A 288,358-nucleotide genomic window follows, 5' to 3' on the forward strand; every position below is an offset into this window, starting at 1 on the left:
TGGCCGACTCAAGACAGGAAACAATCATTGGTTCAGCTGTTTTAAAGTCAGAGTGAAATGGAAATTCATTTATTTTTGACCTCATAATATTTGATCAAAATGTTGGTGACATATGCCAGACCTCCTCCAATCATTTTGTCCTATTAACCCACCCCTCCACTATCAACAAGCTCACATTCATTTGTAAGAACAATGGCAATATTCCGAAGTCCTCGTCCTGCATTTTCAATAATCTGTTACACTCGGATGTACATCACAATATGGAAGAAAAGATTTGTCACTATTTCTATTTAACCATGGCTTTAAAGACATTTTGAGTTTTTGTTTGAGGCACTAACTAGCAACCAAATTAGATATTAATCATTGCAGTATCATATTTTTCAGATTTATACTAAATGTGATAAAGTATTGATCACCGAATGAAGAAATGCTTACTTTTGGTTGATCCAAGTTGATTCCTAATTTATTTCACAGTGTCCTTGTTATAAATGTTACATGCACTTACTCTAATAATAACATTAAATTATGCATAATTAAAAACAACTGACCAATACCAGATCCTATTATAAGTGCATTTTGTTAGTTAATAATAGTTATTATTATTGCTATAATTATTGTTAATTAATAATACTTAGTGCTTATTTGTGTAATTACATTGTAATAATGACAAGTGTGTGTAACCCAAAATTCCATTCAGTGTACTTTAAAGACTGTTTAACCAATTTAGATCTAATGGTTATGAATGGGGACATGCAAACCAGCAGATATTCCCATGAAACAAACCAGATTAGATCTGTTTTAGTTGAATTCAATTCATTTCCAGACTATTTGGAGCTCTGCTGAATGTATTACCAAAATATTTAATCCTGTTTCAAATTTCAACAAATAACAAATGAGGCCCGTTCACACCAAGAACAATAACTATAATGATAACTATATATATATATATATATATATATATATATATATATATATATATATATATATATATATATATATATATATATATATATATATATATATATATATATATATATGGATGAGTTGGTGCTATTTTCCAAAAGTCTTCAGACTGAGTCCATCCAGTTGGAGGAAATCAAACATGTTTGACATTTTGAGTGGATTTTAGAACATTTGTCTCAGGTCTCCTAGCAACAATGAGCATGTTTCTGTGTGAGTTTGTTGTGATCAGAACGACTTGAAAGTCTGGTAGTGTGTAATCCTCGGTCATTTAGTACATGATACCCAGTTTTTCTCTGTAACCATGTCAAAGTCTGCAAGTGTATGATGCCTAGTGTTTGAAAATCTGAATCTAAACACTATTCTCATAAATTTAGAATGATTATTAAAACTTTGTAGTTATAGTTAACATCCTTGGAGTGAACAGGCCTTTAGGAAAGAAAAAAAACACAAAAGGTTTATTAAAAATATCATTTCTTTATTATAGAAAAACAGTGTGATTAAAAGGAGAGCAAAAGCTCCTGAATCTCAGCTGAGATTTTCTCCTTTGAAAACAATTATCCTCAAATATTTCTTGTCCAATTCATGCAGTCACAAATGATCTGAGCTGTGATGATTCATTAAAACTCTGCACTCTTACACAAATTGTCTATTTTGTGTGTAATTGTACTGCTCCTTAAAAATTGTTTACTTAATCCCTTTGATGATTCCCATTCGGTCTGATTTGCATTTATGATTTAGCCGGATGGCTGCTGTAAGAGCCTGAGGTTTCGGTTAGATCAGCACACTAATGGGTTCATCTGGTTTAATAGTGCACCCCTAATAGCGAGATTGCATAATGAACATTTCAAAATGAATTTCTTTCCTTTTATTGATAGAGTGTAATTATATAATGCTTCCGGTGTCCAGTTAGCTTATCAAACTTTTATTCAAGAAATCCGCAGCGGTGACCTCTTCACAGCTGCTATAATAACCTCAGTGTTGTGATCCCTGGTGGGTTATTCATCACGTCTGCTGTGGCTGTGGGTTATGGCATGTATAATGTATGGCTCCTCTGCGCTGAGCTTTTGACAGCATGCAGCAACCAGTCCTTCACATACATTAATTACAGTATTTACAAGATGATCTTGAATACTTTTATGTTTTTGACAATCCCTTATGCTCAACAAGGATGCACGTGATTAAAAGTACAGTAAAAACAAATATAATTGCATTTTAAAGTAACAGTTTTCTATTTGAAGATATTTTAAACTGTATTTTCAGTATCATTACTCCAGTCTTCAGTTTCACGTGATCCTTCAGAAATCATTCTGCTGATTTGCTGCACAAGAAACATTTTTATTATTATCAATGTCGAAAACAGTTGTGCTGCCTATTTCTTCTTTATGTTAGAAGCATGCTTATAATGCTTTAAAGGTGCTGTATGTAAGAGTTTGACTCTACTAAAGCATAAAAATATCATAATATGTTTGCAGATATTTAAGAAACATGCACAGTTAACATACTTGTTTATCTGGAAAACAATGCTACAGTCAGTTATTCTCTTTTGAAAATGTGTGTTCCGGGCTGGAATGACGATCTTTGTTTTGGTTTGTGAAAACTGCCCACTGACAGTTTACCCAATTGTATCTCAACACCCCGGGTTGCCAGTTTAGGGAAAACACAGCGTATTTAATTTCATTCATCATCAAGTGCGCTCGTTCCTGTTTGTGTCGTCAATCTGGCAACCTGTGTGCGCACCAGGTGAAAAAAACCTCTCCAATATTTTGATTTTGGACTGCAATACCTAGTTCAACCACTCGGTGTCAATCCTACATACAACACCTTTAAGCTACATGTACACCGCTCACTAGATTTTGGAACAAAGCCACATATGTTGATTCATATAATTAACAGCTGAAAACAAGACATGGTGTGCCGTTGAGTCATTAAACTGATTTCAAATGTATTTGTTTAGTACTTTACACAATACAAATCTTGCTAAAGCAGCTTTAAAAAAGATAGAAAAGTGCCTAACAAACCCTCATTGAAGAATCCAAAGCCGACTGTGGCAGGAAAAACTTCTGTAATATCCCTATGCCTACAACATAAGCTTACCTAAAACTTTAACACTATACTTTCTCGCTGCCATGCACATGAGGATGGAGCAAAACAGTGAATTGAATACCAATGGCGAACTTAAATAGCGAGAGATTACCTGTGAGAGGAAGAAGTAAAGACGCTATAGGCCACGTCCAGCTGCAACAGAGCTAGAATTCTGACACAGGCCACACATTGTGACAATCAGCTTAGTCTGTCACAGACATTTGGGAAATCTTTTGCTTTTGCAGCTGAGGACTTGTCGGATTGTGCAGAATCTGTCACCGCTGGCACAAAAATCTCAGAGCGTAGGAAAGACCATCAGAAGAAAAGGGACAGAGACAATGTGACAGTATGCTGGGACGCTTGAATATGGAAGCACAGTTTGTCTGCCAGAATGGTTTGTAAAAAAAAATTAAATAATAATAATGAATAAAATTTTTTTAAACAAAGTTGTCAAACTTAAGATCTTCAAAACAGTAATAAGTTTTGCTTTTAAAGGAACAGTTCACCTAAACATGAAAAAAAATCTGCAATTTACTCACACCTCAGTTTGTTCCAGATTTTTTTCTGTGGAAAACAAAAGATATTTTGAAAAATAAAACGTCTTGGTTGTTTATGGACTTCAATAACCTTTTATGCTATTTTCAAGTAAAAAATAAATAAATAAATAAACATTTTTGACTCTCAATATGTCATGTGGAGTAACCATCAAGTAGAAAGTAATTTGTATCGTTTGTATCAGATTATAAAATAAAAATAAAAAAAGCAAAATTTTAAAATATATTTTTCAGGCTATATATATATATGTATTTACATATTATGAATTAATAATGGGGAAGTTGCACCACATGACATATCAAGAGACTCACTGACCTCTGAGTCTTATATGATAACATTTCTTGTTTTATTTATTTATTTTACACAATTTTTGTATGGTAGTGCCATTAATTTGAGTTTGTGTAATAAAAACAATGAAAAATGTGAAGCAGTTTTGTTAAAATATAACATTTCTTTTCCATGAAATATTAATGAAGGATTATGCCAAACTATGTAATACATTTTGTTTGTTTGTTTGTTTTTTACCCATACAATAGAGTTGTTCTGGAGCCCATTTACTTTCACTATATGGACAAAACATTCTTCAAGAAGTTTATGTTGCACTGAAGAAAGAATGGATCAGAATGACGAGTGTGAGAAAACGATTCATCCTGATTTTCATCTTTAGATGGACTCAACCTTTATAGATGGCTGCAATGGAATCTACATTCACATATGTACATTCAAAAACAGCGATTTTACCATGCTTGACGTACATACTGGCTCTCTCAGGTTGAACTGCTCTCCTTTACCTTACAGAAACCTATAAGAACAGAAATGACACATATCAAGACAAAAATATACTGTTTTGAAAATCTGAATGGCAGGTGCATCTGTCACAGAAACTGCAGTTTTGACAGGAGGAAAAAATAATGACAGCATTTAACAAAGCAGCTGCTGGAATGGGCAACACGAGCCTGTGGGGGTCATTAGAGCTGCGTTACGATTCACAGGTTCCACACTCACTCTACACTCATCAGGGGTCGTCTGTAGAAGTTCACTCCACCTGACAAAATTCATTCATTTCAAATGTCCTGCATTGAGCTTGGTGATCATAAGAGACTTTACTGTCCCTTAATTCTTTTTTGAACTTTTGAATGGTATACAGTCTATACAGTATATTTATAAACACAAATAGATAAATAGTAACTCTTATGTTCTCACTGACAATGGAAGAGAGAAAAGATAAAGCCGGAAAATATCGATGTCTGCTGTAAAGGTCACACATGTATTACATGGGTTCAAGGGGGAAGCAAATGCTCTTTTACAGATTCTCTGGCAACAGAAGGAGAAAGAGACTTGAGGAGAAATCAATATGAATGGCTGCCCATGCAACTCACAGTTTTTCACAGTCATACTCGGTTTCAGTTAGGTTCTTGGCCTGTTAGTTGTAGGTCTTTGTTATTTTTGAAGTCATTTGCCAGTTAATGATCTCATCTAGATAGATATCCATGAGTCATTTCTCCCACTAGATAGCATTCAGTCTTAATTACCCTTTAAATGCCTGAAATGAATGCATATGCATTTGATAGTCATGAAAGGGATTACAACATTCATTTAACATTTTATTTGCAAATTAAAAATACAAAAAGGACTCCAATCCGGAAATCATATATATACAGTATATATATATATATATATATATATATATAATATATATATATATATATATATATATATATATATATATATATATATATATATTAGGCTAAACATTTTTAAACATTTTAAAACATAACATTATTTTATGTTATATTAATTTATAAAAATAATTTATTATATTTATTGAAATAAATAAATATTAAATAAATAAATATGTTAATAATTTCTTAGAAGTTTTTTTTTGTTTCTAAGAAACAATGATTAAATATTCTGCTGTTTTTTATACACACATTAAAAACGTTTCAAAAAGTTAAAATTTCCAAAAATATTTTGAAATCACATTAGTTTGTTTCCACCATGGGATAAAAAAAAAAAAAAAAAAAAATTCAAAAGCGAGTGTGAGTTTTTTCCTCTCAGTTTATATCTCATAATTCGTACTTTACATTTTGCAATTCTAAAAAAAAGTCTCAATTACATTTTTTATTTGTGTATTCCGCTGCGAAAATGGGCTTCCATAATAAAATGACTAGATAAGACAGAAAAAAAGAGCATCACTTGCGAATGAGAGCGTTGTTAGAACTAAAAGAAAAGGCGAGCTGTGTGTTATTTTTCTGTGAGGGGTGGGTGCAGGAACGCATCACCTCATTAACTTCAATTGATCTCCAGCACTGACAGAGCATCATTAACCCACACCACAGGCAACACAATGCCTTTCATAGAATGATCAGATCACAGTAGGATGTATCAATGGATGAATTTCCTTCAGTGTGTCTGTACATTATTTCTCAGCATCAGGCCTGCATATTTGATCAAAGAAGAGATCCTACAAGTTTGTGATTTCACCCTGCTGATTCATTCTGTATATTTGCAGGGAGCTGGTGGGTGCAAATTATTTTAGGAATGAGTGGATGAGCCCAGAGGCAATCAGACGAGGTGATGACAGGAGCACGGCTGCACACGGGCTCCTCTGGTCGATAAAGCCATTACACACCCAGTCAGGATTTGCCTTACAGAACGCACATCTCCACTGCACAACAGCAGTAGTGTGGGTTATGTGTTATATTTCAGATTTTATAACAGGTTGCATCAATTATTTCTCTTCAAATCTGTTTATGACCTACAAAATGCATCCTGGAGTGACATGCTTTTACTAAGCCCTTCTGAGCAGGCTAGTTACTTTTAAGTGAAGGATTTAACAACGTATCTGTCAGAGAATTAAATCTAATGCAGGTATGAATCTGCCAGACATTAATGAGGTGAAAATGAGCCTTAGACAAATAACTGGTCATTTGCTATCATACTTTATGCTCTCGTCAATCTATTATAATGCAGCCTTGATGAGGCTAATGCACTGTTAGCATAAACCAGGGGTAGACAGGAGGGCTGCTGGACATGCTGGAGGGTGATGGATGAGATTTGGCTAATCCAAAATCCATGACAACAACATGCAATCTGGTTCTGTGTAGATTATGATAATAAATCTTTCAGTGTATCGTTAACGTTAGCATCTATTGGTTTTTTGGGGGGTTGTATTTCTGCTGACTGTCAGGAATAATACGTTTTTTTTTTTTTTTTTTTTTTTTTTTTAAATAGATTTAAATAGAAAATGCCTTTTGAAGACCAATACAGAGTGAAACGTGATATTTGATGAGGGAAAAAAATGCAGGATGAGACAAATTTGGGAAAAGTTGAGCAGGTGGTTAGACAGAAGAGATTTGAAACATCATCTGGAAAGCCAAGATGTCTACAGTTTAACTTTTTTTAATTTATTGTAATATTTCTTGATGTTTCTGTATTTTCATTAAACAAACAAACAAACAAACAAACAAACAAAAAAAAAACAGTTCACCCACAAATATGAAAAGTTGCTGAAAATGTACTCACACTAAGGTCATCCAAGACTGTAGTTTGTTTCTTCAAAGGGAACAGATTTGGAGAAATTTAGCATTGCATCACTTGCTCACTAATGGATCCTCTGCAGTGAATGGGTGCCGTCAGAATGAGAGTTCAAACAGCTGATAAAAACACCACAATAATCCACAAGTAACCACTCCAGTCCATCTATTAACGTCTTGTGAAAAGCTGCATGTTTGTAAGAAATACGTACATCAGTATGTTTTTAACTTTAATTGGGGCCAAATTACAAGTCTTCAATCTTATAACAACACTTCCTCCAGTGAAAAAGTCATTCCCATGTTGTCCTCTCACATGAAAATCCACTAACATATTTGTTTAGAACTGTTTTCACATGTGAACGGTGCTTGACCTGTGCATATTTCTCTCTTGATTCAATTCAGTTCAAGTTTATTTGTATAGCGCTTTTCACGATACAAATTGTTGCAAAGCAGCTTTACAGAAAATTCAGTTTCTACAATATTTAGTAGTAGCTTATCAGTGGTGCCTGTCAGTTAATGTACATATGGCAGAAATGTATGGAAAAATCAATTAAAGGCACAATCAAACAGACGATAAACACTATTAACAGCAATTATTATATGTTGCAATCAAACTTATAGCAAAATATGGTAGTTCGGTATGTTGTTTCAGGGTTGGCATCATCTGAGGTCCTCTGAGGAGTTGCCATCATCTCTTCTCAGGTGTTTTGCCCAATTTTCATTTTTGGGTAAACATCTTTTATATAAATAAATAAAAGATGTATAATATATATTTATAATATTAATATATAATAAATAAAACATTTAACCCTTTCCCTCCCAGAGGCTCAATCATTTTGACCAAACAGCAGTTGTTGGCAAGTAGATTTAATATGTTCAATGTACATTACAGTAAAAATCTGATACAAATGAGGTAGTGGCTTGCACTTATGAGATATTTGAGTACATTTTGTGATATGTGAGTTTGTTTTTGTTTATTACAATATTTATATTCATACAAATCTCTAAGCATTGCAATGGAGAATGTTCCCGATTTAATTGTCGCAGACTAGCAAAATAATAACCACTGACACTTTAGACCTGTAAAGCCTGACATAATGTAATAATATATAGCAATGTAAAAATAATAATTTTTCTCTATATATTTTATTGAACCTTTAGACAAAGTCTTAAAATAAATAAACAAATGTTGCATATGTTTTATGTCAAGCTTTTATGGCAAAAAAAAATGAGAAGATGGAGATCAAACTCGAGGAAGAAAAACTTTTATTTTACTAAAAAGTATGAAGTACCAATCAGACGACAAAAGAGTTGTAGAAAATTGTTCATCTTTCAGCAAAGTTTTATATATGATACAGTAGGCTTTATGTTTAAAATGTCTAAAGCGGAAATGATGTGATATTAAATCCATTTATTGCAGAAGCCAAGACAATACTGTGAAAGCACTAGATGCATATCCTGACACTGAGAAACTGAATTCAGTATTGCTTTAGTCACAATATTTATATCAGCTATTGTAACTTGCCATGTTGACTATGAAGTCATTAATCTGCATTAAGAAAGGAGGGGTACCCATGTCTAATTATAAGACCCCAGATTTGCTATGCACCCACATAATGCATCGCTATACAGGAACAAGAGCCTCAAATACCTCTGTGCCCCAGGAAAATATTACTAATAAATCCCTGTCTGACATTATCGACCAGAGAAGTTTTCCCAGGCAGAAGTGTGCTGTCTTTCTTTGAAATAAATGCCACTTGGACAGCTTTATCTAATCAGTCATCCATTGTAAAGTGTGCATCAGTGGTCCAAATGTACAATATTTTGGGGCTCATCTCAGAGTGCGTATGTGCAGTACGACACATATCACTGTTGATGGTAGTTTGTAATTCCATTGCTCCTGTTATATTTGCAGTATAAAACCAACAGCTGAGGTGACATCACATTAAATATGTATGGCTTGGTTCAGTTCTCAGGGGATAGGCTATCCGAAGGGCTTTTCACAGCCTTTTGAGACATTGCTTTCCTCCACATAGCAGAAATATTCTGTTATTAAAGAGAAAAGATTCTATCAGGCAGGATGGCATTTCATAAAACAATTTTACCACTGAAATAAATTTTAGAGGATGTTTGCACTTTTGCAAACATCTAATATTTAAGGCAGTCTAGCTGAAATTACATGACCCCAGGATTGCAGGAAGAAAATTACCTTTTCCCCTAATTTTTATATAAACTGCTTTGTTGACAGCATTGATCATTTGTTGTAAGAATATTTAGATTTTACTTCTAATACTTTTTGCTACTGAATAAAACGTAAATATAATCACATTTTCATTGCCATTTGAATAGATTTTAAATCTTGATGCACTGCATTCTGGGATTTTCTGGTTTTGTTGACAGCTTTCTCAAGGTCAGGGGTCCTCAACTCCACTGTCCTGCAGAGTTTAGCTCCAAACTGGAATAAACACCTACCTGCAACTTTGTAGTGATCCTAAAGACATTGATGAGCTGGTTCTGGTGTGTTTGATTAGGGTTGGAGCTAAACTCTGCAGGAAAGTGGATCTAGAGGGCCCCTGTCCTAAGTTGTTAAACAGTTTGTGTAATAGGTGCCCTCCATTGACATCTAGTGGCTCACCCCAGTCAATGCATTATCAGAGAGAGAATGACAACAAATCCAAATTAAATGAGCACTCTTAAAATAACCATTTATTCTTTTATTGATAACATTGACAAATACCCCAAGTATTTACACACTACATTTTGCAGATAAGAAAGTCGCTTGAATCATTTGAGATCTAAAAATGCCATGTTTATTTCAAATCACAGTGTCACCAAGACATAAAAAAACAAAAAAAAACAAAACAAAAACAAAAAACTGAAGATGCAAATAAGAGCTTTCCCCACCTTAACATTTCATCACTTGCCTCTGGTTAAAGCTGTAATTGTCCCTAGACTCTCCACACATAAAATTATCAATGTAATCAGTCAATATTACACAAATAATAATAATATAACCACAATTCACAAACATCCTTTCAACATTGCGGGAAGCTTATGGGGCCGAACGAAACTGAACTTTAAATATAGCAACAAATTGTGCATTTTGAAAGCTGGGAGAGTAGAAACTAAAACAAAACAAAAGAACTACGTCAACAGCCATACAGAAACACACCACCTTAAATAGTTTTAAAAGAGTATGTACTGCTACCACTTTGTTTATGGTTGAACGGTGTGGAAATATTTTGCTTTTGCCAATGCAATTTAATAGCAAGCTGTAACTGGACCACCAGCAAACCCAGCACTGAGAAAGTTTGGTTGTCTAAAGTCAGAGCTTGCATGCATTGGGCATCTCTACTGGTGATCAGTTTATAGCAGCCTTGACATCAAGACCTCTTAGACCCGGACTTAACTGATACTAATTGGCAGCGAACAAACAACTTGCTGCCCAATTAGGAGAAACGAGTTCTTTAGTCATCCTCATCATCGTCCTCATCTTCATCCTCCTCCTCATCATCGTCGTCGTCGTCATCATCGTCATCCTTGGGTTTGGATTTGGCAGATGATGCCCCTCCGCTTCCTTTCCCCTTTCCTCTGTAGTCCGCCATGTCCTGAGAAAACAAAACACTCTAACTATAGCGTACGCTGATCAAGGCTGCATTGAATAAACAATACAGTAAACCAGTAATATTGTAATTAAAGTATTACTACAATTTCAAATGGTTTCTATTTGAATACATTTTAAAATGTCATTTATTCCTGTGATGGCAAAGCAGAATTTTCAGCAGCCATTACTCTAGTCTTCAGTGCCACAGGATCCTTCAGAAATCAATCTTCCATTCATTCTTAAACCACCAACCACACTGAATAATGAACAGCATTTTGAGAGTGGTCATGCTCCACCTTCTGATACTTGTCCTTCAGTTTGTTGGCCTTGGACAGGAAGGGCTGCTTCTCCGAATCAGACAGATTGTTCCACATCTCTCCAAGCTTCTTGGCTACATCTCCAATGCCCAGACTGGGGTGCTGAGCCTTTATGCTAGGCCTTTCTTCTGCACAGAACAGGAAAAACCCAGAGCTGGAAAAAGGAAAAAAGACAACCATTTAAGTAACTAAACCAAATAAGGGCAAATTCCATCTATAATCACTGAAATAAGCTCTAGAAGTAAGTCCTGTAAGAGGAAAGAGCACATACGGTGGCCGCCTTGGAGCATTAGGGTCCTTCTTCTGCTTCTGACCTTTTTTTCCTGGATTGTAGCTCATCATTTCCTGGTCATAACGGACTTTGTCCTGCTTGGCCATGTCTTCAAATTTAGTCTTCTCTTTTGGTGACATAGTCTGAAACAAATGACCATTTCTTTAAGCTGCTACTTGCAGAATTTTTTATTCAATTATCTTAATATTCTACTTACTTTCTTTCTTTCTTTGTGATTATTTGTTGGATTATTATGAGTTGTTAGAGACACCAGGGCTCTTCTTGTTGTGCTCTTCACGACATGTCTTCACAAAATAAGCATAGGCGGACATCTTGCCCTTGGGTTTTCCTGGATCACCCTTTGCCATTTTTTACAAAACTTTCACCACACCTAGAAATACACAGACAATTTAATAAACTAAACCATAAATGTATATTACTGAAAGGACCCAAAATGATTGGGCGCCATAGTTTCACTGCAAATAAAACGCATCTTTTCATACATGGGACATCACATCCCTAGAGACTCCCTTAATAGAGTGCAACAGTGCCCACCCACTTTTTCAGCAGTGTTGGTTCCAGAAATAATTTTCAAATTCATCTGAAAACCATATGGATTTTAAAGTCATCCTTAAAGAGATGTAAGCTGTGATACAAACCAACCAACCAATTATGAGGGGAATCACAACATTACATGTGAAGTACAAATATTTAAAAATCAGATGATAAAGTTAAAAGACTGCATGCTTGACTATACTTCACATTTATTGCACTAATTAGGGGCGGATTTACCCATTAGGCAAAAGCAGGTGCCTGCCTTGGGCCCCCAAAAGCCAAGGGCCCCCTAAAATGCTTTAATGTCGTATACGAGATGTGCATTAAGCGGGGACATGCGAATGGTTGTTGTGTATGGTGTTTATTACCACAGCAACCATCTGCGTGTCCGAGTTGAATGTGCTTCTTGTGTATCCTGCTTGTAGCAAATGAAAATATTAGGCATCAGAAGCTGACTGGCGCATGAGCGCGAGGTCTCCCTTTCCCAGAGCGCGCGCACACTTCTCTCTATGCGTCTGCTCTGTTCAGCGAGCGGGTGAAAGGAGCTGCGCTTTCAGTTAAAACACAGATGTTGCTTCTCTAATTTTACATGCAAGTATAGCCGAAATCACAGCACAGCTATTGTCTTTATCTTATGTGTAGCCTATTTGATTTTATCAGACGACAGCACGATTATAAATCAGGATTTTTGTGCAGATTAACATTTTGGAAGGGAGAGCTGGTTAGTCTTAATGGGTCGTGTTTCAGTCACTATTTCATATACACCCCGTTGTCTGACAAGAGAAACAGTCATATATATCAATGAAAACAGTTTTGAGAATTTAGCTGCATCAAAATACAGTAGGTATGTGGCACAGAGGCAAACAAATGTAATAAATAAATAATAAATGTACATTTTGCATGTTCAGAAGAATTGAGCAGCCTTGTCGTGCGAAAATGCAAACAGGTTTGCTTAAGTAAATCGCTCAGTGCAAAGAAAGAGAAGTAATAGGAACATTTTATTTCTATGTTCTTTTTTTATGTGTCTAATAGACATGAACAACATCCTATTACCTATGAAACATGTCTACTCTTCATGCTCTGTTAACTATGGTTTCACTAATAATAAACATATATTGCATAAAGCATCCATATTTGTCCATGCCCATGTTGATTAGATTAAAAACTAGAAGGACTGGTTTCACAAACAGGGCTTATCTTAAGCCAGAACTAGGCCTTAGTTAAATTAAGATATTTAAGCAACTTTTACAAAACTGCCTTAGAAGAAAATGTTGCAGGTGTGCATCTTGACACAGAACAATGACACTGACATATTTTAAGATGTGTCAGAACAAGATATTTTCAGTTGAGACCGCTCAAACATACATTTTAGTCTGAGATTAGCTTAAGCCTTGTCTGTGAAACCGGGGGAAAAGTATTAATTTAAGGTACATTTAGAACAGATAAAAATGTGTGATTATTTACGAGTTAACGCATGACAATCATGCGATTAATCAAGATTACATATTTTAATCGATGACAGCCCTAAGTTAAAATGATTCAAATTAAATGTAGGCTTATGCTGGTAACTCATCAGTAGACTTTCCTCGTCAATAGGCTATATTTTTAAAAATTATAAATTTATAATTCAAGTTTTTATATCAATGAACCTCTGAAGGGAACCGATTGTCTTCTGAAAAGTTTCGATCACATTTGCATTTTACCTGATAAAGTATAATTTATGAGCTGAGCGCTGCTTTGTTTACAGCCATTACTTTTTTATATTATATTATATTGTAAGTTTAGTATTTTATTTTTTTGTTTTGTCTTTTTTCTTAAAAAAAAAAAAAAAATGGTTTAAAAGGTTCAATTGTAAGGTTTATCATTTTATATTTTATTTTTTTAAACTTGTATCTCAGTGGTAAATCAATTGCTATTTCGTGGTCTACAACATGAAATAATAAAAGTGTCTACTAAATGAATAAATGTAAAATGAAAGAATCCAATTATAACATGTACATACAAAAAAGTAGAAAAACACTGGACAACAATGTGGCACCATTGTGCAGACACAAGCATCACGACAAAAAAGCAACCTCAAGGTTGATCTAGGTACAGTAAATGTGTGCAAATGTATAGGGCCCCGTTCCTATGTTTGTCTGGGGCCCCCAATTCACTAAATCCGCCCCTGGCACTAATATATATACACACATAATTCGCAGTGGTTCATGGGAGTGGACAGGCGCTAAAGAGTTCTTTTTGTGCAAACGGTTTCAAATGTTGTGATTGGTGGAAATATTTACAGAATCATGGGTAATGTAGTTTTACCCAGGAGTTCTGCTGTTAAAACAAAAGTTTAATTCATGCAGGCTGATGGCTTCAACAGAAGCATATACCATTGATTACGAACCTCGCAGCTCTTTAAAGCACATCTGTCTTTAAAGACTTAAATTATCTTAAAAATCAGTTAATGGGATTTTGTACTTCGGGAACCCCGTTTGTTTCAATGTATCGCACATCGTCCGAGATGCCTTCAAACAAGATTTAAAAAAAATATGTACATTCCATGTTGTGAAGTGCAAACTGATGACAGAAACTAAACTTTATTTTTAACCGTAAAGCTGCAAATTAGTGATTATTTCCAAAATAAGATGCAATTTAAACGCGTGACTAGTTTAAAGGCCAGTAATGTGCGAAGGGAGGATTGTTGGTCGCTTCTCTTCAATCAGACTCCATTCATTAAGATGGCCTCTATCAGCGGCGAGGAACAATGACTTGCACATCACAGTTTCCACAGAAGACACTTCGGGGATTTATTGACTTTTAAAAGCTGCTAGGCAAGACATTTTAAAAGTCGTTCATTAAATACAGTGAGCCGCAAAGCCAGCTTTTGCAAAGTTTTACCGGTTCCACACCGCACACTAAAATCACGAATCCTACTATCGTGAAGGCTTGCGACATGAATATTAATTACGCACCGTGACGTACGCCCCATATAGCTAACTGATTGGTTGCCAAGTAGACGTATTTAGTGAGCGAGCGAATTAACGATTCATACTATGAAAAAGGCGTTCGTTATAAATATTCAAATAAGTTGCACTGTACAAATTCAACGCAGCAACGTCAGCGAATTAATTAATATTCATGAGCCAAACCTTCCCTATAGTAGGATTCACAAATTCGCGCCCGGCACAAACCCGTTTATAACAAAGGCAGAGGCAAACCAGCCATGACTGGCACTGGCTGTCAACAGCGCTTTAACAGCTCAACGCTCTCCATAACCAGAAAACATACAACGACATGAAACTATTACACAGCATATATAACACAGCGACGACACACTGTGCACTTCACAACAGCCTTTCAGGCCATTTAGCACCCCGTGATTTTTGAGGCATAATTTTACATCGCCAGCCATTTTAAAAGCACGTTCGTCACTCAACTTCGGTTTAACAGACAAAAAAACGTAGCTTTTCTTGACTGTAAACGAAAGCAAAATAGTTTAGAACTAAATAAACACAAACCGCCGTTAACATTTCACTGTAAATTAGTTTTTAAAAGGAAAACACGGTTAGTTATTCATAAAATAGGGTTTACGCACCAAAACATGATTTAAATGATTAGAATAAGATTTTAAAGAGAACATTAGGCCCCAGTGAAAATTTTTAAATGGAGTGTTTTATAGATACCGTCTGATACTGTTCGTCCTGTCGTCTGCTCTCCTCAGCCACACTAACGGCCTCGCGCTGCCTTCCTCGCTATAGAAGACCACACAGCCTCGCGCTAGCTCACTACGAGACCTGCCTGATTGGTCAGTCCCGGAACCCATTTAAAACAGCCTCCACAACTGCGGATTGGCTAAAAGATTTTACATATTCATGAGCTGCTTGCCGCCATTGGACAGGAGCCTAAACCACACCCATTATTCAAAAACAAGGCGGGAATTGCTGTCATAACAACAGAAGTTAAAAAGATCGGTGGCAAACCACGTGTGAGCGTGAACTACAGGCGGTACAGAACTATACAGAGAACTGTATGTTGTACAGTGTTTTAGGGCGTGACAATACTGAGTGGAGTAGAAGAAAATAGGGTAGTTTGGCTGCCACATGAATATATTGTATATAAAATATTGTATTAAAAGGTTTGTCCACAACACTGTGTCAATGGCATACATGGATTTTTGTTTTCAATATAAAATTTAGTAGAGTAACAATTGTTTTATTATATTTATTTGACTTAAATTGCATTTACATGTACTGTGAACCCGTTTAAAAAACAAAAAAAGGTATTAATATAATGATATCGTATTTTGTCTAATGAACAGCTAATTTGCAGATGGAAAAATCAGAAATGACATGTTATGGATTACCGAAAGCAGTAGAAATTACAGACAAGATGCAAGATATTTTTTATTCTTTATACTACAAAATGTAGTTTTAAACATATTAACATTCTCAATTATTGCAAATATAAGCTTATAAGAAACTAGAAACTTGGATAATAGTAGATTTAAATTTTTAAATATTGTAAATTTTTGCTTATATAAGCTTATAAGATAGTATAAAATTACATTTTAAATAATAACAGTTTAAGGTGGTGGTTTATGTACACAAATGTGTCACTCACAACCACAGAGCAAATATATGCACAAATTTTACATTACACGTGATTTTGAATTATGTTACATTTCAATTAGTGTTGAGGAGTAATTCATATATGCAATATAAGCGCAAGAACATTTTTGCCAAAGCCACTGGAATATTTAGGCATTTTTAGTAGAGAGACTGTTTAGTTCTGGATAACATTTTATTGTTGCTAACAAGATTAGACCAAAAAATGCTTTGTTGTCTTGGAATAGGCTGTCCTGAAACTCACCCTCGATGAAACTCAGATGTTAAAATCAATATGCAATGTTGTATTTGAATAGATTTTAAAAAAAAACATTTAAGATTTATGTGATATGTTATAAAATTAAAATAAACTAAATTTAATTTATAGAGTAGTGATGTAGTATGTCTGCTGAACTGTAGTGTTCTGTGATTTAGTTAGTGGTTTTATGGCCTTTAGGGAGCACCAATGACCACACAGTGGTTATTATTCCAAGAATTACACTGGGATCTTATCAAACGTATGTAAATATTGCTATTATCCAACTGTGACAACAGAGATCGGATCAAATATAATGATTTTTGACACCAGTATTTACCAAGTTAATAAGATATGCTCAGACAGTAGTCTGCATGGGCATGCCTTCATGCTCTGAGGAAGAGGAGAGAGAATGTGATGAAGCTGCATCTCGTTTTAACTCATCCACTCTCTTCTGCAACTCTGACTTCAGGACCAACAACTCCTTCAGACTCTGATGAACAGGAACCTGACAGACAGAGGCAGGGAAAAAGAGAGCCTTTAGTGTCAATGAATGTGAGGTATGCACAACTAAATTGCAAGATAAAATAAAAATAACACAATAAAATTCATACAAATAAAAAAGTAAAGTTTGCTAAATAAAAACATCAAATTAAAATGTACATACAAATACGTTCAAATATTAAATGTGAAAATACATTGGTGAATCATTTTTAAATGCATCATTTAAATTACATTTTTATTTTATTTTATTTTATCCAATTAAATTCTTTTAGCTGAGCAACCAAGTTTAAAGTATCCAAGTGTGAAAAATCTAATGGCATGTCAAACTGCATTAAATGGCCAATACAGTAAAAAAAAAAAAAAAAAAAAACAATTCTAGAAAGTTATAACTAAATACAAATGATTGTACTAAAACATTTTATTATTATTATTATTCTTTTTAATTAATTGATTTTTATTTTTAATAAATATTCTTATTATTATGATTCATTCACATTTACAGGGCAGTGGACTAAAACAAACAAACAAACAAACAAACAAACAGTACGTCTAGAGATGCAATTTTTAAGTCAAATATATATATATATATATAATATATATATCAAACCACATATACCATATAATACATATTTTCTAAAATAAATGGTTAAAAAGATAAGTTTCGCCATATATTAAATAAAATAACATTTTAAGTAAATGCAGGCAATCCTAAGATTTTACTTAATGCAACTTAAAATACAAATCAACTCATAATCTTAACTGGTTTGAACTGTTAACAGAACTCCACAAAACATATTTTTTAACCAACAACCACTGTAGCACATGTGGAATAAGTAGTTATTAAACACTGTGCCATCAACCATCATCCTCTGCTTACCTGTGGCCTCATGCGAGGGTTCCAGCGCACATAATAACTGACCCAAAGCTCTAAATGTCTCAGACTGGCTACTGGGTATAAAACATTGTGCTCGTAGTTCACATACAGCGGGTTGGTAAATTCCTCAAGCTGGCTGTTCACATATGACCACAGTGACACGGTCTTGCTGTACACCTCCTGCAAAATCAGAAATTAGGGTGATTCAATCATGACAGAATGACTTTAAAAACCAAGTAACAGTTGCATGCATCAGTTCCTGCCTTCGAGACTCGTTCTTGCTCGCTGTTGTAAAGAAACGTCCCAAACAGGCAGCTGTACAGGTGATCAAGCACCGTGATGAGAAATAGCTCGTTGAATTCAAATGCAGAGGGAAACTATGGAGAGAAAAAGTATAATAAAATAATAATACAACATCATACTTGTTTCATAGTTTTTTTCTGAGCTCCACTTTTCCTCACCTGCCGGGTCATTTGCCAGACACAGTCGATGAACTGCACAAAGAGAGGCGAGCGCTCAGAGTTTGCATGATTCCCATCTCCATGTCCCACACGCTAACAGACAGAAAGAGAAGAAGAAAGCCGTAAAGTGCTAGTACACGTTCAGTGCAGAATGGTTTTTTCCATATACACAGGATGTTACTGACTGAGGCAAAGCGGTGTCCGAAGCTCAGCCACTCCAACTCCAGAAGCACCTGGAAGCCCCGGAGCGAGCGGTAGTGTGCGTCCAGCATGAGCATGGCCAGAGAGGTGAGCTGAGCCGTGCGGTCCCAGCCATCGCTGCAGTGCACCACCACCGACGTCTTACCAGACTCGATTCGGTCTGCGATGCGCACCGCACCTGCTAGCAAGAGCTACAGAGAAAATGACCGGTCATTGTACCTGTTGTACCTTTAAGAAATGCTTAGAAATGTATTATTTTTATTATATATATATATATATATATATATATATATATATATATATATAATATATATATATATATATATATATATATATATATATATATATAAGTTTGTGGTATTCAATAGCATTTAAATCCACTTGACTGCACAAAATACTTATCAGTATATACAAATATATAAAATATATTTTTTCTTAAGATTGTCAAAACTTTGTCATTTTAGAATGACAAAGGTCAAACATGTCTGTCTAGCGCATGTTTACATAGAAAACAATGGAAAAACAGTGGAAGACAAAAAACATTTAATGTGTGAATAAATTTATTCATAACTGTTTTTAGGGCTTCAAGCACATAGAACTGAAACCCCTTTTGCAATTTTTAAAATTTCCAAAAATCATCATTCTCCCCTAAAAGTGACTGGGCAGACCAAACCGTAGGTCGAAGAGGGATAGAAGTACTCAAACCGTCTACAATGTCGCCAAAGCTTGTCCCAATTGGCCTGACGGTGGCGCTACAGTGATTAAACATACGAAATCGCTCATAACTCCTAAACCGTTAGTTGCAGGCTCAAGTGTCTGTATCATTGGAATCCTTGGCTCAAGACGGACAAAATGCATGCGGACCGGATTTGATCATTACCCGAAATTTCAAGCATTTTAGATTTTTTTTTGAAAAACCTACATTTGTGAACTAGGTTATCACCTGATTAGAACCAAACCAGTGCAAACAAGATTCTCTGGTGAGTGAATATCACATAATAATCATATAATTATAAAAAAAATGTTTAACTTTTGACACCATCACGACGGGACGCCAAAATGTTTGTAACTGGCGGAGCCACTTTTACTAAAACACCTATAAATCTTGAATGGACAGAGATATTTTCATCAAAATGGGAACACTTATGTAAGAGCTCAATCTGAGGTCACAGTAAAAACTAAAAACAAACAAAACCAAAAACACGTGGCGCTTAGCCACTTGGTGGGGCTATAACAGGGAAAAAGCATAAAAACGGCTATAACTACACAACCGTTAGTCCGATTGACTTGAAAATTGGTATGCAGTGTCTTTGTCCAAATTGCAACAAATGTCTACGAGGAGATTCATGTATCTCAAAAAACATGGCCACCATCGGCCAATGAGTTTTGAGCACCTATTAGACAAGGTTAACAGAGGCCGATCGGATGAAACTTATGGCCCTCAAGGGTCTGTAACAATTTTGAAAGCAATCAGCCATTAGGTGGCGCGAATAAGTTTTACACCTCTGCAATCATGCAGCATTTCACCCATAAACACAATATTCATATCATCATGATAGATCTCCTCATACTGAACAACTTTGCCTCAAGAACCACTACTGTCAATCAAAACATTCAATAATTATTCAAGATTATTTAAAAAAAACACTACTTTTGCGAAGTAGTACTAGGTTTCTCACTCAATATCAACAAAACCACTGTAGCACAATTCTCTGGTCCTTCCAGGTCAATAATTATCCAAAAAAAAAAAAAATTTCCTTGGACTTTACACTTTGGTTAGCTATAAGAGTGTCATTTACAAAATGGGCATGGCTAAATATACCCAAAGGCCTATAAATCCTGAACAAAAACTCAAACCATCACAAAACTAGGTGAGCACATTCAACAGATGATACTAAACAAGCTAGCAACGTTTTATGGCGATCTGACCATAGGTGGCACTATAACAGCCATAAATGTTAATAAACATCAAAATAATGAATTACATAATAATATTTATTTTTATTAATTAATTATTATAGTGAATTGAATAATATATGTGTCCCTGGACCACAAAACCAGTTATAATGATCAATTTTTAAAAATTATTAAATAAGCTTTCCATTGATGTATGGTTTGTTATGACAGGACAATATTTGGGTGAGATACAACTATTTCAAAATCTGGAATCTGAGGGTGCAAAAAAATCTAAATACTGAGAAAATATCCTTCAAAGTTGTCCAAATGAAGTTCTTAGCAATGCATATTACTAATCAGAAATTAAGACTGGTTTTGTGCTCCAGGGTCACATAGATATTATATATATATATATATATATATATATATATATATATATATATATATATATATATATATATATGTGTGTGTGTGTGTGTGTGTGTGTGTGTGTGTGTGTGTGTGTGTGTGTGTGTGTGTGTATGTGTGTGTATGTATTGTATATATCACATATATGTGTGTGTTTAAAATGTTCATAACTGGCAGTGACAATTGGCCGATTCTTTGAGTTTATAAATATTAGTGGGCGTCAAGCGCTAAATCGCCATCACCTGCTTTCAAATGGAGCGGCATTAAATAGACAGAGCCGTAGATCACTGACAAGCTACGCAATATCGGGTTCATTATCGCAGATGTATCGCCTTCGATAATGAACGCGATATTGCGTAGCTTGTCAGTGATCTACAGCTCTGTCTATTAAATGCCGCTCCATTTGAAAGCAGGTGATGCCGATTTAGCGGTAATCAGGGAACCGGCTTTACTGACTAGATACGCATGATTATATCGTTAGATATATCGCCCAGCCCTATGTGTGTGTGTGTATATGTATATATATATATATATATATATATATATATATATATATATATATATATATATATATATATACACACACACACACCACACACACACACACATATACAGGTGCAGCTCAAAAAATTTGAATGTCATGGAAAAGTTAATTTATTTCAGTAATTCAACTCAAATTGTGAAACTCGTGTATTAAATAAATTCAATGCACACAGACTGAAGTAGTTTAAGTCTTTGGTTCTTTTAATTGTGATAATTTTGGCTCACATTTAAGTGACGTGACATACAGCCAAGTATGGTGACCCATACTCAGAATTTGTGCTCTGAATTTAACCCACCCAAAGTGCACACAAACAGCAGTGAACACACACACACCGTGAACACACACCCGGAGCAGTGGACAGCCATTTATGCTGCGGTGCCCAGGGAGCAGTTGGGGGTTTGGTGCCTTGCTCAAGGGCACCTCAGTCGTGTGTTGCTGGCCCGAGACTCGAACCCACAACCTTACGGTTCAGGTCTGGTGAGTTTGCTGGCCAGTCAAGCACACCAACACCATGGTCATTTAACCAACTTTTGGTGCTTTTGGCAGTGTGGGCAGGTGCCAAATCCTGCTGGAAAATGAAATCAGCATCTTCAAAAAGCTGGTCAGCAAAAGGAAGCATTAAGTGCTCCAAAATTTCCTGGTGAATGGGTGCAGTGACTTTGGTTTTCAAAAAACACAATGGACCAACACCAGCAGATGACATTGCAGCCCAAATCATCACAGACTGTGGAAACTTAACACTGGACTTCAAGCAACTTGGGCTATGAGCTTCTCCACCCTTCCTCCAGACTCTAGGACCTTGGTTTCCAAATGAAATACAAAACTTGCTCTCATCTGAAAAGAGGACTTTGGACCACTGGGCAACAGTCCAGTTCTTCTTCTCCTTAGCCCAGGTAAGACGCCTCAGGAGTGGCTTAACAAGAGGAATACGACAACTGTAGCCAAATTCCTTGACACGACTGTGTGTGGTGGCTCTTGATGCCTTGACCCCAGCCTCAGTCCATTCCTTGTGAAGTTCACTTAAATTCTTGAATCGATTTTTCTTCACAATCCTCATAAGGCTGCGGTTCTCTCGGTTGGTTGTGCATCTTTTTCTTCCACACTTTTTCCTTCCACTCAACTTTCTGTCAACATGCTTGGATACAGCACTCTGTGAACAGCCAGCTTCTTTGGCAATTAATTTTTGTGGCTTATACACCTTGTGAAGGGTGTCAATGATTGTCTTCTGGACAACTGTCAGATCAGCAGTCTTTCCCATAATTGTGTAGCCTAGTGAACCAAACTGAGAGACCGTTTTGAAGGCTCAGGAAACCTTTGCAGGTGTTTTGAGTTGATTAGCTGTTTGGCATGTCACCATATTCTAATTTGTTGAGATGGGTTGGTGGGTTTTTGTTAAATGTGAGCCAAAGTCATCACAATTAAAAGAACTTTTCCATGACATTCTAATTTATTGAGATGCACCCTTTTATATATATATATATATATATATATATATATCTTTATATATCTATATCTATATATATATATATATATACACACACACACGTCAATAGAGCTACTTTAGCAACGGCGTTAAGTTAAAAACAGTTTTTAAAAACAGTTTTTTTATTGCAAACATGAAACATTTTTACTTCTCAAGGTGTTAATTGATGCACTGTAATCATGTAGATTACATGTGGATTATTGTGATGTTTTTATCAGCTGTTTGGACTCTCATTCTGACGGCACCCATAAACTGCGGAGCATCCATTGCTGAGCAAGTGATCTAATACTTAATTTCTCCAAATCTGTTCAGATGAAGACTTCTTATTTTTTAAATTTCGATTTAAGATTTTCGATTTGACAGTGCAACAGATTCAGTCAACGGATGGTTTACTTGTACATGTTAAGCAAAATAAATAAATATATATATATATATATATATATATATATATATATATAAAAAAAGAGAAGACAGAACAGAAACATTAATGAAAATTCATGACAATGAATGTCAGGGTATAATGACCATCTGATGGTTTCCAGTTTCGATCCTGATTTCAAAACTAACATAGTCACATATTCTCACCCTGATGTATTCCAGCCAGTGCGTAGAGTCCACAGATGAGAACCAGCGCTGTTGGTCGATGGCAGGATACACCACCTCCTTGAGCTTCCTCAGGGATTCTCTCATCACGTGTATGTTGGGGATCTCCAGAAAGTTCAGTTCCACATTGATGTAGAAACTCTCATTCTCATATCCTCCATCTTTGGCCTATAGAACAGAAGCCACATATCAGCTATTCCGGAAAACCACCATGTTCCAAAAACACAGTGACCAGCTTAAAGCCTGGAATACACAACAGATTTGCCCAGATTTGGCTGTCTGGCCGAGTCGATGCTAGTTTCAGATATTTAGAGCCAATCTGAAGATTTTGGTTAGTCGGAGTTGACAAATTTCCCAGAAAAATTGTGTAGTATGTGAAGTGCACAGACTCCGATTTTCCAGCTTCAGACAATGATTCAGTCCAGTAGGAGGAAATCAAACATGTTTGATATTTTAAGCCAATTCTAGAACATACTGTTTTCATTTGTCGTGTGCCTCCTAAAAACAAGGCACACGTTTCTGTGTGAGTTGTATTCAGAAGGACTTAGATTCCTGTATGATGCCCAGTATTTCTCTGTAACCATTTACAAAATCAACAAGTGTATGATGTCTAGTGTTTCAATTTTAAAAGTCGTGTAGTGTATTCCAGCCTTAAGATGAATATTCCAGAAGGGAAACTGTCAAAACATCTGTTTTTAATGTTAACAATTCTTCCAACCATTTGATTTCTCTCATTCAGATTGCACTTCGAGCCATCACACATGCTGTAATGTATAAGGGGAACATGTTTTGACATGTTATCATAACCCCAGAGCATTGCTGAATTATCTATGAGATTTTTATCATTTCTTTCATGAACTGAACTTCTACGAAATGTTCACAAACCTTGTCTTGTCCTCATCTTGACTAATCACAAAAACAAGCAATATAAATCTAAAACGGATAAGATTCTAGCTGAGGGAAGATGCTTATTTTACTCATTTACTCTCATGTCGCTCCGAAACGGTTTGACTTTCTTTCTCCAGCGGAACATCAAAAGAGAAAGAGAAAGTCATACAGGTTTGGCACAACATTTTCATTTTTGGATCAAACATCCATTTAGTCTGGTTCAGTGTAACCATTACTTGTACATATTTAGCATTTAAGACTACAACTTTTAATGAACCAGTTTTCTTAGTTAGCTCAGTTCATCCCTTACTGTATAATATGCATTTCATGTATATATATTTTTTTTTAATATAAAACATAAAAAATTTTTTTCATTGTCATATAGCACTTTTCAAAACACACCTGACTGAATGAGGTTTCTCATGATCTCTTACACCTTATGCTCTAAAGGCTGAAATGTATGAAATTAGTTTTGTGGACCTATATATGAACTACTTCATGAGAAAACTACTTCCAAGAGTTGGACCACCTAGCGAGAAAGAAGCTAACACATGTCTGGCATTACTCAATGCTTTTATACTACTTCCAAGAGTTGGACCACCTAGCGAGAAAGAAGCTAACACTGTATACAATATATATATATATATATAAATATATATATATTATATATATATATGTATATATATCTGGTGTATATATATATATATATATAATATATATATATATATAATATATATATATATATATAGATATATATGTGTGTGTGTGTGTGTATATATATGTGTATATATATATGTGTGTGTATATATATATATATATATATATATATATATATATATATACACACATATATACACTGTATCTATCTATCTAATATGCTGATTTGCTCCCCAAGAAACATTTCTGATTATTATCAATGTTAAAAACAGTTGGCCTGCTTAATATTTTCTGTGGAAACTATTTAGAAACTATTTTCTGATTTCTCAGTTTGATGCATCCAAAAACACTTACGGGAGGGCAGTGTATATCTGCAGTATTTGTTTTTTAAAATGGTTTCTTACTTTGTTGGTATCAGCCACAGTGCTTTGGCGAGCATCAAAGATGCAGAGCTTGTGAGACTGAGCGTTGGCGTCGAGTATGGTCTGCAGGTACCGCTCATCCTCCCTGCAGCGGCGGTCTGCTGGACCCACCTGTGGCTGACCGCAGCGCACTATGGCGGCCTGACTCTCAGGGTGAATCCAGGACAGCACCTGACAGAAAGTTGCAATGTTTAAGATGGTCATATAACAAAATAAACGATGTTTAATATTTGAAATCATAGTTAAAATCTGGTTGTCTCTATTATCATTTTTAAAATAATAATATATTACAGTTTTTTTTTTATTATGTCTATATAGTTTTGATACATTTTCATTTCATGTATATATACAAAAATATACTTTTTTTAATGTTTTTATTTTCTGTTATCTATAATAACCCTGATGATAATACAGATGCTGCTAGAAGATGTTTAATCTGTCAAACGAAGGACCATAAAGAAAACTAAACTCTGCTTTAAATTCTCCTTTTCAGTTTAAACTAATTAGTTATCTTACTGGGAAACGACGTTTGGCCCTAAAGGCTGCCACTCTCTTCAGTTCATCCTCTGTGACGTTTGAAGGAAGGACAAGCAGAGCGGGATACGTCTCGCACACCTCATAACTGCTGTTGACTTTACTGATGATCCAGCTCTCGTTTGGAAGACCCTGTTACCATCCACAACATCGACACAGGCACCTCAGAACACAATACCAAAATAATGACCTGTATTAAAACATGCTTTGCATACGGTGAGTGGTGATGACAGTTCTTACCTGCCTCTTATACTCAGCGACTGGGTCGTAGATCTTCCAGCCATCTTCTGGAAATGTCTCTCGGTACTTAAAAGCAAAGAGAGGCTGAAGGAAAAGAGAGGGAACGTGTATCATTAAACACACTGAAACACCTTCAGCTGCTGTACACATATGTGGGTGTTTTCAAAAAGTCGTACCAGGTTGTGGAAGAGAGGGAATGCGTACTTTGACAATATTTCAAACACTTCCAAATTGCTCTGTCCCTCCTTCCTGTATGCAAACCGGGGGTTTCTCAAGTCCTGTGGTAAAAAACAGGAATTAATATTTGAAAGTGTGTGTAAGAGATTAAAAAGAAGTGAAGATAGGAAAAGGAAGAGGCCCGGGAGCCAATGAAGAGTGGAAAAAGACTGATGTGTCCTTTGCCTTGCAAACTATCTCAAGTCCTTGAGTGTTCTCTCCGTGACTCTGAACGGCGACAGATTCCAGTCTGCTAATGGCTCCAAGATTCACATCCAGCACAAACGGAGGATCCTTTCCCAAACACAGAAGAAACCTTATCAACCAGCCAAAACATCTGTGCTTGCTGAGATCTGAGAAAACACTTTACAGCACTAAATTAATTAATCTACTAAGCCAGAACCACATATTGTATTTTATAGAGATCATGTCTGTGTCCTGATTTGCATACTTTTAGTGCATAGTAGAATTATGTACATTGCAAGCCATAGGAAAGTCTAAACATTTGAGTACGTAGAAAAAGCATATGCCAGTATTAGGAAAAGGTTGTGAAACACCAAACCAACTTATAAAAAAACAACAAATGGAAAGTTGTGCTTGAACTAGCACGTATGTTCTGCCTCTGCCTGAGAGGAAATAACTCCATACCAGCAGGTGGCAGTAGTCTGTATTCATCATTCAAACAAGAATACTGGAACTAAGACAGTTCATATATAAACTGTAAACGATGCAGTTCAATCATGTTCAACTTCAAAAAAACAAAACAAATAAAAATGTTTTATTATAACCTACATTGCTGATTATTCAAGCAGAAATTTGATGTGTTGTTGATTATTAGTGGGGTTTTTTGATGTGTTTGGTGTGTCACTGCATTCAGATGCCGTAAAAATAGAAAGTGTGTTTACCCGCAGCAGACTTTTAAAGAAGAGCTTGTAGTCAGTGATGGTTAGAGTTCCCCTCGCGACCCCAGAAAACGGACAGATATACATGACGTCTTTGACTGTAAAAAAACACAACAGCATACAAAGTTAATCTACCATTGACATGGACACGTCTGGAAGACCTGAACTATACTGTCTAAAAAGGATGACAATTTTAAGTTTGCTGACCTTGTGACCCATATATGAACTTTTCTTTTTATGGTTGGTTTGCTATGCTTCATGATTGTTCTATACTAATACTCCTCGTAAAAAGATGCTCAAAGAACAAGTGTTAAGTTCCTTACCAATAGCTTTGATGGTTTCTCCAGGAACACGCGGGGCCTCTTCCATCTGAGCTTGCTTATTTCCTGCTCTGAGTGCCTGTCACACATTTTGATATGATACACATCATTTTCTGATTAAGGAAAAGATATTTTGGATAAGCGTTTACATGTTCCTATTGGAATATTCCAGTCTCAGCATAATTTATCTCAAGACATATATTCTGAATAAGGCATAAGGCATAAATGATACAAAATTCTGATTAATACAGACATACGCCAGCTGTCTTAATACGATTTATAGAATACAGAATGTTGGCATTATGTGTTTTTTGCAATTAGGTTAATGTATTTTACACTTACATAATCAGAATATGACCACATTTTGAGTGCTGCCTGCCCAAAAACTTGTGTAGCATGTTGCCAGGGCATTGCTATGCAGTTGCTAGGGTGTTGTAGATGGTTGTTAGGAAACTGTCATAAGAGCAAACCCAGAGCCCAATGTCTCTATGATATTCTGGTCCCTCAACATAGGACAATTCTTACGATTTTTTTATTTTCTATTTCTACTATGTACAATATTAATAGTGGTGCTTACCTTCATAAGTGCCACTTATTAGTAAACTATTGGGAAATCTCTAATAAAACAGACACACACAAAAAAAAATCAAACAAATGCTGATTTATAAAAATACAACTCAGTGTCAGAGAGATACACAAAAGCTCTGCATGTGGTTTCCTTTGCTACCACTCTCAGACTTTAAGTTCTCTCTCCGCCTAAAGCAAACAGTCAGCGCGATGCTTGAGGTTGTAAACTAAACATGGAAGGCAGGGCTGTAATTTAGAACACTGAAAAAAAATCAGATATTATAAGCAAACTGCTGATGACGCAAATTCAGCAAGAGCAAAATACTTGAGATTCATATTTTTAGATGCTTTCATTAACTTTGACAGAAGGGAATATGCACTTCTTCACATAGCTAGAATAAACTCTGAAAACCTCAGCAACATTCTGGAAACCATCAACACCACTCCAGCATATTGATGGTAAATTTAGCACCAGTAACTAATAAAAATCTTATCTATATGCCGTATGAAAGCATTATGATTACTCTTTCCAGATCCTATAAATCACTAGTCTATGGCCCTAAAAGTTAATTTTTCTGTGAGCACATTGTTGACAATGAGCAGTAGGGAGCTCAGCGGGACGAAACGGGGGCTTGTGGGTCTGCTCCACCTGCAGTGAGTGACAAATGTTTTTGGGATTTTTGTGTAATCTTGTGGGTGTATGAGAATTCAGTCAATCTGTTACAGTCCAGCTGCAGGACAACGACGGCGCTGTGGAGTTCAACAGGCTTGACCTTCACAAAGACTAAAGATCTATGGAGATCTGTTCAGCATCAGGCCAATAAAGCCCTGAAAAGATGGCACGGGGTGGTGATATTTCATAATGGCATATGAGTCAAAACATCTGTATTCACACATTCAGTGATCTATATCAATAAAGTAGAATACAGTTCATTATAATGACCAGACAATACAAGAAACTGACATATTTTTTTGAATGTTTTTGATACAAAACAGACAGACAGTTGTTTTGATAGATAGATAGACAGACACAGACAGATAGATAGACAGATAGATAGATAGATAGATAGATAGATAGATAGATAGATAGATAGATAGATAGATAGATAGATAGGATTTAAGTCTACGACAGACAGACAGATAGTTCAGTCTGTTAGTAATCATGTCAAATAGTTAACAGAGTCTCTCTCTCGCTCTCTCTCTCTCACACACACACACACACACACACACACACACACACACACACACACACACACACACACAAAGAGACTTGCCGAAGAGGAGGCAGTCTGCTGTGGGTCACTGTCCAAGAGAAATCCTTTAACCTCCACATCACAGTCCTGCACCAAAGAAACCCCACAACACCACAGAGAAACAAAGAGAGATGAGGAAAGAGAAAGAAGAAAGAGCAGAAACATTCCAGTGCATGTAATCACACCAGAAAGTTTGTGCAAGTGCAATCATTTCAAGAAACTATAAGAACTACAAGTATGCAGGTGTAATAGGGACCATATACACTTCAGCACTTTCTCTACTATCCCAGATCTGAGGTGTTAGGCTAGGTTTCTGCATCAAAAACTTCTGAACAGAACACTCTGATACTGACTCTGTTTTTGAGGGAAATCATATGAATGTCTTTGTGGATTGTATATTAACCCTGTAAAACCTGACAAATTAAATACCCCCCCCCAACCCAAAAAAAAAAACAAACAAACAAAAAACCATTAGAAATGGAACAGTTCATTGAACCTTAAAAAATATATTATGAATAAATATAGATAAAATATATATTTTACAAAATATTATAAAACACGCATGTTTTCTGTTCAGTATCCAATTCATCATATTTTTTTTTAGTTCTGGAAGTTACAATCATAATGAATTCTTTTAATTTAAAAGATTAAGTAAAACTTAATTTGTTGTTATATGGCCCCTTTAAAGAACAGAAAGAGTGTGAAAATCAGAAGTTCTGCATGATTAACAGAGAAGTTGATCCCAACTCATAAGGGACCAATGTTAAAGCATCATTACTTTTTTTATCAGTCTCTTCTGGCCAAAAATAAGATTGTATAATCCATAACAACACTACTTCCAGTGAAAAAGTCCCCTGATGTCCTCCCACATCAAAATCCACCAACACAGAAACTGTTTAGGACTGTTTTCACTTGTAAATTGTGCTTGTTCTGTGTGTATTTCTCTCCTGATTCAGATGCAATGTCTTTTTTTACTGAAGAAAGCATATATTATGAAATAGACAACTTGTGGTTTTAGCCGGAAGCAAAGGTTTAACATTATTTAACAAATGTATTAATGATGTGTTTGTTTACTACAAACATGCATCTTTTCACTTCACAAGATATTAATTGATGGACTGGAGCAGAATGTAGTACTTGTGGATTATTGTGATGTTTTGACAGCTGTTTGGAGGTTCATTTCTGACGGCACCCATTCACTGCAAAGGATACACTGGTGAGCAAATGATGGTGAGGGACATTCTTACTGCCTCTTAAAACTCAGCGACTGGGTCGTAGATTTTCCAGCCATTTTCGGGAAATGTTCTCGGTACAAAAAGGGCAAAGAGGGTTTAAGGAAAAGAGAGGGAATGTTTTTCTTTAAACCCCGGGAAACACCTTCAGCTGCTGTACACATTGTGGGTTTTTAAAAAAGTCGTACCGGTTGTGGAAGGGGGGAATGCGTTTTTTGGGCCAATTTTTCCCAAAAACATTCCCAAAATTGTCTGCCCCCTTTCCTTTCCCCGGTGCAAACCGGGGGTTTTCAAGCCCTTTTGGGGGAAAAAAAACAGGAATTAATTTTTTTAAAGTGTGGTAAGGTTAAAAAGAATTTAAAGATAAAAAAAGGGAAAGGGGCCCGGGGGAAACCCAATTTGAAAAAGGGTTGGAAAAAAGACTGATGTTTTTTGGCCTTCCCAAACTATCTCAAGTCCTTAAAGTGTTTTCTCCGTGACTCTGAACGGCGACAGATTCCAGCCCTGCTAATGGCCCCCAAGTTTTCACATCCAGCCCCAAAACGGAGGACCCTTTTCCCCAAACACAAAAAAACCCTTATAAACCCAAACCAAACATCTGTGTTTGCTGAGATCTGAAAAAAAAAAACATTTAAAGCACAAAATTTAAATTAATCTACACCCGAACCCATTTGTATTTTATAGGTTTCATGCTGTTCCTGTTTTTTGCAACTTTGTGAATATAAAATTATTACTTGAAAACCCCATGGGAAATTTAAAACTTTTGATACTAGAAAAAGCTATCCCAGTTTTGGGGAAAAGGTTGTAAAACCCCCAAAAACCCAACTTATAAAAAAAAAAAAAAACAAAGGGAAAGTTTTTGCTGAACAGCACTATGTTTCTGCTCTGCCTGAGAGGAAAAAACTCCATACCAGAAAGGTGGCAGAAATCGGTATTCTTTCATTCAAAAAAAATTTACTGGAACTAAGACTTTTTTTTTCATATTAACTTAAACAATGCATTTAAAAACAGGTTAAACTTAAAAAAAACCAAAAAAAATTTTTATTAAACCCACATTGTGATTATTCAAGCAAAAATTTGATGTAAGTGACCCCACAGTGGGTTTTCCCAATGTCATTTTGGTGTTTTCACTGCATTCAATGCCGTTAAAAATAGAAAGGTGTTTCCCCGCAGCGGGTTTTTTAAAGGAAGAGCTTGTAGTCAGTGAGGGTTAGATTTCCCCCTGCGACCCCAGAAAAGGGGACAGAATCCCTGACGTCTTGGGACTAAAAAAAAACACAACACATAAAAAGTTAATCTCCCCTTGACATGGACACTTTTGGGAAAGCCCTTAACTATACTGTCAAAAAAGGGAAAATTGACAATTTTAAGTTTGCTGCCCTTGGACCCAATAGAATTTTTTCTTTTTAGGGTTTGGGTTTTTGCTATGCTTCATGATTGTTCTATACTAATACCCCCTCGAAAAAAGAGCCCCAAAGAAAATTGTTAATTTCCCTTACCAATACCTTGAGGGTTTCCCCCGGGAAAAACCGGGGGGCCTCTTCCATCTGACCCTCCCTTTTTTTCCCGGCTTTTGGGGCCCCTTTGTCACACTTTTGATATGAAAATCATTTTCTATTAAGGGAAAAATTTTTTAAATAAGCGTTTACATGTTCCTTTTGGGAAAATTTTCCATCTCAGCATAATTTATCCCCGGACAAAAATTCTGAATAAGGCATAAGGCAAAATTATACAAAATTCTGATTAATAAAGACATAAGCCACTTTTTAAAATACGTTTTTAAAAAACCCAGAAAGGTTGGCATTTTTGTTTTTTTTGCAATTAGGTTAATGTTTTTTTACCTTACATAATCAGAATAGCCCACTTTTTTGAGGCTGCCGCCCAAAAAAACTGGTACATTTTGCCAGGGCATTGCTATGCATTTGCTAGGGTGTTTTTTAGATGGTTTTTTGGGAAAAACGGGCATAAGAGAAAAAACCCAGAGCCCAATGCTCTAGGGATTTTTCGGGGTCCCAAAAATAGGCCCAATTCTTACGATTTTTTTTATTTTCTTTTCTACTAGGGTACATTTAATAGTGGGGTTTCCCTTCCCAAAACCAAACTTATTAAAAACTTTTGGGGAAAATCTCTAATAAAAAAACCCACACACAAAAAAAAATTTAAAAAAAAGGGTGATTTTTTAAAAATAAAACTCAGGGGTCAGAAAAAAATCCCAAAAAACCTCTCATGGGTTTCCTTTTTTACCCCCTTTCGGGGACTTTAAGTTCTCTCTCCCCCTAAAGAAAACCCAGCGCGGGGCGAAGGTTGTAAACGAAAACCAAGAAGGCGGGCGGTTAATTTTGGAACCCCTGAAAAAAAATATATTAAACCCAACTGCTGATGCCGAAAAATTAGAAAGAGCAAAATACTTGAGATTCATATTTTTAGATGCTTTCTTTAATTTTGACAAAAGGGAAATGCCCCTTCTTCACATAGTTTAAATAAACTCTAAAAAACCTCAGGAAAACCTTCCCGGGAAAACCCCACACCACCCCAAATATTGATGGAAATTTTCCACCAGTAACTAAAAAAAAAATTTTACTAATATGCCGTATAAAAGCCTTTTATATTACTCTTTCCAGACCTAAAAATCACAGTTATGGCCCAAAAAATTCTTTTTTCCTGTGACCCAAAATTGTTGACAAGGAGCGTAGGGAGCTCAGCGGGAAAAAAAGGGGGTTGTGGGCCCGGTTTCCCCTGCAGTGACAAAACCCCTTTTTGGGCCCGGGTTATGAAAACTCTTTGGAGGTATCAAGAATTCAGTCAATCTGTTCCCAGTCCAGCTGCGGACAACGGGGCCCGCTGGGGGTTTAAAACGGGCTTAAACCTTCACAAAAAACTAAAGATCTATGGAAATCTGTTAAAGCATAAAGGCCAAAATAAAGCCCTGAAAAAAAAATGGCAGGGGTGGGGGATATTTCATAAGGGCATAGGGAGTCAAAACACTGTATTCACCCCTTCAGTGATCTATTAAATAAAGTGAAACAGTTCATTAAAATTACCAGACAATAAAAAGAAATTTGGACATTTTTTTTAAATTTTTTTTTTGGATAAAAAAACAGAAAAGACATTGTTTAAATAGATGATAGACAGAACAGACAGATAGATAGACAGATAGAAGATGATAGATAGATAAGATAGATAGAATTAGATAGATAAAAAGGATAGATAGGATTTAATTTATAGGGACAGACAGACAGATAGTTCATTTCCTGTTAGTAACTTTGTCAAATATTTTTAAAACAGGTCTCTCTCTCCCCTTTTTCTCTCTTTTCCACCCCACACCCCACACAAACCACACAAACAAAAACACACAACAAAAAAAGAGACTTGCCGAAGAGGAGGCGGGTCTGTTTGGGGGTTTTCCATTTTCCAAAGAGAAACCTTTTTTACCCCCCAAATTCACAGCCTGCCCAAAAAAAAACCCCAAAACCCCAAAACAGAGAAAAACAAAGAGAAAAAATGGGGGAAAAAAAGGAAAAAAAAAAGAGCAAAAACATTCCAGTCATTAATCACACCGAAATTTTGTGCAAGCCCCTCATTTCAAAAAATTTAAAAGAACTACAAGTAGCAGGGGGAATAGGGACCATATAAAACCCCAGCCCCCCCCTTACTTTCCCAGATCGAGGTTTTTAGGTTTAGGTTCTGCATAAAAAAAATCTGAACGGGAACACCTGAAAATTTTGGGCCATATGAAGTTTGTGGATTGATTTTAAACCCTGAAAAACCCCTGAAAAATTAAAAAAACCCCCCCCCCAAAAACCCAAAAAAAACCAAAAACCAAAAAAAAAACCCAATTAAAAAGGGAACAGTTTTTTTCCCCCTTTAAAAAAATATATTTTTAAAATATAGAAAAAAATATAATTTTACAAAATATTAAAAACACCATGTTTCTGTTCAGTATCCAATTTCATCAAAATTTTTTTATTTTCGGAAGTTACAATCAAATGAATTTTTTTAAATTTTTTAAAAAGTTTAAAGGGTAAAACTTAATTTTTTTGGTTTAGGGCCCCTTTTAAAGAACAGAAAAAATTGGGGAAAATCAAATTTCTGCATGATTAAAGGGGAATTTGATCCCAACTCTAAGGGCCCCAATTTTTTAAAGCACCCTATTTTTTTTATCAGTCTTTTTGGGCCCAAAAATAAGTTTTATAATCCATAACAACCACTTCCAGTGAAAAAGTCCCCTGATGTCCTCCCACATCAAAACCCACCAACCCAGAACTTTTTTTGGGGACGGGTTTTCCATTTGTAAATTTTGCTTTGTTTTTTCGTTTTTTTTTTCCTCCCCTAAATTCAGTGAAATGTTTTTTTTTTAATTTGAAAAAAGATATTTAATGGAAAATTGTTTTTTAAACCCGGGGAAGAAAAGGTTTTTAACTTTTAAAAAATGTATTAATGAGGGTTTGTTTACTAAAAATCCTTTTTTACTTCCCCAAGATTTTAAAATTAAATGGCCCTTGGCAAAGGGAAAGGACTTGGGGATTTTTGGGGGATTTTTTCCAGTGTTTGGAGGTTCTTCTGAGGCCCCCAAAATTCACTGAAAAGGATACACTGGTGAGAAAATAAATTTAAGATTTTAATGAAATTTTGTACATTTCCCAAAACTTTTTTTGATGGGAAAAAAAAATTACTACATTTGGGATAAATTTTGAGGGTGGGGAGATTTTAACAAATGTCATTTTTGGGAACTACCCTTTAACCCCAAAAACCAAAAAATAAATTATCCCCCTTTATAAAATGTTTTCACTCGGGCCCTTTGTTTAAAGTATCATATGACCCAGAGGCCCTTTTTAAGATTGCCCGGGACTTTTTTTTGGATCCCTTTTAAATTTAGGTTTGGGCCCGGAAAAATAAACCCTTTTTAAATTTCCCCCGGGAAAGGGTTTTTGCAACAAAAAAACAAATATTGGGGAAAAATTTTAAGTGAAATATGTATCCAAAGATTTAAAAAAAAATGAAAAAATTTTCTTTCAGCAAGGCTTGATCCCCTTTGGGTTTCATGAAAAAAACCCGCGTTGTCGGGGCCCCGCCTTTCCATAAAGTATATAAACTAAAAGCACGGGGTTGGAGATCTCTGGCCATATAAAGGGGGAAAAAAAAGACCTGTTTTGATTTTTAGCGGCTTTTAACCAATTTGTTTTTTGTTTTTTTTCAGTACACATTTTTCTACCTCCCTACAATGCCCAAAACCTGTGTTTGAAAAAATAAGCAAAAAAAGGAAATAAAATAAATGATAGATCATGAATAGAGAAGGGGAGGCCTTAATGCAACCCAAAACCCCATATCGATCTGGGGTTGGTATGAATAGAAAAAGTTTTTTTTAAAATTTAATAAAACATATCGAAAGTATTTAAAACTCATCCCTTTAAATACTCTTTTGGAAAACCTTTTCTGAGCTGTTTGGGTCCAGAGATCTGACTTGACATTGTGGCTGCAAAGTTTTTTAAAACCCCTTTCCCCACATGAGCCCCTGGGGGGACTAAAATTTGTAAAAGTGTTTAGGGGGTCCCTTTTGGAGAAACAGTAAAATTTGACAGTAAGACCCTTAAAAAAACCATGGGTTTCTGTGTATAAAGCTGGCCTTTTTATCCCAATAGTACAAGAAATTTAAATGCATTCATTTTCTGAACTATGCTTTCAGACAGGACTATATTTTTATACTTACTTTACAAACTCAAAGCACGGGGCTTGGGTTTTTGGGGCTTGTTTAATCACTGAAAATAAAAAAAATTTTTAAAAAAGGGAATCGTTTAATTTTTAATCGTACAGTTCCAATTTTTTTCCTAAAAATTCGAGATTAAAAAAATTTTAGTTTTCAAAAATCAGAAACAAAGAGGGGTAAACTGACAAACCTACTTTTTTTTTTCCCCCCCAAATTTTTAGTTTTTAAAAATTTCAATTTGATTCTTTTTAGAGCTGAGGCCCGGGCCCATAAACTCCCCAATTTTGACCTTTTTTTCCCACAAAGATTGCATTTTTATTCCCCAAATTCGACTTTTTTTTTTACAAATCTGAACCCTTTAGATCTTGCAATTCTGACAAACTTTTTCAAAGGGAAAGTAAATTCAATTGTGAGTTTTAGTCAATTTTTAGGAAAAAAAAAACAAGTTTTACCTTGCAATTCTGAATTATATCTCCAATTTTTAAAATTTTTAAACCCAAAAATTTATTTTTTTTCATGCAGTTTTAAAAAAAAAATGGAGAAATTTCCCAGGTTTTTAAAATTGAAAAGGGGGGGAAAAAAAAAAAAACGCAATTAGCTTTTTAAAAAATTTTATTGTTGGCAGAAACAGGGAGACAACCAGTTGTTTATTTTTTCTATTTTCTCGGCCTTTTGGGTTTTGATATAACAAAAACGGGGGCCCTGAGGGGTCGACCCCCTCCAGTATTACAAAAAAGACAATATGTCGGGAGTATCCTCTCCCCGCGCGCGGGTTTTTTTTGTTTTTTTTTTCCCCCCCTTTTTTTTTTTTTTCCTTTTTTATTTTTTTTTTATTTTCTTTTTTTTTTTTTTTTTTTTTTTTTGGGTTTAAAAAAATTTTTTTTTTTCCCTTTTTTTGTTTTCTTTAAAAGGGGTTTTTTTTATTTTCCTTTTGTTTTTTAAAAATTTTTTTTTTTGGGGGTTTAATTTTTTTTTTTTTTTTTTTTTTCTTTTTTTTTTTTTTTTCCCATTTTTTTTGGGGTTTAAAAAACGTTTGAATTTGGGGGCTGGGGTCCGGTTTCGTTTTTTTGCCAAAAAACCCTTTTTTTACCCTTTTTGGCCCTTTAAAAGAAAAGGGCAAAAATTTCCCCCCGACTTTATGGGGGTTCCACATTCCAAAAAAAAGGCCAATTTTGTTTGGGGCTTGGAATTTTAGGCCAAAAAACGATTTTCCTTTTTAAAACCTTTTTTTGACTCGCCGAGAGTCAAATAAAGAATCCCACTCCCTCGAAAGGGTTGCCCCAAATAATTTGGCTGTTTCTACAACCCTTCCCAAAGGGGGATGGGTTTTCTCCGAAATTTTTTAGGTTGCAATCGAAGTTTTTCCCAAAGGAAAAGGGCTCCGCTCATAATATTAAAGATCATTTTTTCAACCAGTAGGATTTGTAAAAATTTACTTCCCCCACCGCCACGCCCCCGTTTTTTTATCAACTACGTTTTCCCCCAAAAAAAAACAAAGCTTAATGTTTAAAAACTTTTTTTTTAAAATATATATATATAAATATAATATTATATATATATATTATACCGTTATTTTAAAAATCCCTTTTAAAAATTAATATAATAATTATTTAAAAAAAAAATATTTTTGGGAAAAAAACGAACATGTTTAAAAGCATTTTTTGGGGAAATTAAGGTGGAATTTCCATCTTTTTTGGGACTGAACAAAAACTTTTTCTTTCCCCCAAACCCCAAAAACCTTTTCCCCAATCCCAAATCCCTTAAATGTTCAGCGATGCCCAGGGAATGGGAAAAGGAAAAAAAAAATAAGAGAAATATGCCCCCGATAAGGGAAAAATTTTTTTTACCATTTTTGAAGTGTCGAAAGCTCGCTTCCCCTGAAAAAACATTTCCCATCTACTGTTTTTGCACTATTTTAAAATTTCCAAGGCCCGGGTTTCCCCAGTAAATGAACCCCAATAAAAGTAACAAAACCCTTTTTTTTTATTTCCGGGGTTGAAAAAAAAAACCCCGCACCATTAAAAGGGTTGGGAAATCTCCAGGAGGCATACCTCAGAAACAAATAATACTGAATACTTTGCTTCACTGTTACGGGTGAAAGGAGCAGATGGCGGAGATGAACGGGATGTGTACCTCCCCCCCTCTTTATGGCCCCCAAATATATTGTTCATTTGGGCCAAACCCGGGGGGTTTTAATCTTTTAAAGGGATTTCCCCCTTTTAGTTCAGTAAGCAAGCCGTTTCCAGCTCTCTCATCTCCTCAAAGGGGAAAATTTCCCCGGGACAAACCACGTCTCCCCCAAAACCACCAAAACCGGGACGTAACAACGGGAAAAACATGTTGTAAACACTCGAGAAGGGGGCTTTTGGTTTTTTTCTTTTTAAAAATCAACCCCAAAAAAAATACAAAAGCCCCCAAAAAATTTAAGGGATGATTGGGAGAAAATTTTTATTAATTTATTTTTTGGCACCTTTTTAAAGGGGAAAGTATTTAAAAAAAATGAGAACCTGTTGTGTGGAACTTTCATTGAAATTGGAAAAATTCTTTTTGTGGCTTTTCTAAATTGGTTTTTTATTTTTTTTTTTAAACCCTAAAAAATTTCCAGAATTAGGGGACTTTCATAAGAAAAAGTAACCCCGGGGGCCCTTTTCTTGGTCCTTTTTAAATTTTTTTCTTTAAAATTTAATTCTTTTTAATCAATTAGTTTTTTTAATAATAAAAAAACTTTTTTTGGCGGGCAATAAAATCAAGCAAAAAAAATCACAAAAAGGAAAAAACCAAACACTTATAAGCAAAAGGCCAAAAATTTAAAAACTATTTTTTGATTTTAAAAATTCTTTTTATCAGGTGCATTTTTTCAAAAAATAAAAAAAATTTAAAAAATTTTAATTTATTTTTTAAAAAAAAGGTTTTAAATTTTTAAAATTTTAAAAACTTTATTTCTTGAGAAAGGTAATTTTAAAAAGGCATTTTCACTTCCTTTAAAAACAAAATGAACAACAAAAAACACCCAAACAAACATTTTAATTTTTTAAAATTTATAAAAAAAATAAAAAAAACCAGTTGAATTTTGAATTTTTTTTTTTAAAAAAAAATTAATCTTTTTATTCAAACCATTGAAATTTAAAAAAGGGATTTTTGTTTAAAGGGAACCTTTTTAAAAAAAGCCCGTTCTTGTTTGAACTTTTGGGGCCCGCAAAAGCCCCCAAAAGGCCTTTCCCTTTTTCAAATTTGGGAAAGGAAAATTTTTTAAAAAATTTTCCAAAAGGTTTTTCCTTTTTTTTTCAAAAAAAAAACCCCAAAAACTTCTTTTTTTGAGCCCGAGGTTTTTTTTAAAAAAAACCGCGGCCGGGGCAGGTTCGCCCAACCTTTTTCCCGCCCCGCAGGGGGGCCCGGCCCCAAAAACCCCCCCCCGGCCTTTTCTACCCCTCTTTTCCCCCCCCCCGGTTCAACCAAACCCCCCCGAAAAAAGGGGGGGTACGGGGTGGCGAAATGGGCAAGCAAGCCCCCTCTAAACTCAAACCGAGGGTTTTAAAAATTAATCTCTTAATTACCGAACATTAAAAAAAACGTTGTAAGTTTGCTCAAATTCCCACAAGATGCAAGTACTTTATCCCCACGGATAAGGCCCCCAATGCGGGAAAAAACTCAACTGCTTTCCCCCTTTTTTGTTTTAAAACGCTTCCTTTTTTTAAAAAGACAAAAATAAAAAAGCTCAAGAAAAAAACAGCGCCCGTAGGGTTTTGTTTAAAAAACCCTTTTCGTTTTCGTTTAGGGAATTTATTTCCCAGTTTTTGGGTTTTGGGGCTTTACGTTTCAAAGGGTTTCAAAAATTTCTATCAATAATTTTCTGGCCAAAGGAAGAAATTTTGAACCAATGCAACCCAAAAAATGTAGATATAAATATTCCTAAACAAGGGAAACAAAAACTTTTTAGTATTTAAAAAAACCCTAGCAGCCGTTTCCCGGTTCTTTCAAACATTTGTATGCGGGGCCACACCTCTTTTTTTCTCCCCCTGGTTTTATCCTTGTGCCGTTTACATCCCCGCTCCAAAATTTGCCCCGGGCCTCAGAGGCTTTTGGAGACCTGTGTACGGACTTCATAGGGCTTTCCCCTGTTCCTGGGCCCGAAAGACTTCCCCCTTTTATAGGGGAAAGGGGGGACGGTCAATCTTTGTAGTGTTTCCGCTATTGTCATTCCCCTCAGGACTTTTTTTTTATGCCCCGTGAGGGTTTCAAAGGGTTTCTCATGGCGACGGATCTCCCTTTGGGTTTCTTTGCAAAATAATTCCCTGTAGTAACATATGATAATTAGTAAAAGGGTTTTCATTTATTTCCCCAAAAGTTTTTGGGTAAACCACAGTGGGAAAAAAACCCCTACCCCAGTTGTTTTCCCCAAAAATTTAAAAACCCGCTTTTCTGTGATCTCCGGGTAAACCCGAGGTAAAAACCCAAATTCCGTAATTTTTTCCTCAACACATAAAGCCCTCATTGTTTTATACGACGGTTTCCCCCCATTTGTTTGTAAACTCCTTCCCTTTTAACCGTGTTTTTCCCGAAGACAAAAACACTGTCCCCGTAGACACCCTACAAAAGACCCCACATACCCCCAGATTCAAAGAAAAAAAGTCGGATTCCCAAAAGATAAAGGCCCAAACAATGGCGACCCCCAAAATTTTTTTGGGAGGAACAAAACATCAACATTTGCCCCGAAATCAAGTAGTTTGGGTTATGGGGTGTTCCTGCCCGTCAACTTAAATACTGGGAAAGGGGTTTTTTCGCAAATAAAGCCCTGATACTGTGGTTTAAAGGGGGAAATTTACCCCCAAAAAAGAAAAAATTTTATGTTTATCTGTTACCCCCAGGGATCCAAAAATTGGGGGCCCCTTTTTTTCTTCAGTAGGGAAAACAAAAAAAAAGAAAAATTTTTTGCTCAAAACCGTTTCAGTCTTTCAGTCCCTTTTAAAGTGTGGATGGGAATCACGGCCCAAAAAATTCCCCTTAAACTAAAAAAAACTACACAAACAAAACCCAAAATTAAAACCCCTTTGGGTTGTGAAAGATACATTGATTTGGGAAAAAAACACAAAACCCATCGGGCCCTTCAAGAAATAAAGTTTTATGTTTTTTTTAACCTTTTATTCACACAAATTTTACCGCCCCTATCCCCTCAAAATGGACCTTAAAACCCCTCCCCAAAGAGATTGTAGATAGGGGGTCAATGGCCACTTAAAGATAGGGGCGGAATGCCTTATAAGTCGCGTCCGCCAATAAAACAAGAAAAAAAAGACTCTTGCTTAGAAGCGCTCAGGAAGTTTTTTTACCCGTTTGGACATTACTTTTATCAGATAAAAAAAAATTAATCTGTTCATTTTTTTGCACAGAGATGTTTTTTTCTTTACACATTCCCAAAGTATCATCACGGAAAACCCAAAGGGGTTTTAAATTTTGGTTTTTTTTTGTTTTATTGTTTTTTTAGCCTGATTCCCAAACCACTTTAAATTTAAGACTGATGGGGCGCCCAAAGGGTTTTAGCCCCAAAAACTTGGTTTTTTTTTTTCCCCGAAAAAACCGTCACCTAAACTTGGTTTCCCCGGGGGGGAAGCAAAAAACAAAAAAATTTTATTTTTTGGGAACAAACCCCTTTTAAAGCAAAAAGGGATATTTTTGGCGGGGGCAAAAAAAAAACAGCTAGTTCCTCACTGGGGATATTTGTATCCCCCAATTTCTCCCTTTTTGTCAATCACAAAAAACCCAAAATTCTGGTTTTAAATTTTAAACAAAAAAGCGCCCCTAACACCTCTTTGATTTAAGATACAGGATCTGCACAAACAGTCAAGAAATGAGGGGGTCCTGGATTTCCCCTTCAAACCCGGGATTTGGGCCCAAAAAATTTCCCTCATCCCCACAAAAATACATCCCTTTTAGTTCGGGACCCCTTTTGGGAGGGAAATACTCTTCCCTAAACCCGCAAGGGGGCGTAGTCTAATATTAAAAAGTGTTGTTTATGCTATAAAATGAAGATGTTTAAAATTTTAAAAAGCCTTCCGAGTGTGCCCCCTTTACCCAACTTTTTTTTTATTTTCATCACTTGGGGGTAAACTGAAACCAATCAGAGTGATTTTTCTCCTTTACCCGGCTCAACTCCCGCGGCCAAAAAGCTGTTGACGGGTTTCCGGGCTAGTGACAACTTGGGTTAGATATCCCCAAAAAAGGCCGGGGATTGGCCCGGGGTGGGGACCGTCCGGGGGTTGATGCTCTTTTCCCCTTTCCCAGCGTCTGAATGGGGAATGCAAGTGCAATCATTTCAAGAAAAAAACTATAAGACCTACAAGTATGCAGGTGTAATAGGGACCATATACACTTCAGCACTTTCTCTACTATCCCAGATCTGAGGTGTTAGGCTAGGTTTCTGCATCAAAAACTCTGAACAGAACACTCTGATACTGACATATGAATGTCTTGTGGATTGTATATTAACCCTGTAAAACCTGACAAATAAAAATACACCCCCCCCCCCAACCAAAAAAAACAAACAAACAAAAAACAATTAGAAATGGAACAGTTTATTGAACCTTAAAAATATATTATAATGAATATAGATAAAATATATATTTTACAAAATATTAAAAACACGCATGTTTCTGTTCAGTATCCAATTCATCATAATTTTTTAGTTCTGGAAGTTACAATCATAATGAATTCTTTTAATTTAAAAGATTAAGTAAAACTTAATTTGTTGTTATATGGCCCCTTTAAAGAACAGAAAGAGTGTGAAAATCAGAAGTTCTGCATGATTAACAGAGAAGTTGATCCCAACTCATAAGGGACCAATGTTTAAAGCATCATTACTTTTTTTATCAGTCTCTTCTGGCCAAAATAAGATTGTATAATCCATAACAACACTACTTCCAGTGAAAAAGTCCCCTGATGTCCTCCCACATCAAAATCCACCAACACAGAACTGTTTAGGACTGTTTTCACTTGTAAATTGTGCTTTGTTCTGTGTGTATTTCTCTCCTGATTCAGATGCAATGTCTTTTTTTTACTGAAGAAAGCATATATTATGAATAGACTACTTGTGTTTTAGCCGGAAGCAAAGGTTTAACATTATTTAACAAATGTATTAATGATGGGTTTGTTTACTACAAACATGCATCTTTTCACTTCACAAGATATTAATTGATGGACTGGAGCAGAATGGAGTACTTGTGGATTATTGTGATGCTTTTGACAGCTGTTTGGAGGTTCATTCTGACGGCACCCATTCACTGCAAAGGATACACTGGTGAGCAAATGATGTAATGATGTAATGAAAATTTTGTACATTTCTCCAAATCTGTTCTGATGAGGAAACAAACTCATCTACATCTTGGATGACTTGAGGGTGAGTAGATTTTAAGCAAATGTTCATTTTTGAGCGAACTACTCCTTTAACACCACACCAAAAGAAATGATTATCAACAATTATCAGACTGTTTTCACTCTGTTCCTTGCACTAAGCTATCATATGACTCCAGATGCCCTTATTACATGAGTTGTCTGGACTATTTTGATGCTTTTATAATCTTAGGCTATGGCCAGGAAAAATGAACCTTTTAAGTTCCACCGAAAGGGTTTTTGCAACAAAATAACTAAATATTGAGAGAATTTTATGTGAAATATGTATCCTAAAGACTTGAAAAAATGAAATAATTTCATCAGCAATGCTTTGATACACTTTGGTTTCATGACAAAAACAGCAGTTGTCTGTGCCGCCTTTCGCATAAGAGTATATAAACTAAAAGCACTGGGTGGAGATCTCTGGCAATGCATAAAGAGAAAAACAAGAGCCTGTTTTGAGTTAGCGAGCATTTACCCATTCTGTTATATTGTTTGCTTCAGTACACAGTCTTCTACCTCTACAAATGACCAAACTGTGATGAAATATAAGCAAAAACATGAAATAGATAAATGAATAGATCATGAATAGATGAAGAGATCGACTTAATGCAATCCAAACCATATGAGATCTGTGTTGTGTATGAATAGAAAAAGTGTTTTAAGTATATACACATATCAGTACGTATTTACACTCATACCTTATACTCTCTGGAAACCATTTCTGAGCTGATGGGTCCAGAGATCTGACTTGACATTGTGGCTGCAATGAGTTGTTTACACCATTCCACATGAGCCCCTGTGGGACTATAATGTAAAAGTGTTAGTGAGTACATGTTTGGACGTACAGTATAGGTCTGACAGTAAGATACTTAGAAGAACATAGTTTCTGTGTATATACAGCTGGCTCTTATTCATCCCAATAGTACAAGTACATCAATAGCATTCATCATTCTGAACTATGCTTTCAGACAGGACTATATATTTATACTTACTTTACAAAACATCTTGAGCACTGGCTTAGTTATTGTTGCTTGTTTCAATCACTGAATAATAAAACAATTTTAAAAAGGTAATCGTCACTTTTTAATCGTACAGTTCCAATTTTTTTCCTCAGAATTACGAGATAAAAATTATGAGTTACAAAGTCAGAAACAAAGAGGGATAAACTGACAATCCTGACTTTTTTTTTTTCTCACAATTGTGAGTTTAAATATTGCAATTCTGACTTCTTTTCTCAGAGCTGAGGCAGGCTATAAACTCACAATTTTGACCTTTTTTTACCCACATGATTGCATTTTTATTCCGAAATTCTGACTTTTTTTCACAAATCTGACATTTATATCTTGCAATTCTGACATCTTTTCTCAGAATGGAGATGTAAACTCTCAATTGTGAGTTATAGTCTAATTTTGAGGAAAAAAGACAAGTTTATACCTTGCAATTCTGAATTTATATCTCACAATTTTACATTTATAACTCGCAATCGTGAGTTTATTTCATGCAGTTCTAAAAAAAAAAGTGAGAATTCCTAGTTGTAAACTTGCAAGGGGGAAAAAAAAAAATCGCAATTAGCTTTTTAAAAATTGTATTCAGTGGCAGTAGCAAGTAGACTAACTACAGTTTTTATTTTTTACTATTAACTCGGCCTTTGGTCATGTGATATAACAAAGCGGTGCCCATGAGGGGTCGACCCGCTCCACGTATTACAAAATAGACTAATATGTCTGCAGTATACATCTCTCGCGAGCGTTCGTGTTTTTTTTTCCCCCAAAACCAGTTTATGTGAGTGCACCCTTAAAAAAGATCGTCATCCAATAATTTATTATGAAGGTTAAAAGTCATCAGTGTTGCTCATGTTGATAACATGCTTTCTTATCTGCATGTCTGGTTAATAAAACACAACATTTAATTCAAAGTTAGCCCAAGGGTTTTGTTTGCATCAAGTCACTCAGTAACAGAACGCGGTAAAACACACCTAGTTTATGACACTCTAGTTCTACAACGCGACGCGACATATAATCCACTAGCGTCGCGTCACTAGCAGTGTAACTGAGTTGTGTCATAAACTATAAAAACGATATTATTGGCACTGACCTGTCTGGGGTTTCAGCGTTTGACTGTGCTGAGGTCGGTCGCTTATCCATCCTCTACTGTACGCTTACAGACGGGCAAAATCACGCTATGTTGCACATCCAACGCTCATCGTGTGTCTGGATCAGCAAACGCTTTCCTCTAAAACTTTGTGACTCGCCGAGAGTCGAAATCATGAATCCTACTACGTCGAAAGGGATTGCTCATGAATAATTAGGTCTGTGCTACAACAACCTTCCAATGGTGATGGTTTGCTCCTGAATATTAATTAGGTTGCATCGATAGTTTCCAATGGAAAGGACTCCGCTCATGAATATTAATGATCAGTCTTCAACGCAGTAGGATTCGTAAACTTGACTCCCGCACCGCCACGCCAGCGTTATTATCAACTACGTTACCCAAAATGCAACACGCAGTTAATGTTTAGAAATCTTTATATTTATATATATATATATATATATATATATATATATATATATATATATATATATATACCGTTATTATATAATACCCCTTAAAAATAATATAATAATTATTTAAAAAAATATATTTTGGGGGAAAAAAGCGAACATGTTAATAGCATTGTGTGGGGATTAATGGTGAATGCCCATCTGGCACTGAACAAATCTATTCTTCCCCCAAATCCAAATCCTTCCCAAATCCCAAATCCTGACTGTTCAGCGATGCCCAGGTAATGAGGAAAACAGAAATAAGATGAACTATGCTCGCATAATGTAAAATTTATTGATCCATTTTTGAAGTGTCGAATGCTCACTTCCCCTGAAATAACATGCCCATCTACATGTTTGTGCACTATTTTAACTTTCCAAGAGCCCTGTTACCTCATTATAAATGAACACCATATAAATGTAACAAATGCATTTTCTATATTTCATGTTGAAAAAACAACCTGCACACATTACACAGGATTGCAAATCTCCAGGGAGGCATACCTCAGACACAAATACACTACTGAATACTTTGCTTCACTGTTACGGATGAGAAGGAGCAGATGGCAGGAGATGAACTGGGATGTGTACCGTCCACACGTCTTTATGGCCCCTAGAATATATTGGTTCATTGAGCCACCGGGGGTTTGAGAGTCTTGTAAGGTATTTCATTTTGAGTTCAGTCAAGCAAGCTGCTGTTTCCAGCTCTCTCATCTCCTCACAGGGAATATCCTCGGGACAACACCACGTCTCCCCAACATCCACAAGACCTGCACGTACACAACGGTAAATACGAGTGTTGTAGCACTCGAGACCGGTCTTGGTCTTTTGGTCTTTCCTTCAAAAAGTCACCAAAATTAATACAAATGCCCCAAAAATTCAAGGTATGATTGCAGAGTCACCAAAATTTGTATTTATTTATTATTGGCTACTTCTGCAAGCAAAGTAGTTCTGAATCTGAAAAATCCATAGCAGTCTCTACAACTGTTGTGTGTTTCAATTAATACAAATGCCCCAAAAATTCAAGGTATGATTGCAGATTTTGATACTGTTGTTAGTGATTTTTTTTGATAGTTAGATGTTTTTTATGGTTTCTTTGTTGTTCTTTCATATTATTATGATTTTTGTTTTGGCCTCGTCTTGGTCTCTACACACTCTGGTCTTGAGTCATCTTTTTTGTGTATATGAAATGTGGTGTTTTGGCCTCGTCTTGGTCTCTACACACTCTGGTCTTGAGTCTCGTTTTGGTCTCTACACACTCTGGTCTTGAGTATAAGTTTTGGTGTTATTGTGTGGATGACCAGTAAATACTTGAACTTAGATTTTAGATAGGGCCATAAATTGATTATATTTTTTGATAATTTAAATACTTGAATATATAAATTGTTTATTTTTTTTGATGATTTAAATATTTATGAGGAGCGCAATCAATTGATATTAGAATACTTGAATATCATGTTGAAATCAATTGATTTTTTTTTTATAAGTAGGTTATAATAAAGATAAACTTTGATGTTGACTTTGTTTAGTATATTGTTTCTTAATGTTTCAGCTAAATGCAGGCTTGTAGACACACACACACACACCACACAAATATATAACTTTTGACCTGTACTGTATATATATGAATAATATCTACACCATTGTTGAATTTAATTTATTTAAATTAATTATGCAATAATTAATCTTTATATTATACAAACATTAGAATTATTAACAAATCAGTGTAGATTTCACCTGCTATAACACCTCGCCCGAACCTTTCTCCAGACTCCAGCAGTTGCTCTGTTTGCACGGCAGTCATGCCCAGCCTCTCAGTGAGGATGAGTCTCCAGTCCTCTCCCTCCCAGCTCTTCTGAGCGATGTGAACCGCGAGCGTGCAGTTCCGCAGCTCCGCCAGCAGGGGCCGCCAGCGGCTCTCTACAGTCTTCACCCCGTTCAACACAAGAGTGGCGTACGGCTGGCGAAATGACAAGCAAGCCACCTCTAAACTCATACCGAGAATATAATATTAATCTCTTAATCTACAGAACATTAAAAAAACACGTTGTAAGTAGCTTACAAATTCCCACAAGATGCTAAGTACTTTATGACACACGTATAAGGCTCACACTGCTGTAAACACTACAACTGCTTCCCGCTTGTGTAAAGCGCTTCCTGTTTTTAAAACGACAAGAAATAAAGAGCTCAAGAAAGAAACAGCGCCCGCTAGTGCTGTGATTTAAAACCTTGTCGTTTACGTTTATGTAATTTATTTCACAGTTTTGGTTTTTGTGGGCTTTACAGTACAATGGTTGACAAAATACTATCAACTAATTTACTGGCCAATGGAAGATAATTCTGAACCACTGCACCAAAACATGTAGATATAATATATTTCCTGAAACAAGGAATACAACAGACTTTCTAGTATTAAATAGAACCCGTAGCAGCCTGTTTCACGAGTTCTTTCAAACATAGTATGCAGGTCCACAGGTCTCTTTCTCTCATGGTTCATCCTTGTGCCTTCACATCAGCTCCAAATTCTGCCTCCGGTCCTCAGAGGCTCTGGAGACCTGTGTACGTGACTTCATCATGTCTTCCTCTGTTCCTGGGCCTGATGACTCGACCCTTTCAGTAGGGAAGGGAGGACGGTCAATCTTTGTAGTGTTTCCAGCTATTGCTCAGTCCCATCAGTAGCTGCTTTCATGCCCCGTGAGGATGTACAGGTTGCTCATGGCAGACGGATCATCCGTAGGTGTGCTTTGCAAGATAATATCCCTGTAGTAACATATGATAATTAGTATAGGATTACATTTATTTCCAAACGTGTTGCTAAACCACAGTGGGAAAACAACATACCTAGTTGTTCCCAAAACTTGAAAAACCCGACTTCTGTCTGTGATCTCCTGGGTAACCTGAGGTGAACAGCGTAATATTCCGTCATTTCTTCCTTCCTCATACATCAGTAAAGCCATCATTGTTCTATACGACAGGTTTACCTCATTAGTTTGTAAACTCCTTCCTTTCAGACCGTGTTTCCAGAAGACAAGAACACTGTCCTGTAGACACACTACAAAAGACAGCCACATTACCACCAGATTCAACAGAAACAAGTCTGATTCCAAATAGATAGATGGCCACAATCTAATGGCGATCTAAATATTGTGGCATGTAACAAAACATCAACATTTGACCACTGAAGTCAAGTAGTTTGGATTAATGGATGTTCCTGCCAGTCAACATTAAATACTGAGGATGTGTCATTCGCAAATAATGCCCAGTGATACTGTGTTAAAGGGATAGTTCACCCAAAAATGAAATTTGATGTTTATCTGTTTACCCCCAGGGCATCCAAGATGTAGGTGACTTTGTTTCTTCAGTAGAACACAAACCAAGATTTTTAGCTCAAACTGTTGCAGTCTGTCAGTCTTATAATGTAAGTGGATGGGAATCACGGCTAAAACATACAATTAAACTAAAAAAAACATACACAAACAAAACCAAATTAAACCCTGTGGCTTGTGATGATACATTGATGTGTAAAGACACAAAACGATCGGTCTGTGCAAGAAACTGAACAGTGTTTATGTCGTTTTTACCTTTGATTCACACAATGACCGCCACCTATCTCTCAAGTGGACCATTAACACTCCTAATTGAGATTGTAGATAGAGTGTCAATGGTCCACTTAAGAGATAGGTGGCGGTAATGCACTTATAAGTCTGCGATCCGCCATGAAGCAAGAAGAAGAAGACTCTCCGCTTAGAACGCGCTCAGGACAGTTCTAACAGTTTGGACATTACGTGTATCAGAGTTAAAAAACGATATAAATACTGTTCAGTTTCTTGCACAGACCGATCGTTTTGTGTCTTTACACATCAATGTATCATCACGAGCCACAGGGTTTAATTTGGTTTTGTTTGTTTATTGTATGTTTTAGCCGTGATTCCCATCCACTTACATTGTAAGACTGATAGACTGCAACGGTTTGAGCTAAAAATCTTGGATGGTGTTTTCCTGAATAAACAAAGTCACCTACATCTTGGATTCCCTGGGGGTAAGCAGATAAACATAAAATTTTCATTTTTGGGTGAACTATCCCTTTAATGCAAATGGCATATTTATGGACGGGGGGCAAAAAAGAACATGCTAGTATCCTCACTGTGATCATTTGTATCCCTAATCTTCTCCTTTCTGTCATCACAAAACCAATATTCTGTTTAACTTTAATCAGAAGCGCCCATAACACCTCTTCTGATGAGAGATACAGGATCTGCACAAACAGTCAAGAACTGAGAGGTCCTGGATCCCGTTCATCTGCATTTGGGCCAAAATGTTGCACCTCATACACCACAAACTACATCTTATAGTTCTGTACCTTATGAGAGAGCAAATACTCTCCATACCAGCAAGTGGCAGTAGTCAGTAATATAAAAACGTGTGTTGCATGCTCAGATAACATGAAGATGTAAAATTAGAAGAGCCTTCCGAGTGTGCCATCTTGACCTAACTTTTATTTTTATTTTCATGCACTTGGTTCGCTAAGCTGAACAGCCAATCAGAGTGATTTCTCTCACTGACTGGCACACACTCAGTCGGCCAAAAAGCTGTTGACGGTTATCCGACTAGTGACAACTAGGCTGAGATATGCTCAAAGAAGGCCTGGCATTGGCTGATGGCCGACCGTCCGCTTGATGCATCATGTCCTTACCCAGCGTCTGAATGGGAAACTCAAAAGCAAGTTCAGAGGTCTTCTGATGGCTCAGACATCCCTGAAGATTCACAACCCTCACTGTGTCTAAAACAAAACGGTTTGTTAATAGATTTGGTTCCTTGGCTTGTAAAAACAAAGAAACTGTACTGACAGTAATGCACTTATAATGAAAGTTTACGGGGCATGACACTGCATAAAGTCCCCATGTCATATGGTGCAACCAACAAAGTCATGTGGTGCAACCAACATGCAGAAATGTGAGGAAAGTGGGATGGGGGGAGAGGACCCCAGAAGGCCCTATTGAGTGCGTGTCATCTGTTAAAACACCCCAAACCAACCATAAATTTGTGAAAAAAAAAAAAAAAAAAAAAAAAAAAAATTATATATATATATATATATATATTTCATATATATTTTTTTTCACAATGATATTTACAATGTGTATACTTGTGTATTCCCCGGGCGCTGCAGCATAAATGGCTGCCCACTGCTCCGGGTGTGTGTTCCAGGTGTGTGTATGTTCAATGCTCTGTGTGTGCACTTTGGATGGGTTAAATGCAGAGCACAAATTCTAAGTATGGGTCACCATACTTGGCTGTATGTTACGTCACTCACTCACTCACTCACTCACTCACTCACTCACTCACTCACTCACTCACTCACTCACTCACTCACTTTCAGAGTGTAAGAAAAATATGGTATTCACTTTATTGATTGCACCATATGACATTTTTTCTTAAAAATGATATAAAAGTTTCTCATAACCACATGAAACTAACATGAATACAAAGAACACATTTCTAAGAACTCAAAAGGTAAATCATGGATGAAGCAGGAATGACATTATTTAAGAGACACAAGGGACATATAAAATATGACTTTCTAAACCGATTTGAGCATCCATACGAAGTGCTTCAAATGATTCGGTGAAAACAAGCGAATTCTTACTTTTCAGTGCGATGAGAACGGTGTCCCTGTCGAGCTGAATCACTTGTTTGACCTCCAAAGACTCGCCATCTGTGAGGTCATATAAATCACACTGCTGATCAGTCTGATGTCATTGCATTGTAAATCATATAGTTAATTTGAAAGATTCTTCATATAAATTGTTTCTGTTGTAAAACTCATGCAGTACAGTGATTTTACAGTGTTTTGAGTGTGATTGTTGATGTATCCACACAGTGCAACACCTGGCAGACTTTGTGGTTTGTCATCCAGGTGGATGATGTCAAAGTGCATCTGTCCAGTGTTGTCTTTTTGGCGGGGACGGCTTCTCACCCCCACACAGACCTGTGGCAGCTCCTCTGTTTCGTTTACAAGCAGCTCAAAGACAGGAAGAGAGTCTGGCAGATTCAGAGCAATGTGCTAAGAGAGAGAGACAGGAAAGTTACGCAACAGTGCAGATATCTTTAACATTTCCATCACTCTTATCTCTCATTTCTCACCTTGAGCTGCATGAACTTCTGCAGAGGTTCATACCACATTAGAAGGACCAAACCAGTGGGAACAGCAGCACAAAGGAAAACGCTGTCAGTGTAGGGGTTTCGAACTAGAAGCAGAGAAAGAAACATTAAAATGTGCACGGAATGCCTAGAGAATGATTCACGCGCCTACAGAGGTCACTGGTCCTCACCCACACTGCATCTTCTACAGCCCTTGGTGTCTGGGATCTTTACTGACATGGCATACCTCCTGGAGAAATATAAGAATTACCACCATTTAGCAGACCCTTTAATCCAAAGTAACTGACTAAAAACAAAGCTATAGATATATTAAAATGAAACAAATGAAATATAAGATGCATGTCAAATAAATCAAGGAATCCAAGTGAAAACAAATATATTGAAATAACAATTAAAAATATATATATTTTCAATTTGAATATATTTTAAAATGAAATTCATTCCTGTGATACAAAGCTGAATTTTCAGCATCATTACTCCAGTGTCTCATGATCCTTCAGAAATCATTATAATATGCTGATTTGCTGCTCTTTCGTAATATTATTAATACTGAAAACAGATGTGCTGCTTAATATTTTTGTGGATACATTTATTCAATATACTTTGAATAATAAGTTAAAAAGAACAACATTAATTTTAAATAAAAACTATTACACATTATAAATGGCTTACTATCACTTTTGGACAATTTAATGCATTCTTGCTGAATAAGCGTATTAATAATTTTTTTTTTTTTCAAAAATGATCAATGATTTTTAAATTTTAGTTAATTGTTAGTTTATAGGTTACACATCACCTTAAAAATTTAAATTGAGTGAATACTGTGCATAAAACTGAAAATATGTCTCATCTCCAAAGTAGAGACACAGCAAAATTTCAGCTATATAAAAATAAATTGGATCCGACAGTAATGTCGCACCACACAAGTGTGAGTAACTGTTTTTTTTATTATGTGGTCACTATTGCTTTTGTCCGTTGTTACAGATTTTACAATTTGATATGTACTGAGTATTAATGTGTTTTTATCCTAAATCACAGCAGCGTTCATCTTTGAAGGATGTAGGCTGTCAAACAAACACAACTGTTAGCCAATCATAGCAGTGGGCGTTTACTTCTGAGTCTACAGCCCACCACGCCTATTCAAACAGTTCTGATGAGGGGGTCAAAACAGGCTATTACTTCTAAATTATGATGTTTTTGATGTAAAAACTTGATAGCATTATAAGTGGCCTTCAGAGAACAGTACAAAATATTAAAAAAGGCAGTTCATGATCCCTTTAAAACAGTTATTAAATTATTTAAACAGTAGTTTGTTTATAAACAGTGTTAGAGTCTGCTTTATTGTTGATCAGACCAAATGAAGGAAGACGTTTAAATGAACTAAATTTAGCCCTTTGTGGGTTTTAGTTTTAACCCAGAGTGTCTGTCTCAACCAAGAATAATAATTCATGTAACCTCATGAATCACAATCACCAGATGAACTTGAATCCTACAAACCTTGCGCTTATCTTTGTGCTCAAGCGGTGTGCGTTCATCACGAGATTCCCCTGTCTACGCTGCATATTCCTGCGGTACTCAAAGAGGGCCGGCAGACTATGAGAACTCAATTGTGATGACTTTCCTGTGGACAGAGAACAGCAGGGTACCAGCCAGAGAGTTAATGAAGATACCAGATCTTTGTGGTACATTAAATGTGGTCATATTAGTGACATTGCACATGCCTGAGATAGACATAAGGACGTTGTTCATCACGTACAACCAACTGCATCTCTGAGGAAGCAGCTGGAAAAGAAAGAAAATCTCACACACTCTTTCATGAGATATTTGCTCTAGTAAATTATGGAAGCCTGTTTCCTCAGAACAAAAAATAGAAAGGTAATTGTGGCCTTATATCTCACAATGAAAACTGTGACCTTATAATTTTATGTACCTTTGTATTATTTTGTAATGGTGCCTTTGTCATACTGTGACTTTATTTCTTATTTGGAACTTTTTTCTTGATTCTTTACTCTGAAAAAATGAAAAGGTCCACAAATAAATAGAGAAAAAACAATAAGGCTACCTTTTCCATGGTGTCCTCATGGAGCTCATTGAGGTTGAGAGTGTAGATGCCCTCCTCAGCACCCAGCATAAGGTACTGATCTACGAGTAAATATCAGCATATCAGTCTTGTTATAATCAAAGTCGAGACAGACACTGTTGCAAGTAAAATGAATAGAAATGGGTTTATACATACTGTATACCCACGCACAATAATAAACACATTATAACAATAAACAAATAGTGCTTTCAGTATCTGAGAGTGCTTTAAATATATGAAAGTTTCCAAACGAGGGATTGTTCTCTTTTTCTCAGCATTAATTCTGTATGTTTATTGCTGATAAGAGACAGTGGCAGATCTAAAAGCTGCATTCACACTAATGCACAAATCTATTTTAACACACCAGCTATTTAGTTCTGCTACTGCCCTTTCATTTCGCTTTAACCACAAAACCATATGCAAGCTTATATACTTGTTCGATGGTTTAGTGTGTGTTTATATGTAATTGGCAGCAAGCAGAATACGGTCAGATATACTGCATTCAAACAGAATACACTCCAGTTTGCATTGTGATCTGTATCTTTACATATTTTAATATCTTTTATATATCCCTCCATGGCATATTGAAGTCCCACTTAAAGGTCCATCTGTGTCCCAAATTTGTCAGAAACACCTCTGAAGAAGGTTTTCAGTGACAGCTGTCATTGTAAGACAGTGAGCAACTCCGTTTGTTTGTCCGAGTGAGCAACAGTAACTAAGGGGGGCGGGGCTTACAGATAGGTCAATTCCATTATCTAAAACGCTGCAAACTTTACCTCTAGTCTTTGGTAAAACCCATGTAACAGCACATTGGGTCTTTAACGGACAGCCGTTGAATACTTTAGAGAAACAGGCCCCCATCTGGAAGATAATGTATAATTTATTACAACACAATAAGCATAAAATTAGAACATGGAATATAATTAGAATCTCTGTACTTACATGTACTTGTGGTGTAGGTGGTAGTCCATGGACAACTTTCTGGAATCCATGAAAAGAGAATGAAATGTGAGTGACTAATAAAAGTCTGCTATTGTTTAGACCAGAGGTGCCCACATTTTTAATACAAAGGGCCTAAACTTGACGGAGGGTCATGGGTCAATAGTAAATATTGCATTGTATCTAACTATATTATATTAAAATGTATAACATTTTTTTTTTCAAATAATGAAACTTTTTTTAATGCAAAAAAAGTTAAAACAAAATATAAATTAGAAATGAAGATGTTTCAATGGCCTGTTTTTTTCTTTTTCTTGTGATATGGCATAAAAGGCCAAATTAAAGGTCATCTCAGGCAACTTTGGCCAACAGTCCCAGGTTTGGACCCTCTGACAGACTCTCATCAAGTCGTGAAGGTTAAATATGATTTGACCTGTATGATTTTTTTTTAAATTCACTCACAGAGTCATCTGGTTTCCTCCTGAGAGTGCTCCATTCTGGAGAGAGAGGGGGGTCATGTGGGGGAAAATGACTCTTGGTTCCTCCTGGGTCTGGAGCGACAGAGCTCTCTGCTATCAAACCTGTTAAACACAGCGGCTGCATCAGTGTTTGGATTTTAGCCTGGTATTACTGGGGTTCCACTAACTCTATATTAATCTCAGAACTTTAAAAACAAAATCCGGAGTTTTGAGCGGTAAGTGAATTCTGATGCACTTGAACACAATGGCCAATCAGAAGAGTGCAAGAAATCCACAGATATGATTAGCTACATTGCTCAACACATTGTAAATAGAAACTTTCGATGCTTTCGAGTGCAAACACAAATACACACTGGAGAGGTTGCCAAATCTGTTTCGCCAGAATCCTGTTATTACAGTTTCAACTGAGGGTGAAACTACCAAACTACAGTGGTGTGTGTAAGAAAAATACTAATATTTTAAACTTTTTAAACCATCGATTCTGGTTCATCTAAAGAAAGTAAGTCATAGGTGGGAAGGCACGAGGGGAAGTAATGATTACAGAATTTTCATTTTTGAGTGGAGTATCCCTTTAACAGCATAAAAGCACAAAGCATATAGACTGAGTTATGTGCAGAAGTGTAGGCTATAAGTGATGTTGGTCCATTTAACATAATAAAACTAAATAGCAAAACAGAACTGTTATCTAAAACTGAGGTATTCTGCTTTAAAAGTGTGGTCATTAGTAAATACTCATTATTTGACGCATATATCTCACCTTCAGTTGGTGTTGAACAAAGGGAACCTAGACTGGTGGAATGACTGAGGAAGGAGGAGTCTGTGAGGAGTGACAGGTCAGACAGCGTTGAACCAATCAGAAAAGAGGATTCACTGACTAGGGCGGGGTTAGAGTCAGGGGCTGGGCCCTTCAGAGGCGTGCAGCCAATAAGAGGCGAGGAGAGGGAACAGGGAGTGGGAGCTTTTCTCTCTTGATTGGTGACTGTTGTTGATTGGGGAGAAGAGACCACTCTCTTCACCGTCCCATATTTATCCTCTTCATCCAGTGAGTACTGGGGATTAAACACATACATTCTGTTATTCTAGAAGACATTTGACTTTTTCAATTTTTATGTCATTGCTCTCTACCTCAGCTGAAGAGCCTCTCTTTATAGTCAAACTCCTGCAAAAGAGGAAGCAGAATGTTAGACATTTCATCATTTTAGTTGTACGTTAACCTAGTTATCAGTTTTTCCAAATTTTTTTAGGTACATTGACCTTTTACTCCAAATTTAAAGCTGACAGAAAATTTAAAAAAAAAAAAAAATTAGCTGATTAAAAATTCATTAGCATACTTGTCTTGTTTTTCTAGTCTAATATATATATAAAATTCATAAAACCTCATTAGTGGAAATTTCTCATTAGTGGAAGGTGGTAACCAAACAGGCTATATTTGAGGAACCAAAGGGGTAAAATTAAATTCAATAAGCTTTTTATATACACAAGTATAGCATTTCATATTTTTGATTTACTGGAAGTATATAATATAATTATTTTCTAAATGTTTCATTAACCACAAAAGTTATGCAAATGTTTTTTTCATTCTAGTGAACAGATATCAAATCTGACTAGAGGGAACCGTAGAAACCAAAATCAACTATACATAAGTAATTTCTCATTATTTATCACTTCGTTATAGATTTATATCACAAGTGTATAAAGAAGAAAAAAAAACACTTTAATTAAAAGTATAGTTAACATTTGGATATTTGTGCCAAAGGTAAACTATAAAGACAAATTGTATGTAAGATGAACCTTGTATTATTTTTCTATTTTTAATAGCAACAACAAAAATCTGATTCAGAATGTTTTTGCCGTGTACATTTATAATGATAAGCAATAATAGTTAGTATTGTCTGGATGTGTGTGTCACCTTTCCATCAAGGCCTCCTCCACACACTCTAACAAACTCCTGCAAAAAAGAAAAAAAAGAAATGCAACCCTTGCAATCTTCTGTTTGTGAGAAGGATAAAGTCATATCAGTGCTTCTTAATAGCTTAATTTAACAATAAATGTATCCAATTAAATTTTTAACAGTGATTGGAGGATGTCAACCCCCCTTAGCCAATCAATATTTTTAAATTACTTACATGCATTAGCACATCATACTCAATAATTACTACTGACACCATTATTTAAGATGAGCAAGAGTGAAATATAACCCACGGTGAGTCCTTGTCCGCACTGATAGAGCTCCAGTCATCATACGCCCCCTAATGAAGAACAGGAAACCAATAAGTAATTCCATAAGCATCTTAAGTTTGGTGCTTTTGTGTTCTTTTTGTGATCGTATGGAAATGAGCGATCAGTGAGGGTGAGAAAATGACTGAATTTTCATCATTAACGTCATGCACTGGACAAAGTTGTTTCTATTTCATTCAAATGTTTATTCTCACCAGATCAGGACAGGGATCCGTCTCCTTTCTCATGGGTGGTCCAAACTTCACGTGATCGACTGGAAAACAGAAAAAGCGATAATCACAAGCTCTTGAACCAAACAGAATCACTGTATTCAACTGCAGCATGCTTCCCCTTTCACATTCAATCGTGTGGTAGGAGTATAATGCGCCACTTTCTACAGTATTGTCTGCGTGACATTCTAACATGCAGATTTGGATGCACACTCATGCATTCGTGCAAACAGACATGAACCTAAAGACACACTCAGAAACACACACAATACGTCCTTTCATAGCTCTAGAGTGGCTTCTCGATTACAATAGTGCCTGTTGTACAGCTAACCTTGGCTTGCTGTAATCTTTCAAACCACAACAATTGCGCTCACTGCCTAATGTCACATTCTTAGTCACTCCTGATTAGCCGTTTACTACTTGTGAGGTGAGGTCACAACCCTCATATTACTCTAGAGGTCTGTCATTACACTGTTGGAGAGTATATGATGAGCCCCTGCAGAATTCAGACGTATAAATGGGTCATTTAAAGAAAAAGCTTTTGAAATAAGAGTTTTAATGTAAATTGTTGACTGCACTGACAATATCTGATGAGAACAATACATGAACTGAATTGCGTTGGATGACAACACTATTGTCTTCTGCAGCGCTGCTTTATAGCTGAATCAAATTTGTTTCATAATTGTCAAATTTTGAAACATTGAGACTGTAATTGAACTGAATGGAATCAACACTGAACTGACTTGCGCTGAATAACAAAACTATTGTCTTCTGTGGAGCTACTTTACAACAGACTTTGTCTCATATTTGATTAAGTTTGAATCATTCTGTTATTTTTTCCACTTTAAAACTATTTGTATCGTATAAAAACGCTGACTTAAGTACGTTTTAACTTTCAAAACTCAAAACGTATTGAAATCAAGTTGCATCAAATCTGATTTTTGTAACATTAAAAGGATACATTAATGATTGACATTTACACAACACAGTAAACACTGTGTATTTGTGAATACAGTTCATCATTTTGATGTTGTTAATCATTTCACATGCAACGTCAATGTTTACATGGTTTGCTTAAATACCAAAAAAGGCCACTTAAAGGGATGGTTCACCAAAAAATGTCACTTATCAATCGCTGACTCATTGTCATGTCAAAAACAGAAAAGATTTTGAAGAAACTTTGTTGCATCAGTGAACACAGAATTCCATTGTATGAACAAAAAAAACACAGATGCAGTTTTCAAACAACATGACTGTTAATAAATGACAGAATTTTAATTTTTGAGTGAACTGTCCCTTTTATTGTAAAGGTCAGAGAGAGGATAGAAAATGCTCATGAAAAACTAAATCACATTTTAGTGCAAAAAACATTGTCTGACACTATAAGCAGACCTCTGGTATACAAATCTGAAATGATTTATTTAATACATGTTTGATATTACCAACTTATAAAATGGTTGTTTAGTAACTGTAATATGTTTAAAAGTTCTCAGACATTTATTTATGTGGTGTTTCTGAGCAAAATTCAATCTAAAATTAATCTAATCTGCCAATTGGATGCAATACCATACTGCTAAGATCACTAATAACATAAAGATAGTTCTTTTACTGTGTATAGAGTATGAACTTGACTCACATTGCTCTTCAGACCGAGTTCTATGAATGGGACGTTTCGCTAGGGAATGGATCTTATCAGGTAGGACGCTGCACGTCTGTAAACACACAGACACACATCCATGGACATAATCTCTAAAATCACATGAAGACATTTCACCTTACAGCAGAGGGCTTCAACCCTGCTCCTGGGAACCCACTATCCTGCAGGGTTCAACCCTAATCAAACACACCTGAACCAGCCAATCATGCTCTTCAGGATCACTTGGGAATAAATAGGCAAGTGTGCTGAAGCTGGCTGGAAATGAACTTTGCAGGACAGTGGATCTCCAGGAGCACAGTACAGATAAACAACCACAGTACAGATAAGTAATGTTAAAAAATGTCACATGTCAGCTTAAATCCATGGCACTGTCTATGTACCATTTTGGTGTTTTGAGTATTAAAGGTGAAGTGTGTAATTTTTGTACCATTCCTGGCACCCAAATAGAACTGCAGAAATAATGATTCCTGGGCTGATGACAAATGAATTTTAAGAAACATACTTGTAAACTCATAAAAAAAAATGTAATAACTCTTGTTTTGTAATAAAATAAACATTAATTTTTGTTATATTTTCAAGCTAAAAGTGCTTTGTTTTTGTTTTGTAAGCAAATGACACATTTATTTGATGATTTTATATTTATTATATAAAAAAAATTATTGTTTCCAACATCAGTACATTTATTTTTGGGGTTACACCACACTACAGTCTTATTATTATAATTATTATTATTTTTACAAAACTGTTTCACTCTTTTCTAAGAATTAATGCCATAGATGTATATTTTATACTGTAAATGTATATTTTTCAAGCTAAAATGTATTTATTAATTTATTTATATATTTAATTTATTATTATTATTTTCTTTTTTTTCAACAAAACTGTAAAAAAATTTTAAGAATTAATCCTTTTCAGGTTTAATTTTTTTCTTTAATTTGTTATCAGGATTGGTGTATGACTTGATGCCCCCCCAAAATAATTCCAAAATTAACGTTAAAGTGCTGTATGTAAGATTTTGACTAATAAAGCATAAAAATACCATAATGTTTGCAGATATTTAAAAAAACATGCACAGTTAACATACTTGTTTATCCGAAAAACAATGCTACAGTCATTATTCTCTTTTGAAAATGTGTTTGTATCTCGGCACCCCGGGTTGCCAGTTGGCGGAAAACACAGTGTATATTGTAATATTCTAATTTTCTGAGATACTGAATTTGGGATTCGTGTTTTCCTTAGTTGGTCAGTTTATAATCATCAAATTAAAAGTAATCAAAACATTTGAAATATATCAGTCTGTGTGTAATGAATGAATATAATATACAAGTTTCACTTTTTGAATGGAATTAGTGAAATAAATCAACTTTGATGATATTCTAATTATATGACCAGCACCTGTACTGTGGGTGATCTGTGAATTCATATCCACACCTATTTAGTCACCTTCCTGTTTATATTCACAACATATTTAACACATCGATAAGCCACATATGTGTGATGTCTGATTAATGACCATGCATTAAGTATAAAAGCAGAGTCTAAAACACATAAGAGAACACTACACTATTTACTTGTCAGCTTCTAGGCTATATGTTGAGAAAGCAAATGTACGAATATTTTGGCTCGTGACACTTAATTACGTCACTACGCTCAAGGAAGTTTACGTAGAACGTCATCATGATTAATCAAAATTCATGACCTAGTCGAATCCACAGAGGTGTAACTGGGTACTCTGCATTCACCTTGAAGCTTCCGCGAAAGACTCAGATCCGAATTCGGTCTTCGAACACTTTCACTCTCTCCTTAGTAATTACTTGGAGGCATGTGTCTGTGTCAGCCTTCGCCATAGTAAAATTTCTGTGAGACAAGCGCCACCTAGCGGCCAATCTCAAAGATTGCGCATGCGCAGTGCAATCAAACGGTGTGTAATGGCTGCCTGATGGAGTAAGTGAATTTAGATGCTCCGTCTCTTTTGCTTTCAATTTGACCATAACACCGAGAAGTCTGAGTTAAAAATGGTTTATATTCACCCAGTGACGCAGCCTAAAACGAAATCCAACAGCGTGAAGTGATTAACCACCATGTAAGTCTATTTTCTATTATAATTATCGAAGCATTTGTTAAGGAATAACGGACACAGTTCTGTAATGCTACTGTTAGCTGGGCAGATAAAAATAATTCAACTCTACTTATTAAACACATTTACCTCAAAAACATTATTCGTTAGTGTTTTAAGCTCTCCAAAGCAGTGAAATATAAAGTTTAACGGATTATTAGCATTAAGACGATATCCTTTAACGTTAGTTAGCACAAACTCCTCACAGCCAGTGAAAGTCAGTCTTAATCGTTCTGGTTCACGTTTAAACCTGTGTTCTGTCGTCTTAACGTTGTAATATTTATGTCTGTAAAATGTTATCTTTTCAATATTTCTCAGTCGTCCTGTGTGGCGGTTGATGTGTCGGGGTTACTACAGTTCAAACACGTTTAACACGACAGACATGGCGATAACTAATCCACTCGAGTTTAAATAGGAGAACTGCAGCACTCTATTCTCGTCACAGCACGATTATTTGACTGTATTGTTGAAGAAAGCAGTGTGGTTATGTAAGTGTAGTGTTTTTCCGTCCGGTGGTAATAAGAGAAGTAACGTTAGGTGTGTCGTGCTTACACTTCCGAAAAGTACCCTCGTATTCTCACGGTTTCTCAAAGATAGAGTATTATTATGGTTTTGGAGATGTATTATGAGTTAGTTTGGAGATAATCAACTCAACAAAAAACTTGTATATAAAACTAAAAGTTGTATATAAAAATTTATACACAAGGCAGTAATCATTTCCAACAATATAAGCCTTTATTATCACTTTTTATCAATTTAACGTCCTTGCTGAGTAAAAGTTTATTTATTCCAAAAGAAAGAAAATAAATTACTAACCCCAATTTTTTTAACAAAGTTTATATTGTCACAAAAGTTACAAAAATTTCTATTTTGAATAAATGCTGTTCTTTTTTTTTTTTTTTTTTACTTTTTATTCATCAAAGAATCCTGAAAAAAGTATCACAGGTTGCAAAAAAAATATTAAGCACCAAAACTGTTTCCAATATTGATGATAAATCAGCATATTAGAATGATTTCTGAAGTAATGATGCTGAAAATTCAGCTGTGCATCACATAAATAAATTATATTTTAAAGTATATTTATATAGAAAACCATTATTTTAATTTGCAAGAATATTTCACAATATTACAGTATTTCTGATCTAATGCATGCAGCCATGATGAGCAGAAGAGAGTTTGTGAATCTTAGTGATCCCAAACTTTTGAATGGCAGTGTGTGTGTGTGTGTATGTATGTATATATATATATATATATATATATATTATTATCATGATTATTAATTTTTATTTGGTCAAATTTGATAAGTTGCAAAATAAACGTATCTTGTCTGAGTGTCTCTCATGATTTATTTCCTCAAAGGCCACAATGCAAAGTGTCATTTCAATAGGACTGCTCTGTTATTCTCTGCTTGAAATCATGTTTCTCTCTCAGTTGAGGTTGAGGCCTTTTTTTGGTGCCCTGCTGGTCATGGCGATGAAGGCTCGTGTGGAGGCGGTGCTGAACGTGGGTCTCCGGATCCCCAGCATCATGCTGCTGGAAGTGCTGTACCGCTGGGACGTCAGCTCCTTCTTCCAGAAGATCCAGAGGAGCAGTCTCAACAATAATCCTCTCTTCCAGTACAAATATATTGCCCTGTACCTGCATTATGTCGGTATGTCCAAACACAACAAGCAATTACTCGAACTAGCAATTACAACAGCCACTAAATGACATTGCACTGAAAATGCTCTTCGAAAGAACTCCTTGAAGTCTTAGTTTTCTTAACCTTGGGCATTAAAGAGATAAAGGGTGAACTAATCCTTTAATGATGGGGGAAAGCGTAAACGATGATGTGTTATTACTTTTTTGGGGGACTGATCAGGTTTTTAACTGGTCAATGATATAATGGACAACAAAGTTAAGGGCATAGAGTCTTATCTAGACTTAAGGGTGGGCTTTTTTGACTTTGCCCAGTAAGATACCACCCATAATACCATAGCTGCAACACTGGCAAATGTTGTGTGGCTAAAGCCCTATTCGGACGGGACTAGTTTTACAGGGGGTTGTTAGAGAAATTGGTGTTTCACAGACGTACTTGGTGATTTTAATCCCGTCTGAATCTGCCACGTCTGTGTTTTTCTCACACAACCTACTACAAATGACCTACTGTTTTTCAGCAAACTCAGTGATCCTCTGAGAAAAGTAATCCCATCCGAATGTGAATGTCTGTGATTGACGGTGATATTTTTTTTTTTTCACATCGCGTTTCCTTGTGTGTTTTGGCCAACGTGAATTACCGCAGATGCATTAACAACGCGCATTGTTGATATATTTGACTCCCAGCAAAGAAATAAAAAAATAACAATAATAAAATGTTTGTTTTGGTCAAGTTGAATTTGTTAAGACTGGCTATTGTAATATCAGCGTCAGGTAAGATCACTCACGTTCATTTCTGCACTCAATTACATAATGTTTTATTTACATGTGCACCTTTTATTAAAATTAAACATGGGTTACTACAAATAAATAAATAATAAAAAAAAAATAGTTAAACTAAAGTAACCACACATTAACATGGTTTTGCTACTAGCTTTACCATGCTATTTGTAGTAAAACTGATTATACTAATGGTAATCAATCCGAATGACTATAGCCTGTGCAATGCACACATATAGAGCGCGTGATCTCTGAAACGCCCAGATGTACAAAACAGACGCTCCCACCTCTGTAATAAACACGGAGATGTTAGTCCCGTCCGAATTGGTACATGAAAATCGCAGACGTCAGGTGATTAGAATTAAAACTCAAACCTAGTTTAGAAAACTAGTCCCGTTCGAATAGGGCTTAATTCGCACTTACATTTTCTTAACCAAATGTAAAGCATGCAATATTAAAGTGAATTTTCATGTCTAGTTTTCAGTTTGTGGTGGTCTTGATGATGTTCCACATGCAATAACATCTTTTGTGTGTGTGCTGGTTTTCTTAGCTGTCTGTGCTCTCTGTTGAAGAAAAGCAAAGTGCTAGTGTTTCCACTCTGGCTGGAGTCCTCTTGTAATGGACCAGTCAGTGGAAACACAGAGTCAGGAGTTGGGAAGAATTTTATGAAGGGAACAGTCTAGGTTGTTAGCCGTTAAAGCGTAATTAAACCATAGAACTGCAAGCTGTAATTAAAGGGATACTCCATCCCAAAATGAAAATTTTGTCATTAATCACTTACCCCATATCGTTCCAAACCCGTAAAAGCTCTGTTCGTCTTCGGAATACGATTTAAGATATTTTGGATGAAAACCGAGAGGCCTGTGACTGTCCCATAGACTGGCAAGTAAATAACAGTGTCAAGGTCCATATTCTGACGGTGACTTCATACCCTTTGTGGACCTCCCGGTTTTCATCCAAAATATCTTAAATTGTGTTCCGAAGACGAACAGAGCTTTTACGGGTTTGGAACGACATGGGGTAAGTGATTAATGACAAAATTTTCATTTTGGGGTGGAGTATCCCTTTAAGGCTCATTTTGGGTCACGATGCCTGTTTTGTTTGTGTCAAAGGAAACATGGAAACAGAGAAAAGCTGTGCAAATGTAAATGACATGGAAAGAGTTTGATCACTCTGAGTCCAGCTCTGCACTATGGGCTACGCTTAGCCAACCTCATGAAATGCACCCTGGGTAATGTTGTCAACTTGTCACAATAGCATAAGCTGACACAATTTTTTGTAGGGCTGGGATGAAATATTTTAATCAGTTCTCATTTTGATGAACCGATAGCAATTTCTAAATCCCAAGATTCAATCTGTGCTGTTTTCAGTTAATGAACAAAACTTAATAAAACATTATTTGTAGCACGCATCCCATCTAATAAATCGCAGTAAGCTATGTTGCTTTTGATAGCTTTTAAATTCTGGTAGTTTTATTTCAAAATTCAAACAGTAAATACTGTTGTGGTGCTTTTAAGCATGGCATGACAACATTTCTGTGCTTCAGTACGAGCAATCTTCAACAGTCCTCTTTACTACCAGTTACTACACATATTTTTGTTTGCTTGGATTTAATTTTGTTTATCAAACTGACTTGGCAATAATAATAATAACTACTACTACTACCACTTACTGCATGAAATGAACATGAATGAGCATTAAAAAGTATGCTGAAAGAAGCAGTAGAACTTACTTCCTGAAATATCTCAGTTTCATGTAATCGCTTAATCAGTGTTTCAATGGTGGAAAGAAGTCAGTGAAACAGCTTGTGAGCAGTATGTCATGCAACAAATAAACTTGATGATCAGCTAGAAAAATAAACCCCAGAAAGTGGCATTTTGCTAAAAATATGCACTATATTACATATTCATTATATGTTACTTAACATGTTCTTAAATATTTAATGTAGGTTTGAATAAATGAATCCTGAAAAAAGATATGAAAACCACTGTTTACATGTTTGTATTTTAACATCAAACTGGAATAGAAACATATTTGTCATAATTGTTATGGTAATGCAAAATTATTATAATACATTTTTATCATATGTGTGTGTATATATATATATACTGTTTATATAATATATAACTTTATAGGAATTTATAGGAATTAATTGGAAATTTGAAGATATTTATAGAAACTGTATCATATACAAACATAAATATAAATTTTTTTTTTTTTGGTCATAAGCTGACATGGGGAGGGTCATTTTTAGACCGTAATTTTATCTCATTACCTGTAATTTTGTTGTGCAATAGCTTAGACTTGTTTCAGCTTTTTAAACATAAATTTGTCATATTTATGTAATTTATGTTTAATACTCACCAATATATGGACATTTTGACATTATTTTGTGTGCAGGATTCAAGAAACTATATGTGCATGTTCTAGAGCAATACACAGTGCATGTAGGGTGTGTGGCCTTAATAGCCCTGCAGTAGTGTGCTGTGTGCATGTGAGGAATGTGCAGGGTAGAAATTCAACTGAAATAGCATTAAATCTGCTTGTTTTAACCAACATTATGCTCAAAGATTTTTTTTTCAATTACATTTAAGTTCCCTGTTCCTGCAATTTTGCAATTTCCCAGTTTATTCCCATTAATTCCCATATATTCCTGTTCATTCCCTTGGAAATTTCCCAGTATTGAAAATTACCCAGTATTTTGTAACCCCAATTGCAATACACCTGTCACCTGCACTGTAAAATAGATAACATTTCATAAGTGTATTAAATATTTTACATTACACTATGGCTGTGGTATCCAAAACTATATCAGATCATTTTCTGTGCTCCCACTTGTATCTGGCATTGCTTTTGTGCTTAATCATTTAGTTATTGGGGCTCAAACACTAGCAAAATGATTTTTTTTGTGTGTGAATGAGTCTACAATATCAGTTAATATAATGAAATTAATAAATCTTTCAGTGGTTGTTTAATAGTATATCTTGGAGTCTGATTTTATGCAGGTGCCTGCTAGCTTTGCATTGCAAATACTTTTTTTGATGACTCCATTTGTCCAGCACCCTGTCTCTGTGTGTACAAACCTGAAACAACTGCAACACATCCAGTGACAAGGATGCGGGATCTTTTATTTATGAAAGAATTCTCTAATTAAAAATAAATGTCAATCACTGAAGCACTTATTTTCTTAGTTGCCTGGAAATAAACAGGCATGCAATAAATGTAGTTTATTATCCTTCATTAAAGGTTGTTGACACTGATGGTGATTTGCAGGATCAATGTGAACATGCATCATTCATTTAACGAGAGTTGTGAACCAGTAACTTGATGCCACACTTCCTGCCACCCGAGATATTTTGACACAAAACACCTGCTTGAAACGGTCAGTGCAGCGACTCTGTGACCTCCAGCTAAACACTCAGCGTGAACAGGGCTGCAGTTCTACAGACAATATGTATGGTTTAAATAGTTGTGCACATCTTTACCACACCTTTCTCTCCTCTCTTTGCATGACCTGCGTTTTACACTTGATCCAACCAAGCAGGTTTCAGTGGCGCTGATTTATGCCACAGAGTCGACAAACAAGATGTAACCGACACTGAATGATGACAGAAACCAACCCACTAAATGCACCTCAGATCAGAGACATTCATTCATGCTCTGGCAAATACTGGCATGCATTGTATCTTTTAAGCTTATTGTGATGTCTACAATGTGCAGAGTGTTAATCAAAGGATAAAATCATTATTTTAGGCAAGTAATGTTTTTTTTTTTTTAATATGTAATATTTTAAGATGAACTATTTTTAATTACATAATTTAATTCTATAATTAGATTTTTAAAAAGTTATAAATGTTTACTTTAATGGTTGAGTTTAGGTTAGTTTATTTTTTAATTGGCTTCAATTGAAAGAAAAAAAAAGTGTATAGCATTTGGATATCTATGTAAACTATTTTATAAGCATAATCTTTGTTCGGTAGTCATATGGATAAAACAGCTTCACTGTGCTTCCAACACACACCCCCCTCGTAAACTAATGTCCGGAATGAATTAAGCATCAGCAAATGCTTTATAGATGATCACTTGCAAGCTAGATGCTCACCCAGCTGTCCAGGCAGTGTATTAGATTTCCTCCTATTTAAATACTCTGGATTCTCTCTGCATAATGCAGCAGGCATAAACAACCACAAAAAGGACAATTGTTTGCAAGCCAGAGAGAGCTGTCCCAGTGCAAAAGTGCAGGCCAGCCCAGGAGATAAATCGTCAGGGTTTTTGATGTAGCTTCCTGTCGGCCTGAGCAGTCTTTTAGGTTTAGTGTGGCTTACAGATACTGCTGACACAGTTAAACAGGCAGGGTTGATGACACTATTGCTGCAATAAAGTTCTCGCCACTAATGTCACTTACAGTCTTTTGACCCTAAAGTTTTAGTCCTGTTTCTAGTTATAGGAGTTTTTAATCAGAATTGAACCCATTGCTGTGTAATTCCATGGGATCTTTTACTTGGATGTAACACAATCCTTCAGCAGTTTCAAGTAGCACTGACTGTGAAAAACCAGATCTGCATCCCACTTTCAGTTTCACGTATTTTGTTTCATAATCACCAGTGTTAGCAAGTTAATTTGGAAAAGTATGTCATAACACAGACTTGTATTGTCGTATTTGTGTTTTATTTTTGTTAATAAAGCTTACCTTAAACATTAGCAAAAATGTTATATTTACTTAAAAAAAAAAAAACATTTACTTTTTTTGCATAATATTTGAGTAGCATTACTTATTTCTTGCAAAAAGTTATATTTATACTTGCTTGTACCTCAATGTACAAAAAAAGTCATGAAAAACATTCTCTGTACAGCTAATTTTGAACAAAAATGTGTCAAATTGACCCCTAACACAACAGTGGTTTTCTGTTTTTGCATGAATCAAGGATTTTTTTTTTTTTTTTAAATGCCAATTTGACCCTCTAACGCAAAGGTTGTACCTAGTTTTTGAACTCAACAGAAGGGTTGAGACGTGAACATTGGCATGTATTCTAGGTGTAGGGGAAATGTTATTACTTGGTTACTTTGAAAATGGTGCAAAATCCTATGAAATCAAAATGAATACAAAGGGTACTTTTCTAATTTGTCAAATGCTTGTAACTTTGCATTTTATAAAGCATTTTCCTTTATTGTGGCCCACTGTTAGGTAATTATGTCAATGACACTTGTGTAATTTTAAGCCAAACTATATTTTTGTGGATTTTGTTTCATTTGAAACTGTTTTTTTTATTTAATGCAGTGTATATACTGTATGTATATCATTATCCCTGTCAGTAATTGAGACTCTCTTTTCTTCAGGCTACATCCTCAGTCTGGTGTTGTTGACTTTACCCCGGCAGCATCTGGTGCAGCTCTACCTCTATGTGCTCACAGCTCTTCTGCTCTTCGCTGGGCACCAGCTCTCCAGGTCTCCCATGCTCAACTGTACACAAACACAATTCAACGTTGGTTTTGAAGTGCTGACATGTTGACATTTTTTGTACACACACTCACATTAAATCTAGTCACATTTTGAAATAAATTAACTGTTTAGTACTTCTCATTGCCTGTCAAACAGACAGTGCTCAATGACTGGTGTTCCTGCAGGGATTATGTGCGTGGAGAGCTGGACTCGGGTTACGAGGGGACCCCTCTCCCTGGAGCCACTTTCCATGAACCGCTTTACCACAGCACTCATCGGTACGTCCTGCATTATCAACTCCCAAAACAACATGATTTTGTTCTATTTATTGCTTGCATTTGTTCCTGAAGCATTATGAGGGATGAATTACTTACAACTGGTGTTGTGTTACTGAACTTCGGTTCCCACCCTTGCTGAAAAAGAGACCTGACTGTTGAACTATAACACAGAATCTGAAAAGGAAGAAACCAGATCTCGCTGTGCTCACAATTTGCGAATGAATAGAGGTCCTGTTGAAATACTCCCAGTTTTACTAATGAGTCATTTAGGAATGGAATGGCGTCAAGCCATCCCTATCCAAGAAAATCAGCCTTGAATACATTTCTAATGGATTTTAATGATTTAAAAGAGTGAACCTTTATCCAAGGTAGTAAAACCCAAGACACTGCAGGGCTCAACGCTAAGGATTTTTTCTACTTCTTCGGTCGGGCCAGTGGTTCAAATTTTTACTTGCCCTGCCAACATTTTCACTGGCCCTGCCACAAAAAAATAAAACAGTTGCTGTTATCATTGTTTTTGATCTGTTATCTTGTATTCTAATAAATAGGGTTGGGTATCGTTAGAATTTTATCGATTCCGATTCTGCTTATCGATTCCTAGTTTCAATTCCAATAAGATAAAAAAAATCCAATATAAAAAAATTAAGTCAAACATTTAGATGTCAAACATTTATTCTGTCTTTTTACAGAGCATTCTGTTGAATAACAGGAGCAAAAATCAGCAGCCTACAAAACACTGCAAGAGGAATTTTGCCTGTGCTTTAAAAAAAAAAATACCATAGCAAAAACAACTAGATTAATATAAATTTCAAATATTAAAGTGTTTAAAGCCAAGTAAACAGTCAGTAATAAGATATGAACGAACAAATCAATTAGCAATATCATAAATACAACTAAACAAAATTTCAGGTACAGAAACTGTAATTAAAAGTTTAGAAACACTGCATAGTTTTCTTTTTATAAATAAAATAAAGATTAATCAATTAAAGTTATTAAATATATTCAGTCAAGATCAGTGAATGATTTTCTTTTAGTTCTTTGATTAACATTAATGACAGGCAGCGGGGTTTATTAGGCTCCTGTCTCTTTAAGCAAAAATACTGTACATATGTGTTTTCTTTCTCATCTGTTTACGTTCACGTAAGACAAAAACGGCTGTGTTTATTATGATATACTGATGTAGTTTTCTGTATATTGGTCGACAAATATGAAAGAAGTCAGTTTCGGCTCGGAACAACCTTTTCTACAGTGGAAGTACACGGAAAGGTCCGAGAAATTCTGATGTAGTTTTCTGTATATTGGTCGACAGATGTCTGCTGCTCTCTGTGCACGTGCTTGCGCTTCATGTGTGCTGCACACAAACGGAGCTTAAATTCTTTCCGTTCCTGCATTTTATCGTTTTTAATCAAATTGAAATGCGAATGCAGGAATCGTTAAGCAGAATCGAAATGCAAGCGTCTTATTGAATACCCGGTTCTTGGAAATTTGGAACCGGTTCTAAAATGGAACCGGTTTTCGATACCCAACCCTACTAATAAATAAGCTTAATTGACAGCAACATTTTAGATACCAATAAAATTTTATGATTCTCGATTTCAATTTCGATACCACAGCAAAAACTACTAGCCTAACAAATCTAAAGTTCAAAGACAAGTGAACAGTCAGTAAATAAGAACAAGTTAACAAATTACAAGCGAAATGGCACAGTTAAATATAAAGAACAAAGATACAAATGAAATGATGGCCTTTGGTTTTATGTTTTTATGTTCGGGTAGAGAAATTGAATAATCACAGGTAAAATACCATTGCATATTATTTATTCAGTGTTTGCACCGTGATTTTTTTCATAGCCTTTGAAAGTAGATGGCAACCATTGCATTTTAATAATGAATGCGATCAAAAAAAAAAAAAAAAAAAAGGTTCTACACACTTGTTAACGTGTGCAATGTTGGAATTTAAATTAAGCCTATAAATTTATAAATTTGAAGCAAATTTGAATTTCAGACTTACTTTGGTGAAGCTGTACGGACAATAAATGTAGTTATTATCCTTCATTAAAAGGTTGTTGACACTGATGGTGATTTGCAGGATCAATGTGAACATGCATCATTCATATTTAACGAGAGTTGTGAACCAGTAACTTGATGCCACACTTCCTGCCACCGACGAGATATTTTGACACAAAACACCTTCTTGAAACTGTCAGTGCAGCGACTCTGTGACCTCCAGACTAAACACTCAGCGTGAACAGGGCTGCAGTTCTACAGACAATATGTATGGTTTAAATTTAAATAGTTTGTGCACATCTTTACCACACCTTCTCTCCTCTCTTTTGCATGACCTGCGTTTTTACACTTGATCAAACCAAGCAGGTTTCAGTGGCGCTGATTTATGCCACAGAGTCGACAAACAAGATGTAACCGACACTGAATGATGACAGAAACCAACCCACTAAATGCACCTCAGATCAGAGACATTCATTCATGCTCTGGCCAATACTGGCATTGCATTGTATCTTTTAAGCTTATTGTGATGTCTACAAATGTGCAGAGTGTTAATCAAGGATAAAATCATTATTTATGCAAGTAATGTTTTTTTTTTTTTTTAATATGTAATATTTTAAGATGAACTATTTTTAATTACATAATTTAATTCTATAATTAGATTTTTAAAAAGTTATAAATGTTTACTGGCAGAGTTAAGGTTAGCCTAATTTATAATTGGCTTCAATTGAAAGAAAAAAAAAGTGTATAGCATTTGGATATCTATGTAAACTATTTTATAAGCATAATCTTTGTTCGGTAGTCATATGGACTAAAACAGCTTCACTGTGCTTCCAACACACACCCCCCCTCGTAAAACTAATGTCCGGAATGAATTAAGCATCAGCAAATGCTTTATAGATGATCACTTGCAAGCTAGATGCTCACCCAGCTGTCCAGGCCGTGTATTAGATTTCTCCTATTTAAATACTCTGGATTCTCTCTGCATAATGCAGCAGGCATAAACAACCACGAAAAAAGGACAATTGTTTTGCCAAGCCAGAGCCAGAGAGAGCTGTCCCAGTGCAAGTGCAGGCCAGCCCAGGAGATAAATCGTCAGGGTTTTTGATGTAGCGCTTCCTGTCGGCCTGAGCAGTCTTTTAGGTTTTGTGTTGCTTATAGTTATTGCTACAGTTAAACAGGCAGGGTTGATGACACTATTGCTGCAATAAAGTTCTCGCCACTAATGTCACTTACAGTCTTTTGACCCTAAAGTTTAGTCCTGTTTCTAGTTATAGGAGTTTTTAATCAGAATTGAACACATTGCTGTGTAATTCCATGGGATCTTTTACTTGGATGAAACACAATCCGTCAGCAGTTTCAAGTAGCACTGACTGTGAAAACCAGATCTGCATCCCACTTTCAGTTTCACGTATTTTGTTTCATAATCACCAGTGTTAGCAAGTTAATTTGGAAAAGTATGTCATAACACAGACTTGTATTGTCGTATATCAGAATAATGTTTCAAAATAAAGCTTACCTTAAACATTAGCAAAAATGTTAATATTTACTTAAAAAAAAAAAAAAACATTTACTTTTGCATAATATTTGAGTAGCATTACTTATTTCTTGCAAAAAGTTATATTTATACTTGCTTGTACCTCAATGTACAAAAAGTCATGAAAAACATTCTCTGTACAGCTAATTTTGAACAAAAATGTGTCAAATTGACCCCTAACACAACAGTGGTTTTCTGTTTTTGCATGAATCAAGGATTTTTTTTTTTTTTTTTAAATGCCAATTTGACCCTCTAACGCAAAGGTTGTACCTAGTTTTTGAACTCAACAGAAGGGTTGAGACGTGAACATTGGCATGTATTCTAGGTGTAGGGGAAATGTTATTACTTGGTTACTTTGAAATGGGTGCAAAATCCTATGAAATCAAAATGAATACAAAGGGTACTTTTCTAATTTGTCAAATGCTTGTAACTTTGCATTTTATAAAGCATTTTCCTTTATTGTGGCCATTGTTAGGTAATTATGTCAATGACACTTGTGTAATTTTAAGCCAAACTATATTTTTGTGGATTTTGTTTCATTTGAAACTGTTTTTTTTATTTAATGCAGTGTATATACTGTATGTATATCATTATCCCTGTCAGTAATTGAGACTCTCTTTTCTTCAGGCTACATCCTCAGTCTGGTGTTGTTGACTTTACCCCGGCAGCATCTGGTGCAGCTCTACCTCTATGTGCTCACAGCTCTTCTGCTCTTCGCTGGGCACCAGCTCTCCAGGTCTCCCATGCTCAACTGTACACAAACACAATGAAATTTTTTGTACACACACTCACATTAAATCTAGTCACATTTTGAAATAAATGAACTGTTTAGTACTTCTCATTGCCTGTCAAACAGACAGTGCTCAATGACTGGTGTTCCTGCAGGGATTACGTACGTGGAGAGCTGGACTCGGGTTACGAGGGACCCCTCTACCTGGAGCCACTTTCCATGAACCGCTTTACCACAGCACTCATCGGTACGTCCTGCATTATCAACTCCAAAACAACATGATTTTGTTCTCTTTATTGCTGCATTTGTTCCTGAAGCATTATGAGGGATGAATTACTTACAACTGGTGTTGTGTTACTGAACTTCGGTTCCCACCCTTGCTGAAAAAGAGACCTGACTGTTGAACTATAACACAGAATCTGAAAAGGAAGAAACCAGATCTCGCTGTGCTCAATTTGCGAATGAATAGAGGTCCTGTGAAATACTTCCAGTTTTACTAATGAGGCATTTAGGAATGGAATGGCGTCCAGCCATCCCTATCCAAGAAAATCAGCCTTGAATACATTTCTAACGGATTTAATTGATTTAAAAGAGTGAAACTTTATCCCTAGGTAAGACACTGCAGGGCTCAACGCTAAGGATTTTTTCTACTTCTTCGGTCGGGCCAGTGTTTTTTTTTTGGGCAAGTTGGGTAGGAGCTAAGGAATTTTTCTACTGGCCCGAATAAAACAGTTGCTGTTATCATTGTTTTTGATCTGTTATCTTGTATTCTAATAAATAGGGTTGGGTATCGTTTTAATTTTCTCGATTCCGATTCTGCTTATCGATTACGATTCTTATCGATCCCTAGTTTCAATTCCAATAAGATAAAAAATCCAATATAAAAAAATTAAGTCAAACATTTAGATGTCAAACATGTATTCTGTCTTTTTACAAAGCATTCTGTTGCAGCTGAATAACAGGAGCAAAAATCAGCAGCCTACAAAACCCTGCAAGAGGAATTTTGCCTGTGCTTTAAAAAAAAAAATACCATAACAAAAACAACTAGATTAATATAAATTTCCAATATTAAAGTGTTAAAGACAAGTAAACAGTCAGTAATAAGATATGAACGAACAAATCAATTAGCAATATCATAAATACAACTAAACAAAATTTCAGGTACAGAAACTGTAATTAAAAGTTTAGAAACACTGCATAGTTTTCTTTTTATAAATAAAATAAAGATTCATCAATTAAAGTTATTAAATATATTCAGTCAAGATCAGTGAATGATTTTCTTTTAGTTCTTTGATTAACATTAATGACAGGCAGCGGGTTTATTAGGCTGCTTTCTCTTTAAGCAAAAATACTGTACATGTGTGTTTTCTTTCTCATCTGTTTACGTTCACGTAAGACAAAAACGGCTGTGTTTATGATTGATATACTGATGTAGTTTTCTGTATATTGGTCGACAAATATGAAAGAAGTCAGTTTCGGCTCGGAACAACCTTTTCTACAGTGGAAATACACGGAACTGTCCGAGAACGGACACAAACCGGGAACCCGCAGCGCGACCGCCGACCGCTTGCTCTCTGTGCACGCGCTTGTGCTTCATGTGCGCTGCACACAAACAGGGCGCAAATTCTTTCCGTTCCTGCACTTAATCATTTTTAATCAAATTGAAATGCGAACGCAGGAATCGTTAAGCAGAATCGAAATGCATGCGTCTTATCGAATACCCGGTTCTTGGAAATTTGGAACCGGTTCTAAAATGGAACCGGTTTTCGATACCCAACCCTACTTGGAACCAAGCTTAATTGACAGCAAACATTTTAGATACCAATAAAATTTTATGATTCTCGATTTCAATTTCGATACCACAGCAAAAACTACTAGCCTAACAAATCTAAAGTTCAAAGACAAGTGAACAGTCAGTAAATAAGAACAAGTTAACAAATTACAAGCAATGGCACAGTTAAATATAAAGAACAAAGATACAAATGAAATGATGCCTTTGGTTTTTATGTTTTTATGTTCGGGTAGAGAAATTGAATAATCACAGGTAAAATAACATTGCATATTCTTTATTCAGTGTTGCACCGTGATTTTTCATAGCCATTTGAAATTAGAGGCAACCATTGCATTTTAATAATGAATCGATCAAAAAAAAAAAAAAAGCTTCTACACACTTGTAACGTGTGCAATGTTTGATTTAAATTAGCCTATATAATTTAAAAATTTGAAGCAAAATCAGAATGTTCAGACTTTAGCTTTGTGAAATTATGCAACATAAAACACCTGCATGAAACTGAAACAGCAGACGGGATGAATCAGACGCTGATTTACTCTCTGACAGCAGGTGGCGCTTATGAACACCAGCGTTTACTTGGTTACCGCTGTAAACAAAGCAGCTTTAATATGCATTATACGGAGGTAAGATGAAAAGAATATGCCATATAAACTTTTCTAAAGACAAGTCAGTTCCCCTCAGAAGCACATTCATATAAAATTCAATATTTAGGATTTTCTTCCTATATTTTGCAGTGATCTTGCTCTGCCAACTATTTTTCTGCTCTTTGTCTTCAGTGGCGCTGACCTTTGTTAGCGCCCATTTACAGACTAAATATAACATAAAATTTCCACACAAATGACATTTTGAAAAAATAATTACAGTGCAGTTTGTGTGCAAGCATGGAACAGAGATAGTCTGAAATAAAAAATAAAAATAAAAAAATGGCCTGTCGACCGGTGCATATCTAATCCACTATATAAATTAAATAGATTAATCATTGTTAAAGGTGCTTGATGTAGGATTGACACTGAGTGGTTGAACTAGGTATTGCAGTCCAAATTCAAAATATTAGACTGATGCACACGCAGGTTGCCAGATTGACGACACAAACAGGAACAAGCACACTTGACGATGAATGAAATGAAATGCGCTGTGTTTTCCGCCAACTGGCAACCCGGGGTGCTGAAATACAATTGGGTAAACTGTCAGTAGCCGCGTTTCCACTGTCGGGCTTAAAGCGGGCGTGCTAGTGCGTGCCAGGGCCAGTCGCGTTTCCACTGTCACTTCCGGGGCTTGATTGTGCCTCGTCGGGGCTTCCTCGGGTTTGGCCAGGGTTTTTTGGCCCGACGAAAACCTTGGGCCAAAGCGGGCCAACTGGGGCTAGAGGAGTGGTTATGAACAAAGGCGGAGTTTCTCTGCATCTGGAGAGCGTCAGCGCCGTTAATTTCAGAAAGATAACAGCTATAACATCAACTTTAAAAACTTTTAAAAATAAGCTGAGCTCAAAACTCACTTTCAGTCAGCAGCGAGTGTTTGAAATAACACGATCCGATGTGGATTATAATCATCATAAAAGGCAGAAATATTTATAAGCGATGTAAAAGACTATGCACGCTAAACATTAAACGTTACCATAATAAACATGGTAAGTGCAACCACTTGAAGAAATCAGACGTCAGCTTCTTATTCTCTATCACAATTGTGTATTTATTTAGTAACATGTTTTATCTGTCATAAGTCTCGTCTCGAGAGTTTAGCTCCGCGTAGCACGTCATCAAAATATAATAATGATTTTTATTCGGGAGCTTTTATAAAAATAGAGTTATTATCATTCATTCTAAATGTGACGTATATAGGCTACTGTGGCAACAAATAAACAGAAACAGTCTCGACTGAATAAGCAGGCTATTTTCATAAGCGTTAAAAATAAATAAAATAGAAATACATTTATTTCTGTTAATTAATTTTGAGTCCTGATAAATTGATTCATTATGGTCAATGTATCACTTATAGTAAAACATCGATGCTTTTGAATTTGAATATTTAACAAAGCATGCAAACAAAATGCCGCTGTTATCGTGTTCGTTTTGTGATCGCGCTAGTTCCAGTGACTTATTTCTCATTAGTTTTCTGATAACTTCTCTTTGTTGGTGAAACGATGGGTTTGCATGACGTTGTTCCTGAGAGGCGTGTAAAGGGCGGGTTTTAGTGACGCGCAGCGGAGCTTCTGGCCCGACGGTGGAAACGCTGCGCTATTCTGGCCTCGTGCTACTGGCCCGAGGCTACCGGCCCGTTTTCAGCCCTGGCTCGCACTGGCCCGACAGTGGAAATGCGGCTAGTGGGTGGGTTTCACAAACCAAAACAAAGACTGACATTCTGGCCCAGAACACACATTTTCAAAGGAGAATTGCTGACTGTAGCATTGTTTTTCAGTTAACAAGTATGTTAACTTAGCAGGTTTCTTAAATATCTGCAAACATATTGTGGTATTTGTATGCTTTAGTAGACACATACAGCACCTTTAAAGTTACAAAGTTACCCGCCAAGATGGATGTTTTGGCATACTTTTGTGTGTATTTGTCCGATCGGGTAAGTGACAAATTCGTTAACTGTTCCGAGTGTCTTTCACACTTGTAACTTTCTACAGTAGAACAAAAAATAGCCAAATGCGTTTCTGCTAGGGTTCTGCTAGGGTTCTGAATCAAGCAAATGATTTTCATAATTTTAGGAAATAATGGATGTCACAAAAACTTGTACTTCTGTAATGATGCAGGAGCTCTGATGTATGTAACTTGTTTCAGTAAAGTCACAATTTACAAATTCCCTGACTTTTCCTGGAAAACCATGAAAAATACGGGTTGGAAAAATCATGGAATCCCTATAATAGAATTTTTGAAAAATACTTCTGAAAAATCCTAAAATAGGTTTTGAATTTAAAATAGGCTTTTTCCAAGTGGAGGTTTCTGTAGAATTTTTAAATATCCTGGGAAATTCATGGAAATAATAATAATAATAAAAAAAGTCATGGACAAGTCACAGATATTTCCTGGAAAATAACAGATGTAATTTTTTGTAGCTATGCCAAACTCTAAAATATTTCAATGGGTAAAATGACTTTTTGTAATTATTACCAAAAAACATTAAATAATGTCGTGAAAAAATAATAATAATATAGTTATTTTTTTTTTCTAAAATACTTTTAAAATATTCTAAAGTAGGTCTTAAGCTTTAAAATATTTCAACTGGAAAGGTTTGTTCTGTCATGTTAAATCAAATATTTAACTCAGACTTTCTTTATATCCAGATATTTAATCCTGCCAATCTCTGTATTATATAGAAGAATCTAACTGCAATACATTAATATGTTTAGCACAGTTCACAAAGACAGCAGCACTGCAGGGTGTCCTCATTTTACTTGAAATTAATTCATTTGAATAGAAAATATTCATAGACAAAATGTGTTCTTTGCTGACCAGACAAATGAAGATCAAATATAAAATAACTATTAGCCTTTTGATAATTCATGTCAAGTGATATGCCGTGTCAGTGGCACCACAGTCTGTATGCAGAGCCCACGTACTACGTTCTCTTTGATATCACCAGTGAGAAACTCTTTGCAATATAAGTTGTATATCATTCAATTATTTCAGCCTTGTGATAGCAGCTGATTTACGTGATGCAACAGAGTTGAACAGACCTCTTTATATCTAAATACAAAGGTTTCATCCCTTCTGACAGTGAAAAGAGACCAAACTGATAGACACATAACTTCAGTAGTTTAACCCTTTTTGTTTTGTGTGATTTGAGTCAAACTGAGCGGATGTCTTTTATTTGCCATGTCAACACGGCAAAGCCGACCACAGTGTGAGCACTCCCACTGGGAACATTCAAAGCACCTTTTTAAAGGAAACATTGATGCGTGTTAGTGTGTTTTTCTTTCTGTTCAGTGCATCTGTAAGTTAGTGTTTGTTCAGTAAGACTATCCTCTCCCTCAGGTCAGGTCGTGGTGTGTACACTGTGTTCCTGCGTCATGCAAACCAAACAGATCTGGCTGTTTTCTGCACACCTGCTCCCCCTAGTGGCTAGACTGTGCCTCGTGCCCCTGGAGACCATCGTCTTCATCAACCGCTTTGCTATGATCTTCACGGGTCTGGAGGTGCTCTACTTCATCGCCTCCAACCTACTGGTGCCATACAATCTGGCCAAAACTGCCTACAGAGAGCTGGTGCAGGTACGAGGTTTATAGGTGTAGAGAGTGGGGTAAGATGTGTCGCCTCCTCAATTCCACAGACTGCAATATTTTTCTCATGTGATTTTAACACTGCAGATTTTTAATTTTTAAGCAAATTTGTATAAAAATGATTTAGAAATCCCATATACCCTACCATTTAAAAGTTTGTTGTTGGTTTATGTTTATGAAAATAGTGTCTTATCCTCACCAAAGATCAAAGGTACAGTAAGAACAGTAATATTGTCAAATATTATTAAAACCTATGTTTTAATGTATTTTTAAATTAAATTTTTTCCTGTTATGACAAAGCTGAACTTTAATAGAAATCATTTGAATATGCAAATTATGTTTTTTATTATTATTTTTTTCTTTTTTTTTGTTATAATAATAAAAAAAAAATTTTGATTTTGTTTTTTTTGATATAGTATTAGTGTTTGCGTGATATTGAAATTGATGATGAGAATTATGAAATTTCAGTGGTATCAAAAAATTTATATGATAAAAACCATATTTATACATTATTATCATTTACATAAAATTTCTCATATTGTGATACAAGACTTCGGTCATATTGCCGACTCCTAATTTAGAATATCGAACTTTGTTGGTTTGTGAATAATGTGAAGTAAAATAAGATGTTGTTGACTTTTTTATCCTACCAGCCAGTCTTTGAACTTTTTTGTTCATCCCCCTGTTTCTTGTGTTGTTCTGTAGGTGGTGGAGGTGTATGGCTTGCTGGCTCTGGGTATGTCTCTGTGGAATCAGCTGGTTCTGCCTGTTCTCTTCATGTGCTTCTGGCTGGTGCTGTTTGCACTGCAGATCTACACTTACTTCAGCACACGGGACCAGCCGCCCTCCCGAGAGAGGCTGCTCTTCCTGTTCCTCACCAGGTCTGACTCCTGCAACATATAGTCCAGCTACTGAGTCACACTGTTTTTAATCAGCACAAAGGTTAGCGTCTAGTCTAGGGATGCTAATGATTAATTGTCGATAATAATTCAATCAATGACACTTATCGATGTGCTTAGTCGTACAGTCTATAAGTTTTGTGTTTTGGGGTTTGTGCGGTTCATGAAATAAGAAATAAGAAGTGACAGTGATGGGCTGGATCTCTTGTGCAAATAATTCACAATGTACAAATTATGCTTTTAATGTGATCCAGACTTTAAAAGTGTATAAAATAGAAAAATGTTTTCTCCCAGTATTCCAGAGCAACTGACACCATTTATAAATGTCAAGAAAAGTGAATTATATTTTCAGTTGAGGAATACAACAGGCAGTTTACCATAAGATGGCAATAAACATGTGAATCGCCCGCTATGCAAGGTTTCAGTTTAAAACAGTAGAAGCTAGGACATGATGAGGCATTTTGATGCTCATGGAAGAGATGAGTTTTCAGTTGTTTCTTGGAGATTATCAGGGATTCGGCCTTCCGGATGGAGTTAGGTAGGTTATTCCATCAACACGGTGCGGTGAAAGAAAATGTTCTAGATAGTGATTTTGTGTTTCTCTGTGATGGGACCACAAGCCGCCGCTCTGGAGGGGATGTAGACGAGTAGGAGAAAGTGGAGGTAGGAGTGTGTGGAGCCCGTGTCTGTTCTGTAGGCCAGCACCAATGACTTGAACTTGATGCGAGCCGTGACTGGAAGCCAGTGCAGAGAGATGAGTAGCGGTGTGACATGGGCTCTCTTGGGCCACTGCTGCTGCATTCTGAATTATTTGCAGAGGTTGCACATGTTGGAAGTCTAGCCAAAAGAGCATTACAATAGTCCAGCCTAGAAATGACAAGGGCCTGGACGAGAAGCTGTGCTACATGCTCTGTTAGGAAGGGTCTGATCTTCCTGATGTTGTGTAGTGCGAACCTGCATGATCGTGCTGTTTTTGCAATGTGATCTTTAAAGGTCAGCTGATCATCAAGAATAACCCCAAGATTCTGGGCCGAACACGATGGGATTATCGTTGAGGATCCGATTACAGGATTTGCACATCCTGTAATGCCGGTGACTATACACTGCAGTAGACGCATTTTGAAGTGTTAGGGTTCGCGATTAATCGATCAAATGATCATGGGAATGATCCTAAATTGACATTCCTTGTCTAGATATAAACCAGAACGCATTGCAACAAGGATTTGGAATAGCGGAAAATAGGGCAGCAGAACTCTAAATCACCATTAGGGCTGTGCGATTCTGTAAAATGCTGAAAAGCATGTATGCAATACCTTGTTAAATAATGCAATATTCTAGATGCGATACGAAGTGTGCAAAATCAATTTAATTTATATTTTAAAATATATATAAATATATGTGTGTATGTGTGTGTATGTGTTTTACATTCTTCCTTGGAAAAGAAAGCATCACTACAACTTCTGAAAGTGACGAGCAGCGTTTTAGCATTACATATGTCACAAATCTGAAAATGTAATTTTTAACATCAATGTAAACAAACAAAAAAAATAATGCCACTTATTTTATATCAATGTAACTTTTCTTTTCGTTTATTACTTAAAGTACACTTTAAGTACAATACCACAGTAAAAACTATAGCAAATATGATTAAAGGCAAGTTAACAGTCAGTAAAAAATAAATAAAAAAAATAAGATTAAATACACAAATTACAAGCTTAGCTGAATACAATATAACAGTTACAAATAAAATACATTTCTAACAGTAGTATTTAGGTATGGAAATGTAATAATTAAGTGTAAAATACTGCATAGGGTTCAGTGTATGAATTAAATTTAGATTAATCTTTGTTCAAGCTGTGCTTTGTTGTTTGATTAACATTAGTGTCATATTCAGCAGCAGGTATTTATAGGCTGCTGTCCCTTTAAGACAAACTGCACAGATCCAGTATAATGATACACATCCAGTTTCTTTCTCAGCTGTTTACATTCAAGACATAACTGATAGCGTTTACGAGAATGATTGTAGAGGCGGGTATTTTGACAATTCTGTGTGTATGTGTCTGTTCAAACATAAGGAGATGTGAAAGACGAATCAACTGTGTTCATGGGGTCAGGGTGCGCACGCTTTAGGTCCAAGATGTGGCTTGTGTGCGGGCTTCAGGTGTGTGTAAGACAGCAAGACGAGTTGTTTTCTGCAACTTATTGCACTTGATAACTCTTTTTACACATCAACTAAGTCAGTCTCGTGCCCAGTCTATTCTCTGCTATATGCATCGACCTAAAACTTTTGACTTTTTGCAATGGTTTGAAGTAGTCTATTGCGATTTATGCATTTGCAATATTTTGATCATTTCGATATATCGTGCAGCCCTAATCGCCATTTAACAATATGTAGCATGAGTAAATGTTTTGTTGGTTGTGTGTGTTCTCTGCAGTATCGCTGAGTGCTGTAGTACTCCTTACTCTCTGCTGGGGCTGGTCTTCACTGTGTCTTTTGTGGCGCTGGGCGTCCTCACCCTCTGCAAGTTCTACCTACAGGGTTACAGAGCTTTCATGAATGACAACACCATGCACAGGTGAGAAACATCCACCCAATATGCTTACAGTTCTCCAGTTCAAAACAACTTTTTTTTGCAGGTGCTTGTGTATATTTAAGAAAACAGTAGTTTCTCTCTCGTCTGGTTTTCAGGGGCATGACGGAGGGTATCACTCTGCTGATCTTGGCTGTTCAGACCGGGCTCATTGAGCTGCAGGTCATTCACAGAGCTTTCCTCCTCAGCATCATCCTCTTCGTCGTGGTGGCTTCCATCCTGCAGTCCATGCTGGAGATCGCTGACCCCATAGTTCTAGCACTGGGGGCCTCCAGAGACAAGTAAGATCCTCAGCACCTCACTTCAAGCCTGATCATAATACATCTCTCCTGCAACTTTCAGACAAGGCTTATGTCAAACACATATGTAAATTATTTACAAAAGTTTTTTTTCTTAAACATTTTTTTGTCTGATTGCAGATTTTTGACATTTTCTATATGGTTGGAAAGTTTATTTATATTTATTGTTTTAATTTATTAATTGAATTTAATTTAAGAATTGAACTAGCTTACTTTTTGACTAGATTTGATAGGCCTTTTAATGAGGAAATAACATTGTTAGGGCACTCTCAGAGTACTGGCCGGGCGATATGTGTGTTTTTCTATCTGAGGGCCTGTATGTTGAGCATTTCTTGTATCCTCTGTTATTGCAGGAGTCTGTGGAAACACTTCCGAGCAGTGAGTCTGTGTCTTTTCCTGCTGATCTTCCCTGCTTACATGGCTTACATGATCTGCCAGTTCTTCCGCATGGACTTCTGGCTGCTCATTATCATCTCCTCCAGCATCCTCACGTCACTGCAGGTACACGAAGCTCAAACACAGCATATACAAATGAACAGTTGCTATCACGACACATAGACACTACTGCATTGTCAAACTTTGTTTAAAGATGAAGTGGTATATTAGTATATATCAGTTGATCAACCGGGCATTTATGATGGGTTGTCTAGCTTAGTTATGCAAACAGAAATAAATAGTGTTCCAAAAGCAGATTTTTTTGTTAATGAATTTTTTTATCTTAAATATTTTGCACTATAAAACCAGGGATATTTAAGAAAGTATAAACAAAATAAGAAGTAAAAATGAAAACATGCAATAAAAAAAAGTGTTTGTGTGTGTGTGTGTGTGTGTGTGTGTGTGTGTGTGTGTGTGTGTGTGTGTGTGTGTGTGTGTGTGTGTGTGTGTGTGTGTGTGTGTGTGTGTGTGTGTGTGTGTGTATATATATATATATATATATATATATATTCTTGTTCTCTGAAATATACATATATACAGTACAGGTCAAAAGTTTGGAAACATTACTATTTTTTATGTTTTTGAAAGAAGTTTCTTCTGCTCATCAAGCCTGCATTTATTTGATCAAAAATACAGAAAAAAAATTTAATATTGTGATATATTATTACAATTTAAAATAATTGTTTTTTAAATTTATTATACTTTAAATTATCATTTATTTCTGTGATGCAAAGCTGAATTTTTAGGATCATTTACACAGTGATCCTTTAGAAAACATTCTAATAGGATGATTCATTATCAAAGTTGGAAACAGTTCTGCTGCTTAATATTTTTTCAGAACATGTGATACTTTTTAGGATACTTTGATGAATAAAAAGTAAAAAAAAAAAAAAAAAAAAGAAGCTATGTTTTTTAAAATATAAATATTTTGTAATAACAATATACACTACTGGTCAGTAATTTGGGGTCAGTTAATTTTTTTTTTTTTCTTTTTTTTTTTTTTAAATAAAATCAATACTTTTATTCAGCAAGGATATGTTAAATTGGTAAAAAGTGATAGTAAAGAAAATATATTATTAGAATATATATCATTAGATTTTTTTTTTAATTTTGAATAAATGCAGTTCTTTTTAACCTTTTATTGATCAAATATATTAGACAGCAGAACTGTTTCCAACACTCATAATAAATCAGAATATTAGAATGATTTCTAAATGATCATGTGATAGACTGGATGTTTCATGTGACACTGAAGGCTGGAGTAATGATGCTGAAAATTCAGCTTTGCATCACAGGAATAAATTATTTTTTTTTAAAGTATATTCAAATAGAAAACTATTATTTTAAATTGTAATAATATTTCACAATATTACTGTTTTTTTTCTGTATTTTTGATCAAATAAATGCAGGCTTGATGAGCAGAAGAGACTTCTTTCAAAAACATTAAAAATAGTAATGTTTCCAAACTTTTGACCTGTACTGTATATATAAGAGAGAGAGAGAGAGAGACTGAAAATATTTATATGATCTATACATTTACAATTGCATATAAATAATTTAAAGGTATAATGTCATATAATATCATATGATTAATGTAATGAATTACCCGTCTCAGGTTCTTGGCACCCTTCTGATCTACATCCTCTTCATGGTAGAGGAGTTTCGTAAGGCTCCTGTTGAGAACATGGATGAAGTCATCTACTGTGTCAATGGGACCTACCGGCTCCTGGAGTTCCTGGTGGCTGTCTGCGTGGTGGCCTACGGTGTTTCAGAGACCCTGTTTGGAGAATGGACTGTAATGGGCTCCACCATCATCCTGGTTCATTCCTACTATAATGTGTGGCTAAGGGCCCAGCTGGGCTGGCAAAGCTTCCTGTTGCGCAGAGATGCAGTTCACAAGATCCAAAGCATGCCCACTGCTTCCACATTACAACTCCAGCAACATAATGACATCTGTTCTATCTGCTTTCAGGTAAGGGATTGTTTAAGATGTTTGCAGTGCATTTATTCACAACACAAGTTAATTGAATCATTAAACAATTTTTTTTTTAAATGTTTCATGTTCTCTCACTGAAGTTCATAACTGAAATGTTGATCAATTTAATTTTATAATAATTTTTCATTTGCTGAGTATTACATGGGCCCTCTTTTTTTTCTATACCAAGTAAGAGAATAAAGAATTTATTTACCATGCACTCTCCAAAATCATTCCAAAAGGGGGTTTTTGGTTCCCCAACGAATCTTTGAGTGATCAGTTTTTAAAATAACCATTTGTTTCTTAGTATATAGAATATTTTAATAATCTGAATAACCATTTGTGCTCATGGATATTATGGATATTATGGTTATTCATGGAACCACCAATGCCAATAAAGAACCTTGATTGAATAAAAATGAACAATATACCCAGATGAATCCGAATCATAATTGAATCAAATCAAGAGATTGTGAATCGTAGCCAAATGTGGAAATCCTTATTGATATCAATACCAATACAGTGCTAGACACTAGTACTCTTGCTAGACATTCAGCCATTTCCTCATTTGTCAACATGTTCAGAATTCCACTTCTTTTCTTGGCTGCCTAGTTTTAAACATTGTTTCTCACTTCCATCCTTCAATTCCAGGATATGAAGTCTGCTGTCATCACGCCATGCAGCCACTTTTTCCATGCTGCCTGCTTAAAGAAGTGGCTGTACGTGCAAGAAACGTGCCCTCTGTGCCACGGGCAGCTCAAGAGCCAATTACAGCCAACTAGCTCTCCAGGTGCCACCACTCAAGGCACGCCACAAGCCAATCAGAACCCAGCAGAGGTGGAACAGGAGCAGGGTGAACCACAGGCTGAGTTGCACACTGAGGAAGACACCCAGGCAAAAAACCCTTCTCCCATAAAAACTTCAGCCAAGACAGAGCTTGGAACGGACTTGCTATCAGAGAAATCAAAAATCCAGCCTAAAGAATGTGATGTAGTGGCAGAGGGCAGCGCTGAGCCAGCTGGTGATTTGGATGATGGTTCGTGCAGCACGTCACATGTCCATTCCTCTTCATGAGCAAATGCCAAGCCAGCCTTCAACTCTTATCAGCCTGTTAGGTGTCGCCAAAATAGTTAAAGTGATGGTTTACCTTTGTAAAAATAAAAGTTCTGTCATCATGTACTCAATCTTGACGTTCCAAACCTTTTTTGTGGAACACAAAAGGAGATATTTAGAAGTTTGTTCCAGCTGCTCTTTTCCATATAATGTAAAGGGGACAGAGTCTGTTAAATGAGAGCTTGTTTCCACCATAGAATAAAAAATAGTTGCAAGTATTTATCTGAAAATTCTCACAATTGACACTTTTTCTCAGAATTGTGAGTTTAAATCTAGCAATTGTACGTTAACATCTTTTTTTTTTTTTTGTTCTCTGAATTCTGAGTTCACATCTTGCACTTTTTTTTTTTTTTTTTTCCTTCTTTGCTGTTTATATCTCATAGTTGACTTTTTCTACTCAGAATTGCAAGATTATCTCACAAGAATAGAAGTCGACTAGGAAAAGAAGTCAGAATTTTGAGATGAAAAAGTTGAGTAAGTTTTTTTTTTTTTCCTTCCATACTGTGAAGTTGGTGACAGTAAAAATGACAAAAAATATCTCCATACAAGTAGTTTATACAATTCAAAGTCTTCTAAAGCTGGGATTACTTTGTGTAGGGAACAGACCAATTTCAAGTTGTTACTAAAAACATTAAAATGTATTTTGCATGCTAAACTTCTCCTTTTGTGTTCCACAAAAGAACATTGTACGAATTTGAAATGGCATGAGTAAAGGATGACACAATTTAGACTTTTGGAATGAACTGTCCCTTTAAGCTGGTCACATGTCTCTCAGCTCACGGATGCATTTCATATGATCTGTTCACATTATTGCTGGTCAAAAGACATTTCAGAATACTGCCCTACAGAGACAAAACAACTAAACATATAGTTTGTGTTAAAATGGAGTTACTAAAATAGGCTCTTACTATGATATCTACTGTGACAGATGGCTTTGGCACAACTAAGCTCAGATTCAGAAAAGGTTGAGTGTAACAATTCAATCAAGAAACATTTTTCTGTTTAAAGGCTGGTGTAGGTACAGTGTTTTGCCTTTGTAGGGCAGAATAGTTTCAGTTTGTTTCCATTTGAATGAAAATTTACGTCATCTCTATGGAGGTAATGGATGATTCATAATTCTTACACTATACTATTTTGTAGAAGTGTGTGTATAAATGTTTTGGAATTGCATCCCAAATGAGCCACTGTAGAATCCAGACCCCTGCAAAGTCAAATTGAGGAATGTTATTTAAAGTGCCATCGAGCCAGTTCATTTATATTTTATCACAGCGAGCCTCTCGATATTTACCCCAGTTTTAAAGGGATGCTTCGAAGCTGTTTGGCTTTTTTCATATATATTTTTGTCACTCTTTACCATGGGTCAGAAATAATGTTAAACCATCACTGCGGAAAATGTTAAGTTGTCACTTTGGCAGTTGACTTGATTCCTAGAAGCGAGCATTTTTAAAAGCATATTGCAGACTATATAGACTAAACCTGTTTTCTGGTTTTAATGAACATATAGTGAGTAGACAATCAAATCAATACATTTCATCTTTCTTTCTTTTTTTTCTTCTTTTTTATTATTCAGCAGATGTTCCATTAAGTTTGCCCACAGTAAAACTGGCATGTTTCTTTCAGTGAGTGATGTTTAGGGTTGAATCTCAAAATCAAGTCGTATTTCAGTTGTTGTTGTTTTTTGTTGTTGTTGTTTTATAAATTCTTGAAAAGTTTGAGATTCACCTTAATATTGGCTGTTGGCTAAGCAGTTTATATCAAGTCATCTTTTATTTCTTCTTTTATTTCAAAAAAATACACTTCGTTTAGTCATTACAGACTTGTTTTTGCCATTATTTGTTCAGGAACACACTCAAATTTTTTTGCCATGGATGTCATGCCATATTGTATGTTTGCACTAATGTCATTTATAGCGAATAATATTTTGTCTTGTTGGGCAACAAATGCTTACAGAGCAGATGAAGTATAGCTCATTATAAATGTGTACATATATGGGCAAATATATTCCTTTGTATATTCTCTTATCATGTTTTTGATATGCCGCACAGTGTTAAAGCAGCAGTGAACATAATGAAGTGTCTTGAGGATCGTGTGAACACTCTCTAAAGTGGGATTGATCCTGAAGATGCAGAAATGTTTTTTTTTTGCTGTTTTTTAAGAGATGCATTTCAGAATGGCAAAATTGTGTGCATGAATACATCTGATGTATGAGCAAACACAAATGACATTCAAAACTTTCAAGTAGATTTTTTCTTGAAAGAAAATAAAGTGGAAATTTAGATTGAAAGAATGTTGTGGTTTTTATGTGTGTGTGTGTGTATGTATGTGTATATATATTATTGATATGATTGAGTTTTTAATAAGTGCAGATGAGCTGAAGGCCACTGTCAAAGAAACCTGGGATTCCATTCCACCTCAGCAGTGCCACAAACTGATCACCTCCATGCCACGCCGAATTGAGGCAGTAATTAAAGCAAAAGGAGCCCCTACCAAGTATTGAGTACATGTACAGTAAATTAACATGCTTTCCAGAAGGCCAACAGTTCACAAAAAACCAAGTATTGAGTACATGTTATATATATATATATATATATATATATATATATATATATTATATATATATATATATATATATAATATATATTATATATATATAATATATTATTATATATATAAATAACTAGGCTTTCAAACAGCATGTGCTTTAATACAATATAATTTCATTCAGTTTGGCTCATTCAGTTAGACCTTTAGTAATAGATACATATGCATTATGTGCTCTTTACAGGTGCAGAAATGAAAGCTCCCAAGCAAAGAACTCACTAGACTAAGATGCGGAAAGACAAGCTGCACAATGACCCACAATGAGCAACAACCAAGAACAGTATTCACTGATTAACTTATTAAAATTACTCATAGTAACAGTTAGGTAATAATTATTTAAATTATTTTACTAAGTACAATATGTTTCATTCCAAACACTTTGCCATTTACCAATGTGTTTTTCAAAACACCTTTTAAATTTTTATTTTTTTTAATGTTTATTTAGGGCTATTAAATGTTACGGTCCAAGTGTACATATAATGCCTCATTCATTCAAGTAAATGCATGGCTAATTTTGCAAAATGTTAAATATTTTATCTACACTTATTGTATAACTGCTGTAATCACATGGTGTTGTAAATAAATTTTCCTCATGCTAGCTTGACCAAGCGAGCTCTTTAATGGATTTTAAAATTGCTTTCATAATAATGAGATGATTATAGATTTGTTAACTCTTGTTATGTATTATAATCTATATAACTAAAATGAAAGTAAACGTTTTGTCTAGGTATTGTTATCAGTTTTAAATGAAATATTAATGAACAGTACAGTAGATATAGAAATGAAACTGGGCATGTTGGAAAGTCTGGCATGTTGTGCAACGGGCTGAGTCCGACTTGGATGGGGCAGTGTCGGTAAGTTACGGCTGTCGCATGTGGTGTGGTCGATTCAGCCCAGAATCTGAAAGTGAGTACACAGGCACCCAGGCCGGGTGCGGCAGATGGATCCGGGCCGATGGACAAGTCTCTATTCTGTCCAGGCTGGACTATTGTAACGCTCTCTTGGCAGGTCTTCCAGCCAGTTCTATTAAACCTCTTTATCTAAACCAGAATGTGGCAGCAAGAGTAGTCTTTAATGAGCCAAAAAGAGTGTATGCCACACCTCTGTTCATTAACTTGCACTGGCCACCAATAGCTGATCGTATAAAATTCAAGGCATTGATGTTTGCCTACAAAACAAGCACTGGTTCTGCAGTCTGCACCCTTTTTATGGCGTTATTTTAGATTTATGTGCCCTCCAGAAGCTTGTGTTCTACAAAGGGAGTGGCACATGATAGGTCCATCCCTAGAGGCACAAAATTACTTTCACAGACTTTTTACCTTAACTGCTCCATGTTGGTGGAATGACCTGCTCAACTCGATCTGAGAATCTTCAAGAAATGGCTAAAGACTACTTTTTAAAATAAATTTATATACATATAAAATAATAACTTTAACCTCTAACACTAGCTCTATCTATATCTAATTATTCCTTGTTATTTACAAAAAAAAAAAAAAATGTACATGTACTATGTTAGACTAAGACAGGTGGAGAGCATGAAATCTGTGATTGAAAATCAGTGTTATTCCACCAAATACTGATTTCTGAACTCTTCCTAAGTTAAAATATTAGTATTGTGTGGTTGTTTAAAAATGAATATGAACTTGTTTTCTTTGCATTATTTGAGGTCTGAAAACACTGCATATTTTTTTTTTTATTTGTCTTTATTATTATTATTATCATTTTGCTCTAAATTACAATATGTTTATTTAGAATTTGGGAGGAATGTTGTCAGTAGTTCACAGAATTAAAAAAAAAAACATTTTACTAAAACATACTAAAACCAGAGAAACTGATAATTTTTTTCAAGAGCTGTGTGTATGTGTTTGTGTGTTTTATATTTATTTTATTTTAATATTTAGAATTTATATTTTTCTACAGCAGTTGTTAAAGACATGCGCATTATGAATCATAAACACATAGCCAACATATGCAACTAGTTTTTTTTTTCTCTCAGTTTCAAGAATTAAAATGGAACTTCAATGTCATTGTCATTACTCAGTGTTGATTAATTTTCAGTGATTTAACTCGTTGCTAGTGTGATCTTAAATTTGATCACATGATGGCGCTGCTGCATCATGTTCATAGAGGTACGCGTGCGTTTGAAGACGCGTCTCAAACTGAGAGCTTAAAATTAAATATTTGATTAATGCTCTTTAACGAAGGTAGAAAAGTATTTAATAAAGCTATGCTAAAATCATTATGGTAATAAACTCGATAAATAGTAACAGTATAATAAAAAGTTCATATGTTCTGGGCAAAAAAAGTAATATAAATATATATCTTTAAAAATATTACACAGAAAGCTATCAGGGTGACACGTCATAGGCATGAAATTTTAATTCTCTAAATAATTAATATTTTTAAAAACACTAAATGTTTAACACTTGCGTTATAAGCGCAGCGCGCAACATTGGGTCTTTATTTCATTTCAGACAAAAACAAAAAAGACTCTACTATCTTATTCTTATTGTTTTTATTAAGAGTTAATATCCGCGAGAAAGGTATGGTATTATGGTTGCCTGTTGAATTAACATCATAAAATGTATTGCATAATAATAATAATAACAATAATAATGTATTAATAATGCAATTAATGTTTATATTTAGAATAATTATAGCCTATCAGTATATACTAACATCAAGTAAATCTCTTTTCCAGAAGGTTTTTTTTTTTTTTTTTTTAACAATGTTTTTACTTAACATTGTAAGTTGCGTGAGTGTGCAGCGTGGGAGAATGAGGGGACAAACTATAAATATAGTGGCCCCAGGGTCCGATGCACACGCCTGCATAGCTGTCAGTCACAGCTACAGCTTGGAAAAATAAAATGTGTGAGAGATGCTTTTGCGCTGTGTGTGTGTGTGTGTGTGTGCGTCTGTGTGTGTGTGTTTGTTTAAGCCGGAGAGGAGCGCGTTTGTTTCAGAATGGATTTCACCTGCGGTGTGTTCACCAACTAGTCTATAACCTATACTGTGATCTACTGCATCAAATATTCGTGTTGTTTTCGCGTCAATATTTCATTCAAATGATTAAAATAAACTATATCTGACTTATGAGTTAGATTTTTTTTTATTAAGAGATTAAATAAAAAGAGAGAAATCAGACGGATTCGAATATCACGTGCTGTCATAAATAAATGGTATACGTCCGAATAAAATATTCTGGAACTACAGCACAGAAATAAAGATTATTTTTATGTGGTAGCTATAAGACGCACGCGCGCATGGAGACGAAGCTGATATGAAATGGTCGATTACACAATATAAATCAAAAGTAATACATAGATTGGAATTATTCAGTGTTTTATATATTTTGCACATGTAAATTTGCAAAAACATGTAAATATTATTCGATTTCTATACATTTTGGGCTGTTTCCTCTTTAGTAACGAAGTAAGTGCACGGTTGTGCCTTGGATAAAAAGTAAAATAATACAGAATGTGGAACAAAAATGAAATTTCAAAAATTTCAATTTAATGACAGCACTGTAACATTTGATTGTTTGAGATAGGCTAAAGACATGGATAATGTGGAATCTCAGGAACTGAAATTTAGTCAATATAGTCTGTCTATATGCTATTTATCTTCAAATTCGTCCGTCAAATGTCAAACATGGCTTCATAATTCCATGAAAGGTTTATTATAGCTTCACACAGGCAGCGTTTCTGTTTCTCAGACGGAACCAATGGAGAACCTCTGGCTCACCTTTTGAAGGCGCCTCAGATCTACACTATAATTAACTCCCTGAACTTCACTGAACATTTAAAGTGCCTCGAAAAATTCTAATGAACCGCTAACCCTATTCCCTGCAAAAACCAGCCGCATGGTTCCCGTGTTGTGAATCAATTCCTAACATTCTTTAAATAGGCTAAGTTTTTATTTGTGTGACAATCTACAGTGAACGTTTATATAATGTTCTCTAAAGGTTATTTTTAGGTTTCAGGTGCATGATCTTGTGACTTCAAGTTCCTCCTGCCTATAGAGGTTTTTACAGAGAATCTGAAGAACGCCAAAGGGCCCCTCAAGTCTTTTCATTTTTAAATCTTTAGTGCGCTTGTGAATGTCAATGTGGATGCAACTGCAACATTGCGCAACACGTGCCGTATTCAGCTCGACGTCAAATCTGTCCCTACTAACGGCTTTCTCAAGTGCACATTAAGCTTTTACGCGTGAACAAGACACGGGTGTTTTATTGTCACGCCGGCAATTAGGCTACAGGGTCAAGAAGATAACTAGATGGATCCATACAGACCCATTTTGCGGGAGGTTTGTAGCGTCTAACTCCAATCAGCTTCTGTTGAACGCTCGAGTAATGCCATCTGACAAACTGATGGAGTGGGTGGAGAAGAGAGAGAGAGGATGGCAGCTCTGGTTGGGCGGATCTGACACTGGTTTGCCTTCGGACCGCCTCTCCCGATCCCTCCTTCAAGCCTCTGGGGCTGCTGCGCTCGTGTTTAGTTTCCCCTCTCATAGTCAAAGGAAGGATTGATTCCTTTGGGAAGAGACACAAATCACTTCAATTTGATCGAGAGTGCTAAGGATACAGCCTCATCTTGATTTAGCCACTTTTGAGTTTTTTTTTTTTTTCCTGACAAAGAAAAATCGGAAAAAAGGAAGACAAGAGGAGAAAAGTTGTTAGGTCATGATGACATTTGATATGAGATTTGCTTGATCGCACCAGCTGCTTCCAGGAAGCATAATCAGCAGCACAGAAAAGACGTCTTCGTTTTTGTTTCCACTTTGCGTCTTGGCGACACCGGGATCTGTCCTGGTTTCTAAACTCCTTCCCATCGGAGCGCTGAGCTGCCTCTCTCTCTCTCTCTCTCTCTCTCTCTCTCTCTCTTACGCACGGGAGGTGGGCACCTGAGAACACTACCAACGGGAAGAGAGTGTGAGAGATCCCGGTTTCATGTTTGGGATTCAGGAGAGCATCCAAAGGAGTGGGAGTATTTTGAAAGAGGAGCCCATCGGAGCCGGCATGAACGCAGTCCGAACATGGATGCAAGGCGCCGGGGTGCTGGATGCGAATACGGCCGCGCAGAGGTAAGAGACCCCCGGGGCTGCGACTGCACCTCCCACGGAGCGTGGACTGATCGTGCTGCTGGCGTTTGTTTTGAGGAAACTCGATCCGGATTGTGGAGGATTAAGCCTTTGATTCGCTTTGCTTTGTCGTTTAGTGAGCTTTGATGAGTTCCTTTGGATGCAAAGTTTGGGTACTTTGCCAAAGCTCACCTTCTTTTGCATGCAGTAACATCTGGAGGTCCTAAGACCACTGGATTGAACATGCTGGAGAAATAATGAGAATAATAATTGCTAAATAATAGCAAAACAACAACAACAACAATAATAATAATAAATTAAGATTTCGCATATATACATGTACAGGCATTTTTATTTCTCCAATCAGTGGAATAGAAAATAAACTTTATTTATTTATTTATTTATTTTTTTATTTCAATAATACATCTACGTCTAATATTTGAAGGATGTTTTTAACACGGGCCTTTCTGCGTGTCTTCCCCGTAGTGGAGTGGGACTGGCCCGGGCGCACTTCGAGAAACAGCCGCCCTCAAATCTTCGCAAATCCAACTTCTTCCACTTCGTTTTAGCCCTTTATGACCGACAAGGACAGCCGGTGGAAATTGAGAGAACCTCTTTTGTCGGATTTGTGGAAAAAGAGAAGGTGAGTTTCCTGAACGAGCTTCAAAAACTGATTTTCAGCACCACGATGTCACCGAGGCACTAAATACGATCGCACACGATTTTGTATTTTTTTATTTTAAAAGTGCAGGAGATATTATATGACAAGTGAACAGGAATACCATGCACATTTGAAAACCGTCGAAATAAATAATATGTGAAAAGGCTATATAGAAATAAATAAATACATTTGATAAGCAAAATTATTGCAATATTACCTTGAAATAAACATTTCAGGAATTAAATCGGATAGTTGTTTAATCGGGATAGTTACTGAATATGATCAAGGCTTATACAGACTAATTAAAAATTTAAGATTAAGGTTTAATATGCATTTCTTACATTTATAAATAAAATTCACGAATTGGTCTGTTAATTTTGCATGCCTTCAAAACTCAATCACCTGTATTTTTTCAGCCGCGTTAACAGGAAATATTCAACCATTTTAGTAGAGCTTAATTTACATCTTTAGATAGGCTACATAAAATGTATCTTATGCAGTTTGTAGCCTGCGTAATAAAAAAAAAATATTATATAAGTAGATAATATCAGTAATGGCCTATAATTTATTATAATGCTACTAAAACTTAAATAATGTGACCTAATACAGCTAAGAATAAATTAATTTGACCTAATACATTAAATACATTTCATGAGATAATTCCGTTTTGTTTATACACACGCTATATTTTTTAAATAAAATAGTATTTGCGCTCCAGCTGATTATTTTGATTGAACAGGCCCGAAAGATATCATTTTGTAAGCACAGTAGCTTTCCTCCCATTAGAAGGCTATGTGGAGTATGATTTTGAGATCTGTTGTGATATTATTTTCATGCCCAGGAGACTACAGGAGAAAAGACAAACAATGGCATTCATTACAGACTGCAACTTCTCTACAGCAATGGTAAGACATGCTTATATTTGCGCACGAGGCTTGAGTTTGCGCACTTTCATCGAACGTGATTTGCAATTCATCGCACTAAAATAGTAGCAGGTGCTGCCATCAGAGATCTCAATTTGACGAAGATTGGCAGTGATTTAAATCAATGATTTAACCGATTTGATTGAACTGTTTCTGTCTGAACAATTAAACGCAATCAGTGATTGACTCCACAAACACGAATTAATTCTCATTTACTTTCTTCAAATCAAAGCATGACTCTTCACAATTAATCAGATTGATTTTAAATCATTAATAATTCACCCAAGGTTTAAAATCAATTAGATAGCTATTTCCAACCACACGATATTAATAGTTAATGTGCTTTTCTTGGAGTGAGTGTGAATTGATCATATTCATTATAGTGTGTAATCTGACAGACTGTCTATCATTTGTCATCTGGTCAGTTTCTAAATAAACCAGCTGTTAGTTCTGCCACCTCTCAAGCATATTGTGCACAGTTTTATCATTAGTTTACATCTATGCTTCATCACATCATCATTTCTGTCATTTTGAGTTTTGATTTTATTCAGAAGTATTTAAATCCAAAGTGGTTGAAAAGCAATGAACTCATGGCAGGTCACCATTTAGATTTAGATTTTAAGGCAGTAATTAAACTAATTTTTAAATTCAATCATGCATTATGTGTTTTCATAAAGAATTTAGCTATATAAATGAATATAATTTGCTATGTAATTTAATTAGAAAGTAGTAAATAAACTGTTAATTGTGATATATGACATGTGCAGGTGTGTTCAGTGTTAAAGTTATAATTAGGCCAGTCATGCATTTTACATCACAAAATATCTTCAGTAAAAAATAATTATTTAAAATATATTCCTTTATACGAAAATAGTATAATAAATATGGCATTCAAAGAATATTGTTTTTATGTATTGTTAATTTAATATGTGGACATATTACAATACAATTACGCTACCAAAATGTGCTTGTGCTATTTCAAGAGCATTATGCTTGGTGCAATTACAGTGCATTGTAATGGCCGATTTAGAGATAATGAATGTGAATGTGTTTGTGGAAAATGTAATGAAAAGCACATGCTGATGTCAAGTTTCTGTGTGTTCCAGGCATCAGAACAGAGCAGGATTTTTATGTAAGACTAATTGACTCCATGACTAAACAGGTAAGGGTTCATCTCGTCCCATACACCACCACCTGCGCATGTCACCAGAGGCTAATTCATACATGTTGGGGCATCAGGACATGCTAAAGGTTGAACTGTTTGTGCCCCGTACAGATGACTCTCACAGCGGAGTGCATGCGTATCTCCAAGGGACAGTGTCACATTTTTACATGCACGGTGGTGATGGCATCATAGGATGTCCTGTAGCCTCTTTTGGACTTTTTTTTACTGGACCATTTGAAAGTTTGTTTAGGCGTTTAACTGTGCAGCATAGTGTGTATTTTTAGGGGACCCATATTTTCTTTTCAGATTTTTCTTATCAGCTTTTTTGCAAACCCAGAGTACACTATAACAAGTACACTTGCATAGCCCTTTCAAGCCTTTTCGTGAACATGTTTGTGTTGCCCGTTGGTGTGGTTCACATGTCATGCTCGGCTGCCTTCTTCTGAACTCTGGCCTGTTTCATTTCTTGTATGTACAATATGGCAGATCTACATTATTAGTGTTGCCTGTTTCCTGTTTCCTGTTTGATTTTATAAGTCACTGAAGACATGTGTGGCCCTGGGCTAGAGTTTGGAAGGTTTATAACTAGTGTTTTTTTGTTTTGTTTTTTTGACTTTGGATCAGCCCTAATTAGCGTGTCATGGGAATTAGCGATTAGCTTTTATGAAAGTGGTCTATTTAACATATCCATGTTTATTAGCTGCCTCCTGCAAACTGAGAAAGGCTCCATGCTAGGCTCTTTACACTTCGCAAACGGTCGCTAACTTACCTGCGGGCGGCAGCTCCCTCTCCCTCCCGCCTAAGTTGCGTGCGGGGAACTTCAAAGTGCATTAAACCCCAGTAGCTGCCACTTTGACAGCACAAGTCTGGCAGTAGGGAGAAGAGCTGTTGTTTCCTAACTATCTGCTTTGCTGCACTTCGTGGGAGGACATGGCACTTGTGTCGCTAGAGCGCTGTTTATCAGTGTCAAGTTAAAAAATAATCACCCAGACACCTCGGCTTCCCCTTCACAAATCTTTTGTAGTCGTTTGCCGGCAGTTTTCATGTCAGTCTTCTTGGAATATATTTAGCACTTGTATTCATTATTTTTTGTGCAGGTATTACAACACGTGTAATAGAAGTCACAAGGAATGAGATTGCGATCCTCTTTGCTGCTGTATTGTGTGCAAGAAACTTTCAGATGTGAAGACAACCTATGGTTAAATCACTTGCTAAAGGGAGCCACTTAGAACTACACTTAAAGATTGGGGAACATGTGTAAAGGAAGTCGGAGCATATCAAATCCCCTTCTTCAACAACAAGACAGCTAGTTACCTTGTAACAGCTCAAAAAGCACCGTAGCGAGTGATATATTTACCGGTCGGCATGTGTCTTTGATTTCCTCAGGTGAATGAGAGCGAGAGAGAGTTCGGGATCAGATGTGGTTTCGCTCTGGGGCAGTCAGACTTGTTGAGAGGGTGAAATGAGACCTGGATACCGGCTGACCACAGGACAGCTACAGGTGTCTCGGCCCATGTTGCGGCTCGGACTAAAAACAATCTTTCAGTTTGAAGAGTAGGCACTCTTGAGAAGGGAGTGCGGATGCTACTCCGCTGGCAGTCGTTATCGGGTTACAGACGACCTGAGTAATCTTTTGTAATGTTCTATATCCCCGTCGGCCTTCTGTAATCACTCAGAAGCGGCTGTGAGATGCTAGTTTTTGGGCTGTGGAGTGAGTTAATGTGAGGCATTCATGAAATTTTAAAGGCAAAAAAGTCAATCGTCAGTAGTGTACTGATGTATGATGCACAGCTCACACATAAAGTCACTTACAAACTAAGCAGTTAACACCGTGACCAACCTGTCGTGGGGAAATTGGACAAATTCCCAATCGCATGGATTCCTGTTGAAATGACTGGCTGATTCACTGAACAGCACAACTTTAGAACGTAGCAGCGCTGATTCGAATTTGTTAGCAACACTATTACTTTCTAAGCGGCTGTGGGAACAAATGCGAATCACAGAGGCTGCTGAAGTGTTTCGCAATGCTGGCAAGGCTAAAACACTTACACCATGTTTATGTTACGGTGGCAAAAACAGCTAAAACAGCTTTAGCTTGGACTGTAATTAGTGTCCAGATTTGCTGTTACTGCTCTCAGAGCGAGTACAGAGCTTATTATTCTGTGGTGAGACTGATTTACTCTTGCAATTGCGCAACAGAAGATGCTTGTTATTTTGGTAGTTACTGTCACAGGCAAATTATTCGATTCAGGAGATACCGTAAACATCTCAGTGTTTTACATTTCAAGCTATAGTGCTAATTTACTGCATCTGTTGTTTTAGCAGTGGCCTCGCGCTTACCTCACGCACTCTGAATCTGACACGCTGAGCGGTAGCGCATTTTCTGTTTTGCTTTGCATTGTTTCGGTTTTCATGCCACAGATAGTCGATAGCTTGTATTTAACCTGGAATACTTGAGTTTAGGCAGCTGAGGGGATAATACTCCACATACTAAGATTCTAGCTTGCTAATTCAAGGAATAATAACATGCATTAAGTGAAAACCCCACCCCACAGCTTTCATTTCTCAACTCAATCACCCAGATTCAGAAACATCACAAATGAATCAGATCGTGACAAACAGTAATGCTTTCCATCAGGATGTGCTATAATGCTATAACAACGTTAGGGTGTGGGTCAGGGTTAGATGTTAGGATTTGTTTCAGTGTTGTGTAGTGAATACTGTGATTGATGTGAATCTTTAGAATTGGCCATGGGGTGGGATGTGCACTTAAGTGGTTTGGCAAAGAAAAAAAAAAATCACACTGTTATCCTGGGATTGACGTGTGAGTTTGACAGTTAAATCTGTGATCAGCAGATTCAGCACCAACACATCTGACAAACATAGTGCAGAGACAGCAGACCTCCCATGTTCCTCCCTCATCTATCCTACGTTTCCTTTTCCTCTCTCATTACCTCCTGGATTGTTTGTTTTTTAAGATGCAGTACTAGATGTTCTTTGTTTTGCTTGAGCTAACTTGAGCTTGAGCTAAACTTAGCCAGTGAATCAGACCACACCCTCTCTCCAAACCCCGCCCTACAAAGGCATGTCAGCAAGGACTTTTACCTGCAAAATGCATTGTGATTGGTTTGGCAATACACATTTCTTTACACTAAGCTTTGTTTTATGACTCTTTTAACCCATCCACTCCACAGCTGCCTTGTTTTGTTCCCTGGTCTCTTGCTCAAATTCTTGCACTGTCTAGAAATCTCTTAGATGTCTCTAGAAACCCTTCGTCTATTCTGCTGTCTGTCTGCCTGCCCAATTCTTGCTCTCTCTTCCTCTTCTCTTGTTTCTCAGTCTTTATGTCTGAACAGCTGATCAGGGGTTGGGTGGGATACTTATTCGTGTATGTGAACGCTTCTGTGTGTGTGGGAGAACAAAGAGTGAAATCACTGCCAAGACAGCACCTCTTTAAAGGTAGCGCAGTGGCCTGGGAAAAAAGGCAGCCGTGTTCTTAATGGCATGCTAACAGATGATGCCAACTGTGTAGGAAGTAGGTTTCCATGTATTTATAGCGTCTTGTTTACTTGCCTTCGATTTCAGGCGTCACATCAAAGCCATTGAGGAAACCGCTAGATGAAATATGAAAAGTGTGCTTGGTGAGATGAAATATGTATTACAAGGCATATGAACATTGCATGCTTATTAATGTGCCCTTCTCGCACTTCGGCACACAGTTAAAACTGCCCTAAACATCATACTTTCAATTTTTTTATGATTTTATTATGGTGTAATTTTTTACGCGGCACCTTTGCACATTCAATGTTTCTTCTAAATCAAAAAGAGAGTATTTCCTGCAAAACTACTTCCTGTTCTTTGATCGCAGTAAAAGCAGCCAAGGCGTTTAAAAGTTATCAAGATGACACACTTTAAGAGCCGGTAACCTAAAATTTCCCTTTTAGGAATGCTTAATACAAACAAAATACACAAAGATGAATTAATTCCATTTGTTTGAATTTGTGGCACTTCAAGCAGTACCATTGTTTTTTCATACACTGGACAATTCTGAGTCTTCTTTAACACTAGTGGAAAGAAAATATCCAAAATGCACATGTAAGTGTTTATTTTATTACACTTTATCTATTTTCATCTGTAGATTTCATTTACAATAGATATCTTTAAAGGCTTTTTTCTTTCTGAACCAGAAATCTTGACTCCAGTAGCACTTATATACACCTTCAACATTTTATTCTTATCTACTGTATATTCTGAAGGTTTTGCAGAGGGGTTTATTTATATATCATTTGATTGATTTATAGAATATTTTATTCCCAAAAAATGGTGATTTTTTTTTTTTGTTTGTTGAAAGTATTCTTTAATTAATAAAATGATTAAAAAAAGGTATCCAAAATCCCCTCTGTTAAAGCCCTTAACTGAAATATGACAAACTAAGAAAAATAAATAAGAAAAACAAACAAACAAACAAATAAATAAATAAAATTACCACAATTACAGTTCTGAATTTGGTTATAGCATGTATTCAGATCTCTTTTTGCAAATGTATGCAACTTAGTGTATATTTAATTTAACATTGCTTCATTTGCGTTTTTAAAAACTGTAAATTAAAAAAAAAAATCAGAAAACTTGTAGGACATAACAATTAATTTAATGAATTGCGATTTTTACCCTATTTAACTGTGGTGTCATGCTTTAGGAAAAGTGTTTAAAATGATGCTGAAGTCAACATGAAATTATATAATGTGAGAAAAAAACATATAAAATAAGATAAAATAAAATTAATTAAATAATGTGCATTCATAAAATAAGTAGGGTCATTTTTGAATTCATGTTGACTTGAATGGCAGGATATTACCTGTATGACATTTTATAATACATTTCATATTGCATTATTAAGGCATTAAGGAGAGTGGAAGAATACTGCTGTTCCCGAGCACAGCTCAGCGAGAATGGGCAAAGATAGATTTGGTGTTTATAGATAGAAATATGAAGCAGGTCTTTGGGCTGGCAGACAGTGATGCATGCTGTGTACTTCTAGAAGACCTTGGCCCCCATTCCCTCAGAGTGAAAGAAAACCATCTGAACAAATGCTCCGAGCTTGCCAACTCCAGCACTGGCTGTAACAATATCGCTTTCAGTGCCTTTGTATAATGTAAAGTACATCTGAAAGACATCAAACAATGAGCCAATGTATCGTCTGTCTCTGGATATTTCTCCTGTCAAATTACCCTTTCCTTGGTAGATATAACTTTGCGTCAGTGTTTTTTTCCCAGTTAAGGTCAATATGACAAACTTTTTTGATGCTGGATAGGCTTGCTGAGTTACACCTCCGTTACATGGCAGAGATTAATGACTGTGCGTAACGGGACAGATTTGCTGCCAGTCGGTATGCCTACGAACGAGATCCCAGAATCTTAGCAAGGTGACACGCTTGGCGTAGTCAAACACGGCACTGTTCGGAATGGCATACCATGTCCAACATTCAACTCGGGGAGGAGGGGGGACACACACGGCTTTGCCAGCCTGGCAGCGCTGTGTTTTGTGTTAAGGAGGGGTGAGAGCAAAGCCGAGAAAATTTGGGAGAAAATTGGGGGGCCGTACCAGATGGTGCACCGTGCTCCAGTCTGGCATCCCAACTGCTCTCTCGCACCCACCTCCTCCCCCCACCGCCCCTGTGCCACACACCACTGATGGTTTGGCACGTCATATGCTAGCGTAGGTAGTATGCCAGTGAGCGCATAGGCACTTCATATGAGTGAAAGATGAAAAGAAATGAAAAAAATGAAAGAAAAAGATGAGTGAGTGAACTGAAGCAATAAATACTGTAATATGAAACAGTAATATTGTGAAACATAAACTAACAGTTTTCTATTTTAATGTATTTTAAAATGTAATTTATTAAAGCTGAATTTTCAGATTCATTACTCCAGTCTTCATTGTAACATTAGAAATTATTCTAATATGATATTTGCTGTTTACAGCAAATAACATAATTTGGTGTTTTATTATTATTGGTGCTTAATTATTAACAATGGTTCTTATTATAAATGTTGAAAATAGTTTTTGCTCTTTAGTATTTTTGTTAAATCAATGACACATTTTTTAAGGTTATTCGATAATTAGATTATTCAAAAGAACAGCATTTGAAATAGAAATGTTTTGTACTGTCACTTATGATCAATTTAATACATCCTTGCTGAATAAAAATATTAATTCCTTTAAAAACCTTACCTAAAACTTTTGAATGGTAGAGTATCACAAAAATATTAATCAGCACAACTGTTTTCAATATTGATAATAATAATAATAATAGTAATAATAATAATTAATATTTTGAGCAGCTAATCAGCATTTTTGGAGTTCTTTTAAACTGTAATAATGTTTCACAATATTAGTTTTACTGTATTTTTCATAAAAAATAAGAGCAGCCTTGGTGAGCACGAGACTTCTCACAAATACATAAAAAAGTCATAGTTGTTCCAAACTTTTGACTGATATTGTACCCTATGCAGGGACGCTGTCCACTTTTACCCCCTGTCCGGTGCTCCTGAGCCTATGTACTTATGTTTATTTAAATTTCACTAACCTGAAGAACACAAAACTTCATCGTTCTTCACGTAAAAATCATTTGCTTGTGAATCGGACAAGACCGGTTGCATTGTTTGTTTGATTCTTTTTACATTTTACATAGGCCTACAGTGGTATATTTCACTGGGGTTTGTGCCCCTTCATTGAATATCCTGTCACCTTTTTACATTTTACATATGTAAATTTGCACACAGTATTTCTTGATGACTTTCAACTGTATTAGTTTTGATAAATATGTTTTCCCTTATCTATAGGAATCACTGTTATTATCTCCCTGCTTGTTAGAAACTCCAGCAATTATTACGTTTACGTTTCGTATTATCTCCTCCACCTACAACAGGTGTTCTTCGGCTGTTACCCATCCCTCAAACCGTTCAGAGCTGGTGCTATTGTACATCCCAGCCTCTACCACATGTTACCCCATCTCAGCCCTATGCCCTGTAGGGAAAGTAATTACCTGAGCGAGAAGTGAAACAATGAGCCCTTCTTATTGGAACACCTTCATTTCTCACCTTCTGTTTTCCTTTAAGTAATGAGCCACAGTCCTGCGTGGAGCCAGGGCTCTGGACAGCCTGTCCAGAAATATTGGAACAGCTTAGACGATTCCCCATGACACATGCTCATATTTATTAAATACGACCAGGCCAACAGGCTTTAAAGGCAGAATTACGCCTCCACGCAGCATGTTTCTCAAGTGGAATTGGCTTCTGTGAATCCATAGCTGAATGTGAGGGTGGATAAGTGGAGGAATTTTTTTTTTCTTTTTTGGGATGTTTTGTGGTCAATGCCAACTTCCTGAAATATATATTTATATATTCAGCTTATATACAGGTTTATAGCTAATATGTTTATATGTACAGCTTCATATGTAATGTGCTTCATTTTATTTTGATTGCCCAAAAGATTCATTCTAGTGTTAAATAAAGACTTCCCCCCTCTCTGTTCAAAGGCCATCATATATGAAGGTCAAGACAAGAATCCAGAGATGTGCCGTGTGCTCCTGACTCATGAAATTATGTGCAGGTGAGACTTTTTCCATTATACTTTGTCCTAAACAGGTGCTGAAAATGCTGCGTGTCACGGCACAATCATAGAAAATCAGAACATATTTGATATTTAAAACCCCCATCAAACTATGAGACAAACAGTTAAAATTTTTACATTTTAAATAACAATTCAGTCCATTCCACTGGCTGAAAGAGCTTTGAATTGGTACTCTATTCAGTGCCTTATTAAAAATCCTACAGAAACTGCATCATGACCTCTGTCATCTGAGCTATGTAATCTAATCGTATTAGTATAACAGCAAATATATTGTTAAATTAAACATTTCTCATTCTTTTTCTCTGCTTTACTCATCTTATGTTTTGCAAACTAATAGCATATTAGCATACTTCTAGCTGATTTTATACAAATTATTTTTTGATTAGGCATTACAAACTATTCCCCCAAGGGGTGCTAGGCAGAGTCAGCTCAATGGGTGGACCGAATTGTTCATGACACCGGAAAACCACAATTTACTGTGTGTTAACACTAGTCAGGCACAGGTGGTATTAGCGTACAGTCTCATTCTAGAGAGTATTTTATTGGACATATTTGATGTAATCCTGCAAACAAGATCATTCAAGTCTTTAATATTAACTAATTTGTATTTTTGGTCCAGGACTGTAAATGTTTAAACATCAACTTTTAAGTCGACATTTGGTAGTACAGTTGCATTTAGCAAGCCTCACAGCTACAAAACATGAACTGCTGCAAAAACTGCCTACTTCCCTACTATATAGTATGCTAGAAACAGTACATGAAAAGAGTAGCATGTCCAAATTCACAGTACTCATAAAACTGCCAAAAAGTACCTGAAAATTTCCACCGAGATTCTAAAGTAAGCATCTTATGGACTCTTTACTATCCCATGAGGCCACAGGTGGTCTCTTTACTGTGACATGGGGGATGTGGTGATTATGTGTTTATTTCATTGTAGAGATGTTAATGCTATAGAGAACATTCTTTTTTAACACTCCCAAAGCTATATGCAATTTTGGAAGCAGCTTTAGATTTTGATTTCTTGGAGTATTTTATTTTAAGGTATGTTGTACCAATGAGATTTTGCAGTAGGTGGGGCGTGACTATCAAAACATCCTGTTGCTTGTTGTCACTTTATTCTGTTGCCTGGTTAGGAAACTATCCAGTTCACTCTAGTGGTGTATTCTGTTTCAATTCATACTAATACTATTCAGGTCAAACTCACAAACCCCTAGTGAACAACAGAGAGAGAGAGAGAGAGAAAAAAAAAACAAGTAGAGGATGACTTTTTCTATCAAATGCTATGTATTTAATTAACATCCAAAGATGAATTTGCTTAAAAGTAGGTTGTGATGATCGACTCGTGCCTATTTTTAGTGGTATTTTAACAGTGCTGCCCACCCTTGTAACCCCCCCCCCCATGAATTTCACCCTGATGCCTGGTTAATTAGGACAAGCAGAAACTCATTACTCAATCTGAAATTTTAGTCTGCTCCACTAACAAATGTGCCCTGGCTCACGTGGTGTCCATGAAATATATGCCAGGTTTTATCAGCAACATATCATGCAACATAAAGATGTTGTATAGGCACTTTTGCATAAAAAAGAACCTAATTTTTTTTTTTTTGACAGCTGATGTATACACAAACCGATATAGTCCCCCCCCCCCACACCTGCCAAATCAGCATTGATAGGCAATCGTGAATGTGTGCATGCAATAGCCTGTACCTTCAAACACTGCCGCAATTATAAGCAGAAAATTAGGCTGTTCACCATTAATCAGCTCCACTAATTGCCACGCACCACCATTAGCCATATGGTGCCATGCCAGCTTGCAAGTGTGGGACAAAAGTGCTTATTCCTATCATTTTAACAAACTAGAGAGACAAAAAGAAAAACAGGGAATGTGTTTCAGGATGTTGTTTGTCGTGAAAGTGGCCAGAATTGTTCTTCTAAAGACTAAAGTTGTCATAACACAAATCCAGTGTCATGAATCAAAGGAATCATGGAAAGGAAACATATGTTGACAGAGCTGACTACATCCTGCTAATTACATGAGCCCATTTAGACATTTCTTCAAAAGCTGTATCAGGAAGGAAGTCTTAAGATCTAAGATGTGATTTCCTTTGGGTGTCCTATGGGATGATCTTCAAGAGGATCAGGAAAAAGATTTTAACCTTCCCAACCTCCCAATAAGCTAATATAGGCGTGTAATAATTGCTGTAGTTTTATTTGCTATGGCAAGGTTTATTATTTTTCATACATGGTGTTAAGGGTTTATTCAAATACAAAAACAGTTTGTGCTAGTGACCTCAAATAACTTATATGATAGCAACCACGTACATGATGTGGCAGTTTTTTTTTTTTTTTTTTCAAATATGTGACCCTGGACCACAAAACCAGTCTTAAGTCGCTGGGGTATATTTGTAGCAATAGCCAAAAATACACTGTATGGGTCAGAATTATAGATTTTTCTTTTATGGCAAAAATCATTAAGATATTAAGTAAATATCATGTTCTATGAAGATATTTTGTAAATTTCCTACTGTAAATATATCAAAACTTAATTTTTGATTAGTAATATGCATTCATTTGGACAACTTTAAAGGCGATTTTCTCAGTATTTTGATTTTTTTGCACCCTCAGATTCCAGATTTTCAAATAGTTGTTTCTCGGCCAAATATTGTCCTATCCTAACATCACCATACATCAATGGAAAGCTTATTTATTCAGCTTTCAGATGATGTATACATCTCAATTTTGAAAATTGTACACTTCTGTGGTCCAGGGTCACATATATTTATTCATTCAAATATACATATAACAGATATATGCAATGATTTTAATACATCTCTTTTGTTATCAGCATGTTTTTAATTATTTTTGTTTAACTGGGGGACAGAACTGCTTCACTGCATATTAATATATTGTCATGCAGTGTAATATCCTTACAACAATGATATTTTTATATTTAAAAAAATTTTCAAGGTAAAAACGGTTTATTTAGTTATATTATTATTTTTTGAAAGGTGTGTACACATACATGCATTAATGGTTTTGGAAAAAAAGTGATTACTTTTAACTTGATGGTTATATCACACAACATTTTATAGTCGTTACATTTGAACCTCTGTTGACAATGGTGCACTATAAAAATTGATTGCTGTGATTAGTTATCAACATTATAATAAGTAATAATGTGTTGTTTCAACCAAAAGTGTTCATGCTTGACTTACAATAATGAGCTTAGTTTAGTTAGGTTGGATATCTCAACAAAAGCAATAAGTTTTAAAACTAAATGTAGCAAAAAAAAAAAAATTTGCAGTGTGTAAATGTTTTCAAAACCATATGAGACCAACATGAATATTGACCCATCACTGACCCATTAACCACACAAAACTATATAACAATGCACTGTCAACCACTCTTGCATCGTGTCAGCAAGTTTTGCATGAGAAATATGTAGTTAACAATATTTCTTTATAATTGTTTTGAATGTGTATCTATAAATTTGAATTCTCAAGGTTTTGTGTATCAGGAGCTAAACCATGTCTCCCATGGGCGCTGCCGGATTTGATCATTAGGCTCCTACAAATCTTCTTTCTGCACTGTATAAATACACACACACATAGATTCCAAACACACACACACAGAGGCACTGCAATCCCTTGTTTCAGTCCTTTGGGAGGACACTGACCTAGTTGAGGAAGCCTTGCAGAAGGAGGGGCGTGAGAGATAGAGTTGTAGATGTAGATAAAGAGAGAGAGATTTTAGCCTTCTATTCATGATGAGTTTCTAAAGAAAGACATTCATCATGCATACCTGAAGAAGTGTATTATATAAATCACATACACACGGTTCCTCATGAATAAGCACGGTACATCTCATGATACGATCTGAACTCTTGTAGTCCGTGAATGAATGATAAAGTCTATTGATATGTCTAAAAATGGTGTCATTGGAAAAAATAGAGCTGGGTAACAAGAGAAACCGTGAGGTGGGAGGGTGGAAGCAGAGAGAGTTGTGGGAGGAAGAAAAACTGAAGGGGGAAGGACAATGCCAGGGGTGTCATGTGACAGTTTTGTCCCCGGCCCTTATTCAGTGTCCTACTGCCATCTGTGCGGTAGAAATGTGATGCCGGTGGTCTCCAAACCGCCACTCAAGCCCCTCGCACACCTTAAATTCTCCTCTCGTCATTCTGCTAAACCTTCATCACCTATGCAAATGCGATGAAGGTCTAGCAGTCCCATTGAATGTTTTAATGTGGCAGTAACAAACTCCAATACTCAAGGGGGCGATAGAGTTACAGCTGAACTAAGTTTTAGGTCAACCAGACACCAAAAAATTACTTTAAACATGTTTTAGTGCTTAATCGGTTAAAATTAATCAGAAAGGTCATTCCTTTATCAAATTTTAAGCCTCTGAAATGACTTTGCTTTTTGAGTGATGTCACCAAGCCCTCTTTTAAACCCCTCCCCTTTAACTATCTGACTTATATTGACTATTTGTCACCATCCAGTTAAATTAAATGCTATCTAAGCATTTACACTGATGTTCTAGCGTTAAATATGTTTCTTTATCAAAGTGTTATACAATAGAAATGTGCATAAACCTTAATGGACAAAATCAAAGACATGAAAAATATGACTTGCCAAAATAACATTTCCTTTGGACAAAAAAGTTTACTTGAGGATGTCTGATTTAAACTGATCTCTTCTTTCTTTCAGTCGTTGTTGTGACAAAAAGAGTTGTGGGAACCGCAACGAGACACCCTCCGATCCCGTCATCATCGACAGGTAGGAAATCTCTCCCTCATTAACACTTCCTGAAACTGTTTGTGTGCCTGAAAACATCTGATACTTTCATTGTTATCATCATGCTGTTTGAGGCTGCGGTTGACGGTGCTTTTGAAGCAGTTCTCAGGACACGCTGGAGTCTGTTGTGTGTGCACGTTTGAGTCACTTGCTAGTTAAATGCTCTGTCATGTTGTTTCTTTTGCTGCTATTTTTCCACCATGTTCTTTTTGTTGTGGGATCAGGACTGGCTGAGCCCAAACTCTTGATATTAATGTGCTTTTTATTGCTGTCTTTGCCTGAGTAAATTACAGGCCTAAAGGCATGAGTCAAAGGCTAGTCTTTGCGTTAAAAGTGTTTAGTGAGTAATTTCTCTTGAGAACATGTTTGACAGTAAACATGTAAGCAATTTAGATAATATCTACATGGTATGTATTTCAAATTGAGATCTGGCCCAGTTCTGGATTATGGTTCCCCCTTCAGAAGTAAAAAAAGACAGTGTTCTTGGTCTTTTTATTCTGTCTTAATCAAACCCACATGTATAATGGGCTGTGAAACAATAGACACCCTTGCCCCCCTCATCCTCGCAACCCTGTTCTCGCCATTTCTCTCCATCCCCCGGGGCATCGCTTTCTTTCACCTAATATTCATCTCTTTAAATCCGAAATTAAACCCCTGCATCCTTTTTGAATGATGCAATTGTAGTTGTAATAATGTTAGCATTAAGGCTAATAGGATTCGTAGCAACGCTAAAGATTTCACAGTCCTTGAGGTAGTGTTTTCATCGCCGTTAATGCTGTTAGCTTCAGGCTAGCTATGCGCAGTTATGTGTTTTGTAATGTGGAAGCTATTAGCCGACGTCTAAGGGCATTTATTTTGACAGGTCATGGTTCTCATGGATTGAACAAAATAATATTTTTCCCATTGTCGTAGCAAAATATTTAGCAACTGCTACGCTCAATGAAAATTGCTAAACGTTCCTTTGAGACAATATGTAGATGCACACGAGGTGAACATATCAAGAGCTGCTAAGCCTATTTGAAGAAAATCAGCACTGAATCACATTTCTTTTGGTCCCGCTGAAATGGCCTTTTCTGGAATATATGCAGCTTCCCAACTTCCCAAGACGCCCGTAACACTTGGAAAGGCCACAAATCAAGGGTATATCTCAGTCTGAATCTATTGCCAAAGGGGAAAAATGACTTGATTTACACACATGGAATGGTGTGTAAGAGTTATTGTGTGCAGATGACCAGACTAGGTTGATTTTTGACATTTGTCAAAAGATCGTTTAGGCTCATTTGTAAAAAATTAAACCCCTCTGAGAATTTTTTTTTTTTTCCACTATCGGCTCTCCCGGTTCTGTTTTGCTTGTTTACTTCAGTTTTAGACAGCAGTCAGAAAGGAGTTGGACAATTGTGGCTGTTCGGTTTCAGCCATTGACCTGTTCCTGCAGAATGGACTCAGGTGTGACTGGAGCTGCTCAGCCGACCGCGGTCGGACACAACAGATCTGCTGCCCCCCTTCATACCTGGCTCACGTGTTTGTGGGTAGCCGACACAGTTTATGCTTCACTTGACCAGAGCGGGTCAGAACTCTTGGGAGCCAGCTGTGGCTCTCTTATACACACGCTCATGCGCCTTTAAACCTCACTGAGCACACAGGCTCGATATGAACACAGGCTGATGAACCTGCTGGAGGATCTCATGTGCATTGGTCCCATGTGCAGTGAAAGATCTCGGTAACTTCTAGGCCATCAAAAAATAAAACTACTACATTTGCACTAGGTGGGAATCTTCAGGCACCTCATCTTTCAGTTTTGTTTTATGGAATCATAATAGTTCTCAATGCATAAAAGCATTTTTAACACATCTGTTCCACATAAGAAAGTGTGTAAATGTGCCTTGACATGGCATATATGCAATCTCTATGCTATAATTTTTTTAACTAAAATTATTTTAAGTTTATTTTGAAATTCTGAATGTTTTTTTTCTGCACTGATGCAGAATTGCAATGCATTTGTGCTGCAATCGTCCCCTCAGTCCTTAATAATCCTCCCACATATATTACTTTGCATATAAAATGTTTTTTTTTTTCATAAAGGTGAGAGTGTTTAGATGTTGTGATCTGATCTGATTGTGTCACTCCTGATCTCTCGTCGCATGTTTCTGCAGCCCAGAGAAATGGGTCATGCAGGAAAGAAAAAATAAAAAATAAGAAGGTGAAAAAAGAAGAAAACAACCTAATTTTGGTATGTATTCTTGGCAGCTACACATTTTCTCACAAGCTCAATGACAGCGTCTCGATTATGACTTATTATTTCTCCTAAACGCATAACCTAAAGAAAAATAAATCAGAAATTCCGCCTTTTCCCTCTGAGTTATTTATCTGGGTTAACAAGGGCTCATTAGCGTGCACTTCTTTCAACGAGCCGATTTGATTTCACACCAGTAATTAGTCTGGTTATGGCTAATTCTGCTGGTTTTGCATTGAGAGTGATGCTCTAATTAGATACACAAAGAACCCAGCTAATCCAAATCTGTGTTAAAAACACTAATGAACCCTTATTATGCTGTTAAAACAACTAATTTCATATTTATTAAGATTTGGATTGTAAACAACATCTGAAACAAACAATATCCACCCTCGCCATTTATTGACAAATATATTTGACCGAATCGTCCAACTGCAGGTTGTTTTTTGTCTTTTCGATTTATTCGCACAGGCAGGGGGAATACCACAAATCATAACCGCTCACAGAATTCGTAATGAACTCCACTGGGCGCTTCGATTTACGCCACACGTAAAACGATTCCTTTCATACTTATTTACCTGTATCTCTTTATTTGTTTTATTTGAGCTGCGCCCTCTCGCATTCATGTATGTGTGTTAGTGTCTCTAACATGCTGTATAACATTAGCGACTCCTCAGCTGGGCCATATGTTCCTCTCGACCTTTCATCGGCTCTGTTAGATTATTTCCAATACTTTAATCCCGTCTCATTGACATGGACACAAAGCACACTGACATCTAATAGACGCTCCTCACTTTCTCCTTTCTTCCTCTCGGTTTAATCACTTTCAGTCCAGGCCCTCCGCCCCCACCTTCCTCCACTCCAACCCCTGCAGCCCTGGACGTCTATTGTTCACGTCTCATTTTATTCCAGACCCTCCCATCTAACTTCTGTTTATGTGCAGGGTGCCAAAAAAAAGCCTCGGATAAGTAGCCGTGTCCCTAAAATTAGCATTAGGAGAATGTTTTTATTTTTATTCAAAGGGAGCTGTGTACTGGTTTTACACGATAGCACACGGACGGTAGCATGTCAATCGAAATCCTTTCCTGTCTGCCCATTTCAAACATCTCCACTTACCAGCCGCCTATTATAATATCTGTGATGTTAGATCCTCTGGCGCAGGAGGGGTGCAAGATCGGGTGTGTGTTTTCTGTAAAGCACCACCAGAAGTTACTTGAACACTCTGCCGTCGGCTTTTAGGATGTTTCATCTTCCCATCTCAGAGGAAGTAGTTCTCTATCCACTCTGGGATCACGAGGGCTCTTGCAGTGATGCGGTGAGCCCACGCTGAGGGATGTCAGAAGCTGTCAGAGGGCCGGCGATGAATGGAATGCGAAAGTTCCCTTGGATACCGTGGGACTTCCTGTACCCCCGAGACTCAGTTCTCAGCTCCTCTTGGCTGGGCTGACTTTCAGCGCTCAGAGCTCAACATCTGGATCTCTGTTCTCTAACCAAAACAACATTCACAGAGCTGATGGAGGGAAATGGGCCACCATGCCCTTGAATTTTACATTTAATGGCCTGCTGAAAAAGTGCAGCTCTAAGCTAAAAGTTCACGGAGTGCAGGAAATATAGATCTCAAATCACATTAACTTGCTGTGGATGATCATGAATCTTTTTTTTATTTTATTTTTTTAAGTGATCAAGTACAATGTTTACATTATTTTAGGTCTGATGTCATGCCCGTTTGTTTGATTTTTGCAAATTTGGACACATTTAGGAATGTTTCAGTGTTGACAAAATATCAAACCATGTGACAAAGATAAGTGTGTAAGTGAAGGTGAAGTGTGTAATTTTGGCATCACTACCATATAAGCCTGTTTTCACACCTCACAATTTTAATTGTCATAAATGCAAATCTCTTTACAATTTTTTTTGTTTTGTTTTGTTTACTTTATTTACTTTATTTTTATACCAATTTTACAAATGAGGACATCCCCCAAAGGGATTTTGTCAGGTTTAGCTCACTTTTGGGTACAAATTTGTCCCCAAAATGTGGTTAAGTAGGTGTACACACACACACACACACACACACACACACACACACACACACACACACACACACACACACACACACACACACACACACACACACACACACACACACACTTTATCTTTAAACGTACTTAATATCTCAGTTTGACTTGTAATTGTTATTACAGTTCTATTACTCATAATTGTAACTTTATTTCTTGTAAATTTGAAATTCTTTTAGAAAATCGGGACTATATCTCTCAATTGTGACTTTATTTATCATTCTGGTCTGGCACAACTTCATGGCAGTTTGTAACTATTTTATTTTTTGGCAAATTGGTGGCTAATTCATTACGATCTCATTTGTACAGTTCTAAAGTTATAATTTAACATTCCCCACCCCAACTGCTTATCAAACATGTTGATGTTCATAGTTAATGTGCTGAATTATACCTGAGGTTACTCTGCTGGGGCACCTGTGTGAACAGACAGTATGACTTCAAACATCCACTAAAATCATTGCAAAAATGAACAGTGGTTAGTTCTTTTTGTTTACAGACGTGTTCGAATGCAATGGCATTCACTCAAGTGCCCCTTCTGTGCCCAAATACTTCATGGAGCAATCGCCTGAGAGTTCAGTATGGACCACACCAGTGGGATACTTACTGTGACATTAACGGTTTAATTAGTAGTATCTATTGCCCAGCACACGGTTGTCTCAAATTAGACAGAGGCAACCATTGTTAAATTAATCCAGTCCAGATTGGGCTATTGAAGAAAGAAGGAATACACAAAAAAAGTCTTTTAGTGGCTAGTCTGATAAAGAGTGGCAGAAATCAGAAAGGAGCAAAAGAAAGAGGAGTGAAAGAGGCGAATATCCGTGCGGTTGTCAGTTTAGCGCTGTGAGGTTCCTCGTGCTTTTTCAGTGCCAGCTCTTTGTGACAGGCTGCGTGTGGCCCACTTAATCCCAGCCAGGAAAGACAATAATAACAGTGTCGCCCTCTACCTCTCCAAGTTAATATACGGTTAACGACTTCTAGTTCACTGCCGAAAATCCTATCATGCGCCTGGTTGACCCCTAAAGCGGCGTGCGCATTTGTCTGCGTGTGAGCATGTCCGTCTCTCTCTCAACTTTCTTTTCACTAAAACATCAGCTCACTTTCTTTCCTTCACTGTCTTTTCTCCCTTCTTGCTGTTTGATTTTGTTTTATTTGGTTCTTTTAAACAAATCTTTGACATCTTTAAGCTTTGCAGGTAAAATATCCTGTCCTTCCATAAAAGTAAAAGGTAAAAGTAGCAGAACTGTCTCCCTCAGTGCCAGTAAGAGGATTGAGTGTGAGAGACCTATCAATCAAGCCATCTGAATTCAACTGTCAATCAGTCAGCCTCTTCAGCTTTCCTATTAACATCTTAATTAGAACAACAGATTTTAGATTGTTCTTTAACCCTGGCTTCTGTTCATGTTGTATCTGATAACCGTTTTTTTTTTTTTAGTGTACTGTAATTGTAGAGTTTAAAATTTTGCACTTATTTTTTATTTGTATTTTTTTTTTCTGATCAGAAAATGATGCAAGTGTATTACGAAAATGGCTGGGTTCATCTTATTGGAAAATCTGTGGCTGATAGCAAATCTCAGCTTTAACAGATGTTTGAACTTGATTTGAAATGATTTGTTTTATTCCAGAGAGTATGTTGAGCTCATGTTGCACTGGGAATCATTGTTTACCGCGGTAAGGTGTTCTGTGTGTGTGTGTTTGTGTGAGTGTTTGAGCATCAGGGCTCTGATGATCAGGGCTTCCTGCTAAATGAGATTTTGACCTGAGCTCAGAATGGCAGACAGGATGGGCCACTCCTAAGGCATTGATGTCACATCCTTCTTTATGTTACTCGTTTGCAGGTGACAAAGAAAAAAAAGTGTGAGAAAAATGCATCGACAACATGTTTTTCATATAATCCTGTTTTAATTAGATTTTTTTCTCTATAGGTGGCAATTATTCCTCTTACATTCATGTACATTCTATTCACGCCTCCATTTCTGTTTACTTTTCATTATTTACAAAAATGAAAGAGTATGTACTGCATACATAAACCTTTTTAAAAATTGCTTGTGAAACAGTATGCATTATGCATGCAAAAAATTAATGATCTTATAGAACATTGGATTAAAATGCAATAAGATGATTGTATGCAACTTGTTGAATAAGTATGCAACTTTATAGGTCCATACATTATACATTATGTTTTGAATATTGGCAGTTATCAGTTATCATCCGTAACACTGGAATAAGGAAAGTCAGATCTTTTGTATTGCATTGTGGGAGACAATATTCCTCAACAGTGTCTGTGTTTTCATACTGCACATTTGTTTTTGCCAGACCTAACAGGTCACCCAGATATTCTATGCATAAAGCATGCATACCGTGTGTAGTATATACAGTATACTGTATACTGCAGGAATTACAGCATGAGTAGTATGGCAGTATGCTTTTCTGAACATGACCTTTGACCAAATTATACAAGTTTATACAAGTTTGAAGACCTGGCAGACACATTAGGAAAACAAAAATAAATAAATAAATAAATACAACAGATTATATTTTTTATAAATAATTAATGTTTATTGATTAAAAAAAGAATATATTAAATAATTATGTAATTATTTTTATTTACAATATAAGAAATATTATATATTTTATGTTATAGAATTTAATTTCAATTTAATTCATTTCATTTGAATTTCCTCTACTGAGTCAAACTTAGTTCCCTTGATTGTTTTGCATTGCCGAACTATACTACTAAGTCTATAATCTACTTATTCTACTTATATTATTCTATACAGACTTAAAAACACTAGTAATGTAGATTTCTGCTTAGTTTGATGTCAGGGGCAGTCTGTACCAGAGCCTCTCTGCCGGTGTTCCCCCTCCAGCATGTGGGTGTCTGTATTTATGCAATGTGAATTTTAGGGACTGTAACTGAATAATTTTTTAATGTATAATGTATGGGACCGCAAGCTCTCTGTATCTCCGCTGTGTTTGAGTGTCTCCTTAGTTGGGATCCCCCTGTGCTTGGGGCCCATTGTTGTGTTTCGATTCCACTTCCTGTGGGGAAAGGTCACCCGTGGCTCTGAGAGAGAGCGAGAGCAGTGAATTATTCATGCTATTGACTTTGTGTCAGAGAGAGAGAGGGAGAAAAAAAACTGAGAAAGAGAGAGAGGAAGAACTGAAGATGTTTTATTCATTAATCCTATTTTGAATCCTTTTTGCAGTTTTTTTTTTTAGTTTTGTATTATTTTACATTTGATGCTAATTCGCAATAGGCCCCCAGATCCCACCCGAGTGTAATTCTCACACAATAGATTTTTTCCCCCCCACTCATTTGTCAAAATTCAACTATAATATGACAAAGTTGTAATCTGTTCTGTTCCTACAATATCACAACTAAAGCAGTTTTGAATGGCTTGTTTGTGTATTAACTGCCACAAAAACAGACAAACCAAACCCAGTACCTTTACATCTGCACCTAGTGTTTCTCTGCGGTGGGCCTAACCAAGTGCCCTGAGGCGGTGTTTAAAGGGGCGGCATGCACACACACTACTCCTGAGCCAACCTCTTGGAGCTATAAGGACTGGAATTGAAGTAGCGTTAGGGAGAAATGGCCTTGCCCCGGGATATGTTGCACACAGATGTGTCCCTGTGTCCCTACGTAACCAGCCCCCATTATGCACTGGGCAATCAGCCCACTAGAACTGGCAGAGTGGAATGGGCAGTACTTTGTCTTTTTCCACAAAACATATTTTTTATTTATTTTTTGTTTGTTTTTGGACAAATAGGCTATAACATGCTTTATAGACATGTAGCATGAAATTCCCTTGGAGTACCATGTATTGTGAATACCAGGGGGTCAAGGTTTGGCTGGATAGTGGGAACAATAAGATCCTTCTAAACATTTTGCATCCAGTAAGCTGATCATCTATATACATATATACATATACATAGACATATACTTATACAATGTCATGTTATGTGACCCCCCCCCCCCCTTACACCCCCCCCCCCCCAAAAAAAGTACTGGCATATATGAATTAATAATTTAATGATATTTGTAAATCTACTTTTTTTGTTATTAAAAAACATTGAATTTTAATAAAAATATTAGAATAATTAATAATATAGTAATAATAATAATAATAATAATAATAATAATAACGTGTATAATATGTAATTTGTCTTTGATGGATACACCACATACATTTTTAAATAGTCATTAAATTAAATGGTATCAAAGTTTTTGAAAACCTTAAGAAATCAGCATGAATATAAAGAATATATCGAACTTGGCATATGTGCTTTAAACTAAAGATTTATCATTTTATTTGTCTTGTATTAAGATTTTTTTTAAAATAAATGAATACTTTTATTCAGCAGAGATGTATTAAATTGATCAAAAAGGGCAGTGAAGAAATTTTGAATATTATTAAATATTTTTTGAACTCTCTATTAATCAAAGAATCATGTGTATCGTATTAAAAAAATATATATATTTAGCAGATAATAGTAATGTTTCTTGAGCACAAATCAGCATTTTAGAGATATTTCCAAAGGATCATGTGATTCTGAAGACCAGAGAAAAGATGTTGAAAATTCAGCTTTACATCACAGGAATATATTAAATATTACAATAGAAAACAGTTTTAAATTTGTTAAGTTTTAATAATCATTCATACTATTGTTTTATATTTTATTTTTTACTGTATTTTTTAATAAAATAAATGCCGCCGTGGTGAGAATGAGACTTTTTTCAAAAACATGCAAAAGTCTTACTGACTCTAAACTTTTGAACAGTATTCTATTTGTAATTGTCCCAAATACTGTACTATCATGCCAAAGTACCATGGTATTACCATTTGATACCACCACTATATGGCCACAGTACGTTTTTGTGTGCACAAGTAGAGGACATCTATTGGATCTACTGGCTGATGGAACTGTGGTTTGGATTTGGGTGCCAATGCAAAGAGCTACTCTCACTTAGTGGTCATTAATATCACTGCCAGAACACCCCTCCCTTTACCTGACCCGAGAGTCCATGTATCCATGAATGGGCCGCTGTGTACTACCCCCCAAAAAAAAAATCAAAATCACCACCACATACTCACCCAGCACCCGACCCGGTGAGTTTGCATTAGCAATGCCATTAAAATGAAATGGACGCCGATGGCCAGGAAACCCAAGTACCCTTTTGCTCAATAGACAGATTCAGTCACGTCCCTCGCCCCTCCCCACGTAATGGCTGCGTGTAATTTCCCAGGCTGCATGTGTGTGAGCTTGTGCACATGTAATTTCATTAGGCTGGTAAGTGGTAAACATTCCTCGCTCCGTTTTTTTTTCTTTTTTCTAACATAATTCAGCAGAACTCTGTGTACACATCGCAGCCGTATTTTGTCACCGCGAGGAGGGCTGTTTTGAAATCACGCTTTTGAAGTGTTGCTCAGAGAGTTTTCCGCGCCGATCCGTGCCGTCAGGACTTCAAAAGGCCGCTATAAAGACGGCTTTCCATCAACATGCCATTAATTTCCATACTGCCTGCTTCTCCATCACTTTAGAGGGAGGCGCCGGGTGACACTTGAGATTTTAACTTTGTAGACTTTGACGGAAGGCTCCAAAGGGGTAGGATCCACTTGCTTGCTCTGGTAGTCTCGGGGTCGACGACTGGTCTTTTGGTACCGGTCTAGTCTCGCAGTGACAGCGGGGGTCTGGGGACAGCTGGACCTTGGGGAATCGATTGACTGTCACAATCCAGGCAGGGCATGATGGAGGATGCCTCGGTAGCTGTCAGTCTCAACTGCTTTCTTTGTGCACACGAAAAGGAGCAAGCCATTTTTCTGCAGATAAATGATAAAGTCAAGAAAGAGCAGACGGAAGTCCCCTGCATATTCATCTCCACCGGTTGGTGTCCTCTTGCAGATACCTGTGCTTTTTTGCTGTTATGTTAAGAGGAAGGTGACATGGAGGTGGCCTTATTATTCTCCACCCTGAAGGTGTCTGGGAATGTGTATTTATGTAAGAAGCTTCAGTGCAAGCGCCTCCAGCAAGTAGGTCCAATACAACCCTGAAATTCTTTTTACTCGCCTTCTTCCTCGATTTAGCTTTTTTGAAGGAGGAGGGGGTCGCTGCAGAGGAAAACCCTCTGGGGACGGTGGGGAGTGATGATTGACAGGCTGTACGCTCGGCTGTTTGCAGATTCTTCATCACTTGCAGAACTAGACCCCAGCCCCTGGTGAATTTCTCCCCAAAAAGTTTCCAGCCTCCGGATTTCAACATCTCAGTTGGTGGGGAAACTTCTGACCCATAACAGTTATTAATACAGGTTGCAGGTGAGTTCAACCGAACGAGTCGCTCTGAGAATGTAAACAAGGTGTAGATGTTGGTGGCATCGCTCGGGTAGCGAGTCAGCACTCTGGGCTGCACTGAGAGAATCTAAAAGTGGGGGTGGCTCTGGATGTGGCGGCCATTCATCACTCCATTATTAATAGCAGGGTCTGAATAAAAACGCAAACCTTGTCAGATTTTACGGGTGGTTGCGTCCCCACGGTTGGCCCATCAAAGACAGGCGGTGGGGTGCTGGAAGACCAGGGCGCAGCCAACCCTAAATGAGTGCGTGTGTGTGTCTCTGTGTTTTTACGGCACTACCTGCAGAAGGAAGTGAGTGGTAAGGGTTGCCAGGAAAGAGAGCTCACGCCGTCAAAGTGATGTTGCATGATAAAACATGCCCTCTTTTCCTCGCAGAATACAATGTTATCCATCTTATAAATAGACAAGAACAAATTTCCAAACAGTACAAAGTGCATCATAAATAATATATCATTTGAAGCTATATACAAAAAAGTATGTGAAAAAATTATTTTTTCAAACATGTAAATATGCATGTAAACATTATTGGAGTACGTTTTACAAGAACATTCTATTTCAGTCTTTTGGTACTTTAAAATTTCACATTTAATTCCATGTGTTACATGCTATTTCTTTGTAATTATTTGTTACATTTACTAACAGTTTCTCATTTAAAATGATTTCAAAGTAAATCCTACATTCTTTTTTTAGTTTTTTTTTGTTTTTTTTTTTTACTTTGGTACGTTTAACGTTTTGAACTTTTGAATTTTGATTTTAACTTTTTTATTCTTTTTTTTGTTTGTTATGATTAATCACAGGAGAATTTCTGTCATTTTTTATTTTTTCCACTACAGTGTGATTTCCACAACATCAAATTATGTATTGTGGTCAATAGCATTCTGTGATGTAAATGACAGTTATCATTTCTAAAAAATGACGGCTGCTAAGGCTAATTTAATAGCTTTTTATGGATCCTAAATACAGACAATTAAATTCATATTTTTTTGTAATTTCATACAATTTCATCTTGATTGGATATGATGCACAATAGAAAAGCCACAAATAAACCAACAAATTTAAAATGAATTTACAAATGAATGTATTTTTTCATAATATATCACGTCTCATATATTTCATTTCAAGCATACACTGTTGTCATGCTGGTAAACAAGTGCACTTAACATTGTTACTTATTAAGGCTAAGTTTGTGGGACAATCAGAATATTTAAAAATTGATGCTAATATTTCTCTGACATTAAATATTGAGATCTTTTTTGCCTTTGTTAAGATCATACTTATCTTAACATGTAATTAAATTTTTTATAGTAAAATAAATGACCCCCCCCCCCCCCCCCCCCGGTCTTTAAATAACAAAAATAAAATTTTGACATCTGTGAGTTTTAATAAAAATCAATCCCTTGCCCAAGTGGACAAAGTTGAAGAAGTGTTTCACATTAACTGTACAAACTTCTATTGAACTGTCATATACACATGTTTTGCTGTTGCTTCGCATTATTATTTGGATTCTTCGCAGCTAGAACCACATCGTAACATTGCTTACTTAAAAAGCATAACCCAGTCGCAACATTGTTTTATAAAGCTCTCCACAACCTATAATATGATAGAAATTTATGGTCCTCTTCATGGCCTCACTGGGTGTAGAAAGCTCTTTAAAGTGTGTAAGGGTGGGCTGGAGCGAGCCAGCCTGGAGCTCTAGAATGAGCCACTGGTTCAGGGTGGGGGACTCCATGTGTCAGCCTGTCTGGACCGCTTTACCGCTGGGTAATTAACAGGCGGCCCACACCGCAGTCATCTCCGAGGAAGATTTCTCATCTCTCTGTTGATCTCTGTCTCTCTCAGACACCCCCTTGACACAGAGCATGCAACGAAACATCTTCTACTGTAAGTGTGTGGTGGCTTTGTGAGGCGTTTTAGAACATTTTTCAGTCATTTTAACATTTTAAATCGTGTCAGATTAATTTGTCACTCACTTGCAGTTTGAAAGCAGTCAGCAATAATGTGCATATTGTGAGCTTATTTTCTTGATGAATGGCCTTGGTTGGTGGTGTGTCCTCTGACTTGTTATACACTGGTGCTTGCATGCTGGTCACAAGGGTTTGAATCCTGCTTGGGTCTTTTCCCAAATATTCTATTGCATATGATACTGGTTAAATAAATATATTAATTTGTACTATGTAAAAGAAAATTAAAAATAAAATAAAATAAAATAAAATGTATACTATATATGCTAATTTGTAAGCTAAAAATGAAACACTAAAAAAAATATTTTAAGTGCTACAAGTGAATTTAGGCATCACATTATAATGTTATGAAAATTTTTTACTTAGATTTGCTAAGGATTACATTGTTAAATTAAATTACATTGTTTTTAAAAATTAACTTTCAGTGAGCTTTAGATGACAGCAAAGGTGATCTAATTGTAAAAATAGGTTGAATGATCTTTCATAGTCATTCATAAATACCAATTATCAACCGATTCCGATAAGACTTAAATTATATCGGCCGATAACCGATATGGTACAGATATATCAGATACATCCCTGGCTGAAATGATCTTTCACCACAATGGAGTAACTTTCTTTGCCTCTGAAATGATTTTTTTGTTGTTGTTGTTGAGAACCAAGGAAAATAACCCTATCCAATGACATCATACTGTAGCTTAAAACGATTCGACTAAATCAAACTAAATCAAATTTCAAGGTTTCACATTAAATATTATCTTTCTTGGAAAAACAACACATTACTTAAGTCAAGAGGAAGTCCTTTTTATCTGTAAGGTGAACATGTTGTAAGGAATTAGGACCTTATATCCTTGCATGCACTTTCTACAACAGTTCCGCGAAGGTACTTGGCTTATCGACCGCCACCATGTGATAAAAAGAATATATAAACCTCTTTCCACCAATTACATGCCAGGCCCTGTGGTGACAATGCCCTAAAATGAGAGCAGACTGGTGGCAAGTCAATCTGACCTCTCTTTTTCAACATTGGGATGGAGCGCTCTTTCATTTTCCCCTTGTGTGTTTATGTGCTTTTGTTTTTCGGTCTGGGGTAGCCGCAACCACTCAAAACTGAAAAGCTTGGGATATATTTCAGGAGTTCATATTGGCAGGGTACAAATACAAGGTGCCCTCCTCTTTCGGTGCCATGCGAGCCGCACAGCTTCATGTCCTCAGGCACTTCCCTCCTACAACTAAGTCACAATGAAAGGAAGAATGCCTGGAGACCGCCACAGCTGCCACTCCTGCTGTTCGGGCCAAGTTTAATGCATTCACCCCGCACCCTCACCACCCCACCCCTCTCCATGACACCGTCTGACTGTCAGTGTCTGTAAACAAATCTGAGACGGAGATGAAGCGAGAACACCGTTAGCATCTCATTTCAGCGTCTTCATCAGGGGGAGTTCAGGGTCCCTTAGCCTGTTCTTGATAGGAGATGATGTCATGTGTCTGGCTGTACCGTCGGCCCTTTTGTGTGGATCAGTGGGCTTTTCCTGTTCGACAGGTCTGTCCGGCGATCGGGCTTGGAGGGTGTTCAACAGACGACTTCCCCTGCAAAGCGCTCCAGGAAGAGTAGACCAGTGTCCCGCCGAGCACAGCATTGTTGTCCCCACTGTGGGTCTCTGCTCCCTCCGCGCGAGCTGCCCTGATCGATGGCCTTAGTCATCGTCTTGGTTGTCCCCGGCAACATGCAAAGACGGCTGTACAACAACAAACATGCCCTGAGACGATGGGTGTAAATCATGAGTGCACTTGAGCCACCAAGCAAGAGGGAGTGCAACCAGGCTGGGCCATATATCAAATACACAGAATCCATAATATATCTGCGATATGATTGGTCATATAAAGTTAACGAAAACTGGATTTTGCATTAGCTCTGTTTCTGAGTCATCAGTATAATGTGTAAAGTATGTTGTGTCAGTGCTGTTTTCATTCATACATCCCATATCAGTTGTTTTGTCTGACCCTGACAGTTGATCTAGAGTAACATCCCATTCATATTCGGGGGATATTTGCACAGATACTCGATAAAGCCGCAAAGAAGCTTATGCAAATTGACATGGAGGATTAAAGATAATATGTCCCTTAAAACAATTTTTAAGACATGGCTTTGTTTGTCCAAGTTATCATAGTTGTAATTGTCTGTTATTTCTGTTGCATAATGACAGTGTTTAGGCTTGTTGTGGTGCCATTTCTTGTTGATTTCAGAGAAAAACAAGAGTTTAAGATCAAAACAAAGCATATTAGCTCAGGGGACGACGACGCCTCTCGGGACGTCTAGCTTGAAACACCTCGCACAACTTCAACATCAAATACTTTTAATCGATTCAGATTAAGTGCTGAAGGAAGTGACACTCTTTTCGTCTCAAATTCATACTTGGGAAAAAAAAAGACACGTCCACCCCTCCACTTCCTTAGGGCGGAATAAGAAACGCAGAAAAATCAAAAAGAGAAACGCAGCAGATTTCTAATTCAGTCAAGAGAAAGCTCTCCCTGTGTCAGCTGTCAGGCAGGAAGCTTATCCGGGGGTCAAGGGTCACAATGCTGCTTTCATGAGAGCACTGATCGATTAGCTGTCAAGGCATTGCCACCTTGCTCAAGTGGCAAGACCGATGGCAGGCCACCTGGGTTCCATTTCAATAATTGCTCACTGCCTGGGGTGTACCACCTAGAGGAAGGAGAGATGGAAAACGCAATGAAAGTGAAAAATAAACGGCAATAAAACAAAACACTCGCTCTGTGCCATAGTGGCACTGGAAAGTGTGTTGTGCTCCGTATCGATTAGCGGACAGGGGAGGAATTGTTTAGTCAGAATTTATCGAGTGACTCTTCAGAAGGTTAAACCCAGAGCTTTTGGCCTCTCATCCAGTCATACTCATTGCGTTAGGATCCTGTGCATCGCAAAGCCGGTGGTCCACAATTCGACATCTTGGTATCGTAACTAGACTGGCTCATTAACTTCCTGTACTCTAGTCTCTCTGGACATCTCGAATCCCAAAGAACTGCTTATGAGAGGAGGATAAGGATCCCATCCAAACAATAAAGAAGTTCAAAGGCCCACATGATGACACACATGTATCTCGGGCTGTTGAAGGAAATAGCTACATTTCCTCTGTTGACAAATGTCCGAGCTCTACGAGATAATATGAGGAAGTGGAGTCATCCATCTTTCCTGAGGGTCTGTGTCAGGAACGCTGTGTTTATATGTGAGGATTTCATCACAATACTGCAAGTGAGTACAAATAAATGATTGGTTTAATCAAAAAGGGACATTATTTGACTGCATTGTGCAGTTAAGTCATAGTCAAACTTCTGGTGTTCATGGACACTTCCCTTTCTAACATTATTTCATTTCTGTGTGGCTATAATATAATAAGTTATAGCCCAGACATTTTTATTTTTAATAGCCGAATGAGAACATGGTCGACCATTTTTACAACAGAAATCACACAAGTAGCCGTTCTCTTTAATAGCCATGTTGTCATTTTTTTTAAATTGAAATCAATAGTTCTGGCACATTTAGATGGAATTAAATCATTTTAAAATCTATTTCCGAGCCCGGGTGGGGTTTAAAAAAAGATGCTTGTACTGTAGATGGCCAGTTCAGGATGGCTGAATTTGTTCCTGCACACTAATACACACGCACACACACACACACACACACACTGTGATGCATAGGAAAGCTGGAGTGCTCAGGATATATGGCAGTTGCGATTAGGCGCTAATAGATTGCTCAGTCAGGAACCGTAGCTTAGGCTGCCATTAGCGCCACGTTACTGACACGAGCCTCACATCGCTGATGTCACATGGTCAATTGGAGACAAGGCAGGGCCCATCCGTCAAGCATTTAGCACACCGCTCGAACATCTGCACCATACTAGGGCTTTATAGTCCTTTTCCAAAAGAATATTTGATGTATTTTCAAATATATATATGACAACATATTTTTGGCATATTAACAGATGCAACAGATAACATAAACTGTAAACTGGCTGGCATAAATTGAACGTTTTTTTTTTTTTTTTTTTACCTTGTTCAATGTCTTTTAGGCCATGTCCACAAGTATACGGGTATTTTTATAAACTGAGTTTTTCCTTCTTCCGTTTTTAAAAAAAAATCTCTGTCCACATGAAAACGCAAACGCATGTATGATGCACTGTCAAGAGCATGCCAAGCCAACAGGTGGCGATATAATCTCAACCGTTAAAGCCATGTTGGCCAATCAGTAGCCTCAAAAAAGTTTCCAGTAGACGTAGATAAGAGCACTGGCTTTGACGTCACAAGCCAAAAACGGTTTCGCTGTCTACACGATAACACTGCTACTGGAGTTTTTGAAAATCTTCACCCTGGCAAGCGTTTTCAAAAATGTTCAGTTTCTGTGTCCTGGGGCTGCATTTGCATGTGGAAGAATGGCCAAACCATGTAGAAAAAGCTGCAGTTTTAAAAATAACCACGTTCGTTTGTGTTACAGGGCCTTAGTTTATATGGCACCCAACAATGAGACACTAATAGCTTAAAATACTCTGCAGCGAGCTGTGGGATAAAATGGTGCTTTCTCCCAAAACTTTACCAATGGTGATAGACACAAAACCATAACATAAACCCACTTGCCATCAAAAAGACAGCCTTTTGATTCGTTGATTTAAGTCACGGCTTACTTCCAGCTCACAAAAATCTCCATGTCATGGCTTCAGGATCTGTCCTGTTCTTCCAGCTCACAAGAGCTAGATCATAAATTCATGTCATGTTCTGGTGTAGTTCGACTAAGGGGAAAATCTTTTTCGTAATAACCCCTGACGCGGAAGGCGTTCTCTACATCTGCCCCCCTACACCTACCCACGTCAACCTATCAGAAGGCACACGCTAGTGACATGACAGGGATTTGTAGCCGCGAGGCAGGCAAAGATGGTCCCGCAGATTTCTGGCTGAAGGAGGTTTGTTTTCTAAACAGGCAGAGGAATCGAGTCGTTTCACGTGAGCACCAGTCACAACATGCTGGTTTGTTTTCACGCACCCTCTGATTTGTTTAGTGTTTAGACAGTGTGATGGGCTAGTCTCGTAATGTCAGAGCACGGCTGGATATGATGTAGGCAAATCAGTGCCACTGCATAAACAGCCATTTTTACATCTTCACTTGTTTAGAGCCTGACCTGTAATTTAGCAGTCTAAGAATCTAAGTCAAGGAAGATAAACAACATCTTTAACACCAGGATGGTTTAGTCTGTGGAAAGCAGCAGAGATCATAGGGCCAGAAGTTTTGCTCCATGTTGGCACTTTTTTTTGTTGTTGTGTTTTTTAGCATGTGGTGAGTCTTTGTTGGTGGAGTTCAATAATAAACAAGCCTATTAATAAAAGTCATTGTGAGGTTATTCCATGTAGAATAAGCCTGGTGCGTCAAACAAGGATCTTGAAACAAAGAGTGTGAAGGTTTATCTCAGGTGATAATAGATCAAGAATAGCATGGAAATGTATGGCAGAGGACAGGGCGTAAAGCTTTTCGGCCCGTTTGCGCATACATCACAAAAGAAAATGACCTCCAAAGCCTTAGGAACTGGCTTATAAACAGAAAGGGACTGGTATGTTGTCAGCGGCTGAGGGTCAAAGGCACAGACAAACTGTATAAACACTCTGTAAGGATGCAGAATGACGGTTGGAAAAAATTAAGTGTGTTGAAAAAAAATGTAAAAATACGCATTGCATCCATTTTGAAAAGATTTTCAAAAATAGTTTTCTAGTAGCTTTATTGGTCATTAACCCATAATAAATAAATAAATAAATCTCAAGTCTGAGATTTGGATTGTAATGAAAAATGAATAATACATAAAAACAACAACAACAACAACAACAACAACAACAACAACAAAACAATAAGTGCATGACATTAAATAGACAGGAAAGCCACTTTTTTAGATAAATATGACTTAATGAAGCATGAAATATTTATTTATTTATTGTTTATGTAATGCTCACTTAAATTTAAAGTAATTATTATTAAGTAAATTAGCAAATTTATTATTTTATTAACAATATTAGTTTTCATACTGTACATTATAATATTGTGATGACTAATTTAAAATGTTTTTTTTTTTTTTTTTTTTTTTTTTTAGTTGTGTGTTTTTGTATAATATTGTAGTTTTTTTTTTTTTTTTTTTTTTTTTTTTTAAGATTTTCATTTTATATCTTTGAGATTGTTTGATTTGTCATTATTGTTTAGATAGGATATTTAATTTTTCATCCTCATTTGCACTTTTTTTTCATCCAATGCCTAAAGTTAAATCCGTTAATAACACAGTTAAATGTAGTCTTTATATTAAAATGAATATTCATTTTTTTATACCGTACATTATGATGTTGTCATGTCTAAATTCCCTTGTAGCATTTAAAATGACTAGTTTAATAGTTTGTTTTTAATTTATTTTTATTTAAAAAATTTAACATTTTATTATTTATTTATTCTTTTTTTTTTTTTTTTTTTTTTTTTTTTTTTTTTTTTTTGATTTTTTATTTTGTCTTTTTTCAATATTGTCTGTTATATTTACTGGTTACTATAATATTTATTGGGTTATTTTTAATATCAGTGCATTTCCAGTGGATACTCAACCACTTACAGTAACAACACTACCCTGAATTCCCTCTGAACAGTGGCAGGTTTTGAAAAGTGGAAGTTTTTTCACAGTGTTTTTATTATATGTATGTTTTATATATTTTTAGGTAATTTTAGTTTTTTTGTTTTGTTAAAAGATTTATTTAACAACAACAACAACAAATTGTCTTGTTCTGAATTTTGTGGTCCAGAGAATATATGTAATTTTGTGCTGGGTGGTGCAAGTAGTTCCATATGTCATGCACATCTGAGTTGTGACAATGGAAAAAGGGCTTGGGTCACTCACCAGAGCTGGCAGTAACAGGAAGCTGATTCCCTTGCCTCTTCCTGTGACAAACGGCATTAAATGTACTTTCTTACAGGTGTTGATTATAGTGCAGAGAGTGAGAGAAAGAATCTTATTATGTTTCTGCCACACTCATGCACATCCTCTCTGTAAGCCCTTATCAACGGACAGAGGTGCAGAGGTCAGACCCATGCTAAGATAAGGAGCATGTTCTAGTGCGTGCTTTGAAATCGGCGACATGTCTCCGTCCGATGTGTGGAGGGGCTCTGAATGATGAATTCCTCTACTCGCTGGATTACTTCCTGTTCTGGATGGCCCTGGCTCCGGCCGCCCTACTCCCACAGGAAGTGGACTCAGATCAGCTAATGGAGAGGAATGTATTCCCCCAGGGAGTTCGGGGTTCTGAATCCTCCCCTGTTTTTTTTTTTTTCTCGTATGGGGGTAAGGGTTGTGTTTTTGTAGTGTAGTTTGTGTTATGAGCAGCCAGAAATAGACAGCCAGAAATAAACAGAGGGGAGTCAGCACTTCGGAGTGCAGTTAAAAGGCTCATGGGAATGATGCTACCTGGACATCTGCATTTACCACTTTGAGCATGAAATCTCAAATCCTTGTATTCTCATCTATAAAGGAAGAGTGTAGTGTTTATGTCAAACCATTGTTATTGGAGAAAAATTATAACAGTAAGCAGGGGCAGTCAAATTATATAAAAACATAATATTATATTAAAAGTCGTCGGAATCCTCATAATAGCTTTGTGAGACAGCAAATCTAAATTGAATGAAAATAACTTTTTTTTTGTTGTCTAGATCTATTAATAATATAAAAATAATATAAAAATATTCTATTAATAAATACAATGACTTAAATATACCTCTACTATTCTACTATACATAATACATTTTTATTTCAGTTTTAAAATTACATTTTTATTTTGGGGTAATGTTCTAATATCATAATGAAGAAAAAAAAAAAAACCTCAGTAGTTTGATATTCATTCATTCATTCAAAAACAAAACAAAACAGGAAATTATATCAATAAGGTCAATAAGTCTCTTATAATATCAGATGATTTGACTCTTTTGTGACATGGCATGGTTAGTTTAAGTTGTAAAATGTCATGACGTACAAGCCCATCAAAATATAATGATATTTATAAATAATTCATGATAAAAAAAAAAGCTTCTTACCTTAAAAAAAGAGAAGATTTATAAGTTTTTTATGTGTGTTTTCTTGTGCTTAATAAGAGTGGTGAACATGTTTAAATTTAAAACTTTAATTGAATATGGTGTAAAAGTTTTAAAATCACATGTTTTGCCACAAATGTTTTAAACAAGATTTTTAAATATTTTTCATCGACATTCTTGTCATTGACTGAAAATCCTCCCCTCCGCTGAATCTCACCAATATGATGCAAGAATAACTGTACATTTTACTTTGGAATATAATACATGAGTCAAACAATCTATATTCATTGCGTTTTATGGAGCATCACAGGCACTGTTCACTGTAAACTGTGATTCCATGGAAAATGGCGACATATACATTTATCAGAATTTCTCTTTGCCTTTTCACAGCAGAAAGAATTTTGTTCCTAGTCTTCATCAAGGTATATAGATTAATAAAGTCAAGCACATAATTAATCCCATACCTGGATTTCCTCCATTCTGAAGACCATAAGCAGTAATTTGGGATACTGTTTCAAATAGCATGTGAGGAGCATGAATGGCTCGTCGCATTCCCAAGGCCAACAGCTCCAGTAAATAATGAAGCTGTCAGTAGGGGGCCTGTGGTTTTGCATTCTGGCTGTAGGTGGATGATATACAGCAGACCTCTTTGTTTCCCCACAGCTTAATCCATCATGCAACACCGGGACGCGATCAGACTCTGCCCTATTGGGCACGCTGCCATACACCTTATTTAACAGAGAACATGTGGTAAGGGTGATAGAAGGGTTGAATCAAAGAAATAACATGGAGTGTTACTTGGCACACATTTGTAATAATTTGCAATTTATTATTTATTTAAAAGATAGGCCCGACCAGAAACTGTCCAACTATTTTGAACAGTATATCTGTTGTTTTACAACAACTTTTATTTTTTCTTTTCAAATAATTTCGGGGGTCATGGTGTGGAAACTCCCAAATCGATAACAGTATCGCTTTACTTAAAAACTTACAACTGGAATAAATCCAGCGGCAGTGTAAAGGAAAGTAACTTATAAAAGTAATGCATTACAATACTGCATTACTCCATAAAAGAAGCAACCAATTGTGTTACTAAGGAAAGTCCTTACATGCATTACATTACTTTTGCGTTAGTTTTAGTCACCTGGGCTGGGCTTGCTTATTTGTTTTTTAATAACAAAAAAATGAAATGTGATATTTTTGGCAATGGTAAAGGCGCTTTCACTCCAAAAGTGAAATCAAAATGCGTCCAGCTGAAGGAAATGGTTTGGCCTCTGCACTTCACTTCCAATTTCTCTTAACATGGGGACAGGAGACGTGTTAGTGAATAAATGGGAAAACAAAGTAACTGGCATTGCATATTTGAAAAAGTAACTCAGCTATTTCTTTGTAAATTTAAAAGTAATGCATTACTTTACTAGTTACTTGAAAAAAGTAATCTGATTACATAACTCGCATTACTTGTAATGCGTTACCCCAAACACTCTCCAGCGGTAATGAAGAAGTGCATTTCAGATGAGATGTAAGGCACTCAATGCACTTAAATCATATAGAATGTGAAAATGTTTTTAACGTTTTTTTTTCTGCGCAGTGTTTTCCGCATCATGCCAACAGTCCTCTCTCTGGAGCGAAAGACACAAGTGAGAGGGAACGGTCCTCCAGAGCTCAGTTACAATGACAGGGTGTGTGGATTTCTTTTGTTTCTTTTTATAATTTGTCCCGGAAAAGCTGACAATTGCTTGGCTGTAATGAGCGCTGTTATCAATCTTGCTGATGACAATAGTAGGAAAACCTGTGCTGTGTGCAAGGCAGGAGGGACAGCATTTCCCCCTCGAATCAACCACATTGACCTTCACTTTGCTTTCTTTGTAGTGCATGCATGTTTTTCTTAGTTGTCATCACTTTGTGGGAAATTTCACTGTTTGTGTGTGTGCCCTTCGTATCTTGAAGTGCGAGAGTCTGCAAGTGTGTGAAATCATCGCAAACGGCAATAACACATGACGGTTTGATCTTGATTTACCCAGAATTACCAGATTCAAATCCTGCTGCCTGAAGCACATGGTGGGTAACACAGAAATGGAGTATTTAGGGGGGAAATCATTTGTGTGGGAACCTCTACTGAGTTTATGAGTCTGCCATATGAATATGCCGCTACACATTGTAATATGGCAGGATCACCAAAAAATAAAAATACAATAAAAACATCAGCCTCCTGAATTCCCAGACCTGTTTTATTTCTAGTTGTTAAAATATTTAGAATTTTCTGTCAGCTAGAATTTATTTTTTAATTATAATGTCAATATCATTCCAATTACACTCCCACAAAAATCTATTATTTTATGCAACAGATTATTTTGAGAAGTTCTGGTTGCTTAAATGCATTTAACTTTAACACTATGCAGAAATGTAGATATTGGAGCCATGGTGCTCACATGGGCGGTACAGGTTCAAGTCTGGCTCATGTCATTTATCAATCCTATTAGCACCATTTTCCTCATAGTTTGTCTTGTCCCTATTAATAAATCAAAGTCAAAATATAAGCTATATTTTTATTTATTTATTTTTAAATGCAAAATGACATTGTTAAAAAAGCTCATGTTTCTCCAAAACCTTCAGACCCTCTAAAATAAAATAAAAAAAGCACTAATTAACTGCATATATATATATATATATATATATATATATATATATATATATATACTAACTTGACCAAGACTTATTTATATATTATATAATATTATTTTTATATATATTATTTTTATGTAACCTGGGTATTCCTTTAACATCGTCATGAACTTAAACTCTTGTCACCTCAATTTCATTCTTTTCTGCCCTCTCAGAGTACACACTTCCTCTCTGCATAGACTGTATGGTTAATAGATTATAACTGTTTTATATTTGTTGAATTATACCTTTAATTAAAAGCACATGCTGCTTTAACTGTTTCGCCCAGGGAGAGATGTTAAAGCTCACTCTGCAGTGCATTACGCTCAAGCACTGCTGCAGCTTTTTAAAAGACTGCTGAACCAAAACGGCTCGTGTGTTCTTGGCTCAAAATGCACCTCTTTGTTACTCTATACTGCTCGGCCAATTACCTGCCTCATTATGTCCACATGTGGGCCAAATCTGGTACCAAGTAGTAGTGAAAACCTCCTGAAATGCTGTATCATGAGACTGTATTTCAGGGCTAGTGTTAGGTTAGTCAGCGAGTGACTACAGAATTTCTCTAAGATTGTTGTGCGTATACATAATTTGCAGGAGTTTTTCTGCAAATGCCACTTTAGGGTCTCTGTTCCATTGATCGTTTGTCACATAGTTTAATTTGATAAATTTAACTTATATTATTCATATAGCCTAAACCATTAGCTCTTTTTAAAAAAAAAAATTATAAATGTATAATTGAATTATAAATGTTTTATATTTAATTCAAAATAAGATAATAAATAAATAAATAAATAAAAATTTTCAATAATTTTTTCAATTTATAATTTTTTTATAATTAAGTTTTTGAAAGAGGTCTCTTATGCAAGACTGCATTTTTTAATCAAAAATATAGTAAAATAGTAATAATGTGGTTATATTACTATTTAGATTAATTGTTACATTTGAATATATTTTAAAATGTTTTCAGCAGCCTAACTCTAGTTTTCAGTGTCACATGCTCTTTTAGAAATCATTCTAATATATATATATATATCTATATATATATATATATATCTAATATATATTAAATTCTTTGATAAATAGAAAGTTAAAAATAACATTTAATTGAAATCATAAAAGTATTTACGATTTAATGCATCGTTGCTGAATAAAAGTATTGATTTCTTTTAAAAAAATGTACAGAGAAACATTTGAACTATAATGTGTGTGTGTGTGTGTGTGTGTGTGTGTGTGAATAATATATAATAAAAATCTATAAAATATATTTCATATGCAGCTAACAGCTTTGATGATTGCAAATCTTCATGAAAGCGTTCAATGCTCTCATATTCTCTGCCCTCATTGCTTTGGCTCCGGTGAAGTGCTGTGAATTTTGTGGTGCCAACATTTGGTTCTCATAAGCAGCAACTTGCCGCATATCACCATTAGTTTCAAACTGAGAAACAAACATCACAATCAGTTCACACCAAAGAAAAAGATCATTTGTAGCATATATCCTACACAAATTGCTTTCAATATTAGTCTAAATGTTAGAATATTGGCATACAATGGAAGCGTTGCTCAATTTTATGGCTTATGGTTTTATGGGTACAAAGTTGGACTAAGTTAATATCAACAAAGGGAGATATTTTCTTGTGCTTATTGTTAAACTATAGCTGTGATGTCAGATTGGTTCTTGCAGTGAAGTGAAGAGAAGAGAAAAAAAGAAGAGAACCGTTTCAACCCAGTTTATCTTAGCTGTGTAAAAACTGAAGAATGACAGTCTTGGTGTTTCTTTTTTCTCTCTATTCTTCAAACAGAAAACATTTAGTCTTTTTTGCGGTGTCTCTACAGTGCACTTGTGTTCGGGTTAAAGCACAAACAACAATGGATTTATTTATCGCTCTGTTTTGTGGCAGACTGGTTTAAATAACACTTGGCTTCTCTGTTTTCCTCTCATCTTTCTCTCTCTCGCTTTTTCTTCCTTCATCTCTTCCTCATACTCCATTTTTTGCCTGCTCTCACTAATGGCAAACAGTTAAATGGCTGTTCTGAAATGTTTGTTTTCTTGGCTCTGCAAAAAAATAGTTTGCAGATGACAAGCATGTCAAAGTTCTGCCAAGTATGATCTTCGCTTTGGCCCCTTGGTTTTGTTTAGCGCAGTCCGTCTTGCTGTCTAACAGACTTGAGTTTGCCTATTTGTGTTTGTTTTACTGCATGTAGACTCAGTGTGTGTGTGTGTGTGTGTGTGTGTGTGTGTGAATTTACAACCTATGTAAAGGCCTAAAGGGAATGCTTTTTCCATATTTTCTGCACTAATTGTGGAAAAATATGCAAAATGAATTTTAACATGTTAAAATCATTGTCTTGTTCAGACTTATTTTTTAGAAATAGGAAACAACAACAACAAAACCGTGTATACACACAATTGCTTTAATACAATTCAATATATCACTCTTGAAAAAAAAAGCCCATTAAGATAAAAAAATAAAAAATAAAAAAGTTTAGTAGTTTGGCATGATCTTTTATTATTATTATTATTATTATTATTGTTTTTATTATTTTTATTATTTTTATTATTGTGTTAATAAATATTTTATAATAATTCTTAAATATTTTAAAATTATTTTAAAAAATAGAAAATGTAGAAGATCACAGAGAGGACGTCCCTTAAAATATCAGAAAATTTGTAATATGGTACTACAGTTCTGCAAATTTAAATGTAAGCAGAATTTCTAAAAGGTTTTCCCATTTTCTTTAACATAGACACTCTTATTCGTAATTCAGAATTTATGAATGACAGGAATTCCAGTTCTTTGGGCACAGATTTGGGCCTTAATTGTAAACTGGCGGCTTTTCGAGTGATTAGTTATGGTAAATTAAATGATGTTTTGTGTGGTGCGCTAATGCACGTTATGAGGCAGATCAAATTGTAAGTGTTTAATTTGTGTTTTTGTGTTATGCTTCCCATACTAGTCGACCGATGAAGACTGACAGAGAGAACGGGAGAGAGTGAAAAATAAAGATAGACAGGGGAGAAGGAGAGGCAGAGCTAATGAGCGTATGGTGTTGTGTTGGAATCCTTGTTTCTCTGGCCCTCTTCCCTGCACGCCCAATATGGGTTGGTTTCCTGTATCGAGTGTTCAACTCCTCTTGTAATTACTCCTTGTTCTCATTTTGGCTCTCTTCCCCTGCATCTCATGTTTGAAGAATCACAACCATTTCCAATATGGGTTTTTTTTTTTTTTCTTTAAAATGTGTACTGTGTGTTTCTGTATCATTGGTATCCAGTATAACGCAAAAAAGAAATCTATATACGATCACACACTTTTTTGCAAACAAAATAAGGAAGTGCAAAAACTTAAATGATGCTAATTCATTCATCTCTATCGACCACTTTTTATTTGAAGTGCGGTCAGTCTTAAAATCACCTTTTTTTGTGGTGCTGTTTTGACGTTGCGGGTGGAGTCAAAGGGGCTAACAGAGTTGACGGTCATACTAACAGATTTATTTTTGTTAAATGTTAGTCTTTTTTTGCATTTTTTTCCTTACTTTTTTAATTTTTTTTATGTGAATTTTTTTTGTTTTATGAATTAAGTTATTTCTTTTTTTTTTTTGCCACACTTTCTTCATTTTGAACCCCTTTTATGTACAGATTGATATTATTACATAAACTAATAATATTACTTGTGCTGAACAGACGATATTATTAATGTAATATTATTACATTATTATTTTTATTTGTTTTTTTTGTAATATTATTATAATGTTTATGTTAATGATTTTTTTTACACTCTTATAATCTAATCAACTAACTTGAATCAGTTAATGAAAAGTATTTCCCCCCAATTAAGTTTTTTTTTCTTTAAAAATGGTGTACTTGGTTGATGTTTAAGCGTAGTGAGATTAGTGATCATATAAAAGGGGGCCTTTTTAAGATTTACACAATTTAATTAATAGTAAAATTCCGTTAATTAGAATTGAATAATCGTTACGCATTTTAATTGAGTACATGAACAATCCTTGATCCATCATCAAATTAAAATATTTCAGGATTATTTAAATCAATTTGATGTAATTTTACTATTAATTAAATTGCATAAATCTGTTTTTTTTTTTTACAGATTTTTTTTTTTTTTGAGTGTACTCTCAAGTACAAAAACTGTAACCAAAACTAGATGTGACCTTTCAGAAGTTAGTCAGAATTTTCTCATTTGCTCATTCAAGTAGTACCATCAGCACTTTTCACCTCTGTCTGTTGAGAGTTCAAATAAGGAGACCACTTTGAAAGACACCTGGACTGTACAATAAAGAAATTATGCTCGGTTTAAGAGGCCTATTAGCATTTCTATAGGAAGTATTAACTGCTCTCAGATCACAGCAGAGTAAGGGACTCTACTATTCAGCATATATTTCTCAATTTTGACCCATTTTGTCAGATTTAAAGGAATCTGAATTGATTTTTTTTTAACATCTGCCCTCTAGTATACAACATTTGGCTGTGTTATTAGTTAGTGAACAAATGCCGGTTTAAGGTAACCCAGTTATGAAAGCACTGAGTCTTGCTGAAGAGGAAAAATGCTGGTAAAATAGGTTTGCAGAGTGTTAGAGACTGATTTGAAACGGCTTGACACTTTATTCGACATGTTAACATACGGGAAGCAATAATTGTGTCCTATGGGTCGCTCTTACCCTCCAACGTGCCATTACCAGAGCTATTTTTTCTTGGCGTCAGTAACAGGATATGCCTTGTCAAAGAAGAAAGGGTGTTAGAATGGCTGCAAAATCCTAATGAAGGGGCCCTGTGAGAGGAGACAGAGAGAGGTTAGGGGAGAAAGCGTCGAGCTGAAATCTAGAGCGGGATCTGGTGGAACTAGAGCACTGCTGACACAATTGCAGGAATCCAGAGCCAGCTCTTTCCTACTGAGTCAAATTAGACTCCCCCCTGCCATATTTTTCTCACACCTCAACTAAAAAAGGGATCGTTGAATATCTCACAAACTTGAGATCATCATTGTAAGACATTGGTGTGACAAAGATCTTCATGGAATCTGCAGACTGTAGGAATTATAGATTTCTACAAAAATGCCTGTTATTCACAAAATTTGACATGTCGGAATTCAAATTGTTCTTTGCCTGTTAGTAGTATCTTCGTTGTTGTTTTATAATTATAATTTATCATATTATATAAATATAATTTATAATATATAATTTTTTTCCCTTTATTTAAAGAATTCAATGTTTTCGACTAATTTGTCCATGTTTTGATTTAAAGGTTTTCAAATCTATTCAACAGATATTCTAGAAATTTTTTTTTTACAGATTTTTATGTACAGATTTTATTGTTTTACTCTCGTCCCAGATCCATATATTAATATTAATATAGAACAATCTGTCAAAGTCATATGTTTATGTTAATATATTTTATTTTTACACTTTTATAATCTAATCAAATAATGTAAATCATAACCATTTCAATATTTCTTAACCATTTTTTGCCTATTTTTTCCCAATTAATTTTTTTTTTCATTAAAAATGGTGTACCTGGTTGATGTTTAAGTGTAGTGAGTTTAGTGATCATATAAAAAAAATCTTTTTTTTTAGATTTATGCAATTTAATTAATAGTAAAATTCCATTTGTTGTTGTTTTTTATATTTGAAATTAATTTTTTTAGTTTATTTAAACAATTAAATGCTTTTGACAGGATTGTGAGGGCGATGGTCAAATTATTTCAGCTAATTTTACCATGTTTTCATGTCATTTAAAGGCATTCAAATCAATTCCATAGATATTCTGGAATGTGAAAAAAAAAAAGATATGGAATCGATCAAAACAACAACATTTCAGCATATAAAACAATACAGCCTACATGAGCCACAGGTTCCCAATGGGAGGCAGATGAGATGCTGCAGAGAGTTGTGTGGCAGTCATGTCGATGAGGCCTGTAAATACAGTGATTCTCTGAGGTGAATTATTACGTGAGTGCCTGAGTGTTTACATAAATAGCCCCGATAGCAGTCGAGAGTTGCGAGAAGTGTTGCGCAAACAAGCCCACTCACACTTAGACTGAGAAAACAGTAAGAGAAAGAGAGGAGATTAAACATACAGGGACATGCTCGAAGAAACACACTCCAGTGCCATCCAGTTCCAAGTCCTTGATGTCTGAGAGCAATACAAACACACTATGTCCAAATATTATGGGAGCACTTTGTGAAGAAACAGAGGGGAAATACATACTTCTTGTTCCAGCTGTGTCTTTACCCCTGGTGGTGTGAATTTAATTGTTAACACAGTAGCTAAAGAATAGATGAATTAGGTTGGTAGAGTTAAGCCTCCTTTGAAAACATTAATTGAATTAGGAGGGCTGGAAGCTGCAAAGCATTCTTTAATGAGACAGCGTACTAACATGAAAGATGCTCTTAGCCAAGGTCTTTTCTGCTTAAAACCTGTTAGATGTTTTCAAGAAGGCTTAAGAGTGAGAAATAGAGAAGGAAAGAGATGAGTATGAAAGGGGGTTTGACAGAATGGGATTTCCTGGCAGGTAGAGGTGTAAGTGGAACTGAATGCTTGGGAAAAGTCAGAATTTGGAAAAGTGCAGTAGAAGGTAAATTAGGCAATGTTTACACTGCGGGTCTTGATGCCCAGTTCTGATTTGTTGAGTATATCTGATTTTTGATGACCAGCTTACATCTTCTTTTAATTAAAAATAACCCATATCTGATATCTGCATTTACACTATACTTGGTAAAATAACCCAAGGTAGACGTACAGACCCGGAAACAGGTTTGCCAGGTCTGCCACTTACATTGGCAGATGCAAATGCATGTATCCGATTCATATCAGATTTATTTCCACATGTGAACAAGGCCTAAAAACCAATCTGAGACTCCTTTCATTTCATGTTTGTGGGTCACATCCGATCTGTGCTGCGTGGGAGGAAAAAAAATCGGAATTGGGTCACTTGAACCATGTAATGTAAATGTGCCCTTAAAGTCTTCCTTCCAAATTGGAAACTTACTGTGACCTGACCACAAAGGGCCCCGGGCCCTTTACTATGTAAAGGACAAGCTGATCACAAGGGCACCTGGACCCCTCAGCTTATATAGAACAATCATACCACTAGGGTCCCTGGGTCTTTCAGCTCTTACAGTACAAGCTGACTACAAGGGCCACTGGGCCCCACTAGCACATACAGCACAAGCTGACCACAGGGACCCATGGGACCCCAAAGCAAATACAGCACTAGCTGACAAATAAGGGACCTAGCCCTCTTGCAACATACATCTGCATGAGTTGACTGCTAAGGTCCCTGGCACCTTAGTATATATGACACAAGCTGACCACTAGGGGCCCTGGGCTTCTCAAAACATATAGTGCAAGTTGGTCTTTAAGGCCCCTGACTACTGTTTTTAGCTGTCTAATATTAGTGTGCGAAATCCTAAAGCCAAATCACCCTTGCCATAAATTAGGGCACTAGGGGTATTGGCGGTAGAGAGGGATTGAGGGTCTTCCAAAGATGTGTGCCCAGGGCCCTCATGGGACCATGAGCCAGCCTCGGTTTCACTCTGCACTCTTTTTTATAGCAGTGATATCATTGTTGAATTTGGGGAATTGACTATCCCATGACAACCCCTGAGCTGTTAAAACTAAGTGTGTGTGTGTGTGTGTGTGTGAGAGAGAGAGAGAGAGAGAGAGAGAGAGAGAGAGAACTCTCTCCTAATCTAATAAAGTGCTCTCTGCCAGTAGTGTCTCACAATGAGCCTGAGGTGCTTTGCTAGCGCAAAAGAAAAAGCGAAGAAAATCAATAGCGATTTATAATTTACAATGGCAGAGGCCTGGCCACTTTTTTATGGCCTCCATTCTGGGCACTAAATATTGCATGAGAGATGCACACGTATGTGGTCAAGGGAATCGTATTGGGCAGAAATTCCTCCCGGGGGTCTGAGGTGAGTGTGTGAAGAGGTTTTAGATTGATAGCTGAAAGCTGTCAAAAGATGTCCCTCAGTGGCTAGTGCTCACACAAGGCTTTTGATCTGTTAGTCTGTGATGGTTCATCAAGAACATCAGGTGAATGCTTAATGCTTGTGAGGGGTGAGGTTGGTTTGTCCTGGTGCTGGTGTCTGCACAATAGCAATGAGGCAACCATCATAGGCTATTAAAAGAGTTACACACACACACTTACACACATGCTGACTCTCTAAGGCTTCATGCCTCATCTCATATCTGCCATGTCTATTTGTATTTTTTATGCTTTCATACACCAAACGTGATATTGAATTATTTAATATACTGTACAGCATGAGCATATGTGTACTGGCTGTATACATACAGTATGTATCCATGCCTTAAGAACCCAGTCTTTGATTCCATAGTTTAGGTGCCTGGCGGAACCAAGCCCTTTATATAAACCCTATAGTAGCCCTATATAAAACACACTTTAGCGATATATTAACAACCACCTTGCAACATTTTAGCAACCATCCTTACAACACCACTCACTTGTGTGTCTATTGGAGACAATGTTATATGTGACAGCGCCTCCATCAGACAAGCCCTTATCGATTTTTAGGGCTCCTGTGAGCTGGACTGACCAGCCCTGTGGCCCCACTAACTTTACAACACATTTATGGGGCCATGGAGAAGCCCTGTCACCTGCCAGAAGTGTCAGAATCCGTGGAAAGGAAATCAATCCCTTCACATCTTGACCGTCTCAGCTCGAACATCATCACAACCATCTTTTGCCCTCAGCAGTCCTCCCGTCTTTGCAGTATTTGCATGATTTTACACAACAACAAGGCATCACGTGTAAGGTAACACATGCAAGTGCTGAAAAACAGCCCGCATTTGCACTCGCTCTCTCCCTTTCGTGCGCACACATGGGATCTTGACTGGCACGTGTCTCTGGGGAGCGAGTTTCTCACAGCTGCGCCCCGCGACTGCTCGAACCTGGGCACGTTTCATATCGCCCGCTTCAAAAACAACAGCTCAATGTTGATCCCTCAAGTCTAGCATAAGGTGTGTGTTGATGAGGCTATGCAAACAAGCCTAAATTGGAGGCCGTCCCCTTTTATTCAGTGTGTGTGTGTACATCACGCCTCAGGTGACATGTCTCCATGGCGACTTCCGGCCTTGATGGAGAAAAAAAACAATTAGTGGGAAAACTGTTGATTGGTTTGAGGCAGTAATTAACGCAGGTGATGTTAATTGGGTCCCAAGAAACCAGTTACGCTGTTTTGGGATTGCATACGAGCGTCTGCGCGTGTGTTTGTGCATCCGTGTGCATACTAAACCATATTCTTTGATACTTTATTGCTGGTGAAAGTTGCAGAGGATTTTAATATGCATGCAGGGTCCCTTGTGAACGCCGCTTGGCGTTGGGAAGTAGAATAATTGAACTCGGCTGATTATGGAAACGGGGACAACCTGAACAGAGAGGTGTTCCTGTCATCAGTGAAAGAGAAAGAAGGAGAGAGGGAGATGAGATGGATTAAAGGTTTTTTAATGTGTTTGTTTAAAGCAAAGAGCTTACATTGTGCCTTCTAACTTCCAGGTTAACAGCAGTGTTTCCCCGTGGTCTTTTGTTCAATTTGCAGAATCTTTTTACTGACAGGCAGCCTACTCACCCCCTCATGTCAAAACAACACTGGACCTCACTGACTTTCATTGTATTAAAATATATATATATATTATAACATTTTTAACATTTTACAGGATAAATATTCCCTTTAAGAGAAAAATAAGACAAAATGCCAATCAGAACATCCTCTTTACATTTCCATGTGACTTCCTGAAAGCACAAAAATGCTGAAAATATTATTTGTTTTGTACAGTTTGATTCATTATAATGTAAAGACAGCTGTGTGGTGGTATTTTGGATCTTATAGAGACCCTCGGCCAGCCTTTATGAAGTTTGTGAGATGCATTTGAGAGCAGCAAACATCACCTTTGCCGAGTGTTGTGCAGAGACGTTGTTGTGCTGTGTGAGGCTTGCACAAACATCAGGCAGCTCTCTATTCCCTTCAGAGACTTCACTGTTCAAAAACAGCACGAGTGAGGAAAACAAGGTGGAGACACACACACATATTGCTCTCTGAGATGACTGATATCGCCCACGAGGGCCAAGATGTTTGTATTGGACTTATTATGTTTTATCAAATGTTCTGCTAATGCTGAAGCTAACCTTAAATTGCATGATTAGCTGCTATAAATAGACACTATGATGATTAATAATTAATAAATAAATTATATTTTATAAATTAAGCAAATGAATGGATTTTATTCAACTACTAATATTGAGGTACATTACCATTCAAATGTTTGGGGTCAGTATTTATTTATTTATTTAAGAAATTAATACTTTTATTCAGCAAGGATGCATCAAATTGATAAAAAAAAATGACAGGAGGTGACATTTATAATGTTACAAAACATTTCTATTTAAAAAAAAAAATAAAAAATTTCACGGTTTGTACAAATATATTATGCAACAACTGTTTTCAACATTTATAAGATAATAATAATAATAATAATAAATGTTTCTTGAGCAGCAAATCAGCATATTAGAATGATTTCCCAAGCATCATGTGACACTGAAGTCATCACAGGAATAAACTAAATTTTAAAATCTATTAAAACAGTTTAAATTGTAAGAATATTTCACAATATTACAGTATTTTAATCAAATAAATACAGCCATCTTTTTAAAAACATCAAAAAGTCTTACAGACGAACCGTAGCATAAAAATCATCCTTTCTCAGAGAAAGGTACTTTCTTTTGACACTTACACTGCAGAGCTATTTAAATTAACAATATACATAAGATTGTAATTTTATGTTGTAATACGGAAGGAAAAAATTACCTGACCTTTATCTTTTTAACTTTGGATGAAATATTTGTAATAACCGGCAGACTCGTAGTACCGCAGCAGACCCCCTGTTGAAGAGCTGTGATCTACTGTACTTTTACCTGTCTTTATTGTTCAGTAGGTACTGTGAGAACTAGATTTGCATTTCCAAAAGAAAAAGATGTGCTTAGAAGGCAAAATAAGAGTGTGTTTAAGTTTTAGGTAAGATTGCTGTAGTCTCTGGTTTTGCATGAATGAAATTTACACTGGTTTGTTGTTGTCATGACACACACCAAACATTTTCTTTTCTTTTTGCATTTAGTATACAGCCCAAACCGTCAACTCATTTTTTCTAATACATCTGTTCTGTAATCATCATCCTCTTTCTAGAATATGTGTTATATTGACTGGATAATTAAGCAGTCATCGTTCCATGAATATGTGACAGTTGTCACAGTATCATCCTCATTCTTGTAAGAGCGTCTACGACAGATCGCCAGCATGCCAACTTGGCATGGATCTTAACGGTGCCAGCATTATGCCTGGAAGGGATTGACGTTTGCATGTGTTTTTCTGTCGCGTATCAATATTTCCTGCTGCAGAGGTGGCTCATCTTTGATCACCGCTGGAATGCTAATTAAAAGGAATGATGCTGTCTTGAAGAGAGCAGTTTTAAGACAGAGGCCTGACAGCATCACCACTCTTTCATTCAAGTCGTGAAGAGTTTTTTCAGAAAGAAAAGCAGCTTGTCAGTAACAAAAGAGTTCTTTTTGCAGCAGGAGATAAATAATTCTGAGGATGTTCAAGAAACAGTGAAGGAAAGACAGATGTTCTCGTAAATGGACCTTTAGGACACTTTATGGATATCTGGGATATTTTCCTCTTTACTGTAGATTTACAGAGCATGGTGAAGTCACCTCATCTAAAGAAACATCATTGTGTATGATCTCATTAATATTCAAAGGTATTTGTTTTAGGGCTGTCAAATGATTGATCACGATTAATCACATCCAAAATAAAAGTTTTGTTTACATAATATATGTATGTGTACAGGGTATATTTATTATGTATATATAAATACACACACATAAATTATATATTTAGAAAATATTTACGTGTATATACATTTATATATTTATATTCTTATATTTTATATTATATATAAATATAATTTAATATATAAACATAACATATTCTTCTTAAATATATACATTGCATGTGTGTGTATTTATATATACATTATAAATATACACAGTATACACACATATATTATGTAAACAAAACTTTTATTTTGGATGTGATTAATCGTGATTAATTATTTGACAGCCCTAATTTGTTTGCAAAGTGTACACAAACCTTTTCTTTAGATTTGAATGTAAACTGACATTAATCAGTATTTATCGGTACATGCAAAAATGCTGTCATAGAATATGGCAGATTATGTACTGTATATAGATTTTGATAGTTTTTTTTTTTTATTTGATGATGGTAAATTTTTGTAATCCCATTTTTAATACAAAACTTAATCAATGACTGCCATTAATTCAGTTTTATATGAACTTTAGCATTTTTAAAATTAATATAAAGTTGTACACAGGGTTCATGTTTGTTGGTATTGTATATATCAGTGTCTATCCTATCTAAGTGTTCTACATATCATGAATGTGTATGTAAGAATACTAAAAAGGCCATGTTGATGATGTATATTCTTCCTGCAATCTAAAGATAAGCATATTAATTTGTTTGCATCAGATTGACACTTTGATGATATGTCAATGTGTGTGTATATATACATATAAGCATTGGTTGCAGTAATAAGTATCTGAAGGCCGAAACACTTTGAGGTATCGATCACAATATTAAACCTGTTAGCATTTCACTGTACTGCCTTTGCTACACTGCATGTTTTAAGCGTTTAAGGCAAATTTTACAGGATTATTAAGGAGTTAAAGCTATACATTGCATTAAAGCATTTTAAAGCTCAAACCACAAGCATCAAGGCAGAAGGTTCATAAACTACATTTTTAAATTTTTGGAAGACAACATTGGTGGCATTTGTCTATGCAAAACTCTCTTCCAAGATTCTGCTAGGGCATTGCTAAGTGGTTACTAACAGTTTTATTGTAAGCCTATGGGATACTTATCACACATCACAATAATCTGTCGGCTTTTCTCAACAAACTTAGAGTTCTCATTCATGACCGTAGGACATATGATGAAGGATGAATTACACTGTGGAGTTTAATAGGGTTAGAGTTGTATTCTCTCCTACAGTAGTATGAGCGATAGTAACAGTGATGTTGTTCTTAGCAGGCACTACTAATAATTCAGAAGCATTCTCTCAGTTCTTACAGTCGTTTGACTGCTTGTTACACGACTATCAACAAGACAACTTCATATCTGGTACTCTACGCAGTGCGGTCCTGTTAGAAAAGATTTTAAGAGCAAATACGATGTCAAATCAGGTACACCTAAATGTGCACTACTTGACAAGTCTGCCTTCTCAAAACCTTTATCTATCTCAAACCACTTCATTTATTTATGATCCTGTGAGTGGGAACACAAACGAGGCGATGGCAAGGCAGCTAGCGGGAGCGTTTCATTGCGTCTGATGGTGGGAGCATGGCATCTGCTCCTGCGTGTGTGCGTGAGTCCGCGCCACAGTCAGGGAGCTGTCAGCCTTCTCCAGTGTAATGTGTGCATGTTTGTATGACAGATGCAGCATGCATATACACACATAAATACACACACACACACACACACACTTTCTCTTCAGACTTCTGCAGTCACTGATACCTGTCAGAACCCTCTCCGGGCTTCACGATGACTTGAAACGAAGCGTTTTTCCGGCTGCTCTAAAACACACTGTTGGCAGAGAGGAGGAGGCCCTTTTATTAACAGGAATTTTGGCTTGCTGTCACATATCATCCTTCACCAGCAACCTGAGGAAAGAGGAGAGGGAGAAGCACGTAGAGTGCAAAACGGGACGAGAGAGCAGTTTCACTCCGTTTTCCCCTCTCTTTCTCAAAAGACATATAAGGTGCAAGGTGTCAGCAGTATCATCATTATATGGAGTGCAGCTTAATCTTGCTGATGCTAAAGATAAATGGCTAGCGGTTCATAACAAGCCAGCGTGGCGTATTAGGACATATAGAATATTTTCGTTCGTGCGCCTCAGCATTTCTCGCTATATGATTCTGTAATGTGCACTGAGCTACCTGAAGTACTGAGCAAGCACGTACGGCTGTCCCGCACGCTGATGTCTATTTTTGGAGTGCCTAGTAGAGAATTTTATGTGCCGTACGGTTCCTCTTGTTATGCTCAGCATCGGTGCCTACCTAGAAACAAATCTCAATTAGCAGGGTTGGATAGGCCTCTCTCTCTTTCTCGCTCAGACTTTGTCCGTTATTTCCACTTAGAAGGGTGCAACGAGAAAAACATTTCCCTCTTTGCAAACAACATGACCGGCAAGCTTTTGCATGCAACAGTAATAATTAAATCTGCCCTAATGAGCCACCAAACACACACGCAGATGCACACATATGGCGTAATGAGCAGTCAATAAGATCGTAATTCAGGGCTGCAGCAGGGGCTGTAATGTGTATTCCTGGATCTGAAATGGGCACTTTTAAAGGGATAGTTCACCCTGAAGTGAAAGTTCAAAATCATTTGCTTATCCTCATGTTGTTACAAAATCAAATGACATTCTAAGAAAAGTCTTCACAGGTGTTTTACAATGTATTTATTTTAAATATATTTTTAATTTCTCATTGCATTTTGTTGTATTTTAGGGTTTAGAGAAATGTCTGTTACAATTTCCTGCCCAAAAAAATAAATAAATAAAAAATAAAATAATAATAATAATAATATGGGACAATTAATAATAATAATAAAAATACTAGCAACTTTTCAGTTTTTCTATATATATATATATATATATATATATTGGGACAATTAATATATATTTTATATATATTTTTTTTTTTTTTCTATCTTATATATATATAGCCTATATTATCTTACAGTGTACTGTACATGGAACTCAAAAGTAGAGATTTTAAAGAATGTCCTGTTGCTTCTTTTAATATTATGAAAGTGAATGGGGACTGGGACTGTCAAGTTATATAAAAAAGCATCATAAAAGTAGTCTGTATGCCTCATTTATTATATTCTGTCTTCTGAAGCCATGCAATAGCTTTGCATGACAAACAAATTGAAATTCAGTCATTGAAAATAAAAATCTCCCCCTCAACTTTAGATCTAAAATCAAATATGGCAGCATTGATGTAATTTTTTTCATACATCAAATAAAGCTCAGAAATGGCTTGAGAACACTTGAAATACAGTGAAAAGGTCAAATATTTATTTATTTATTTATTTATTTATTTTTTTTTGTCATTTTGTAGCTTTTAAGCTGTAGTCCCCATTCACTTGGAAAGACAAATGGAACAAATGGAAAAGAGCAGCCACTATATTTTTCAAAATTAATCTTTTGTTGTTGTTCCATGGAAGGAAAAAGTGTTTTTAGTGTTTTTAGAATATGACTGTGAACTCTTCAGGTTTGAGTACTAATGGCACACTTTCACATTACATTGGACTGATTGTACAGTCCTCCATATGTTCAATCATGGACATGGAGTTTGTTTGGGCTTTTGGATCAAAGCAGGATGCAATGAAACATGCACATGCATAAACACACATATGCACTCAAGTCGTACTGCATATCATAATGATCTTACACACACGCATGGACTCATTTGAATGTTAGAACACACACTAAATAAGGGGTTGATAAAAGGTAGCAGGACTGTGTTTTCATATTTACGGTTTCAATAATTAAAGTGCATAAATTTGGGGGCTGCTTTAGTTCTGATTAATTATTCATTAACAACATGTTAATTGCATCCGCTTTCTGAATATTTAACAAAATGCAAAAACAAAAGGGGAACGCGAACGAGCTCTGCATCAATGTTATGAATATTCAAGAAGTTAATGAACAAAAGCCGAGAACAGAACAGAAACAAAGATGCGTTTTGAGGGAGGAATTTAGCATCCTGGGCAGGATTAGGCCGTTTGAAAGATAAGTAATCTCCAAGACGATGCTCGACATTTCCATAACAATCGCAAAAGAGAGAGAAGAGAGATAGAGGAAGGACTCAAAGATGAGCGGTCGTCATATGAGCAGTATTCAAAGTGGCTTCAGAGTTGAAGGTGACCTGAAATCTCTTGGGGTAAAATAAGAATAAGGAAGTGTTGAAGTACACCCAGTGTTGTTCTATAGGTGTAATGCGGCTCAAATGCTGGTGCAGGTTTGGTGGGAGTTTGCAGTCAGTCTATATTTAGTCATGAGCCAATGAGTCTTTCTCATAATGCCTTTGGCTGAGAATACAGAATAGTATTTAGCATTTAGCAGTAGGTGTGGTCTACGAATGATAATGGTGGTGTATAAGTGACTGATGGGGTATGGTGGACTTTGACATTTCCCTGCATAGTTAAGCATCACCTGTCCATCCATCCTAGAGCGATCCGAATACCATCTATCAATCATCCCCTGTCATGCACACTGATGCCTGTTACTTTGGTAGCCATTACCACCTCCTGTATGCAGCCTGATTGGACAATAATAAACGAATCTGTTACTGTAGCACTATTTATCCTCACACCACCAAAATGTTTCTTTGGTAACACAACAAGTGAACTACTGTAAGCAAACTGTTTTACATAATTATACAAATATCAGGGTAAAAAGAGATGTGACTGACAGAAATTTTCAAATTTAATTCCTTTACATAATTTCTTGTCATCTTGTACTATCTCTACCAAAAAAGGAACCTAAATATGTGCATAATATGAAATTTAATATGATAAGACATTATTATTTAATATGCATATTAAATATCCCAGCTTACAGGAAACGTTCTCACAACTTTTACCGTTTTTTTTTTTTGTAAATGTTAGAACAAAGCACTCTTAAAGTAATGTTTATGGAGCGTTCTTATAACTTTTTATTTGCTATACCTTCTCATAACATTGTGAGAAAACGTACTTAGAAAATTTAAAAAACAAACATGTAAATGTTATATTTCAGGTGAAAATAAAGTTAGTAAAACATTTTAAGAAATGTTTTAGGAGAGATTAATAACATTGTAATCACAACCGTAAGAAAACCTTAAATATTTATATTCTTAGAATATTAAAAAAAAACACCTTCAAATAATGTTTTATTTTGAGTGGCTGACATTTTAAGAAACCTTTAAATAACTTTATAGTCATGACAAGACAACAAAACTGGACATTTTAACATTCACATAACATTCAAAATAAATGTTCAAATAACAATTTATTTTGGATGAAAATAACATTAATAGAACATGTTTTTGTAACCTTTAAATAATGTTAGAATCACAGAAAGAAAACTGGACGCCAACATTTTAGAAACATTTGAAAATAATGTCACCACAATGTTTTTAAACCCTAAATATATTAACATGTATAAATTTAATTACAATCACAATTAATAACAACAATTAGTGAAGTACATTTTAAAGATCAGATCAGGTAGAAATATATGCTTTAAACTGTAAAAAGGCAGAAAGCATCATTACAGCCTATAGCACCTACCAAGACAAGAAGTGTGGGTGAATAAATATAAAATATTCTCAGAAACTTAATGCAGCTAAATTCCCGAGGTTCATTTTTTGTGCTCATCCCTCAGGCTGTAGGAGAAGAGGACAGGAGGAGACCCATCAGGGATGACACCCTGTATAAACACATTAACTGCTGCACTAGAGCGCTAGAGTAGCCTTCTTTCAACAAGCTCATTAGTGTCACTTAATTAAAACGGCAGCTTTTGACTTTGATGCAAGAGGAAGCTGTGGTAAAAAGGTGCCCATTATGGAAGTGGAGCACACACAGACATGTAGCATGCATTTACGTAAAAATACAGCAATGTCTTTGAAGGAAAGAACGATGCAGCATGCTGGGAAACAAGGTGAAGCGGAATAAAAGAAGAGGCAATTTTTCTGCTGATGGATTGCTTTGCGTTGTATTGTAATAGAATTATATTTTTTTTGTTTCTTGTTGCTTGCATAAAGCATTATTAAATGCACAGCAACTTTTCATAAGCCAAATTAATCAGCATCTACGTTTGCGGTGGCAAATCACAACCTGAGCTTATTGATCATGGTTTTGTTAGAGCAGTACTTAACGAGGGAGGCAGCGTGTGGAACGCTCTCGTCTCTATGCATGGAGAAAGAGAGAGAGGCAGCACTGAAATGCAAGCACCCATTCTGCACTAATTAAAGCTACAACTCCTGAAATGCCATAATAACTGTTAATTATGGGCTCTGCTTTTTTCAACGTAATTTGCTAATTAGTCGCTACATTGGTGTGGCGTCTCCGGCTGGTTATTGGCAGGGCTGAGCGACAGCTACTTGTGACTGGAGTGTAAATGACACCATTACGAGGTCCAGCAGCACTAGCGACCTGCCAGAAAACACTTAATTGCTTCTAGAACAATCTGGCAAAGAGGAAGACCTTTATTCCGTTTCCAACGTCCAGAGCTTCAACTCTTCTGTCTGTAAATTTAGCTATTACTTTGCAATATTTCTTGTCTTTAATTACTTGACTACTTGTGGTTCTTGTTTTCTATGGTGTGGATGTTGTGAGCTTTACATCTTATGTTTTAAGCTGCAGTCCGTAACTTTTGGCACTCTAGCAGTTAATAAACAGAACTGCATGCATTTTGGCAGAAGAACATTGTAGCCTTCTCTCTGTTTATGTCTATGATGAGTCATGCAGGTACTGGGCTATCTCCGAATATTAACACTTATAGGTGTACCGTAGTGATTCAGGATAAGACAAAAACATGGTTTGGAAAATGGATTCATGATGTACTCGCTTACTATAAAACTTTTGTACGTTTTGAACACACAAAAAGTTATGTATTAAAGCTTTAAATGTACCGTTTTACTGCTTGCCTTAATGCAGTAGCTAATGGAATGTTAAAGACCACCTGAAATGGTCTGCAGATGGCTGTATTCTTTCCTGACATACATATTTCCTGTTGAAACTGGAACAATGCACATCATTTCAAGGCCATTTTTTTCATAAATGCCTTTAGTTTACACCACACAATGTTTTTTTCTTTTCTTTTTTTTTCTCGCCACATGTAGTATTAACGACACACCCTGTAAAAAAATTACAATTTATTTACACCCCAGAAAAACTATTTATGCCACACCCTGTACATTTCTTTTTTTACACCACACCCCAGCAAAATTATTATTATTATTATTATTATTATTTTGTTTTTACATTTTATTTTTTATTTAAACCACACCTCGGCAAAACATTTAGTATTTATGGCACACCCTGTAAATTATTATTATTATTATTATTATTATTATTATTATTATTATTTTTTACATTTCTTTTTATACCACACTGCAGCAAAACATTTAGTATTTATGGCACACCTTGTAAATTATTATTATTATTATTATTTTTACATTTTATTTTTTTATTTATCCCACACTCCAGCAAATCATTTAGTATTTACGCCACACCCTGTAAAAATCTTTTTCACACTCAATCAAAATAATGATTTTCTACTTGTTATTGTCTGTCGCAGAGTGGTGGTATTAATGGAAAAACATTGTCTTTTCAGTGAGGGTTTTTTTAATATGCTGTCATATGCCTCTGTGATCTGTGATGTCATCAATATTGTTGGGCACATTTTCCAAGAAAAAAAAAAAAACCTTCTAATTTAGTGAATTTAGATGACATCAATTTCATGAGATCTTTTATCTGGCGCTTGTTTACATGTTTTTAAATTGCAGATATTAGTACACATTTTGGTACACAAACATTTAGTTGGGTCTTGCATCTGTTGTATTATCTCAGATTTTATACAAATTTTTCTCATCCAATTGCTATGCCTAAAGAGCTGAGTAGTAGCGATTTGAACAGTTCCTGGTTTGTGCTCTTCCATTTTCCAAACAGATGATCTCACCATAGGTGTTTCCACCCTAACCCCCCCCTCCCCCTTAAAAAAAACAGTTTCTGTTTTTATAATGCTGGTGAGATTTATTTAGAAAGAAACCTGAAAAGCCCCTCCAGCTTTGCTTTCATAATGTATTTCATGTTGTGACAGCCTCTTTAATGTGTTGTAACTGTAAGCCGTCTCCATCTGTGTTACTTTACACCTTTGTAGATCTTTACAAATGTTATTCAGAAATTGGCTTTCAAAGCACATGGCCTAAAATTAACTGTATAATTAACTAATCAACATTTCCCTGTTTCTCTTCCTCTCTTTCATGTCCCGTGGGTCTTCATTGCAATTTGCACAAACAGGTAAGAGCACATTTGTTTCTTCACATTTGAAGCACTTAGGATGTGTTTCTGGATATTTGGGTTTGGGAATTTGGTCTGTGTAGCTTCTTTATGACTGAAGGGTTGGCATCTGTTATATGTAAATGATCCCACATTTAATTTCGGGCTATAATGCAGCCGTCATTTTTGGCAATTGTGTTGGGACCAACAGTTAAGTCAATGAGAAAAACCCTGGGTTTTGTTCGCTAAACACCCAGAATCCAATGAGCTGACCGCAAGATAGGGAATGGTACCATGCAAATTTGTGTTAATCAAAACTTGTATTCGATAATGACGAAGACAGATTCTAAAAAATTAATAGATAGTCAAATGCATTAAAACCACAATGTATTTCATTCAATGATGACGTCAGCACACACATTGCTTTCTTTCATTCTTCATGAATGAGGTCACCTACTATGAGGGTGGCAGTTTTTTTTTTTTTTTTGCTTTCTTTATGGTTTTTTAATGACTCCCTCCAAATTCCTGCAGAGAACAAGGTGAAAGAAAGGGGGTTGTGGAGGGGTTGGCTTTGCCCTGATTAACTCAAACATCACCTCAGTAGCTGGCCTATCAAATCAGCCAGTATTCGTGGCCTAGGCCGTTCTCCCAGGGTTCATTAGACAGTGTAATCAATAATGAAGGGGTCCTCCCTGCCGCCCAAGAACAGTCACGGTACCGTCGTTTCCCCGTCTGCCCCCCCCCACACTGGCCCCACCATCATCCCATCATCCTGTTAATCAAATTACTCCTGAACCAAAATTGACAGTTTTCATTAATTATAAAGGATTATTCTAATTGCAATTCAAATTTATTCATTTAGAACAGACGGCGTTCAGTAATATTTCAGCGCATTTGCATATTAAATGGAGAGGGTTGGTTATTAGGTATGCTAATGTATGCATATTTCCTTATTTTGAACGGGTGGGCCATATGTGGCAGCGGTGCGCAAGGCAGGTGAGGAATCTCCAACACGTTTAATTTGTTTGACAAACACGACGGGGGTCGCAACACGTCCTCTGCCACCCGTCCATTCGGTGTCCTGTCTCCTTCCCATATCTCGGCGAGAAAGGCTCTCCCGTCACGTCAGCTGGCGCGAAAATCGGCGTGGGTGACGCCAGTGCATCAGTGGTGGCTGCCAGCAAGCTGAGTTTGTGTGTGTGTGTGTGTGTGTGTGTGTGTGTGAACATTGATGTACAGTATGAACAGCTTTGCCATTACATCATTTTAACCCTTTTTATCTCTATCCGGTTTTTGGGTTTGACCCACAATTTGTAGGGGACAACTGTATCTTGTTTCAAAGGAGAGCATCTGAGTGGTTTGTTTTTTTGATATGTCTCCCTCCCACCTCCACGCCTCTTGTCTTTTTTTAAAAGCTGTGATCCTGTCATTAGTCGACACATCTGTGATGAAATCAGCCCCTTAAAAATCCTTAAAGCTCCTGTCGAGCTTGCAGATTTTCAAGGTCGTTCAGTGCGAGTGGGAACTGGAAATATATATATATACTGTATATATATATATATATATATATATATATATATATATATATACAGTGGTGTGAAAAAGTGTTGGCCCCCTTCCTGCTTTCAATCAAGAAATCTCTTAAAAAGGACCTGCCTGACAAAGTGAAATAGACCAAAATATCCTCAAAAGCTAGACATCATGCCGAGATCCAAAGAAATTCAGAAACAAATGAGAAAGAAGGTAATTGAGATCTATAAGTCTGGAAAAGGTTTAAAAGCCATATCTAAAGCTTTGGGACTCCAGCGAACCACAGTGAGAGCCATTATTCACAAATGGCAAAAACATGGAACAGTGGAGAACCTTCCCTGGAGTCGCTGGCTGACCAGAATTACCCCAAGAGCACAGCGGTGGCTCATCCAAAGAGGCCACAAAAGACCCCACAACAACATGCAAAGAACTGCAGGCCTCACTTGCCTCAGTTAAGGTCAGTGTTCAAGACTCCACCATACAGTAAGAAAGAGTTTGGGCAAAAATGGTCTGCATGGCAGAGTTTCAAGACGAAACCGCTGCTGAGCAAAAAGAACATAAAGGCTCGTCTCAGTTTTGCCAGAAAACATCTTGATGATCCCCAAGACTTTTGGGAAAATACTCTGTGGACTGACGAGACAAAAGTTTAACTTTTTGGAAGCTGTGTGTCCCATTACGTCTGACATAAAAGTAACACCGCATTTCAGAAAAGAACATCATACTAACAGTAAAATATGGTGGTGGTAGTGTGATGGTCTGGGGCTGTTTTGCTGCTTCAGGAACTGGAAGACTTGCTGTGATAAATGGAACCATGAATTCTGCTGTTTACCAAAAAATCCTGAAGGAGAATGTCCTGCCATCTGTTCGTGACCTCAAGCTGAAGCGAACTTGGGTTCTGCAGCAGGAAAATGATCCAAAACACACCAGCAAGTCCACCTCTGAACGGCTGAAGAAAAACAAAATGAAGTCTTTGGAGTAGCCCAGTCAAAGTCCTGACCTGAATCCTATTGTGATGCTGTGGCATGACCTTAAAAAGGCGGTTCATGCTCGAAAACCCTCCAATGTGGCTGAATTACAACAATTCTGCATAGATGAGTGGACCTAAATTCCTCCACAGTGCTGTAACGGACTCATTGCAAGTTATCACAAACGCTTGACTGCAGTTGTTGCTGCTAAGGGTGGCCCAACAGTTATTAGGATGAGGGGGCAAACACTTCTTCACACAGGGCCATGTGGTTTTGGATTTTGCTTTCCCTTAATAATAAAAACCTTCATTGAAAAACTGCATGTTGTGTTCACTTGTGTTATCTTTTACTAATATTTAAATTTGTTTGATGATCTGAAACATTAAAGAGTGACAAACATGCAAAAAAGTAAGAAATCAAGAAATCAAGCCACTGTATATCAGAGTTTTCCGCTCTTTCCACTTTTCCAGTTCCCACTCCTACTGAAAAAAATTAATTATATATATATATATATATATATATATATATATATATATATATATATATATATATATATACACACATATAGATATAGATATAATCAATCTCATCAGCTTTTGCCAGGTAAACAGAAATAAATGTAGGAGAAAGGTACCTTATTTCTCATGTATTATGTTGAACATTGCAGCATAACTCTGCATTGTTTGTGCTACACACATAAATAATACCTCAAATCATATATAAGCCAAGACTCCTAATGCCTCCCCAATCACATTGTCACATTTTAATACAAAGTTCATCATGTGTTTTGCCTATTTTATTGAAATATATAAATAAGTATTTAACCTATAATAATAAAAATAAAAAAAAATATTATTTAAAAATCTAATAATTTAATAACTTATTATTATTAATATAATATGTTGAGCTGAGTTTCTTTCTATTTAACAGTAATACAGTCAGTCTTTTAATCTATAATAATAATAATAATAATAATAATAATAATAATTGAGTTTCCTTTTCTGTTTTACTTTTATACAGAAATGCCATAATACATAATCTAAAAGTTTACCATTTTAAATGTGAAATGTATCTCAATATTTAATTGAATAAGTTACCTAGCTATAGTTATTAATTATAATAATAATAATAATAATAATAATAATAATAATAATAATAATAATAATAATTATTATTATTATATTTATATTTATATTTATATAGTTCTACAAGTTCTATTATTCTGTAGGACATTCTGTTCAGTTTTATATTTAATGCTTAATATTTAAACATAATAAAGGAAAACAAGATCTAATCCACTTGAAGTGTACATGTGCTTAGCTGTATAGTACATCATTTTGCAAACTTCCCAACAATGCTTAACTGTCCAGTGGTTTGGCTAGTAACAGAATATGAGGTTGCATGTAAATACAGTAGCATTCATTAACTGTACAGTCTGTGACATTGAGTACTAACAGCTCTATTTATCACTGTCAGCCGCTGCGAAACAGAGAGGCTGTGGGGGGTGGTACGGCTAAAAATGAGCTTTTGAGGTTTGTGACTCCTGTAGAAACCCCAGCATAGGCAGAGCGGGCCCTGAAGCCTGTCAGATTGGCCCCTGCTGAAATTAATGAGGTGTAGACCACAGCAAGACTGGTCTATATTGTCAGCATTCATAGTCAATGTTCAGGACTTATTTGCTATATCCCGTCCTGTCTTTTTTTTTTTTTTTTTTTTTTTTTTAACAATCTTGCAGTTTTCATATTGGAAACACCATGATGTGTGTTAGGACATGGGTTACATGGGACTCACCTTGTTCTGAGCTGCAAATTTACTAAAAAAACCCCCACCTTCTTCTAACGTCATATTATATTGTTGCCTTGCAGCCAAGCCAGCTGAAACACTCTCCAAAAATATCTCTCTCGCTTGAATATCACAGGGAATCTGATTCATTTCATGCTGACGCTAAACAACTAAAAATATATCTTGGTTTTACTCTAAAATAACTTCCCCAAAGACAGAAATCTACAAATGTATTATTCTTTGATTTTGATACATTTTTTATAAAATCCTTACTGAAGTGTCAGTCTCCCGGTTGGCCCATTAATGCAGCGGTTGACCGTTCCCGTGCAGGTCCAGTGGAGGTGAGCAGCAGAGGCGGAACAAGGCAAACAGGCTAGAGTGCATTTGTTCTGAGAAATATTTAAAGATGGCAGGGCGTTACAGGACATGAGCGGTATTAGACGAGAAACATGCTGCCATGAATATTTCATGACACTGGGATGTTGTGACTAAATAAAAGATTGAACCTGAAATAGAAATGAACCAATGGCTAGGTGCTGAGGCCACTCTTCCTGTCACTCGCCCGAGACTCCACTCCACTGTGAGATGATGCTGTCATAGCACTAACAGTGTGATACACTGATCATTAAAGATCTCCTCTGGAACATGAACATGGGCACACATTTCCTCATTGCTCTTTTGAAAATAAAACAGTGTATAATGTAGACCAAGCCCATTTGTGGAGACTAAGCAGCAAAAGTGGTTCATGGTTATGATAATATGTCATATAAAAACCACGTTTTTGAACAACACACTGTAAAAAATGATTCACTTTATTTACTCAATAAAATTGTTTAAAATTTTATATCCAATATTATTAATTAAATTTAACACATAAGAATTAATTAGAAATAATCAAATTAGATGCTTACAAGCAACCATTCAAAATGAGTAGAAGAACATGAAAAAAATAAGTAAAATTTACACAAAAATATTGATTTCATTGAAAAAACAAACAAACAAACAAAAAACACTATGCTAAAGAATACTATATTATTCATGCCAGGCCAGTAGTTGGCGATCATGAAACACCCTGTGAAACATTATATGCATGCACATGACGTCAACTTTTTTACAAATTCACATTTTTGTTTCTTACATGATATGATACAGGCATCATGTTCAGAAGTTTGTGTCTTCAGTCCCCCAAAACAGTTATTGAAGTCACCCAAAGTTCACAAACAGAATCACTGAAGGAGAAAAGGATAAATTTATAGGGTTACCATTATAGTGGTCAGTGTTTGCTTTAGTTGGGCTCTTGACCCTTGGCTTTTTAATATTACATTTTGTATGGCTGTTGTAACTGAATTATAACAGCTAGACATGCTTAGAGTAAAGATGTTCAGGTGCTGTTGGTTATGATTTTACATAATCATTGTTTGGCCTGAGTGTTATAAATAGAGTCTGTTCTCTGAGTTAAATTAACATTCAATATAGGAGACCCAGTAATTCAACAATAGATGACCCAAAATTTTCTGTAAAATCCAGAGTTTAAGAATTCTGATTAAGAAAAAATTTGTAGTGGGGAAGGGAAACCTTCTTTTAGGCAAACAGTGACATCAAGAACCAGCGTATGAATCTCAAGAATGGTGACAAACAGCATATTCAGATTAACAGATGAACTGTAAGCATCACAAAACAAGCTACTAAAAATTACTTAAAAAAGTAAAAATAAATAGTGGAACATGCTTTTTGATGGTCACCATTGTTGAGGTTCTCAGCCTGATTCTTGATGTCTGTGTGCCTAAATGAATTTTTTTTTCTTTTTTTAATGTTTTGATCAGAAACGCTTCTAAGATTCTCTCTGATTATGCTGAAAATACCAGACCTTATACTGTACAACCACAGGACACCTGTTGTTGATAAGACACAACCAACTTTTTAATGTTTTTATAATGAAGTCTTATAAAATAACACCACCTGAGCTTATTCGTTATTGTCTTGTTTAACTGCTGTATCACAATTACAGCAACCAAAAAATTGTTTAAAAGTTTAAGGGTCAAGAGCCCAACTAAAGCAAACACCGACCACCGTAATGGTAACCAAAATGTTAGATTATTCTCCTTCAGTGATTCTGTTTGTTAACATCTGGTGTCTTCAATAACTCTGTTTTGGGTTCTTGGAAACATAAGTTTTGAACACGATGCCTGTATCATCTCCATGTAAGCAACAAAAACATGAATTCGTGAATTACATTTTTGCGCTGTGTTTCTTAATCGCCAACTACTGGCCTGTTATGCATAACATAGTATTCATTAGCATAGTGTTTTGTTTTTCTTTCTCAAAGAAATGTTTTTATTTTTATTTATTTTTTTTTATACACTTTACTCTTTTTTGTGCTATTTGACTCATTTTGAATGGTTAATTTCTAAGCATCTCATTTGATTAATTATAATGAATTCTTATGTGTTAAATTTAATTAATAATATTGCTTGTAATCTGTTGCCACAATTTTATTAAGTAAATATAGTGTATTATTTTTAACAGCGTACACCAACTACGCACACATTTCCTATCTTGTATGCCTATAAAAGACGATCAAACCAATCAGAGTAGGTATGGGGCGGGTTAACATGTGCAACCCCGCCCTCTATATGCAGCCTGCAGCCAGGTGCTTCTCGTTTTTTGTCCAACAAAACCAATATTTTTGTATACATTTTACTTATTTTTTTCATGTTATTTTACTCATTTTGAATGATTGCTTGTAAGCATCTCATTTGATTAATTCTAATGTGTTAAATTTAATTAATAATATTGCTTGTAATCTGTTGCCACAATTTTATTGAGTAAATATAGAGTATCACTTTTTACAGTGCAGAGTGAATTACCTGAGATATTCTGAGTAATTCTGTAAGTAGACTTGTCTAAAACGGATCAGTTGAAGACATAGTAGGGCAGGTTGTATGCTTATATGTGATGACCGGTTCTGAACTTGGATGGTTTGCCTCATTTTCTGATCCCGCCACCTATCATCTCAATGTTGTTTTTTAATGTACAATTAAGTATGTGTGCTGTAATACAACATTAAATTATTTTATTCTGCTGGCAGCCCTATTTCGTTACCATTTACAATGTCAAATTGTATGTATATTTTTAAGATTAAATATTAACATAAAAATCTTAATGACCCCAATATATACATTTTAAAATTATATATATATATATATATATATATATCATGTGACACTGAAAACTGGAGTTATGGTGCTAAAAATTCAGATTTAAATCACAGGAAACAATTATGTTTTAAAATATATTAAAATAAAGAGTTAGTTTAAAATGTAATAATATTTCAAAATATTTAATAAAAAAAGAAAAGTCCTGGTGAGCATAAAAATCTACTTTCGAAATATTAAACCATTAACATTAAAACATAACATTACATCTTTCTAATATCATGAGTAATATTTCTTCAGCCAAGTACAAATGCATCTTCTTTTAGGAATAACATCCCTCACATGGGTATCCCCATCCTTAGGGTTCCTTGCCATATTTACGTTTAAAAAACCCTACAGATTTGACCTAGATTTGTCAGTTCTTAATAATAATGTCATAATCAGACTAGATCTAACCAGTGTCCAAACCTAACTCTCTTAGTCTAGACTGAGAGTCTATACTAGTCTCTGTATTATTGATGACAGTTCAGCCTCCCCAGGGGTCTGCCATGGCTGTGCTGTTGGCACAAGTCACAGAGCGCCATCTATCACCTTAAAGAGCCTGCAGGCATGACGGGAAAGAAGGAAAGAAGGAAAGACGGAAAGAAGGGAAGAAGAAGCCTTCTTAGTCCGGTTTGAGTTGTCATTGATGTATTATAGCATCAGCACTATTCAGAGGAAGAGGGAGTTTGTGGAAACACAAGTTTACAAATTTTACCAGGATGAAAATGAATGACATCTGTTTGCTGTCACACTGATTATTATTCCTGGCCCTCTGTGGGGTTATGACCCCTGACATCTGAGGTCAAAGCTGACCTCTCGCAACATGATCGCTTTCCTCGTAACTATTTCCTTCCTCAAATCATAGGAAAAGTAGCGATTAAAAAAAAAATCACTGCAGTTACTGGAAATAGAAGGTCAAGCAGAGTTTATTGTATTGTAAGATGCAACATTCCACACAGTTTGATTGTTTAGAAAAAAAAGTGCATACTGTGCACACTACATAGTATATACTACAGAAATAAAGTAATTTAACTATGTTGTTCAGAACAATCGTAATCCTTTTTTTGTCCTGCGAGACGACTGTGTGGCTCCAGTATCAGCTACCTGTGCTCGGTGGGTGTGAGTTACATACAGCAGAAGCCGCTGCTGGATGATGTCAGTGTGTGTGTGTGTGAGTTTGGCTGCAGTCTCTGTGTATTGTCGGACAAGACCTGGTGCAGATGTAGCTGCCTGGAGGCTGTGTAATGCTAGACCAGCCCGCTCTGGTGCCCGGCTTGGGTTACACACACACACACACACACACACACACACACACACACACACACACACACACACACACACACACACACACACACACACACACACACACACACACACACACACACACACACACACACACACACACACACACACACACACACACACTCAGTCATAACGTGGATCACTGGTTGTCGTAAAATCCCACGCTCCCCCCACCGTTATTCACTCCATCCCAGATGGGACAAATCTCTTGCATGTATGTTCCGCATCCTTAAAACAATATATATATTCCTTATAGATATATTTACCGTATTGATTTTAAGAAAATACAGGATATATTTACAAATAAAATCTAATAAATAAATGAAACAACATTTGATATCTAAGACATATTTTGTAATATACAGTATATCTTATATACAGTATATATATACTGTATATAAGACATTTTATATACTACTATATCTTACTTTTATATTGCTTTTAAAGTATTTAATGTGTCCTTACAGAATAGAAATATCAGACCCCTGCTTTAGGATTTAAAAAAAATCTCAATCAACCCAAACTGGTTTCTCTGTGAAGTCAGATTAATTGAGACATATCTCATCATTGCTCACTGAATTATACCCACCATGAGCTGTATCAGTAGCTCGCTACATTTCCTTGTGTTCAAAGGGGCTGAAGTGCATTCCTCAGCCCATTTTTCAGCAAGATAAATATGACACAAGCCATGACTTCCCCTGAAGTAAATACTGTAAATAATAAAAGACACTTCCCTCACGGCCATTTATAATGAACTGTGCACAAGGGGGTAAAGAGAAGAGAATAAAAACATCAGACTGCGTAGTGAAACACTGCTAACAAACTAGATTTACACAAAGAATAGAGATTTGCATCAGCCTTTTTATTTACCCAGGAAGTTTTTTTTTTTTTTACCATTTTTATTCATTGTTTAGAGTTGTACATTTTACAGTTACATCAGGGAACATAGGAGTTACTTGTCATCATACTAATTTTGATTCACTTTCACATTCAGTTTGGTCTGTTAGAATCTTGAATCTGCTCCAATCCTTTACCCACTCTTTCCTGAAAACACACAGCTTTAGAACTGGTTTATTGCATAATAATGATTATTCATTGGCCATATTTATGACTGGGGCTAAGCTGTATCTGAGTGTGGGAAACTGACCTTTATATTTTTGGGAACGTGGACAGTGAAACCATTTTTAACTGTGGCCATTTGTAATCCAATCACATTTAAAGTGAACCTCAAAACTTGCAGTTCATTTGTTATGTTATACTCACTTCAAATGTAAGGAGAAACGAGAAGATCTGTTTTAATAAACCAAGCACTGACTCGCAATTAGTTTGATCATATTCATGAGATTCTGCTTTTAAACTTTTAACTTAAACTTTCTCTGCAAGCTCCCTCCTTTATAAAATATTCTTTATTTAGCCACCGGAAAATGATCCTCAGCTGTGCTGATCATATCCCACGTCTATCAGAGCCACTTTCAATGTGACCCATCCTCAGTAATTAAACCAGACACAAATAAGAAGGTGATGGCATCTCTACTATAATGCAACTCTTTCCCAGGATTCTGTGAGATAATCAGGAGATTTTCCCTGTCTATTATCCTGCCTAATCTCCATCCACTAATTAACTAGCGCTCTTGGAGCTATATGGGCAAATCCAACTGTAGTTCAACAGTGAGCAGATGTTCAGAGCAGAGAGAGAGTGAACCTGAAATTCCACACACGAGAGATGGAGCCAAAGGAGGGATTTGTGAGGGGAAGTTGCAAGCGGCTAATGCCAATCAAAGCACTTGTTAGGAGATTTTGTTAACATGATTAGAATCAGAAAATATTTCCTTGGTATTTGGTGAGTTGATTCCAAGGCAATATCAAACATAATATGGAATACAGTCCTGATCACAATCAATTCCTAAAATCCCAAGAAAGATCATTTACTCTTTCACATACAGTACCACTGATAGTTGCAAGAAAACCCAAATTTTGTGGTGTCCTTGCATGCTGCATACAATAACATACAGGACAAATGTTTAGTCTGATTCGCAAAATAATGACTCTTATCAGCTTATGCTTTTTAGTGAATCATAAACATACACCACAAGAAGTGTAGTTCCACTCACAAATGACTCCTACTGAATCCTTCTAATGAATCTATCAAAAGGATTGTGTTTTGGAGTTACTGGGGTGTGTTTCCCTAAAGGATCGTTAGCCAACTATGGTCACAAGTTCCGTTGTTACCAACATAGTTCAACGATTCTGTGTTTCCCAAAACCATAGTTCAAACTAACATTCGCAAACAGTGTTGCAAACTTACGTGGTTGGAACTACAGCTCACCACCTGTGGTTAGAAGCATAGTTTCTTGTTAGTAAGACATACAGTATAGGCTTAAATAAATTATGCTCTTGGGGACAATAAGCAAGCTAACATGCATTAAAATCTATATCTTCTATTCTATTTAAATATACATTTTAATCGATGAATTTAGTGCGTCCTCAGTAAGCTCCGTTTCTGAAGAGTGCTCAAGTGCATAAACGCCTAAGGGAACCTCGGAGTATGACGTAAGAGGAAATAGTAAATTAGTCTTCAGGTGCCATGTTGAACACAGCAGCATCTCAGAGATCTCGAATCAGTTAATTAGCAGAAAGTTATTACTCCACTACATGCACATGACATCATTTACAACGGCCCTAAATTGTTGAACTTATGTGGTTCAAACAACAGTCGTGACTGGCTTGTTAGTTTCCACAACAATGCATCGTACTATGGTGGTTAATCAGTGAGTTACGTTGTAGTACGGGAAACGTACCCCTGATTGACTCTTACTGAATCCATTGAACTGTTGAATCAGCATCAAGTTGTCATTACTATATTATCAAATCAGAATAGAGAGCTATATGAAAATTTTGACAATCAGCCCTAAGAATGTTCCTGATTTAGATATGTATATCAGCATGAAAGAGATTTTGATGTATTTCTATAGCTATTATTAGTCGTTCCTGTTTAGGATGCTGTGTAAGATCCGAGAAATGTAATTCTCATTTAATCGCACCATTTTTCCTCAGATGAAGGACTCTCATGGTAGCCTCAATCCCTTCTCTTTTCTGGCAAGTCAAACCCCTCCCAAATCTGATCAGACGGACCGTGAATGAGGTCATCATCTGGAGACAGTTGACCAGTCAGGGCGAGAAACCGTCTTGTTGTCCTTTTATTTGTCTCTGCTGAAGACAGGATAAGACAGGTGGAAGAATGTGGACGTAGTGGCTGTCAGTATGAGTTCTCAGTGCCTCGACTTCACTCTGCTGTCTATGAATTATTTGTGGAGACAGCGATGATAAAAGAGTGTCTCATCAGACGCCACCTCAAGCTCTTTTGATATTTGCGAGAAGAATGACGTTGAAACATCCATATTCAGGGTGTTATGTGTATCTGGCAAGCATTTGTACAGCTGTACACACACACACATCTATGCCTTTGGTATACGGAGAGACATATGATAGCCAGTTTCTGGTTGAGATGAGAAAGTGCCTCTCAGCGTCGTGTAAGCTGTCTGCTGACACGTGCAGAAAATCGTTCACATGCCTGGAGCTTAGAGTTGGTTAGCTGTCTTGTGTTATAGAGTGTGCGAGATGGTCTCTGTGTACACTGCAAGTACTTGTTTCAATTCTGTAATGATTGCTGGCTTGCCATAACAAGGTACAATATTTTACATTCCATTTGAGACAAATTTTTAGCTCCCTGTGGAGATACATCAGAACCCCAAGTGCATTTTATTAGTATCAATGACGAAAAAAATCTACCTGGTCTCATGGCATAAACGCACCTGGGGGCACTTTTTAGTGAGATGCGAAATACGTACAGTACCAATAAGTACATATCACTGCAGTTTCCAAAAGAAATTAATACTAGAAGCAGTAAAACTCAGACACCTTGTATTCCTTTTCACACAAATTTACAGAGTTTCGATTAATAAAGCATAATTTTTGCACAATTACTTGAAAAATATCATGTTATGACTTCAAAACAATATTAATATGCTGGGAGATTTGAAAACTGATGCTTTTGAATGTTCGCATCGCACATACAGTATCTATGGGTTTTCATAGACAGAAGGTTTGTTCGGTAGCTCACGGAGTACGATGTACTTGAGAGGCGAGGAGCTCTGGTTCGAATCCCGTGTAACCACGGATCGACAAAACAGTTCAAATCTGCATATACAGTAAGTTAGATGAAATGGCACGGTTGCATCAACAAATGCATTTTTATATTAGTTTTGCATTTGATAACACTGTGTAGGTTTGGGGTTGGATTTGGTGTAGGGCATATTTCCAACACGATAGAGCATTAACTTTTAGACAGTCCCCGGATATTTGAATTCTGAATCGCCGCAATATGTACCTGAAGCAACGTAATAAAAACACAGCAACACGATCCTATATCAACATAATAAAAACGTGCATTTGTATTTCTCTTTTTTGTTATTTTTTTATTTAATTTTTTTACCAAAACAAAGACCATGGGAATTATTTTAGATATTTAAGTGATGGTTTATCTTTGTATCTTACCATACCTGTATTTATCATACTGTCCCGGAGAATGATGGGAAATGCAGTTTTGCTTTTTTAAACTAGCAATATAAGTAGTATTTTCTGTAAGTACAATTGAATTGAAATGCCATGAATTGAAAATGGAGTCTTATGGCTTCTAGTCCACGTTTGTTAGCTTTGAGGTGTGAAAATACTCTCTCTCGTGAACACACTTATGACAGTTAGAAGAAGCTAGAACTTATGGTTTATAAAGTTTTAAATATGCATATTTTTCTTACACAAACGTATTGCTTCAGAAGGCCTTTATTAACCCCCAGGATCCGTGTGGAGTACTTTTTATGATGGATGGATGCACTTTATTTTGCTTCAAAATCTCAACTACCATTCACTGCCATTATTAAATCTTGGAAGAGCCAGTACATTTTTTAATATAATTCTGATGGTATTCATCTGAAAGAATAAAGCCATATACACCTACAGTAGGATGTTTAAGGGTGAGTAAATCATGGGGTAATTTTCATTTTTTTGGGGGGTGAACTATCCCTTTAAATTGCCTTTTAATATGTTCCTCCCCAACTTCCTGTTTCAATAGGAAATGCATCAACAAAGGAAAGGAAACTCATAAATCTCATGAATATGATCATTTTAATATGTCAGCCAGACAAGAGGGCTCTATATACAAAAATAGTAATGGAATCACAAGGGAAAAGGAAAGCAAAACAAGAGACTTTCAAAATAAGAGGCTGAATAAATTCAAAATAAAAGACTTAACACAAGATATAAAGACAAAACAAATATCAAAACACAATCATTAGCCAAACAAACTCTCTCACTCCCAGTGCGCATCATTCTGTTTTCCCTTGTCTCTTGGCCTGGTCTAACCCACCACTCAGTTCACCTCCCCAGAGAAGACAAACAGACAAAGAAGAGGTATAAAGCCAGTGTTTATTTGCAAGAAAACAAAAGTAGTAAATCTGCCAGCCCCCAAGGTACGGGACCCTCCCAGCCCTGCTAACCGTTAATCAGCCCTGCCTCTCTGTGTGTGTATGTGTGTGTGCGTGTGTGTGTGTGTGTGTGTGTGTGTGTGTTAGCTGGGCTAATGATTTCCCAGCTAGACCACCACACCAGCCCCCCCCACGACCCCCTGAGCTAGCCCCCAAAATCAATCTTGCTCTCATGAATTATTGAGTTGTTTGCCTTCAGCCTTTTACAATAGACCTGTCTCTCTTTTTCTTTCTCTCTTACACTATTTTTGCACTCTTTTCTTCTCTCTCTCTTTTTTTATCATTGGGTTGGTTTGTTGGGGTTTCTGTCAAAGAGGTTTCCAGAGGTCAGGTCATCTATGTTGCCAGGTGAAAGTATGGACTGTGTGTGTGCTTTTGGCTAAAGAGTCAATTTCCTGTTGGATCAATGCAAGATGCTGCCTGTAATAAGGATGTCAAAAGTACCAGTACTTTAGTAGATGCTACCAGTCTTTCTATAGTACTGATAGTGAGTTCCAACACTGTATAATAATGTTTAATGTTTAATGTAAAAAAAAAAAAGTTTTTAATTATATACAGTTAAATATGTAAAATACTTATTATATTTAATTATTTAGAATATTATATTAATCTTTTAATTTACTTCATGAAGTACTGTACTATTTAAAGTAATGTTTAATATTTGTATTTAATTTGTATTTTTTATGAATGTTTTTAATTATACATTTAAATAAACTATTAAAATAAAATAAAATAAAATAAAATAATTATTTAGAATTAAAATTATATTAATCTCTTGATTTGATTCATGAAGTAATATATTTTAATATACTGCTTCCATGTCTTGCATTGTTGAAATATTCTGAAGGTTTGACGGAATCCTTCAAAGGGATGTGCAACCCAACAATAACAACAAATTACAAACCATCTACATTTTCATTCATTATCTATTTGTGTTTCTAGTTCAAGTAGCTATTAGCACCACAAAAAAAGGTAGTTAAACTTAGCAGTCCAACAAGGTGTCTTATTATAGAAAAGCTGTGCTTACAACACCGAATATAAGCATGAATATGATCCAGGTGAACCAGTCATCAACTTGATTTCCATATCTCCAGGGACCTCTCAGTTTGATTGACAGCTCTCTGTTCCCACACTGGGGTGAGCAATTACCAGTCCTGCATATTAAGAATTGCTTGTGTAAAATGATGCTCCCGCGTGATTTTCTCTTTCTGTGTAGTTTTTGGGGCTGGTGTTGCATTTATGCATATATGAAACTGAGAGAGAGAGAGAGAGAGAGAGAGAGAGAGAGAGAGAGAGAGAGAGAGAGAAATTTCATCTAAAAACATGATAGCAAGAGTTAGGAGTGAGTCAGTCCATAGCAGTGATTCAATCATGGCATGACATCATCGTTTGAGTGACATCACATCTAGTAATCATGTCACACCCTTTTTGAGTCATAGAACTGGCATCAAAGGAATAGTTAATTGCAAAATGAAATCAGCCTCATGTCATTCGATACCCATGTGACTTACTTTCTTCCATGAAACATGAGGAAATGGTATGAGAAATGTTTACGCTGCTTTTTCCCAATGAAAGCATACAGTGGCAAGGAGCTTTCAAATACCAAAAATGTTTAATTAGCACCAAAAAGTGAAAAATTATCTGAATACATTAAAATACAGCTGGTAAAAATGCATTACACCAGGTTTAACACACTGACAATGGAGAATCAATGATATTTCATGACAGTGACAGTCAGACTTGGCCCAACATATCTTATGAGCGAGAAGAAGATTGGAGAACTATATGTCATATGGGTTTAGAGTAAATTATGACAATTTTCAGTTTTGGTTGAACTAAGACTTAACATTAACAGTGAGATATTTCTCTGTTACTTTCAGCGCATGATGTGTGATATATGTGAGACTTCACTAATTAGATGACAGACTTTTTAGTAACATTGATATTATTTAGTAGTTTTGAGTCAAATACAGAGGAAAGACTATGTGAAAGAGAAAAAAAGGTGGGATCATATGGGTACACTGTTCCGAATTCACTTTAACCAACAGAAAATGCCAAATAAAACAAAATCACCAATTTATTTATTTATTTATCATATGTAAACACACATAAGAATATGCCTAGTATTTCTCTTGGCATGATGGTGTTGACACTGTTGCAATAGTGGTATCAAATGACTGCTGCTATCAGCATTGAATTCTCACCACTACATCAGGAGCCAATTCTACAGTATTCCACAAAATGATCGATCTGGTCAAATTTACGTAATTTTTTCTTGATTAATGTCTATTAGCGTGTCATTTATGTGCATATGCCAGTGCTGTAAAATGAAACTGTATAAATGCTCAGAAACACAGAGTACTTGCAAATAATGCATGATATAACTGCTTTATTATTATGTTATAAATGTGTAATAACACAAATTTAAATCTCTTTGTAGGGATTTGGGCAATATTGAATGGTATAATTTAAATCATGCAGAATAGATTAGTTGGTAAGGCTGAGAGAGGAAGAGACCAAGTGAGTGAGTTCAAGGAGAGAGAGACCCAAAAAATACAAATACAAAAAAAGTGGATAGGGAAGACCCTCCTCTCCCAATCTCTCTCTCTCTCTCTCTCTCTCTCTCTCTCTCTCTCTCTCTCTCTCTCTCTCTCTCTCTCTCTCTCTCTCTCTCTCTCTTTCTCTTTCTGATTCACTTGGAAGTGTGCGTTAGCCCTCATAAAATATTAATGTTGGTTGTGCTCAGAGCCATAATTGCCATCTCAGTCCGTGAATAATTTACGCTGCTGTGCTGTTCACATGGGCTCATTTACTCTTGGTGTGGCTCGCACCATACAGGAATATGGCACAAGCAGCTATGGCCGCTGTTTTGCATTTATTAACCAAATTAGATTACCTCATGCAAAAGCTTCTCTCATCATGATATCAGCCCCTACTGAATTTCAGGAAATGCAAAAACCTGTTTCTTCAGCATCAGCCACACACAATATAGTTTAACAAGGCTCTAAATGCGCTGAAATAACACTGTGCCACATGAGTATTTAAATTACACCATTGTGATTTGTTTCAACATACAGTACTGCCACTTTCTATTAAATTATGCTTATTAAAGATACATTACACAAAACTACTAATATTCCACTATTATGCTTAAAAAGATCATTTTTAATTTAGTTTAAAACATTTAGATGTATTGATCTATTGATCATAGCTGCAGTCAATTAAATAATTGAGAAGAGTGTATAATATAATATAATATAATATAATATAATATAATATAATATAATATAATATAATATAATATAATATTTCTATAATATAATATAATATAATATAATATTTCAAAATCTCTCATCAAGTATACGATATACTAATAGTTTATAGAATTATATGTTTATAATTATTCAGTATTATATATTTATAATATAATACAATAGATGCAGTTGATTAAATGATTGGATTGATAATATAAAATAAAAATCTTCATTTTTTACAGTAGACCATTTGGACTGAAATTGGTTTTAAGTAAAGAAGCTAGTAGATTCTTTGTCACCCTTTTTATTTATACTTTTGTGTTTTGTGTGATGTTGTTCATGTTCCAGATGTGAACTACAACCTGAACTAGTCATAATGATTAAAAAAATAAACATACTAATCATAGAAGAGATTATACAAGTCATATTACAATTCATGTTATAAAATTAATTGCACTTTTAATGTTTTTTTTTTTTTTTTAAATAAATTAATCAATCCAGACAACAAAATGTGCAGAAATGAAGACCCTGAATAAAAATTGAAGAACTGCTTCATTCTCAACCATTATTTTACTCTAAGGATCTTTGTTTTATTTAGTGTATCCTCCTGTTTTTCTCCTGAATTCATCAGCGGTGGTGTATTGTGATCTGTTATAGGGAGGTCACAGGTGTCTCACTGTTAGCTCGTGTAAGTAAGTATGGCTCCACACTCAACCCCTCTAGTAATTGGCCTTCATTGGAGTGCCCTTAACTGAAGACGACAGCAAGGTCCTTTCAAATAACCATAGGATGACTGTGGGTGTGTGAGTGTGTGTTCATGAGATGATTCACACACACCTGAGTGCTCTTTGCCAAATAACTGGGCTTGTCAGGCCACATTAGGTCAAAAGTAAGCAGCCTCCTGATATTAACCTGACACATATAAAGGCACATATCATATGGATATACACACACAAATGCACATTTAAAGTGAATTTGGACACTTAAGTCATGGAGGAGTGCCATTATATTAAAAAGCAAAATATTAAAACTAAATGGCGTCTGCAAACAGATGTTATTTGAGATTTTCTAACTTCACTTTTTATTAATCCACAAATTGCACATTCCCCTTGACAGTTTTGAATGAATTATAAATATCTTTTTCACAGTGCATTCTGGGATTGCTTTCTCTGTAAAGGACACATGTGATGCTCCCTTCAAATTTGGCTAAAACAAGGTGTCTTACTAGGCAGCATAATTAAGTTACCAAACTTTTGTTGCAATGATGCTTTTGGAACTGAGCAATTGTGGGTGTGTTTGAAACAGAGTGAGCAAGTTATAGAATAGCTGATTCATTATATAACACATTCGGTGTCATATTGACAAAAGAGACAGACAGAATTGCAAACAAAGAGGCAAGAGAGTGAAATACATGAGAAAAAAGGTCCTGACAGACGGTTGTGTGCCATGGCATTATCCAGTTAGACACACACACTGTTTGTATGCCAGTCAGAGCAGCTGGTGTTGTGCTGTTACAGCTCTAATTCCAGTCTGTGAGTGAAGGGTTTGTGATAGTGCCCATAAATGTGCCCGCTTTCAGCTGACCATGATTACGAGAGACAGACATGCTTTTCTGTTTGGTTGGGAGTCTATGTGTGTGTGTGTGTGTGTGTGTGTGTGTGTGTGTGTGTGTGTGTGTGTGTGTCTTTCAATCAGCGAGCTGTCTTAGTAGCGTTTCCCCATGCGACAGATGGACGCTCCACATTTCAGCACACTGCCTGTTGCTGTGTGTTTGTCCGTGCATGTGTTCGTGTTACTGAACTTTTAGGGTGTGTAAAAGCTCATACTCTCTTTAAAAGTGTTGTATGGTGGGCCTTTAGTTCAGCAACCTTTTTTCTAATCAATAATCTTTTTTGTTGTTGTTGTTGTTGTTGCATTGGGTTATTTGGATATTTGATTATCTGGACAAAAGTATTAATATACTTGGGCAGAAATATATTTCTTAAGATATAGAGTTTTTTTATTTGATTTATTTATTCACATATATCATGAATTACTCATTTCTATACTAATTTATAAATATGTCAATTTTTTTGAACATTTTAAAAACCTGGACTAACATTGCTTTGTCGTTAAAAGGTCAAATTATCTGATATTTTAAGAGACATTTTTGACTTTATGGTTTTTTGGGGGGTTCTTTTGTATACAGTTTTTAGGTTTTTTTGTTTTTTTTTTTTGTTGCAGAAGTGAAGCAGTGAAAAAACACACAATTGAAAACACACCCGAGCAGTGGGCAGCCATTTATGCTGCGGTGCCCGGGAGCAGTTATTTTTTCGGTGCCTTGCTCAAGGGCACTTCAGTCGTGGTATTGCCGGCCCGAGACTTGAACCCACAACCTTAGGGTTAGGAGTTAAACTCTCTAACCACTAGGCCACGACACTAAATAGATGTTTTCTTAAGAACTAGAATCTAAAGTTCTTGGTGGAATTTAGAAAGGTTCTCCTGTTGCATCAGAATCACCATTTGTGGTTCTAATTGGATCTGTCTAATTTCACTCGTTCAGAGTTTTGGTGAACTGGTCAACTGGCCCATTTACAATGTTTAAATGTTTATCTATCCTGTTTTAACATTTCAGAACATTCAACGGATTCCTTCAGTTCACCGCTAACCAATAATTTTTCTTCTTTTGCAGATTTTTTCTCAAGTTTTTCCTGAAATGCAATCAGAACTGCCTGAAGAATGCAGGAAATCCACGGGACATGCGGCGCTTTCAGGTAAACAACTTGTCTTTTAATCTTTTCATTCATTATCTCATTACTTCTGCTTACTTTAATAACATCCATCCTTCTGACTCAGTGTTTCCAACTCTCTTAGTCTGCTTTTGCTGATCTGATCTGGATGTTTTTGTATACCAGTGTAAAATCTTTGGAGTAACTGTGCTCTCATTTAGTATTATTTTATTTATTTTTTTCATGCGTAAAATAGTAATTTCTCTGCATGTAGTTTTACAGTCTTCAGCATTTGATGGTATTAAAAATCTGGCTCCAAGCCTGTAAACACACTCTGCATAATTGCACAACAGTGTCGCTCACGCAGTGCATGTGTGTTTGAGTGCGAGACACTGAGTAAATAACCCATCCCTGCTTTGCAAGAAACACAAGACCTTGACCTCCAGTCATTCATTGGTATGTGACCCTTGTTGCTTTCACAAGCACTCTTACACACACACTGCCTGTTCATTATGTCCTCACACTGTTCCTACACTCATCAGACAAGCATCTTTAAAGACAACATGAAATGACTCTAGTTAGCAAACTGTGGACTCAAAGTTCAGTTTCCAAAATATCAGTCTGATTTAGATCAGTATTCAATGCTGAAGTAAGATATTATCTCAGCAGCTGTCTGTATAGTTCTGTCTATAAATGAATCATTTGCAGCACTCTATGAGTGAAGTCACAGTGATTGTGTAATTAGCAGCAGAACGCAGTCATATTTTATACAGTGAGCGTGCAAGAATGCAGAAGAGAGACTTTCCATCACACACATACACAATGTGATGTCATAGTGCGGTGGCTGCTAGCAATCTCAGACGTTTCTTCTAAAATTCCTTATAGGAGAACAACAAATAAGACACATGTTGAGATACAGTAAGAGAACAGAGATGTAAATGTGATGTATTTAGCTCAAATTGACTGGTCAGATTTTGACCTTGGAAGTGGGAAATATTTGAGCTCATAGTGTTGTATTTATGTTGAATTGACTTGTTAGATTTTTTTTTTGTTAGTGTGGATTTTGAAACTTTAAACTGACCCTTTTTTTTTTTTTTAGTTTATGAGAAGCAGGAGAATCGCCATTTGAAAATGTCCATGTCATTGCTATCTAGGAGCAACAATTGAGATATTAAAGGGACTCACACCTCTAAGCATCAAGGACCGTAAGAAGTAAAAATGAGACGGAGATTAGGTAGGGAGAGAGAATAAAGTGAAACTGTAAGTATATGCTTAACAACATCCCTCAGAGACTTACCTCTCTTCACCAAGTCCTTTCTTTTTTGAAGAGGCAGAATTTCCTCTCAAAGCTCAACAGCAATTGAAATAATAGGGTCTATGTGGGGTACCAGGGGGCCTCTGCAGCTTAAGAGGGCCTGTTTCTGCCACTCATAATGGCGATCTCACACACTTATTACATTCTTACCATTGTCTCTGGGCGCTCAAGTACTGCCTGCTTTTTAATTGAATTAATCCGAGCAAACCTCTATCAGCAATCAATCAGAGAGAGCAGGGCATTGTGGGATAGGCAGAGAAGTGTGTTTGTATATGGTGTTAATTAGTGTACAGCATGGAAATGATTAGAGACTGCGAGTGCTTTAATTGCAGCGCTGCTTTTGAGGTGAGGCGTCAACTCCGGTTGACAAAAATTACACACTTTACTTCAAAGTGACAAAATAAAACTCCTTTTCTGTCATTTTCACCCATACCCTGCCTTTACAGGTGGTTGTGTCGACGACAGTGAGCGTAGAGGGACATGTTCTGGCTGTTTCGGACAATATGTTTGTGCACAACAACTCCAAACATGGCAGAAGAGCTCGGCGACTGGACCCGTCGGAGGGAACGCCGTCATATCTGGAGCACGGTGAGTTACTGTGGATTTAACACAGAGAGTTTAGCAGATAAATGGGATTGTATTTGCTTCTTTCTGTTGAATTGGCTGCTAAATAGAATTGGGAAGTCTTATTCGTTTTAGTGAATTTGAACAAACTGATTCAAAAAGTATTTTCTGCCTCTTAATCCCATCCCAAAAACGAAAAATGGCATCAGAAGGAATGAGATGAGGTCGGCTAGTGTGTGAACAGGGACCCTGACGGATCCTGTAGACTCACACTTTATTATACTGTGAGGAAATATGCAGTAAGCCTCTGCAAACCTCTGACAATAACCACACACACAAGTCTACATTTTATTAATATTGTGCTGATACAAAATCTTAAACTCCATCCAGTATGTGTGAATGAGTTTGTGAGAGATAATGCTTAGCTGTCAGAGCCGTCTGTGAGCTTTGGCCCTTTAAGTCACTTCTCCAGTGGTGCGGAGAGAGTAAAAGATGAAGCAGAGATTAATTAAAGCACTAACCTGTGCCCTCCCTCATTCCTTTAACCCATCCCTCCATCTGCAGAAATTACTATGGTGGGGTTTAATTGAATGCGGAGGATAAAAATTATGCATAGAGCCAGACACATTCAATTCAAATGCACAGATTTTTAAATATGGGGAAGCTACGTAGTAATACCATTATACTGATGGTCAGCATATTTATGCATTATAGTTATATAGTTATACACTTTTTATATGGTACTCTGAGGTACTACTGAAAATATACTGTAATAATATTTCTTATGTGGAGACAGGACTCACAGTCAATTCCAGTGGAGTTTGTTGTTAGCATGTTGCTAAGCTAATACCATGAAACCCCAAAAAGCATAAAAATACAGCACACATGAATGCTGGGTAAAGAACAAACTCAAACAATTTCATTGCTTCTCAGTATTGAAAAAAATGCTACATTTATAGTAAACATTTCTATATCCTTCATCTTAGATCCCTGTTGAAAAAATAAAATAAAAAGCATATGCTGGTTAGGTATGTTTTGACGCTGGGATGCTGGTTTAAGCTGGTCCTTTGCTGGTGTATGCTGGTCCTTTGCCAACGCATGACCAGCATAAACCAGCAAAGGACAAGCTTAATGCAGCAAAGGACCAGCATAAATCAACAAAGGACCAGCTTAAACCAGCAAAGGACAAGCTTAACCAGCAAAGGACAAGCTTAAACCAGCAAAGGACCAGCACAAACCAGCATGGGACCAGCTTAAACCAGCAAAGGACCAGCATAAACCAGCATAGGACCAGCTTAAACCAGCAAAGGACCAGCATAGGACCAGCTTAAACCAGCAAAGGACCAGCATAAACCAGCAAAGGACCAGCATAAACCAACAAAGGACCAGCTTAAACCAGCAAAGGACCAGCATAAACCAGCATCCTAGCGTCAAAACATGCCTAACCAGCATATGCTGTTTTTTTCAACAGGGATGAAAGCTGCTGAATGAAGCTAAATTAAGTTTAGCTTCCTAATACTCTCAGTCACTATTCCCCAAATCACTTCACTAATATAGTCCATTGAATAAGCGAATGCAAAATAGTGAGTGAATTCAGAAAACTAAGTGGGAATTCATTTGTTCATGGGTGTTTTCTAGTGGTCAACTGTTGAGCGTATATCAGTCATACACTGTTAAAGTGCATTATGAGATTGAATGAGTACACTCAATATTGTCCACTATGGTTTTGGATACGAATACAAATGGCCGAAAAACCAATGCATTTCTAAAACATTATGGTGTCCTCTGTAATTAATCCATCACTCAAAATGTTTATTACGTTCTTGGCTATTTTCTTTTGACAACACATCGATCACATTGGATTACTGATGACTGACACCCTGCTTAAATAATGTATGACAAAAATTGTCTCAGAATGCCATTCCTACCTCATTCGCTTAAAAGTAATAAAGCTTTTAAAAAATCCAGAAACTATTCATTTGGAAAGGGTGTTTTTGATTACCTGTATGTTTTATAGCTGTAGAGTCTCTTGGTGTAGTTTAGCTTTAGCGTTAGCTTTCCCAGAGCCCATCTGCGCAAGGCCAAGCCCACGCTGACGTGCTTTACAAAGACGCTTGAAGTATTTATCTAGACGTCCGACCAATCCAATCAGTGTCCCATTTAGCCTGTCAAGGATTTAGATGTCCAGGGAAATTTGTTGGATCTGGATGGAAGAACAGAACATATGATGTGGTGATTTACTGTCATGGATGAATATGGTGTGATAAGCTGTGATGGTCTCTTGGGTTCTGTGGCCGCGTGCTGGCGGCATCAAGCGCTATCAGAAGGTCTGTTTGCATTTGGATGAAAAACAGAAAGTACAGATTTACAGTTTGTATTGACAGAAAGCCTCTGTTTTTTTTTTTTTTTTTTTTTGGTTAGGGTTTCAGTTTATTACATTTCAGTGGATACACTCAGCACGTCAGTTCACTCCACAACTTTAATTAGTGGTGCTTGTTAAGTTTGCGTTTTTCTGTTTGGTGGGTCGGAAATGGGGTGAAAAGAATCCCATAGCCCAAGTTTTTCCACTATTCTTTAGTGCATGTAACTGGTGTAATTTAATTGTATATTGTTGCAGTTTGAATTACGAGTGAAGGGATGATATTAATTGTGCTTATCATGATTGAGGTTCTAATAGGCCTTAAACTGACCTCAGATCAGGTTGGAAATATTTCATTAAGACAACAGCAGTGAGAATGAACCCAATGAGGGCAACTCCAATAACAACAACTGGATGTATTTATCTCCTGGAACTGGAGGTTAGTGTGTGATCCCAGATACACCAGCCTACAGCATTAAATGAGTTTATAAGAAAAGGAAAGCAGGAAAAATGGCTCAGCTGAGTGCATCCCAGCTGAAGCGGTCTCTCATTCCCAGAGCACCAAGCACAAACCCTAGGGACATGGAAAGCGGATACAATCTGTCCATGGTGTGCACTAATGTGCTATATACCTTATGTGGGCAGTAATTTTATATTCAGTGTATAGTTTCTGTGATTTAAGTTTCTGCTTTTAACAAATTTTAATAAAATTGGATTCATTTTAAGTTATTTTGTATACACTGTATTCAGTTTTAAATGTATGAACTTAGCAGACAAATCAAACACTCAACCTTGGTGTTGCCACAGCCACCAGTTAAGCTACAGGAACTATTGCTTATAGATGGAATTACTATTAATAATAATATAAATTATGTTTAAAGTTGTATAAATATTCTAGTAATATTTTTGTCATTTTATCACATAGCACAGGATGTTTTAGTTGAAGAAAAAACAAATAATATCACAGAATAACCCAGAACCCCCCAATTATTTATTTATTAATTTACTTATTAATGCATTCATTCATTCAGCCCATATTGTCTTAATTGTGATATGATGATAAAAGAAAACATCTTTTAAAATTGTGTTTAATATTTCATCAAATATATTATAACATGAAAGGACATATATAAGAATGACCTAAAATATATCTGCCTGATTTTCACTTTTTTTGTGTGTGTGTGTTTTTGTGCTTTGTGTCTATCAAGTGTAACTACTCAAATGTGTGTTGCCCTGTGTTCGTACCCCTGTCTTTTGCTTGTGTTTTTTGTGTGAGACATTTTACATTGTAAATTAAACGTGTGTGTGTGTGTGTGTGTGTGTGTGTGTCAGACCAGCATGGTGAGCAGATGGCTTAGAGAAAGCCACAGAAAGTTTAATCCTATCAGATGGATTCATGCGTCTCCATCTGCTTAATCCAGCTACCATTTCAGCCTCCGCCAAAAACCTCCACTCACGCCAAGATTACCGCCACAGATTGCACCTCATCTTCCCTGCTTTACCACCCCACCAAACGCCAAAGTGTGTGTGTGTATATCTCATTTCACCATCCAGGTCTGGATTTCTTTCCTTTCTAGTGTCTTGACACAAGCATGACATGTAAAAAGAGAAGATTAACATGTGTTTACGGAACATGAGAAGTTGTTCTTTTCAGTAATCTAAAGCTGCTTGTGATTAGGATTTAGGGATGTTTTTCAAATTACAAAAGAAAAAAGAAAAAAAAAGAAAAAGAGGTGTGTTTTTGTTATTACAAAAGAAAAAAAAAAAAAAAAAAAAAAAAAACAAATTACAAAAGAAAAAAGAAAAAAAAAGAAAAAGAAAAAACATAAATATTGGCTACAGATTAAGCTTTTAGGCTTTGAGCTTTTAAATATGATAGCTTTTTGAAATCTAAAAACTGAATGATTGGTACAGTATTTAAAAAAAAAATGGCAATCTTTTGTATTTGAGAGCGCAGGTGAATTATTATTATTATTTTTTTAAAGATTCAAGGGAACTTTAGTTAATTATTTTCCAAATTCCAAATGTATTACTTTAATAGATATAATTACATAATTATATAATGCTTAACAAATCATTAGTTAAAAATGGTAGTGATTAGTTAAAAACACTTTATATAGTCACAATACAATATAGTCACTGTGTAGTAAAAAAAATAAAAATAAATAAAAAATTAAATATATAATTAATACTATTAATACATTTTTACTATTGATAGTTAATTATTGTTATATATATGTGTGTGTGTGTGTGTGTGTGTGTGTGTGTGTGTGTGTGTGTGTGTGTGTGTGTGTGTGTGTGTGTGTGTGTGTGTGTGTGTGTGTGTGTGAATTATTGATCCCAAACTTTTGACCAGTTTGTGATCAGAACGATTTTGAATGTTTTTGTACAGGAGTTTCTTCTGCTCATCAAGGCTGCATTTATTTGATCAAAAGTCATTTTGTGAAATATTATTATGATGTAAAATAATGCCTTTCTATTTTAATATACATTAAAATCTCATTTATTTCTGTGATCATTACTGAAGTTTTCAGTGTCACATGATCCTTCAGAAATCATTCTAATATGCTGATTTATTATCAGTGCTGGAAACTGTTGTGCTGCTTAATATTTTTTTATTTTTTTTTTTTTTTTTTTTGGAACCTGGGATATTTTTTTTCAGGATTCCTTGATGAATAAAAAGTTAAAAAGAAGAGTATTTATTTAAAATATAAATCTTTTCTAACCATATACACTACAGTTCAAAAGTTTGGGGTCAGGAATGTTTTATTCTTTCTTTTTTGAAAGAAATTAACTTTTATTCAGCAAGGATGTATTAAATTGTTAAGAAGTGATAGCAAAGATTTATATTTTTATAAAAGATTTATATTTTGAATAAATGCTGATCTTTTTTCATATTTATTCATCAAATAATCCTGAAAAAAAGTATTGCAGTTTCTAAAAAAAATATTTGCCAGCACAACTGTTGCCAACATTGATAATTCTAATAATAAATCAGCATATCAGAATGATTTCTTAAGGATCATGTGACGTTTTATACTGGCGTAATGGCTGATGGAAATTCAGCTTTTCAACACAGAAATAAATTATATTTTAAAGGATATTCAAATATAAACCATTATTTTATATTGTAATAACTTTTTGCAAGATTACTGTTTTTTGATCAGTAATTTTGATCAAATAAATGAATATGTATGTTATAAGTATTATAAGTTATAAGTATTCTCAGCTCCATTGAACACATTTGACTATATTTAAATCTGGATTAAAATAAAATAAAATAAATACATTTATGAATTTATGCTGGAAAAAAAAAAATACTGATTTATTAAATGTACTATACTTTATATATATATATATATATATATATATAGATATATATATATATATATATATATATATATATATATATATATATATATATATATATAAATTTTCTATTTATTTTAGCCATCAATCATCGTTAGTGCTTCTAAGAAATGTTTTGCTGGACCTCATGCGGCTTGACTTTTCATGTTTACTGTAACAACTCAGCTTAGCCTAGCAAGGTTACAGTATATCTTACCCAACTTGCTTCTCACAGCGTGTGGATCTAACAGTCATGCTGGCCCATCACAACCCTTCCTCTCTTTATATCTCATTACTGTGAGTGACGCTTTGGCATTTGGGAGCTAAATGCAGGTAAACGCAGGCTGGCTAAATTGCTTTCTTTGCCCCCTGCTAGCACGAGACTTTGTGCCTCGGAGGGGAGCAGACAGCTCTAATAAGCAAACTGACCTTTCTCCGTGGTGGTCCCTTTCTCCCTCAGCCACAGATCCACGGCCGCCGTGGAGAGCAACAAACAGAACACGCTAAACGAGCCACTGTACCTCGACTCCCGGTGACAAAAACATGTGTCTTCTACAGCAGGAGGCCTGAGGTCACCTTGTTTACACAAAGAACATACAATCGCACTATAATGCTAATGTGTACTCTTAGGATACTTGAAGATTTGATAAGCAGATATTGAATATAGTTTGTTTTATGACAGTTTGGCTGTTTTTTTTTTTTTTTTTTTTAGTTTCACTAGTGTTAAATATGGCAAAAAAGGTTCTTCTTTTGGCCAGGTGGACTTTTTGGAAAATAATGTTCCTTATTATTTATTATTATTATTATTATTATTATTTTGATTGATTGATTGATTGATTGATTGATTGATTGATTGATTGACTGGTGAAATGTCAAGAACATTTCTACCACATTCTACACACATTTTAAAATAAAATGACCAATTCTTCTTTTCCTGAGGACAATTTCACGTCTAGCATTTTATGTATCCTGAATACACACATTTAAAATTTAATTGCAAATGACGTACAGTAAAAATGTATATATTTCATACAATACATTTAGAAATGGATTATGCTTATTTAACTCTATTTAGATTATCATAGTATACAGTATATAAAACATATGGTAACACTTTATTTTACAGTGTCCTTGTTACACATCTTACAGGTTCTTACTATAGTAAATTATGCATAATTATAAGCAATTAACCCAAAACCCTAACCCTAGTTATTTAGTAAGTACATGTACTTAATTAATAGTACTCAGTACTTACAGTATTTGTACAATTACACTGTAACAAGGACAATTTAAAAATAAAATGTAACCAAACATTTAACAATTTACATAATTTAGGATTGTTTTTCATACTTAAAGACTGAAAGTCTGTTTCTGGGACAGGAGTAAAGCAATAAAATACATACAGTATCTAAAAAGGCAAGTCAAATCAAGTCACCTTTTTTTTTATATAGCGCTTCATACAATAAAGATTGTATTAAAGCAGCTTTACAGTGTTAAACTGGAAAAAGTTGTGTTGATAATGCAAGTAAGTAATAAAAGCATGTTAAAAAGTTTCCAATAAAGTAGTTTCCAATAGGTTTCATGCTGTCTTTAAAAAAAAGGAAATGTTTTTAATAAAAATCAACCCTATGTACATAGAAAGTGCAACATAAAAAGTCTAAGAAACCCCAAAAACAATGCCAAAACTATCCTAAATCACTACATCAGCCTTTAAATTATGATTTCATCATCAATTGTGACTTATGCCCTAGTAACGAAGGATTTGCACAGTAGTACATACTGGACACTGAGATACTGAGGTTCTTGAATGCATCCTTCTAGCTAAAAGAGTAAATCTTTTGGCAGTCCTGCCCATAATTTGAGGCAATGTCTCCCTGTTCTGCTACAGCCGAAGCATTTCCTTACTGTGCCCTCAAAGTATGGATATGCCAGCTCGGGTGTAGAGTTGGACTGGAATTCTTGGTGTAAGTGAGCCTCTGTTTTTACGCCTAATGTGTGCTATGAGAGCTGTGAAAACCACCGACACTTTTCCAGAGCGTGTGGTATGGGATTCTTAGTTGGATCCAGCTGTGTGGGTTTTCTCAGTGACATTTGTGTGTTTTTGGTTTCCTGCTTTGGCCTTGAAATAAGAGACTGAGAGGTGTCAAGACTTCCCTCAGACCCCAGGAAATAAACTGCATTTAAATGTCACCTTTAACCCCGAAATCTGCAACCCTCACACTAATGTTGGTCCTGAATGTTAGGAAGTTCTCTACAAAACTTCTAATCGTGGTCAAGGAATGCTAGTGTTGGTTAGTTACACTAAGCACAGATGAATAAAGTATATTTTCATTTTTCTGCTTTCTCTAAATTGGTCCTGTGGCGTTTCTGGGCAGCTGCACCTTGTATCAAAGCCATTAGTCCCAGTGAAGGCTGGACAACAGGAGGGGCTACTGTCATCATCATTGGAGACAACTTCTTTGACGGACTGCAGGTCATCTTCGGCACCATGTTGGTCTGGAGTGAGGTGAGTTTGCAAGTCATATATTCCCCTATGTCCAGCAGAACTTTAGATTTTCTCACTGCTTGTTGCTTGATCTCATAAGTAATCATAGGTATTTATGCATAAAGCGTACAGTACTAGTACACATACACTTTAATATATTTGCATTGACACTGAAATGTACCTTATTAACATACTGACAGCATCTAAAACTTCTACACATTTTATAAAACTTACATTTAGCTATTACTTAAAATATTTAGAATTTGATAGGATCGAGGTTAGGTTTGGGACTCAAAAAGTAAAATGTTAAAAACGTAAGTACAGAAATATACATAAAATAAATATAATAATTCCCAAAGATTTGTATATTGCTAAAGCTGTGCGTATTTATGAAAGTCCATTTCTGCCACGTAACATCATTACAATTACAGAACGTAGAAATTTATGGTCACACTTTATTTTAAGGTGTCCTTGTTACAGTGTAATTATACATATATGTTCTGTGTAATATTAATTAACTACATGTACTTACAATATGGTTAGGGTTAGGATTTGGGTTTGGCTTAGGGTTACTTGTATTTAATTATACATATTTAATTGTTATTATAATAGTAAATACATGTAACATGAGTAACAAGGACACCTTAAAATAAAGTGTTACCAAATTTATATATTATAAGTTGAAATTTTGACAAAGTTGAAAAATAGGTCATAATTATAACATAAAGCATTTAAATTATGAAATAAAAGGCATAATTATGTGCTATGTCATATTAAGATTGTAAGCCAAAAATAGCTTTTTATCTCATAATTGTTATTACAATTTCAACTTTTTATCTCACAATTATCGGTTGGAAAATAGCTTCCATACATAAGTTTTTAGATGCTGTCAGTGCATCCATGGTTATTTCCAAAAAAAAAAAATAAAAATAAAAAATATAATATATATATAAAAAAATATATATATATATATATATAAATTGATTGTTGACCACAATTATTTCTATATCACCGCACCATGTTCCTTAATAACAAGTTATATCTTAGGCTGTTTTAAGCAAGAGTTAAAAGCACTACATAAACTTGTACATGGGGAAAACATGATATTAGCCAAATAATTAAAATTTTTACTCTTTGTACTTTTGAATTATTGAAAATGAATGCATGCTTGTGTCAAGATCGCTTTGCCACATTCAGTATGCAGTAATTTAATGGCCCGTTCTCAATTATTCCTGACATATTATGTTAAAAATTTAATTATTGCACAATTAACTGATCAGTCAACAATTAAATAGTCTCAATTTAGTTCAGTATAAATCTTAAATACAACATTACAGTTGGTCAACTTAATAAAATTCCTCCAGTGTTGTTATTTAAAACTTAAATCATTAAATCTTTATGCAGTTATATCTGTAACCTTTCCCAAAGCTTTCAAAGGCACCCATTGTCCAATACATAAGCGTTTTGTTAGGCTGACATTATGCAGGTGATTAAGTTACTGTGCTTAAGTGATTAAGAAATGTAATACTTTGAATAGCTGCTCAATTGTTTTGTCATGTCTTTGTACAAGAAATTGAGCAGCTTGTGTAACACTGGCTAACTGCTCAATAGCGGCGGCTTTAAATGTGCTCAAATCAGTGGTGGCGAATCGCATACACAAACATATTGATCTGGAGTGTTTTGTAGTACTTCTCACTTCAGACACCACTTTTCATGAGCACTACTGAGTGTTCATCAAGCACCAACCCTGATACAAATTTCCCACTGCATATTCAGCTAACCTCTTTGATCGGATGGTGCTGAGTGCTATTAGCTACCAGAGAAATGAGCTAATGACTGTGTGTGTGTGTGTGTGTGGGGGGGGGGGGGTTATGAACTACATCTTGTAACGATTAATATATTATGCTGAAATCTCCCTATAGCGGTTCCTGTGGACCTCATAACCTTGTGACCTTTATCTCCTGACCCCGTGACCCCCGTACACGGGGGGCCCATCAAGAGCCACATAGTTCCCTTTAGCTGCAGTGCCAGAAGTGATCTGATTACCACAGATAGCATCTAACAAAGGAGGAAGAGAACAAGAGCAGGGGAGGGTCCAAGGAAGATCTTTTTCATTTCTTCTCCTCCTACCCATTTACCGTCCTCTGAACACAGTCATATTTGTCTGTCATTCTCAAAAGCAGCATTCATAAACATTGTGCTTCGAAGAAGTCTTTTTGTTGACTCCTGATGGCCCTTGTGTCTTTCTATAGCATGTTCAGTGCATACAGTTGCAGCCAAAAATGGACAGTTAGGAACAAATAGCCACTTAGCCACTAACCTGAGAGAGTACATACTGTGACGAATGTATTGGATTCAATCTAAACTTCAGTAAAATTTTACATTAGGGAACACATATTACTATTAAAGGGGAAGTTTTCCTTTCTCTTTGGAGTGTTACAAGCTGTTCGTGCATAGATAAGATCCCTAAATTAACTAAATAGTTAATAGTGTTCCCTAACCTAAAGTGTTACCTAAACTTCCTTTCTTTGTTCATGTATACAGAATACTTTTAATTTAATGCTGTGTTTGTATACAGTAGGTAGACAACCAGAATGGGTAATACCGCCGCGTGTACCGCCGCAGGGCCGCAGCGTTAACTGCAAGTCAGTCGCGTTTTTTTAATCACCAAAACCATTTTTTTTATATAGCACCGAAACATTTGCCTACTCATCATAAGTGAATGATCTGGAACACTCAGATACAGCACACATTTACAATCCATTCACTGTTGATTCCAGAACTGTTTGACATTAGCATATTGCTAAGCTAATGACATCATACTCTAATAAGCATAAACCGCATAAATACTGGGTAAAGGAGTATATTTTTATTTAGATTGAAATATTTTAATGTTTCTTTTAGTGATAGTGTCGAGTGGATTACATTTGCGTTTTTTTACGGTTAATTTGGCATAGCACACTAGCATTCCACAACTACTTTTTCTGCTACTTTCACTGGTTTATTGTTTTGAAATTGAGTTTATGACTGTGAGAGACAAATGTTCAAAGATGATTTAGACAACAGCTCATATGAACCACAAGCATATAGTCTGTGAGATGCTAAAAGACAGTGTGCTGGTAATTACATCTCTGAGGAGCTCCACCTGTCCTCTTCCAGCCTTCATCTACGCCATCCCTTCACCACCCACCATAAACAGCCTGATACTGATTAGACAAGCTTCAGCTTCAGCCACACATGTACAAACACACACGTGGCACACACACAGTCAGATTGTTTACTGATCAGAACTGGATCAAACAACATAATCAACCAGGGCAAATGAACAAACAAAACACAACTAGCATCTGCCAACAAATGCTGCCAGAGTTTTTCTTCACTGTTCTGAGACTTTTTCATGAACTTGTGTCAATGTGATTTTAAGTGGATTTATTAAGTCAGTTCATCTCAAGTGTCTGTTCATGTCACAGCTCAGTATAGTCACTAGTCAAGTGTTGGGAACTGTGTTTGTTTACACTGTTTTCCTGCAGCTTCAGAGATATTAGTCAGTCACATGGCATTTAATGATTGGCTCAAAACAACCTTGCTGCATAACTGAGCGCCCTTTGTCAAACACAGTAGAATTGAATTCTCATAATTCCTGTGCCAGCTGAGCAACTGCCATTGAGGGAAATGGAAATGCTTTCTCCAGGTATTATAGACCTCCTTGAGTCTAATGTCCTCTCTGTATCTCATTTTCTCCTCACAGCTCATCACACCTCATGCCATCAGAGTTCAGACCCCTCCTCGTCACATCCCCGGGGTGGTAGAGGTTACGCTTTCCTATAAGTCCAAACAGTTTTGCAAAGGCACACCAGGAAGATTCATCTACACAGGTAAGCTTTTCATCTTAAAACAAGAAACTTTTGACCTATTTCAACATTATCATTACATAAAAACAGGTTGGTCACAGAAGAGGTGCGCTTTTACTTTTTTCAAGTGTTTTTAAACAATAATACAGGAAAAAAAAAAAAAAAAAAAAAACTTTGCCATGCTTTGGAGGAGGAATCTGAGTTATATCTAGGGGAAAGAATAGAAAACCAATAGAATATCCTTTTGGCCACCCACCAACCACTCCAAACTCTATCCTATGTATATGGTAATTTAGGATAGGATAATATGATTGGATAATCATGTATTTGATTTTTTTTATATAGAATTATTTGCTATATACAAAGAATTGCTGTTGAATTTTCTCACACACACCCACACACAAAACTACGCTCTGTTCAGAAGTACAGCTTTGTTAGCTTAATTACTGTTGATGGAGAAAATATAACAGCTAATGCTCATAAAACCTGTTACAATTAAGGAAGAAAACAAGCCGTATTTTATAGGACTCCATAATGAAGCCATTTAAACAGCAAAACAAACTGTGCAGCTTACATGAAACTGTTAATGCGTAAATATACAAACAAACACAATATTGCCTCAGTTAAGCTGATCTTTTGTCACCAATTACTTCAGCGCTCATGAAGCACCGTGACTGCGCTTTGGTCATACCTCATACCCATCCCAATCAATGCCTACTTCTCCCGTGAGGTCAAAGGTCAGCTCACTGCCTGATTTCATGGTTATTTTTTTTTTTTGTTTTTTTTTTTTTTTTTACTTGCTGGTTTTTGTTAATTACTCACACACACACAAACAAGAGGGAGGACTTGATTGTGATTGTTTATGAATGGAGGGTTAATAGAGAAAATAGCTGATCTGGTGCACAGATGGATCTTGTGAGAGGGCGACTGAGTCGTTCCAGTGAGGAAGGGAGAAGGAAACAGTATGTGCGTCCACAGAAGTGAAGTGCCACGATAGACATGGTATCAGAGTTGTAGGTGGCAAGCAGTGACACTCAAAGGAAGACACAGATGGCACATTTATTATTTTATTTCTTTCACCCACTGCTATGAGTATGAATAGCAGAATTCGCCGGGCAGAAATTCTTTGGAAATAAAAGCAAATGTAGTGAAATTCATGCCTTTGAGCATAAATCAATCAAACTTATAGCTGTGCTACAGGTACCCTTCAGCTTTTTCATCTAATCATGTACCTTACTCTTGAAAATGAACTCAAGTTGGCACCTTTCGGGGCATCACCGACGTTAAGCAACTGGCACGCAATGATGGCAGCTGGCATGGGTATTAGAAGTACCCAGCAGACAGCTGGCGATGCTAATCAGCCTCTGTTAGCCGAGGCCGCTAGCAAAGACTATTTGCATAGAACACTAGCAAACCCTCAGAACTAATTGAATCAATACAGGCAAAGCCACGGACACCTCCCGCCAGGCTCTGGCCAGGCATTAATCAATGGCTACCTGGAAACTACAACTGAAGTCGGAATCCATAAATGGCTAAATCAGTCAACCACAACAAGAACGTAGGTTGAACATAAGGTCTTGCAGACAATGAGACAAGAAAGTCTGTGCATTTGGCCTGTGTTTTACACGGAAAATACAGGTCAGGCTTTGTTTTAGATTTTTTGTAGCACAATAAAGTTATAAAACAAAACACAGCTATACGAAGTGCAGCAGAGTTAAAAACAAGCCATGTGGATGTATTGTTCCCATACAACATAAATAAATACACTTGAGATACCTCTGTACATGCTCCTCCGTGAGCTTTCGCTGATTAAAGTTATAGGTTGTTTAAGCTGCTTTTGGTATAGCTTTTTTGTATAGTTTTTTTTTGGTTTATATTGTTTTAGATGATGTTCAGACGTTGTTATGCTGTTTTATGTTGGTTTAGCTAGTCTCCTATCTCCTAGCTCCAGATGTAGCATGTAAATAAATTTGAGTTTAAATGATTATTTATTATAAAATGATTATTATTTATTTACTTACACAGAATAGTATGTCATTTTAATATCAGCTGTAACATAATAAATATTGGATTATCAGTATCGTCTAGAATCGTAATATCTCTCTGCATCGACTGACCTAAACAGTGGAAACCAACTTGGTGACCAGCTAAGACCAGCAAACCACCTTAGTCTGGTTTAAGCTAGTTTTTCTTCAGTAGGATTGTTTGTTTCTCTGTCTGTCTGTCTGTCTGTCTGTCTGTCTGTCTCACTCTCATTCTGTGTTTCATTTGTACTGGACACCATATACAGATCCCTGGGGACAAACTAATACATCTCATATAATTGACAGTGTAGGTCCTGTGTCACTTCTAAAACTGAATGTCAGCGGCGTGTGTTTGTTAGGAGGAAGTGCAAAGTGCCAATCGATAAACCATTGGAGCAACAGAGACAAATCCTGTCTATGGAACTGCCTTAGCATTCACAAGAATCGCATGGAAACAGATCTGAGAGCGAAAGGCCATGCTTTTCCCCTTCAGTTCATCATTCCACTCACTTTCTTTAATTTTATAATTTTAAAATTGATATTTCTGATAAGTAAGAACAGTGATGCCAAACCACTACTCTCCTTTAGAGTTATCATAAAGAAGCATTTGCAGAACATTTAGCTTGCATGATGGAACATATTTCCAATTTGAAACAATCAAATCAGAAATTGATATGACAGTGAAAAACGAGGGATTGGTGGGAAGCATTTGAAAAATAATGTGATTGGTGTTGTTTGAAAATGTAGTTTCAGAACTGGGGTAACTTGTTACATTTAGATGGAAAAAATATTTGGAATAACAAATAAATAGTAATTAAAGTATGTAAATTAAAATAAAATATTGTAAAATATTTTTGTAAATAACAATAGTATTTTAAAATATTATTGCAATATATTATAGTTAAAATTAGATTTAAATTTAAATAGCAAATGCATTTGTTTCCATTTGTGCGCCCATGGGCGTGCTGGTCTAAAAAAGAGGTGTGTTCAGGCGCATTGTTGGCGTGTTGCTATTTTGAGGAATTGAAAATAGACTGCGCCATAGACCAACTCAAACCTGGTCTAAAGTCTGGTGCAATATTTTTTCTTTGTTATTTAAAGAGCGTGTTAGTAATATGTCCCTATAGGTGGGTGCACAACGTTCGTACACTTAGCTTATTACACACACAACACACAAGCAACTGGCAGCGGTACACAAACATTTTTAAAAATGAAAAATTATATTCCACCATGTAAATAGCGAACCCGCCATGGCGCAAGCACAACTGGCTTTTAAAGGGGATGGGAGATGAGACTCTGATTGGTTTATTGCATGTTACGCCCCAAAAAACACTTATTACTCATTAAGAGAATAGGGACAACCCGTTTAGACCATGCGCCCGAGCCCACCGACTGTTTTCCCGTCATTAAACTAGCAAAAGTGGATTCGGACACGCCCTGAGTGCACCTGCGCCGTGCACTTTAGACCATGTGCTTAGATCGTTAAAATAGGGCCCTTAGACAGAATTCTACTAGCATCCTATAAAACTGAACTGTGGGAAGTATAGTAAAAAACAAAATGGAACTTTCCTTTGTGACTCAATGCATGAGTTCAATATATATCATATATATATATATATATATAATATATATATATATATATATATATATTTTTTTTTTTACAATCGATTTAACCAAATATCGCTTCTTAATAGCAAAGCGCCTTTTCTGCTAGCATTTCTGCTGGCTAGACAGGCAGTAATTGGTGACGTTAAAAATTCTGTGGGATCTACTGCTGCCAACTTAATGCTTTATTGTCGGAAGGGACAAACACCTCCAATTAGATTACAGGCAATTCCAGGTCACTGCAAGATCAGACTGCAGCCAGATATCTTTGCAGCAGTCACAACGGCTAGAATTGCATCCGGTAGCATTGTAGATGGTAAATGAATTACACACACCAACACACACACACTGTTAACAAGACCCCAAAGGACGAGTTTTGGGGCTTTATTATATAACACAGCCTCAGTGAAAACAAGAGCACCATGGAAATATGCAATTAGTCAGCACACCAAGCAGAAAAAAACACAAGAATGATTTTGTGTTTCTCAAAGTAATGAATAAAACTGCTCTAGTCTAAAATACAACAAACTGCATGTTATATATTTGTGTATAGTTCTGTCATGTAAAGAAACATTTCCTTCATTCTGTAAAGAGAGCGTACTTCAGCAGCACCTCCTCTACACCTGCCTCCAACATCTCTTTTACCACCAGTTGTTTTGTATCATAAAGATGCAACATTAGAAAGAAAAAAGTGTGGTAGAATAAGAGAGGGGGAAAGACAAGAATAAGATTGTTCTCTATTGATCTTAAAGTGGTGTGGCTTGGAAAAAATAACTCATCTATAATAAGGGGGAAGAATGAAGCAATAATTCAGAGGTATTGAACGCTCCACTGCCGTGTGTATTGATCCCCCAGAGCTCTTGCCTTCAGCTCATACCTGAAGGGGTGGAATACATGCGCCCTCTGGGAAGAAGGAGGGAAGGAGATGAAGGGGGAGAGGAGGGGGTGACATTCCCTTGCTCATTACTGCAGTACTACAGCAGGAAAAGGATTGGCGTTTTAGTTAAAGATGATCCATACAGTCGTAGTGCTGTCAGAGCCACGGACCTGCTTGTTCCAAGAATAGAATCGCTATTGTTATTGATTTGAGTGGATAAACTATCAGTTTGATTCTGTTTTGTCTGATTCAGTTCACATGCATTTGATTTGATTCAAACGTTCTTGGAAAACATTGTTTTAGTGAAAGACAACCCATAGTTGCTAGAGCGCTGGACCTGCTGGTTCTAGAATATAATCAATTCTGTTGTAGATTCAGTTCATTTTGTTTGACATTTGGGTTTGAATTTTAAATATAGTTTTGGCAGAGTTCACAGTCTACTCATGATAGAACATTATCAATTATTTTATATCCATTTGATTTTTAATTCTTTGTTTTTTTGATTCATTTATTTAAATTTAGTTGTTTTAAAAAAGTTTTTGGTGAAAGATGATCCATACGGTCAGAGTGCCAACAGACCACTGGACCTTCTGGTTCTTTAATGGAATTTAAATTTCTTTTATAGATTTTATTACATCAATTTGATTTAATGTAGGTTTTTTTTTATTTAATTCAATTTGTTTGATTTGAATCAAAGACAGGTTCTACAATAGAATCGATACTCTTTAATGTTATGATTCAATAATGTTGAATTACATTATATTTTCAAACACTGGTTCTACAATAAAATTGATTCTGTTATATATTTGATTCTTTAATTACATTTACTTTGTTTGATGTGTTTAATTAGATTAGATTCATCATTTTATTTAAAGACTTAATTTTATTTGAATGTTTTAAAAAATGTTATAAAACGGATCTAAACATGGGATGCAAGGCTACGACTCAATGGACAAACAAGCAACTCTCACATTTATTCACAAATCACATTTAAGGTCTATTGAATCAGTGAATCTATTGGATTTTGTGTGGGCTGGACTTGATTGTAGGGTGAAAGTATATGCAATAGGCAATTATGTACCGAACTACTACCCATCATGCCACTTTACTATGCTCAAATTAAATGAGGACTTACTTTATGCTTCCCTGTCTCCACTTTCCTCCCCATCCCTCTACTTACAACGTTCTCTCCTCCGGGTCATTATAGTGAAATATGATGAGGCCTGGATCTGCCCTCATGAAATTTCAATAAGAATTGATCTTTGTGATTGCAAGAGATTCTTCACATAGACCGAGGGATAGAAATAAGTGATACGCACTGGGTGGGGTGTATGGTGCTCTCTCATTTATTGTCAATGATGTTCTAGTCATATTAGTATGACAGTATCAGCCAATCGTTTTGTGCTGACAGCTCACAGATGTTGCAGCAGTGGCACTATTCATTGATCCTGCTTTCTCTTTGTGGGCTAAAGATATTCTCTGTATGGTTAACTGAATTTCTGTAACCAAAGCAATTACCAAATTTATTACAAATCCGCTACATTGGTATAAATTAGACCGGGTAGACCAGTCTTAAGCCTATGGATTTCCACGTCCTTGAGCTGGTATCATGTCAATATATGATATAGACGTATTGGATTGTTTGCCATTGCCATGCAAGCATGTCATTCCACAGTTCATACTGATATTCTTTTAACAACTCCCTTCTGAAACATTTTGGGATGCTAAATTAGCTGGTAGCACAGTTAGATGCTTCTCTCGCTTAGGTTATTTCTGGCTATTTAACCACTAAAGCTACCAAGGGAGAACTATAAACCAACATCCCTGTGCAAATTGATGCCATGTGGTATTAATATGAGGAAAACAATAAAACAGTTTGAAGAAGTGGAGTTAGGCCAAGCTATAAATACTTACCGTGTGGTTAGCGCTTGTTTCACATGTAGTGAATACTGAACTTGGCTACAGTGAAAAGTTAGGCGAACAACAAGCCCACTTCCCCATTTTGGGAAGAGAACTTTTCATATAGTAGAGATATTCATTCTCCTTCTGTGAACTTCATTCACTCGAGTTTGTCCCTAGTTAGACCCTTGAAGGATTATTTCCTCTATAGAAATTGACTTTGTATTGCTCAATGCCCTTGATATCTCTGTGTTCTTTTAAGTGAGTATTAGAGGATGTGGTGACCAAATTAAAAAGTTTATCAAATTGGAAACTAATATTCTCTTGAGGGACACAATGACCCACAGCCTGTGTTGAAAGTGGACGAAAGGTTCTTTCATAAGAAACAGATTCTTCAAAAACACAGTTTGGTTTAGCAAGGTTATTTTTCAAAAGGGGTTTGGAACGTGACTCCAGAAATACTGTGGTTTACGCACACGATTCACACGTTTTGTTTTGTTTTGTTTTGTTTTGTTTTGTTTTGTTTTGTTTTGTTTTGTTTTGTTTTGTTTTGTTTTGTTTTGTTTTGTTTTGTTTTGTTTTGTTTTGGTTTTGTTTGGTTTGGTTTGGTTTGTTTTGGTTTGTTTTTGTTGGCACACAGTGGCCCCACAAGTTGAAAGTCACACTTAAAAATTAATGATATTCATTTATTAATGCATAATTGGATGAATAATTTTTTGTTGTAATATAATATAATATAATATAATATAATATAATATAATATAATATAATATAATATAATATAATATAATATAATATAATATAATATAATATATGTACATTATGAAATCATATAATTTGCTTTTATTAATTTACTTATTAATAACTTAATTAATAACAATCGTTGTTATTAGCATTTTTATTTATTAGATGCATCACTTGATTAATAAGGTATGTCTATTGAATAAAGTATTTAACAAACATAATATAATAAAATATAATATATAATAATATAATATAATATGTCATGATCAACATGTCATTGTTGCTATTGTTTATCATATCATATCATATCATATCATATTTACAGTTTTTTTTCACACAACTTTTTTGAATGTGACAATTGATTCATTAATTTATTGTATTATACATTATATATTATGCATATTTACTATGGTTATTTCCTTATGCTTTTACACTTTTTTTTTTTTTTTATTTTATCTGTTATATTATATTATATTATATTATATTATATTATATTATATTATATTATATTATATTATATTATATTATATTATATTATTATATATGTAGCTAGTTAATATACATTAAACCACAAATACATTGCATGACATTTCTAACTCCTTTGGTGTAGTGGCCCACAAAAAGCATTGGAATGCACAACTTAAAAATGTAAAATCACACTTAAAAATGTATGAATGTCATTGGATTAGATGCAAAAAATATGTTTAAAGGCTTATGTCATTGAGCATAATACCAAGATAAATTATGGTCAGTTCATTAAGACAATTCCTAGTGAAAAACAAATCCTTTTTTATCTTTCCCCACACATCTTGAGAACCCCTTTGTCCCTGCACCTCTCTACCACAACCCTCCACCCAACCCCCCCCCCCCCCCCCCCCCGCATCTCTGTCGACCTCTGTGTCTCTCGGTAAGTGAATGTTTTCCCCAGCCTGAGTGAGAGGATTGGCTACAATGTAGAAATCAATGGCAATAAGAAAGGAGTGAAGTACTCATACACATGACACATACAAGCATGTGAATGTGTTTGTGAGTGCAATGACGCATCCATCTCCATATTACTTTATTAACAGATGCCCCACACACAGGAATGCATGCACAAGCCAGTTTTCTTTCTCCTTCATCCAGACAGGTTTTTAAATTAATTAGATATTATGAACCAACATTTCCGACGAACTGTATAATGAAAGGTCGTTTATTGCGGTAATAACTGTGAACAGCAGCACTTATACTGTAATTAACCTATATGTTCTTAATTGGCATGCACTAACTTCAATATAACTTAAACAGTATTTACAGTATCTTAACCATCTGCTCCAACTGACAGGAAAGTACCTATGTTTCATGCCCCAGCAGCCCCTAACACTCCCTCACACTCAAACTGTCCAAACCACTCTTTCTTTCTCTCTTCCTCTTTTCTCTCTTTCTTATCACAGGTCCATCCTTCAACAGCCTTGGGACCAGATACTAAGATGACATGTTATTTATGAATGTTTTGCAACGTTTTACATGTTCATATTTTGGGCTTAATCGGATGCCATTTTTGGATCCCATGAACTCTGAGCCACATTCTAACCAAAACACAGATGACAGCAAACTTGGCACCTGTAAAACACAGGCTGTTATGAATATAAGATGGATATATGGATATATAGGAAGACTTGTGTAACATATCATATAATGTCTCACACTATGTTAAATGCTTTGCACAGTGAAAAAAAGTAATTTGTGCTATTCATTAAATGTAATAAAGTATTTAAGAAATTAATATAATATAATATAATATAATATAATATAATATAATATAATATAATATAATATAATATAATATAATATAATAATATAATATAATATATATAATATAATATAATATATGTAGTAAAATATTTGAATTATTTGAATTATTTATCATTTATTTATTTTTATAATGAATATATTTTAATTAATTTAATTAATTGTTTATTAAATGTCATGTCTACAATTATGCATATTATGCATATTACAAAATGCATATAATGCACATTACAAAATGTGTTTATAATTATAATATAATATAATATTTTGCTATATTATATTATATTGGTAAATAATGTACATGTAAAAATGAACATGTTTTTGTTATTATAAAGTGTTACCTGCATGTTTTTTTGTTTGTTTTTTTGAAAATGCAGTTTATCTGCGCTGGTTAGAACAGAACTGACTTGAATGCTAATGCCATTAGGAGTTTTTGTTTGGTCCCCTACTTTTAAGCAGGCTCTCAAAACTGTGGCACTTTACAAAGTGCCATCATGAACAGATCTTCTACATCCATTTTCTGTCCATTACAGGAGCAAGTGGTGTGAATATCTCTCCTGTCCTCCATCTCATCCCTCGCTCAGAGTGAATGACAGGCTTTCGTGTTTTTGACAACATAAAGACTTTATGCAAAGTAATTGCGGCGTGAAACGTAAAACATAAACGTCCTCCGCTTACATGCTATACGCACTTACTGCACTTAACATGGACATAAGAATGCCCAATAATTCAAAATGACTTCCATTAGAACGGTTGTATATATTAAAATTGCACTTTCTGCAGTTATTACTCTAGGTTTGAGTGAATTTGCAGTATATTTAGAAAAAAAAGAGACAATTTACAACAACTAAATGTATAAATGCTTTATATATATATATATATATATATATATATATATATATATATATATATATATATATAAAAAAACAATCTTCTAAAATTACATAAAAATGATGGATTTGTCTCTTTTGTTTGTGTCCACAGCTCTGAATGAACCCACCATAGACTATGGTTTTCAGCGGTTACAGAAGGTGATACCTCGGCATCCAGGAGACCCTGAACGCTTGCCAAAGGTATGAAACTAAATTTCCACTATTTCAAACAATAGGGTCAAAAATAGTTAAAAAAGCATCAATGGAAATGTACTGTTGAAATGAGGTGTTTATTCAGCAACAGACCATTACAATGCGGTAATGGTCTTGACTGAAGTGAAAAAAAATATTTTTTTATTTTATTTTATGTAAGTTTATATTTTATTTTATATATAATGGTTTTATATAGTTTATGTGAATCTCTATGTTATATTGAAATACATAAATGATTCATTATTAGAGGCTTAATTGCAGAACTCCATTGAACTAACAGGTTTATCAAGAATCCGTGTTATGTGGGCTGAAACATGAATCATTGTACAGCTGTATGCATTTCATCTGCCATTCCTCTATCACTATTAAGTGTTTCCAGATCCTCTTTCCTTGATTTAGAAAGAGTGCTACAGCACTAGCTATAACATCAAGGTAATGAGTCTCTTTTATGAAGGACTCAGATGGCGGGCCGGCCTCTATTATATCATCATTGTCTTAGTGATGAAACTCATATGGTAATAATTCTGCTTGGATGAACATTAGAGTCTGTTGCAAAATGACAGAAAGAGTTGCATCATGAAATGGAAAAAAAAAACTGTCTTGCTGTTTTACTTCTACATGTATACAGAGCCATGTTTGCATGTGTTGTGTTTTTTGTAAATGGATCCTCTGAGTGAAGAGGTACTCTATGTACTGTAGTGCTTTATCTGTTTTTCAGGTTGGGGAAATTTGTTCTTAATGAAACCATGTTGTTTAATTATGTAAATACTCCAAATAAGTTAGCGTCACAGTGAAAGGAGTTATTTGGTTTGCATTTGTTGTGCTGGAGCTCTAGGAATATGACATAAAACATTCTTTGTTCAATCATTGTGATTCACAGTTCAAATCTCAGTTATACCAGGACTAGGTCAGGTGTCAGAAAACATTGGCTTAGATTTCACCAAGTACAGCGTGTTCCTGGATCAACTTTCTTGTTGGTTTTGGAACAACATTCTCATTGACAATTTCTTTCTTTCTTTTTTTTTATTTTTTGGATTTAGGGTTAGAACTCAGGTTAGGCCCTTGGTTTGAACTAAAGCAACATTCTGGCATTTTGATTTAAGGCTTATAATATAATATAATATAATATAATATAATATAATATAATATAATATAATATAATATAATATAATATAATATAATATAATATAATATAATATAATATAATATAATATAATAAATTGTAATTAAATACCCTTTCAGTAAATGTTGCTATTAATTTATTATTATATTATATTATATTATATTATATTATATTATATTATATTATATTATATTATTTATAAAAGTTCCCTTTCAACATATATCTTTTGTTTGGAGCGTTGAGGATATTTTGCTTGTTCAGATTATTCTGTTCATTTCACAAGTGTGTATGTTTGGTCATGTACTTTGAGCTTATTGTCTGCATGCTTGACAAATGGCTGTTTGTTTGTTTTTGTGTTTGTGTTTGTGTTTGTTTTTGTGTGTGTGTGTGTGTGTTTAAGAGTTGGAGAATGGAGAGTTGTTTAATTTTGGTGAAGTCAGCTGTCCAGGGGTGCCTCCCGGCAGGTCAGCAATCGAAGTCTCCGCTGGCCGGACTTTATTATTGCTCCACCACCAGTAATTGAGTCACAGCAGTGGATGTGTGTGTGTGTGTGTGTGTGTGTGTGTGTGTGTGTGTGTGTGTGTGTGTGTGTGTGTGTGTGTGTCTTTGAAAGGAGGAAGAGAAATTATTCCAGCACACTGGCACCTCTGACTTTCAGAACAGTGTTGAGCTCAATGAAGAGGTCCGACATATGGAGGAACAGAGAATCATACATAATCTCTTGCTCTCTCTCCATCTCTCTGGTCTTGGCCACTGTCCCATTGGCAGCAGTGGCGCCACACACACACACACACACACACACACACACACACACGCACTGTTCCTCTCCGCCCCATCGATTTTCTCATCCTTATTGAGGTAATAACAGTTTGTTGACGGGGCTCTCTTTTCAACTGCTCACCTCAATCATACCAGCCGAACACAGGGACGCCAAAGAGAGAGACTGCCACACACACACAAACACACACACACACACACACACATACCCACAGATCTAAATGAGGACATACCATAGCCTTCTATTGTTTTATATATAAAGCTGATTATAGACTATAGACTAATTACAGACAAACTGTAAACAAAAGCTAACTTTTTAGAAGTAAAGATATTTTTGCTTAGGAAGCTACTGTATGTGTACACAATGAAGTGAACATACTGTAAGCAGATTTAAGAGTTAATATATATTTAGGTATGTATATTTTATTTATAAGTATTTTAAGCTAAATTCACACAGCACTTTTTGGAGCACAAAGCACCAGATTAAGGAAACATTTGCTGTAAAATACATGCAATATGTCTATTTTGTATGTTTATATTGTTTTTGACATATTCATCAGTCAATAGAGAGACAGTTCAGATATTTTTTTCACTCCAGTTAATTTTTCAGTGTTTCTTTGATCTAAAGCTCTCAGTTTATATTTGTTTATAGGGTGTATTGTTTCCAGTTCAAAGCCAGACGCAGACAGACATGGGAAGCTCAGAAGGACAGACGGTGTAGTAGCCCGTATGAAAGGATTAGAGAGGACAACAGAAGTGTGAATGCTCTACTGGACATTTACATTGACAATGAGATCTGACATGGACCAACATAACCTGCCCATTTTGGAGCTTTTATTGATCAGTTTTAAATTTTTGTCTTCTTAAAGAAGTTGCTCCAATGCTGCATGATTTTATAGCTTATGTTGAAGCATTTCAATTTAATCATAAAAAATCCAAAGGAAGACAAAAAGCATGATAAAAATACCCATAAGACTCATTCACTTTATTTAAAAGGTTCTGGTGCCATACAGTATCTTTGTATTAGGGGGGAAAAAGTCATTATTTGTATTACAAATAATGACATACATTTAGAGAAAGGTCTTCTAAGATATCCATGCTAGCACATTTTCAAAGGCCACAGTTTCATCTCAGTCCATTTCATTAACCCTGTAAAGTCTGACTTAAAATTGACTGATAAAATAACAGTTTGATTTTTTTTTTAATGGAACCATTTATTAAACCTTTAGACAAAGTCTAAAAAAAAGAAGTTTACATATGTGTTTTTGAGTTTAAAATTAGGTACATCAGGCACAGCTTTAATAGTTCATATAGTATGATATAGGAGAATATGGAGCTCACACACGAGAAGGAAAAAACAGTTCTTCCTGGTCCTTCGATCTGATTGGCTGAGAGCTTTTTCCAGCGGTGCAATATTCTAGTGATATCGGAAATCCAACCGTTTCACCGTTTGTATCAGTCCACTAGCAGTATTTCTCATAGTGAGAGTCGTGCCAGATGCCCAAATCCACTAAAATGTTTACAAATAGTACAGTTTTTTGTCATGGAATGTAAAATTATATAACTTAATAACTATAACTATATAACTAATGCTGTCTATCAGAGCACTGCCTTTGTACTTTTGACTGAATTTTTGGCTGTTATTATTGTTTATTAAAAATTATTATTCAATAAATAATATTTTATATAAATAACTCCAACCGTTTCACCTTTTGTATCAGTCTGCTAGCAGTATTTCTCATAGTGAGTGTCATGGCAGACGCCCAAATCCACTAAAATGTTTACAAATAATACTGTTTTTGTGTCACGGAATGTAGCTTTAAGAATTTTTTGGGCGAGAATGTACTTGTTTAGACTTCAAATAAGTGGTTTGTTAATAAAGATAACGTCTATTTGGAAATTTGCTTCACCGTTTTTGGAGATGTGAGCTTAAGGGCTTCAGTGGCCGTTCAGTGCTCATGAACCCGCCGAGAGCAGCATTACCTCAGCCAGTTATTCTGGAATTTACCGCTGGCTCTGATATCTCTATAGTTGTTAAACATTATATATAATTCATTCTGGGTGAGTCTAATGGGCCATCTGTGGTCCCACTAATCTATTAGTTGTTCCAGAGAAAATAGTTTTGGCTGAGGGCAAAATCTCAGCGTAAAATTTTGTATAACTATTGCTGTATATCAGAGCGCTGCCTTGTACTTTCTGACTGAAGTGCCAAGCAACTTTGATGATGGCTGTTGTTATTGTTTATTAAATATTATTATTCAATAAATAATATTTTATATAAATAATAGCAGTATTTAATAATAGTAGTTAGTATTGAAAAATGCTGTGTGTTCAAAGGTGATTTTAGATACATTATTCTGCAATTAGATGGCGACAAGAGACTGCTTTTATGAGTGAGTCATCAGTAAAGAATTTTATATTGAAAGAGACTGAAACAGGGCTGTAAACAAGAAGTTATTTTTACTTTCCACACAGCCAACAAATACACTGAGCAGCGCTGTCATCGGAAATCACCCTTAACAGATGAAAGATACGACAAAGATATCGTTTTCTTCAGCAGACATTCTAGTAGCCATGTTTTATGGCTAATATTGCTAATATAATTATTATTAAAAAACAAACAAATAAATAAATAAATTTGATGCAGATGTTGTCATTTGTATGGCCAAAAAGTAAAATGAAATTCTGATAGCTTGTAATATGAGACCTTTATAACTACTTAACATACATAAAATGCATATGAATGTCAGTTGTTGTCACTATGTATCTCCCAATAATATGGTTTAGTAAGGTAATATTTAAATGCTTAGCTTCATGATACTAAGCTTCAAATACTTCATGATATTTGTACTTTTTTTTTTTAGGAGGGTACTTTTTCCAGGAAACCAAATTAGCTGATATTGTATGAAGTTATTGTCATCAGCTTATGATACGTTCATGTGATTATTTCATGTTGCATCATAACTGATCTGAATAACCGTTTAGAACAGTAAATCGCTTTATCGAAATGATGATCCAAACATGATATGCCACATCCTGTAATGTGTGGCACAGTCATGTAATGTTGGGACAATCATCAATTTTGAAGTTGTTTCTTGAGCTATTGTTGACCAATTAGGATGATTATGGGTGGTCTTTAAAGTATAGTTATGTTTGATTATCAGTTTTGTAATGATTTCCATGTTTTTGTTCATACTTCTTGGGATGACTTCAAACAATTAGAGCGTTACGTGGTTATAACAATTTCCCAACCAAACTGATCACTGTTTGACTTTTATGGATGTGTCTTAGTACCTGGTCCAAAGGCATAGCAAAACATATTACATTTGTGATGTATAGATCTCAGTGTTTCTGCTACAGTATTCATCATCGACCTCTGCTCCTCATCTTTTCTGCTAAATTTGATTGATGTTTTGGCTGAACTCACACGTACTGGGAATTCACTGCCCCCAGGCCGCCCCACGTTCATTCAGGGCCTTTCACTGGCCAGTATCCCTTTCGCGCTCCCCCACACTGGGCTACAGAGGGACTCTCCTCCGCCTCCTCACTCTCGCTGCAGGATCTATCGCTCTAACAGCTCCCTGTGACGATAATGAGAGGTTAACACAGTGCCAGCACGGCCATAATTGAGTGAATTTAGCACCTTGGACAGCGCACTAAAACTCCTCATTGCTTGGCTGACCCCCCGTCAAGTTTTGTTTGTGCGTTTGTGTCCGCGTGTGGTGCGACACACCCCAGGGCTGATTGGGAGGCAATATGTTCCAACACAGTACTCACACACACATGCTAAGGGGTAAGATCCTGGTGAAGGTTGCATTCAGAGGGGGGAGCAATTTTCTGCCTGTCACTCGGTTAGCTGGAGCAGCACCCTTCTACATTAACCTCTCCCAAAGACCTCCCACACACCAACATACAGGACAGAGAAATATAAAGAAAATGCTTGAGGACTGTGTGAATGGTTCTGCAATTCAAACACCTAACAACATTAACATACTGGGAAAAAAATACATTAAACTTAATTGCATGTAAAATTAAAGGGCCTCATTACTTTGTATGCATGAGCAGAACAAATTTCTTTGTAAATTGTTTGTAAAACCATTCATTTGTGTGACATTTTATTTTTATATACATTATATTTACATTCATATAAATTAAACAATTAACATAAGACTGAATCTCCGTACAATTTAGATTTAAGACAGAATGAGAAAAGTTTTGTAATTGATTTGTTTTTTGTTTTTTAATTACTTATATTTGTAATATTTTTTTTTTTTTTTTACTGAAAGATTTACATACACACGAATAGAACAGTTTATGATTAACTGCTTTTATAAACAATATACATTTATATGAATTCAACAACTTAGGTATGAATTGTTTTAACAAAAGATTTACATATAAATGTGACCAATTACATATTAATGTGAACAATTAATATTAAATTTAATGCAACAAAAATAGTTCTACATTGCATTTATATCAAGGCAATAATTTACACAAGAATTGTTTTATAAATGATTTAGAAAATTACAGCAGTGCAACAATTCACAGGAGAATGATTTTACAAACAATTAGCATTTGTGTCAAAGCACCAATCAATGTAAGAATGGTTTATGCACTTTTTGCATTTATATCAATGCACCATTTAATGAATAATTCACATTTATATCAATGTGACAATTTATGCAAGAAACGTTTTATGATTACATTTATAACATGCAATAATTTATGTAAGAATGGTTTTCAAAAAGTTTACATTACAAGTTTACACAAAAATGTATTATTAGAGTTTGTGTTTTGCTTCTTTTTTATGAATGTGACCCAGTGTGTTTATTTAATCATGCGGACATATTTTAATAGCATTTGAGATTTAAAATTTCCACATATGAAACATTGGTAATGTGCTCCAAAATCACACACAATTTTTTGAAAAAAAAAAAAAAGAAAGAAAGTGAAATTCATGGGGTTTTACAATAAGGGTATTTTGATTTATTGCCTTTAAATTATGAAAGAAAGTCGAATGACAAACCTACATGATATGATCCATGTTGCATCATTAATCCATTGTTTGTGAAAATTTGTTCAAAACGCAGAATTTTGTGTCTCAACTTTTACTTGCCAAGACAAGCACGCTGTTTGGTGCACTTATCCAATGCTTGCACATCCCATGCTAGTTTGATAATGTGGAGATATTGCACAAGCCACATAATCACATTATTAAGGGAACACAAAAGTCGCTAATGTTTTCCAGCCATTGCACTTAAACAATCATGACACCCGTTGTCCTTCTTCCCCATCATGTGACTGTGCAGAAAGCGTATGTTAAAGTAATTACTTCTCATTAGCGGGAACGCATTGATTCCATCTCTGATGTACCGTCATCGCAAGAGCTCTTACGAGAGCCAGCTCTCTGCTGAGTTATTGCCCAGTACTGTGAAACCGAGTGACCTTCACTGCAAACATAGATTGCATTGTCCTTCCTCAACGCAAAGCAGATGCTTGCTGAAATACTGCACTTTTTCATCCTGACAGACACAGAACAATTGAGCAAACATTAGCTCCATGTGTTCCACTTGGCTGTGATCACTGATGTTATTAAACGGAAATTCAACCCTTTTTCATCTGTGAAAGAGATCATCACGTTGCAAGTGACAAGCTTAAGGATTTTAATTTTATTAAGAATGAACTGAGGATGAAACTGGTTCTCAATCTGTTTTATCATTAATATTTCCTTTGTTTGTGTTTTAATTTGCATACAGGAAGTGATATTAAAGAGAGCAGCTGATCTAGTGGAAGCACTTTATGGAATGCCTCATAATAACCAGGTGAGGAAGAAACCCTGATTATCATTGATACATGACATATCGCATACATCGCATAAATTCCCTTCACCATCAGTGGGCTGTGTTTCGGTCTGTATTTTGGGCCCTGCAAACTTAAAGTAACCTTATTATTTATTTATTTATTTAATCCCCCCATTTTTAAATGTTGTGGTGGCATTTCCAACACATCAAATATTTTTTTTTTTTTTTTTTTGCGTTTAATAGCATTCTGTGATGGAAATGACAATCGTGAAAATGGCATTTCGTGTATATTCATTTTGCATAAGTGAAAGTCTGGGTTCTACATAACATAACATAACATAACATAACATAACATAACATAACATAACATAACATAACATAACATAACATAACATAACATAACATAACATAACATAAAATAAATAAGCAAGCCTTTGTTTTTATGGCCCCCATTTAGAAATTTAGTAGACTCTAAGTAATTTTGCAACTATATGTCAACTACAACTCTCATTAGAGTATTGGTAGACTGTTAGGTTACAGTTAGGGTTAGTAAAATACGTTGCCATGTATTTTCAAAGTTACTTATATTGAGTAGAATGTCTGTTGTGGGACCATTAAAAAAAAGTGTTACCAAAATCAGTCTAAGGACATTTATTCTATGAAAGTGTTCAATTGTGAGAGATGATGAATCATTTTTCCTTAGGAAATCATTCTTAACGAGCAGCGGACATTGCTGAAGCCCTTTACAATGTGCCACGAAACCACAACCAGCTCACCGGCCTCACCAACAGCTCCGTCCATGCAAGCATGATGGGAGTGAACTCCTTCACTGGACAGCTCGCCGTTAACGTCTCAGAATCCTCTCAGGGTGGAAACCAGGGTGAGATATTTCCTTTTCTTGATTTTTCCCCCTTCACAGACTCTTGCTTAAGTGTGCGCTAAAGAAAATGTTATGTGTAGGATGAAGTTCATCAATGCTAAATATTACCACACTACTTTGACGTAAGGGTGAGTCGACTAAGTGTTCTCCGTGTCTGGCTGCAGGTTTCAGTCGTAATACGAGTAGCGTATCACCACACGGTTATGTGCCCAGTTCCACCCCTCAGCAGAACAGTTACAGTACGATATCCACCAGCATGAATGGCTACGGCAACAGCAGCATGACCAACCTGACCGGCTCCCCAAGCTTCCTGAACGGCTCTGCCACCAACTCACCCTACGCAAGTAAGTACAGAGATGTGATATTCTATAAACTCTTCCTTACTTTCATAAAACACAACAGGAAACATTTAGCAGAATGTCCATGCTGCTTTTTTCCCCCATAGAATAAAACAAATAAATAAATAAATAAATAGAGTATGTATTACAAGAAAATACTATTTTAGTCTTTCCACTTCAAAATTTCCCATTTCATTTAATGTGGTAGCTGCGCTTTCTTTGTAATTATTTGTGAAATTTACTCGCAATTTCTGAGTGAAAATTGTTTCAGAGTAAATCCTACATTTTTTTTTCAGTGTAGACTGCTCGGTCCATGTAATATATTTGAAGTTGAAGCCATATGATTGCTTTATGTCAGGAACAGATCGACATTTTTAATTTGAATAAAATCTTCCCTCTGCTGTAGCTTTTAAATCTGACTTGCACTTTAAGACGTGACAAAATGTAATGTCAAGACATCAGACTTACTGTGACATGCTTTCATGCACTAAATAGATGCAAGTTTAAATACACTGAAAAGGCATTTAAAATACAGTATTTGGGGACTGTTGTTTATCGGTTGAAATTTGTTTAATTCACATGCTCCAACAAACCCTTGTTTCCAAACAAACATCTGTCTTTAATGCACAATCATTGCAGGAAGTCTGACAGTATGGGCCTGCAGTCTAAATTCAACAGCTTTTTAAAAGTTCTCTCCTCCTCAGCTGTCGATGCTCTCTCTCTTCTGTTTGCCTGACAGTGCCACCTCACTCCAGCTGTAATTTACTGAGCTAATTCTTAATTGTTCACTCTTTCCAATCAACTAAACATGAGAAAGTGAAAAAGCCAGAGAAAAAAGAATTGGGAATATTCTGAGAGTGATGTGTTTGTTTGGATAATCATGACTTGAGCAGTGAGGGTGTGTATTCGGGGTGCAATCTGACACTAAATCTTCAAAAAGGCAAGACAAGCGGCACGCAAAAGTTTGACACAAACACCCCGCACAAAGGAAAAAAAGCAATCAAGAATTCGGCAATGCAACCCTGCCCACTTTATCCTCTGATGACTCTGGTCCTCTTTACAAAAACAGGGTTTTATTACTTGTATCAATTTTAAATTCTATTTTGGCCTGTGAATTAAAGACTGTTAATTAAATCAATAAAGCAATTGAAGGAGCAACACTTCAACTGCACTAACATCCTGCAATGTTAACAAGTATTATAAAAGGCTCACTGACTCTTGACTTCCAGTCAATCCCATAGACCCCTGTTAAACTTCCAATTTTCATCAATGGATTAGTTAAGACTTAATAAATGGGTTGTGCCTTTGTTGTAAGGTTTCGGCTGAATTAATTTAATTTAAATAAACTTTAACTTTAAATCAATATTTTGAGCATGTCACAGGACTTAATGGCTTATTTGTAGTTGTCCCCTGCTTTTTGATTGGGATGAGACAACTTTTTTAGCATTAAAATTTATGTTTAAGAAAAAACTGTTGTTAAAATGTTTTCTTATGTGATTTAGATTAATTGCAACCAGTGTTGGGTAAGTTACTTTCAAAAAGTAATTAATTACTATTACTAATTAGATTATCAATATTGTATCTATATTACTTTACTAATTACTCTGTCTGAAAAGTAGCTTAGTTACTCAATAAGTAACTTAAATATTCAAATCGCTAATTAGGCTACATCTTAAAATCCCTATAAACCTTAATAAAAAATAAACTCTTTATTCTTTCAATTTGAGTCAAAAATAGAATAGTTTAGCCTTTTAGCTTTAAAACAAATGCAATACTTAAACATTTTTATTAAAAAAAAAATGTGACCTTAACAAATAGAAATACTCTGAATAATAATATATCTGAATAACAAAAAAGCTTAAGAAAAGTTAAACAATACATTTCAGTTTGGCAAGATGTTCAGGAAAAGCCCAACTAGTAAAATCCATACAGGTTTATGTAAAAGTAACACATTAACTAATGTAGGTAAGTATAAATAACCTAAATTATCTTCTCTGCTGAATAAAGCTGTTTCAGATCGCACTGTTCTTCTGAAGTCAATTCCTCATAGCAGGACTTCTTTCAAAAACGATGAAAATTAGACGAATCTTGATTTTTTTTAATCTATTTTTTGTATCTAGATAAGGGTGTTTGCGCTCAGGTGACTGCATATAATGAGCTCAGATATGGGAAAGACTGTACATCGCATTAGTTTCATACGGATTACATAATCAGAGAATATTTGTTTCTATTTTAATTCGTTCAATTTAAAAGTAGACAATTCAAACTTTCAGATAGGGAAAGACTGTGCCTCGCTTTAGTTTCTTAAGGATTACATAATCAGAGAATATTAATTTTTGATATGAATTTGTTCATTTAAACGTAGACACAAGCTTTCTATAGACATATTTCTCATGTCTCTGTGCCAAATATTCGCTGAGTTTGTGACGTGTAGAAAGTTGCTCATGGAGACATAGACGGCAGAAATTGCACCCTGTTTGTTTTGTTTATTTTGCAAAAGCACAATGTTTTGTTGTTATTGTCAGTGTACACAAATAAAAGTAGGCCCTTTTTAGATTTCACTGATTTTAGTCTTATCTGTATCTGAGTATTTAAGGTTTCTCTGTGAATCAGGAAAAACTGAAAGTGAACACGCTGACGTGCAGAGGGTTAAAGACGTTGCATTCGATTTTATCTTTAGATGGTAAATTTAGATTTCAAATTCAATTGATTGATTTGAACTGTTGAAATGATTTACTGTATGTAATGCAAATACTTTATAAGTAACTGTAATTAAATTACCTAAAAATGAGCAGTAATCCCTTACTTTACTTTTTCAGTGAATAAGTAATTTAATTACAGTAAACGTGTTACTTCCCAACACTGATTGCAACTAGTCATTTCCGCCCCAAACTTTTTCCCACAAGACTTTTTATTTCTTAATTTATCTCTTTCTTCCTTGTCTTTCTGCTAAATCCAAAATATATTTCTCAACCCACTCTCTGCATTCCTGCAGTCGTCCCCTCCAGCCCCACCATGGCCTCCTCCACCAGCCTTCCCTCAAACTGCAGCAGCTCCTCTGGAATCTTCTCCTTCTCTCCTGCAAACATGGTTTCAGCTGTGAAACAGAAGAGCGCGTTCGCTCCTGTCGTTCGGCCCCAGTCCTCACCTCCACCTACATGCACCAGCACCAATGGGAATGGTCTCCAAGGTAACGCATAAGTCCTTCACATTCAAATTCTGCTGGGGTGGGAATTTTATGACAGTAATGACATCCTCAAACTTTGAAAACTGAAAATACTGCAGCAATGAAAATGTTGAAGGAGGGAGGGAATGGAGACGTCACGTCATGACCTATCAATTGGGATCTCGCTTCGAGAGACCAGTCTACTTCGAGTGTAAACTAAACGAGCCAGTGGACAATGGCATGCGATGATTGCATCCAGCTGCCGCTGATCACAGTGTGAGCATAAAAAGGTAGCAGGTGCAACGCATACCAGGAGCATTATTTACCAGGATGCATGTTGTCCCTTTGGACCAGCACGTGCTTGCCTTGTAAGTGCCCTTTGAGACGGTTCAAAGCAAGACGCACCGCTAACAACTCTAGGCAACTGATATGCCAGTGCAGCTGAGGGCCCGTCCATACCCCAGACACTGTGTGCCCATTGTACGTGGCCCCCCAGCTGATGGTGGAGGCATCTGTGTAAACTACAGCATGCCTGGAGACCTGTTCTAGGGCCACTCCTGTCTGGAGAAATGCAAGGTCTGACCACGGGGTGAAGGTTTGGTGACAGGCCGATGTAACTTGGACCCTGTGAGAGACACGGAGAGATAGGGACAGCCTGAAGGGCAGGACCTTGTACTGATATGCATGTCCTTTGAACGCAAACCGCAGAAATGGTCTGTGGTGTGGAAGGATCAACACATGAAGTACGCATCCTTCAGGTCGATCGCTGCAAACCAATCTCAGGGACGGATGCACCCGAATCTTGAACAGTAAACGACGAAGGGCCGGGTTCAAGACACGTAGGTCAAAGATTGGTCATAACCCACTGCCTTTCTTGGGTAAAATGAGTTAGGGGCTATAAGACCCCATCTTCATATTGGCTGGAGGGACCAGCTCTATCGCATCCTTCGCCAGTCAGACTGCGATCTCCTCACGCAAGACAGGAGCACTGGCCGCCTTGAAGATGCCACTGAACTTGGGGGGACGCCGGGCGAACTGAATCTCATAGCCGGGGCTGATGTTCTGCAGAAGCCAGCGAGATGGGCTGGGTAGCGCTAGCCAGGCACCCAGATCCCATGCAAGCGGGACCAGTGGAACCACCACCATACCCAACTCAAGCGGCTCGTGGGTGGACTGAAGCGGGGTGTGAGTGTGCGGTGCAATGCTTACCTGGTTCCATGGTTGGGCAGAGAGTGCATGAGTAGGGCCTTTGTTGATGCTCTCAGACTGCCCACTGCTGTCTGCTGGCGACAGAGGAGGATGAGTGTGGTTTGGTGTTGGTCCGTCCATGACTCTCCGTGCCCTCCTGGGACCCAGAAATAGAGAAAACTGATCTTTTGTCAAGAATTTGGGTGCCATCGACCGTTAGGCTGACGGTGGGTCAAAACAAAACAAAAGATTCTCCACCAGGCCCTCCTCCGGGGGAGGGAGTGGTGCATTCACCATTTCCCAAAGAGCAGATCCCTCCATCTCTAGGTTGCCCGCCTCAGGGCCGCTTACTCTTCTGCTTAACGCCAGGTTTGAAAGGGGCTGGACAGGCGGGGCTGCCTGCCTACACCTGGCTCCACAGCGCTGCTTGGCTGGAGGCTGCTGCGGAATGCGGCGTGGGAGTGGGGGCAGATGCAGGGGGCCGCCCTCGGCGAGACAGTGGACAGGTGGAGAAAGCAGCTGCCCGCCGGGGCAGGATGTGACAAATTGCCTCAGTCTGCTTCTGTGCAGCTGAGAACTGCTGGGCAAAGCTCTCGACTGCATCACAGAAGAGGCCAGTCTGGGACAAAGGGGCACTGAGGAACCGAACTATGTCAGCATTCATCATGTTGACCAGACACAGCCAGAGATGGCACTCCTGGACCACAAGTGTGGACATCGCATGACCCAGAGAACTCGCGATGACCTTCGTTGCTCAGAGAGCGAGGTAGGTGGGGTTTGTGGGGTTTTTGGGATCTTTTGGATTTTGTGGATTGTGGTGCAGGTCCTTCAGTGCCTTGGCCTACTGAACCTGCAGTAACACCATAACGTGTAAGGCAGAGGCAGCTTCTCCAAGAGCTGTATAAGCACCACAGGTCAGACCAGACGGATGCCTACAGGCCTGGGAGGGGAGCGACAGGTTTCCCCGCCTGGAGGAGGTGGTATTAGGACACAACTGCATCGCTACCGACAGCTCCACCAGGGAGATCACTGTATACCCTTAGCTGCACCTCCGTCGAGTGTGGTGAGGCAGGAGGAACCAGCAGGACGGTTTCTGGCAGTAAAAGGTGCCATCCATGACCTGGAAAGGTCCTCATGCACCTCCGGGAAGAAAGGCACCAGGGCGGGGCGCTGAGAACCAGCGCGAGCCACCCCGAGAAACCAGTCGTCCAATCTTGTGGGCTCGGGATGCGGTGGAGGTTTCCACTCGAGCCCTACAATCACGGCAGCCCGGGAAAGCATAGCCGACATCTCTGGATCCGATTCAGGCCTTGCCACCATCCCAGAGGGTGGCAGATCAGCTGAATCTTCCTCTTCAGAGATCTCTCCCTCCGATGCAGTGATTGACATCCGGTTGTCGGGAGGAGCACCGAAGGAAACTGCTTGTATGCTCTTCGAAGAGCGCCCACCAGTGTTCCTTTGACTGGTTGTGAAGCGCTAGAGGAGTGATGGTCTCCCAAGGGTTGTGCTTGTATGCTCTTCGAAGAGCGCCCACCAGTGTTGTTTTGAGATGGTCATCTTCCCTGGTTGTGAGGAGATGGCTCATCCACAAATGCCACCTCTGTGTGTTTAATGCCCGGTGACAGGTAACGACCGCATCCAGAAATGCACAGGTGAAACTGCATCTTTAAAAAGACGATCTGTCGTCTTTACAAAGATGCACCCATGTAAGCTTTTTTAGAGAAATAAGCTCTTTCAGGGAAATGCTCTTTTATGTGCTGAGACGCACAGAGAAGATAGCCGCTTGCAGCACAACAGGGGGTAGTGCAGCCTGAAGTGCGCAACCCACTCGACACAGCAACGAACACTACTGAAGCGCCGTCCGCTAACACATAAAGCTCCTTAGAGCACGTTGAAAATCTGCTATGCATTGCACCTGCTACCTTTTTATGCTCACGCTGTGATCAGCAGCAGCTGGATGCAATCATTGCATGCCAATGTCCATTGGCTCATTTAGCTTACACTCGAAGTAGATTGGTCTCTCGAAGCGAGATCCCAATTTGTCGGTCATGACGTTACTCGTAGTTGACTGACTGAAAGGGAACGATGTTCACCAAAATCACTGACAACACTGTATACCATAAAAGTGTGCAGATTACTTCCAGAGGGTTGACTTTTCAAAAGTAAAATATATAATTTATTTAAATTTTTTATGACCGCCAATCTGTTCTAAATCTCAGCTCAAATAACTCAAATTGGCACCTATTTTTTGTAAATCTGTAATAGTCATAAATATGAAAGTCCTCAAATAGAAACTCATTAATCTAACTAGCTGACGAAACTGGTTATAAAAACCATGTCTGAATATGTTAAGTGTAAAACGCGTTTTTTTTTTTTGGTAAATGCACTACCATTCAAACGTTTGGGATTGGTATATTTTAACGGTTTTTTTTAGTCTCTAATGCTCACCAAGACTGCATTTATTTGATAAAAATACTGTAAAATTGTAAAAATATTGTTACAATTTAAAATAACTTTATATTTGAAATTATTTTATTTTTTCATTTATTGCTGTGATGAAACAGAATTTTTTAGCAGCCATTACTCCAGTCTTCAGTGTCACATGATACTTCAGAATTTAATTTCATTATTAGTTGCAAATGGTTGTTCTGTTTAATATTTATAGAAATGGTAATGAACCTTTTAAGGGTTTTTTAATTAATAGAATGTTCAAAAGAAAGCATTTTTAAGTAGATTTGTTTTTTTTTTTTTTTTGGTAACAACATAAAATCTTTACTGCCACTTGTATTCAATTTAATGCATCCTTGCTTAATTAAAAAAAAAAAAAAAAAAAAAAAAAAACTTTGATTGGTGTAAAATCACCAAAATCCAGTGAGGATCTGTGACATACTATAGGCATGAATATCTAATCTTGCTTTTAACCATATACTCACCCATCATTCAGTCTGATATTAACATCTCTCTCTCCTCTTTCCCTTTCCCCTTCTTCTTCTCTCCACTACCTTCAGATCAGTCTTTTGTCGACTCTAACAAGTACTCCACAGCCAGCGCACTCCAGGGCCTGGCCTTCTCCTGAAGTATGTTACTCATCCGTTACTCCTCCCGCATCCATTCCACTGTTTCTATATCTGATCATCCATATACCAACAAATAACAGTGCTCTAGCATAATAAGAATAGTTTTATGTGTGAGTGTGTGTTTGCATGCTTTTAAGGGTTGGTGTTTCACGTCCATTGGTTTCTAGAGAATATATCTCCTCCAAAACACTTCACCTCTCTTCTTTTCTTGTTTGTCAGCAGTTGTTAAACTCATGTTGAGTCAGATGTGCAGTGCTATGCATTTTCTTTGTGTTATTGTTGGCCTACCTAAAGAGAGTGGAGTTTCTTTCATGAATGATGTGATAGACTGTCTCAGATTCATAATTTTTAGTGGTGTACACCAGGGCAAGCATGACCTTACAAGCCCAGAAACTGCTTGCAAACAATTAGGAGTCAGCTGAAATGTTTAATCAAGTGCTTCAAGTGTCTCGTTTTTGCCAGTTTTGCATTGATGCTGAAAGAGATTAGAATTTAACTCTCTTCTGAAGGGGCCACGGTTTGTTACGCAGATGTGGAAACAGATTTCCGAATTTAAAAAACTGCAAAAAATATGAAACAATATTCAATCTTGTAGCTGGTGCTGGCTTTGCTGTACAACTCAAACTCTTAGATGTTAATTTCATTCTCTCACACTTGAGCTCTGTTTCAATAATGGCATGTTTAATGGATTAAAGTGATCTAACGCCCTGTGTCTTTATCTCTTCACAGTTATCCCTGGAATGATCATTCCTCCAATGTAGGGTGCATCTGTGAGTGTGTGTGTGTGTGTGTGTGTGTATGCGTGCGTGCGAAAGATGAAACATGCTTTCATGCCACTGGTCTCACTGAGCATGTGCAGGAAACTCCAGCGCTGGACTGACATTGCAGTTCTGTTCTGAAGGATGAAAAACTACAAACTCAGGCCCTTTTTAAACACAATCTGCTTTGAAACAAAAAGATACAGAGGAAGAACGATACAAGAAAAAATATCGAACTGAACTGTTGTACCTCCCTGTTTTGATGTTGAAATTTGTACTCACCTTCTAGACACTTTTTAAGATAAGGGACGACCCGCCCCATCTACACTATAACATGAGAGGTCTATTTATTTAAAAAACGTAGTTAATGATTTGCCATCATATTTGTGTGTTTCTGTGTGTACCACACTTTTATGAAACGATACCTGACACAATATTGCAGTGGTTTCTATTTATGATTTTAGATGAAGGATTGCAGGTGATTTTTGCGCAGTAATGTCCCACTGAATTTGCTAAATTGCATTTGAATTTGAAGAACTGAAGTCAATCAGTCTACAAAATGCCAGCAATTTAAATTCATAAAACTGCAGCAGGCAAAAATATCATATTTAAAAATCAATTCAGAGCTGAGAAACTCAGCTCCTTTGCTTTTTCACCATCTTGATTTTCACACTCATATTTCATTTGCTGAGATTATGCTGCCTTCAAGTCCTTGTGGGAAGTTATGATTCGAAAAAAAAAAAAAAAAAAACATTTTAAAGAAACTTTGGTTGGAAGAAAATGGGCATGTTTGGCATTTTTATCTCTCGCTCTCTCTTTATACTTAATGGCAAGCTTTTTAGCACCACTGCAACAAAATTAAAGGGATAGTTTTCCTAACCCTCCAGTTATTCCAAACCTGTTTGGTTACCCACATTCTTCAAAATATCTTATTTTGTGTGAAATTAAACTCATACAGGTTTAGAACAACTTTGAGGGTGAGTAAACAATAGCAGAAGTTTCATTTTTGGGTGAACTATCCCTTTAAAAGTCAAGGATCCATGTAATTTGTGTACTGTATGAATTTTACATAGTTGTGCCTTTAAAGGATGATAGTTTTGTCATACAAAAGTAGTTTTTTTTTTTTTTTTAGATGTATTGTTATTATTGATTCATAGCACACAAAATGTTATTAATATCAGTTTCCACAATGATTTTAATTGCCACACCATTAACTCAGAAAATTGAAAGAAACTTAAGATGAAGATATTGCAGCGGTAAATCTGATCATTCTGCCATGACTTGAAGGCAACATTTGATATTTCATTCTCATCTCTACCAGTTTGTCATTATGTAATGCCAAAATGTATAGACCAGACGCTTACCCATAGTAACGCAAAAGAATCAAGGACAAGTACTCAGTATATACAGAGACAGGGCAGTTAAAAACCCTGGGCTTTCTAAAACGATTGCTGCCTTCTTTTTAAATCTACTCTCCGTTGAGGATTTGTGTTTGCAGTATCAAGAACAAAAACGCAAATTAACAGTTAGTTTTATGCCATTTTAATTACCTTTTTTTCCCTTTTAATTTGTTTGAACTTATTAATTATATGTATTATATATATATATATATATATATATATATATATATATATATATATATATTTTTTTTTTTTTTTTTTTTTTTTTTTTTCTTTACTTTGTAGTGGACTTCCTCCAATAGATAATGTTCAGACTAAACCAACTGAAAGGTCGAGGAGGAAGATGATTAATACTTGTTGGAGCTGTTTTGCTTTTCTTGTTGTTCAGTGGTTCTCAACTGGTTTTGCCTCGAGACCCAGGGTTTGCCCAACACAGCACTGAAATGATCCACTGTCTGTGATGACCCTTTCAGATCAGACTTGTTGCCCATTTTCAGGCCGCGTCCCACCAGTTGAGAACCACCGATGTAGAACAGTCTGATTGTATGTTCAGGAGATGGCTTTGGATTGTTAAAGCATAGTCAGCACTGTGAAAGCTCTGTTCCCTTCTCATGAGTGATCCGAGATCTAGATGAAGCCATCACTTTGGATTCTAGCGTGTATGATTTGTACAGACTGATAAATATGTTTGATTTTATAATCCTCTTTTATTTTGCCAAAGTCATTGTTTTAAATATATTTATACATCAGAATGGAGTCATAAGGCAGCTTTATACAACTTAGTGTCACTGATATAATGTTTACGACATGCTTAGCAGATCTCATTGACTTTAGCTATGAGGTTTTGATGATCATGAAGGGGTATATGTAGGATATCCATATGAATATTGTATGTATGTATCGCTTGAAATTGTACATGCTTCAAACTGTCTTTATGTTTGTGTGTTTTCATTTGGCGATGATCTGTTTTTATTTTGTCACCTGCCAAGTTGTCCATAAATGTGATTTTGGAATTTTATTTGTATAGTCATTTTTGTGTCAAAGAATAACGGTTTTTTTTTTTTTTTTTTTTTTTTTTTTTTTTTTTTTTAGCCATTCACACAGAGCATTTTTCTTTCTTTTCGTTGTTATAACATTTTGTTACATGTTTTGTTTCAGATGGCAAGATTTGTTAAATAGTTTGTATTTTAATGCAATGAAGTTTGAGAATATATTTAACATGTAAACAATACTATAATATTTTCATTTTGCTTCTCTGGAAATTACAGAGAAAAAGATAGTTATTGTTTTCATGCTCAGCAAATACACAATAATATCTCCCTGTTTTTAAATATTTTCTCTCCAGAATTTGCTTTTTTTAAAAGGGAAAATAATACACATAATTCCACAATCCTTTGTTTTTTTTTTTCTTTGTTTTTTTTTTTTTTTTTTTTTTTTTTTGTGGAAGTCTACCAACAATCAAATGTCTTAATGCAGATTTCTCTTTTTTACATTATTTATTTTGTTAAAAAAATATTTAGATAGTTTGGTTAGAAAAAAATAAATTAACCAGTTAAACTATGGAGTAACAGCACAAGAGTCTAAACAGTTATTAGCTCATTCATTTTATTCCATGACACTCCTCTGTCATGTCTTAATGAGTTTCATCCCATTTTTGTTCCAGTGCATCACATCACAAAACTTTCTGTGTTCCTTAAAGTCAGTTTATGTGGCTTATTTGTTTCTGAATCGTGACTTTCCCCATTATTTAAATGGGTGTCAGTTGCAAAGTTATAATTTGATGGTTATTTGATTTATTGTTTAATATGTCACAAATCCAAATTAGTTTCCTGTTGATTACATACTTGTTGTAGACTGGACTTTCAGTGGGCAGTTGTTACTGGTGAAAAATATAAAAAGAAACTACTGTAAAGATGATCATTTTTTTAATTACCTTTGAACTGTAAAATAACTTTTTTGACTTTCACAATATTAAATTAAAGTTCCCTCTTGTCTGTGACGCTTCGTTCTTTGTGGGTTTTTCAAAAATAATGCGAGGAATAAAACTAAGTGTTTACAGGATGGTCCTGTTTAAATTTTAGTTGTTGTGAGGAATTAAAATGTACAGCATTTACGACATTGTAATGAAGCAATTAATTATATATGAATAAAGAGATGAAGTGATGTTGCAGTGCAGGAGTTCAGACTACTGCATTTCACATGATCACACACAAGCCTGTCATCTGCAATAAGAGTAAGTCCATTTATATTCACATCAGAAATTAAGTGCCCCTTATTAGTAATATGGAGCCATTTCAATGACTCCACTTCATTAATATATGACATGTTTCTGGCATAAAGAATATGCCCATTGCCAATTTAACATATTAATGATGGCTCCGGGCCGGTTTTTTTTTTTTTTTATGCATTTGGCACTTAATCGATTCATCATTTGTCGGTTTAACATTTTCTCCACATATACTTTTTTTTTTTTCACTTGAGCTGATTGTCTGAGACATTTTAACTTCTGTTGAAAAGTATGTGTCCACGACTTAAAAAAGAGTATATTGTAACTGTAGTTTTACATTTTCTAAGTGGTGCTCATGTAAAATGTAAGTTATGCTCACTGCCATGTTTCCAGGGTAGTTGCTAGGTGGGTTCCAGGGTGTTCTGTATTTTAGTTGTATTCTAGTCATATGTTACTCAGGACACTCCATAAATGAAAGTCTATGGGATGTTTTTTTAACCGTATTTAGAAAAGTAATAATACATTTTCTCAAAACAAATCACACAATTTGAGGTATTAAACATGATTTAAATTTTTTTTAATGTTTTTTTATTTTCTTTTTTTTTTTTATCAATATAAATTTGCAATATATGTTTGATTGTATATGAATATTTGTTTCAGTACTTTGGTTGCTTGGGGACATAAGCATCCACAGAAAAACGTGATATTCTCGCTTTGACCGAACAAAAAATCGACTGAGATTCGGAAATCTCTCTGATTGGTGGATCTCACATCAGGTCCCGGCGTGTCATAATGCACACAAAAGCTTCTTTACAGTGGCCAGTTGTTCAGACAATAATATCAAAAAGAAAAAGAAAGAAAAACCTTTGTATAAGGTTTACTGTATCTATTGACATCAGATATCACAGTTTCAGACTCACACAGCCCATAACAAACTGGCAGCATGTTTCCTTTTCAGCTTTTCTGAGCTGGCAGACCTGCTATAAATCTAACCAAATGAAAAAAATAAAAAAAAAAGTGAAAATTTCATCCGATGTCCCCTTTAACATTAAATAAAATTAAAACTGTACGGCTCAAACAACACTTTGTCTGCTATACACTGTGTGCATTCCTTAACTGCTAACATGACATGCTGCAACAATTAAAAAGTGGACTACACATCAAAATTAATGATCAGAAAATAATGCAAACACAAAATGTATGTCAGAAGTAGAAGAAGAACAGGCACAGCACATCCTTTCTAGACACCATAATTAATTATAAGGGGTCAACATACTCTCAGTGCAATTCATAACCATTTGACTGTTTGGCAAATTGGTGGCTAATTTGTATAATTTTTTTACAGTTTCATTTCTGCAATTTTGTAGATCTTGTGCCTCAGTGATGGTTACAGTGTTTAGTGGTGGGGTTAGGCATGAACTTTTATTTATTTATTTATTTATTTATTTATTCATTCATTCATTCATTCAATCATGCATTAAAGGGGTGATTGACTGTTTTTTTCTAGGCTTGATTGTGTTTATGGCGTGCAGTCTTACATGTGTTAGATGTGTTCGTTAAAAAAAAAAAAAAAAAAACATTATTTTTCACATAATGTACCCTTGTTCCACACCGCTCTGTCCCTTCTCCTATAAACACGCTGATCATTTCCTGCTTTTATGAAGTCCCTCCCTCAGAAATACACATTGGGCTCAGATTGGTTCGCTGCCCCAGTGTGATTAGTTAAACTGCCAGTGCTTGTCTAAATGCCCCACCCCTCACCTCGGCAGCATGTGCTCTGGTTGGATTGTAAATACTGTTAATTGTAAATGCTACTGGTTCTGTTAGCTTTTAATATACGGTGTTATCCTGGTTAAAGCTTTACCAGTTTATCAGGGTTTGTGATGTCACAAACCCGTGAAGTAACTCGTTGTAGTCCCTACGAGCCGTTTTTGTAGGCATTAAACTGCCAGAATTTTAAAAGACAACATATCTGTTTGCATTGAACTTTTAGTGCCGCAACTTTGCAGATATTGTTTATGCTCAAAAAGCAAAATTACACACTAACTAATGTTAAAAAAGTGAAATCGCAATCAACCACCCCTTTAATTAATTTTTCTCATGAGATTGGGCTGAATGGGTTCTGTTTGCTTTTGACTGAAGCGAACACAGTAGTGTAAGTTTCTGAATGAATCTATGTTTTTGAACAATCGGTTGAGTGGCTGATTCAATGACTTGCCCTGCAATTACTTGTTTCATTTGCTGAATGATTTTGTTTTTTAATAAATTATTAGGATTTGTAAATGACTTGTTTATAAAAACACTTGAACAAATGTGTTGCCATCTACTGACTTATCTGTGTAACATAATGAAACACTAATGTAACTTAACTTTAAGCTGGTTTTTTTTGACATATACTTTTTTATATTTGTAACGTAATGAAACACTAATGTAACTGAATCAATCATTTTCAGGTCTTCTGTAGACTTACATTTGAATACAACTCTTGATCTTTTTTTTATTACCTTCAAGTGTGCTGAAACACACACACACACATAGCTGGGAGGTGTGTGTGACAATGATGGGAACACAGTGGGTTAAGTGACAGTGCTTTAGGCTTCCATTAGCTAATGGATCAGTGTGAGTGTGTCTTGCCACTTCCCTCCTGCATTTAACCCCTGTGTCCCGACCTCGGTCTGTCTGTCATACAGTACCTACCCACTCCTCTAATGCAGCCACTGAACAGATTGATGAATAATAGAGGACATAATTTAACAATCAGGGATGGAGAGCTATTTATCCTGACTGACAGCGGGGTTGTTAAAATCATCGCATAGAACAGCACAAGGTTTGGGATGCTCATAGTTAATGAATGGCAGGAGATAGCTGATTCTGGGTCTACTCTGCATGTAGGGACTAAGGTTAGTATGAGATAATGGATTGAGTTTAACAATCATTCCAAGGTTCCAAAATAAGAAATAGACAACAACAAAAACAAAAAACTTTGGATTGATATGGAGCAATCATGATTTCAAAGTCTTAGCTCTGCTGGACACACACTTTGCTAGAGCACTGAGCTTGCACATCAGATGTTTAGTCATGGAGGAAAGGGCAAAGGTATAAATCAAGTTTCCACAAAGTCCTTTTTGCAGATGTACATATGTCTGTCAACAGTTTCTATTCATGGAAATTTGGGTTTATCCTGACACATTTTTTCCTTCTGTAAGACAATGCTCATCTACGGCCCAATAATCAATATTTTCCAATTGTACAGCACAACCACAGAGACAGGCCCTGGTGATGTCATGGGAGCTGGTGGTCTCTGCACACTAAATAATTGAGATAATTACAATCTATGATGTCACCTAAAGTCACTTAAATATTTGACAAGGCATGTCCTATAGGTCACACAGGCCTGCCTGAGATTTTAGAGCCAATAAAAAACATGCATTAAGAGCCTGGGGACCCCTATAGTACAGAAAAATAAATCTATTGTCTCTCCACCTTCTTTTGTCTTTTTGGTGTGAAGGTACAGAATACACTGTAGGTACAGGGAATTTATCTGGGTGTCCTGTTAAGGATGGGACATACCAAGGCGAGGTTCAGGATAGGTTTTTTTTTTTTTTTTTTTTTTTTTGGTGTGGTCCACAGGTCTGCAGAGGTTTGTTGTCAACATGTTGAATTGGCCTTGGGCCCGTCAGTGAGAATGAGAACTCGTTTCTCCTTTTGAATGATGAGTATAGACTATTGATAGCTGCTGATATAGACAGTCAATTTTCCCTTGTGATCTTATTGTTGAATTCTTTTGGGGAATTTCAGCTCTGTCCGGTTTTGTGTTCCAATGATTCCATGATTTTCCCAGTCTTCACCTCTCATCTATAAATATGTTTTGTGTCCTTTCTCGCTAGTGGGTCAAAGACTATGGTTGCCTAATGCTGACCATCCACCAGTAAAAACAATGCCAGCATACGGTACCTCTCCTAGAGGCAAAATACCACACTTTCACAATATTTGGAAACTCTCAGTGAGCACAAGCCAACAGTAACATGAGCTGGGGTTTTTGGCCTGTAAATGTTGGTAAGTTGAGTAAGCTGAAGGTTGTGCAAGATATAATACTGATTCAGAGCATGATTCTGAAAGCATAGAGATATAAGGCCTTTCACTCCACTCCTCACTTTCTAACATTCATTTTCTCGTACATACAATACATGCAGTTGACCAACACAGCTGACTTTTGATAGTTCTGTTTACGGTCCAGGAGCTTCTGCAATAATATTAGTAATACATTTGAGTCTGTTTCAAACATTTCTGAGGTCATAGTCATAATGTCTTCAATATGAGGTTCTGGCACTAACCAAGCGTTGAGAGGTGCTGTGTTTATTCGCTTTCCTAAAAAACATTTTCCAAATCAGTGAACTTTCAACTATATTTGCAATATTAATTATTACAGACACAACTATTTGACTAATGCAGTTCTACTGGATATAAAGCGGAAAAATAATGGGGTATTATTTTTAAGAGTATTAACTGTTCTGCTTTCAGAGGAATAGTTCAATCAATTTACCCTCATGTTGCTCTAAAAAATATAATTTCCTTTCTTCACACAAGGGAGATATTTAGCTGAATGTCAGAGCTTTTCAATGCATGAAGGTAAACATTAAGTGGCTGTCAAACTCAAAAAGAAGGACAAAATCAACCCATCTTTAACATTCTATGTCTTCTCAAGTCAATGAAAGTTTTGTACAAAAACTGTTTACCCAAAAGTGAAAACTGTCCAAACAGCGTCTTTTTTTCTTTTTTTTTCATTTATTGAAAACAAAGTAGATATTTTTGTTGCAGTACACTTCAGAAAAATAGCAGCATACGGGTTTCGAGCTACATGAGGGTCATTAAATAATAACAGACTTTTAATTTCTTCCACCGTAGTTCTGAAATCTCATTTACTCATGCATATATTCCAACTTGGGAAACTTGGTTACATCATTATGACCCCCTTAATGTTGTGAGATGTCACGGTTAAGAAAGCAAGGTGGTTCTTGCAATCCATCATGTGTCACTCACTCTCTCTCTCTCTGAGAGGGGTCTGGGATCAGCATAGAAATTTCATGAGCCATTCATCATAATGAATACACTTAAAACACATGCAAAGCCCTCTCCCATAATCACTCAGCATTCGTTTGGCAGCCCCCCAGCTTCAGCCCAGTAACATCTGGCTCAATGAGGGGTGCATAGGTCTAACAATGAGACTGAGACCCGTCTTCACACAGACTATTAAAGGGATCATATGACGTTGCTAAAAGAACATTATCTTGTGTATTTGGTGTAATGCAATGTGTTTATGTGGTTTAAGGCTCAAAAAACATATTATTTTCCACATAATGTACATTATTGTTCTCCTCTATGCCCCGCCTTTCTGAAACGCGTACATTTTTTACAAAGCTCATCGTTCTGAAAAGTGATGTGTACACTGATTGGCCAGCTATCCAGTGCATTGTGATTGGCCGAATGCCTCAAGCATGTGACGGAAATGCTACGCCCCTTAACATACTCTGATGCCATCTCCCGGCATGATGAGACAAAACCAGTAAAATCCATTACAAATTGAGGCATTTGTTGCATCCAGTAGGGACATAATTACTGATTATAATGACTTATACTGTCGTTTTATCCATTGCGTTGCATATCGCGCCGTGTAAACATAAAACCATGTCTGCATTTGTGATCAGAAAATTGACCAAAGTCAAGCGCTACTGTACACTGCTCAAAATTCATGTTTGAATCATCAGTGGCAAATCCTTTACATATGAAAATGTACTTACAGGCTGTGAGTCAGAAGTGCCAGACTGTCATTGCAAATTTGAATTGCCCCACTTTATAGAAACAGACACCAGCATTGTAGGCTACTCTCCCAGGAAACAATCTACATCCTCCGTAAAATGCGCTGCACACATCTGAATATTTGGTTTGAACTTTTCCTTGACCACTGATTTCTAGTTGTGTCCTCTTTTGAAAGGCCAAACAAAGTCTCCACTACATGGCACCAGTGGCAACAGCGAGAATAAAAGTTACCCCTTCTTTCTTCGCATGAACATTTGTGGGGCTTTATGCAAATCTTCCCACATCATGACATAAACATGTGGGGGTCTGTTAGAATGAGGCATTTTAAGTAGGCGTGGTTTACTCTTAACTTTTATAAAGAATATCTCTTTGGATTTGAGACTTTAGTCTTTGCAACTGGGATCTTCTTTATGCACCAAGAGCTTGTAACACTCCAAAGAGAAAGGAAAAATTGAAATCGCATCATATGACCATTTTAATAAATTTAATCTCTCTCTCTCTCTCTCTCTCTCTCTCTCTCTCTCTCTATATATATATTACTTTATTTTATTTTATTATATATATATATATATATATATCTGTAAACGGTGCACGGGGAGAAGTGTATGTATAACAGAACAATTTTGTCTTTTTGTCTTCTATCTCTATCATAAACAAAAAGAAAAAAAAATATTTACAAAATTAATAAAATAAAATAAAATGTTGGTCAAAGTGGAAATTATGTCATAGTTGTAATTTGTATAAAAAATTCAATGAAATAAATCATATTTTTATTATGGATAAACTAAAATATTTAATATATAATATTTTATAACTGATCATTTTGTTCTGGGGAAAATAAAAAAAAAAGACAGTAAATTGATAACACTTTATTTCTTGTCACACGTTGAACGTAATTACAATAGTAATAACAATAAATTGTGCATAATTACCAGCAAGAAACCGTAAACCAAACCCTATTCTTAACCCAAACACTATGGGTAAGTACACGTTGTTAACTAATATTGCCTAGTAAATAATTGTATAATTACATTGTAACAAGTACACCTTAAAATAAAGTGTAACCATGAAATCTATTGGCAGTGTATAGGCATTTGTAAGGTAGAATAAAACATGATGAAGGCACAGTACAAAGTTCCCATATTTTTTATTTGACTTTCATATAACAAAAACAAAATGCTTTAATAAATATCAAATAGTTTTAATAAATGATTTTAATAAAAATCCACTCCTGGAGCAAGTTTTCAGTAAACTTCAAAAAATAGTTACAAAGCACAACATCTCTGAATGATTAGAAGTGACTGTAAACGGCTGCTGGCTGGAGTCCTGGATGCAATTGCTTTATCTGTAATCAGGTCTGTCTATCTGACCAAAACCTATAAACAGACTCGACCCCAAATTTGCTTTGGAAAGTTACGAACCTATGCTGGCCATCTGAGAAGTCTCACATGACAAATGCTGGTGAAGGTTAGGAATTTAGCAGATGTTTTTGGCCACATATTTGTGTAAAGTATGTTTTTGTCATTAGATGCTTTGAATAGCTTGTTGAAAACATGTTTGTTTGTTCAGCATGTGCGCAGTTAGAGTGGGGGTACAGAAATGTAGACCAAGTGAATATGATATATGATAGGTTATAGGACTCTGTGACTATGACAAAGTGTTATCCTCTGTTTGAACTCAGACCCACAGCTACAGTACAGTATGTGTGCAGTAGCATCCTCACTGAGTATTAGCTTAACAACCACATTTCATTTGAGAACTCTGCATGTGAAGTTTTGTTCATTTTGGTGATTAAGACCTAGCCTAGCAAGCATTATGTACCCTTGGCCATGTGTACATGTACTGCTATGTTATGACCGCAAAACATTTTTTTACCATAGTGCCTGATTTGTAAAGTAACTCATCATGTTTGTACAACATAACCAGCTCCTATGGCTTTTCTGACAAAGTAAATACAAAGTTCTGTTATGAAACTCTAGATGGTGCAGGATGATAGGTTCCAACTCAATCTGATATAATCACATCATTATTCCCATGTGCACATGGTTTCTTTCGCATCAGCAGCCAATGAGCTTGCACTTGCACTCCAAAAAATGCTGGGTTAAAAACAATGATTTCTGGCATATTTGGCAACCCAGCACTGGGTAAATATTGGATAGAACACATGCAGAGTTATTTTAACCCAGCTTTTTGGTTTGAATACATTAAGCAATTAATGTGCATGTTTTATGTATGTATTGATAAGCGAAGTTTGATTTAAATCCTACGTGGCGCCTCATACAGTGGAACACACAGAAACTTTGCTACATGTACAGGGAGGTGAAACTTTCACGGTGGTGCCGGCGCATCGTTCGCTTTGAGTGGAAATCCAGGGAGTGCTGCATTTGTAGAAGGCTAGCGTTACAAGCAAAGCTGGATATGTGTGATGCTAACGTTCAAAAGCATCAGTTTTCAAATCTCTCAGCAAATGAATTTTGTTTCGAATTTTGAAGTCATAACATGATGTTCTTCAAGTAATTGTGCGAAAATTATGCGTTATTAATCTAAACTCTGTAAATTTGTGTGAAAAAGAATAAAAGGTGTCTGAGTTTTACTGCCTCCAGTGTTCATTTCTTTTGAAACTGCAGTGATGTACTTATAGGTATGAATTTTGTGTCTCGCTAAGAAGTGCACCCAGGTACGTTTATGCCATGAGACCAGGTAGAGTTTTAACCTGTTTGGCAGAGACTATCCAATATTGAGTTACCCTGACCGACTGTATTGAATTGTATTGATTGTATTGAATGAAAAAATGACCTGAGTTACATAAACACTACCCAGCACTTGGGTAAAAATATTTAAAATAACCCAAGAAAATGACTGGCTGAACAGGCTGAACCCAGCATTTTGAGTGGCTTGTGCTTGCTGTAGCAGTTGTAGCACACTTCAGAAACCCTCCACTCTCCCCAGCTTCACCTGTATAGATCTGATATTGGGTGATTTCATATATGTTATATATGGTGTTATTTCATATATGTTATATGTGCAGCAGCAGTATTTCTTACATGCTCACAGCAGCAGCAGCAGCATAGCAGATCTATTTCACCAGATCAAACACATTAACTTTGCCATGTATTACCATGCTACACTTTTTGAGATTTGGACATTTCACTTTGAAAGTGGCACAAAATATGCAAGAAGCAGCATAATATCATTCTGCAGAAATATCACCACACAAAACATGTTTTCCAATAAACCTTATATTTCACATACATAAATGTTGTCTTCTTTTTTCAGTCTGTTGCTAAATTTCTTGTAGTTATTATAAAATCTGCTTGGTTATCTCTAAAGCTATCTTGTAATAGTTCTAAATCAGTAGACATGTTAAACAAGTGGGTTTTGTCTCAGCACTTAAACCTTTTAAATGTTCACAGCTAAGAAATAATCTGATGCGTTTTTCCTTGGTGAAACAGACCATATTCTAAAATCTGATATCCATCTAAACCCGAGCTCTTAAAACTGACCTCATTGCAGATGTTGAGGGTACCAAGTATCCATGCAAGCTGGAGAGAAGAAATAATTCTTCTTAATAGTTGTCTGAACTAAAGATTTTGTCTCTCGCCATTGTAGGCCGAACCATTCATTAGCACTAATTTGACATGTTTACCACCCAGGATCCACATATCAGATAATAAACAAGATTGATTGTGCTCAAGTGGAGACACTTTCAGCAGCATGTCTGGTTTGGAACCAAAGTACTCATTTTGAAGGATCGAGTTATTCATACATTAAGATGGTCTGTGATTTTTGTGTGCGCACATTCCATATGCTACAGTATGAGACAAAATTATAAATGTGATTTTAAGATGATTAAAGTTAATATAAAATAAAAATTGACCTTTTACTTTACTAATGTTCCTTATTTTATGATGAATGATTCATAAATGCATATTATTATTAGAAATAATGTTTGTCATCACCATCGCTTAACAAACTTAACATCGCCTCTGAAATGACTGTCCTTTTTCAGCTGACATCATCAGATCTGGCTCAAAGGGTCAAGGTTTAGCACATACTGTATATAGTTAGCATAGGCCTTTAGCACCTGCCGTTAACTACATAATCTGGACTGTACAAGCATCTTTCTCCATTGACGGCCATTTAAAATTGTCCATGTATTCTGATGAAATTCCTTTTATGGTTAACCTTTGATAATATATTGCATTTTTGTATGGAACACCTGCTTTTCACAATCTTATAAATTCCTGATCAACAAAAACAAATCCCATTGTAATTGTTTTTTCTCATTTCATATTCACTTCACTCAGAAATGTTGGAAATAAAATGGTTAGAAAATGCAGTCATTCCACTTAATGAAAATAAAGAGGAAATTGTAATGAATACTGCTGACAAGCCATATCCTGCCATATCCAGTCACTTAAGGCCATGATTAATAATGATTTTATATATATGGACTATGCAATAGTTATAATGATTGGTTTGCTGACATAAATGGATATAATAGTTTCAAGAGTGGCAACAGAATAGTACTGAAATATGACATGATACGTGGGGGGATCTTTAACATCTGAAGATATTTAAGTAACTCCCCTCCCCTCCACCCTTGTACAGCTGGTTTTGATGTAGCCAAAACCAGGAGATTGGGAGTAACATGTTCCAGGATCAACTCAAGCTCTGGGAATTATTGAATAACCTCCTTCAGCCCCCTGCCACCCCCCAGCCAAAAAAATCTCATTCCTATCAATGACTCCCCAAGAGTGTCAACACCTCAAAAAATTTGAATTTCCACCTCAGTGCTTCCTAATTTCAAGGTCTACTTTCTTTTTTTCCCCTTTTGTCCTCTATCATCACTTTCATAATTCTGCCTGTCATTCTATTGTTTCTTTAGAATTATGCAAATTCCTTCACATATTTTTGTGACTTTGTGAGCTGATTTTCACATTATAACCAAACATTTCTGAAGGAGCATATTGAACTTCAGACCAGGCTCGTGCAGTCAAAAAAAAAAGAAAAAAAGAAAAATAAAATAAAAATACAGCAAGCCATTTTAATTTCAAATGAGTCAAAATTTACAATTCCAAACTGTAATATTTCATTGAAAGCAATCTGTATTCATTAGTTTTATGTATGCATGTATTTATGTATGAATGTCTCAGGTTAGATCTATTGGTTATACGTTTATTTGTTTGTTTTTGTCATTAAATTCTTTGCAGAAAGCACAAATAACAGAAAAAAGCAAGACATGAGTAATTATGGCGTAATTTAAACGGAAACGGAAAAAGTCTTCACATTCCAAAATGATTGGTCGAAAGTGAAAATTAAAGAGAAAAAAAAAATAACAAGAGAAATTCTCATCTGGTTGTTATTATAGTTGCTTTTCTTCTGGGTGTGTGTGTTCATAAGACGTGACATCCTGCAAGTGTTAGTGCTGCTTTTCAAAGTTATGGTTTAGAAACATCTGGTGAACCTCTCACTTACATTCATTTGAAAGATTGTCTCTTTACCTCTAATAAAACACAGTCAAACTGAGCAAGCTATTGTTAAATTTCTGCGAATGTTCACAAAACGGTGCTCATAAGCAGGATCTTTTTCCATTTCTCACACCCTTATTTGTGCATTATCAGTCATTCTGAAAGATGTTACAGTAAATGATAACATTATGGAAATAATAAACTTCACTATACAACCTAAACAGATACATAACCTGCCAAGTCAATCAACATTTTAGGTGTGTGTGTGTGTGTGTGTGTGTGTATATATATATATATATATATATATTATATATTTAACATGTGAATGTTGTGAATGTGAATGTTAAAGTGAAAGTACGTGACAGGGTGTAATCTTTCCAAAAGCAAATGCAGTACTGTCATATATCCATAAAAGATAACACTAGTTTGGAAGAAAGAAAAAAACATATTAAATTAGTATAAATAAAAGATTAACAAACATCCTCAGTAACAATGTTGTGTTTAAACTATAATTTCCTGAGACAGCAAATAGGTCTCTTATAAGCATGCATTTACCGATCTCTCCCTTTACAAGAGGCACAGAGATCATATTTGAGCTCAGGATGTGAAAGGAAATCTCAAAGCGCCTTAGGGCCAAAAGTATTGTGTATTTTTCTTGGCCTCCACTCCAGTTTTTTCTCCACATAATTTCACAGATTCAAAACACTGAACTGGAGTGATTTGTTGCTTTCTGCTGTACGGTACGACAATTACACAACATGTCAAAGCAATGAGAGTTTGGCAGTAAATTCTGGGCTGACAGAGAATCCTTCCAACAACATCTTAATAATTAACCTATCAGAAACATGTGATATTTAAAATTAACGAGGCAATTAGATTAATAGTTTTTGTGGATGTTTTGTGTGTTTGGATGACTTTTCCATGATCCTTTAAACTGTGAAGCTGGATGGATCTTGTCACAGTTTCTCCTTTTTGTAATCTAGTCAACTCTGAAGGATGTCGTCATTTTGACATGTACTGTATTGAAAAAGGGAAACTTTTTCTGCATTTCCCCGTAAAGTTAGACAAGGAAAGAAAGCCAAGAAACATGGAGCAAGAGTAAATACTGGCGAATCATGACTGGATCACCTTAGCTTTCACTTTCGCAGTATATAAGTCCAAAATACACAGAATTAGGTCTTAAAAATAAATAAATTCACTGTAAGTTTTATGCAATTATACATGGGTCCTAAACTTAGTTTTCGAAATTGCTGCTATATTGCATATTTGACCATCATCCAAACAGCTAGATATATGTACTGTAACTGCGACCACAGTTACTTCACCAAGTGAAACGTGTAAAATTGGCTTTCTGTGAAATGTCAAACTCATGAGCCCCAAACAGAAATGGAAAGCTAATGAAGGACAGAGATGTAACACACTTGACCTTGGGAGTTTAGCTCACAAGAGGGTCATTTCATTCTGTTTGATTTCAAGATGGCTCACAGCTCTACTGCTTTAGAACCTAAACATGGATTGTTCTGGTTTCAAAGCTGATAATTCTACTAAAGAAGCACTTCTGGATTTGATGGGACCCTCAAAACTGAACAAGCTTTTCCCCTCTCTTTGGGATTTGTCCTTGGTGCTTGACATAGTAACTCATTTACCTCTCCATTTGCAGCGTTTGTGCTCTCTTGGTTTGTAAAATGAGTTATCGTTAAGATTAGTAAGCAGAATCAGGTTAGCAAGTACAAAGCAAACTAACTTCTGGAGTGCCACAGGGCTCTGTGTTTGACCATCTTTTAATTTTTTATTTTTATTTTTATTTTTTTTTAAATTTAGCAAGCTGACATTTGATGGTTAGAAGATTTGTGGAAATCACAGTTTCCAATTTCATTTCCAAGCAAAACAGCATATTAGAATGATTTCTGAAGGATTGTGTGACAGTGAAGACTGGAGTAAGGATGCTGAAAATTCAGCTTTGCATCACAGGAATAAATCACATTTTAAAATAGTTTCATATAGAAATCAGTTCTTTTAAAATGTAATAGTATTTCAGAATATTATTTTTTTTTTTTTTTACTATATATTGGATCAAACAAATTTAGCCTTGATAAGCCTTTAAAAAATCTTAATTTTTTTTATTCTTTTGTTTTTAGTTTAGTGTACTTTAATTGAATTGGAGTGTTTTATTTTTTTTATTTTATTTAATCTCATGACTACATCTCAGTAATTACACCATTATAATTGCTACTGGAATGATAATCAATTCATTGTCACTGGAGTTCCTTCAACACTCATGTGAAACCTCCTCACAAAAGATATACATTTTTTATTGGACTTTTGGTAACTAGACTTTAGTTATGACCAGTCATGTAGCCATTGTGCATCAAGACTAAGACTGCAGCATACCCCACCATAGACAGTCCATCATTGACTTTCATACCCAACTAGCCTATTTGGCCTGGACTTGCTGCTGGAAACTGGCACTGGTCTTTAAACACTGGCAGAGTGGGCCAAAGATTTCTCCATCCTGGAACATGATTATCAGAGATGACCATCCAATCTTGAGTAAACATAAATGTGTTTTTCTGTTCTGGGTACAGTCACATTAAGATGTGGTCATTGCAAGTAAATTGATAGGACTGCAAGCTGGCCTGAACTATGGTCAGTTGTGTATTTATTTTACAATTATCTTGTAAATGTATTCTTTGGTGCACTGTAGAAAGTTTTGTTATATATATATATATATATATATATATATATGTTGCTTATATAACAACAGTTTCACATATACCAGCTGAATAACACTGTAGATCTTTGGTGATATCAAAATCTGGCATTATTAAAAATGTATTCTCTCATTTTCTCTTGTATAGACAATTTACAACCCAATCTATAATCAAAATACGTTATTGATCTAATTTTGAATGATTTATCCTTACAAATGTTTAATTTGTAAGTTTTCTTGACATTTTTCATCAAAATACCATAACTCTTTCTAGTGAAATGACAGACTTCTTTTTGATGTATGCCAATTTTCCAATCATTCAATTTTCTTAAATCCTGCTCCTTTCTTAGAATCTTGCACATTCAGATCTACTTGTTCCCAATCCACAACTGATGATTTGAACCAAATGTTGTCTGTCATAAAACAGAAGACTGCAACAAGCTAATCCAAACAACAGGTTTATTGCAGGTTTTGACAGATACACGTACATAGCAGGTAAGTGATTGATCAACAGAGCAATTCTGAGATAGTTCATTGAATAACAGTCTTATCATTGTGGGTTTTGATGAACTGGTGTTGGTAAGCTGGATCTGGAAGTTGGATGCAGATGGATACTGAATGGAGAAAAGGGGCGACAGCGGTGGCCTCTGCCTCTCAATGCTGGACTATCGGGGTGATTCGTGTGGAATTCAAGGAGCAGAGATGGGTCTAGTATGTCATCATTGGGAACCCAAGATCTTTCCTCTGGGCCGAACCCCTCCCAGTCTACGAGGTACTCTAGGCGACCACCCTGTCATCGGAAGTCTAGGTTGGTGTTGACTCTGTAGATGTTCTCCTCCGAAGGATCCATTGGAGGAAGAGGCACACCCTGGAGAGGAAGAAAGCAGAGGATCAGTATATAGTTATGGTATAACAACAGGGATACATGAAAAGAAGGTGAAATTCTGTACTGAGGAGGAAGGTTTAGCCTGTATGTGACTTCGTTTATCTACCTCTGGAATGTGAATTGACCAACATAGCAGGGACTCAGCTTGCGACAGGGCAGTCGAAGGCGGGTGTCCCTGGTTGAGAGCCACCATCTGCCCTGGATGATACTGGGGTGTCGCTGATCTTCTAGCATCAGCCTGGCTCTTGTATCTTCGAACTGCAATCTGCAGGTGGATGTGAGCTGAGTCCCAAACCCTCTCGCTCTCCTTGAACTAATGGTGGAAAGCTGGAATGTCAGAAGGCTCAAACAGAGGCAGTAATTAGCAGAGTATGCACTGTAAGGTTGTTAACCTGGTGGTGGCTTGACTCAGAGAGTTCTGTGCATACTCGGCCCATGGACAGTAGCAGCTCCAGCTGTCTTGATGTTCATGGAAAATATGGCCGCAGATATCTCCAGATTTCTTGTATCTTACACTCAGTCTGGCTGTTAGACAGCAGATGATATCCTGATGTTAAGCTGACTGTGACTCAGAGTAACTTGAAGGTGTTCCACACTCTGAAAATGAATTGAGGTCCGTGGTCAGAGGCAATATCTTCAGGGATCCCAAAATAACAAAAGACTTGTTGGAAGAGGGTCTCGGCAGTTTCAAAGATAGTGGATAGTCCATTCAAAGGAATCAACTTACACGCTTATGAGAAGCAGTCTACAATGACCAGGATGCATTTGCGAGAATCCGAAGAAGGCGCGTCTTTGATGAAATCAATTCCAATATGTGACAATGGCCTGTTAGATACAGGAAGGGGAACCAGATTTCCCTCAGGTAAGTGGCGAGAAACATGGATATGTTTAGCTCCCATGGCGCCACTCTTCTAAGGCAAGTTTGATGGCCAGCAGTTTGTGGTTACCGATGTCATAGTTTAGATTAAAAGGCACATGAATGGAGTTTGGAAGGCTCACCCTGGCGCTGAGACAATATGGCTCCTATGCAGTTCTGGATTGGGATGCATTTCAATAGGAGCAACACATAAGGCTTTCTTGAGATGGTTGAAGGTGTTGGATGCTTCAGTGTTCCAGAACAGAGACTTGGCCCCATGTTTCAGCAAGGAGGTTAGAGGTGAGCAGATGTTATTGAAGTTGCTGTTGAACCTCCTGTAAAAAAATTTAAACCCCAAGAAGCATTGTAGTTCCATCATGGTTGTGGGTTGTGGCGAATTCTCAGCTGCCTGTACCTTCTTCTGGTCCATGTGGATCCTGTGTTGGTTGATGACATGGAAATGGAAATGGACAATGGTCACGGAGGAACTCGCATTTCTCAAGTTTGAGGTATAAGCAGAATTCTCAAAGTTTCTGGATTCTCAAATGTTCTGCGTCACATTTTGGAGATATTTGGCCTGGTTCCGGGAATAGATGAGGATATCATCATAAAGAAACAATGAAGGAATTCCCGGAACACCTCATATATAAATCCCTGGAAGACTGTGGGTGAGTTGGACAGTCTGTATGGCATAATGAGATATCTGTAGTGGCCTGATGGTGTTACAAATCTGTCTTCCACTCGTCATCCTCTATCTGGAGTCTATGAGGGCTTTTGCTGAAATAGATTGATGGGAAGTCATTAGAATAACATCTGAACAGGCAAGCAAAGATATCGAAGGTGGTGTATGGATAGTACTCACCGCTGGGCATGGAGGTCTGACTGGACACGAGGGAAGGAGGTGTCCCTCTGAACCGCAAAATAGGCATAAACCTTTTGGCATTGGATAGGCAAGCTGAAATGATTTACATGGTGAAAGGATCGTTGGAAGGGTTGTGTGCATCGCTGGAAGCATCTTCATGTTGCATATTTGGTCTGGCCTTCTGTCATAAAACAAAAGAATGCAACAAGGTAATCCAAACACCAAGTTTATCGCAGGTTTTGACAGATACACGTAGGTAGCAGGCAAGTGATTGGTCAACAGAGCAATGCTGAGATAGTTCAGTGAATAACAGTCTCATCTTTGTAGGTTTTGATGAACTGGTGTTAATGAGCCGTATCCGGAGGTTGGATGCAGATGAATATCAAATGGAATAAGGTAAGTCTATGCAGGTAAGTGGTCGGGTAACGTTCAGAAAAGAACAACAAGACAACAGTGAACTGAGGTGAGCGGTTAGTATAGTCTGTGCTAATTGTATGTGGGAGTTGATCAGAACTCTGGTGACTGTGAACGAGTGGACGGAGTGTAGGAGTCTGGTGCTGTGGATGTTGTGGACTGTGAGATTATCTTTATTATCTTTTTTTTTTCGTTGTTTCATTCAGATGTGTCACAAAATGAAAGATCTGTTGCAACTCCCCCTTCATTGCACCTTAAAAAATAAATAAAAATCCAGCCTCAAAAGTGGAAAAGTCTTTTCTAAATGATCTTATGTGCATTTACTGTTCTCAAAGCATATTAATCATTAAGTAAAAAGGTTTAGTCTTCCGTCATTTCAGATTTACCATGTGATCATTCTGGATGAATATTACTGCACTAATAGTTTTTGACTGAGTAATATTTAAAATTTAATCTCATTCCATAGTGTCACAACAAGATTTGACATCAGATAGGACTGGCAAGAAAAATCCAAATCTGCACTGCCAACTGGTTATGCAAGTCAGAATGCAGAGAGTGATTTGATGTGGAAGAGAAGGGCGCGGCGTCTTCTGCTTCACTGCGGCGTCAACTAATCATTCCCAGAATGCTGTAATGAAACAATCATCCAGGATTGGACAGGCGAAGAGACACAGGGATACGGGGGTAAATAGATGTCTTTCTGTTGATGTGTGATTCTTACTAAACAAACTGTGAGAAAAATAACAAATTATACATTATACTTTATGTTACAGCACAGGGGAGACTGGGTGAAAACTGATCAAAGTTCAGCATAAGCTGTGCTCCTGATGTGTGCTGTGTAAGTTCTGTTTATTATGGCTGCAGGGTGGATTTATCTTAGTTTCACGCCAGAGTTTGATAGTTGGCCTCAAAGCTTTTGCAATGACATGGCATAAAATGACAGAGATTCATGATGAATCAATGACTCTATCATATCTGTTCTAGATTGAGCTGTAACGACTTGCTGCAAAACATATTTTAAACAAAAAAAGGAACAAAAACAGTCAATTGTTTAAATTATGTTAGTCAATTACCAACCGTCATTAACATCTAGACGATTTTTTCTAAACTATTTTTCACATTCACAGATTATAAAAAAATTACAAAAAACATTTAATTTCATGATATTGCATCGGGTTTATTAATAATGCTGTTTAAAAGACACTGGCATACATTATTTTTTGGAAGTTGGCGTAGTCTGCTTGACCCTTGGTCAACCAGCTTTAGCCGATCAAATCAAATCGAATCAAGCTATAATTTTAAACAAATCCAAATCTCTCAAAATAAATCCATAATTTAAAAAAAAGAAAAAAAAAAAGATACATCCAGAATGCTAAATAGGCCAGTTTATTTCTCACATCCTCTCTACTCACATGAAAGGATGTTGTGTGGCTGTTGATGGTCAGATGGTCCCTTAAATCAGTCCCTTAAAAACAGTTCCCACACTTACTCAAAGCTGTGTAAAATGCTCCATAATGGTCTTTTAGCTTGCTCTTCATCCATAAATAGAACCAGCTGATACTGAGGCCTGCAAAAGATGCTCACATTCCACTCGCAGTGAAGTTTTCGTCTGGTCACCACTGGGTTGTTGACAAGCAAATCATAACATTTCCCATTGTATATCTGTAAAAAATGAGGAAAAAATAGGTGAATTATGCAACTTAAGAATATAACCCTAAACCTTCCTTTGCTTGTGGTTGCCACCGCACCATTTGTTTTGGTTTGCAGTGATATTTTAGTACATCGAAATCATTGGCAAATGGCTTTTTTTTTTTTTTTTTTTTTCTTGAGAATAGGCTGGAGAAATTCTTATGGAATTATTTCCTGGAGTTAAAGACCCACAGAACATTACTGGTCAGGATGATTTGAGAAAAGATCCCATTTGAAAAGTTTCTCACAGAGGTTTTGATGTCTTTCAGATAAATGTTGTTATATTATACTTATATGATGTACAAAGGTTCAGTATTCACAAAAACTAATTTTCTCTTCAAAACATCTGCAGCAGACATAAGAACTGTCAACACGTTTATTAGCCTAAAGTACACACCGCAACACATCCAACTACTGATCTTGAAATTCCATCCCTGAATATACCACAAGGTTCAACGGACCTTCTCACTTTCTGAAGGTTCGACAGCTCATCTGTCTACAGCCCAGCAGGCTGGTGACTGTGAGATAGATGGATGTGTTGAGAGTCCATGGCTTAGTTCCTTCCACTCAGTGTTTGAGCTAATCAGTCAGCGAGCAGATCGGTGCAGGACCATTTGCACCTTAAAGCTCAGCTGATGCCCACTGCTGACCCACTTTGTACAGCTGCTCTTGAGAGAGACAACAACATATGATGCCATTTCATACTCATCTGGATCTCTTTCTCAACAGACATATTTGGGTTTTTGTTATCCAGCTAAATTAATATATTATTATATTGAATTTAAATGATCTACAGCAATTAAAGTCTTGATTTTGCATATTGGTCCAGACTAAAGATACAATGATGGTCACAAACACTAAGGTGCACCTTTCATTTCATTTGACAATATTGAATTTAAAATGATGGTCACAAACACTAAGGTGCACCTTTCATTTCATTTTTGATTTTAGTATTGCTAACCCCATGTTCTACTACTTGAATACTGGACATTTGAATTTTTAAGGCTAGACTCTTTTGACTTGAGACAGGTAGCAAACAGTTAGTAACCACCCAGAGTTCATTATTTTAATGCCTTTAAAGATGCTAAAAGCAATGGCAATGGCTTTTTGTAAAGCCTTGAATCTCTCTTTCTGAATCTTTTGAATGTATTGTATATATTTTGTATACTTTATATCAATATATTTAAAGTGAAATCAACAAACAGATGTGATATAATTTCACACTACTGTTTTTCCCCCGTTTAATCTGTAGACTGCTTTGAGATAATCTGTACTGTATAAAGAGCTACAGTCTAAACGTGACTCGACTGCCAAATTGCAGAGCTGGTGCAAACATATCCACATGCCTATGATCAGATTCATCGCAGTTTATTAAGACATTTCTGAGATGTTTCATTTAAATATGAGAATACAAATGTGGCTGAACCTTGAACTAATTTGCATTCATTTTTGAAACAGAATTTTGAACACTGGATAAAATCAAATTAAAAATTCTTGTTTTATGTATTTTGACAAAAAAAAATACAAACTGGGATTTTGGATATATATTTTGTATAAATCAAAAAAATACCGTCAAACAGGAAGAAAAAATATTTTTTAGAAATAAAATATTATATAAATCCAGCTAATGATATATGAACAAACACGTTTGTAAAAACATTCAGAATAAAATGTACCCCTGAGCGAAAAAAACACAAAACAAAACTTTGTAGTATGTATAATCAGTCCCTAATGTCATGTCATGTTTTTTTTTTTTACATGCAAACACTACTAAAATTGTCTTTAGAAAACGGAAAATGTAATTAGTGCCTTCAGATGCTGGAAGAGCAGAAATGACAGACTTTGCCTTTAAAGGGATACTCCACCCCAAAATGAAAATTTTGTCATTAATCACTTACCCCCATGTCGTTCCAAACTCGCAAAGCTTTGTTCGTCTTCGGAACACAATTTAAGATATTTTGAATGAAAACCGGGAGGCTTATGACTGTCCCATTAACTGCAGAGTAAATTACACCGTCAATGTCCAGAAAAGTATGAAAGACATAGTCAGAATAGTCAATCTGCCATCAGTGATCCAACCATAACATTATGAAGTGACGAGAATACTTTTTGTATACAAAAATAAAAATAAAAAATTGGCTCGTCTGTGTCTCTCCGCATCAGCGTAGCACCATTTTGGAGAATATGAGCTGAACGCAGGCAGCGTACGCTCTTCTGTGTCAGCCGCACCACAAGGATACGTTTTCTAAGTGTATTTACGCTTTGATTTGAAAGAAAACAGAGCATCTTTGTGTCACGAAGAAAACAAAAAGAACGACTTTATTCAACAATTCATCTCCTCTGTGTCTTTTTGCATCACCGTTGTGCCATTTTGGAGAATATCTGCTGGATGCTGCACTGTTTTCATTCAAATCAAAGCGTAAATACATGTAGAAAACATATCCTTGTGGCGCGGCTGACACAAAACAGCCTACGCAGTTTGTGTTCAGCTCATATTCTCCAAAATGGTGATATGGTGATGCAGAGAGACACAGAGGAGACAAATTGTTGAATAAAGTTATTATTATTGTTTTTCTTCACATACAAAAAGTATTCTCATCACTTCATTATGTTACAGTTGAACCACTGACGGCAGATTGACTATTCTGACTATGTCTTTCATACTTTTCTGGACCTTGACAGTGTAATTTACTTGGCAGTCAATGGGACAGTCACAAGCCTCCTGGTGTTCATTCAAAATATCTTAAATTGTGTTCTGAAGACGAATGAAGCTTTTACGGGTTTGGAACGACATGGGGGTAAGTGATTAATGACCAAATTTTCATTTTGGGGCGGAGTAACCCTTTAAGTTTTTTTTTAATTATTGATACATATGAATGTTATTTATCGTAAAACACCTTTTTGAGAGCAGAAAAAGCCAGGACCGCTCTGTAATCAAACGGCTAAAGTTAGCAGTTTGCATTGCTAACCTTTCTACAGAGCCCTGACAAACCCATGTTACAACTTCCATGTTTACAGAGCACCCCGCCGATTAATTTGCTTCCAGGGAATTGATCCAGACCCCAAGCAATGTCACCTTCCAGGCAGTAGGATTCTTGTCTCCATTCCTATCAGATAAAGTCAAGTGCCGAATGAGACTCAACCGTGTGAAGGAGCCAGGTTTGACAGCCCACCCCCGCCCGATCTGACACCATGTAAAAGCTGAACAGGAAATTAGAAAGAATGAAACCTGGGAAAGGATACAAATATCCATCAGCCTTCATTTTCTTTCTGGGCTGTTTCACATTCTCAGAGTCACACACTCTTTGATTATCCCTCTCTCGATCTCTCGCTCTTTTGGTGGCAAGTGAGAGGAAAGCACCTAGATGTACATGAGGAGGTGAAGGAGGGTGGGGGGAATTATCAGGTTCTCATTGTGTCCATGTGGAAACCATTACCCAGTAATTGTATCCGTATTACCAGAGAGTCCTGCTTTCCATTTGCTTTGCCGTCTTGACCGGTGCCGTTACCATGGCGCACAGGGGCCCGTTTCGAAGCAAAGTGATGCAAAATGATGCAATGGGAAGACCATTAAAAGTTTGTCAAAATAGTGTGATGGAGATTTCCTGTTTTAATGAACCTATAAGTCGCTTTCATGCAAATGCACTGGATGCACTTTCTCTGAACCCACCAAAACATTTCACGTCACTTTGAGATACGCCACAGTTTGGAAACAGCATCATTGGTACGTAGTTCTTTTGGCTGGGATAGGCAAGAAAAATAATATAAAAGTGAGGGGTGGCTTTATTTTACCTGGTGAGAATGTTGTAACGATAAATCCAGTTTACAGGAAACACCTACGTGAGACAGATGCAATAAATGCACTCTGATTTAACAACAAATATCAAAAGGATATTCGTAATGAATCACTTTCCACTGCCGACCAAAGTGGTCCTCAGTCTTATTTCTATTATTCAAATTGAAATCCAGGACTTCAGGTTGCCAAGGAAGAGCTATATCTGCATTGCAATTGCCCAAGTGGCAGTGTAATGCGGTCAATTTGATGCAATTGCAGTATAACCCTTTGACCTGGGATTTAACGGAGACAGATAATTATACCATACCACCAACTTACTCCTACCCTTAAACTGGGCTATAATGGGTTTTCCATTACAATGGCAGCCATTTCTTTCCTCCTCAGTCAGAATACATCACTGGAGCTGCAGTCAAAATAACATTACTGTCCCTGCTAGTACAGGTTGTTAAAGAGAAATTTATCCATTTCATGTTCAGAATTAAAGGCTCTGAATCATGGTGCTTTACTGATGTAAGGAATCTTTGTAATGTTTGGAAAAGTTTTTAATGAATAAAACATGAAAAATATGGTTTTGCTAAATGATCGAATGCATCATACTGTAGCATAAATATCATACAAGTTATGACTTGTGTCTTATGTCTTTTAGATTAATATTAACTGCAAAATCATTACCAGTGCAAACAGACCTGGAACTGGTACAGTATGTAAAGTGTTTCAGAATTATTATTATCCTCCAAGGTAGCAAAAAAAAATAATAATAAATTATATATATATATATATATATATATATATAGATATATATATATATATATACATTTATATATATATATATATACATGTATTTAATAATGTATATATTATTTTTTTTTTTTATAAAAATATAATATTATGTTTTTGTTTTTAGTTTTATATAATATAGAATTGCAGGTATAATTCCATTGTATTTGTCATTTCCATGATGAAGAAGAAAAAAAGGTTTGGAACAACATGAGAGTGAATAAATAATATTCATTTTATTTCTTGTAATGTTGTTAGTAGAAAAGCATGCTGAGTGACGGAAGAGTGTCGGTGTAAAGAGTCACACAGTAAAGTCATGAGTGACCAAGACTGCTTCTGACATTATCATGAGCTCAGTGTAAACACAACACCTCAAAGAGAGCCCAGTTTCAGGCTCTCTCACCTTCACACTGACCCCCCCATCAGCTCCTGCTCATAATTCCACACAGAGGCCGTGATGAATTCCCTCTGGCCCTGTGTCCAGTTTTAGACCGTCATTTATTTCTTCTGAGAGACAGAGCGCCTTTAAAAGATGAGGAACATCTGACTTCACAGTACTCACCAGTATTTTCCTGTTCCATTATACAGATAAATAAATAAGAGAAAATAGGTGGTCCATTAACCCGTGAATGATAGACCAAAGACCTCCCTTAATTGCTTTCTTCTTGTAGTGTCTCGATTTATTTCTCAAAACAGGAAGAGTGTGCACACGCGCGGAGTGGTGCTGGGGTTTATGATGGATGGGGCAGGGGAAGATGCACCAGCACCGGGTAAAGCTCACAGAGGCTTTGATTAACGAGACTGCCGGGGTCCCCGAGGAGCCCCAGGAAGAATAATACTGTTAGAGCGAAACAGCTGCTCTGCACAGACCTCAGGGGCCCCACTAGTTTAGAGAGACGACCAGAGAGAGAAATTGTAGAGAGGAGGATGGGATGAGTAAACAGGTAGATGGATGAAGATAAGAAGGTGATGGTGTGTGGACGGATAGGCAGACAGATAGGTAGATAGATAGATAGAATAGATAGATAGATAGATAGATAGATAGATAGATAGATAGATAGATAGATAGATAGATAGATAGATAGATAGATAGATAGATAGATAGAAGATGAATAGCTGATATTCAACAGATTTGATGTTCATTTTCTTTTCATCATAGTTTGATGATCTGTAGCTTAGATTGTGATATCATGTTAGCAGCATATCAGTTTCATCATAGCTGCTTCACACCACTTGGAATCAAAACTCATGCACTGGTCCAGATAATAATAATAATAAACCTCTGTACTTCTGTCCAGCCAACCCACAAACACTCATCGCCTTTCTGGGTTTTGTTTATTTCTTTCTCAATCTTGCCATGACAGTGCAACCCTGCCGTCGCTGGCACAATGAGCAGCGCAAACAGGGGAGCTCAGTTTATTTGCACAGCAGTCTGGTTCAAGAGCCTGTGGTTTGTTGCCAGCATGTATTTTCCCTCCCTTGTGCGAAACTGTTTATGCAATGAAGGAATTTAGGGAGAAGTGTAATCTTATCTCATCAATATAAGAGTGAGAGACAGATTTTCTTTTTTTATCTTTTTTTTCTTTTTTTTTCTTTTTTTGCAGGATCAAAGGAAGCCGGTGATTGTAAAGGCAGAAATTGCAACACCACTTTTATGTGTTCGTATATCTCCCCTCCATCAGAACAGCAAGACACACTTTCTCCCATAGAGACTCTCTGGCAAATACAAACACACAATGTTGAGAAAATGCTGTATTGTGTTTTATTCAACTGACAAGTTCAACTTGCTGACCAGCCATTGTAACAATAAAATATTTTCCTTACACCTTAAAAACATGTTAATCATTACCATTATCAAAACATTAATAAAACATAGTATGTATTTACTTGCTTTTTATATATACATATCATGAATTTAAACTTCATAAAATCAAGCATTTTACTACCCAAACTTGCCTCGTCATAAAAGGTCAAATTACCCCCTTATTTATTTATTTATTTATTGCATGTTGTTTGGACCACATAACTGGGAGACAACAGTTTTTTCAAACATTTAGAAGTGAATATATTTCTTAATATTCTATTTTGACTTTGTTCTTTGACTTTATGCCACCAGAATATTAAATTAATATATTTTATGTAAATATTTACTTAAATACATAACTTTTAATATTTAATTTAAAAAAATTGTAACATTCATTACAGAAGAATGAATGAATCAAAGTCAACTGTAAGCATGAACTGCATTTTTGAATAAAAAAAAAAAATATATATATATATGCTATATCATTGACCTAAACCTTACTATGTTCCGTGTCACACAATAAGAAGTTTAAGCAGAATGTCCTGACCTTATATTAATATGTCAGAAACAGACTGAAATCTGTGTTTATGTCAAGTGAAAAATGTCAGTTTTTGATGTCAATCATAACCAGTGAAGAAACATGCGAGAAGTGAAGTGAAGTTATGAAGTGACAGAATACTTTTTGGTATGCGAAGAAAACAAAAATAACAACTTTATTCAACAAATCCTTTGTCAACAGTCTCCTCTGTGTCTCTCCATATCACCATATGCTGCGCATGCTCTCCTGTATCAGCCACACCACAAGGATGCGCTGTTTTCTCAAATCAAAGCTAAATACACATAGAAACAGTGCATCCTTGTGGCACAGCTGATACAGAAGAGCATGCGCAGCATACGGTGATATCGCAAGAAAACAAAAAGAACGACTTTATTCAACAATTCATCTCCTCTGTGTCTTTTTGCATCACCGTTGTGCCATTTTGGAGAATATCTGCTGGATGCTGCGCTGTTTTTCATTCAAATCAAAGCGTAAATACATGTAGAAAACATATCTTTGTGGAGCGGCTGACACAAAACAGCCTACGCAGTTTGTGTTCAGCTCATATTCTCCAAAATGGTGATATGGTGATGCAGAGAGACACAGAGGAGACAAATTGTTGAATAAAGTTATTATTATTGTTTTCTTCACATACAAAAAGTATTCTCATCACTTCATTATGTTACAGTTGAACCACTGACGGCAGATTGACTATTCTGACTATGTCTTTCATACTTTTCTGGACCTTGACAGTGTAATTTACTTGGCAGTCAATGGGACAGTCACAAGCCTCCCGGTTTTCATCCAAAATATCTTAAATTGTGTTCTGAAGACGAATGAAGCTTTTACGGGTTTGGAACGACATGGGGTAAGTGATTAATGACCAAATTTTCATTTTGGGGCGGAGTAACCCTTTAAGTTTTTTTTTAATTATTGATACATATGAATGTTATTTATCGTAAAACACCTTTTTGAGAGCAGAAAAAGCCAGGACCGCTCTGTAATCAAACGGCTAGAAGTTAGCAGTTTGCATTGCTAACCTTTCTACAGAGCCCTGACAAACCCATGTTACAACTTCCATGTTTACAGAGCACCCCGCCGATTAATTTGCTTCCAGGGAATTGATCCAGACCCTAAGCAATGTCACCTTCCAGGCAGTAGGATTCTTGTCTCCATTCCTATCAGATAAAGTCAAGTGGTGAATGAGACTCAGCCGTGCGAAGGAGCCAGGTTTGACAGCCCACCCCCGCCCGATCTGACACCATGTAAAAGTTGAACAGGAAATTAGAAAGAATGAAAACCTGGGAAAGGATACAAATATCCATCAACCTTCATTTTCTTTCTGGGCTGCTTCACATTCTCAGAGTCACACACTCTTTCTTACTCTTCGACTGTCTCTCTCACTCTCTCTCTCTCTCTCTTATGTTTGGTGGCAAGTGAGAGGAAAGCACCTAGATGTACATGAGGAGGTGAAGGAGGGTGGGGGGAATTATCAGGTTCTCATTGTGTTCATGTGGTAACCATTACCCAGTAATCTCCAGTAATTGTATCCGTATTACCAGAGAGTCCTGCTTTCCATTTGCTCTGCAGCCTTGACCGGTGCCGTTACCATGGTGCACGGGGGCCCGTTTCGAAGCAAAGTGATGCAAATTGGTGCAATGGGAAGACCATTAAAAGTTTGTCAAAATAGTGTGATGGAGATTTCCTGTTTTAATGAACCTACAAGTCTCTTTCATGCACATGCACTGGATGCACTTTCTCTGAACCCACCAAAACATTTCACGTCACATAGAGATATGCCACAGTTTGGAAATGTCATCATTGGTACATAGTTCTTTTGGCTGGGATAAGCAAGAAAAATAATATAAGTGAGGGGTGGCTTTATTTTACCTGGTGAGAATGTTGTAACATAAATCCAGTTTACAGGAAACACCTACGTGAGACAGATGCAATAAATGCACTCTGATTTAACAACAAATATCAAAAGGATATTCGTAATGAATCACTTTCCACTGCCGACCAAAGTGGTCTCAGTCTTATTTCTATTATTCAAATTGAAATCCAGGACTTCAGGTTGCCAGGAAGAGCTATCTGCATTGCAATTGCCCAAGTGTCCCCAAATGCGGTCAATTTGATGCAATTGCAGTATAACCCTTTGACCTGGGATTTAACGGAGACAGATAATTATACCATACCACCCACTTACTCCTACCCTTAAACTGGGCTATAATGGGGTTTCCATTACAATGGCAGCCATTTCTTTCTCCTCAGTCAGAATACATCACTGGAGCTGCAGTCAAAATAACATTACTGTCCCTGCTAGTACAGGTTGTTAAAGAGAAATTTATCCATTTCATGTTCAGAATTAAAGGCTCTGAATCATGGTGCTTTACTGATGTAAGGAATCTTTGTAATGTTTGGAAAAGTTTTTAATGAATAAAACATGAAAAATATGGTTTGCTAAATGATCGAATGCATCATACTGTACATAAATATCATACAAGTTATGACTTGTGTCTTATGTCTTTTAGATTAATATTAACTGCAAAATCATTACCAGTGCAAACAGACCTGGAACTGGTACAGTATGTAAAGTGTTTCAGAATTATTATTATCCTCCAAGGTAGCAAAAAAAAAAAAAAAAAATATATATATATTTTATATATATATATATATATTATTATATAAAAATAATATATATATATATATATATATATATATATATATATATATATATATATATATATATATATATATATATATATATATATACATATATATATATATATATATATATGTAATATACATATATATATATATATATATATATATATATATATCTATATATACATGTATTTAATAATGTATATAATATATATATATATAAAAAAATAAAATACTATGTTTATGTTTAAAGTTAAATCAAATAGCAAATTGCAGGTATAATTCCATTGTATTTGTCATTTCCATGAAGAAGAAAAAAAAAGGTTTGGAACAACATGAGAGTGAATAAATAATATTCATTTTATTTCTTTGTAATGTTGTTAGTAGAAAAGCATGCTGAGTGACGGAAGAGTGTCGGTGTAAAGAGTCACACAGTAAAGTCATGAGTGACCAAGACTGCTTCTGACATTATCATGAGCTCAGTGTAAACACAACACCTCAAAGAGAGCCCAGTTCAGGCTCTCTCACCTTCACACTGACCCCCCATCAGCTCCTGCTCATAATTCCACACAGAGGCCGTGATGAATTCCCTCTGGCCCTGTGTCCAGTTTAGACCGTCATTTATTTCTTCTGAGAGACAGAGCGCCTTTAAAAGATGAGGAACATCTGACTTCACAGTACTCACCAGTATTTCCTGTTCCATTATACAGATAAATAAATAAGAGAAATAGGTGGTCCATTAACCCGTGAATGATAGACCAAAGACCTCCCTTAATTGCTTTCTTCTTGTAGTGTCTCGATTTATTTCTCAAAACAGGAAGAGTGTGCACACGCGCGGAGTGGTGCTGTGGTTTATGATGGATGGGGCAGGGGAAGATGCACCAGCACCGGGTAAAGCTCACAGAGGCTTTGATTAACGAGACTGCCGGGGTCCCCGAGGAGCCCCAGGAAGAATAATACTGTTAGAGCGAAACAGCTGCTCTGCACAGACCTCAGGGGCCCCACTAGTTTAGAGACGACCAGAGAGAGAAATTGTAGAGAGGAGGATGGGATGAGTAAACAGGTAGATGGATGAAGATAAGAAGGTGATGGTGTGTGGACGGATAGGCAGACAGACAGGTAGATAGATAGATAGATAGATAGATAGATAGATAGATAGATAGATAGATAGATAGATAGATAGATAGATAGATAGATAGATAGATAGATAGATAGATAGATAGATAGATAGATAGAAGATGAATAGCTGATATTCAACAGATTTGATGTTCATTTTCTTTTCATCATAGTTTTGATGATCTGTAGCTTAGATTGTGATATCATGTTAGCAGCATATCAGTTTCATCATAGCTGCTTCACACCACTTGGAATCAAAACTCATGCACTGGTCCAGATAATAATAATAATAAACCTCTGTACTTCTGTCCAGCCAACCCACAAACACTCATCGCCTTTCTGGGTTTTGTTTATTTCTTTCTCAATCTTGCCATGACAGTGCAACCCTGCCGTCGCTGGCACAATGAGCAGCGCAAACAGGGGAGCTCAGTTTATTTGCACAGCAGTCTGGTTCAAGAGCCTGTGGTTTGTTGCCAGCATGTTATTTTCCCTCCTTGTGCGAAACTGTTTATGCAATGAAGGAATTTAGGGAGAAGTGTAATCTTATCTCATCAATATAAGAGTGAGAGACAGATTTTCTTTTTTTATCTTTTTTTTCTTTTTTTTTTTTTTTTTTTTGCAGGATCAAAGGAAGCCGGTGATTGTAAAGGCAGAAATTGCAACACCACTTTTATGTGTTCGTATATCTCCCCTCCATCAGAACAGCAAGACACACTTTCTCCCATAGAGACTCTCTGGCAAATACCAAACACACAATGTTGAGAAAATGCTGTATTGTGTTTTATTCAACTGACAAGTTCAACTTGCTGACCAGCCATTGTAACAATAAAATATTTTCCTTACACCTTAAAAACATGTTAATCATTACCATATCAAAACATTAATAAAACATAGTATGTATTTACTTGCTTTTTATATATACATATCATGAATTTAAACTTCATAAAATCAAGCATTTTACTACCCAAACTTGCCTCGTCATAAAAGGTCAAATTACCCCTTATTTATTTATTTATTTATTGCATGTTGTTTGGACCACATAACTGGAGACAACAGTTTTTCAAACATTTAGAAGTGAATATATTTCTTAATATTCTATTTGACTTTGTTCTTTGACTTTATGCCACCAGAATATTAAATTAATATATTTTATGTAAATATTTACTTAAATACATAACTTTTAATATTTAATTTAAAAAATTGTAACATTCATTACAGAAGAATGAATGAATCAAAGTCACTGTAAGCATGAACTGCATTTTTGAATAAAAAAAAAAAATATATATATATATGCTATATCATTGACCTAAACCTTACTATCTTCCGTGTCACACAATAAGAAGTTTAAGCAGAATGTCCTGACCTTATATTAATATGTCAGAAACAGACTGAAATCTGTGTTTATGTCAAGTGAAAAATGTCAGTTTTTGATGTCAATCATAACCAGTGAAGAAACATGCGAGAAGTGAAGTGAAGTTATGAAGTGACGAGAATACTTTTTGTATGCAAAGAAAACAAAAATAACAACTTTATTCAACAAATCCTTTGTCAACAGTCTCCTCTGTGTCTCTCCATATCACCATATGCTGCGCATGCTCTCCTGTATCAGCCACACCACAAGGATGCGCTGTTTTCTCAAATCAAAGCTAAATACACATAGAAACAGTGCATCCTTGTGGCACAGCTGATACAGAAGAGCATGCGCAGCATACGGTGATATCGCTTACAAAAAGTATTCTCATCGCTTCATAACGTTACAGTTGAACCACTGCTGGCAGATGGACTATGCTGACAATGTCTTTCATACTTTTCTGGACATTGACAGTGTAACTTACTTGGCAGTCTATGGGACAGTCACAGGCCTCCCGGTTTTCATCCAAAATATCTTAAATTGTGTTCCGAAGACGAACTAATATTTTACGGGTTTGGAACAACATGGGGGTAAGTGATTAATGACAAAATTTTCATTTTGGGGTGGAACATCCCTTTGAAGAGCCACAAACTGAAATGAGTGCGACTATTTCCTTATGTACATTTTGTTCCAACACCCATTCTTATGGTTTGGAACAACATGAGGTTGAGTAAATCATGACGTTTTTGGTTGAACTCCATGTTGCCAGATCTCTCTAGATAAAATAAGCAACAAGCCCAAAATTAGTGCCTCTTGGTTTTCATGTTTACTTGTTGAGGGACTGTGTTTACTGTGGTGTGGGAAAGGAAATATTTCCCCTTCTCACCTAAACACAAGCAGACATGCTGAAAGACACATAGAAAGCACATCTCTTCAATCACACTGCACATTTAAACTGATTTAAACAGAGCATCACTTGCTAGAGGTAATGACAGAAAGACTTAAATGAAATATCCAAATATGTACTGTAAAAACTAACAAATGTGCTAACTTAATTCTTTTTGTTGACTTTACTTTAAGTGAGACTGTTTGTTTACCTTACTCATTTAGATTTATTAAATCTAACTATTTGCACTAGTTACTCCTAGTCCTAGTTACTCAAATATCCCTAGTTAAGTTTACATTATTTGTTTGAGCCATGCTGTGCAAGCCATGTGACCACTGACGTCATCAAGGTTTGGATTGCGATTTTTCTGATAGAGGGCCATCTTGTTTTGCTGAAGACCTCGGCTGATATACAGTAAAACTGGCAGTGGTGGATGAAGTACCTGAAAGCCACACTTAAGTAAAAGTACAGATATTTTACCAGAAAATGACTTTGGTAGAAGTTATAGTGGATTTAGGCAAACCCAGGTATAAAGAGTTGCAATAATCCAACTTTGAGGTAATAAAAGCATGAATGACGGTTTCAAGATCTTTCTTAGAGAGCATCATCTTGATTTTAGCAATAGATCTTAGTTGAAAGAAACTACTTTTAACAATAGCACTAATCTGCTTATCAAAACTCAAATTAGAATCAAAAATGACACCAAGATATGACGCAGTCATGACCATTTGAGGATAAAGAACCAAACTGATTAACTATGTCAGAGGTCCTATCTGGTGGGGTGAAGATAACAATTTCAGTTTTGCCATTGTTTAACTGTAGGAAGTTCATGTCCATCCAACATTTTATATCACACAGGCCAGACAAAGAACCATTATTATTTTTGATAAAGTAGAGCTGAGTGTCATCGGCATTAAAGTGGTAAGATAAGTTGTGTCTCTGTATAATGACCAAGTGGAAGCATATATAATGCAAACAAAAGAGGACCCAGGATGGAGCCCTGGGGTACACCGTGATGTATTGGGGCATGGGAAGAAAAACAATTCCCTACTTTGACAGAAAATGTTCTACCTTTGAGATAAGACACAAACCACTCCATCACAGAACCTCAAAGCCCAGCTACATGTTCTAGTCTGTGTAAAAGAATACTGTGATCTAGAGTGTCAAATGCTGCGCTCAAATCAATCAAAATTAATACAGCCAGAACTTGCATCCAGAGCGAGTAAGATGTCATTTAAAACCTTCAACAAAGCGGATTTAGTACTATGTAGCACCCTGAAACCCGACAGGTATGAAGATACCTGATGGTAAACAACTTTTTCCAGAACTTTGGCAATGTGTCACATGTGCTGGTGTGTAAATCAAAGCGCACGAAGGAGATCTAAATAGTTCTTTTAATGATCCAGAGGAGAAAAAAAGGGCACATCTAAAAAAATCCAAATAATTGAACAAACAGCAATAGCGGACAAAGCAAAAATGGAGAACACAGATTTTTAAATACTGGAAACGTAATCAGTGGGAAACAGAAACAGGTGTGGGGCTAATTAACTAAACAAAAAAAGGAACATGACCAAATAAGGAAACTCTGTAAGAACAGAAGTCCATAACTCTGAAAGTTCACCACCTCCCTGAATGTTGCATCCCCGCACCGACTGAAATAGGCTAGCAGAGGGAGGGTGGGGGTTCAGGAGGCGGGCTTGGGGCAGGCAATGGAGAGGGAGAATAGACCATAGTGCCAGGGTGGAGTGGAGGGAGGAGCCAGGAGCAGGAGCAGCCAGATGGAGCTCCAGAGGCCAGCCAGGATGGTGGCCCACGGTGGAGTCGAGGGTGGGAGGAGCCATGGTGGAGTAAAAGCCAACAACACCAGGGGGCCAACTGACGGAGACTGCACCGATGGATGAGGAGTCCAGGATGGAGCAGAGCAGACAGAGAGTCAGGGTGACACGGAGGATCTAGAGGGCCAAGGCAGCGCTGAAGGCACAGGCAACCGAGGCAGAGGCAGGGCTCCGGAAGACCGCTGCAGAGCGACTGAGGATGGAGATGGAGCCAGAGGAGACTGACAGAGCCGAAGTGACGAGGCCAAGCCAGAGGAGTGGAGTCCCGTGGTGGCGGATGGTCGACGACTGACCAAGGCAGAGCTGGAGGGACGAGGGAGCCCGGTGGAACTGATGGAATGAGGGGCCACGGTGGAGACGAGGGAGCTAAATGCCAAGGCGGAGCCAATGGGTCGAAGGACCAAGGTGGAGTCAAGGGCTCTGAGGCGGAGACAGGGGGATCCTCATAATAGGCGGAGCTGGAGACTGGAAGTCCCGAGGCGAATAAGAGCGCCCAGATGGCACTGACTGAGGGAGAGCCGTAGAACTGACAGGCACCAGCGGAGATGGAGCAGAGGAACTGACTGGTCTAGGAGGAGGTGGGAGAGGGAGGGAAGACAGGAGGATTAGGGCTGGATGGAACCAGCGGAGACGCATGAGATCTAGGGCTGGGCGGAACCAGCGGAGATACAGGAGAATTAGGAATTACCTCCCCAAACCAGTCTATAAGGTCCATTTGAAAAATGTCCATTAAATCCTCCATATAATTTCCAGAAACCAGTTGCAGCTCACCCTCAGTCGCAGGAGTGTGGGCAGGGCTCTCCTCCACGCCCTCGATCTCCACCAGTAATCCCACGACGCACAGTGTTGCCGGCTCACACACCTGGTCAGTCGCGCTCAAGTCCTAGCTCCGGGACAATGATTGGCTCTGTCGCTCTGAATAGCACTAGCTCATTAATCATGGCCGGCTCGGGCTCTGCGGCGGGCTCTGGCTTTAGCTCCGTGCAGCGGGATGACAGCTGGCTGGTCTCTGGTTCGGGAGTGGGGCTGGAGATATCCTCCTCACCAGGGCAGATGGTGAACGGGGATCCGTTATTCTCCAGCACACACTCCACGAAAGCGGCGAAATCCTGCCTTACACCGCTCGCTCAGGCCGGCATAACAGAATGCACAGAGCGAGCGGTCTGGGAAGTCTGTAAGACACGCCAGATCGAAAAAGTCCCTGGTATGGTCCTCCAGCGAACGGTCCCGTTGCTCCAGGCACAGGAGTTGGACTGCCGGGATAGTCATTCCGGGAGAGGGAGAAAACAAAACAAGAAAGAAAGAAAAATGCCGCTAACTTACTCACTTTTGGGTCCGCTACTCTGTCACACATGCTGGTGTGTAAATCAAAGCAAACGATGAAGGAGATATCTAAATAGTTCTTTTAATGATCCAGAGGCGGGAAAAAAAGGCACATCCAAACACAAATCCAAATAATCAAACATCAACAGCGGACAAAGCAAAAACAGAGAACACATTTTTAAATACTGGGAACGTAATCAGTGGGAAACAGAAACAGGTGTGGGGCTAATTAATTAACTAAACAAGAAAAGGAACATGACAAAATAAGGAAACTCAGTAAGAACAGAAGTCCATAACTGTGACACAATAGGTGTGGGTGTGGATCTCTATCTCGGACCTGTGGACTTCCTCAGAGTCCACACTTTGGTGACGTCATGTAGTGCAGACCTATAGGGCCCTTGGCGCGAGTCCACAAGGGGGCATTGAGAGGTATTTTTTGGACAGACTCGATCGTCATGCCGGAAATAATGGTCTGGTTGTTTTTTGACAGGAGCTGCAGGTTCGGGGAATATGCTGCCTATGTTCCATTTGAACTAAGATTACAATTTTAACACATAATAAACGTGCGTGAGTTTCAGATGAATTTACAGGTTTAAATATAAATACTGGGTTTACATATGACTCAGTAAAGCCCTGACATTCGGTTCTATTTATTTAATGAATCATAATGCCATCGTATTATTCAATGCGCTATTATTATGTTTGAGATCAACCACTGGTCGATGACCATAATGTTTGTATAAACTGTAGGTAACAACTGGTAAAATGTACACCTAGGTCATAAAAACCGTAATGATACCTACACTTAAATATTTTCTTCTCAGCCATGTCATCAATTGCTCTTGAGCGAAATCTCCTCCCATCCGTTGCATGATTGGCATTTCGCAAGGATTCCTGGGTAGTTAAAGTGTGCGAAGCTTGCATCTATGCGGGCTTCGCGGAAGACCACTTCAAGGGTACAAAGGGGGCGCTGCTGAGCACACTTCAGAGCGTTAAAATGCTGAATGGGACTGCCTAAGGACTCGTAGACTCGGTGAGCACGCGCGATTTAAGTCCACGAGACCGAAAGTCCACACGAAGTGCGCCATTTGGGACAGGGCCAATGAAAGACAGTTTAGAGATGGGTCTATAGTTGTTCAAGTCATGCTGATCTGAGTTTTGTTTTTTGTTTTTTTTTACAACGGCTGTACTGTAGCATGTTTGAAATTTGACCAATGAACTATTAACTATGGCGGTCACAACTGGACTCAGAGCTGAAAAAAACTCCTTAAAAATATATGTAGGCAAAACATCAGAAGAGCAAACCGAAGATTTCATACTAGAAACAATATCATAGATCAATAATTTAAAATTGCACAATGTGAAGTGCACTAAAGAAACACATGCAATATAATAAGATATGGAGATTTGAAAATAATGGGAGCAAATGTGGAAATTTCAAAAGGTAGTTACAGTATAACTATGGCTACAATTGTTACAAATTATTGCATCCAATGAACTGAAAAATATTGCCTTCATTATATTCCATCAGGTGATGTTTAATGCGAAGCAGCTGTGACAGGTTATTGCATTGTTGATGCTACATTTATGCAACATGCTGCAGTTAAAATCATAGGTTTAAATGTTAATTAGGAGGGTTTGGAGGCAGAGCACTGAATTTTAACTCGACAAGATTGTAATCCAGGTTGGCTCGAATCATTATTATTTGCCAATTTAGATTAATGAAGAGGGCCTTTATTGACAAGAGGAAACATTCACCCTTATGTAGCTCTGCATAACAATCCCCACAAATGAAAATTATCCAGGCACCAGGAAAAAAGTTTCCCCATTGTCTGTATTAATTTAAGTCTCGTTTAACGACTGTTGGAATCACACGTTCCGCCAAGGAAGTGGGTGATGAAATGTGCCGCTCCACCAACAAACAAACAAGGAGAAAGGGGGAGAGAAGAAAGGGATGAAAGTGAAAGGAGGGGAGGAAGAAAGGGAAAAACATGCGGAGGAGACACAAAGACTTCAGAATATATATCAGGACAAAAATAGAAAGTCTCTTTGTTTTGCGCAGCGGAGAGCAGTGTACCTAATTAGAGTCGAAATGATAGCTGGTGCGACTGACACAGGTAGGGAGTAGCAGCGTCTCCCATGTGCCTGACAGTGCATACTGAGAGTGGTGTATAAGCAGGGGTAATGGCTGTCAGCTCCTGACAGCTGTAAAATGGCCTTTTAGTTTGCCACGCAAAAGCTGTCACAGAGTCTCGTGTTACAAAGGCGGATGTAGTTAGCTGCGATGGCAAGGCACATCATTATTAACAAACAGTGTAGTGTTTGCCTTACTGGCCCCCACTTGCAAATGGAGCATGCTCTCGGTACAGCATGCCCCCCAACAAAACACCTGAAACTGAGTTGTCAGAGGTAACAAGCCCTAGAGAGCCAGGACAATGGATTCTGGGTGCCAATCATTGTGGGGCACTGCGTTTGTTTGGTATGAAGATGAAATGATGCCTGGCTGTGTTCACCTGCTGTTCCCTTGCACTGGCCCTGGACTTTTGCTGCTCTTCTTCTGATGTATAATGTGCTGTTTTTTGTGCTTGTTTTGTAGTGGATTACTTTATGATAGCTACAGGCAAAAGGTTCACACGCACCCTACAAGAACACGCACCTAAAGAGATACTTCAAACAGCACTTCATATTGACATTTGGAAAATCTCACAAAAAGAAATACCCTGTTCATATTTCACCCCTAATCAAAAGAAAAAAGAATGAGAATTTTATGTTATTTTATTTATTATTATTTGATTTTTATTTATTTATTTATTTATTTATTTATTTATTTATTTTTTGCTTTAAGAAAACAAAACCTAAATTTGGACCTCTGTGAAATTAATAGTCTTTATTTTATTTTTAGGCTTTTTAATTTCACTGTGCAAAATCTTACTGTAATGATAATAAATAAAACTGATTTCTAAAGTATACATATAAAAAATATATTACTCCAAGTATACATAGCACTTTGTTTTGCTCATTTTAATTTTATTCATTAAAAAAATATTGATCATTATATCCAGACATACAATATGTTTTATGACTGCATAATAAATAATAATAATAATAATAATAATTATTATTATTATTATTATTATTGTTATTATTATTATTATTATTATTATTATTATTATTATTACAATAACATAGGAGGAAGCTGAGTTTTAAATGAATGCTTAATGTCATTAAAATATTGTCACAAAACAAAACAAAAAAAAATTCTTAATTCATTAAGACAGCCTCTTTTTTTTTCTTTTAGATTATGGTTTATATATGTGATTAACCCATCTATCACAAATGTAGACTGTTTTAATATAGCTGAAATATAATCTGTTCTCTCTTTATTTGTCATCAGGAGAGACGGAAATAAGACATCCCACAGGTGTGGTGGGTTTGTTTTGTTCTTTATTGTATTGTGTAGAGTTGACTCACAGTGTTTCCCCAGAGGCCTGTGTGAATAACTCCATGTGCTGCTGCAAAGTCAGATTCAGTGCCATTGTGAAGATGGTTCTTATTACATGACTGGCAGTAAGACAAGTCTCTATAGCACATGCAATAAACAATGTGCCATTGCTTCAACCAATTATTTCCTCTTTGAAAACAGTTTGCTTTCTTGTTTTATCACATCAGTATTTAATTAGATCTTAAATGGTGAGAAAATATTAATTCCTTTAACATATAAATTGTAATATATATAAACTGACGTCACAAGCAAGTGAAGCCGTGGTGCCGCCATATTGGTATTCCCTAGTATCCTCATATATTCTGTTGAATTAATAGGAAATAGCACGATTTTAATGAGAAAACATCACCTAACAAGTCAGTGTTTTTAAATCTGAAGTATCCCTGTACATTCTTACAATGCAAAGGTCCTAAACGGTTATTTGTTTTAATGAATCTGAAATGAACTCTGAAATCTGAATAAAGATTCATGCTTTGTATACACATATACCTTAATTCACCTTGTACAGTTATTAACTGTTTATGTAATTTTGTTATACTGTTTTTATTCGTACTGTAGGCTCACTGCAAATGTTTCAAATTTCAAAATTTTTGTGTGTTATTTAAATGTTTCTGAATTAGGTGTTTATAAATATGGACATAAAATACATGCATCATAACTTATTTATTGAAATAATGCTGACTTCATGTGGTACAGACATGAAGCTTTATTTCCAAGATGATGTATGGTAAGCTTTGAATTTCAATACAACATAGAGCAATATAGTAACAGAGGCTTGTTGTATTATTCATTGTATATCCAAATCAATTTCAGATAATCAATTTAACCATTTCTGTCAGTCAATGATGCTCTCTGCTGGTAGGGAACAGTAAGATGGCCGCTTGAACGCTTCCGGTGGCTTCATTGCCTGATGGCAGTTTAGAACGCAATGAGCGATCCAGTCATTATATCGATCAGTGGGTAAGTCCAAAATTTTGCTATAAAGCAGCTGTAGCAATAGTGTCATTATTCATCTGGTTTGTTAGTTCAGTTTACTTCAATAACTATGTAAAGTTAATTCATTATGAAACGAGTTCAATTCAGCTATAAGCAGCTTTACTGAAGACAATAGTGTCATTATTCAGCTCAGTTCAGTTCAGTGTTCAGTTCAGTAACAGTGTCAGTGAATTATAAACAAATTCAGCTATAAAGCAAAAGACAATAATGAGCTCAATTCAGTTCTCATTCAGTAGTGTCAGTGCTGTCAATTCAATTATATTATTGAATATTAGATGTCTTTTAGATATCAACTAAGCAAGCCAATAACAACAGCAGAAAGGAACCCAAACTCCATCAGGTGACAAAAATGGAGAAAAAAAATAAAATAAAAAAACTTGGAAGAAACCAGGCTCAGTCAGGGACTAGTTATCGGACTAGTAGCTGGATTTAATAATGGGATTGATAATATCTATATTATTTCAAAAACAAACATGCTCTATTTCAAGAAGCTGCTCTAAAGATAAGTAAGGCAGAAAATAATGTTGTCACTCAAATGATACACTAAGCACTGGTAACCCTCCATCTACCAGCAACTGTGAGCTGGCACCATGGGCCCTGGTCAAGTTCAGGTCAAATCAACTAAGAGGTCATGGTACGGTGGTCTACTCAGCCATGAAAGCCAATTGCTTGACTCTAATTGGCCCTAAGTGCAGGACAATTAGACACACTTGACATTTGCATTACTTCCAAATTACATTGACTCTGATCAGTACCTCTGATCCTTTGACTTAATGTTAAACTGCCAACCTTTTGAAACTCTCCACCATAGAAACCTGGCATTCCCAGTGGAATGGCACCATTTAGATGCACAAAGACAGACTGGACACCTGTCAACATATCTCTGAGCGCTGATGAGCTTGGCTCTGGGACGTCTGTGCAATGATCAGAATTGAAACTGGAAATGATGGGTCTCTGGAACGTTCAACATGGATTGAACATCTGACAGCGAGCAATTCCCACTGGTTTTGACAGGATCTGCAGAAAATGGGAGTATTATGGGTACTCAATATAGAACTCAATGCAAATCTGCAAGAATTAAATAACTTTTCCCACACAAAATGGACATAATCTTACATATGTGTAAAGATGCCTGCAGTCTTCAGCTGGTGGTTGCATTTCTATAAATAACAGTGTAAGCTCGTGGGTGATATTTCAGTTATTGCGTTTGATGATGATTACATTTCACCATATGAAGATTGCAAATTATGTCACTTTGGTTAAATGTCCCATCTGGGTGCGATTTATAAATAAATGACCATTAAAGAGGGTCTTGCTCTATTTAATGATTCTGCTTGGTTGTGGTTGTGTGTGTGTGTGTGTGTGTGTGTGTGTGTGTGTGTGTGTGTGTGTGTGTGTGTGTGTGTGTGTGTGTGTGTGTGTGTGTGTGTGTGTGTGTGTGTGTGTGCGTGTGAGACACTTGTATTTCCAATCAGCTGCAAATGTTCTGATAGAAATCACACAGAACAGAATAAAATGCAATTAATAAATGTGTCAATAGCATTAAAAATAACAAACTTAAATGTATTTAATTGTGTGCATTAACATGTTAACGTTAACACGTTAGAGAAATTGTAGATATTAATAATACTGAAGCAATGGTACCCTACAGTTATAAAGAAAGCACACAGTCAAATCAAGTCAAGTCACCTTTATTTGTATAGTGCTTTATTCAATACTGGTTGTGTCAAAGCAGCTGTACAGTGTCAAACAGGAAAATAGTTTGTCAATAATGCAAGAGGACAATAACAAAGAGTATTTTTTCCAGCTAAAGTCTGTTCATTGATAATTCAGTGATGTCATGATCCAGTTCAGATCTCTTCCGATAGTGTCTGTGCAATCAGTCAAGCATCACCAACTAAGCAAACCAAAGGCAACAGTGGCAAGAAACCAAAACTCCATTGGTGACAAATATGGAGAAAAAATCGGGGGGCCAGTTCTCCAACACAAGCTGTAGAGGTCGTCTCTAGGTGCTGATCCACCATCTGGTCTGGATATGGACTGGATCTGGGTGGCTATGGTGACCTCGTAGATGCCATTCTTCTTATGATGTAGCGAGTACATTGGTTGTTAAGGGAAGTGTTCCTGGTTTTGGTTGACCTAATTAATGCAGCCTAACAATACTTTAATGGATTTGAATTATAGAAATGCGATAGTGTGCTATGTGTATGCCAGGGTAAACTGACAGAGTGTGTCTGTGTGTCACTCAAGTATTGAGGAGCTAAATCATTCAGGGCTTTATAAGTATTCAGCAAGATTTTAAAATGTTTTTGTTGTTCAATAGGGAGCTAGTGCAGAGTTGACAAAAAGTTTGTTTATTAAGCTTGAAGAGCAACCACCCAATGAAGCATCACAACAATCTAACCTTGAGGTCATGAATGCATCAATTAATGTTTCAGCATTTGATATTGAGAACATAGGTTGTGATTTAGATATATTTTTAAGATGGAAAAATGTGCTTTTACAAATGCTAGAAACATGGTTTTCAAAGGAAAGATTGCTATCAAATAGCACACCTAGGTTTCTAACTGATAACAGAGAACTGACAGAGCAGCCAAGTGTTAGACAGGAAGGGCTCCTGATCCCCCTTTGAGCCCAGGGAGGGCTCCTGATCCCCCGTTAAGCCCAGGGAGGGCTCCAGGCCCAGGTTTTGGCCCCGAGAGGGCCTTGGAGTCCGTTATTCTCTCCAAATATTTTTTTTTTTTTTATGGGGGGTAGTAGGGCTCCAGCCAAAGAGGCTGGGGCAAGGGCCACAGCCTCAGAAGCTGCTCTGCCATGGCCTCCTGAACTGCCTGCTTCGCCACAGCTTCCTGGACTACCTGCTCCTCCGTGGCGCTCCAAGCTCCCTGCTCTGCCATGGCACCTTGAACTGCATACTCCAACCTGGCCTTCCTCCAAGGTGGAGTCGGAGGGACAAGGGAACCCAGTGGAGTCGTAAGGCCGAGGGTCTCTGGTGGAGCCGAGGGAGGGAGGAGCCAAGGCGGAACTTGGTGGAAGCCAAGGCGGAACCGAAAGCTCGACAGGCCGAGGTAGAGGGAAGGGAACAGAGGCCGGAGGCAGAGCCAAAAAATCCACTGACTCAACCGAGGCTGGTGACTGCATGACCTGAGGCTTTATGTCCCTGCAAGGCATCACTAGGGAAGACAAAGGGCTGCAGGCATCCAGCTGAGGAAGGGCTGGAGGACTGGCTGGGATTGGTAGTGTAGGTAGGAGAATCAGGTTGGCTGGGATCCCAGATAATAATTCACAGTTCATATCGGGTGAAGAATCAGTCTTAGGACTGGCTAAAACCAGCAGCGATGAAGAAAGTGTAGCGATATCAGGGTGGGGTAGGGTGGGAAGCAGTATTTCGGGGTCCCAGTTAATTCGCCAGTCCTCCCCAAAATCAATGTCCACCAAAATTCCCACAAGGACGGCTGTTGCCGGCTCACACCCCTGGTCAGACTCTCATAGGGGCTTTGGCTCCGGGGCATTAGTGGGCGCTGTTGTCAAAGGCTCCGTTCTCGTGGCGGTCGGAAGCTCCCTGTCTGCGGGGGGCTCTGGCATTGCCATCTCCATGGTGAAAGGTGTTGGTGGGCTGTGCTCTGGGTCTGGCTGTGCGACGTCTGTATGGTGTGATTGGACGTGGCTGGGTCATCCTCTACTTCGCCCACTGTGAACGTGGATCCATATGTCCACAGCGCAAAGTTGATATAAGCCTCTAGAGTCCAGCTGCAAGCACCACAGGGCATGACAAAGTGGAGATCTTCGTCCAGTCCACATCTAAATCCCTCCATTAGACAGGCATCGTCTCAGGTGGCAAGATGGCAGATGTCGAGGAACTCCTTCACATTAAGCTCCAAGTCTCTGCCTTGCTAGAACATAAACACTGTTCCTCCTTCCAGTAACTTATTACCCCCCGTTGGGGCAACATTAATGGAAGCAATGTCCATTGTTCTTCATCTCATTCTCTTGGGTCTGGTATTCTGTCACAAATAGTCCAAGGATGAAGACAATAAAATTACACAGACAATACCAGACAAATTAATGATCACACAGCAGCAACTAAAATACAAGACAAATAAGGGCCATAACGATGAACACCTGAGTAAATTAAATGAATTACCATGACAACTAAAGAGTGGCGGGAAAACTGAACAAAGGAAGACATGTGACTTAAGAAAAGCAGTTTCAAGTCCATGAAAACAAAACTAAGTTTCTGTTTTTTTGTTTTTTGTTTTTTTTTTTTTTTGTTGTTGTGATGTTGTTTCTTTATGCATTTTTTTTTTTGTTTGAAACAGTTTTTTTAGTTTTTTATTCTTTTTTGTTATTTGTTGGCAAATAAACTTATTTTTTCTTGTTTACTGGACAATTTATTTTAAAAAAACTGCTATGTCTACAAAAAAAATTGAATTGGCAGAATCTCAAAAAAATTTTTTACAGTGTAGTAAACCTGGAATGATTGATTGATTGATTGATTGATTGATTGATTGATTGATTGATTGATTGATTGATTGATCGATCGATTTATTTATCTTCATTGTTGAGCAAATATTATTTTATACCAGGGGCTCTAGCGATGCTTTATTTTATTTTATTTTATTTTATTTTATTTTATTTTATTTTATTTTATTTTATTTTATTTTATTTTATTTTATTTTATTTTTCATTTAAAAAAAATAGTTTACATTCTTCATCTCTCTCTTTTATATGTAAAATATAAGCTGGTTTTAAGCCTGTTATTTCTATCTTATGCTGTAGTGTGTCAGTAGGAAATAACATTCCTTTTGCCATTAATTGTAATAATTTAGTGAAATTTTTGTATCCACAAGGACTCTGACAACAGCCAGTACTCCACACTGAGGTCTGATCTCGCCATCATCCAGTCTGTCTGGAATGACATGAGGTGATATGATTAAATTATAAATTTTATAACTAGCAGTACTGTGGCAAAATCTCCAAGACACTTCAAGAAACTGACCTGCAAAGCTACCTGAAAAACTATCTGCAACTGTACCTAAGACAAAAGCTGGCCGTTGATTTGATTTAATTAATTGCAGTTAATTAATAAATCAAATCTATTTATGACATTATTTTTGAAAGCATCCTCAGTTTACAGCATTTTTACACAAGTGCCTAAAACTTTTCACAGTACTGTAGCTTTGCCGGTAGGTTTCTTCAAGTATCTTGGAGACACATTTCTTCTGGATTTGGTCTTCATGTCATTCCAGACAGACTGGATGATGGTGAGATCAGACCTTTGCATGGAGCACTGGCTGCTGTCAAAAAAAAAAACATTGGATTATTACAATTAATGGCAAAAGGAATGTTTGGAAATGTAAACTGATAATTCCTACTGACACACTACAGCAAAATATATAAATAACTGGCCGAACACCATTCTTTGGGGTGAAAATACTAAGGTGCCTAAGACTTTTGCACAGTAGTGTATAACCGACAAGCTGTCATGAATTTATGCTTTAAATTATCCATCAGAGCAATCTTCCGTCATGTAGAACTACATCTTGTGCATTAGAAGGAAGTCCATCTGAGTGTGTTGGCCTTTAGTCTATGCCATACAGTACATTCAGCTCTATGAACAATCCAGACGGGTTAATAGTCTTGTCAGTGGTGGTAGGTGTCTGTCAACACTCGCTCAAGTCTTGTCAGTAGCACCAGGGCACATGTGGCACAGATCCTCCCTGTATTGTTGTGTTTTACTGGGATCTGGAGCTGGAACAGGGCGGGGAGTGTGACAGGTGCTAACAACGGGTGGACGCTGTTAAATACGAGGTTGACAGGTGAGCACAATGCGACGATGGCAAGAAATTTAGTAAAGCATGGCATCTGCTCCGGCAACTGCGTGGACAATATGAGGTTTCAATTATCCAGACAGAGTCATTCGTAACTAGCTAAGATTAAACTGGAAGGCTAATTGGAGGACGGTCACTGACGAACTGCAGCATGAAGTGCACACTGCAATTTTTGGTTCTTTATCATTGTTACTAGAAAAACTGAATCACATAAACCCTGTTGGATCTTGTGTATATGGTGTTTACAATGTTTGAAATGTGGCTTATCTAATCACAATTTAGAGTAATGGACAGTTCTTGATGATGTTTTGTGGGTTTTTTAATTTAGTGATACACAATGTGAAATTGTTTTTGCACTAATTTGTTATGAATATTCTCAGAAGAAAATAATTAATTGAAATAAGTACAATAATTAGAATAGGCATTCAAAAATTATTATTATTATTATTATTATTATTATTAATAACAATTTATAATAAAATATACATTCTTTTTTATTGAATTTCCATATATATGACATTTTTAACATGGTATACAATTATATTGCTGTACTACATTTATATACTTGCTACAAGCAACCGCTTGTTTATATTATATATATATATGTATATGTATATATATGTGTGTGTATGTGTGTGTGTGTGTGTGTGTGTGTGTGTGTGTGTGTGTTTTATATAACATATGTGTGTTTATGTTTTTGTGTGTATGTGTGTTTGTACCTACTTAATATTAATATTCAGTCTTGTCTTCCAGATACAACTTAAAACACACATAAAATACAAGATTTTTGTGGATATCAAAAAGTGTAAGCACAGCAATGCAATGTTGCGAAAACCCATGGGCCCAATTTATGCAATTTCAGCTGGAAATGAAATGTGTTTTTAACAGCTTTAGAGAAGTGCTTTGGCGTTCCAAGGTGAGGACGGTTTGTTAAGAGGATGTGATGTGTATTTTCACCTTTTTTCACTGTGTTGGAATGAGTGTGTGTCAAAATCTTATTTAATGAAAATGTTTTTAGGTAGGTGGGCTACAGGGCAGAAGGCTGATCATAATGCCGAACCTCATTTATTTCATTGTTCTGTTTCTTGATTACTCAAAGACAAGTCTTTGTTTTTAAATTTCCAGGAGACTAAATCCCAGTCGGTGTCACAAGCCATTTGTGTTCCTCAAGCAACTCTACACAATTATTTGGTCAGAAACATGTTGTCACGACCCCCGTGTGTAGAAATCCCAAATTGTCTGCAATTTATTAAAGTATACTGTAGTTGTTTAATGACTAGCGTTTTGGCTCCAATCAGTGGGAATGCTCTTAATAGATGTGATCTTTATCTGGGTTTCCTTGTCAGGTCCTTAGACTTTCACTTCTTATCTTAAGGTCACTTTATTGCTATTATAATGAGGCTTGTAATGAGAGCCCATTTCAATAAGTCCATTTTTACCCCCTTCTAAACAACCCAAATTACCCAATTGGAATATGCTGTAGGGTGTAGTGTGTACTAAATCTGCACTTGTGCCTTTGTGCGTGTTTTCTTGTTGCTTCAAGGCGGACTTTGTTGAATCATAACCTGTTTTCATCACCCAACCCACCCAGCCTCAAAGCATGTGTAGTCAGCTTATCTTGGCGAACCATTAAACAATCCCAATCTAAATATCTAATATCGCTGTCACACAGAATTTAGCAAGCACAAGGCATGCTTTGACAGTGTCTGGAGCTACAATTAAAAAAAAAAAAGTCTACCGGTACTTAAAGAATTATCAGCTGTCTTGGACCCATAACCGTGACCTTCTCCTGCATGTCCTTCAGTATGTGCGAACATGTGGTAGTGACCTGCCGGCCAACCGCTGATAATTATTTCCACTGAACATCTTGCTTTGGGCACAAAGTCTCGCTCCGTGAGCCCAATTGGGAGCAATTTGGTAACCCATACCCCTGAACATTAGTAATGAGAGCTGATCGAGTGGAGACTGGGCCTGCATTAACCTTCGGGATGCCTTGGTCATGTTGAGGGGGAAGAATTGGTTTGCCTCCAGTGCTGATTCCTGGGGGCTGGAGGTAGGGCAGCCCACCCAGGACTGGACTCTTGATTGAAGGGTTACTGAGAGAGAATGGGCGGCAGCTGCACAGAAGGCTATTTTTGAAAAGCAGACATCTTTGTTTCTAGCAGGAACTGTCATGAAACTGTGAATAATTTGGGTCATTCTATGAAACGGATGCCTTTTCCTGCTTAAGTACCTTTTTTGTGAATTTTTTTTTTTTTTTTTTTTACATTTTGTCAGGGCCAAATTAATCTATTGAGGTAACAGAGTTGACAGTTTTACAAATCTTGTGCTCAACTCTTGAAACTATTAAATGCGTAATTAAGTGTAGACATCGTGGACATGAAGTACATTCTTGTGCAATTATAAACATTCTGTCAGGTCTGTAATCTGTTTGTTAAATTAATCTATTAAGGAAACAGGGTTGACCATTTTAGAGATTACTTTGCCAAGACTTGTGCTTAAAGTCATGAATTCTCTAAGATGCTTCTTAATATGGACATTTTTCGACTGCAATTTTCAATTATACATTGTTGTTTACTCAAAATTATGGTGACATGGCAACATTTCAAGATTTTCTTATATGAGCAAACATACATATATTGAGAAATGTTATTTTAAGTTGATGATTTAATATTAATGAATAGTGAAAAATATGATGGTAACAGATAAAAGAGTCTATTTAATCATGCATTATCAACTTAAATGTGAACTCATACATTAATGTGTTACTGTGGCAGGGAACACGTTAGGTAAAAAATGTTAGCCATGAATGCACTGTAAGTCGCTTTGGATAACAAAAGCATCTGCTAAATACTTAAATGTAATATTAGTTTCTGTGTCATAAACTAACAAACAACAATGGTATTTATTAATCTTGGTTAATAATCATTTATGAATATACTATTGTTCTTTATTAATTCATGTTCACAGTACACTAACTACTGTTGATTTATACAACCTGAAAATGTTAAAAATGTATTAGTATATACGGTAATTATTATTGGTAACCCTTTATTTTAAGGACCAATTCTCACTATTAACTAGCATGCATATTACTAGCATACTAGCTGTTTATTAGTACTTATAAAACACATATTAATGACTTATTCTGCATGACCATATTTTAGATCCTTAATCCTACCCCAAACTTAACAACTGCAAAATTAGATGCAAATTAGAAGTTTATTGAGGCAAACATTGTAGTTAATAGTTAATGTAGTGAGAATTGGACCTTAAATTATAGTATGACCTTAATTAACCTAGATTAATAAATGCTATAAAAATACTATTCTTTGTTTGTTCATGATACAGTACCTAATACATTAACTAATGTTCACAAATTGAACCTCATTGTAAAGTGTTCACAAAAAACAAATAAATAAAAACTCACACTGTGAAATAAGATTGCCATGTACATGCCAATCACTTCTGAATGAGCCAATATTGAGTAAAAGCAAAGCCTAAAAAAAAACTTTCAGTTCATTACATTGACTTCCAAACTACTTGAACAGACGTTTTAGCAAACTTCCACTTACGACAGCTTGCAATTAGTAGTTGCTCCTGATTGCATCAGGTTCTGAACATCTCAAAACTGACACCAGCTAATGATCATCCTAAATAAGGCAGCTATTTAAAAGACAGAAGCTCATGAGTTCATCCTGCCACACCGGCAGTCAATCATTCAATGTTACATGACACCTCTCACTCTCATTAAGTCGGGTGTAGGCCACTTCCACCCAGACTTCAGAGGAAATCAAATAGGGACCCAAAAATGAGGGGATTTGATTTATTTATTGAGCACATACTTGACTACAAGAGGCTGGCCCCAACTAACTAATAAGGTGTTTGTTGGCTGCTGTTGCTTTCATTGTTTAATTGCTTACCTTCATTAAATGACAACAAAGAGTTAGTCGGAGAAACATTCACCCCAGATCCCATTTCACACTTATAATGTGTGAGATGAATGTTAGTCACCATAGTGCCGACTGAACATCTATGTAACATCACACTTATTACTTACCATTAGTTTATTAAGACAGAGGGAAAAGAAAAGTTTCAGGTGCATCTGACAGACATATCAGAAAGATTTACACACCCCACTGATTGGGTGACAGAATGGCAAACAAAGCAGCTTTTTGTTCCCGTTTGTATCCGCTGTAATTACCACCACGGCAACAACCTCGCCTTTCATCTCTTCAGTCACATCACACGGGGAGCTGCAGTCAGAAGCGGCAGACGCCACTGTGCCACATCTGCCGCGTGCCGAATCAGTGTGCTGTCCCGCTGGCAGCACGGAGGCATGTCTGAGAGTGAGAGCACGCCGAAAACAACAGCACATTGGTCAGACATCTAGCTAATAGCAATTCGCTTCAGTCAAAGTTGACTCCATTTGACTCAAAATGGGCCTGTGAGAGTCCGTTGCTGTGGTGTCATGTTTACTTTTTGCAACTTGTGATATTTAAAGTGTTTGTTCAATTGAAATATGTAGAAAGACACTTATTCAAAGTCAATTAGTTGGGCCACCATTTAGACTAATTCCTAAAAAGAAGAAATAATATAGGCTTACTAAATGCTGACAAAAATGAGTAACAGTTTATATAGAACTATAAAAAGAAAAATTTGTTTAAAAAGACAAAAAAAAAAATGTTTTATTTTATTTTTTTGATGAGTGTTTTTTTTCATATTGAGATCTTTAACTTTTAATTTCAGACTTTGGTTATAACTAATAGCTATTTGCTTCACCAAAAGCAGACTCCATATTTATTTTGAAGCAAAATGGGCCTGTAAGAGTTTGATCACTATCGCAAATGGACCAAGGGGGTCCCCGCTCCATACCTCGCACCAGGCCCCGCGTCAGCTAAGGATGGCCCGATACCAAAAATACACAAATTAAACAATTGTTGTGATACAGTTGCAGAGCTACAAAAAGAGAAATCATAGTTCTATTAATTTTTTATTTATTTAATGAGAAAAGCTTGAGTTCATTTTGAGATCTCTGATTTTTGATTTCAGTCTTTGGTTATAGTTAATAAGTATTCACTTCAAAGTTTACTCCACATTTAATCTGAGACAAAATGGGCCTGTATGAGTCTATTTAATATGTTGAATTCTTGGTGTCATGTAGATCATACTTTTCACAGCCTGTAATATCTGAAGTATTTTGTCCAGTGGGAATATATAGAAAGACTTAATGTCAATCAGTTAACTAAAAACACTGAATAATATACAAAAAAAAAAAAAAAAAAAAAAAAAATAGACACAATTGCTGGCATTGAGACTTTAAAGAGCTTCTACTCTACCTCAGCTTTAAGTTTACTGTTCTGCTTCACATGTAATGTAACAAAATCTTTTTAAATTGTCAATTTTTAAATATAACGTATTGCATGAGAAATTGCAGGATATAATTATAGACCCTTGGTATACATGTCATTAGATTTTTAATAAGCAGACTAATACATTACATTACTCAGTTCAGCAGACTTACAAATTTAATATTGATACAATGTAGATCATGAAACGTTATGTTTGAAAATACACTTCCAAAGAAATAAAAGACAAATCACGCAACAGAATATTATATGATATTTGACTGCCTATTGGTTAATCAAATCTATTTGCAGTTTCCCCTATAAATTCTCAATACAAAGTACAATAGATTTTATCCATCTGACAAGTAAAATATCTACTCTGCAATTTCACAGTTCACAAATACACAACACACATCTGAAATAAATTAAAAGTTATTGTGGCTATTTTCTATCATCATATTTACAGTTGCTGTGCATAAATATATATTATTTGATTTGATTAAACATGACTGCAGCTATAAACACAAATATATGTTCTTTGTAATAACATTAGCATCAGTCCAGCTCCCACAGGAAAACAAAAACACACCAAATAGGCTTCTACATAAATAAATAAATAAATAAGATAAAATACATTGTGGAGATCTGTCAACCATGTGTGAATTAAATATCTAAAATTATTTTTTTCTTGTCCACCTGTTTTCCCCAGTTTCCCTGACTACAGTGAATGTGTTTGAAATCTCATTCTGATTTATAATGAAATTCCAATCATTTTTACATTAATTGAATTTATTATTTTATTATTATATTGTTAAATAAAAAATAAAAAAAAAATGTTCTTCACTTCAAAATTGTCAAATGGTTTTGGCTCTATCTTCTGAATATGGTGACCAATCTTCCATTTGCATGAAACAGAACTATGCTGCCCTCTTTTGGTCCTGCTGGATCATACCTTTGGGGCAAAAGTCGCTTTGAAAGAAAACAAGGTAGTCTGGGCTACACAACCACCCCCCACCCCCAAAAAAAAAACCACCCCCCCCCCCCCCTTGCAACTTAAGAGTGCCTATAAATAATCTATTATGCATTTTAATAGTAACTGTGAAACATCAAAATACCATCTGCTCCACAGAAAAGCAGAGAGATTCATTCGCGGCATCCAAAGTGTGCGTCCAGACACAACTAATCTGACAGACCATCACCTCCCGAACGCTTTTGTTTGCATCATTTGCATTCACCACAGACGAAAAAGGCCTCCTGTGTTATTAAACTAATCCTAAATCCTTTGTTGCTAGTGGAGATGATCTTTTGACCTCCGTAATGCAGTGATACTGGAAGCCGTCAGCCCTGCAGTCTAGGGCGAGTATGATCCTCACCTGTGTTCAGATTTCCCTAACAGCTGCTTGGGTTATGTATCTTTCTGATGTCACCAGGAGTGTTCTAGTCACCTAGGAGGATGGACACCATGGATGCTCACTAATCCTGCTCTATACTTGTTTGCTAGTGATAGCGTTTAGTGAAACCCAAGTGTCTAGTGATGAAAGAAAACAATAGGGGTGTTACTGACTATACAGTAGATACAAACTGGCTTTGTATGCTTCATTTAAATGTCATGAAGCACAAGAAGAGCGGTTCTTGTGTAAATTTGATGTTTCTCTCTTCTGACCATCGTAATCAGTCTCTTGATATATATATATATATATATATATATATATATATATATATATATAGATATATATATATATATATATTCTTTCCAATTTTGGAAAGTCATAGAAATGCTATCCTGTTTTCTTCTTCTTCTTCTTCTTCTTCTTCTTCTTCTTCTTCTTCTTCTTCTTCTTCTTCTTCTTCTTCTTCTTCTTTCTTTCTTTCTTTCTTTCTTTCTTCCTTTGCTATTGGAGTAATTATGAATGCACAGATTATATTTGCTGTAGTTTCCATTCCAAAAAAATGTTTCAATGAAAGCCAGACTTTTTTTCCACAAGTATTGAATACAAAATAAATAAATAAAAAGCAAATAAACATTTTATTTCTTTTTATTTTAATTTTTGCAAAAATTTTCATTCATTGAAACAAAGTCAGTGTAGTATAACCAGTATAACCACTTCTTTGGACCCTCATGACTGTGTTTCAAGGACAAGGTAATTTAATAATGTCTTTAATAATCTCACATTTTATGAAAATGCATGCTTTGTTCAGGTGAAATGGAGTGACCCTAAGAAAATGTAGCAGCACTTTAGTTTACAGTCCTCGGTAACACTTTATTTTAAGGTGTCCATTACACGTTACATGTACATACTAATATAATAACAATTAATTATGCATAATTACATGCAAGTAACCCTAAGCCAAACCCAAATCCTAACCCTAACTATATAATAATTACATGTAGTTAATTAATATTACTCAGTACTTATATGCATAGTTACACTGTAACAAGGACACCTTAAAATAAAGTGTAACCCAGTCCTCTTATGCATGTACATACTATGTATTTGTTATAGTAATTACAGAAACTGGCACTAACTTATTATAACTACACTGTAAAAAAGAAAAAGTTAGTTCATAATAGAAAAATTCTTGTCACAGCAGCTGAAACAACAATTACTGTCGTTGAGATAATTAATTTTTTTCTGTTTTCTGGAAACAACAACAACAAAAAAAATGTTTAAAAAGTCACCACATTATAAAAATGTATGTTTGTTTTCAAATGACAAAGGTGAAAGGCTATGATAATCAAATAAGCAGACAACAATGTCTTTGTTTGTAAGACATCTTACAAGACTATTATATCCAAAAAACAGACATAACCAGTTTAACATACTCTAGGCCTCAATACCAGACACACAAACCAACATGTGTTTAAAAGATTAGCTCTTTACATCACAGTACAACAAATAACTAACAAAAATGATAAAACAATAATAAAAAAGTTGAAATTAAGTCAGCAAACAGCAAAATAATAATGCTATAACAGTAACTGCATAATTTATTCACGCTGCAATGCATGCTGGGAACTCACAAAGCCTTAACATTTCAACAATATGAAATTCTTTGTTCAGACAACTGTGTTTGACTAGCTGGGGCAACATTTGGGGTATTTTGTTGGTCTGACAAGGATTTTTGTGTAGTTTCAAGAAAATAGCATTTTTTGGTATTTGAGACTCAAAAGTTTTCGTAAACTGGAAAATAATAAGTTTCATGTAGTTTCCTTATATTATCCAGTACTTTCTTAGGTAAGTACAATGTAAGAACAGCTGAGTGCACATACTATAAAATAAAGTGCAAAAATAATGAGATGATATAAATGACTATAAGTAATATAAAGGAACTAGTAATAATAATAAAAAATAATAGACCAACTACATTAAGTATATTTAACTACTATATACTAACATTTAAGTATACATATCTACGTAGGGACCTGAATATCATATAGACTGGGATCTTTTCTGATTTGGGCTAGTTAACATCAATCTACTGTAAGAACCACCTTAAATACACTACAAAACCAATAAGTCATTCCCTGGCAACCACCCATATATCCCTAGAATCTTTTCAACATGGCAGCAACTTTTAGTACCACTCAAAAGTTCATTAAAAAAAAAAGTTCTAATATTGCTACTACATGAAATATATATGTGAAGGAAGTGTGGCCAGATGGAATAGAGGAAGTGAAACAGGTATAAGTACACAGTAAGGGTATAACTGTGCCCCACCTCACTTTCTTCTACTGCTTATAACCTCATTTTGTGCCAACATCATCCTTTAAGAGGCATAGAGGTTTTGGGGGTACATACAATGTTTTACAAAGAAAGTTGCTTAACACCCATACCATCAAAAGGCCACTTCCGTTTGTCTAAAATAGTCACAGTTTATATGGTTACCATCTGCCTGGTTTTAAAGGAATATGTTTTAAATGCTGTTGCTAAATAGTAAACCGCTTTACCAACCACAATCCAAAACAACTGAAACAGACGAAACCTTTATATGTACTACTTACATGTGAGTGTATAGCAAAACATTAATGTCTTAAGAGACAACTAAATGGCCAACTGCTCATCATGGTCATGACTGGTCAGCACAAAAACGCATTTACTTTGGAAGAAAACCTTTTTCCAAAGTATTTTTTTTATCACTTTCTATCAAAAGCATCATAACATTGGTCTTTATGATTCACATGCTATATTCCAAGTCTTCTGAAGTAATATAATGAATTTGCAACTGGATAATTATTGGAGTTATTAATTTATTTATCATTACAGGATAATCACTGGAGTTGAACAACAGATCTATCATGATCTAAAACAATAAAAAAAATGAATGAATGAATGAATTAATTAATGTTAACTGCAATGTATAAAACGTCTCTAGGTTATGTATGTAACCATGGTTCCCAGAAGGGAACGAGATGCTGGAACACCTATGCGTGACCTTGTCCTGAAGCATGTATGAAATCAGTCCAACAGAGTGGCAAGACATCACGGGCAGGGTGACGTAGCGACCAGAAACCTTAAAAGTGTACCCATTGTAAACAGCATCAGCTTCTGATAGGTCAAAGCAAGTGCACACAGGAATGCAGGAAATATGGCAGGGTGACGCAGCATCTCGTTCCCTTCAGGGAACCATGGTTACATACATAAACTAGAGACGTTCTCCTTCAGGAACTTACATTGCATCGGAAATGCTTTGGGAATGTGAATACCAACTCCGCCGTACTAACAAATGAAGGTCCCTCCTGATCGGCATCTCCCATGAACACTCATCGAGAAGGGAAACAAGGTCCAAGAACCAAACTTGTGTCAGCCAGAAAGGGGCTACTAGTAGAAGACTGACTCCATCCCAGTGGACTCTCTCCGGAACTCCCGGAAGCAGAGCGATCAGGGGAAAGGTGTACAGACGCAGCCTCGGCCACGTCTATACCATGCATCCAGTACCAAAGGAGCTGGATATGTGAAAGAGAACCACAGAGCACAGGGAGTGGTCTCCAGAGACACAAACAGGTCAACTTGATCCTAGCCAAAACTGCTCCAAATCTGCCCCACAACCTCAAGGTGGAGCCTGCCTTGACTGGATGTCTGCCCCACAACCTCGAGGCCTTGTCACCTGCCTTGACAGGATGTTTCTCCCTGGGCTGAGTGACCACCTAGATTGCTCCCCAACCCATGAGGGATGCGTTCGTGCTACACAATGACATGGAGCACCCAACACAGGTCCCTGAGACAGGAACCAAGGCTTCTTCCACATGACTAAGGCATGAAGGCAGTGCCATGTGACCTAGATCATGCAAAAGGGGTTGCCCCTCGGGGAAAACCCCTTGGTCCTGAGCCACCACTGCAGGGGTCTCATGTACAGCAGGCCAAAAGGTATCAAGCTGGACACTGCTGCCATCAGACTCAACAGTCTCTGAAACTGCTTTACAGTGAGTGACTGGCCTAGCTTGACACTGTCCACGGCTGCGAGAATTGAATTGATTTGAGAAGGAGACAGACCTGCCTGCATCGTCATAGAATCTCACACCACACCAAGATAGGTGGTCCTCTGAACCAGAGAGAGCACACTTTTCTTGGTGTTCACTGTTCAGCATCAACCCCAGCTCTTTCATATGGGCGAGGACGACATCTCGATACCGAAACACCATCTGCTCTGACTGGGTTAAGATCAGCCAGTCGTAGATTTAATTTAGTATGCAGATGCCCTGGAGTCTGAGAGGAGCCAAGGCAACATCCACATACTTGGTGAAAGTGTGGGGTGACAGCGCTAGACTGAATGGTATGCTTTGCCCCCCAAAGCAAAATTACTTTAACTAAACTAAAACCTTAACAAAGTAAAATGAAAACAGATTTTTTTTTTTTTCAAAATATTAATAAAAGCTTTAATACGTATATTGGTGATACTAAAATAACACTGAATTTCAGTCAGTTTTGATTGGATACTTTTATTATAGCCAAAAGTGTCCAGGATATTATTAAAAAATCCACCTTTTGTATATCATAGGGGAAAATTAGGGTGGGTAAATAATGACATTTTGATTTTTGGGAGCTTTGATTTTTTTTTTTTTTTTTTTGGTTTACCTACATATGATTTCTGCCCATGGTTACATTACCATATGACATCTCATGCTCCTTAAACTAGTAAGGGAAACTGCCCAAGCCTTCCATTGATCTCAGAAGAAATTAATGAGAAGAGATTAAGAAGATTTTCATCATTAAAGCTTAATGTTAGTGGTTAGTCATGCAGAGATGCCAATCACCTGTTTTTCACATGCTAAGTGTTAATAAACTCCCTACAGAGGGGCAACTTGTTTCTGAAGGTGAGATGACAAAAGCTGGATGGGGGATGAAAATGGGAGGAATTGAGGGGAAGGGGGGAGCTATTGCTCAATATTTAGGTCTGTTGAGAAAGGATGAGGTGGCTGTAATTGTTAGTGACACCTGGCTCACAAATTATCACCATAGAAAGATAATCTCCAAAGACTGCGGCAGATGTCAATGGTAATGTGGCACCACATTATGGAAGCTTTTCTCTTTTCCCCATTGCCTACTGAAACCTGGTTCCGCAGACTAATAAAGTGCTCTGATCAAACAATGACAAATTATTTACCCCATAAGAATTCAGAACTGGATTAATTTCACCACTGGAGACTTAGTGCTGATTAATTTCCGTACTAAACTCTTAACCTGGAGGCCCAGGCATTGATGGAGGTTCTGGTACACATACATTCCATAGAACGTGGGCCAATTTTCAGCTATTGATAAAAGTGTAAAACATGGGATACATGCAAGATAGGTCCCAAGACAATTGCTATTCAGAGAATGACCTTCTATTCCCCAGTGGGCATCAGCTATGCCAGTCACAAGTGTTAGGAAGCAAGGGCCCTCAATGAAGTAAAGTGATGGTTAGGGAGGGAAATGGATCAATTAAGTTTCCAGATCACCATGTTAAGAGCAATAAATGAGTTACCCACAGAAACCTGCCACAGAGCTGTCCTCTTGTTTTACCCATGCTGCATGAGTGTAAAAAATGCGAGCACTATCAAAATGTAATTATTTGAACAATCTTGGATACAACATTTTTATGAAGATGTATAGCATATACAATGGATAGAATTTTTTTTTATCTTGGGTGATCTGCTTTTGAGATTCACTTATTAGAAGACATTAACTTAAATAAGTGCAAAACTCATAGACATTAAAGGGGTCATATGAGGTCATATGTGTATTTGGGGTAATGCAATGTGTTTATGCTGTTTAAGGTAAAAAAAACACATTATTTTCCACATAATGTACATTATTGTTGCTTCTCTATGCCCCGCCTTTCTGAAACAAGTTGATTTTTACAAAGCTCATCGTTCTGAAAAGCAAGGTGTACGCTGATTGGCCAGCTATCCAGTGTGTTGTGATAGGTCGAATGCCTCAATCTTGTGACGGAAATGTTACGCCCCTTACCGTACTGTGCCGCCGTCTTCCGGCATGATGAGACAAAACCAATAAAAAAAAAAACATCACAAACGGGGCATTTGTAGCAACCAGTAGGGACATAATTACTGATTATAATGACTTATACTGTCTTTTTACGCATTGCGTTGCATCATGCTGCGTAAACATAAAACCATGTCTGCATTTGTGATCGGAGACAACGAAACGACAAACAGCAAACACTACTCTACACTGCTCAAGACTCACGTTTGAATCATCAGTGGCAAATTCTTTAAATATGTAAACATACTTACAGACTGTGAGTCAGAAGCGCCAGACTGTCCTTGCAAACTTAGAATTGCTCCACTTTATAGAAACAGCCTTTGTGCACAGAAGAATTGTAGGCTACTGGTTCAGGAAACAGTCCTAGTCCTCCGTAAAATGCGCTGCACACATCTGAATATTTGGGTTGAACTGTTCTGGAACAGTGTTGTAAATACAACTTAACCACTGATTTCTAGTTGTGTCCTCTTTTGGAAGGCCAAACTAAGTAGTATCCCTTTCATAACGAAACACAGTGTGTCCATGACATGGCGGCAGCGAGAACAGTGCCTTCTTTCTTTGCGTGAACATTTGGGCGGCGTTATGCAAATCTTCCCACATCGTGACTTAGACATGTGGGGACATTTTGAATGAGCTGTTTTAGGAGGGTTTGGTTGACTCTCAACTTTTATAAAGAACACCTCTTCGGATTTGAGACTTTAGTCTTTGCAACTTTAGAAGGAAAAATTGAAATTGCATCATATCACCCCTTCAAAGGAGGATCCCATATCATATCTAGAGTAGAATATCGAAAAGAGGGAGTGGTCTCTTTTGACATGAGACAGATATCACCAAATCCCCCCCCCCCCCAACCATACAGAAAATCATATCAACCACTTAGAATGACAACCATCTAGTAATCTAATAATAATAATCAAAATAATATATATTTACTTGGGTAGCAAAGCTCCATGAGATATTACAACTTGTTTTTTTGAGAAAATAAAGCAGATTTCTTTAGTTTGAAGTATACACCATAAGTCAGTAAGACAAATTACATTTATGTTCAAGATACACTATATACGCTGAAAACAAGTCTTGATATTTTATTCACTGTTGCTTTTCAAGTACACTTATGTTGTTTTAAAGGAATTGTTCATCCAAAAATGAGCTTTAAATGAGCTTAATTCTTCATCTGAACAGATTTTGATAAATTTTGATAAATTTAGCATCACATCACTTGCTCACCAATGGATTATTTTCAATGAATGGTTGCCATCAGAATGAGAGTTCAAACAGCTGATAAAAACATCACAGTAATCCACAGGAAATCCACACAACTCCAGTGCATCAATTAACATCTTGTGTAGTGAAAATTTTCATGTTTTTAAGAAACAAATCCATAATTAAGCATTTTAACTTTAAATTGTCTCTTGGAGTCCATAATCCATAATAACTAATTATTTGTTTAGAACTATTTAGAACTATTTTAGACATGTCATTTGTAAACAGTGCTTGATCTGTGCACATTTTTCTCCTGATTCAGACAAGACAACTTTTCACTGGAGAAAACAATATTATGGATAGAGGACTAACAATGAAGGTTTGAAATTAAAAATATCCTAATGATGGATTAGAGTTGTGTGGATTACTTGTGGATTGTTTTGATGTTTTTTTATCAGCTGTTTGGACTTTCATTCTGACGGCAACCATTCACTGCAGAGGATCCATTGTAATGCTAAATTTCTCCAAATCTGTTCTGATGAAGAAACACTCATCTAAATCGTTGATGGCCTGAGGCTAAGCACATTTTCAACAGATTTTAATTTTTGGGTGAACTATTCCTTTAAGGGTTTTAGACATTTTAGCAGAAAAACAAGTCCAAAATGATAATTTTAATAAGCGATTTTCTTACTGTAGTACTAAGATTGAATTTAGAGATATTGCCCATTTGTTTTCTATGCTTTTTATTATTATTATTATTATTATTATGTGAAGTTTTGCAATCAAATACAAGGTTAGAAAAACTCACAGAGGCCTTATCTGTCATTTAGCACTGAGTATTTTCAGGTCATTGGTCACAGTTCATCAAGCAGAGTTTGGTCTGATGATGCTCCAGTGCTTTTACAGGAAACTCCCCTCCTTTCACTTCCCATAAAGTGCAAAGATATTTCACCACAATCAGTGACAAATGAACATAATCTTAATAGTAAAAACCTTTACAGCCAGTTCCATTGTTCAAAATAAGCATGGTATGCGCAGACACCCCCTGCTAACGAGGCATTGACCTCGGCCCAGAAGCACTACATTGTTTGAGCTGCTTATTTATTTATGACTGTTTGATGTATAGCATGCTACTCATGATTAATTCCTTAACACCGACCTTGATCAATATGCAAGATTAATGGCAGATTTACTTTAATGTTATTTTTATTGGAAACATGGATGCAGTGCATTTTTCCCCCTCTCCCCGACACTAGCAACACTTGATTGATGTCTGTGCCACATCAACTCCAGCTTTCTTTTATTTCCCTGCATAATAATATTTTTTTTCTTCCTCTCATGGGCTGAGAATCTGCCTTTGTGGCACATTCAAAATGTCTTGTTAAAAATTAAAGTGATTGTATTCTGCTTTCTAATGCAAATGGTGTCTCACACGGCCTGCAAATGCATATGAGGTCCAGAAGACGAAGAGCACGTGACGATAAGAATGCAACACAGACACACACCGAAACCCTGAATAGGCATGGAGGCAGTGTTATCAAAATGTCCCGATGGCTTTTAGTTTACCTGTCTGTCTTCCTGTCAATCCAAAAAAAAACAAAAAACAGACAGAGCTTAGTTTATGGACAATGTGAGTTTGCTTTGCCGGTTTTGTTTCACTGGCTGTGAAGTTGGACTGCATGCTGTTGTTAATCATAAAACTAAAAAATCTTTGTATACTATTTTATTTTATTTTATTTTATTTTATTTTATTTTATTTTATTTTATTTTATTTTATTTTATTTTATTTTGAAAAGATACTGTTTTTATTTACACCTAAATTTTATAATATATTAAACTATAAATATATAAAGTTTAATAGGCATGTTAATAGTGACTACAGCTAAAAAAAAAAATTAAAAACATTTCATCAAACATGTAACTATCCATGAAAATTATTTAAAAGTAAATACTACACTAATTAATTAATTATTTTATTTTATTTTGTATGTGTGTGTGTGTGTGTGTGTGTGTGTGTGTGTGTGTGTGTGTGTGTGTGTGATTATGTGTGTACAGTACATAAGCCAGTATGAGTCTCTACTCTACAGTATGAGTTTCTGAAGCTTATTTTGCATCTGACACTTGAAATCTTCAGAGGTGAAGAGAATCTCCAGAGATTCTTTCAGAAGTGAAGCACATGCAAAAGCTTCTTCTGCTCTCTTATTGTCATTAAATAGTCCTTCTAGAACTGCCTAAAATTGTCAAGTACTGACATTTTTCAAGGACATATGAGAACCTATCAAGTTTAGAGGCTGGAGGGGACAAGAACAAGAGGCATGTGTTTCATGTAATATGTTGACACTTGGCCACATGTAGGATTAAAGGAATAGTTCATTTCAGGAATCATTTTACTCACTCTCATTTTGTTCAAAACTCTTTTGACTTTCTTTCTTCTGCTAAACACAAATTATGAATTTCTAAATACATGGCTGCATTTTATCATAACATGAAACTGATTGTGACTCCATAATGCAAAAAGCACCAAAACAGCATCATATAATAGTCTATGCAACTTACTATTTTTAAGGGGAAGATTGTCTTTGAATAAAAATTTAAATTTCCCAGTGACAACACCTGGTAATTCAAAGGTTAATAACCATTTGCTTCCTCCAGATATTATAGACTTCCTCCAGTCAGGCTGGTCAGGATGCTCAAGTGGACGGCACAAATGGGATAAAAGATATGTTATGTAAGGGTATATTTACATGTCAAAGATGTACAAAAAAAGAAAAATGTATTCTTTGGATTTTTGAAAAGTTCTGTGGACAGATGACAACATTATCAAAACAATCCTTGTTTACACGGATCTGTGAAAACAATTAAAAATGCTGTAGACGGCGATGTCACTTTGTAAAGAAACACTTTGCACCTGCTTACATACATATAGACTGAACACATAATACACATGCACAAAGTCACCTTTTTTCTTAAATTTGTAGATTAAACAAAGACAATAAAGTCCCCCAAACACCGTTGTGATATGAATGAATGTATAAAAAGTTTTCCAATTTTAGTTGTAAATGGTGCTGTGTAAATGCTGCTTAGAATAAAAAAAAAATCTTATAAAAATTATTTTACTTAAAAATATAAACAAACAAACAAATATATATATTTTTTTTAAATCAGTAAAAACTTCAAAACTTTAATAAGAAAAAAAAAAAAAACATTTGCGAGATGGCTAACAATATGATAGACCAATGATATTTACAAGACTCTCAACACAAGAGTCATGTTATCCTGATCACTTCAAATGAGAACTTAACAGGGTAATGATAAAACAGTTTTCTTTGTCTTATTTATCCTTATCTTCTGTCTGGTGGCTGGAGGGGAATTAGGTGGTCAGTCTCACTCTTTGTCTCTCTCTAGGTGGTCTCTTAATTCACGACTCATGAATTAGTCATCTCTAGAACTTTCCACAGGGGAGATTGACTCGCTTTGTTTTTCTCTGGCTTTTGACGAAACCACAATCTTTCACACATACACACAAGTCATACATCACTGCCACATACACACTTCATGGGAAATATGTGCAAACTTCCAGAAACACAAATACAGAAACACATCCACAATCTCATTTTAAACCACCTCCCATCCCTCGCTACACACACACACATGCACACACTTCCAGCTGAATTCAGTGGCACTGCCAGGGCTTTTTCATGTTGGGTTTGATAACCATATTCTCTTAGAAAAAACAACTTTGATACTCTTGAATTTGATTTGCATCTCCAGGGTTCATTCTTACCTCTGAAAAAAAAAAAAAATATATATATGTATATATATACAAACCCGATTTCAAAAAAGTTGGGACACTGTACAAATTGTGAATATGATGAAGGATCAAATGATGTGGAACTTTAAAATTTCAATATTTTATTCAGAATACAACATAGATGACATATCAAATGTTTAAACTGAGAAAATGTATCATTTTAAGGGAAAATAAGTTGATTTTAAAATTCATGGCATCAACAAATCTCAAAAAAGTTGGGACAAGGCCATGTTTACCACTGTGTGGCATCCCCTCTTCTTTTTATAACAGTCTGCAAACGTCTGGGGACTGAGGAGACAAGTTGCTCAAGCTTAGGAATAGGAATGTTGTCCCATTCTTGTCTAATACAGGCTTCTAGTTGCTCAACTGTCTTAGGTCTTCTTTGTCGCATCTTCCTCTTTATGATGCGTCAAATGTTTTCTATGGGTGAAAGATCTGGACTGCAGGCTGGCCATTTCAGTACCCGGATCCTTCTTCTACACAGCCATGATGCTGTAATTGATGCAGTATGTGGTCTGGCATTGTCATGTTGGAAAATGCAAGGTCTTCCCTGAAAAGAGACGACATCTGGATGGGAGTATATGTTGTTCTAGAACTTGGATATACCTTTCAGCATTGATGGTGCCTTTCCAGATGTGTAAGCTGCCCATGCCACACGCACTCCTGCAACCCCATACCATCAGAGATGCAGGCTTCTGAACTGAGTGCTGATAACAACTTGGGTTGTCCTTGTCCTCTTTAGTCCGGATGACATGGCGTCCCAGTTTTCCAAAAAGAACTTCAAATTTAGATTCATCTGACCACAGAACAGTTTTCAACATTGCCACAGTCCATTTTAAATGAGCCTTGGCCCAGAGAAAACGCCTGCGCTTCTGGATCATGTTTAGATATGGCTTCTTTTTGGGCCTATAGAGTTTTAGCTGGCAACAGCGAATGGCACGGTGGATTGTGTTTACGACAATGTTTTCTGAAAGTATTCCTGAGCCCATGTTGTGATTTCCATTACAGTAGCATTCCTGTATGTGATGCAGTGCCGTCTAAGGGCCCGAAGATCACGGGCATCCAGTATGGTTTTCCGGACTTGACCCTTACGCACAGAGATTGTTCCAGATTCTCTGAATCTTTAGAAGTAGATGAAGATAACTTGAAACTCTTCGCAATTTTTCTCTGAGAAACTCCTTTCTGATATTGCTCCACTATTTTTCGCCGCAGCATTGGGGGAATTGGTGATCCTCTGCCCATCTTGACTTCTGAGAGACACTGCCACTCTGAGAGGCTCTTTTTATACCCAATCATGTTGCCAATTGACCTAATAAGTTGCAAATTGGTCCTCCAGCTGTTCCTTATATGTACATTTAACTTTTCTGGCCTCTAATTGCTACCTGTCCCAACTTTTTTAGAATGTGTAGCTCTCATGAAATCCAAAATGAGCCAATATTTGGCATGACATTTCAAAATGTCTCACTTTCAACATTTTGATATGTTATCTATATTCTATTGAGAATACAATATAAGTTCATGAGATTTGTAAATTATTCCATTCCTTTTTTACTCACAATTTGTACAGTGTCCCAACTTTTTTGGAATCGGGTTTGTATATAGTTTTTTTTTGTTGTTGTTGTTGTTGTTGTTGTTGTTGTTCTTTTTACTATTCCTATTGATGACTAGCAATTTTAGGATATTTTTTGGGGAATAATTTTTTGCATTGTAATGTGAAACATAAGCATCATCATCTGCTGCTGTTTATTTTTACCACAGAAAATGAATTCGGAAAATGACAATATTGTGTCTTTACTAGGTTTATCTGGTATACTATTACCTTCGTTCTTAACTAGACAAATACTTTCTGCTTCTTCAAAGGAATAGTTCAACTTCATCATAAAGTGAAGTCAATATGTTTGTTTGTTTGTTCCTTCCATCATTCATTCATTCATTCATTCATTTATTCACTATCGTTTTGAAGAATGTAAACGCTGTTATTATCCATAAAAATAAAGTGGACAAAAAAAGTGCAAAAAAAGAATTGCTTTCACAGTTTTTTCCAGTAAATATTTATTCCAGCAAATATATTTTTATTTATTTATTATACGAAATGTAAAGATACATTTCCTTATGAAGCAACATGATATAAAATATTAAGAAAAAAATATCCAAAGTAAGTTTTTGCTTAGAGCTGGAAAAATATATCTGCCAGTAGGGTAAGAAATAATAAGTAAAATAAAATATTCTTCTTCTTTTTTTTTTTTTACCTCAGTATTTATTTTTTTCTACCCCACTGAAAGATGTTTTTTCTTGTTCTAAGTGTAAACTCACTTAATTTATATGTAAAGTATTTTATGTATATATATGTATTTCACTTAATTTATATATATATGTAAAGTAACTTTACATATATATATAAATTAAGTGAAATATATATGTAATATATGTGTAAAGTAAAGTAACTTGACTATATTGACACACTGATTGTATTTCAACTTAATTTATATGTGGTTTCCACTAAAGATTAGTTTTCGATAATGGAGCAACCCCTATGATTGTCTCCATATGAAAGTACATTGACATGTGCGGAGGTTCATGTTTAAATGAATGGAAAGCGTGGCAAGGTGCCAGGAATTTTCTCAAACTCCCAAATGTGCAGCGATCACACGTCCACAAAAAGAAGCTCCGAGCCTTGAAATGGAAGAAACAAAAAAAAAACATACTAGTCCCTGAAGACTGAGTCAGTGAATGTGTGTGTGTGTGTGAGAGAGAGAGAGAGAGAGAGAGAGAGAGAGAGAGAGAAAGAGCGAGTGGAAGAGGTCAAGTAAGTAACCTTACTCCATGTATGTGTTTTTTTTTTTTTTTGTTTGTTTGTTTTTTTGTTTTGGTTTTTTTTTAGTCAGTGGCAATATTTTTAATAGGAGTCATATTAGTAGGCAATCGTTCAAACAAAAATAAAAGGAATGGAAAAGTGCTTAAAGATAAGAGCCATATCCATTGATTGGTGCTACTACAGGTGAAAAGATTATTTTATTCTTTATATTTTATATTAAATTATTTTAATCAAAATGAAATGTTGCCGTAATTAAAATGTCCATAAAAACAATGAGGTTTTGTATTGTGACTTTACCCATTTGAACATTTAAATCAAATTAGGCATCTTATTTTATAAATATTCACAATTTTACATATTCTGTCAAATCTAATGTAGAACTTTTTTGTGGTTGTTTATCTGCTTAAATATTTTGTAAAACATTTTATGTATGCAAATTAACTTTCTTTTTGCCCTTTTTCTGGATACAATTATCTAGATAAGTTCATTTACATGCATAACACATTTTGCTAAATATTTTTGAATTGTGTTTCCTTGGAATTTTATAGATTTTATAGATTAATTTTATACATTATATAAATTATATAAAATGCCAAGGAAACTAAATAAATAAATACAGAAAGAAATACAGAAAGAAAGAAAGAAAGAAAGAAAGAAAGAAAGAAAGAACAATTAACAATTACCAGCAATATAATTTAAGAAGCAAAAGCTGAAATTGGTAAATATGTGTAAATATCACTTTTCACTTGGGAAAAAGCAAAAACTAGGCATAATATTAAATAGCATTAAAAATAAGCTAAATAGTTTTGTAATAGTCAAAGTTGATATAAAAACATAAATGTACATACTTTAAATGTTTATAAATTGAATTGTCTTTTGTTAAATTCTGGTATACCTTAAGGTATAGTTTTAAGTTTCAAGTTTCAAATTTATTCCAGGAATACATGGCCTCTCGGCCCATAGTTCCACAAATCATAATGACATGGCAGATAGTCTTTTCTTCATTCCATGATATATAAACACTGCCAATCTCCATGCATACCCCAAATCACAAACACTTGACACATCAATACAAACATTACCAACAAAGACTTGCACTGTGAATATATATTTAACTTGTTATTTTCCAAAACTGATGTATACCATGCCTCATGTGCTTTTTCTTTTAATCTTTGGTTAAAAAGCTGTAAATGTTCTTATATTACCTACACTTTGAGCTTCCCAGGCACTAGAAAAACCATAAAAATATAGCAGAACTCTAATACGAGTAACCCCTGTTTTTCTACCTACTTCATCTAATTGATAAAGCATATTATAACATTTTTTTGGATAACGATAATTGGACATAGACACCAGTTTTATCCAATAAATGATACATCTTTTCATATATTGAAGTGGTGGGTAGTAATCTACCCAGATCACCCAAGACAGCCACATTGCTCACACTTGTACTGATACGCAGTAGTTTTTTACAAAAAGATACCTGAACATTTTCAATACAGTCTTAAGGTATAGTATGCTTACTATCATAAATATGTATAATAATTTTAATAAATTCATATTTGTGAACAGCAGTCATTTCACTATCAGCATGTGATAATGCAAAACTCAACTTCAGTGTTGTATTGCGTACAAATGTAAAGAGAACTCAACACTGCATAAGCTAAAGCTCACCCTTTTCCTGTCTGAGCTGGGATACTCTCATAACCATCTGCATGAAGGCAACATCTGTACAGGCATTTCCTGCCTGACCTTGAGACTGGCTCACACACACACACGCACACGTACACACACATAAACACACACACACACACACACACAACACGTACACACACACAAACACACACACACACACACACACACACACACACACCCACACACACACAACGCACACGTACACACACACACAAACACACACACACACCACACAACACACACACACACACAGAAGCTAAAATCACTGATAACCAGAGAGACTAACACAACTAACTAACACAAGAAACAAAAATCATCTTTACCTAAAACACACTAGATTAAAGATTTTACATTTATACACATTAGTGCCCCCCCCCAAAAAAAAAAAAGTTTTCATTTATAAAGTTCTAAAAAATTTTACTGAATGGTGTTTTAGTGCATTTTCTGTATATGGAAAAAATTAATTGTCTCATGGTTAGTGCATATTGTCATATGACCAGAGCAGTTTAAACCATGATATGATAATAGCTGCATCAAAGCTCCAAAACCAAAGGTCAATAAAGTTTGTTAACAAAGATATTACAAAGATTTTTGGTACACATTATCTTTAAGGTGTCAAATATTAATCTATGCGTTTACGATTATTCAATTTTGTTAAGTTAATTAAAAAGAAACTTTGAAAAATGTGACACAGAATCCCTGAAAAGGCATTTTCTATTAGTAAAATGCTGCAATAACCTCTTCTATCTACAACTTTGGAAAAAAAAAAATCATTATATTTTATAAGTTATTTTTTTATTTATTTATTTATTTATTTATTTATTTATTTATTTATTTATTTTGATAAACAATGCATACTGCAACACGTTTGCTAAATAATATTAGATATCCAAAATATCTAAAATGGTAATTTAAATAGGATGTAGAGTGATGTGAGAACAAACTGGTAGCATATATCCTGCTAAACATTATGTGTTTACATGCTAAAACTTTAGGGAACTATTAAACACACAGAGATCTCTTCAGCACACCCGCTCATGAGTGCTGTTATTCCCACAGGCTGCGCTCATGTTTTCCAGCCTGTAAGAGTTGGAGTAATGGCATTATGAGGTCATGGTGCTGGAACAGGAAGTGAAGATCTTTTTCTCTGCACTCCCATGAGAGAATACGGGGACAGGATGTGTTATGCTCAATGCTTGATATGTAGAAATTTGTGGTGGTCAATATTCTCTCAGCCCTGTTGTGGTCACTGGACATGCAGCGCTGTGATTTATAGAATCAAAACCCAAAAAATCACAAATAAAAATAATAATTGTGATTAAACATTGTTATATCCAGTGATAT

At 36.3% G+C, this 288,358-nt stretch overlaps 4 protein-coding genes and 2 pseudogenes across 6 annotated transcripts; 2 read left to right on the forward strand and 4 right to left on the reverse strand.

The window, feature by feature from the left end:
• Positions 1-9,835: 9,835 nt before the first annotated feature.
• On the reverse strand, positions 9,836-11,719 carry LOC109058719 (annotated as a pseudogene).
• A 5,143-nt stretch (positions 11,720-16,862) lies between these two features.
• Positions 16,863-46,479, reverse strand: LOC109093416 (myotubularin-related protein 1-like). Of its 3 annotated transcripts, XM_042711175.1 has the most exons (16): positions 46,115-46,479; positions 44,719-44,824; positions 29,723-29,788; positions 27,885-27,960; positions 27,565-27,659; positions 26,846-26,953; positions 26,620-26,721; positions 26,444-26,527; positions 26,186-26,335; positions 25,652-25,840; positions 23,685-23,870; positions 18,753-18,959; positions 18,568-18,660; positions 18,370-18,483; positions 18,110-18,286; positions 16,863-17,236 (listed from the first exon to the last, which is right to left on the reverse strand). In XM_042711175.1, exons 1-16 carry the CDS (start codon positions 46,162-46,164, stop codon positions 17,087-17,089), a joined length of 1,953 nt encoding a protein of 650 aa, XP_042567109.1. In that variant the 5' UTR covers positions 46,165-46,479; the 3' UTR covers positions 16,863-17,086. The 3 variants fall into 3 exon arrangements, with proteins under 3 accessions (XP_042567109.1, XP_042567110.1, XP_042567111.1); XM_042711176.1 differs by lacking the exon at positions 29,723-29,788 and having other exon boundaries at positions 46,115-46,476; XM_042711177.1 differs by lacking the exons at positions 29,723-29,788; positions 46,115-46,479 and adding an exon at positions 45,013-45,233.
• A 360-nt stretch (positions 46,480-46,839) lies between these two features.
• Positions 46,840-48,631, reverse strand: zgc:110222 (uncharacterized protein LOC550336 homolog). The gene is made up of 2 exons (XM_019107151.2): positions 48,298-48,631; positions 46,840-47,330 (listed from the first exon to the last, which is right to left on the reverse strand). The coding sequence occupies exons 1-2, from the start codon at positions 48,554-48,556 to the stop codon at positions 47,104-47,106; spliced, it is 486 nt and encodes a 161-aa protein (XP_018962696.1). The 5' UTR covers positions 48,557-48,631; the 3' UTR covers positions 46,840-47,103.
• A 144-nt stretch (positions 48,632-48,775) lies between these two features.
• On the reverse strand, positions 48,776-60,448 carry LOC109093415 (mitogen-activated protein kinase kinase kinase kinase 2-like). Its single transcript, XM_042711178.1, has 20 exons — positions 60,301-60,448; positions 58,650-58,708; positions 58,420-58,466; positions 58,127-58,165; positions 57,343-57,376; positions 56,975-57,266; positions 56,201-56,319; positions 55,742-55,780; positions 55,576-55,660; positions 54,782-54,861; positions 54,441-54,501; positions 54,217-54,340; positions 52,890-52,948; positions 52,702-52,805; positions 52,447-52,621; positions 52,205-52,273; positions 51,254-51,340; positions 49,542-49,612; positions 49,402-49,457; positions 48,776-49,320 (listed from the first exon to the last, which is right to left on the reverse strand). The coding sequence occupies exons 1-20, from the start codon at positions 60,431-60,433 to the stop codon at positions 49,233-49,235; spliced, it is 1,821 nt and encodes a 606-aa protein (XP_042567112.1). The 5' UTR covers positions 60,434-60,448; the 3' UTR covers positions 48,776-49,232.
• A 1,740-nt stretch (positions 60,449-62,188) lies between these two features.
• On the forward strand, positions 62,189-90,450 carry rnf145b (ring finger protein 145b). Its single transcript, XM_042711180.1, has 11 exons — positions 62,189-62,404; positions 63,869-64,088; positions 70,190-70,298; positions 74,996-75,087; positions 80,610-80,845; positions 81,560-81,735; positions 84,189-84,329; positions 84,443-84,625; positions 84,997-85,144; positions 86,694-87,050; positions 87,705-90,450. Exons 2-11 carry the CDS (start codon positions 63,905-63,907, stop codon positions 88,125-88,127), a joined length of 2,049 nt encoding a protein of 682 aa, XP_042567114.1. The 5' UTR covers positions 62,189-62,404; positions 63,869-63,904; the 3' UTR covers positions 88,128-90,450.
• A 4,790-nt stretch (positions 90,451-95,240) lies between these two features.
• Positions 95,241-217,491, forward strand: LOC109076659 (annotated as a pseudogene).
• Positions 217,492-288,358: the final 70,867 nt, after the last annotated feature.

Source organism: Cyprinus carpio, chromosome A21, assembly GCF_018340385.1.
Source record: "Cyprinus carpio isolate SPL01 chromosome A21, ASM1834038v1, whole genome shotgun sequence".
In the NCBI taxonomy this organism is placed as follows: domain Eukaryota; kingdom Metazoa; phylum Chordata; class Actinopteri; order Cypriniformes; family Cyprinidae; genus Cyprinus; species Cyprinus carpio.

What these genes read in the sequence shown, in the direction of transcription:
- zgc:110222 (XM_019107151.2), bottom strand. Translation starts at nt 48,556, where the DNA reads ATGAGTTTAGAGGTGGCTTGCTTGTCATTTCGCCAGCCGTACGCCACT. An exon ending in CGGGCGAGGTGTTATAGCAG is followed by an intron (nt 47,331 to 48,297) that starts GTGAAATCTACA and finishes GTGTACGTGCAG; the next exon opens with GTCTTGTGGATGTTGGGGAG.
- rnf145b (XM_042711180.1), top strand. Translation starts at nt 63,905, where the DNA reads ATGGCGATGAAGGCTCGTGTGGAGGCGGTGCTGAACGTGGGTCTCCGG. An exon ending in CTTTACCACAGCACTCATCG is followed by an intron (nt 75,088 to 80,609) that starts GTACGTCCTGCA and finishes CCTCTCCCTCAG; the next exon opens with GTCAGGTCGTGGTGTGTACA. An exon ending in AATGACAACACCATGCACAG is followed by an intron (nt 84,330 to 84,442) that starts GTGAGAAACATC and finishes TCTGGTTTTCAG; the next exon opens with GGGCATGACGGAGGGTATCA.
- LOC109093416 (XM_042711175.1), bottom strand. Translation starts at nt 46,164, where the DNA reads ATGGATAAGCGACCGACCTCAGCACAGTCAAACGCTGAAACCCCAGAC. An exon ending in AACGCTGAAACCCCAGACAG is followed by an intron (nt 44,825 to 46,114) that starts GTCAGTGCCAAT and finishes TTTACATTATAG; the next exon opens with TCCCACAGGGGCTCATGTGG. An exon ending in TGGTTTCCAGAGAGTATAAG is followed by an intron (nt 29,789 to 44,718) that starts GTATGAGTGTAA and finishes TCTTTGGTGCAG; the next exon opens with GACTGTGATGTGGAGGTTAA.
- LOC109093415 (XM_042711178.1), bottom strand. Translation starts at nt 60,433, where the DNA reads ATGTCTTCATGTGATTTTAGAGATTATGTCCATGGATGTGTGTCTGTG. An exon ending in GAGGAGGCCTTGATGGAAAG is followed by an intron (nt 57,377 to 58,126) that starts GTGACACACACA and finishes CCTCTTTTGCAG; the next exon opens with GAGTTTGACTATAAAGAGAG. An exon ending in GGAGGAAACCAGATGACTCT is followed by an intron (nt 55,781 to 56,200) that starts GTGAGTGAATTT and finishes CATGGATTCCAG; the next exon opens with AAAGTTGTCCATGGACTACC.